Genomic DNA, 279,652 nt, shown 5'->3' on the forward strand with positions numbered 1-279,652 from the left:
CAGGGGGAAGCCCTTCCTCGCTCGGCCCTGGTACACGCTCCCATTGTCCCCGCTAACAATGGGGTGGGTGAGCGAGCGCTGGAGCTGATGACACAAGCCCAAGTGCGGGGAGCAGCTGGCTGGCTGCTCAAGGGAAGCACTGTCTGTGCTGGGGCGACAGCCCCTGCCCTTCCAGCGCCGCCAGGGTGAAAGCCAGCCTGAGCCTCCCTCCCTCCCCAGTCCTGACAGTCTCCAGCCTCCATGCAGAACCGAGCTCTGTTCTGTGCCCGAAAGGGGCCGACCTGCTTGCCTTTATTTAACCTGCTCCTCTCCAGAGCGAGGAGCTCCCCGGCTGGCTTGGTGCACAGGGTGACCCTGCAGCCAGTTGCTTCCAGCGACTCCTCTCCTCTGGAACGATCCGCAGGAACCTGCGTGGTGAGAGTTAACCATCCCGGCCTGATGGTTTCTTCATAAATAAGGAATGCTAATAAACAGTTTCCCTTCCTTAAGGCCTAGCAGGTAGGAGGAGAAAATTCAGGGAAGCTATTTCCATTTTCTGTAGCTTGCATTATTCATCTCTCCTGGGACAGAGAGCAAAAAGCTAGGCTGGGGATCGGGAGCAGAAGCAGGGCTGTGCTCTCCTCCCCTTTCTCTGTCCAGCATCTTCCTCAGAGGCCCCTAGGAGCTTCTCCTTTCCCACACAGGTAAATTTCCCCAAAACAAAGGGGTTTAAAGTTGCTCTAGGAATCAGCTGCCTGGCTGGAGCTCCTAACGCTGCACAACCTGGCATCAGCCCCCCTCGATTGCCATCTTAAGGGAGGGCGGGGGGTGGTGGTGTGTCACAGGGTCAGGTGTTCAGCAGGTGGAGAAGGGGAGTTTCATCATCTGAAGTGGCATCTTTTCCCAGTTCTAACTCTCTGTCCGTGTTAACTCTCATACAAAGAGCCCATGGGACATGGCACCCTTGCAAAGAGGTTGAATACAGGCCCTCCGGCCGCTCACCCTGCAGGTAAGAGACATAGATCTGCAGACTCTGAGCCAGGAGCTGAGTTACCTGCCAAACCTGCCTGGTTCAGTTGGCAGAGGTGTTTCTCTTTCCCCCAGGGACAAGTCTTCCTCTAAGCTCAGCAGAGATCAGGTTTGCAGGGCATGGTGCAGAAAGCAGCCCTTCCATCCCAGCAGCTGTGTGGGAAAAATACTAGCCCCTGCCAGGCACCAGCAGGATGCATCACTGGCTGCAACGGGAGGCAGCGAGGAGGAGGCTGGAGCAGGCAGCCAAGCACCGCTCCCACGCAGTCTGGGGAGCAGATGGAGCAAGCTGAGAGCTCTGTGCCTCAGTCAGCCCCCTCTTCTAGCCTGAGTTGTTTCCTAGTGTCCTGGCTGGCTCCCACAAGGATTTCCAAGCCTCTTTCGAGAAGATTTTAGTGGCCCTGGGCAGGAAGGGCTAGAAGCAGACGGAGATGGTCACCCACTGCTCCAGATGGACACCGGACTGCAAGGAGAATTGCTCTGCTCTGGTTGGGCAGGAGAGCTGCACTGCTGGGATCTTGCCTGGTGGCTCCCAGATCCCAGTAGGGTGGAAAGGCAGCAGTGCCGGATGAAGCAGGGATTTGCTGTCGGGGATCCTACACTGCAGTGCATACTCACCGCTGGCAGCCTCCCAGAGAAGCCTCCCTTCAGTGAAAGCCACCACGAGAAGCAGGAGGGCACAACATCCCCACTCTGGGGTGCTGCTGCATGACTGGGTGTGAGCGCAGCGCCAGGACTTTCTGCTAGCCAGAGCGTGCAGGCAAACAGGGAGGAACGGAGGGAAGGGAGCCAGCAGCTGTGTCCGTGCAGGGACTGGAGCTGATTCCTCACAGGCACTTCTGGGCCCTGGATCACTCTGTTAGACTGAGGTCTTCAGTCTCCAGGGCTTCTCTGTACCTAGGACACAGCCATAAAACAGGTAGAGGCTACCAAGGAGGAGCCCTGCAGACTGTGGGCAAACCACCCTGGCAGAGCTGGGGCTTTGCGCCAGCCAGCCATCTCCTTTGCTGGGCTAACGTGGCTGCTCAGAGCACAGCAGACCCCAGGCCAGCGCTGCAGCAGGAGCCCTGCCTGCCCCTGTTTTCCGTGGCTGTGTTCTGCATGCAGGAAGGGGGGGAGCAGAGTCTCCTCCACCCCTGCTCTGTGCAGTGGTGCCACAAAGCCCAGGGGCTTCGTATCTGGGCCATGCTACATATAGCATCCGTGGGGCCTCGCTGGGCTCCCAGGGGCCATTCTGTCTCTCCAATCAAGGGCAAAGCTCTTCTGCAGCCTTCCTTTCGTGTCCCTCAAAGATGGGGTGGGAAGGGCCTGGGTTTGTCTTAGTGCAGTGCATGAATCCTTTGCAGCCCTCCTGCCAGCTGGAGCTCTGGGGCCTGGTCAGCCTGCCAGGCAGAGTGGGGATGTGCAGGAGCAGGCGCTGCGCTGCGAGGCAGGTGAGCATTCTCATCAGTCAAGCCTAGAGCTGCGATCTCTGCCAGATCTGCCAGATCAATAGCACTGATTCTCGGATGCCCTCCCTCGCTCCTCCATCCCGTAACTCCCCAGCTCTAATGGCCTTGGAGAGGATGCCAGGGGTCTCTCCCCAGGAGTGCTGCTTTCAGGTCCCGGTGGGTGGGACCTCATGTCTCCCCTCCCCAGCAATTAGCAGCGGGGAGCAAATGTTTGCTGATAGGGACCGGCTGCTGCACAGGCATCCTGCTGTCACGGTTTGAGCAGGACCCAGAGCGTACTGCTATGCAGTGATTCGTGAGCAGGAGGGTGAGGGAGAGGCACTCTCTCCTGTCCCCATGTTTGGGGGTAGGCTGAGGGCAGGGGAGAGATGTTCCTCTTGGGAAGGATGTGCACCCACCAGAAAGGAAGAAGAAGAAGATGCCTAGAAGAAGGGCGTCCCCTGCAGCAGGATGTCCTTGGGGCAAGGCCAGGTTTTAATTGCTGCAGCAGCACCAGACACCCGAGTCATGGTCCCCCTCAGCGCCTCTGCTCCCAGCCTGCCTCCTGCAGCTACTGGGTGCTTGAGCTACCAGGAGCAGTGATGCCCCTGGCACGCTCCAGCGGAGCAGAAGGACTCCCCACATGCCCTGGCTTTCTCTCCAGATGGGAGCTAGGGGCAGTTTGGCTGATCTGAGCTCCTAGGAGGGCTGTCTGAGCCCTGCCTCTGCTTGCTTGCGCGTCTGTCCTGCCACATTGACCCACACCTGCCGGTATCTGCACTGCTGTGCTGCACTGTGTCTCTTTGGCTACCTCCTTGCCCTTGGTTACGCTTGGCTGTCTGTCTCTCTGTCTGACACCTGCCACTGCAAACGCTGCCTGCCCCCCCTCTCCATTTGTCTGTCTATCTGTCATTATTCGATTTTCTCCTCCCCACCCTGTTCTTTTCCTTTGGCCACTATCTGGAGGCCCCTCTGCATTAGGTGTGACTTGGGGACTGATTTTCTCTGGTTTATGGATGGCAGCCAGCCTGCAATCTGCAGTGAAGGGACCATCCAGCTGGAGAAGCTCTGCAAGGAGCCTCCTGCAAATACCTAGGCAGGATACTCGCTGCCAGCACTGCCCAGAAACTGCACAATCACGCCTGCCTCCACAGCACCACCAGCCAGAGATTTAAAGGGAGCTGAAAGCTCTTGCAATAGAACCTGGGCAACTGCATGCCTCCAAAAGCCGGTCCTTCGAGCTTGAATTCCCTGGTTGCCTGTGCTCACATAGCTGGGGGTGAGGGTGGGGATGTGGAGGAGACACAGCTTGTGGGGACGTGGGACTAGATGTAAAAGGGACCCGTGTGTGTGCGCATAATAACACGCGCTGCCCCACATCACGGCTGTGTTTGGATGCAGACCTGCTGCTTGCATTTTTTGCACCCTGACAATGTGGCAACACGCCTCTTGGGTTTGTCTGTTTGCGTTGCATTGATCTGCTCCCAGTCATGTTAGCGGTGGCTTTCTGTGTCCGTTTGCCATGCCTTTAATCTCGTCCTTAGGCAGCACTGTCAGTCTGTACCATCCTGGGTCACCAGCGTAGTTGTGTTGCTGTGCACACGCAGCTTGCGTACAACCCCACGGCCTGGGTCCCTTCGATACCCAGCTGCCACAACCGACAGGGCCAGGCCTTTGCCCTCCTCGTGGCAGCACACTGGGAACCCTGCTGCACGATCCCTGGGCATCACGGGCCCCTCGGCCAGCCTGGGTGTCTGGCCCCATTTGGGGCACCATGCCTGCAGCCCACGTAGCGAGCAAGCAGCCAGAGCCAAGATTTGGTAGAATTAGCAAAACCCCGCTGCCCAGCCAGCTTGCAAAACCTCAGCACTCGAATGTCACCTGGTGTCAGGTTCTGCTGGAGCAGAATATGCCTTTTCATATCAACTTTCACAGTGCCAGCCCTTTTTGCAGAGCCCAGCCAGGGGGTGCGGGAGGAGGTGAGGACAGGGCAGGCCATCCTGCATGCCTCTGCTCCTTCCTGGGGTGCCTCGGGACACAAACCCCCAGGGACAGCAGCTCCCTCCTGCTGCCTTCCTCTCCTGTCACCTCCGCCTTGCCCAAGAGCAGGGAAGAGGTCTTTTGCCAGGCTGCTTTCTGGGTCCAAAGACATTTTGCCTGTGCAGAAGGAGCTCTGCTTAGCCCCTTCCCAACCATGCGGTGACGGGAGCCTGTGGGGAGCAAGCCCTTGTTTGTGTCCTCACTGCCACCAGCCCTGGGCCTAAAACATAAAGCTTGTGGCCAGTGGCATCACAGAGAGAGCTTCAGCTGTGTCCCCCGCCGCTCCCGCCACCGTTTCCCGTGCGGAGGAGACCTGCAGTGCATGGGTCTCGGTGACTCGGTGCAGGCTGGCCTTGTCGGGCACCTGAGCTCTACTCATTTGGGGAGGGGGAATGCCTCCCCCCTGCTCAGCAAAGCCCAAGCCAAGCTCTTCTTCCCACTTCCGAAGCACCCTCCTTTCCCAGCAAAACAACTCCCACGGTGCCGGGGAGGATGAGGGTTGGCAGCTCTTTCTGCAAAATGCGATGTTCCCATGGCAATGGGGATCTGTCGCCCTTTCCAGTCTGCAGAAAGGGGGAACGGGGGAGGGGGGGGGGGGCGAACGGGACCCCCCCGCACCACCGCCCGCCCCGGCCGGGCCGGGCTCGGGGGCCACCCCGGCGCTCCTCCCCTTGCCCCCCGCCCAAGGGCCTGCCTGCCTCCCCCGCCCGGCGCCCCGGCTTTGCGCCGAGCCCCCCGGGGCCGGGGCGGCGGCGGCCGGGGGCGGGGGCGGGGGCAGGCCCGCAGCAGCCCCCCCCCTCGCCGCAGGGCCGGGGGCCGAGCCTGCGTGACGCCGCCCCGCACTGATTTGCTGGGGCCGCCCGCCCGGCCCTTCCCAAACTGCGGGAGCGCCGCGCCGCCCACAGCCCCGCCGGGCAGCAGCGCCGGGCAGCAGCGGGGCGGCAGCGCGGCCAGCACCGGACAGCGCCGGGCGGCAGCGGGGCGGCGGCGCGGCCAGCACCGGACAGCGCCGGGCAGGTAGGCACGGGCCCGGGCCGCCCCGCTCCCCGCGGCCCCGGGCGGGGGAAAGCGGCGGCGGCGGGACCCCGCGGGCTGCCGCCCCCCGCCCCGCCGGGAGGGCATCGGCGGCCCGGAGCGGGGCTGCTCGCCGCGGCCGAGCGCCCGGGGGGCGCGGGGAGGGTCGGCAGCCCCCGGGGAGCCTCCTGCCCCCGGCCGGCTGGCGCCCGGCGGCGCGGTGCTCTGCCCGCCCCGGGCCGCGGGCGAGGCCGGGTCGAGAGGGCGGCGGCCGCCGAGGGAGAGGCTCTCGGGTTTTTCGCGCTGGTGCCGGTGCCCCCCCGGGATCGGGACTGCGGCATTCCTCCCCCGGCACGCCCCTGCGCAGGCAGCCGCCCGCCCGCCTCGCCCCGCGCCTCCGGCTGCCCCCCGCTGCCTGCGAGGCGGGCAGCTCGCGCCCCGACCCTCCTGCCCCTCGCAGGGCCCCGGGCAGAGGTGACCCCCGCCTCGCTCCTCCTTGCACCCGCCTTGTGCTGGCAGCCGCCCCCCGGCACGGCCAGGGCGCTGGGGCTCTTGGCTTCTCGCAGCCCGTCAGCCTGGCTCTCTCCTTCCCCGCCGCCCCCTCCACCGTACCCACAGCCCGTTTGTCGCACCTAGCTCCTCACGGCGGTGGGCGCAGAGGTGGCGTGGGCCCGGGCGGGTGGTAGAGACCGCGCCGGAAAGCTTTGCTCTGCAAGGGCTGGAGTGGCTCTGATGCTGCCGTCCTCGTCAGTCCTGTCCCTGCACAAAGCCCCTGGGATCACGCAGGAGCGAGCGCTACCTGGCTAGCTCTGCTGCCGGCCCCGCTGTCGGGAGGAGGGGAGGGGTACAAGGGATCCAAGGGCTCCCGAACCCAGAGCCTAGAAGATCTGAGTGCTTTTCCATGTAGGTGGGAGGAAGCCCCTCTCTCTGGGAGCTTATTTGCACTGATGTTCTGGAGGAAAGCCTGGCTGTGACCCAGATAGTGTCCCAGGACACTCAGAGGAGCAGGTTGGAGCTGGGAAATGACAAAGCAAGGGACAAGGGCCAGTTTCTAGGAACCCAGAGGAGACTCGGGTAGTGTCCTCCATCATGCCTTTGCCCCCATTTGCAACCTCTTGGTTGTCAAGACCAAAGAGAAGGGAATTTTTCTTCCTGGACAGGGTTCAGGGTTGCGGATAGAGAGATCTCTCACAGCTTCAGAGTGAGCAAACGGTTTTGGTATTTCCTCCTAGAATATTATATGAAAGACCTAAAAAATGCTAAAAAGAAACATCCAGCTGGCTGTGGCGCAGGCAGTTCCTAGCTCTTCCCTGGATGCTTAGCCAGGCTCAGAGGGAGCAAACTGGGGGTCTGCTGTCCCCTCGGCCAGCCTGGAGCCCCAAAGGGGCAGTAATTCACCTCCCCCTCTTGGTCCTGGCCCCACATCCCCAGCCTGGAGGATCGACTGCAGGGTGCTCAGTGTGTCCTTCAGCCCTGGCATCTGCTTTGCTGCTCCCCCACCCTCTCCCTCCATTCCGCATGTCTGCGGCTAGATTCCCTATGCGGCTGCTTGGCTGGGCTGCAAACCTTTAATTGATTCCTTTTAGCTGGATTAAACTGTCAGCAACCCTGGGGTTTTGCCGGCACATCCACAGGCCTCTAACCCACGCAGGCCGGGAGGCAGCCCGAAGAGAGACGGGCGCCGGGCCAGGGACCCACAGGCTGGACTCTGCCACCCCAAAACCCTTCCACCCTGTGGCCAGGCAGGCTCGGCTCAGCCCCTGGAGACTTGATGCCATCCTTTGGCAGTCTTGGCTCCCTGTCCAGCTGCCGTGTCCCTCCTTCTCGCTGCTCTTGGCCCCTTTCCCTCACTGCATCGCAATGAGTCATCTTTGCTGAGCTCACCCGCTGGAGCCGCAGGGGGGCTGGCAGGCCTGGCGCCCGCCAGTGCCGAGGGAGGGTCCCTCACCTGGCAGCACGCTCGCCCTGAGCAGCAGCCCTGCATGATGTGCAGGCACTGGGGCGCATCCTGATTTCTCCTGCCCGTCCCTTGACCGGGCACCCAGCCTGGACGCGGGGCAGAAGGAGGGGAGGATGGAGCATGCAGGCCTCACTGCAGGCAGCTGCAGGTCTGTGCCACGCTCATTGAATGGCGTGGGGGATCCAGACAAGGAAAAGAGAGCATGGCGAGCATTGCCTGGGGATATGGGAAGGTGATGCTGGCCAGACACACAGTGCCCGAGTCCCTAGCTCACTGCAGGGCTGGCCGGTCCCTGTGCAGTAGATCTGACATCACGATGGGGAGCAGGCTATAGAGCGTCATTTGCGTGAGAAGAGGCAGCCTGCCCACCTCTGCCACGTGTGCCCGTGTCTGCACCCCACCATCTGTGTGCCGGGGCAATGGCCTGGCTAACCGCCTCTCTCTCTCCCTGCACAGGCTCCCCTCTCAGTGACAGCCACCGCCGGGCACCTCAGCGGAGAGATGAACCCCACCGTCGGCATCGCTGTCATCCTGACAGGTACAGCCGGCAGATGCGCATCCTCCCCTGCTCTACAGCGAGCCTGGCCCGGAGCAGCCGGGCAAGGGCCGGGAGGCTGCAAGGGCACCCCCAGGGCTCGCCATTCCCTGTCCAACCCCTGCTTGCCTCTCCCAGTCCTCCAGGCCGCCCACTGCCAGATGATCAAGGACCTGAGTGCCTGCCTGCTGGGCCAGAGCCTCCGGGTGGACTGCCGTTATGAGAACAAAACCAGCAACCCCCTGACCTACGAGTTCAGCATCACCAAGGACAACAGGAAGCACGTCATCCACAGCACCATCAGCGTCTCCGAGAACGTCTACCGGAGCCGAGCCAACGTCACCATGCAGAAGAACCTGGTGTGCCTCTACCTGCAGAGCTTCACTGTCAGCGATGAGGGTGTCTACATGTGCGAGCTGAAGGCCACCAATGACTACACTGGCAACCAGATAAAGAACATCACTGTCATCAAAGGTGAGATGGGCAGTGGTGCCTGGCCTCAGCCCCTCCTTCCCACCTGTTCCTTGGCTTGGCAGGGCCAGCAGAGAAAACCACAACCCCCTGTGGTGTCCCCAAACCCTCCCTGAGCCCCATAAATGTTTCCCAACCCTTACATGCCCTTCCTACTGCAGGCAGAGCAGTCAGCCCCCCAGGCAGCCTCACTCTGCCCCATCTCAGACTGCTTACCCTTGCCTCTCTTGGGCCCCCCCTCGGGCGCATTGCCCAGGTGCCCTCCCATAGGTGACGCTTCATAGTCAGTCCCAGCAGAGGGGACAAGTCTGCTGGTGAAGGACTGAGGAGGTATGTGGTCCGGAGCGGGAGCTCAGTGGGGATTTTCCACACTTACATCCCACAGTTGCAGTCCTCCAGTTGCAGAGCCCTTCGTCTTACCTGGTGCCCATCCCCTTGTCACCTCAGTCAGGCACAGGCAGGGTTGTGCTTCCCAGGGTCTCTGTGCCCCAAAAAGCTTTGCTGCTACATGGGCACAAGGTGGGAGGGGAAACGGGAAAGGGGCCAGGATGGGACTTGCTGCATTTCTGTGGCACAGAAAAGGCAAGAAGCTGAGTCCCAGTACCCCTTGTAACACCCAGCCCTGATCCCTGTTCCTGGGGGAATTCATTGCGGCTTTTCTCTCCCTCCCCATTCCCTGTCCTCACAGACAAACTGGAGAAATGCGCCGGCTTCAGCCTCTTGATCCAGAACACTTCGTGGCTCCTGCTGCTTCTCCTTTCCCTGCCTCTCCTGCAAGCCGTGGACTTCGTGTCCCTGTGAAAGGAAAAGCTCACATGCACATGCACACACGCACGCACGCACACACCGAGTACCCCAGCAAACCCACCTTCCCCCGCCAGAACGCAGCCCTTGGAAAGAGAAGCTGAACCATTTGGAACAAGTGAAACCTCTCTCTGTGTTATCTCTATATAGCCGTATAGCTAACGCTAACCACCGTCCTCTGCCGAGTCCCGCCATCACACGCACACATGCCCTGCTCCGAAGCATGGTGGCTCCGCTAGGCAGCGTTGCTTCTCCCATCGCACCTCCCCGCTCAGTAGGCTGGCTGGTTTGCTCATGCTGGGAGCACTGGAGCCTCGGCCCCGCACAGCCTGCTTCTCCCGTCCCTTTAGCTTTTGGGGTTTGCCTGTTCTCAACTGGGGAAAGACAGCTGGACTGGCAGGTAAGAGAGAGAGATGATGCGAGAGTGTGCGGAGGGGTCCCTGTGCTGGGTGCTGTGCCCACAGCCCCCGGAGGAGACGGGGCTGCTGGCATCCCCAACCCGCCCTGCCCGCTAGCCAGGTGACGTAGAGATTTCTCAGCCTGCTCCTCTCGCCCTGAGTCACCCCGAGCTGCCGTGGTTGGAAGGGGGCACGAGGCGAGTCCTGTCGCAGCGCAAGCAAGGAAGAGACAGAGGGAGAAGGGGAGGCAGGGGATGATGCTGTGCCCGGCCAGGCTGGGAGGAGAGAGGGGAGCCGGTCTGGGAGACACCCGTCAAACGCCCCTGCCTCCTTAGGGCTCTTCTGGGGCCCTGGGAGGGGGCTCACTGCAAACGTGCTTTGGCAACAAGTCTTTCCTAATCTGTTTTTTACAGCTGAGCTGGAAGTGAAGCCTCCTCCAGACATCGTCTGGTACCTTTGGGCTGCCCGAGCCCGAGACACCACTTGCTCTCCCCGGGGACCAGCCCTTAGCTGTGACGAGAGAATTGCTGCCAGCACCCGCTCGCAGTGGAGGCAAGCAGAGTCTCTCTGAGCTAGCCACAGCCCTGCCTTCACCCCTGCTCCCCTCCCCGAGGCTCCCAGAGCCGGATCCAGGCAGGCTGGTGGGGAGGGGGCTCCCCTACGGGAGTGTGACCCCAAGGTCTCCCCAGGGACTCCTCTGCACTTCCCTGGGGTAACATCTGGAGGCCCCGATCCTTCCTCACAGCACACGTCCCGGTGCCTGGCCCTGGGTAGGCTCAGCAGCCTTCCTCCAGCGCAGTCTTCCTCCAGTCCCACCATGCCGCTGGGAGGAACCCATGTGCCCCCTCCCTTCTCCCTCCCTTTCAGCATTTCCCTGTCTCCATTTAAGAGCAGAAAAGGGCCTAAGGGCAGCCCAGCTCTTGGCCACCCAGGACGTTCCCAGGGTCGGCGAGAGCGGGGAGAGGGATGCCGAGCACAGCCCACATCCGCCAGCCCAGGCCTGCCCCGATGCCCCACGGGACCCCGAGGAGCCGGTGGGCTGCTGCCCCAGCCTCCCCGAACACCTGGCGGCTCCTCGGCGAGGAGAAGGCCAGCCGGCCATGGGGAGAGAGACTGGAGGGCTGGCCCTGCTGCACCCTCGCCCAGGGAAGGGCATGCGGGCAGCAGAAGATGCAGGCAGGAGCATCCGGGTCCATGGGGTGAACCCCAGCTGTGCGGAGCTGCCCCTGCAGCCTGGGCTGTGCCACCACAGCTGAGAGCAATTCACAGCAGCTGCTCCCCACTCCTCGCTCTTCTCCAGACACTGCGAGCTGCTTCCTACCCCCATGCCCATCCCTGCCTGCTTGCTTGCTGTCTAGTGCTGCTGAGGCCGCGTATAGCTGAGGTCTGGCTGCGCCCAGCTCCCTGGGCTTGCTGGTGAGCGCCGGGGCAGGCGCAGAGCCCAGCCGGCAGAGCGCGGATGTGTCTCGAGTCTCATTTTTTGTGAGCATTTGTAGTTGTTTCCACAGCTTGTCGTAAAAGAAATTCTGTTAAGGGGGGGAAAAAAAAAGAACCCTACGAAAAGCAACAACAAAAAAACCTGTCCTCCAGGAGTGTTCCTCTGTCTGCACAATAAAGCCCTAGGTTGTGTATTGGAGCCACGGCCACGTGTGTGTGCAGCAGCGGGGCGAGGGGCTGTGGCAGGGCTGGGCTCCAGCCTGCGGCGAGGGCAGGGGCAGCCTGTGCCCTCAGCCTCCCAGCTGGGGGGGACACCTTTCCCAGGCAGCCCCCACCGTGCCTCCCCCCAGGCCTCCAGCAGCCCGAGCCCTGCGGAGAGAAGCAGGCAGGGGCAAGACCTGCCTTCCCCGGGGAGGGAGACCCCCTCCTGCCCACCTGGAGCATGGACCCCTGTGCCCAGACCCTTTGCCCCCATCCCATCCCTGTCCTTATCCCCCTCGCTCCATCCTGGAGCCCCCCCGCCTTGCCCCATGGTGAGCTCAGGGCCAGGGCTGCCCACCATGCGGGCCAGGAGGCAAAGTACAAACGGGCACCCCGGGGCTGATCCTGGCCCAGCCATCCTCTGGGGAGCGAATTGCCGGGGCTGGGAGCGCATGTGGGAGCGGGGCTGAGTGTGCATGCATGTCTGAAACTCCTGGCCCCAGGGCGGTGTGCCTGTCGTGCCAGGGTCCTTCCTGCGTGCCCATGCCTGCACGCTGCCTGTGGGGCTGCCAAGGGCCCCCGCATCCTCTAGAGCAGCCGGAGCAGCCGTGCACAGCTACCTGCCCAGGGCCAAGATGCCACCCTGGGAGCTGGGGACCGTGGGGCACACTCACCCTCAGGTTTGGGAGCAGAGCCCTACCACCACCCCCTAACACCGCTGATGACCCCGTAGCAGCCTCCCAGAGTGACACACAGATGTGTCCCTTGCGTGGCTCTCCCTGTTTAAGGGCTGGAGCCAGGCAGGAGGGAGGAAAATGCCACCATAATTGCATCCCTCCTCATTATCCTCGGCAGGTGCTCGGTGAGTCACAGCCACCCAGGTGCCGGTGTACCGCGAGGCCGCACCGCCCTGGGCGGGTCAGGCGTCGGGGAGCGGTGATGGGTGGGTGCCCTGGTGTCCCTGTGGAGCCACGAGGGGTGGGTGCTCCTGTGCCTGCAACACCACACTGGCTGCCCCATGCCCACCTTTGCTGCAGGCTTAGGGGGCTCTTCTCCCTACGGCTTGCCCCAAGGGGGGCAAAACCCAGACCACCCCCTCCCCTCACGTTGATGCTCTGCTCCAGACCTTACTGGCAGCCACGGGCATCCCCTCCTTCTGCCTCCCTGACCCCCACACCAAATTTTGTCCCACCCTGCTCCCTCTCTTAACCCTCCATCCATCCTTTCCCCCCTGGACCTCCATCTCCCTCCCCAAATCTCTCCCCTCCCCACACTTACCTTCAGTCATCCTTATTCATTCCCACAGCCCCCCCACCTCTGCAGCCTCCCCTCCCAGCACCCCCTTGCCGTGGGCCACCAGCCCACGTCCCCTTTAAGCCTCCCTGAAGCTGGAATGCGAGAGGAGCATTTCAGTGCCCTGTGAGGTCAGATAAAGACACTATATTTATCTAGCTGGTAACCTGAGCCGTGAATTTCTGCGGTGGCGTTTTTACGCGGCCCCACAGCCCTCCGGCTCGGCCCCCTCCGGCCATTGCGTCCGCTCCCAGCAGGGTGGAGGAGCTGAGCCGTGGGGTGGCCTGTCCCCTGCAAAGAGCTGGGGTGCTGCCGGCCCCTCCGCATCGCTCGTTCTCCTCTGGCCCCAGGGGAAGCGCCCCGAGGAAGCAGGATCAGCTCCCCACGCTCAGTCCCGCGGCCATCCCCCCATGACCAGCCGCTCACCCCCCGCCATGCCGGCTTCGTGCCCCTGACCAGCCACCGGCCACCCGCCCCACCAGCCGGCACGCAGGTGAGTGGAGGGGGTGCTGCGGGGATGCCGGCCCCGGGGAGGGGGCTGCGGTGTCAGAGGCTCAGAGGCGCCGTCAAAACTGCCCCCCTCTTCCTTCGGCTGGGTAAAGCCACGGGGGAGACGTTTGCAGTCTCTACATCTCCAGAGAGTGGGTTCAGAGATCACGCATGAAAACTTGGCAGCTCTCTGCCAGCAAGCCGCACTCCCCGGCACCCTCCTCATCCCCCAGCATGGGCAGAACCGCGTGCCCGGGCACTTCCTGGCGTCCCTTCTTTTTTTCCACCTGCAGATGCCAAAGCAAGAACATGCCCTGGGTCTTACATCAGGTTCCCCATAGGTTTGGGGTTTTACTGCCTGGGGGGTGGCCCGGGAGCGGCAAGTAGCAGGTTTTGCAGCCGGGTGGGTATGTGTCACCAGCACAGAGCGAGTCCAGGGCGATGACTCCCAGCCAGCACGTGTGGTATGAGTTTGGAGGGTTCTCAGGCCCAGCGGCTGGTAGGGGAAGGGCCCTGGCCAGGCTGGCCCCAGCTGCACGCGTGACCTTGGGCAGGTCCCGTTGCTCTGGGGTGTGCAAGCAGTGGGGGGGCTGCGCTGGAGCCAGGGTGGCTTCTCCCCGAGGGCTGGAGCAGGGCTGCGAGAAGGGCTGCCGGCAGCGCCCCGGGGCACCGGGGTTTCTATCTGCTGACCGAGGACACCGCTTGGTGACTCCAGCCCCTTGCAGGGAGCAAACACTTTGCAGTATATTCCCCCCAGGGCTGCTCAGGGCCACCCTTCCTAGAGGGAAATGCAGATACCCAGAAGGATCCCTTGCCTTGTCCCCCTCGGGGAATGGGCAGGAGGCTGTCCCAGCCCTCCAGCACTGGCAGGTGGACACGGAGCCCCTCCGCCCTTAATCACTTGCAGGCTGGAGCAGGCATGGTGCTTCACACTCCTCTGCCCAAGCTGTTAACGGCGGGCTGGGAGCTCCCACGTAACCTCCAGGCTGGGACATTGTGTCTCAGGGGACAGGGGACACAGCTCCAAGCCTGCGTAAGCGAGAAGCAGCTGTGCCTTAACACCTTGGATGGAGCCAGTGCTGTGTAAGCTGAGCCTGCTCTGGGGCTCCACGGCTGCCAAGGGGGACAGCTGCCACCGGGCCACGGGCAGGAGGGCTCCGGCAGAGGACAGCGGCTGGACAAGGAGCAGGGTCTCTGCTCTTCTGCCTCCCAGCTTTGGGCTGAGCTTCCTATCAGGAAGGCTGCTGGAGCTGGAGGCCAGGGCAGGACTGCCCAGCAGCCCGAGCAGCCCCGCGATGCCCCCGGCTCCTGGGTCCCTGGTGCTGGCTGCTGCCTGGCCATGTGATGGCGGACCGGACATTCCTGTGCCTCAGCTTCCCCTGACACCCTGGGAGGATGATGAGGGTTCAGGAGGCCTGACTCAGCCATGCCAGCCCCAGGGCTTTGCCAGGCAGCAGGAAAGCTCAGCACTATTACGGCGGGGAGGGGCCAGGCAGGCCAGGAAGCGATGGGAGGAACCAGGGTTTTCTCACACCTCCTCAGCTCCTCTGGCTCCTGGCACGCTCTGCTCTCCCTCCGCCCTGGGGTCCGCTCTGGTGTGACATGGGGACTCGGCAGCGCAGGTGGTCCTAGCAGATGCAGCAGTCCTCCGTGGTAAGACCTTTCTTCCTCAATGCCAATGGGTTAGCTGCTGTGTCTGGGGCAGGTTCCCCCTCCTGGGCCCCACATCCCTCCATCGGCTCCCCCGCATCCCCAGGGCACATGCTGCCCCGCGGAGACGCGTCCTGCTGCCAGAAAGCACCTTCTGCCCTCCCGCTCCCAAGCCAGCGGCTCTCCCAGGTGCAGAGGTGCCCTGCGCACATGCACGGGAATCTGCTGCCGGTGCCGGCGGTGGCACGGCACGGCGGGAGGGCAGAGGCACCGCTGGCAGTGGGTGATGGCACAGGGTGCCATCGGAGAGCACCAGCACCACTGGCAGTGGGTGACGGCATGGGGCTGTCCTGGCACTGAGGCGCCTGTCCCGAGCCCAGATCATCTCTGCTGGCTAGCAGGACAGGGAGCAGGGGAAGCCCAGAGAGGGTCCCTGTGCCAGGCTGCTCCGTGTCCCGGCAAGGCAGGCAGCCAGGCGTGTGCTCCCTGGGAGCCAAGGGTCTCCGTCAGTCTCACTCTGGTGTCCATAGGGGGTGCCAGTCCCTTGGCCGGGGTCCCACATCCCTCTGAGCAAAATTCCCCAATATGCATGTTAAATCCCAGCTGGCAGAACCACTCCTGGGCCCTCCCAGCGCTGGCGAGGGCAGCCACAGCCTGGCCGGGAAGAGACGGGTGTTTTGTGGAGTCCTTGCCTGGGAGCAGATTATTCACCCTCAGCCCCTGTTCCCAAACAGGTCTGTGCGCTCCACCTTGCCCTTGCTTGTAAATAGTTTCCTCTCCACTGTGGGATGGCTGTTCCCTGGGCAATAACAACACCAACGGGGATGCAGCCGGCTGGCCGGAAAGCCGGGCTGCCGGCCAGGAGGCCATGGTGGCTGGATGGTGCTTCTCACCACTGTCTCCTAAAAGCAGTCCCGGGGCATTGCCATGCCAGGGTTAGATGGGCAGGGGCAGCTGGGGGAGCTGACGCCACAGCCACCTCACCCCCCCGCCCCAGGGTCTGTGGAGCCAAGGGGGCTCGTCCTTGTGATGCACGGCTACCGTCAACCGCTCTGGTTTCATGGGGATCGCTTTCGGCTGCCTGCCATGGAAAATGCAGGGCATGCACGCTGTGGCCGCAGCAGGGAGGCTCGGGGTGGCTCCTGTCCCAGGGGTGACACTTGCAGAGGGATGCTGCTGGCTCCACCGGGCAGGGGGTCCCACTGCGGGCAGGCATGGCCGGGGACTCCTGCGCTCTGAGCAGGAGCCTGGGTCCCCCGCAGGGTCAGGCAGGGAGTGACGCTGCGGTGGCTCCTCTTACCGGGGATCCAATGCCCGTCCCCAAGCCTGGATGCGCCCTGCGTGCTGCCGGGGCTGTGCGAGGGCCGGGCCAGGCACCGTCTCGGTCACCTCCTGGCTTGGAGCCGGGCCAGAGCCCGCCCCGGCTGGGCTGGGAAAAGCCTTTGAATCAGGGTCATCTCCCGGGTGACTGGAGACTCTCGGAGCCACATGAGCCGCTGTCCTGCCAGGGAAGGGACGCCAGGCACCCCGGGAGCCGAGCGCCACAGCAACGCCAGGACAGAGGAGCTCGGCTGGGGTCCTGCCTGCGCCAGTGCCAGCCACAGCCCCAGGACAGGTAGGGAACCAGCCATCAGCTCGCCAGCATGGGTGCCGAGAGCAAACCTTCCTCCGGCTCTGGACAGTCTGCGTTTGCAGGCGCTGGAGGCTGCTGGCTGCCACGCTGCTCTGTCCCGGCTCCGGGCTGGCTCCATGTGTGCGCCGGGCACCTCTGTTCCTGTCCCCAATATGCTCCTCTCCTGCTCCATGTGGTGCCATGGGGCAGAAGCCACCAGCTCCCTGTGGGGATCGAGTGCTGGGCTGTCGCCCACTCCCCCAGGCTGGCTCTGCCTGGCTGGCAGGGTACAGCAGCCGCCTCACCAGGAGGACTCAGGTCGGCTTGAATTACTGATGGGAGGCTAGCAGGGCGCAGCCACGGCAGGGAGACAAGCAGGCTGCTTGGGTGGCCAGGAGCCTCCAATGAGGGGATCCCTGGCTGTCCCCAGAGTCCCCCAGGACCCCTGGGTGATTGTGGCTGCACCAAGGTCTTCACCCACTGCCTGGTGCCGGGCACCAAGCGGGGAGAAGGGATGGATGACAAGGATTCCTGTGCTGACTTCCCGACCTTGCCTCAGTTTCCCTCTCAGCCAAATGGGGTGTGTGTTAGCAGCGAGCTGGAAATGCCAGCGCCCTGCCAAGCCCCAGCGCTCACTCTGAATAACCAGGGGAAGGTGCTGGGCTGGCTGGATCAGTCCATCCCGCCTGCCTATCTCAGCCCAAGTTGGATCTAAGCATCATGACTGTGACCAGGCAACTGTCTCCCATCTGGAGGAGGCACTGGGGACACCTCTCCAGCCCCAAGAATGCAACAGCCATGGGATGGTGTGGCAGGGATGCCAGGGATGGGGCAGAGGTGACCGCTGCAGTCCCTTGGCTTCAGTGACTGTGGGTGCCAGGATGCTGGGTGCCTCTGGCTGTGCCCCAGGGCTCCCTTCTGTGGTACAAGGTGCCCAAAGGCACATGGGTGGCAGTGCCAGCTGGGCCCTGCTGTCCCAGGCTCTCCAGGAAGGCTGGCAGGTGGCAGGAGCCACGGCCACACTGCACCCCACAGCCCCCCCTGCACCCTTCATGCCCTGGGTTCCCGCTGTTGCCTGCCCATCCCTCCCAGGGTCTCCAGGCGAGGCAGGAGCCAGTGAGCTACCAGGTGGGTGCTGGCAGTGGGCACCCCGTTGTGCTGACCATGGGCCGTGGAAGCTGACCCCTGGGCTCTTCTCTTGCAGTTGATGCCTCCAGGAGACCCCACTGAGCACCAGCCTCCAGCATGTCCCAGCTCTCCTCCACCCTGAAGCGGTACGTCGACTCATCCCGCTATGCTGAGACCACCTATAGCAAGGTGCCCAGCGGCTACAGCTCCTATACCTCCTATGGATCCACCTTGGCCACATCCTATGCAGACAGAGACAAAATTGGCTTCAAATCCAGCTACCTGGCCTCCCCCCGGTACCACCACACAGGGCTGTCCCCAACCAGTGGCTATGACAGCAGCCGGCTGCCCCTGTACCCCGACTCCAGCATCTGCCTGAGCCCCACGTACATCCGCACCCAGCCCCGGCCGCCCGGCGGTGGGCTGAGCGGGGGTGCGTGCTACACCTTCGCGGGGGCCCCCAGCAGCCCCCCAGGCTACCTGCCCACCACAGCGCCTCTCAGCCGTCGCAAATCCATCAGCCACTCGGACCTGGCACGGGAGTTTTCGGGGCTGCACGCCTCAGACAGCGCCTATGCGTCTGCCCCCAGCCCCCTCAGCACCCGGGGCCGCCAGGAGCTCGGTGCCCTGCAGGGTCTCTACCAGTCTGCTGCGCACTCCGACTATGTCCGCGGCTACCTGGAGAGCTACGGGAGGAAAAGCAGCCATGGCAGCCTTCCCACAGGACCCCTCAGCCCCTCACAGGCCACCCTCAGCTCTTCTCTGCAGCCCTCGGGCACCCGCTGTGCCAGCCAGCCCTGCGAGAGAAACGATGGCTACTGCGACACGCCTGCCCGGGACCCCACGGTACGTGGTGCCTGCTGGGGGTGGGGGACAAAGCTGTGCTGTGGTGGGGTATGTGGTCCATGCCTGCTTGTGCTGAGCCTTGCGTGCTCTCCCTGGGAATCTTGGTACGTTGCTGCATGCCTCAGTTTCTGCATCTGTGCCATGCAGGGCTGCTGCTGACCCTTCGAGCCGCCCTTGCTAGCACAGCAGTCCTGGGCCAGAGCTGCTGAGACAGCCGTGTGCGGGCAGGCAGGTGTCCTCTGAGGGGCTGTGCTCCTCACTGCCCGTGCTTCTGGGAGCACAGCTCACAGGGCTCCCCACGGGTGCCTTGCGGCTGAGGGTGTCCGTGTGCTGGCAGGAGTGTGCATGCTGCACCTTTCTGCCTGTGTGCATGACAGCGGGTGATGGCACACACAGGCAAACTCACACTCCTGTGTGTGCAAACCTGCACAGGCGCACACCGTGCACCGCGTCCCCACGCAGCCGACTGTGCCCACGCCCCCTGCCCTCTGCTCCCTCCTGGCCCCGGCCCAGCGTGGGGCCGAAGAGGGTTCCCTGCTGCCTCATCCCAGCTAGAGAAGGTGACATGACCGGGCTGGGCACTTGCCGTGCTGGAGACACCCAGCTGGGAAGGCTGGTTTGGCTGGTGCTGACTCGGTGCCCAGCTGCCCATCAGGTTTTTCACTGGTGCCCTGTGATGCCTGATCCCTGGCACGGTCTGTTGCTGCCATCCTGGGGCCCTGTGCCCCAGCCCCCAGCATGGGCCATGGCAGCCAGGGAAGCAGCAGTCTCTCCGTGGCAGCAGCTGCTCTGTACAGCATCACAGGTGGTGGCAGGCACTCGGTGCCCCAGGTATCAATCGGTGCTGCACCATCCCCAGAGCCTCAGCCCAGACCGGGAGCAGGCATCACACACGCAGCCCGGCTCGAGCGCGCAGGGGAGCAGCCTGGTAATTTTCCACTCAGGTTTCCTTCCAAGATCTGGTCAGGCTCTGCCCGCGTTGTCTCCCACTCTCTTTCCAGTCAGCCTTCATTCACCCATAGTGGAGGATGGTCTGCCCCGGCACAGGGTCTGACCTGCCCTTTGCTTCCCTGCAGCTCTGTCGCACTGTCGGCTGCCACACTGGGAGGATAAGGGCTGGGGGATTGTTTTCTGCTGCCCTGCGAGCAGGAGAGGAAGCTCTTTCCCTTTCCAGCCAGTGCCCCCACATCCCTCCCTGTGCCCAAGGGCGTGGGAAAAGGGCTGTGGGAGCAGACTGGAGGTCTGGCCGGTGCCCTTGGGCTGGGGAGGCACAGCCGGAGGCATGGGGTAGGGAGGAGAGGCAGACGCTCCTGCCCACCATGTGCCCGCTGCTGAGGCTCAGCAGGAAAGTTGTCCCCCCTGTCCCTCTGGAGCCACCTGTCCCATTCCTGGCAGGGCTGGCTCCCCTCTTCCTTCTCCCTGGCACTCACCCAGGTTTTAAACACCCACCTGAGCCCCCAGGCGTGGGAGCAGGGGCAACAGCGGGGGTGCAGCATCACAGCCCGCTGCCAGCAACTCTCCTGCCCCTTCCCCAGCGTGCTCCACCCCAGAACCAGCTGCACCACATGCAGCGCCGGCAGTACCCTGCCCTGGTGTGGGACCCCTGTGCCTGGTCCCTGGCGCCCAGCCCTGGGGCGAGGGAGAAGGTTGGGGGGCCAGGGTGAGTGGAGGAGGTGTGCTTTGGAAGGGAATTCCTGCCTCCCCCTCCCATGCCAGGCCCTGGTGGGGGGGACCGAGGGGGGACCCAGCAGCTGCCGCCAGCCACGGGCCCTCACCCCAGGTGCCCACACGCCACTCCGATGTGGGTGCCAGCCTGCTGCCACAGGATGGTCATGGGGCAGCGCTACTCCCAAACCACAGCCTTGTGGTCTGTGTGCGAACACAGCGGGGGCTTTCCAGCCAGGGCTGACGGGCGGCAGAGGTGAGCAGGTCTTGGCAGCTGGCACGGGGTGCTGGGGTGGGCACCCATGCCGGGGCAGGCAGGGAGGCTGGATCGGTGATGCTGGCTTAGGTTTCCTTGGTGCTTTGATGGGCACACATGCTATTTTCCACTCCTGTGGTTTTTTCCTTCCTTTCCCAAGCTGGGAAGCAAATGTACCGATCGTAAAACAGACTTGGGCGCTTGCGGTCATGCCAGGTGCCGGAAACAAGCGCATGTTGCAGCACTGGCGCTGCCATCGGTTCTGCCCCATTACCCAGCCCCGAGGGCAGTGCCAGCAGCACCCGCTCCCGCCAGAGCCAGGGCATGGCGGGGCTGGCTCAGTGTCTCTTCCCACCCCTTCTTCTCCAGCCTCCTCCTGCCTCTGCACCACACAAACCACCATCCAGAGGAGTTTGCAGCCAGGAGGCGAGGATGCCCACATTTTTTCCTACCCACACCATCACTTTGCACCTCAGTTTACCGTCCCGCAGGGCAAAGGGAGGTGCGTGCAGCCGCAGTGAGCGGCTGTGCCTGCCGAGCCACCGGCTCCGCACAGGGCCATGCTGGCTCCCGGGAAGGGCAGGCTGGCAGGGGGCAGGACCGGAGCTGTGCCGCCCCATTAACCACCCTGGGTGAACATAGGGTCAGAAGGCCAGAGCCACCCACAAAATCGCCGGCAGCTCTCCGCAGTCCCATCCTGAGCAGCTGACGTCTCTGGCCTGCAGCCAGTCCTGGCCCTGCCTGCCTTTGTGGTGCCAACCGGGCCCGTGGCAACCTCTGCCCATGGCAGAAGGTCACCGCTGCAGAGGGGACAGCTGAGGGCAGGGAGCGGGCTCTGAGTGATGCCATCCCGTGAGGGCTCCCCTTCTTTCTCCTGCTCCAACCTTGCCCTGAGAGCCTGCGTGCCGCTCTGGCTGGAGGGGAATTTGGTCCTTGGCCCAGGGCGCCCAATGTCACCTGAGCACGAGCTTCGGCACGGGATGTGGCTGAACGCCACCCCTCTTGCCGTGGAACCGGCTCTGCCGGCACGATGCATCCACAGGGAGAGTGCTGTACCAGCATCCTGCATGGTGCTTGGGGCAGGCTGTGCACCAGGGCAAATCCTGCCCCCAGGCCACCCACTGGGCTGCAGGGCAGGGTGGCAGGAGCCCTGGCTGGCGTGCACAGCACCAGTACAGCGGTACACACGCTGGGGAGCTGTGCCATGGCCCCGGGGCCCAGGATGCGACCTGCAGGGCCTGCAGGAGCGCGTTGCAGGGCACCCACGCCGTCTGTGCGAGGCCAGTGGGGTGCGCACCCCCGTGCGCACGCTGCGTCCCTGCGTGTGTATGGTGTACACACCACGGGGTGTGTATATATATACACATGCGCGCACACGCAAGCAGGGATTACGACAAGCATCCTGTTGTGATGCAAAAAGCCCTGGCCCTGCAGATGAATAACGCTGCAAGATGCCTCCTCAGATATTTTTGCTGGTGCCAAAAATAGTCTCCCTCCCTTCCCCCCCAGTCAGCCCCTCCACTGGCTGTGCCGAGCTCGCGCCGCTGACAGGGGAGGCTGCATCTGCAGCAATTAGGATTCAGACAGCAGCCACTGGCTCTGGCTAGGGGTGTATTGGTGGGGGCTGGCATGGGGGGAAAGCAGCTTCTGCTTGGTGCCTCCAGCCCCCTCGGTGAGGCCGGAGGCTCTGGCTGTCCTCGGAGCAGCCTGACTGCACTCCCTGCCTTGGCCGCCCATGGAAATTTCCCTGAGCGGGCGGGTAAGACACCTGGGCACGCACAGCAGTCGCAAGCCTCCGTCGTTCACCCTGCTGCGGTCAGAGGGGTGAAGCAGAGGGAGACGCAGGACTGGGATGCAGGACACCTGGGCTCCCTGCCAGCCTCTGCATCTGCCCTTGCTGCAGGAGAAGAGCCAGAGCCCTGCCTGCTCCGTGCCTCAGTTTACCCAGTGCTCAGATGGGAGATACCAGATGGGGTCTTTGCTCCACACAGGATTTGGGGGGAGTTTTTCCCCAGTGAAGGAAGCAAGGCACTGAAATACCCTCTGAGGTCAGTGCCAATGCATCCCCCAAAGAGGAGGGTATGCACTGTCTGCTGTTGCTCTGTTCCCCCAAAACGGCACTGCCCGGGAGCCCAGCACTGGCCCTGCAGGGAAGGCACATGCACGGGAGCCCCACAGCCCTCTCAGACAGCCCTCAGCCCCTCTCTGGGTACAGGCACCCCATGCAGCCACATGCTATGGGAGTGTCCCAGTTTTACTGAGCCAGTTTTGGTGAGCAACCCCCTGGCTGGGGCAGACCCGCTCTCTGCCAAGCGCCCGCCCAGCTCTCGGACCAGCGCCGTGCTGGCAGCACAGCGCGCCCGGGGCCGGGGAGACAGTCCCATCAGCCCTGGTCCCCAGGAGCCAGGAGCGTGGGGGAGCCCCGGGGGAGCAGGTGCTCCTCCGGCTGCCGCCTTGCACTAAGTGCCCTAGTGCTCCCGTGATGCTAGCGTGGTGCCGGTGTTGGTGGACGGGCACCCCAGAGTGCAGGGAGCACCACTGCCGACAGCTGCCAGACTGCGGCACGCTGGTGGGGTGGAGGGGGTAGAGGGCTGCACCGAGACACTGCCCACATCCCCCCAGAGGCCCCACGGTGCCGGGGCCCTGCCGCCGCCACGGGCTCGGCGTGCCGGGAGCGTGGCCCACGGGCACAGCCGCCCCTCGCGGGCCCCCTTGGCTCACAGCTCGGCTGTACCACGCGGTGCGGCGGGGGCTGGCCGTCACGGAGCCCGGCTGCCGCTTCTCCACCCATTTGATGTCAGAGCTGCTCAGGTGCCGTCAGCCTCAGAGCCGGCACCGGCTCCGGCACTGCACGCCTGAGCACGGCGGGGCTCCAGTGAGGCCAGGCGCCTGACCCCGTGCCCCAGGCCTCAGCTGGTCTGAGGCGAGGGGTGCCCACCCGGCACCCCCTGGCATCCCCCTATCCGCGGCTGGCCTTCGCCGTCTTGCCGTGCCCGCAGGGGCCATCATGAGGGACTCCTACACAGTGACGCTGCCCGAGGAGCCCCCCGCGCTCCCCGACCTTCACAAGGACCTGCGTCCCCGCACCTCCATGCCAGGGTCCCTGCTGGTCTCCACCTTCGTCGGGCTCGTCCTCAACAAGACCAAGGTATGAGCCCCGTGGCTGCCCGCAGCCCCTGCCCTCCAGCTTGGGGGCAGAGAAGGGGGCATGGGGAGGGGGCAGCCCCTGCCCTCATCAGGGAGCATGGGGTACCCCATGGCATCCCCCTTGCCGGAGGATGGTGTGCCTGGGGGTGGGTGCCCATCCTGGCTGGCCGTGGGGCCCGGGTGCCCCGGTGTCCTGCAGGAGGGGCAGGGAGCAGGTGAAAGCACGTGTAAGGACACCTGGGTCCCTCTCCCAGCCCTGCCCCTGCAGTGACCTTGGTCAAGTTCCCGTGCCCCAGACTACCCACTGCAAGGAAGGGGCTTCTGGCCACGCTAGCCCCTTGACAGTGTCACCGGACTGAGCTTGGCTGTCCTCAGAGCCACAGTGCTGGGCAGGTCTCCCCCTGCGGGGACGGCAGAGGCAGGGGGCAGGGAGGGCAGGGTCTGGGCACTTACGTAAGTCTGGCTGCTCCGGCTCTCCTGCTGCCAGGCACTTGGCATGCAGACCTGGATGGGGCAGGACAGTCCGGATCTTGTCCCCTGTCCCCATCCCCTGTCCCCTGTCCCCCTCCTGCAGTGCAGCCTCGGGGACTCCCCAGCCGCCGCCTCGTGAGCCAGCTCTCCTTCGCCACCTCTGAGCAGCGCCGTGTCCTAGATAAAGCCCCGGGCGGGCGAGGGGGATTAGCTGGAGTTGAGTCACCCAGGGGAGGGAAAACCAGGGGGGGAAATAAGACCTCGGTGCACACAGGCTTGTGCCACGGTATGGGGGCATCTGGTGGGCCCCCAGCCCTCCCGTGGGGTTGCTCCACCCTCTGGGAGGGCAGCCGAGGTCCTGGCCTGGCCAGGCAGTGGGCAAATGCCAGGTCCGTGGGGAGGTTTGCACCCACATTGGCGGGACACTCCGGTCCCTCGTGGCACACAATGGGAGCTGCCCAACCAGGGCAACTGGACAAACAGCATCCTGGTGGGGATGGCTGGGGCATACTGGGGCAGCTCCCAGGAGTTGCCCCCCCCCGGCACCGTGACCTTCCCTGCAATAGGTGTGGGGACACAAGCAGCAAGCCCTCGGGGGGTAGGCCCCTTCAAGGGACATAGGCTGTTGGGACACAGACCCATCTCTTCTGCTGCCTGCTGGGCACCCGTTGCCCAGCTGAGCCTGCACCCTGGCCTGCAGGGCCCCACCTGGGGATAAGTGGTGGGGTTGCCTGGTACTTTTGCACAGCCACCCCCCGGCACTGAGCGCCACGGCCGGCCATGGCTGGGCACACCCCTGTGCGCTGGGCGCTGAGGGGGCACTTGCATGGCACACAGGGCACCCGGTCGGTCTGGCAGAGCCGCGTGTGCCCACACAGGGCGGCCGAGTCCCTGCTGGTGCTGGTCCCCCCTGCGGTGGGTGATGCCTGCACTGTCGCTAAGGAGCACGTGTAACTGGATCTGGGTTATTTTGGGCTGCTGTCAGGGCTGGGTGCTCAGCACCTCCCACACACACACCAGCTGCTGCTATTTTGGAGCTGCTGGGCCCCCTCCCCTCCTCTCCTCCTCCCCCTCCTCACGCCTGGGGTGGGCAGCTGGGGCGTTTGCCTGAGAATCCTTAAAACCTGGTCAGGCTGCAGGGGGCATGATCAGCAGTCTGACCCTGCAAGCCCTGTCGGCCCCTAGCCCTGCTCCAGGCATGGCTGCAGGGAGGTTCACCCCACTACTACCCTCTGCACCAGGCTCGCATGCAGGGCTGGGAGCAGGACCCCTGGCCTCCCACCAGCACCTGGTCACCCATGCTGGGAGAGGACTGGGCAACCCTGTGGCCCCCCAGGCCCCTCCACACTCTCGGTCTCTCCAGCAAAGAGCGGTGATGCCTCCTGGCCGCAGCACCCAGCTGCCCATGCCTGTCTCTGCTTGGCGTGAGCCTGCCCGGCTCAGGGAGTACCTGGGCCCTGGAAGAGCCCCGTGGCACGGGCACGGCACAGCCAGGCCAGGGAGGGCACCGCTGGGTGCGCAGCCCCGTCCCCTGGGCTGACTGCTGCAGGGCTGGGCTTGTGCTTTCCCGGGTGGACTTTATCCTGCAAAACAGCTGGGCCGAAGTCTGGGCTGCACTTGTGCAGGGTGTCCTGGAGGGGACACCCAGTGTGGATAAGGTGGGCAGCAGCGGGGCACCATGCACTTCCCGCAGGCATGGGGCACTGCCATCCCCCAGCTTCCCGGGGCACAGGGCTGGCAAGGGGAGGCAGCAGGGGTGGCTGGCCTGGCCTGCAGCCCAGGGCATGGGGTAGCAGTCTCACCAGGCAGAGAGAACTTTGAGCCCTGCGTGTTGTCCTGGGCCAGGGAGCTGAGCAGCAGCAGCCAGGCAAGCAGGATGGGGCAGGCCAGCTGTGGCTTCCCGACGGGTCTTCGGCCACGGTGCTGCATGCAACCGGTGCAGAGAGCAGCTGCGGTGCTGGCTCTGCCCATGATGCCCACAGGGGGATGGGGCCTCTGCTTGCACTTGAGGGTCTGCTCCATGTGGGTGCCTGTGGCACCGTGGCCACCCCACCGCTGCTGGGCACTGTCTCAGCCCTGTTCCCTCTCTCTGCAGAGCTCCAAGGTGGTGCAGGGGCTGACCGGCCTGCGAAACCTCGGCAATACGGTGAGTGCTTACCCAGGCACCTGGCTGCGCGGCCCCAGCTCACACCGTGCTCTTCTGCAGGCACATCTGTGGGGCAGTGGGGAGTCCTGCCCCTTCACCTTGCCCCCAGCACCCACAGTCTCACCCTGGTGGCTCCCTGCACCCCGCTCCCAGCGGTGCTGGCTGAGGAAGGGGTTCCCGTGCTCTGCACTGCTTCGTCCCTATCCTCTGCCCACCCGCCCCAGGTGTCCCCCTGCCACCGCCTGCCTCCCTCTGCCTCCCGTTGCCATGGTTTTCTCTTCTGCCTCCCCCAGTGCTTCATGAACTCCATCCTGCAGTGCCTGAGCAACACCAAGGAGCTGCGGGATTACTGCCTGCAGAACCAGTACCTGCGGGACCTCAACAACAACAGCCGTATGCGCACTGCGCTCATGTCAGGTAACTGTCAGTCACCGGCCCCTGGCTCCACACCCTGCGGGGCTTCCTTGCAGCACGTCCCTGCAGCACATCCTTGCTCCCGTGGGCTACCCCTGGTGCTTCTCCCCAGCCTTTCTGGGGCAGGCGCTGTGCTGTGGGTGCCCAGCCAGTGGGAGGATCTGGTCCTCTCTCCAGAGGGGACGGGACCAGCCATGGGGACTCCGGAGCAGGGTGCTGAGCTCCCCTGGAGGGCACAGCAATGCCATGCCACCAGGGCTGGCCAGGCCCAGCTGTGCTGCTGACCTGCCTCTCTGCCCACAGAGTTTGCAAAGCTGATTCAGCTGCTCTGGACTTCATCTCCCAACGACAGCGTGAGCCCCTCCGAGTTCAAGACGCAGATCCAGAGATATGCCCCCCGCTTTGTCGGCTACAAGTAAGGGGTGTCGGTGCAGGGGTGGCAGGAGGGAGCTGAGCCCCTGCCGCCGCTCACCAGCCATGCCCCATGTCTTGCAGCCAGCAGGATGCACAGGAGTTCCTGCGGTTCCTCCTCGACGGGCTGCACAGTGAGGTGAACCGTGTGCTGGTGCGGCCACGGGCTAGCACGGACACCCTGGACCACCTCCCGTAAGTGCTGGCTGGGGCGGAGGCAGTGGACAAGCCCCATGGATGAGCTCGCTGCCTGCAAGCCTGGCCCAGGGACAGTGAACACGCGGGTCCCTCTGGGCTGGGTCACGGGGCCGGCATCCCCCAGGCCACACTCAGTACCGCTCTGTCTCCCCATCTCTTGCAGTGATGATGAGAAGAGCCGCCAGATGTGGAGGAGGTACCAGGAGAGGGAGGACAGCCGCATTAGCGGTGAGCAGGGCTGTGGGGAGAGGAAGGCAGGGCTGGGCTGGGAGCAGGGCCGGGAACTGGGGGTCTCACCCTGCTTTGTCCCATCCCCACCAGACCTCTTCGTTGGGCAGCTGAAGAGTTCACTGACCTGCAGCGAGTGCGGCTACTGCTCCACAGCCTTTGACCCCTTCTGGGACCTGTCCCTGCCCATCCCCAAGGTAAGGGGTCCCCACCGACCCCCAGCCCCCTGCCCCACACACCCTGTCCCTGACCCACACTGTGCTCCCACAGAAAGGCTACGGGGAGGTGACCCTCATGGACTGCCTACGGCTCTTCACCAAAGAGGACGTGCTGGATGGGGATGAGAAACCGGTACGGGGCATGGGGCACGGTGACGGGTGGGCTTGCCTTGGCGCAGGCTGGGCCCCTTTCCCTCCATGCCTGTGTTGCCAGGACTGTGGGCTTTGTGCCCGGTGGGGCTGGCCTCTGCCCTCACCCTCCTGCTCATGCTGTTTGTCTCCCACAGACATGTTGTCGCTGCAAAGCCAGGACGAGGTGCACAAAGAAATTCAGCATCCAGAAGTTCCCCAAGATCCTGGTGCTCCGTATCCTTCAAGCAGAGGGACAGGGCCAGGGGGGCTGGTGGGGGGACAGGCAGTTCTTCACAGGCCCCCCTTTGTCCCTCGGCTCCTTGACATGCCCCCCCAGACCTGAAGCGCTTCTCAGAGGCCAGGATACGAACGAGCAAGCTCACCACCTTCGTCAACTTCCAGCTGAAGGACCTGGACCTCCGGGAGTTTGCCTCGCAGAGCTGCAGTGAGTGCCGGGCCCTGTGTGGCTCCAGCCCAGCCCTGGGCTGCCAGCGGCTCCCAGCTGGGTCCCTCATGCCCCCCAGGGCGCTGCAGCCTGCGGCGGGTGGCAGAGGCACAGGGGGTGGGAGCCGCAGACATCCAGGGTGCCGGTCCCTCCTGGCCCCAGCTTCATGCTGGCATGTTGGGGGCAGCGGGGCAGCTGCTGGCACGGCTGAGCACCGCCCTTGCTCCCCACAGACCATGCCGTTTACAACCTCTACGCCGTCTCCAACCACTCGGGCACCACCATGGGAGGACACTACACGGCCTACTGCAAGAGCCCCGTCTCCAGCGAGTGGCACAGTTTCAACGACTCCCGGTGAGGCTGCGCATGGGACAGGGCGGCTGCAGGGTCGGGGCGAGCAGGGATGCCCTGCCCAGGGCATCCCAGTGCCTCGTCCCCATTGCTCACAGCACATCTCCCCATCTCCGCAGTGTTACCCCGATGTCATCCAGCCACGTCCGCAGCAGCGATGCCTACCTGCTCTTCTACGAGCTGGCCAGCCCGTCCTCCCGCATGTAGCCAGCCCTGCCTCCCTGGGGACCCCTGCGCCACCCCTCAGAGCCAGCCCGTCCAGGTTTTGGCCATTTGCCCCCCAGGTGCAAGAGGGAGGTGAAGAGGAGAGACCCCGACGTGGCTGCAGGGGGAGGCTGGAGGCAGCCAGGAGCAGACCCCAGGCAAGGACACCCCAGCTCTGAACTGAGGAGGGCAGCCCGCGTCAGGGCAGGGCCCAGGCAGCTCAGGCACCTCCTGGTCACTGGCATTTGGTTTTTACCTTGGGGTACGTTTTAGTTTCTTTCTTTTTTTTTTTTTTTTTTGGTTGGTGTGTAATAAAAATACTGAGCAAGGGACTCTGCGGGCATGGGGCTGCCTGCCCCATTGACTCAGCAAGGACCTCTGCTCCCCTGGGGGAGCACCCAGAGCTGGGGACCCAGGAGAGCCTCGTGCATCCCTCCTGGCCTCTTGGCAGTCCCATTCTGCTTGGCTGTCTCAGAGGATTTGTGAACTGCTCCTGGCCTCCTCCCGGCACTTCTGAACCTCCTGGCAAAGGACCCCGGCCCTTCAGTTGCCTCCATCCCGTCTCAGGCAGCACGTCCCCACCAGCTGCCCCATGCACACTCATCAAAGAAGCCTGAGTTCAGGCCCAGACTCACGGACAGGAGGGAGGAAAATATTTTGTGGAATTTATATGTATTTATAGTGGACTTCACTCAACCTGGAGCATCCCACTGCTTCCTGGCTCTCCAGGGACTTGTGCTGGGGGATGCTTCGGGTAGATTTTTACCTGCCTCCTCATACGACGGTGCCTTAAACCATTTAGGGGAGCGGGAGGCCATTGGGGTCGCACAGGAACGTCCGTCCTGCGGAGGAGAGGGAGGGGAGGACAGTGGCTTTCCGGGACCATCTGCAATTGGGGCTTTCTCCTCCCTGTGATCAGGAGCCCCCCTGGGTGCCCAAGGATGCGTGTCCCCCCCACCCTGCTGCTCTGTCCTCCAGCTAGCAAATGCCAGTGGCCTTTTTAGCCTTTTCTCTAATTTATTCTCCTCCCCATCCTGCCTTGCCTGAGGTGCAGCAGGAGGAGAGATGGGCCTGACCCAGCACAATCCCAGCCCCAGCCCACAAGGCAGCTATGTCCAGCCCAGCAACCTGTCCTGCTTTGCCCTCGCTGGCTCTGTGGGCACAGACTGAGCACTCTCACGCCATGAGCATCCCACCCAGCCCGGGGCATCCCAGCGGGGCTCAGGGGAGGGCAGGCCAGGATGGAGGGGCTGCCCACGGCAGGTACCGGACTGGGCCAGTGTTGCTGCTTGGCAGGTGGCTTGTTTACTGTGTAAGCAAGATGGGTGGGAAGTGTCTCGTACAAGGGAGACTCGTGCAGGAATAAATTTTAGCTTGAACAGAGCGCTGTGTACATGTGCGTGTCTCTGGGCGGGCAGATGAAGGACTGTGGCTCCAGCAGCAGGAGGGAAACCACCATTGGTGCCAGAGCAGCCTGCCCGTGCGTGGCTCCACAGGTCCAGGAGCACCCGTGCCCCAGGGCTTGCCTGGAGCAAGGGAGATGTGGGTGCGGGCAGCAGTCCCTCTCCTCCAGCCACCCGTGGTACCCGGAGGCCGAGGGAGCCTTTCCTTCTCCTGAACAATGGCCCCTTTCTCCCCTGCTTAGGGATGGAGACAGGCACCGAGGCATTAAGGGGCAGCAGGAATGCAGGTGGTGGGCCTCAGACGCCCAGTGCCGGGGAGGTACAAGGGAAGGAGGGGCACATTCAGCCTGGGCTCCCCAACACAGCCCCTTCAGTGCTGCCGTGCACTGGTGGGGAGCCCGGAGGCAGCAGGCAACCCAATGGCCCCTCCGTGCACCCAAAAGCAGGGTCCCCGGCTGGACAGGCTTGCAGCGGGGTGGGTGCAATCACACCTTCCCCTTTAAGACGCTGGTTCTCCATGCCAGAGCCTGATCTCGGCATCCTCAGCTGAGCTGGATTAACTGGGCGAGGGGGAAGGGGCCTGCAGAGGGGACTGGGGCTGCTGGCCTCCTGGGGCTCCCCGCACTTGCAGCGTGGCAGGCATGGCTCTGCGGGGTCCGGCGCTGGGGCGGCACATCTAGGCACAGCTGGTGCTGCCACGACCTCTGCCCTGGTGTGTGGAGCAGGGGTCCCCACGCCGCCCCAGGGCCGATGGGGGCAGCTGGGGAGGAGCGGGTGGTGGGGCAGGCAGCTGTGCCAGGGAGCAGAGCACGCTGGGGAGGCTTTTAGCCAGGCTGCACTGGGAATCGCCCACCGCAATGAAAGACTTCACCGAAATCACGCTTTGCCCCGAGGCTCTGGACCACAGTAAGGTAGGGCTGGGGGTGGGGGTGCCGCCTCGGGGTCCCCACTTAGCCACCCGCGGGTCCCCACAGCGTGCTTCCCATGGTGCCACCCACACTTGCTCTCCTGCAGACCGAGTTCTGCAACCCCGTTTTCGAGGGCGAGGAGCCTTGGGCAGCGCCAAGTGCCGAGCACCCGCCAGACAAGGATGGGACCAGCCCCACATCGCCCCGGGACGGCCTCGGTACCAGCCTGGGGGTTTGTACATGTGCCCCTGTCCACGGGCCACCAGGAGCAGTCGTGGGTCTGGGAGCGGGGTGGTGGGGCCAGCTCCCCGCAGGGCTCTGGGGCTGCTTAGGGGACCCACTGGCACCCCGAGGACAAGAGGTCGGGACGTGCCCAGCCGGGGCTCAGCCAGCTGTGCAGGGAGGTGGCAGGGTGGTGGGGGTATGGCTAGCAGCACCCTGGCTCTGCCCGCTTTCCTCGCCCTCCTGCAGGCCAGCAGCTCTGGGGCCAGAAAGGCTGGCAGTACCGTGCCGACTGCAAGTTCACCTGGCTCTGTGTGGCTCTGATGAGTGCCATCCTCCTCTTCCTCATCGCCCTCCTGCTGGGCATCGTGATCCACCGTGAGTGCCCAAGCAGGGAGGGCTGGGGGACAGGCTGTGACCATGAGGTGGGGGACACAGGACTGGCTCAGAGGGGGAGAGGGGCACAGCAAGGGCATCCATCCTACACAGGACCTCCCACCTTGGGAAGAGAGTGGCCCCACGCACAGGAGCAAGGGGGATCTCCACCTCCCTGGGATGTGGCAAGGTCACTGGGCCCTATAAGAGCTGTGTGGGATCCCCTGGGACCTGCACACGTGTGGATGGGAGCACAGGACATGGGGCTGGGTGGGCTTCCTAAGCCTCTTCCCCGCACTGCAGCCATTTCTCCCTGCTGGGGCTGAGCTGTCCCTGCTCTTCCCTTGGCACAGAGCTGACGTTCCCGCAGCCACCCGGCGCCCCAGCTGCAGCCCTGCCCGCCCATGGCACCACCACCACCACCGCAGCGGCCACCCGAAGGGACCCCCCGGCCCCCAAAACAGCTGCCACCCCAACCCAGAGCTGGCTGTCCACAGCCGGCACGCCAGCACCGGGTAAGTCCCACATGGGGCAATGTGCCAGGTCAGCGGTGCCCTGCAGCACTAGCTCACGCCCACGCTGTTGCCCCGTGCAGCCTGTGGCGGGACCCTGCGGGGCCCCGAGGGCTCCTTCAGCTCTCCCAACTACCCTGGCCCCTACCCGCCCGACGCATTCTGCATCTGGCACATCGAGGTGGGACCTGGCCTTGCCATCCAGCTGAAGATGGAGACGTTCAGCGTGGAGGGCACTGCCTCCTGTCTCTTTGACCGTGTGGAGCTCTACGAGGAGCAGGGGCCCAGTGGCACAGATCCTGCTCCGGTTCGGGGGGGCCCGGCCAGGTAGGGCCCCTCGCACCCGGGGAGTGTGGCGGTGCAGTGGGGAGGGGGCAGCATCGCCTCTTGTTGTGCCCCCAGGTTTTGCGGCAACGTGGCCCCCCCGACCTTCAACACCAACTCCAACCACCTGCGCGTCACCTTTGTCTCTGACAGCAGCGTGGGCGCCCCAGGCTTCAGCGCCCGCTACCGCGCCGTGGCCCCCAGTGAGAGTGAGTACCCCCGCCCCCGGGCACTGCCAGGACTCCTTGCTGCAGGCAGGCACTGGGTAGTGTCGGGGGGGTCTCCCGTAATGCCCGGGGCACTGGGGCGGGGGGGGTGCCCAGCAGGACACCACCGCCAGCCTGGCCGTCTCTGCCTGCGCTGCAGAGAGCTGTGCCTGGGATGAGCACTTGTGCGACCAGGGGCTCTGCCTCCACCTGGGCTTCGTCTGTGACGGCTTCCACGACTGCATGGACAAGAGCGATGAGGCCAACTGCAGCCTGAAACACAAAGGTGGGCCAGCCCCCTGCCTGCAGCCCACAGCCCCGTGGCACCCAGCCAGAGGGCACGGAGACGGGCAGTGGGAGGCAGGGGCAGGGGATTGGGGAGACGGGGTGAAGGGACAGGGGCAGGGGGTAAAGCTGCATGTCTGCGTGTCCCTCCAGAGTGCGGGGGGCCGCTGACCACCTTGGAAGGGCACTTCTCCACCCCAAGCCACCCCCAGCCATACCCGCACCAGCAGGTGAGAGAAGGGATGCCAGCGGGATGGAGGCGAGAGGAGGGTGAGGGCAGGCAGGGAGGAAGGCAATCTCCCACCAGGGAGAGCTGCGGGTGCCCCTGCCCGGCGTCACGGGTGTCGCTGGCTGCCCCCTGCCCTGCAGCTGTGCCTCTGGCAGATCTCAGTGCCCGTGGGCCACGTCATCGACCTGCACTTCCACAACTTCAGCCTGGAGTCGCATGAGGACTGCAGCTTCGACTTCGTGGAGGTCCACGACAGCGCAGGCACAGGGGCTGCCAGCCTCATGGGCAGGTACAGGCACATCCCTGATATCTCCAGCCCTGCTGCACCAGCCTGGGTACACTGGGCTCCTGTGGCTCAGCTGGGGAAACTGAGGCACAGGGCAGGCTGGTGAGGAGGAGCCACCGGAGGACGGTTTGGGGAGGTGCTGGTTGGCCCCGCTGCCCACCCTGACCCCATCGGTCACCCCACAACCCCGGCAGGTTCTGCGGCCACCAGCTGCCACCCACCCTGACCTCCTCACGCCATGTCATGACCATCCTCTTTGTGGCGGACGAGGGAGTAGCAGACGACGGGTTCTTCGCCACCTACCAAGCCCGCAATGCCACAGAGAGTAGGTAGCCAAGCAGGGGTGCAGGCTGCCCAGAGGAGCTGTGCTGTCACCATCCTCGGGGGTTTTCAAGGCCAGACTGGATAAAGCCCTGGAAAAAACTGCTCTCACCCCATAGCTGACCCTGCTTGGAGCAGGAGGTTGGGCTACAGGCCCCTGGGGTCCCTTCTCACCTGAATTACCCTGTAATCCTATTGATCCTAGCCATGGGGATGTGGCCTGGAAGGGCTCACCTGCACACAGGCACGATCCACCGCCTGAGGGCTGCCCCCAAAAAACCCAGGGAATGTGGGATCTCCCTAGGCTGGGCCAGTGATGGTCACCTATCAGCCGTGGCTGCCAGGTGGCAGTGCTCCACAACCACTCACCTGAATGTCCCCTGGCCAGTGACCAAGAAGAGTGGAGACAGGGGTGGTCAGCACGGGAACAGGCTGACTGCCAGCAGGGAGGCCAGCCGCCATCGGCACGACCCGGGCCACAGCCAGCCTGCTCTCTGCCAGTGCCCATGCCCGAGCCCATGCCCTGCTGTGCTGGCCCCTCTCATCTTACAGAGACCTGCAGCCCCGCAGAGTTCTCCTGCGGAAACGGTGAGTGCCGGGCGCTGGAGTCCGTGTGTGATGGCTGGCACGACTGTCCCGATGGCACCGATGAGCTGAACTGCACTGAAGTCTCCTACCCAGCCTTCGGTGAGTGCCACCCCGGGGTGCTCCGCTCAGCACTCAGCCCCTCCTGAGCCCACCTGACCCAGGAGACACGCTGGCAGCTGCCCCATGGCTAACATCTGCCCGAGGCATACCTGGTGGGCGTCACTGCTGCTATAAGAAGTGAAGCACCTCACTCTGTGGCAGGGTCTGTCTGTGAGCCCGTGGAAGTGGAGATGTGCCTGGGGCTGGGCTACAATGCAACCTCCTTCCCCAACATCTGGCTGGCCATCCCGGACCAGGAGGGAGCCGCTGAGGTGCTGCAGGACTACCAGGTGAGTTGCCCAGGGACTGCACATGGGTCTGCCTGCACCACACCACACCGTGCCATGCTCGCTGCCACTCTCCCACAGATGCTGATGGAGCTCGCCTGCTACCAGCACCTCCGCCTCCTCATCTGCAGCCTCTTCGTGCCCAAGTGCACCCCAGATGGGGGTGTCCTGCAGCCCTGCCGAGCCGTGTGCCTGGCTGCCGAGCTGCGGTGCCAGCAGTCCCTCGGCCTCCTCGGCATCCTCTGGCCCATCAATTGCAACATCCTGCCTGACTCCAATGACCCCATAGAGTGCTTCCAGCCCTGACCCGGCAAAAGAAGAGGAGCAGGGGCTGAAGCAGCCTGGCCAGAGCCACTCCCCCACCCCAAATGTCCCTCCCATCCTCCTCCTGTTGCAAATACCCAGCTGCTGGGGTGGCCCCCATCAGCAGCACCCCATTGCCTAGCTCCTCGCCTGCCCTGGGGTCAGCCCCTCCGCTCAGCGCTCAGCTCAGTGCCTGGATGCCATGGGCTTGCCCACAGGACCAAGTCCTTAGAGAGCAGGTGTCCCTTCCCAGCCTTGCTGCAGGGAAAGGCTTGTGCTGGAGGGGCTGTGCCCACAGGCTGAGCTCTGCTGGGGACACCACGCAAAGTCCCCATGCCAAGCAGCAGGATGCTGGCAAGAGGGCTGGGCACTGCCTCCCCATCCTCAGCCAACCCCAGGCGCGTTGGCCAGAGCTGTGCATCGTTCCCAGCTCACTTCTTTCAGCCTCTCCAGGCTGTGCGCCGCCTTTTTCCCACAGCCCTCAGGCAGATACTAGCCTAGCAGAGGAAGGGTTAATGCTCCCCAAATGGAGCAAGGCTGGGCTGAGGTGAGCCAGGCTGCAGGCAGAAGAGCCCAGGGCTGCCCATGTCCCGCAGCCCCAAAGCCAGCAGAATAAACAGCGTGAGCAGCTGACAAGCCCGATGGAGCAGGTGCCTCATTTGGGGAGGGTCTGTGTGTGGGTCCTGCCAGATCCCAGGGGAAACTGAGGCATGGGCCAAGGGAGGGAAGCCAGGGCTGAGGTGGGGGGTCTGAGCAGGAATGGAGGGGCACAGGGGAGACTGTCCAGCTGCAGGGGGAATGGGCTGCTGGCTGTGCCCTCGATGGGCGGGGGGGCTTGCAGGGCCCCAGGGAGATGGATGGATCTCAGAGGGGGTCAGGCTGGCGGCCCCATGGTGCAGGGAGGGGATCCTGCCCCAGCAAAGGCTGTGGCCCTGCTGGCTTAGCTGGCCGTGCTGGCTTCAGGCCACCCTGATGGCCACAGGCCTGGCAACACCCCGCAGCCACAAACCAGCTCCCAGCTGGCCAAAAACAACAGCCCCTTCACACCTTGGGAGAGAGGAGCCAGGTGGCTCCCTGCCAGGACCCAGCCTGGCCCCAGGCATCCGGGGCAGGAAGGCTCAGCCAGCAATGTCACCCACACTGCTGCGGGCACCGGCACAGGGAGGAGAAAGCCAGCAGTGCCGGCATGCTTCCCGCTGCCCTCTCCTGCCCTGAGCCCGTGGGAAAGTCCCCTGCCTGGCTGGGGTTACTGGGAGCAGGACCCACTTGGGTCAGCACCCCTCTGCCCTTGCAGCTAGCACGGCACCGCCATTCCTGCACAGCCGCTCCGGCTCCGGGGGCTTGAGGCCACCTGGGTCCTTCACTCCCTGCATGTCCCAGCTGCTGCAAGCTGGCTGCAGGGCATGAGGACTCCCCCCCAGCCACAGGACCGCCCCAGCTCGGCTTCTGACGGTGTCCCTTGGATGCACTCGGTGCTGGAACAAGTTAAAGGCAAGCTGGGAGTGCCTTCGAAAGCCCGGCACGGTCCCAGCTTTGCCGCGTGCCCCGCGGTCCCCTAGGGCTAACCCTGCTTCCTGGCATGGCCGCAGTGCTGCTCCGCCTGCGCTTCCACCTGCCTGCTGCTGCCTGGCCTGTCCCTGCCCGCTCAGCCCCACGCGCTGCCTCCGGGCCCTACGCCGGCACCCCCCGGCTGGCTCCTGCAGCTCCCCGCGGGTGCTCCCAGGGCTGGCACTGCCAGCCTGTGTGCGTCCTGCCGTCCCCCTTGCCTCAACCCTGCTGCCGGGGACAGCCCCGAGGCTGCCAGGCGGGAGACCTGCACACCCTGAGGGCTCCCTCTTCCTTCTCCCGCTCCAACCCTGCCTGCCTTTGCTGGGTTTGCCTCTCTTGGCCTTTCTCTTGTTCCGCCTTCACTCTGCTGCCTGTTTTCTCTCGTTTCCCTTCCCTCTGTCTTGCTGCCTGGGCGCCCAGACGTGTGCAGCCGAGGTGATTTGCAGCCCATGCCTCCTCTCCCTTTGCCAGGCAGTTTGTCTCACTCTCCCTTCCCCCTGCTTACAGCACTTCTAACACCATGGGATTATTTTTCTTTTTCCCCTTGTCTTGTAGCTTTTGGCTCCCAAGGCCCTTGATTTCCTTTGGAGTTTGGGAGGAGAGACGTGAGGAGGAGGGGGGGGGGTGGAGAGGCTGCCTTTCCTAGGGCCTTCGTCAGAGCGAAGTGGTCAGGAAGAGCCGCAGCCCTTCCACGCCGGAGAGCAGCGAGGCGCTGGGGCAGGAGCCACGGGATCGCAGTGAGTGGGGCTACCCAGCTCCGTCCACCCAGTGCCGGGGGGAGCTGGGACTCGCTGGGGTCCTGGATGCGGCGCCTGGGCGGAGGAGAGACACTTTTCTCCTCCTTTTCCTCTTTGTTGCCGCTGTCGCGTCCAGGAGGGGGAAGAGAGCGGCTTTCCCTGGGCAAGGCCATGGGGAAGGGGCCAGCGCCAGCTGCGGGGCTCCACTCTCGCTGGGCTGGTGTGGGAAGGGCTGGGGGCAGCCTGGGCAGCAGGGTGGTCCCCGGCACCGGGGTGGTCCGGCACAGCCGGAGATGCTGCAGCCCCAGGCAGCCGTGCCTCAGGGAGCCGGCCGGGCGTGGAGCAGAGCTGCCGGCAGCAGGGATGCTGCCAAGGGCTGGGCCGCGACGCAGCCCCACGCTCCCCGAGCTGCTGCCCCGCCACGCACCGCCCGGATGCAACAACCCCACCCGCTGCCCTCCGGCTGACACCGCAACAGTCCCCCACCGGCACCCCCACGCACACCCGTAGCCGGGCACACCGCCGGTGCGGCAGCTCCCATCCCCAACAGCCCCCAACTGCACGCACAGAGCTACTGCCTCCCGCACGTGCCCCAGCTCCCTGGCCCCGGCACCCCCATACGCCGTCCCATGGCGGGGACTCTGGTGGGCTGAAGGATGATGTGGTGGCACAGCCGGTGATGCTGCGGCAGGTGCGGCCAGCGGTCAGGAAGCAGCCGAAAAGGCAAGGGGGAAAGAAAACAGTCCCCCGCCACCCCCCCGTGCCCACTCCCTGCCGGGTACTGCAAGCCTGCTTCCCAGCCCTCTTCACTGAGGTCCCCAGAGCCGTTACCCCTCTCTGCCCCCTTCCAGCCCCTCCACGCCAGACGAGATGAAGCAGCTCTTCCTCCTCTTCCTCCTTGGGCTCATCGCCAGCTCCCTGCAGATTGAAGACAACAAGATCCCTGGGCTGTGCTCAGGGCAGCCAGGCATCCCGGGTACCCCAGGCCTGCATGGGGGCCAGGGTCTGCCAGGCAGAGACGGACGAGACGGCCGGGACGGGGCGATGGGGATGCCGGGGGAGAAGGGCGAGATGGGCCCTCCTGGTAAGAAAGGAGACATCCTGGCTGGGGAGCGGGACCTGCTCTGCCCTGCCTGTGGGGAATGCCCTCATGCCAGGGGGTGAGTCCTGGATGCTGGCACAGCCCCCCATCGCCAAACTGAGAGCGACTACTGCAAAAGTGCCCTTTTCGTGCCACCGCTGCCCCTCCGGTCCTGCCTGTGGCGATGCTGTGCTTCTGCAACAGGCAGCAGCTCCCTGTCACTGGCAAAGCTGCATTTCTCCCCATCGTCACTGCCATCCCTATCTTCCACCCCCCACTTTAGGAGGGCCCTCCGAGCTGTCCCCAGAATACAGCTGCATCATCCCCACCCTGGCTCCTGGGCTGGGGTTTCTCCCAGCCTGTGGGAGTTTCTCCAACTCTCTGTTGCCACTGTGCCTGCTTATCACGTGCACCTAGCCCTCCCCGCTTGTGCTGCTTCCCCAGGCAGAGCACTGGCCATGGGGATATTCACCACCTCCACCCTGTGGGAGGTTTGTAATCCCAGTGGGATTGGGCTGGGCCAGGGGCCTGGGGGAGCTGCGATGGCAGGGGGCCGTGCTGGTGGTGGTGGCTTAGAGGTAACCCTGTACCCCTCCTGCCTGTCCCAGGAGCGCCTGGTCCCCGCGGGGAGGTGGGCAGCCCCGGCATGGACGGCATGCATGGAGAGAAGGGGGCGCAGGGCGAGTGCGCGGTGGCCCCCCGCTCGGCCTTCAGCGCCAAGCGCTCCGAGTCGCGCAGCCCGCCGCTGGCCGACCAGCCCATCCGCTTCGACGTGGTGCTCATCAACGAGCAGGGCCACTACGACCCCACCACAGGCAAGTTCACCTGCGAGGTGCCCGGCCTCTACTACTTCGCCGTCCACGCCACTGTCTACCGCGCCAGCCTCCAGTTCGACATCATGAAGAACGGCCAGTCCATCGCCTCCTTCTTCCAGTACTACGGGAACTGGCCCAAGCCCACCTCGCTCTCAGGGGGGGCCCTGGTCCGCCTGGAGCCTGAGGACGAGGTGTGGGTGCAGGTGGGCGTGGGGGACTACATCGGCTTCTACGCCAGTGTCAAGACGGACAGCACCTTCACCGGCTTCCTCGTCTACTCCTACTGGCAAAACTCCGCCGTCTTCGCCTGAGCCTGCCCTCGGCTGTGGCCGGGGCCAGGGCGCGTGCCCCTTCCCAGCCACCGGCGCCCCGGGGAGGGCAGTGCCGGGGTCCGGCTGCGTGGGAGCCGGGACACTGGGATCCCCACCCCACTCCACTGCTGCTGCCCAGCGCAGGGCAGGAATACGGCCCCTCTGCCACCCCGGGGGTGGCGGGGAGCATCCTTTAAGCAGCGCTGTATAAGAGCTAAGTATTATCTCAGACACCCAGCTCTCGGGCAAGATGCCCGTGCTGGGGAGCCGCAATAACCTGGTTGTCATATGTTACTCGCCATAGCCACCTCAGCACGCAGCGTAGCCCCGCTGGCACGGGCACGGTGCCCCGGCCCGTGCTGCCAGCTTCTCCCCGCACGCAGAGCGAGCCCAGGCTGCCTGGCCGCTGGCAAGGCGAAGGGGCCCGGTCTCACCGAGGTCCTGGCGTGCCCCAGGGCTAGCAGTCCCCCCCCGCTCCCTGCCCTCCGGCCGCCCCGACGCCTTCCCTTCCTCCTTCACCCTCAATAAAGGGCTCCACAGCCACGCGTGTGCCTGCTGCCTGTGCCCCGGTGCCTGCGTGCGGGGTCCTGCCGGCTGCTCGGGCGCCGGCGGGGCCGTGCGGGGCTCGCTGGGGTGCTGGCACGCCCCTGGGGAGGCTGCTCCCGGCGGGCAGGGCTGCGCGGGTGCTGGGGACCCGCGGGTGCAGCAAGGGGGGCCGGCGGTGCCAGGGGCCGGCGTGCCCGGGGCGGGGGAACCGGGCTGGGGGACCGGGAGGGGGCGGTCCTGGGCCACCGCCGGCGGCAGCAGGGCCAGCGGGAGCCGCTAGATGGAAGCATCGGCGTCCCTTAGCGAGGGCGCACACCGCTGCGACATTCCCCCGTCCGCCCTCCCCAAAGCCTCGGGAGGGGAGCGGGGACAGGGGACCCCCCCACCCCGGTGCCCTGGCTCCCTGCGCCGCGACGGCGAGGACCGGCGCCTTGCTGGCCGTGAGGGTCCCGCTCCCGCGAGGGCCACCGCGGTGGGAGCGGGCTCGCCCGGGGCGAGGCGGGGGCCCTGGCCCGGCCGGGGGGGGCGCTGGCCCCACGCCCCCGGGACGGGGCTGGCGGGGCCCGTTCCTGCCTGCCCCCCGCCAGCCCCGCGCCCCAGTGTGAACGCGGCGACCCGCCGCTGAGAAAGGTCCCTATTTTTAGCGGGGGAATGAAGAGCTTCCTCATTCCTGCCCAAAATAGGTCCAGCGGGGACCAGCGAGGGAGGGGGCTTTTGGCCAGGGGCCCAGCTCCTTAATGGGCCCTGCTGCCGGAGCAGGCTGGGGCCGGCTGCTCTGCCCGGCCGTGGGGTGGCAGCTGGGCTGGGCTCTTCTGGCCATGCCAGCAGGACCTTGCAGGCGCTCAGCAGCCGGGGACCCCCCTTACACAGCCCGACAGCCACCTCTCCCCTGGCCCGGCTCCCCTGCTGCCCCCTCGAGCTGTGCTGCATGGAGTCCCCAGGACGATGGCCATGTCCATCTGGGATGAACAAACCCTGCCGGAGCTGGGGCAGGCTGGCAGCAGCCGTGGGGCCAGCCCGTGTGCCCCTGTGGAGGGCCAGTGCCACCCCCAAAGGGGGCTGCCCACAGCTCCCCACCTTGGGTCTGGGGACCATGCAGGGACCTGGGGCCAAGGGCACGTCACTGCAACCTGCCTGGCTGTGTGGGACTGGGGGCGACGGGTGCACAGTCCAGCAGTGCCAAGGGCCACCCCCAACCCATAGGGGCCTGTGGAGGTGCTGGGACCAGGGGTGAAGCCTCGCCTTCCCCTGGGGTGCAGAGGGGCTCTGCTAGCCATCTTGCAGGCTCCTCTTCCCAGCCCCAGCCGCGGGATTGGGTTACAGCGGAAGCGTCTGTTTGGGTTGAGGACGGCCTTTTCTGTAAGCAGAGCTGCCCAGGGGCAAACAATGCTGCAGAGCAGATCGATGGCCGGCGCTGTCTATTCTGGGAGGAGGAAAATGACTTTTCTTGAGACAAGGCCAGGGGAGGTGTGTGGGGGCTGGGAGCATCCTCTGGTTCCTATCACGATGTGGGGGAGCGCAGCTAACAGAGGCAGCCACAGACATAGCACTTGGCACAGCAGTTTCTGGGCTCTGCTTTCTTTGAGATGCTCTTGGTCTTCTGGACACTTTGGGGTCACTGGGGGACTGCTGGGAACTCTCTGAGGAACACGAGGGTGCCTGCTGCTGCCTGGGGAGGATGGGGATAAGGAAAAGATAAGGGAAGGAGAGCCCCAGGAGACCTTGACTTCTGGCCAGTTTCTAGTAAGCTCCAGCTGCTTCTGATGAGCTCTACCAGCTGCCCCTGAGGAAGGAGGGCTTAAAGCCCCTGTTCCAGCTGCGCCCAGGTTAGGGAGGGGCCAACACCCCTTAGCCAGTGCAAGGGAGAAGCCTATATAAGAGCCAGGCTCAGCACACAGGTACTGTAGTGCAGCTGACAGAGGAAGCAGTTTGTGCAGAAAGGTGGGTTGTTTTGGGTTTTGTTGGGTTTTTTTTTTTGTTTGTTTGTTTGTTTGTTTTGTGGGTTTGGGGTTTTTTAGAAAGTGCCAGCACCTCTTCTCAGAGCAGCACACGTCCTTGGCACACCAAGGTCACAGCCCTCAGCAGCCATTGGAGCAACTCTTCCTGCAACGCTGGAGGACGCAGCCTGGGCAGCCCTGAGCTGCAGAGGGTGCTTGGGGCCTCTTGCTGGGGCTGGTGCACCTGGCTGGCAGCCTGCAAGAGGTGTGTGGTTTTGTGCGTCCTGGAACGGTGCTGCCAAGTGGAGGAGCTGCTGGAGGAGGTCAGCAGGCTGCATGGCATCAGAGAGGGCATGAAAGAGATCAACTGGATCATCTCTGAGACCCTATAGCTACAAGAGCCCAAACCTTCAACTATGGTGGCAGAGTGTGCGTTTGCCAGGTTTGAAAGTGGAAATGCCCTCGATGGTGAAGGTCATCCTGGTGATTCCTGGCAGCAGAAGGATGGCTCCTGCTCCACCCAAAAGCTTGCGGTTATGGCATAGGTTCAGCACCCTCATCCCTGCCGAGGTGCAGGGAGCACTCTCCTGTCATCTTCAGGTGACCTCTGCCAGCAGGCCAGCTGACCTGGTAAGGAGAGCTTTGAACTGGGAATGGCAGGGGAGGGGACAATCCTCACTTGGGTGGGGATGTGGTGGATGGGGCGGGCAAGCAAAGGGCTCAGGGAGGGGGGGGGAGGTGGCAGTGAACAGCAAGGACTCTGTTACCAACAAAACAGGATTGAAGCGGGGTTGCTTCAGCATAGGGGTACAGTTAGGGCAGTGCCTGTAGGACAGCATTGTGGGCAAGCTCTCATGGTCTTACTGGGAAGTGGGCATGTGCAGGGGCCACTAATGTGGGGAGGATTGGGGGCAGACAGGAGGAATTAGCGGGCTGTGAGCATTTACAGGGCTGCAGCCTCTTTGGGATGACGGCTGATGCGGCAGCTGAGGGCTGATGGGTCAGGATTAGCAGCCTGCCTTATTCAGGCATCTGGAAAAAGCCCCATGTCAGAAGGCCCTGGTCCTTACAGGGAGCTGGAATGCCCCTGGTATTTGCTGGAGGGGCAGCCCAGCAGGGCACAAGCAGCCCGCGAGGCTTCTGGAGCACGTTGACAACACCTTTGCTGACACGGGTGATTGAGGAGCGGTGCTCTGCTGGGCCTCACAGGCAAGGAAGGACTGGCCAGGGGAAGGTCAGGATCCTGAGAGAAGAAAAGACAAAAGCAGGACCACAGCCCTGGATTTCAGGAGAGCAGATGCTGGCCTCTTCAGGGATCTGCTTGGGAGAATCCCATGTCCTGGAGAGAAGAGGTGTCCAAGAGGACCAAGGATCAGTTCCTCCAAGCTCAAGCGGTCCATCCCAACGAGGAGGAATCAGAGGTGGCGGGTTACCTGCATTGACCTAGGAGGAATAAGGAGACTGTCTGAGCATGCAGGGATGGGGCTAGGGCCAGTTCAGCAGAAGGAAATGCCAAGTCCTGCACCTGGGGAGGAATAACCCTACACATCAGCACACGCTGGTGGCTAACTGGCTGGAAAGCAACTTCCCAGAGAAAGCCCTGGGGATCCTGGTTGGTAACAAGTTTACTACAAGCCAGCAGTGTGCCCTCATGGCAAGGAAGGCCACCAGCCTTCTGGGCTGCGTTAGGAGGAGTGTTGCCAGCAGCTGGAGGGAGGTGATCCTTCCCCTCGGCACAGCTGCAGTGCTAGGTCCAGTGCTGGGCTCCCCAGTGCAAGACATGGACATACTGGAGGGAGTCCAGCAAAGGGCTGTCTGTCTTCTACTGTGAGGGTGGTCAAACCCTGGCAGAGGCTGCTCAGAGAGGTAGTGGAGTCTCCATCCATGGAGATACTCGGAACCCAACTGGCCACAGTCCTGTGCAACCTGCTCTAACTGCCCCTGCCTGAGCAGGGGGCTGGGCTGGATGATTTCCAGGTCCCTGCCAGCCTCAGCCACTCTGTGTCCCCGAGGCCTCGGCACCACGGCTCCGAGGTGCTGGGATTGCCGCTGTGTTCGGGGAGCCGCTAATGAGGGAGCAAAGCTGGTGCCCAGGAGCAGCCCAAAGGCCCCCCATGGTTTGGCTGCTGATCATCACCTGCTCCCTCCCTGTGGGCCTGGTATCATTAGCTGCTCATGCTGCTGCGCATCTGCAGCAAGTGTCTGTTGTGCCAGCTCCCTGCTGTCAGGCAGATGATGGCTGTTGTCCCTGGGCTGGGACTAGCGGCTCATTGGGGCTGGGGTGTTGCAGCTGGGCTGACAAAGGGATCCCAGGGATTTTCCCAGGGCCTGGTGCGGGGCTGGTTTCAGCAAGCTGTCAGCTCCCACCACCCCAGTGCTCCTAAACTGGAGTAACCTAGCAGCATCATGCTCCTCCCTCCTTGGGGAAGGGAGAAGGGTCTTGGCATTATAATGGGCTGAGCCCAGCCTGCTCAGCTCACCCGTGAGGCTCCCAGGCAAGCTCTGGAGCAGGGAGTACCATCGGGGACTCCAGATCTCATGCCCTGGATTGGTCTGTGAGCATTGCTGCTGCTGGTCACCTTCCCCAGGCAGCGCAGCCCCGCACCAAAAGCCACAGTGACAGAGCAGGCAGGTCTGGCATGGCTGACCGTCGGTCTTGGGGACCCTATGCACTGCCCATCAGCTGGGAGGTAGTTGCATTTTCCTCCCATAATTGCTTGCTGCTTGGCCAGCGAGTGAGCCAAGTGCGTGCAGGATGGCTCCCGGGGGAAGGCTGTGTCCTTTACTTACATCCTGTCCTCACTTGGCAGGCTTGGCCGCAGTGGCCTGAGGTGGCTGAACATCCTCTCTGTCCCCTGCTGGGGCTGGCTGAGGGGGTGGTGGGCTGGGAGCACCCTGACTGTGCAGGGGGTGGCAGACGTTCCCCTGCACGCCCAGTCCTCCTGCCCTGGAGCAGCTCTGCAGCCTCCCTGGGTGCCCAGCCTGCCTTAGCTCACACACCCTGGGGGCAAGCAAGGAAGGCTGAGCAGTGCCTCAGTTTCCCCAGTCATCACCCATCTGCAGCCAGACCCCTGCAGGGCTTGGGCAGGCTGCCGGCATGGCCCTCCTTACTGTGCCTGGCAGAGCTGTGCTCCTGCAGTAGATGTCTGTTTCGTTCTGGCCCTCTCTCCCCGCTGTGGTTTTCAGCCAGGGCGTGAGAGGATCCTGGTTAAAATTAGCTCATTTGCTGGCGTGGCCCTGCCAAGGCAGGTGAGTGCAGGGCAGGGTGAGCCAGAACTCATGGGGTCTCTGGCCATCAGGGTCCTGAAACATTTTTCCAAACAATTTACAAGGATACTGGAGAAGCAGAGGGTGCTTAAAAGCACACAGCAACCTGCCAAGAGCTCAGATCGTGGCCAGGGAGTATCTCGTTGTGCAGTGAATGCATCTGCTCACCAGTAGCCCAGCGCGGCTGAGCCTGCCACAGCCTTTCTGCAAGGCAAGACCAAGCCCTGTGCTGCCTGCTGCTCCACAGCTCCTAGTGCTTCGGAGTGTCCTCCATCCCTGGGACAGTCAGGCTTGCCAACACCCTCCGTCGCAAGCAGCAGGACATTGAGGTGGCAAGGACATGCAGTAGCAGGGATTACATGTCCCTGTGCATGTTCCTGCCAGCCTGGGAAATCCCAGCCCCTCTGCTTTGGACTGCTCAGGCCCTGGGGAGCTCCAGCTCTGGATAATCTGAGCACAAATCCCTTCATTCCAGTACAGAGAGGAACTGCTCCCGAGAAGAGATGAAGCTGTGTGTACAAGCCCCTCCGCAGAGCAGCCATTGCTTCTCTCCTCGCTGAACAGCTCAAAGTGATCTGAATTAGGAGTGAAGATGCCCGCTGGTCCTGGGCCCTTGCCAGCAAGAGCTACCCCAGCTGCTCTGCCTGCTCCTGGGCCCAGAAGAGGCTGCAGCACCAAACACATCTCCAGGCAAGATGCAGACATTAGCACGGGTGTCCTGCAAGCTGCGCTCTCGGCCCCCTTGCACAGGCACATCCACAACCACCTCCTCTCGCTGTGGGTTAGCAGAGCAGGGGCTGGGGGATGCCAGCCCTGGAAAGCCCACCCACCATGTCATCAGGTGTAGATTCATCTCCTGGGTGCCAGGCTTTTTCTGTGCAGCAGCCTGGCTCTGGGGTATCCCACAGCACTGCCTTTCTGGGTGTAAGCACCCCCAGATAATTAATTACCCCTGAGCTTGCTGGTGGTGTTGGCCCTCCAGCTCTGACCCTAGGTGGGCAGTGATGGGCTTCCTCTGGGGCCCAGGGGCAAGCAGAGAGGCAACCTCATCCCTCCAGAGAAAACCCTTCCCAAGAATGAGGCAGCAGGCAGCTTTTGGTAAAGGAGACTTTAATCTGCTCAGTATCTAGCCCATAGTGCAAAGAGTTAAACTTAAGGCAAAGCTTTCTCTTGTTTTATAAACAGGCAGCAAACAAACAGGCCCTAAAACAATAAGCGTGACTGCTATAATAGAAAAAGGGGTTGAGGGGAGAAACTGCAGTCCTGGGGAGGTGTCCTTTCCCCCCCTGTAATTCATATAGGAAACATTGCGCCCCAAGATCCATGAGCTGGTCCTGACCAAGCACCACTGCCTGCAGCCAGGAGCATGGCCACGCTCCTGGGTGTCTCCAGAGGCGCACCCAGGGAAGGGTGCAGCTCCCCGTCTCCCCTTGCAGGAGAACCTCTGCAGGTGCCTGGGACAAGCTGGAGCCTGGGGAACAGCCTGCGGGGCCGCACTCGCTGCTCTGGCAAGGGCTTGGCTACTCAACTGCAAGTGTTGCTGGCTGCAGCCACAGGGGAGGTGGCTGGGGAGAGCAAACATTAGCGTGGGTGGTGTGTGTCTGGAGGCACAGGAACAAGAGGCTGAGCACCAGGGCGTGCCCAGGGAGCTTTGCATCTCTTCGAAGTGAGATGGAAGCAACTGACAGCCCTGGGGCCAGGCCCTTCTAACACCCGTTAGTGCTCAGGAGCCCAGCTTGGCCCAGGGAGTCCCTCCAGCCCCCAGCAAACGTGGGGGCAACCAGCCCCTGCAGTGCCTCCCAGAGCAGAGCCCCTCTCCAACAAGATAGTATCTTGCCACAGCTCAGGTTTACAGCGCAGAGGTGTCTCCCAGCATGGTCTTGCCTCTCTGCTGCCGCTGTTTTGGCTTAAATCACTAGTCAAGAAGAACAGAAAAGGAAGACCATGCCAGCCACCCTCAGGCTCTTGGCTTGCAGTCCAGGAGTCAAGACTCTTTCCAGTCTGGCTCCAGCCAAAATTGGCTGTGGCACATGGCTGACCTCAGGCAAGCAGCTGGAAAAGGAAAAGCTGCTTAGTGCAAGGCTCTCTTGCAGCCCAGCAATTTCTTGGAACGGTGCTGGTTGACCAAGCTGGGATGAGCCGTCTCAGGCCTCCCCAGCCAGGATCGGACACCCTTGTCAGACTTCAGGGGACGCTTTTAAATAAAACTAGCTACATTTCTGACAGACAGTAAGACACAACAGCAGTGTAACCCTGCCCTAATCAAAGATAGCCGTGGTCCTGGTACTGCTCCATGCACGCAACTGCAGATCTGCAGAACTCGCGCCTGGAGCTGGAATGTCTCAGTGGGCTCCCAGGAGCTTTGGGGTGTCCTCTCTCCTCCCAAAGAGTTACTCCCTCTGGCTACCCCAGCCTGGGAAGCAGCAAGCAAGCACTGGTGTGAACCACCCAGTTCCGTGGCACTCTAAGCCTGAAGAAAACATGTATTATCTAGAGAGGATTCACCAGCATTGGCTCAGACGTGTGCTGCTGCTGCCAGGGCTGTGAGCACTAGCTGGCCAGCCACCCCTCGGGTTCCCCAAGCAGCACCGCCACCCCTGCAGAACGAATAACTCCCTCCAGCCTCCCCGTGTGAGTAACCTGATGTGTGCTTGCTAGTCTTGCATAGGTGATGCGTGGAAGCAGCAGCAACACTGAGCTCTGCAGTCAGCCGGCCTGCAGGGAGCCTGCGTTCATCGTTGTCCTGGCACAGGGGACAGGAAGCTCAAAAACCAAAGCCACGGTGGCTGGGATACTGAAGTACCCCAGAAACCCTGCTCTTCTCCAGCTGAGCGCCAGACTCAGACCCTTGGTAGCAAAGCTTAAAAAGCTCGAGTGTGCTCGTTGCTCTCCTAGGGCCTTGCAAAAGGGGCACGCTTCTCCCTTCCCACAGAGCTGCCCCACTTAGATGCTGGGAGGAGGAAACAGAGGCGTGAATGCAGTCTGCCAGGTAGTTTTCTGGTCAGGCCTTGGGAAAAACCCTCCCTTGCCTTATGCCAGCCCCTGTGATTCCCAGGAGGGCACAGCCTTTAACCTTTCCATCAGCTTTGGCTAGGAGGGACCGGAGCATCTTTCTGTGCTCTGCTTTGGATCTCAGACTGCTGCAGGCTTGAGGCCACAGGCCCTGAAACAGTAAAAGTTGTCAACAAAACCAAGGTAATTCTTTCGGCCTGCTGCAGAGATCAGCTATTGTGCTTGCTAGTAAGAGCTACAATCTAGTTACGTAGCAAATATGGCTAGCAGCCACCCCCGACAGCCTTTTGCCCTTTCAGCACCATCCTTAGTTCTTTGGAAGCTGCTTGAGGCAGCCCTGGGAAGTTCTGCTTCCCGGCAAGAGGCAGAGAGAAGGGTGCCCTTGACCTCCCAGGAAAATGACCCAAGCCACCTGCCCCTTGGGTTCACAAGTACACGTTGAGCGTCTGGAGGATCATCTGGCGGCACAGCGGGCAGTTGCGCTGGTAGATGGCCTGCTGCAGGAGGACTTCCGTGCACTCCTGACACAGGCACAGGTGCCTGCAGGGCAGAAGCAGGACTGTCTTGGTTTGGTCTTGACAGATGACGCATTTCTTACGTTCCTCTTGTTCTTTCAGGAGCACCCAGGGGTCATTATCCGGAGCACCCTCACCATCCCCAGCTGCTGCGTTCAGCTGCTGCCTCCTCAGAGCTTTCCCCCAGGAGGTGCTCGGTTCCTCCCTGGGCGGCTGGAGACGCTGTCCTGCCATGGCACTTCGACTCAAAGCAGGACGCGCTTGTGGTACCTGCTCTGCATCCAGCCAGTCCTCGTGCTCAGCTGGCAGCTGGCCGACCCCTGCCAGCATCAGCCTGCCAGGGGCTGCTGGTCTCAGGGCAGGCGCGGCTGCCCCTCGCTGGTTGCTTTCCCGGTTCACCGTTCTGCCTCCTCGGCTCCAGTTGGTCACCTGCAGACTCCAGTCCACCACCCTGCGCCAGGCCTGGGAGGTCATGGCCATACCCAGCGTCAGGACGGCCACCTGATAGAGCCGCCACACATCCCGCTGCAGCCGGTGGTAGGAAGGCAGCGTGTTGAAGTAGCCCAGCACGTAGCCTGTGAGCGTCCACAGCAGCCCGGGGTTGAAGACGAAGGCGCTGACAACAATAATGAGGAGGAGCAAGCCCAGGCCGTAAATATTCACGAAGAAGATGCTGATGAAGAGCTCGGCGACGGAGGCCAGGAGCTCGAAGGCCAGCTGGCAGGGTGACCACAGCAGGATAGACACAGCGATGGCACCGCTGGAGACGTGCGCCAGGAAAGCGGCCAGCAGGTCCGTCGCTCTGAGGAAGGGGCCGGCGACGGAGTCCCACAGGGCGGCGAGCAGGGTGAAGAGGTTCTGCGCGCCGATCAGGCACACGTTAACGAGGCTGTTGACGAGGTAGGCCAGCAGGCTGGTGCCGATGGCCAGGCCCTCGCAGAGCTGCCTGGCCAGGGCCTGGCCGCAGCCCAGCAGGCCGCAGAGCCCGCGCTGCAGCAGCTCCCTGCCCCGCAGCGCCAGGTGCGAGAGGAGGTGCCCCGCCACCTTGAGCCCCTCCAGGCCGCAGCAGCAGCCGCGCAGCAGGCCGGCCAGGCCCTGCAGGGCGCCCAGCGCCAGGCAGCAGGCCGCCCGGGCCAGCGAGGCCAGCGAGAGGAGCAGCCCGTCCCAGCAGGCCAGCGCCCCGGCGGCGGCGGCCGCGGGGAGGCTGCAGGCCGCGGCGAGCAGCCAGAGCAGCGCCGACACCAGCGAGGACACCAGGAAGAAGTTGACGTCCAGCACCAGGACCAGCAGGTCCAGGGCCATCCGCAGGCCGCGGAGCAGCAGGAACAGCAGGTCCATGGCGGGCCCGGGCGCCCCGCCGGGGCCCGTTCGGCGCCGTCAGCCGCGGCCCGCTCGGGGCCCCCCGGCGCTGGGCGCCGCCATCTTCGCTGGGGCTGCCGCGCGACGCCGGGCCAATCGGCGGCGAGGGCCGCGCCTCTCCCCGCCGCCCATTGGGCGGTTCGGAGGACGCGGCGGGGGCGCGGCTGCTGGGGGCGTGGCCGGGGCGGGGCGGGCCCCGCCCACTGGCGCGCATTTAAAGGGCCAGCGGCGCTCGTTTAACCCTGGCGGCGCCGCGGAGCCCAGGGCAGCCCGGGCCGGCTCCCGGCCGGGACACGGCACGGACGGAGCGTGGGACGGCCAGGGCATGAGAGCGGCCCCCTCGCCTGGGTTCCAAGCAGCGCGGGGGGCACCAATCACCCACAGGGTCCCTGGAGCCACACATGTGATGAGTTTGTGACAGCCTCAGCCCTGGCACCCAGAAGGTTTGTACTCGCTAGTGGGGTCCCTGGGGCGGGAGTGTTTGGGACAGGGTCAGCCCAGGGCAGCGCTGCTCTCACCCTAGCAAGCAGTTTCCTGCAGGAGGTCCTAGAATAAACCCATGGCCGTGGCCTGGCCCAAGGTTATGGCCCCAGAGCAGCTCCTGCCCTCCCTGCCGGCCTCTGGGCAGGGCGTGGGGCTGCCGGCGGCTCTGGCCTTCACTCCGCTGTGCCCCAGGAGATGGTCCAGCCCCACCGCCCTGACGGTGATGACAAGTTCAGGAAAATCCAGCCCTGGAGCCCAAGGCTTTTTAAGGAAGGGGAGAGCGAGCGGAGCAGATGACCCATGGAAAAGACATCTGCAGCCCCGGGAGGCACCGGCCAGCACGGGGCCGGGGAGGGAAGCGCTGCACCCCCGGGCAGCAAGGGAGGAGCCCCGAGGGAGCAGGACGCTGGGGTCCCCTTCCTGCAGCCGCCTGCCCCTTCCCCTACACGTTGACACCCTGAGCCGGGGCAGGGGCCGGGGCAGGGGCCACGTCCTGGCACACTCTGCATGGGCTGGTGCTGCTTGGTGCCATCCAGCTCTCCTTGAGCCGCAGCACTGGCTGGGCTGCCAGGATGGCAGATCCGTGTCTGTCTGTCTGTCCCCACCTGGGGTCTGTCCTGCAGGCTGGCTCCCCGCCAGCCGCGTCCCCTCCCTGCCTGGCCGGTTTTGGCTGTGGGCTCCCTCGCAGCGGGTACATGGATCCCCCCAGCAGCATGTGCGCCCGTGCCCACGTGACGGAGCCAGGATGCTTTCAGCATTTATGGTAATGTTTGGATTTCTTATTGCTTTACCAAACAGGAGAAGGAAAGAAAGAGCCGAGCCAAGGGCTGGGCGTGCTCCGCTCATTCCCTGCCTCCGGCCGTGCACCTGCCTCCCCCTCCCCGGTCCTGGCGCTTGCCCAAGCTCCTGCCATGCCCGGGGCGCTGTGCTCCAGGGGGGTCCCCGCTGCAGGGTCGGAGAGGTGCAGGGGCTGCAGGGTTTAGAGGCCGCGGCTCCGTAGCAGGGCTTCTCCGTCATTGCTCCGTGTTCCAGGGGACGGAGGGGAGCCTGTGCTTGCTCTCTCCTGCTCTAGGGTGTCCGGCTCTGCAGCGTTCAGACCTGCTGGAGAGAGGCACAGGGCTCAGGCACCTCGGCATGGGGCAAGGAGGGGTGCAGGGGGCCGGGAGCACCCAGGGGATCGGTTCAGGTTGCAACACCGATTTGGCTGGAGCAGAGCAGAGCAGGGCTCCCGGTGGAGGGGTGGCGAGGCTGGGGTGCAGGGATCGAAAATACCTTCTCGGGGCCCTGCGGGGGTGACAGAGGTCCCTGCCAGGATGCCTGGCAGCTGGGCCGTGGCCAGGACCCCTCCTTGCGAGGAGGGTCCCCCCAGCTGTCCCTGCACTTGCTGGAGGTCCGGGCACGATGCCACCGCGCTCCCAGCTGTGCCTGTGGCAGCTGCCAGCAGCAGCAGAGGATGAGCCCCACTTGTGAGCCCCTTCCCCTCGTCAGCCTCTCGGTGCTCATTTGGCATAGGGCAGACAGGGCTCTGCTGTAAACCAGGCTGTGCTGGTGCTAACCAGGGCCACCACAGCTCCCCCTGAGGGCACAGGAGCCTGGGGTGTGTGTGCACCCCTGCCTGCCTGCCCTGCAGGCAGCCCTGCCTGGAGACCTACTGCCGGCCAGGGGCTGTGCAGTGCACCGGCTGCGCTGGCACCGAGCCCGGCCGCGGGGCTGCTGCTGCATCATGCCTTTGAGCTGCCTTCCCGGTGCTGAGCTCACCGCAGCCGGGCAGTTGCCCCGCATTTCGGGAAAACAGAGCAGCCAGAAGAGATGAGCTATAGGGCTGCCTCAGCCCTCATAGCTGCTGTGTCCTTGCAGCTTTTAGCTGGAAGCAGAGGGAAGGAGGGAGCAACCCCAGCGCCAGGTGTCAGGGTGCTTGAGGAGCTCTCTGGAGCCCAACGTGCTTGGGGTATCAGGACCCTGTGCTCTGGCGTCCAGGCTGTGTGGAGCCTGGGGCCAGGCTAGCAGTGCTGGGGCTGCCTTGCATCGCACCCTGGGCAGGTCACAGCAGACCAGCTGGGAACAGACTGCGGGTGGCAGAGGAACGGGAAAAATGAGGCAGACAAAGGGCTGGCAGCACAGTGTGCAGCCGTGCAGTTGGGAGATGGTGCTGGAGACCACCACGGCTCCCTCCAGGCCTGCCTCCGCAGGGGGACATGCAGCTTCCCCAGCCCCAGCATCTTCCCCTGCCTCCCCTAAGCCCTTGCTGCATGGGCACAGCATGCCCTGCTGCTGCCCTGAGGCAGGAAGGGTGTTTCTGGGGTGTGGGTCCTGCTGGCATCACACCAGTGCTCCCAGCACACTCGCGGCTGGCCGGGCAGCTGGGACCATTCCCAGGCTGCCCTCGCCTGTGGACCCCTGGCCGTGCGGCAGCCCCAGCGCCTGGGAGAAGCCAGCCAGCACGGTCCTCCTGGGCACTGCCAGCAGCCTTACCTCGGTCCCTTCAAGATGCCCTCGCCAAGGGCCGGGCAGAAGCCTCAGTGTGGCGGCGGGTGCCTGCAGCCCCGTGCTCGCAGGCCAAGCTGGAACAATAGCTCATTCTGGTGCATCCGCTCCAGGGAAGTCCCCCGTCCCCACTCGGGCTCAGCTCCAGGACGGCGTGGCTCACTCTTCCTCTGGCCTTCGCCTAGCCTTGGAGGCGCAGGTGATGGTATCTCCCACCACACGCATCCCTGATGGCAGGGAATGACAGCCGGCATCCGCCCTTGTGTGCTGCACGGCTGAGGCTTCTGGAGAGAGCCCGCGGGAAGGCTTGGGAGCTGGAGGGTGTCCGTCTCCCCCTGTGTCCCCGGCAGCGAGCACCTTCCCTGCCTTTGTTTGCCCTCCAGACTGGTGGAAGAGTGGGAGCACGAAGGCTGCCCGCCGTGTTTCTGGACGGCTGTGTGGCTCCCCACAAAGGGAGCTGGGATATCTCTCTCCTCCTGGAGCCTGGCCAGACAGCCCTGGGAAAAGCAAGTCCTCTTCCATGGGAAAGTCCCGCAAGGAGAAATCCCTGCTTGGCCTGGCCAGCCCCACAGTTCCCCTGGGCCCTGATGCTCCGGTGTGTCCCCGATGCTGTGGGGCCAAGCAGGGTGCAGGGCCAGCGGCATGGGGAGGTGGCATGGGGACTGCGCCCTGTTCGCTGCCTTCTCCCAGGCAGCCTTCGTCTGCCCTCACGCCTACTCCATGTGTCTTTGCAGCAGCAGGGAGCTTTCCCCAGAGCCCTCCAAAGGGAGCCTCCACAGCCCATGGGTGCGAGAGGGGCTCCCCCAAAGTTGGGGCTGGCCTCGCCACCTGCCTGGGGCTAATCTCTCATTATGATTTCTTGCAGTCTCTCCTAATGAGCTGTCCTGGGGGAGCCCCAAGCCCTGCAGACAAAGCCGGGACAAAGACTTCACTGCCTGGGGCTGCAGGCAAGCACAGGGGGTGATGCTGGCCCCCACACTGGCTTCTCCTTCCTTCCTTGGCAGCGGGGAGCACGCCGCTCAATGACACCGCAGTGAGCTGGGAAAGCTGGGTGACATGGAGCGCAGGGCAGGGGCGTTCCTCCTCCCGGTTCCTCCCTGGAGCCGTGGCGCAAGAGCTGTGGCATTAGCAGGGGTGACGAATGAGCGCGGCCGGGACCCCTGCCTGTCTCGCTCTCGGCCTGGCAGCCCATGCCGCGGGGTTGCCGCATGGGCGCTGGCGGCAGCTGCTCCTCCCGGGCATCCCGCTGCCGGACCCCCGCCGGCCGGGCGCATAATCTGCCCCATTGTGCAGGCCAGTGCCCGGCCCTGGCCCATCTGGCGCCGAGACAATGGAGCCTTTTTCCGGCCGGTGCTGAGGGGGAGATGAACTCGGAAGTCTTCCGAAGGAAAAGGCCGGTTTATAAATAGCCGTCCCTGGGCTCCCAGCTTCCCCCTGCTGCCCCGTCAGCCCCTGTCTCACCTAGCCCCAGCCCCAAAGCCTGCCCCTCGCACCCGGGCGGCAGCGCACCAGGGCTGGGAGAGGAGCCTGCGGCTCGTACGTGACCGTCCTGGCCCAGCGGCACACGTGCGAGTGAGGGGGCAGTACGTGGCTGTTCGCACGCTGTCCCGGGGCTGCACCTGCTCTGGGCTGTGGGGAGCCTGTACCCCCGGGATGCCGAGTGACCGGCCAGCCCTGGGCGGAGGGCTCCTTCCCCCTGCGCCTTGGCGGTGGCCATCGGCTGGCTAAGGTTTCCCCAGGAGCGCTCAGTCCCCCAGCTGTCCTTGTCCATCTGCCCCGCACCGGGGCAGGGCGCGAGGGGAGGGCTGCACGGCTCCATGGCCCTCCCCGCCACCCCTGTGCTGCTCCCTGCGGAGCGTGGCCGAGCCCACGTCGCTTGCACACCACAAGCCAGCCCTCGCAGGGGAGCTGGAGCCCTGGGGCTCCTGGGTCCATCCTCTGACAGTGGCACCATCACCGGGGTGGATACTGAGGGCTGCATTTTGGATGGCATGGGGCTGGGTGACCCTTGCCAGCTTGGCTCCTCTTTGGAGCTTTGCAGTCGCTCTGCATCCGCCGAACCCCCGGCCGTCTCCGTGCAGCTGCCCCGGGGAAATTGCACTCCTCCGGCACAGAAATCCAGATGTCACCTTCCTTCCCCCCTTCCGCTCACGTCCTTCCTTCCTCCGCCCAGCCCCTCGCCCTCCTGCTCCCAGCCCCTCCTAAACAAAGGCCGCGTAGCCATGGTTAATAATCCCCACATAAAGGCCCTGCAGAAGAGGAGAGGAAGGAGAGGGGAGATACAAAGAAGCCACTGGGAGCCCAGCCTAGGAAGGGGGGGAAGAAGGCGTTTTCCTGAGCTGTAGGGCAGGGGCATCGAAGACGGCTCCCAGAGGTGGGCAGAGATGGGGCGGAGGTGCCCCAGGGCAGCTCTACCCTCATGGCACATCTGATACCCCGTCCCTTGTGGTCTTCCACCCAGGGAATGGGGAGCCAGAGGTCAGACAGCCCAGGCAGATCCCTGTACTTACCCCAGACCGCAATGCATTGCGTGAGCCCTAAAGCACCCCAAAAGGTGGCACGGGGGGCTGGTGGGAAGGTGCCCCAGGGGTTTTTTGCCTGGAGGTAGCGAGCCTTAGCACTGCCATGCAGCAGCGGGCTGTTCCCAGGCGGTGTGGGAAAGCACGGCGCTGGCCCGCATCCCATCCCTTCCCTGGGGAGCGGGGCCCCTCGCGGCCCTGACGGTGTTGTGTGAAGAGGTGCAGGCCCGGGCGGACGCGGCAGCCGGCTTCCGCCCCGCACGTCTGCCTTTCATCCACCCTGGAGCCACGCAGGAAGCCAGCGCCAGCCGACAGCTCATCCCTCATCGGCACTGGCGGGGGGCTCGCTGGGAGGCAGCCGGCACACAGAGCACCCCAGGCACCCTGCAGACCCCTCCTGAGCCACCTGGGCTGTTCTGGGCCCCATTGGCATGGTCAGGGGCTGCAGGGGCTGGGGAGGGCATGGGGCCCCCCATCCCCACCTTGGGCGTGCGGAGCAGCGTGTCAGGGCATGCACAGCGGGACAGCAGAGTGCTGCCTGCCAGCACGGCCCACACTAGGGCCAGCTCCCTCCAGCAGCCTCAGCAGGACCCAGCCGAGCCCCAGGGGCCTCACTGGGAGGGCAGGGAAAGGTGGAAGGAGCTGAGGTGCATGCTGCGATGCAGCCTGTGCTCAGCCCCAGGCCCCATGCCTGGCTGTGCACGCTGGCCATCGCTCCCCTCCGGCTGCAGAGAGCCAGGCTCAGCGGGAGCCAGAGAAGAAAGGCAGATGCGATTACACACTTCCAGATCGTGCCTGCAACCCGCAATGCTCAGATGATGCATGGGTAATCAGCCCTGCCCTGGGCAGGCTGCGCCTACGAGCTGCCCCGCCGTCCCCATGTTTCCAGCAGAGAGGAGCGGCTGTCTGGCAGCTCTGCCAGGGGCCAGCAAGCCCCACTCCTGCAGGGGCAAAGACGCCTGCCCGGGCGCAGCCTCTCACCCGAGAGGTGGCAGGAGGGTTGGAGAAGACGAGCACTGGGAGCTGTGGGGGCCCAGACCCCCAGGTTCCCTCGGCTGCCAGAGGGCGAGAGCTGCTCCGTGTCCTCAGCTGGGGCTGGACCCGTGCGCCCTGCCCTTCCCACCCTGCCTGTGTGCGTGGGACAGCCACACAGGAGCCTAAGCCACACTGTTTGTTTGCATAGCAGTGAACGGGGGCCGAAGCCAAATCCATTAAGCAAGCAAATAAATAAGAAAGCGTGAGATAAGGTGGCAGAGAGGGAAGATGAAGGTGGCCAGCCTGCTGTGCTCCCCACGCAGAGACCCCGAGCCCACCGGGTGCCGCACACAGCGTGGCAGGGCAATTTCACGCCAGCTGTGAGGGCAGCGGGGCCTTGCTTTCAAATCCTGCCCATCTTCCCCAGAACCATTAGTTTGGTAGGGGAAAAAAAACAAGTTTTCTTCAAAGTTAAATGGTTGCAGTAATGGTGGAAGGCTGTTTCAGGGTGGCACGCTCCCTGCCGCAGCGGTTGGCCAGCCTCTTTTCTCCAGGGAGTGGCTTTGCCCTTTCCAACTGCTGGGAATTTTCTGCAGAGGTTTTATTAGCAACATTTTGCTTTATTTTTAACATGGAATAAAAGTTAGCACCAGAACAAAATGCACCAGCAGTGTGTCATCTGGGTTCTCCCACTTGTTTGTTAGACTTGGTGGATGCTTTCCCATGGCAAAGCGGGACCCTTCACGCCCTTTTCCCTCACAGGGTGGCATTTGCGGGGCTTAAATCGTGGTATTTTGTGCAGAATGGAACATCCCTTTCCCTCCTCCAAGCGGAGTGGACCCTGAGGCTCCTCTGGTGCTCCATCCTGCCCTTTCGAGGGAGAGAAGAGTGAGAGGAAAGTGTCAGGGCGTCCCCAAGACCTGGGCACCTGCTCAGGGGGTGGCTGTTCCCACCGCGGAGAAGGAGCTCCTGCCACCGTTGGCTGTGAGAGCATCCCCACGCTGCAGCCGTGGGGCCGGAGAGCAGCTCGCGAGCAGCCTGCACATGATGGCACAGCTCCCTTGCACTTGCTCTTCCCAGCGAATGCACCAGATGGGAGGAGGCCTCCCCTCTGCACCGGCAACGTGAGGGCTATGAGCCTTATCACTGCCCAGCATTGCCATTTTAAGCAACTAATCTCGTGGGGAAAAAATGTAATCGTTTCCGATGAATCATCAAGTCTATTTGGCTGGGGAAGTGTTGGGGGGGGGGGGCTGGCCAGGCACGCAGATGAGGCAGGAGGAGGGCATGGGAAGGGCCGCTGCATGGCACCGGTGGGGGAGCGGGGCTGGGGGCCAGCACAGGGTTGCTGAGGCTGGAGGGGCTGGCGGTATGAGAGGTGCTCGGGGATGCCAGGGAGGAATGCTGTGGCCCGGGGGAACCTGCAGCCCGGCCCCAGAGTGGCTCAGGGTGGTGGGAGAGACGCAGCCCGTGCTGCCTGGGACCTGGAGTGCAGCTCATGCTGCAGGAAAAGCAAGCGGAGGAGAGAAGAGGATATGCAAAGGTTCCGAGCCCCTGGGCTGAGAGCTGGAGGACAGCACTCTCACTGCTCCCGGGGGGTGCTGGGGCAGCCCTGGGCCTGTCCTCAGGTGGGCTGAATGTGAGTCAGCAGGCTTCGGGAGTCCTGTGTGAATGGGGAGCGAGAGTGTGCGGGGCAGAAGAAGGGCTCTGAAGGAGAAGAAAACCCCAGTATTTTGTCCTCCAACACAGCCCCTTTGGCTCTAATTGACTGGGGGGAAACCGAGGCGCAGAGCGAGGCTGCGACGGGGCAGGGGCGCTGGACCCGGGTGTCCTGCGTGGCTGGCTGCGGGCAACTTGCAGCACCTGGGGAGGTTTGTTGTGCTCCCCCAGGCGTGTGCGGGGGCCGTCTCCGGGCTGCAGGAGGGGCCGGGCTGGGTTTGGGCTGGGTGATTACCCCTGGATAATAGCAGCCTTGTGCAGCCCTGAGCCCCTCCGCCCCCGGGCAGGCCCCTGGCCAGCCGTGCTGCTCCGGCCACCGCAGCGAACGGCTTTTCCACAGCCCCCCTGTTCAACAGCTGCGTGGGGGCTCGGGCCGTGGCTCGCTGCGCACCACAGAGCGGGGCTGTGCCCTGGGGCCCTGCCTCGGGGACAGGGATGGGGCTTTGCAGAGAGCGTCCCTGCGGGGCTTGGGGCACTGAGACCCAAGTGGAGCAGAGCCTGGGGCGCAAACCCCACAGACCTTGGTGACCTGCCTGGGACGGCACCTTCCACGTCCCTGCTGCTCCCCGCTGTCCCCAGGTGTCTCTCAGAGCCCAGGCAATGATGAACAGTGGCTTGGCCCCCCTATTTTTCAGTCTGCCTGCGTGGGTTCAAAGGCAACCCAGAAGCGGTGGCTGGGCTTTGCGGCAGAGCGGTGCTGAGCAGGGGAGCGGGTCAGTTCTGCCCCGAAGCACTGCCGGACAGATCCACGGACACCCGGGACTCTTAGGGACTGTCCCCCTTTCTGGCATTCCCCAAGCCCCTGTGGAAACCGGCCCAACCCCACACCTCTGCCCTCCCCACTGGGTCTGCTAGCGATTTCCATCTCCAGCGCCCGGCAGTCTGCTCCGATCAGCCTCTGCAAGCCCGGACAGGCAGGACCCGGCAGACTGCAGGTCTGGAAGCAAAGCTGGAACCAGCCCCTCCAGCAGAAATGCCTGAAAACGGCCCGTGCCGAGACGGGGGGGGAAGCATTTGCCAGGGGCTCAGAGTCGGGGGGGCGCCTGGGAGAGCCGGGGCGCCGGCCGCCCTCCCGCCCGCACCCTCCCGAGCGATGCCCGCTGCCCGCGGCCGGGCGCGGAGGCCGAGCGGGGCCGGGGCTCCGCAACCCCCCCGCCCCGTCCCGCAACCCCGGGCCGCCAGCGGTGCTGGGCGCTGCGGGGCTCGGCGTTGGCGGCGCCGGGGCGGCTGCTGCTGGGGGGTGATAAGCGGCCGCGGGCGGTGGGCAGGCGCTGCGCCTTCCTCCTCCTCCTCCTCCTCCTCCTCCTCCTCCTCCTCCTCCTCCTCCTCCTCCTCCTCCTCCTCCGCCTGACGTCAGCCCGCGGCCGCGCTCAGTCGCGGGCGGCCGGCGGCGGCGGCGGGCATGGCTGGGGGGCGGCGGGCGGCCGGGCTCGCCCTGGGCTGGGGCTGCTGCCTCCTGCTCTGCTGCGGTGAGTGGCGCCGGGCTCGGCGCTGCCGGGGCCGAACGGGGCCGAACGGGGCCGAACGGGGCCGGGGGGCGGTCGGGGGTCGCGCTGCGGAGCCGCGGGTGCAGCCGCCTGCGGGGCGGGACGCGGGGCGCCGCCGGCCCCGGGCAGCGGTACCCCTTCGCCCCGTCCTGCCGCCGGCCCCGCAGCCCCCCGGGGGGCGCCGGGACACCGCTCCGGCGGCGGGGACGGGCGGTGCTGGGGCTTTGCTAACGCCGGGCTGCGCGCTGCCAGGGGGGCGCGGGGCGGCAGCCGGGGGGTCTGTCCCGCAGAGCGGCTCGGGGCCAGCCCAGGCAGCCGGCAGAGCTGCCGCCCTCCGGGCGCTGCCTGGCTTGCGGCCAGGAATGCTAAAATTGTGGTGCCGGGGTGGGACCAGCCCCCTCCAGCGTGTGTCCCCCCTGCACGGCCCCGGGCTCCGCGGCGGCGGTGTCAGGGCGTGGGCGGCCGGGAGTGTTCCCTTCTGCTCTCGGGGCCCCTGTGCAGCCCCCCTAAGGCAGGGCAGGGTGAGGGGCGCCCTCTGCGTCCCCGGGGAGGCTGGCCCGGTGGCCAGGGAAGGTGGCCGGCGCAAGGCAGGCTCCTGGGGCCGTGCTCCGTGGGGCAGAGGCAAGGGTGCGAGGGGCAGGGGGCCGGGGCGTCCCCACGTGTGTTCAGTGTGCAGCAGGGTGAACTGGTCGAGTTATTAGGAAGCATCCACCCCTTTCCTTCTAAGGAGTTTTTCCCCGAGCACTTTGTTACTCTTGGCTTTTTTCACGCTTTCTTTTTTTATCCTCTTTCCCGTCCATTTTCACCCTCGGGGGGGGCTGCGCTTCCTGCCCTGCCCTGCTCCCCGCAGCATGCCCTCCCCTCGCCAGGGGCCAGGGAAGGGTCCCGGTGCGCTGGCTGCTCCCTGCCGCCTTCGCGCCTTGTCCCTGCCCCGCCGTGCTGCGGAGGTGGCCCCAGGCGCCGGGGAAGCCTGCTCTGGCCGAGGCGTTGGCGCTGCAGGAGAGCCGAACGCCCGAGCCAAAGGCAGGCTGCTTCCACCCCGGCCCGTGCTGGGATCCCCTTCCTCACAGCACATGTGCTGAGCGAGGCTTTTATTGGTTGGCGGCATCGGTGTGTTTGCAAGCCCAGCCACGGTGAAAGGCTTGATGCTTCCCAGAAGCATGAGGGGCCACAGCCAAGCCATTCCCAGGCGGGCCGGGAGGCTCACCGTGCTGCCGGGGCAGGACGCTGAGCCCACGCTGGAGCTGCCGGTGCCACCCTGGCCCCTTCTGCCCTGCAGTCTCCGGCTGTTAGAGAGGTCTCTGTGGATGTTGTCACCTGGCTGCGGGGCTGGGGTTGGGAGCCTTTCTTCTCCTGGTGCACATGGCTGGGTCCTGATGGGGTAGTGGGGTTTGTTTGGGGGTGCAAGGTGCCGGTCCCTCCTGCAGCAGAGCCTTGGCTCCCTCCCCATTCCCAGCACAGCGAGGGCTGGGCTGGGGCGGAAGCTGCTGGGCGCTGGCGGTGGTGCTGCTTGCCGCAGGGCTGTGGCTCTACGTGCTGTTTCTCCGCTCTGTGATGAAAAAGGGGTGCAGGTGATCCTGCTCTGTGGGGATCTGTGCAGGAAGGGCAGCCTTGCCAAGGCAGAGGAGGGCAGCATGTGTGCAAGTGCCGGGAGCAGGAGGGATCTGGCCGCAGCTGGTTTCACAGAAACCTCAGGCATCCCACGTGCGGCTCCAGACCCCTGTGGTGCCCCTTCTCTTGCTGCTCCGTGCCCAGGGCTCTGCACTAGGGGCTCTGCGCCACAAACGCAGCCGCGCTCCTCGCCTGCTCCCCACACACCTCGGCTCCGCAGGAGGCTGGTGGAGGGGCTGTGCTACTCCCCACCCCCTTCCCCGGCTCTAAAAGCAAATCTTTGTTCTTGTGGAGCTCTGGCTGCCGGCCGGCTGTCCGCCAGCCAGATGGAAAGGCACGGGGGCTCTCCTCCCTTCCCTGCTTGCTTGCTGCAGACGTCCTCTCCAGATCTCGAGGTTTCCCGCTGGAGCTGTGCCAGGTGCTTGGGGTGCACGGTGCAGGCTGGAGCTCAGCTCTGCAGCTGGGCTGCTCCACGCGTGGCCGATGGGTCTCCAGCCCTGCCCAGGTTCCATCAATGCACCCGTGTCTGCAGGCGTGCTGGGCACAAGGGAGGATTGCCGTGTCCCCAGAGCCTGCTATGCCAGGATGCCTGTGCCCAGTGCCTCTCTAGCCTGCCCACGCAGCTGGCAGGCTGTGGGGTCTTGGAGCCGCAGCAGAAAGCCTTGCGTACCCAGGGTTGTGGGGGGCCTTGTGTCCCCCAGCTAGCCACGCTTGGGGTGTCGCTGGGTGCTCCTTCCAGCCCAGGTGAGGGCTAGTATCCAGCCTGCCCCAGAGGAGGTGGGGGGCAGTGAGCCCTTGTTCCAGGCAGCGTGGGGGCTGCAGTGTCCATGTCCACCTCCTCAAGGGCAGTGGACGGGTGGGAGGGACGTGTGCCTCATGCCAGCCCCAGATGCCAGCCATTCTCCAGCTCTGAGCTCATGGTTTCGGCTGCTTCGCTGCCTGGATAAGGGCTCTCATGCCGAGCGGGTCAGCGGGGTGGGCCAGCAGCTCTCCCTCTCCCAGGGGCTGCCTCTGCCCGGGGCCCATGCTGAAGGTCTAAAAATGATGGAGGGGCAAACCCTGGCCTGGCTGCCTGCAGCCCAGAAGTGTCAGGGCTCAGGGGAGGGTGCAGGGGGGCAGCCGGGTGCATCCTACCCCCAGGCTTGCCCAAGTCCGCGGGTGCCCGGCTGCAGTTGTGGCCATACAGGTGGGCAGGTGCCTCCGGTGCAAAGTTATCTTTTCCTATGTACACTCAGTCCAGTTTCCTGACCCCAGCGCATGCTTATCTCTGGGGATTTCACCTGTTTTTCTACCACCTCCTTTCCTGTGCAGTGCTTTGCTCGTCCCTCTTTGCTTAGTGCTAACTGCACTGTGCCGATGGGACGGGTGAGGGCCAAATGCTGGCTGTTGGGGTGTCCTGAGGTGGCTAGTCCTGTGAGCCAGGGCCTTTGCTGTGGCAGAAGGACTCCTGGCTGCATTTTGGGGCTGTGCCACCACATAACCCACTGTAGACAAAGAGTATTTTGTGGGCACGGCATTGCCCTTTGAAGTTGCCTCACGTGTGAGGCTCGGTGGCTGTTACCGAGCGGCATTATCAAGGGAGCTGTTGACACAGCTGGCTTCCTCCAGCCTCTTGTCCCCAGCTCCCATACCTGGGCTGGGCCGTGGGTCCCGAGCCGGCTGGCCATGTTGCTGGGGGACAGACTGCCGTCCCCTCCTGCAGGGCTGCGTGCCAGCCCGGGGTGTACAGGCGGCGATGGCACTCCCAGCCTTGCTGTGACGCAGCTCTTGTCTGTGCTGTGCCCCGCTGGGGCTGCTCTGCCCCCAGCCCCTCGGGAAGCTGTTCTGTTCCCTTGTCCTGGATCGATAGTCATTACCTTCCCCCGCTGCTCTGGAGCATGGCCAGGAGCTCCATTACTGCTGTGGGCGAGCGGGCGGCTGGGCTGGCAAGGAAGGTGGGGTGCTGGGGTGGGCAGGCTCTGCTCACCGCGAGTGCGGGTCCAAGGTGCTGGGTTCAGGCTCTGCTCACCCCGGGCACTGGGTTTGCTTTATGGGCAGGGAGCAGAGGAGCAGCGAGGGGCTTGCCTTGGGTACGCTGCAGGGGTGGATGCTCTGACTGCTGGGTTCTGGGTTCTTGCCCGGGTGGCAGGGTTGGAGCTTGGGGAGGGGACCTGGGAGTCCCGGCTGCACCGCAGCCATGCTGGTCAGGGGCATGCTGCCTCCCCCATGGGCCCTGTTGCCTTGGAGGGGGAAACAGCAGCAGGCAGCCGCAGCTGGCTAGGGCACCCCTCCTGAGCTGGTGCCCTGTGCGCCTTGTCCCGCTGTGGAGGAACACAGCACCTCATTCATGCCCCAGCTCCCAGGGCCACTGCGGGGGCCGCGCAGGCTGACGTCAGGGCTCTGGTCCCGGGCTGTGCGAAGGTGCAGCCTTTGTGCTGCCAGCTTCAATCTCCAGCACCCAGCCCTTTCCCCTGCCTCTGCTAACCTCCCGACACCTCCTTGCCTGGCCCTTGGGGCCAGTAAGGCACGGTGGGTGCAGTTCTGGGATGCTGGCTCGGACTGAGGGCGGGTAGATGTGTGCTCCAGGGTGTGAGGGGGATCAGTGCTGCCCCAGGCTCAGATTAAGGCAGCTGGCAAGGCGATCTGCTCGCTCGCAGGCTGTGGAGACGCAGCCCCTTCCCATACCCATCCCTGGGCAGGGTGCAGCCGCTCCCTGCCTCAGTGGTGTGCGAGGGGATTGGGGGGCTCGGAGGTCTTGCTGCCCATTTCAGCAAGGCTGGGATGCTGTGGGGAGGGCAGGTCTGGTGGGGACTGCAGCAGCAGTGGGATGGGTGGTTGTCTCCAGGTGTCCTGAGACCGGTGGTGCGAGCACAGCATGTGTCGTCCCCTCTCTGGGAACAGGGGTGCTGGCCTGAGCCCGCAGGCTCTCTGTGGATGCAGAAGGCAGCGTGGCAGCAGGAACGGGGCCGTGCTCCTGGCTGGGACTCCCGCTGGGCTGGGACACGGTGCCTGGGGGATGCTGGCGCAGGACAGGGCTCTGCCTGACGTCCTTCGGGGGATGGAGATGGGACAGGGCCTGGGCTCAGCTCCCTCGCTAGCTCAGACACGGGGGCTTCCCCATGCTTCCCACCCCTGATGGGCTCTGTCCTGCAGCTGCAGCCAGCAAGCTGGAGGTCTCCATGCCAGCGGTGGTCGAAGTGGAGAGCGGGGGCACAGCCAGGATCGAGTGCAACTTCTACATCCCTGGAAATGGTTCCTACACCTACATCGACTGGTCCTACGTGAGTGCTGACCTGGGAGAGGAGCGGTGGGCTGTGGGCTGGGGTGGCAGATAGCCTGGGGCTTTCTCCTGGGCCCTCTGTCAGCCTGGTCTCGGCCCCCACCTTGCAGATTGATCACAACAACCGGGTGAGGCTGTGCCGCATCACGGACGGCAAGGTCCTGGAGGAGAACACGGACTACAAGGGGCGGCTGTCGGTGGGGGAGGACAAGGCCCTCTCCATCAGCAGGGTGACGGTGCAGGATGCCAGGACCTTCGTGTGCCAGGTCGGGGCGGGCAGCCACGGCATGGGCGAGAACCGCACTGAGCTCCACATCTACAGTGAGTGACGGGGCAGGAGGCTCTGCAGGGCTGGTGGGGGATCCTGTCCTGTCCCTCCTAATATGCATGGGGTGGCTTCTCTCTCCAGAGGTCCCCGAGGCCCCTGAGATCATGGCTAACACAGGAGGCATCTCCGTGCAGAGCAGTGACATCCCGCAGGTGAGGAGAGGCCCCCCACAGGGCAGGCGGAGGCTCCCAGCCGTGCCAGGCTCCCCACTCGCCTCTCCCATGGGGGCACCCCATGCTCAAGGCTCTCTCTGCTGCTGCAGATTGCCCAGTGCGTGAGCAGGAACAGCTTCCCGCCCCCCAACATCACCTGGCACAAGAATGGGGAGCAGCTGCAGCCGGAGGAGAAGAGTGAGTTGGATGGGGATGGGGAACCGCACCTACCTGCTTGAGAGAGGGGCTGGGGCACTTGTACTATCCAGGGCCTCACTGGCTGGGGACTGGCAGCCCCTGGCCACCCAAAGGAGCCCTGTGCTCCCAAGGGAGCCCTCCTAGCCTCCCATGGCCTCCCCACGGGCTGGGAACAGCGGCTATGTCCCCTGCAGTGGTGAAGATCCCGGCCACGCTGACCCGCGAGTCGAGCGGGCTGTACACGGTGAGCAGCACCCTCTTCGCCCACGTCACCCGGGAGGACCGCAACTCCCTCTACCACTGCACCGTGCACTACTGGCTGCGGGGACAGAGGCACACTGTGGAGTCGCGGCGAGTCAACGTCACCGTCTTCTGTGAGTCAGGGGCTGGGGGCCGTGCCCACTGCCCGGTGCTGCGTGGCGGGGCCCTGCGCTGACCCTTCCCACTCCCTCCTCCCCCAGACCCCGCGCAGCACGTGAAGCTGCAGGTCATGCCGTCCTCGGCACTGGTGAAGGAAGGGGACGATGTGAAGCTGGTCTGTGAGGCCGACGGGAACCCAGCACCCGTTTTTAGCTTCTATAAGAGAGAGGTGAGGCCAGAGGGGACCTGGGCACCTCTCCCTTGGCAGACATCTCGTGTCTTCGGTGCTCCTTGTCCCCTGCCTGGAGGGCCCTGGGAAGTGGGATGCAGTGGCTGGGATGGAGGGTGCCTGTGTGGGGCTAAGGGCTCTGCTTTCTCCCCGCTGCCTGCAGCTGACAGACAACTGGCAGGACCTGACATCGCTAGCAGACACCAGCAGCGGGGTGCTGAACCTGCATGGCGTGAATAAGAGCAGCAGTGGCCTGTACAAATGCCAGACCCTGGACTTGGATGATATGACACAGCTGGAGAAGGATGTGGAGCTTGTTGTGAACTGTAAGGCGGGGGACGGGACCGGACCCTGTGCACCTTGTGGTGGGTGCCCTGGCCCTCCTGCTCACCCTGCCCTGGTCTCCATCCCTCCCCTAGATATTGAAGGGGTCCGTGTGAAGATGGAGCCATCCTCACCCCTTCAGGAAGGGGATAGCGTGAAGCTGAGCTGCGATGCCCACAGTCCCGTGGCCCTGAACTACCAGTGGAGGGATGAGGAGGTGAGCAGGCATTTGGGCATTGTCACACTCAGGCTCGGCAAGCCTGGGCTTTGCAGCAAACTGGGCAGAGCCAGGAGCTTCCTCCGTCTCTCCTTAGAGAGGCCAGGGGTGGGATTCCCCCTTGCATGGACCTGCATTGTCCATCTCTGCCTCTTCACCTCCTGGCCAGTACTGCAGAGGTCCTGTGCTTGCAGGCTCCCTCGCTGCGCATAGGAGGGAGGGCTGAGCCCCTTTGGGACAGCCGCAGAGCCTGGGGAGCTGGGTGCAGAAGGGCCTGGTGCTCAGGGCTCATTGCTGGGGGGCATCTCTTCCCAACAGGGCAGGAAGGTCGCAGAAGGGAACCAGCTCTTTCTGAACAACCTCACCTTCGAAACCTCCAGCAACTTCAGCTGCAAGGTGATCGCACCAAGCGTGCCGGGGCTGGAGCAGAGCAAGCAGGTGGCCGTGGCTGTTCAGGGTAAGAACCAGCATGTGTGCGGGCATGCCGTCGTGCCAGAGTGAGCCCCATCCCACCCAGCATCAGTCCTGTTCCCCCCAAGAGCCACGGGTGCTTGATGTGCCCTCCCCGCAGGGAAGCCGCGGATCGTCGCCATCAGCTCCCCGCTGTACGTGCGGCAGGACGAGGTGGTGAACCTGACCTGCAAGGCCATCGCTTTCCCCAGGCCCTCTGTCCACTGGAATGTCAATGGGACGGTGAGAGCTGGGGAGGGTGCTGGGTCCAGGCTGTGGTCTCTCAGAGGGGCTGCGCATTGCCTTGGGCACTGAATCCTTCGCTGCCTTCCCCCTCGCAGGCTCATGAGTACATTGAAAATCAGCACATCGCCAGCAGCCTGACGGTGCGCGTGAACCACGACCTGCTGCGGGCGGGAGCCATGTGCCGGGTTTCCAACGCGCTAGGTGTCAGCGAGAAGCACATCCAGCTGCTCGGTGAGTCTCAGGCACTGCCCTCCGCCCCGGGAACCCAGAGAAGTATTAGTCCCCCTCGCACAGGCGCCATGTGTGCCGTGCTGCTGTGGCGTGGCTGAGCTCTGTCTCTTTCCCTCCCTTCCTGCTCTACCAGTGGAGTCCATCAGAAAAGGTCAGTCTCCGCACCGCGCTGGGTGCGTGCATCCGTCAGCTCAGGCGCTGGTGGGAGCATGCCAGCGGCGGGAGTCTTGCTCACCTCTGGCCTGGGGAGGGAGCCTTGGTTGCTGGCTCTTGCACCACGTCTGTCCCTGCTCCTCTCTCCCTGCCAAGCCGGGAGGGAAACGGAGGCTCTGTCTCCGCCTGTTTCTGCAGCCGTGTGAAAGCTGCTTGCTTGTCCCCAGCGAGGCCATCGAGTGCGGCTTCCTGCAGCCCAGGCCTGCTGGGCAAGGAAGCAAAGGGATGGCCTGATGTCTTGCAGGAAACCCTGAAAGCCATCCTCCTATGGCACGCCAGGGCATAGCAGCCGGGAGCAGAATGCAAAGCGTATTCATGCAGAAACTGCCCTAACAGAGCATTTCTGTACTGATGTCTGCATCCTGCAGGGAGCTGGAGAAGCACCAGGAACTGGTCCCCATGGTGCTTTCTTGGGGGAAGGGGTCCTTTTCTTGCTCCCCAAGAGGGTGCAGTAATGATGCTGGAGAGCATCAGGGTGGGACAGGCATTAACTTCTTCCTCTCCCGTTGTCTTTAGATCAAAAGACACCGGAGAGCAAAGGGGTGATCATTGTGGCGATCATCGTTTCCATCCTCGTGGTGGCTGTGCTGGGGTCTGTCATCTACTTCCTGCACAAGAAAGGCAAGCTGCCGTGCGGCCACTCTGGGAAACAGGACATGTAAGCACTGCCGCCTGCCCTCCCAGGGAGCCCCTGGGGTCAGAGGTGCTTGCCATCACTCATGCTTCCCATCCCATTGCACCCGCCGCTCCCTGCCCAACGCAGAGGGAGGCAATAGTGCCGCCTCGGGTGGCACCACGCTGGGGTCTCAGCAGCGCTTCCAGCTTCCCACAGCCTGGGGTCCACACTGCTTGCCCCGTTTGCGCAGGGAGGCGATGAGGAGGACAGCAGAGTGGTAGAGCAGCCAAGGGACTCCTGCCCAGGGAGGGGCTGGGCAGCCCAAAGCTTTCTCTGAGCCGGAGACTCTTTCACCCCTGGCCTTCCTCTGCCCCAGCCCCGCTCCAGAGCATCCCCTGAGATGGAGCCCCAGGGCTTGGCCTCGCTCAACCGGCCATGTGCCCTCTTTGGTATCGCAAACATGTCTCAAAATTGTCACCTCCCTCCCCTAGCACAAAGCCAGAGGCACGTAAAGACAAGATTGTAGTTGAAGTTAAGTCAGATAAACTTTCCGAAGAGGCGGGGCTTCTGCAGGGTGCCAGCGACGAGAAGAGACCTGCCGCTGACCAGGTAGGACAGAGCGTCGTGCACTGCCCTTCCCCAGGGCCAGGGCTGCTCCCGGGGCTCGGAGCTGAGGTGAGGAGTGTATGGGGGGTGCATCGAGGTAATGCTTTTCTCCTCTCCGCAAGCTCCCCTCCCAGCACTCCCCACCCTGCATGGGCCTCCATCATCCATCAGCAGCGCTCCAGACGGGCCGTGGGAGGGAGGGGAGGTGACAAAGCCGCAGCTCTGCTCCAAGGACGTAGGAGCAGCCCTCCCCTGCGCATGTGCAGCTCCGCTCCGTGCCAGCCCCTGGCACCTCCTGGGAGCACGCTGCCAAGCCTGCTTGGCACTGCCTCCTTCCATGCTCCCTGGAGCAGGAGCCGGGCTCCGGGGCGGCTCTGGGAGAAGGAACTACATAAACATCTCTGGCCAGGAGTCAGAGCGGAGGCTGCAGGAATGGGCCCTGATCTGGCAACTCTGAGCCAAAGCTCTCGGTGCAGGATGAGATGAGTCTCCTGGGCCGTGTGCTTACCTCTCACCTGGGGCCAAGAGCCACTGGGGGCTCGAGCAACTATTCAGTGTCGGTGCCAGACCGTCACCGTGCTAAGGCAGGGCTTGCGCGTCCTGCAGAGCCATAGGGTGCGGCACCTGAGCCCACTGTGGTTTTATTTGCCTTAGGCCAAGAGGGAAGCCCACCCCGGTCCTGCTGCCCACCCTGGGGTGGATGCTCAGCCACCATGGGGTGGACCGGGCCGGCGGCTCTCCCCTGTCACATTGCTGTTTGTCATGCAGACACCTGCCGTGGAGGATCTGGTTTTATGTTCACCCCTAACTGCTTTTTTTTTTCCCCCCCTCTTTCTGTTTTGGTGGACTGAAGAGCGAGAAATACATCGATCTGAGAAAGTAGAGAGGGAATCTACTAAGTGCTTTCTTCCTTCAAACCTTTCCTGCTCTTGGATTGCCTTGTCCTACCCCTGCTCCAGTACCTGGGGAACACGGCCAGAGACGATTACTGTGTCGCAGTGCTGAGCCCCAACGCGCAGGGGACACCCCCTGACTCACCCGTCCGTTACCTCAACCGTGGGCTTGCAGGTTGTCGACTTAGCAGCAGCAAAGCTGGACTTGCTTACTACTACAGAGAAGCCAACAGCAATATTAGAAAGAAAATATCCCATTAAGCTACCTGGTGGAAGGATTTGAGGCTTTTTCAGGAAATCTGTCCTGTACGTGTGTGGGAAGGTTTTGATGTGTTTAACCCCAAACTTGCTCAGCAAAGCTGGTGAAATTTTACTTTTACTTTTGGGATGTCCCAGGCACCTTAGATGTAGTGGTGTGCAGGTTAGACGAGCGAAGAATGGAAGTGGTGTGTTAGAGCAGCGTTTGCCAGCTGCTGGGGAGGTGTTAGTGCTTTGCTTTTCCTTTTGAACTGTTCTTGTCTTGTTGGTTTAGCCCAGTGTGTCCTGACGGTGCTGTGCAGGTAGGGAGCTCCGCGACGGGTAGCTGTGACCCTACGAGAGGCGAGTACCTAGCAGAGCAAGGACGGGGCGCCCATCTCTCGGGCACATGCCAGACCAAGGGCTTAGCTTCTCTGGTTCGTAGCGTAGCCTCGCTGACGTGAGGGGAGGGCTTCTCTCCCCCCACTCCCCAGGGAATTGGATTGCTTTTAGGGGGGCTGCACAGCTGCTGGCAACAGCAGGTCTTGGAACGCCCCCCAAATGTAAAACTAAGGATTATTAGGCCAGGGCCAGTTGGCGATGTCTCAGGGTTTTTTTGTGCTGAACGATGACCAGCCCCAGCTAAAACTGGTTTATTTCTGTGCTTTGGTGGCACCCCTGGCCCCACAGCCAGGCTGGTGCTACAGCAGCTGAGTGGTGGAGAGGGCAGACGGGCGAGCAGCCTGCCTTTAGCTTCCGCTGCCGTGGCCTGTCCCAGCCCTGCGCCTGAAACACGGCTCTCCCTCCTGCCTCCTCCTAGAGAGATCAGCCCCCTGCAGCCCCCTAAGTCATGTACTCTCAGTGCTATGCTGTCCGCAAGCCTGTCACCCCCCCAGCCCTTCGGCAAGGGGCTGAGGCTGACCCTGGGTGACGGGAGAGCGGTCCCCTCGCGCACCCCCAGCATCCTCTGCCGGTGGCAGGGAGCCGTGCAGCAGCCCGGCGGCCAGCACCCTAACAAGCAGTGAGCTATACTCGAGCTACAAGTGTTGTCGAAGCAAAAGCTTTGGTTTACTTATATTTTTGTTGGATTGCGTGTAAATTTCCAGGAGTTTTGTCTGATACTTGCGAGGTTTTTTTTATATATGTGAAAATAAAGTACAACGTTCAAAGCCGAGTTCTGAGTTTGTTCCCGCCAGCAGCAGCCCCGCCGGGGCGGTAAGGGCAGCACGTCTGCCCCGTCCCCACCCGATTTCAAGGCTCCCTTCCCCAGGAGCAGGTTATCAAGGCTGGGTGGCACCGTGCGCGCTCCCACCTTTAGGTTTGTTCCCACAACAGCGGGACTTTCACCTAGGAGGTGGGCTTAAATCAGCAGCCGAGTGTCAGCTCGAACCCCTCCTCGCCCAGGCCCCCAGCACTTGGGTCACTGCCCGGGGTCTCGGCCTGGCTGCTCTCAGCAAGGCATCTGCAGCGGCACACGCTGCCGCGGCGTGGCTTTTGCCAGAAACAGCCCTTTGCTTCCCGGGTGAAGCCAGCAGAACAGCGTTGGCTTAACCTGCCTTTGCACCGCGGCCGAGGTGAGGAAATGCGTTCTGTACGCTGGTAAGAGATGATGCTGTTAACGGGTGGTGGACAAGCCCGATGCCAAATACTGAGAGGTCGCAGCAGGTAACGGCTAACGAGATACAGATAGCTATTAGTCGATAATCCTGTTGAGGCTCTAACAGATGACACGTTTATACCTCCTGTGGCTGGTAACAGATAATTCTATAGATTCTAATAGGTAACTGCGTTAACAGCTAATACAGACACTAATAACTACCAATACTAATAAATCTACTAATGTATTCTAACAGATAATCGTGGTATTAGATTGTAATATATAATTATATTACTAGTGATGGCAGATAGTAAAAGGTAATACTGTCAATAGAATTTAATAGATCCCAATGGTAGAATCTATTAGATAGTTGTATTAATAGCTAATATAGATACTAATAACTACTCTGTCACTAAATAAGTCTGTCACTAGATTCTAATAGATAACAAGACATTATAGTAGATAATTGCATTGATAGCTACTATAGATATTAACGGATTTTTCCCTTAAAGAATTCTAATCGATTATAACTGTTATTCATATGCTAGCTACTCTAGATCCTAACAGATAAGTCTTATTGATACTGTTGTCCCAAAGGCGGGGTCGTTTGCCCGGTGTGCGGACGCCGATTAGGACACAGAGCAGAGGTATTTTGTTTCATGTCTGTGCAGAGATGGGTGCGAGGTGGTAAATCCACACAGCTAGCAGACTTGAAACAAAATACCTCTGCTCTGTGTCCTAATCGGCGTCCGCACACCGGGCAAACGACCCCGCCTTTGGGACAACAGTATGTGCTAGTATATTTTATTTGGGAATTGTATTAATAGCTACTGTAGATACTAAATACAAATAGGTGGTTAATTTATTAGATGCTAATAGTAATAGCTTTTCGTAGATAATTGCAATAATACTAATACAGATATGAATAGATAATTCCATTAAGAGATTCTCATAGATGATGAGACAAAACTGTATGGCTAGCTACTACGTATACTAATAAGAAATTCCATTCATTAATTCTAATAATTCTAATGGATAATTGCATTAATAACTACTATTGATAATTCTATAAGTAGATTCTGTTATAGATTCTAACAGACTATTCTATTTCTAGCTAATATAGAAACTAATAGCTACTTCATGAATAACGGTAATATTAGATACTGGTAGATTATACAAGAAAATATTATTACCAGCTATTGTAGATACTAACAAATCTACAAATATATTCCAATAAATTCTGAGAGATTTTTAGGACCAGCTACTGTAACTACTACTCATAGATAACTAACTCTTGTTAGATTCTAATAGCTACTGCATAGGCTGAAATAGCTATTTGTATGACTCCCTGCTATAGGCACTAATACATAGTTCTATTATTAGGATCTATAAGAAAGCTTTGCTACTCACTGCTGTAGATGCTAATAGTTACTAATAGACCATTGTTTTAATAGAATCAGTTCTAAAAATTTAATTAGTGTTAGTAACTGTTAGTGTCTACAGTAGCTGTTATCTATCTGATAGCTGTAATATTCTAGTCTAATATGATCAAGAAACAGAATTATCTGTTAAAGATAGCTACCATAAACACTAATAATGCTAAAACTGATTCTGTTAGTGGATTCCAGTGGATACCAATAACCTTAACAAATAATTCTATGAGTACCTTCTGTAGATACCAAGTTACTCATCGATAATTGCAGTAGTAAAATTTATCTAGTGCTAACAGAGACTTGTTTTACTAGCTATGATAGATACTAACAAATAAATCCAATTCTGTTGTTGCACTGTTGCCTGATTCTATAACATAGCTGTGCTAACAGCTAGGGCAGATGCTAATAAATACTAACAGCCAGCTCTGCCTTGGTGGCACCAGCTCGCTGTACCGGCACTTTCCATAGGTGGTAACAACCGCGGGGCTGAGAGAAAGGCGTTCAAAGTGCGGACGGCACCACAGGGCCCGGTGTGACCCAGCCGGTGCCTTTGACTCCATCTGAGGAGACTGAGTGTGCTTCGTACCATTAAATCCAACGGGCCCCCTCATTGAGCCTAGGTTGTATTATTTAACCCCTCTGATCCTCCTTTGATCGCCCGTGTCCTCAGTTGACCCCAATTAACCGCATTTGACACCAGAGTGACTACTTGGAGGGGTTCACTTGACCTCAGTTGACCCCGTGTCCTCACTTGACCCCACGGTCACCACTTTCAGGGGTTCACTTGACCTCGGTTGACCTCCCCGTGTCCTCAGTTGACCCCAATTAACCTAGGTTGACCCCGTGTCCTCAGTTGACCCCGCGGTCACCACTTTCAGGGGTTCACTTGACCTCGGTTGACCCCCGTGTCCTCACTTGACCCCACGGTCACCACTTTCAGGGGTTCACTTGACCTCGGTTGACCTCCCCGTGTCCTCAGTTGACCCCAATTAACCTAGGTTGACCCCGTGTCCTCAGTTGACCCCGCGGTCACCACTTTCAGGGGTTCACTTGACCTCGGTTGACCCCCGTGTCCTCAGTTGACCCCAATTAACCTAGGTTGACCCCGTGTCCTCAGTTGACCCCACGGTCACCACTTTCAGGGGTTCACTTGACCTCGGTTGACCCCCGTGTCCTCAGTTGACCCCAATTAACCTCGTTTGACCCCGTGTCCTCAGTTGACCCCGCGGTCACCTCTTTCAGGGGTTCACTTGACCTCGGTTGACCCCCGTGTCCTCAGTTGACCCCAATTAACCTCGTTTGACCCCGTGTCCTCAGTTGACCCCACGGTCACCACTTTCAGGGGTTCACTTGACCTCGCTTGACCCCCGTGTCCTCCGTTGACCCCAATTAACCTAGGTTGACCCCCGTGTCCTCACTTGACCCCACGGTCACCACTTTCAGGGGTTCACTTGACCTCGGTTGACCCCCGTGTCCTTGGTTGACCCCAATTAACCTCACTTGACCCCCGTGTCCTCACTTGACCCCATGGTCACCACTTTCGGGGTTCACTTGACCTCGGTTGACCCCCGTGTCCTCGGTTGACCCCAATTAACCTCACTTGACCCCCGTGTCCTCACTTGACCCCATGGTCACCAGTTTCAGGGGTTCACTTGACCTCGGTTGACCCCCGTGTCCTCGGTTGACCCCAATTAACCTCAGATGACGCCGTGTCCTCACTTGACCCCATGGTCACCACTTTAATGCCTTCCTGCGACCTCGGTTGACCCCCCAGTGTCCTTGGTTGACCCTAATTAACCTAGGTTGACCCCGTGTCCTCACTTGACCCCATGGTCACCACTTTAATGCCTTCCTGCGACCTCGGTTGACCCCCCAGTGTCCTTGGTTGACCCTAATTAACCTAGGTTGACCCCGTGTCCTCACTTGACCCCGCGGTCACCACTTTCAGGGGTTCACTTGACCTCAGTTGACACCAATTAACCTCAGTTGACCCCGTGTCCTCACTTGACCCCCACGGTCACCTCTTTCAGGGGTTCCGGCAACCTCGGTTGACCTCCCTGTGTCCTCGGTTGACCCCAATTAACCTCAGGTGACCCCGTGTCCTCACTTGACCCCCACGGTCACCACTTTCAGGGGTTCACTTGACCTCGGTTGACTCCCGTGTCCTCGGTTGACCCCAATTAACCTCAGATGACCCCGTGTCCTCAGTTGACCCCGCGGTCACCACTTTCAGGGGTTCACTTGACCTCAGTTGACCCCCGTGTCCTCAGTTGACCCCAATTAACCTCGTTTGACCCCGTGTCCTCAGTTGACCCCATGGTCACCACTTTCAGGGGTTCACTTGACCTCAGTTGACCCCAATTAACCTCGGTTGACCCCGTGTCCTCACTTGACCCCCACGGTCACCACTTTGATGCCTTCCTGTGACCTCGGTTGACCTCCCCGTGTCCTCAGTTGACCCCAATTAACCTAGGTTGACCCCGTGTCCTCACTTGACCCCACGGTCACCACTTTCAGGGTGCACTTGACCTCGGTTGACCTCCCCGTGTCCTCCGTTGACCCCCAATTAACCTCAGGTGACCCCGTGTCCTCACTTGACCCCACGGTCACCACTTTCAGGGCTTCCGGTGACCTCGGTTGACCCCCGTGTCCTCGGTTGACCCCAATTAACCTCAGTTGACCCCGTGTCCTCACTTGACCCCATGGTCACCACTTTGATGCCTTCCTGCGACCTCGGTTGACCCCCCCAGTGTCCTTGGTTGACCCCAATTAACCTAGGTTGACCCCGTGTCCTCACTTGACCCCACGGTCACCACTTTCAGGGCTTCCGGTGACCTCGGTTGACCCCCATGTCCTTGGTTGACCCCACAGTGAGTTGTTTTAGGGTTTCACTTGACTGCATTAGCCCCTGCGTCTTCATTTGACCGTGATGTGACTTGTTTGAGGGGTTCACTTGACCCCATGTGACCTGTGTGTCCTTATTTGACCCCAATTAACATCAGGTAACCCCCCAAATGCCCTGGGGGACGGTCACCCGGGCCAGCTTGTCCTCATTTGAGGCTATTGCATTTACCATGCCCTCCAGGCTCTGGGGTTGTGGTGTGCGACGGAGCCCAGGGCCTGTCCGACTCTGCTGGCTGCTGCAGGCTCTCTGGCCCCCACCACCGTCTGATGCCCGCCTCAAGGCTGGCGGGGTCCGGCGGAGTCGCACGGGGCGTCTCCTCTGCCGTGCACTCGCATGGGCCCCCCAGAGTCTCACAGTCTCCAGCAGGATACGATGTTGGACCTCAACAGCATCCGACAGAGTGTAGAGCATTCGTTAGACCACACGATATTAGAAGTGTGTAATGTGATCTGTTTATATAATTTTGGATTTATTATATATCCTTCATATATCATATATATTGTATTCTATAATTACGTAATGTATGCAATTATATAAATGCTATGCAATAATCACAGACGTCTTTTAGAGTCTATAGCAATGTACTAAGAGAGTCTGTGAGAGGCGACTGGAGCCCACCAGCCTCCAGCAGAGGGGGGCTGATGCTTCAGGATCCACCAGACCCCAGAGACGCTGCAGAACCCGTTAGACTCCACCAGCTTCCTAGGGCCTCCCTTGTTCCTGGGCATAACAAACCTGTTCAGGTCATTCCCGGACTCTAACAGGTCCTGATGGATTATAGACTCGATTAGTCGATTCTATTAGAATACGTTAACTCTGTCAATAGACTTCTTATTAGTATAAACTTTGTATGAACTTTTCCTGCCCCCAGTTTGTTAGTGTCCACGATATGAATTAGAACGTAACAGATAATTGTGGTAATAGTTCACATAGGTAGAAAGTCAGCTGCAGTCTGCAAGAGATGCAGGAGACTGACTGAGCACCTTGGACTTGGGCGCCCTGAGCGAGGTGACTGGAGCAGGATGTTCTTTTTCCGGGTCTCACAGAACCAGCACAACACAGACGATGTGCTACAACAAAGGAAATTTTATTTAAAAATAAAACTTTGTTTTGTTTTCTTTTTACTGACACAGGTGAATGAAATCCCAAACAAGAAGCTCTTAGTGGGCAGCATACAAGAATGGAAACAATTAATAAATAACATTAGTATAACCTCTAAACATTAACAATGCATTTGCAAACAAAATGAGGACTTTAAACCATGTGAACCTTAAAGCTCAGCTACTCTCTGTAAGAATATTTACCTTCTGTTTTTCCTTATTCTTTACAGATCTGAAAGGATTAAATACTGCTATTATATTTTTATATTAATGACACTATTATACTTTTTTAAAATATTTTGTGAAAATCTCAACATTTTTAACACTGATATTATACAAATTGGTATTTTTCATTCAAGAGGAAGAACAACTTTTCCTCCCCCACCAGAAATTTCAAAACAGATTTCTATTAGGAACTTTAAAAATAAGTGTCCTTATTCCCCACTAATTTTTAAAGTGGCACCTTTAAGAAAGTGCCCTGGGAGTTGCATTTTTTCTTGCTCAACTGAAAAAACCATTTACAGTAATGACCCCGCCTCAGGATTAGCTACAGTAATGTAATCGGTCTAGTGCAGGATGCAACATGCTGTACTCCGAGCCTCTCTTGCTCCCCCAAGATAAGGGCTCAGTGAAGGGCATGCAGAAAAGCTGTTTATGGTGAAAGCAAGTCCGCTGGTTGCCAGCAGAGACACTCCACACCTCAAGCGGCAGCGCATGCAGAGACAGACACACAAGGGCAGTGCGGCAGACGAGATCTACCCCAGCCCCAGCAGGATACGTCTCACCGCAGATTCCCGTTCAGCTGCGGCGGCACTGAACGCACCAAGTCAGCCACAACGCCCGTTCAGAGCAGCCGATGCTCCCCCGCTTTCCACAGCTCCCTGCTGCTCGCTGTGCAGGGACTCGCGCTGGTCCCATACACTTTGTGCCTCAGGTCTCACTGTACAAAGCGTCTTCTGCTTGCTCTGTGCCAGGTTGACAGGCAGGGGGAAACCCAGCATTTTTTATGAGCAGAACTCTTATTTTGTTACAAGCAAAACCAATCCTGTCCTACGATTCTACTGTCTTCACACCAAGCTTAGTACAGCACCAGTCCAGACAAGTCACTGGTAGTAACAGAAAAGTAGGAAACCTCCACAGTTGAAATGCTACAAAACACAGTGTCATAGTTGAAGTGACAATTGCCCATCTTTCTTGCCCCTTCTTTTCACCCCTTTCAAAGCAGTCTCGCGCTCAAAGGCGTCTTTACAGCTTGTCTAGTTCGGGCTCTTCATTTTCACAGAGGGGTGGACACTCAGATCCAGCCTAGCGATGCAGCATTCCCTTAAGAAAGGCACTAGACATTTGGGTTTTTTTTTTCTTTTTAAAGTAGCATCAGAAAGTTAACTTCTTAAGAATAAAGATCAAGGAGGTAAAGGGAAAAAAAGATGAATCAATCTTAGGCTTACCTTTCTGAAAGAACAAGAAAAATACACTGTACAGTGCCTGGATTGACTTCGCAGAGCACAGCCATAAGACATGGTCAGGACTCTGCTGCACTTCAGTGGTACTAGCAAATGTTTACATGTCTAAGGAAGAAAAGCCAAGACTTAAGTTTCTTAAATCAGTTTGAGACACAAATAGTGCACAGAAAGGACACATGCAGAAAAATTAGTGATACATGCCACAAAGATCGCTCTCCCTAATCTCTAATACCTGGAACAATACCCATAGGAACGGCTCTTGGGACATAAACCCCAAAGACAGGCTTGCAATAGCTCTGCTAGGCATGATTTAATTTAGCATTCCAACAAGCCTGTAAGAAAGGGCTTGTATGGGACAGGGCATCACTACTCTGATCACACACACTGTGCAAGACAAGAGTTCAGGCTTCTAGCTGGCTGGACTTGGCTCTTACGCACCCTGGGCAGCGGCAAGTCACGCCACACTTGAACACACTTGCACTGGGTTTACACAGCAAGTCAGAAATGAAGTGCCTCCAAACCCAGCGCGGAGCTAGTGGCAGCACTGGCGAGAATATGAAAAAGAGGGACATAAAACCGTAGTGCTCCTCACAAAAGGGTTTTTACTTGGTTCTCCGGGACAAAGCCAGGATATAACTCTCATACGCCAGGACTGGCTGCTCAGGCTCACAAGTGTAGCATGCGGCTCTACCGAGAGCCACCAGAGCTGCCCCGTGTTCCTGTCTCAGCAGCACAAGTGCTGGGCTTGCTTCTCCAGCAGCTCCCGCAGACACAGCGGCCAAGGCTGCCCCGCGTAGCTGGCAGAGCACTTCGCGCAGGAAGAGCGGGACTGGGTCACGATGCCGCTGACTGTTGCGCGAGCGGGCAGAGGGAAAAGAACAGCTCTCCTTCCCCGAGCGCAACACGCGCTGGCACCACCTTCTCTGTAACCCGGCACCTTCGCCAAGGGCAGGCCCTGCTCCTGGCTGCGCCTGGCCCCGCTCTGCCCCACTGCAGAGCCCCATGCCCACCGACGTGAATCTCATCACTGTGATGCATTGGCAAGTTTCAGCCCTGGCCCCAAAACAGCAACGGTGGTGACGGCCCGCAAGCGTTGCGGGAGATCTCCTTACGGCTTCAGAGAACGTTCTCTTTACTGCAGAAAGGAGGGGAGTAAAGAGAGACCGTCCATGCCTTTAAACCGCCTGGAACCCCCCGCATCAATTTATAAAGCTGTAGATGTAGAGAGAAACCAAAACTCTACATAAAACAAACATTTTATGCTTAGTTCCCTTTGCTAATACTTGTTAAGTCCTTGCCGCCAATTGCAAGCCATTTCTCTGCGATCTGGGCCCAGCTACTAGACTCTTTAAAAGGCTAAACTCCATCCAACTGCCATAATCACTCCAACAATATTTCAAGTTGCAACCCTTTGCCTAGTGACTACTGCTGCCCTTAGAGAGATGCAAGTAATGCCAGACATGCTTCAAAAGGCTAACAGCCTCCCAGTGTACACAGAGCACTTGTTCAGGCTGTGTGATCTGTGTATCCCTGCTTCATTTAAATCCTCTCAAAAGGAACCATACGCTTCTCGCACATCAAGCATATATGAACAGAGTTAAGTAGCTGAGTATGCAAGTCAGGTTTTTTCAAAGTAACTGCTGAGTACTGACTTTTAAAGCCGTGTGATCGTTTCACAAATACAGAAGTTTCCCAGACCTGTTTTAACAAAAGCTCTGGCAATACCTTAGAGTAATGGAAATGGAAAGAAGAGCCCCCATGTTGTTTTGATAGCCATGCAGAGAACTGCTGCATTTCTTTTACCGCAAAGCAGGTAAGATACCAATGAATACATCAGCTGCATCTACCAATTCCACAAAACAACCTGGCACAAAGACAGCTGGCTCCCGCAAAAGCTCTCTGAAGAGGATGGAATGTGTGTGAAGGCCACTAGTCTGCGACAGCCACCATGCAATTAAGATAAATAAAACATCATATTTACCAGGTGCAACATTCCTAGAGAAAGAGCGCATGGGAGTGTCCAGTGACGGCTGCTTAAGCCCAGCAGGGCCACAGTCAAGTTTGAGCACCGAAGCACAAAATGCTCAAGGCTAAAAAAAGAGAAGCAGCAGCCAGTTCTTTGCTCTCACTCAAATTCTTCCCGCCCTCTCCCACCCCTCAAAAACACGCAAAACTGTTCAGCACGTCTAGCTGCCTGGAATCTGGTGCTGCCAGTGCTGCCCGCAATGGAACACATACGAGAGAAATCCAACTCTCAGCACTGTCAAGATCAAAATGCCTGACAGAAGCTAGTCATGCTATCTCCAGGCAGAAAGGGAGGACTTGAATCGTAAGCAATAAATGCTATTATTACAGGCAAGAGGGAAACGCCATGGCAAACAGGAAGCAATCGCAAGATTCTTCCAAGGTCTCCTATTTATTCCCAGCAGAAAGTGACCTCCCAGCTGCTCTAAAAAGCCTGAGCCAGACACACAGCAGTGAACAGATCCAAACCTAGTACCATGAACCACAGGACACACCACACCGACCTCGAGACTTTGTTTCTCAGAGCATTCACTTAGAATTCACAGCACAAAACACTCCCCCCAGCCTCCAGGGCATCAGCTCGGGGATCCCTTGTTGCGATACTTTTCTCTACCAACACCCTGGAAATAAATCTGTTCTCTCAAACAAGAGGTAGGGGTAAAGGACTCCAAGACATACACTGTATAAAACACCACTCTGCTCCATTTCATTCCACTGCTTTGAAATCTGGAACCACAAAAACCTGATAACTGATCTCTTAAGAGGCAGGACTGACCTCAGCACGAAGTCTCTAAAGGAACCCCCTTCCCCTTTGGTGCGTGGCTGGGCTACGGCTGCCCAGGCAGTTGGTCCACAGAAGTTGTGGGCGTGGAGGTAATGTGCTATGTGGCCACGTGCGCAGGGGAGGAAATGGAAACAAACTCCCGGAGAATATTCTTGGCCATTTCAATATTGTTATGTGCAATGACCAGTGCTTTCTGAATGTCCTGATATGAGTAGCCTTGGCTCATTAGATTCTCGATCTCGCTGGAGAGTTGCAGCGACGCACTGGTCCCACTGCTGGCTCCGCCTGTTTGGCAGCTCCCTGCTTTCCGCTCAGAATTTATTCTCCGTGGTAGCGGCTTTGGCGGCCTTTCTGGAACTTGAGAGCCATCTGAAAAACCTGGAAGGAGAAACAAATGCATCACTTCAAAAAAGGACACGTGATTCTTGCTTGGAACAAAGCGGGAATGGCATTAGACTGATAAATGGCACTTCAAAAACATGCCACTGAAAGCTACGCCACTTTCTCCAACCAGCCTAGCCTCTCACACAACAGTATGGATCAGCTCAGCTTCCCCTCTCGGGCAAAACCACCTCTGGACATTTTTTTAACTAGGAGGCCACATCAGGCTCATTTATTAAGATAAGACCACATAAATAGAAAAAGTTGACAAGGGATATATGAGCGCGTGCGAGCAGAGCTCAGATATCAGCCTTAGAATAAGAATCAGAGACCTGCTAGGAAAAAATGACACAGGGTATATCCAATTTTACCAAACCTCCCATTTCCTTTTAGAATCAGACAGCAACCCCCAGTTTAACTGTCCAGATGCCGATCTCTCCTCACAGAACTGTTGTCCACATTGCAGTGTGCTGAGGGAGTATACGCACAAAACAACATCTATCGGTTACAACTCATCCACCACAATTGCGCCAGCAACTGAATTACGTTCTCCGAAGGCTTTGCTCCTCTTCCTCTGCCAGCCCAGCAGCAGGCCAGGGCCACCTACAAGAGCTCCTGCTGAAGCTCACCCCACCTCATGTCTGGCTGCTACAGCAGACCAGTAAGCTAGCTGGTTCTGCCTTTCCTCTTAGTCAGTCAGATGTGTTACTTGCCAGTAGCCACATCATGCGCTACTCCTGGGGAGAAAAAAGTCTCGCCAACAAACCAAACAAGACAGCAAACACTGCAACACATTGCTTAACGTGTTAATCCAACATCTGATAATTTTTGAGTTCTAACCTCCTGTATCATTGCAGAAAGTATTTTTTCCTACTTTGCAAATCACAAGAAACTTTTCTGCATGAATATTTGACATCACCTTAAAGAAAGTTTTATTTGTCTTCTGGAGAAACTCCTCAAGGCACTCCAGCTAGAGTTTTCTAGCAGTAGAACTGGTGTACAACAGACAAATCCGTAAGACTAAGAATGTCCAAACAATCCCTTTTTAAGGGTGGGCACTGCAGCACTGGTCAGAAAAGAAGCAGTCATCGCGGAGCGTTCTGAAAAACTTGTACCAAAAGCACTAAGATAGAGAAGGCTCTTCAGGAAACAAATTCATTGAAGCTTCCTCACCAACCACAATGCAATTCAACTCCCTAATCTTCAAAGTACAAGCTTCTTACACATAAAAAGCTTTTTGTACATTTGAGAAAAAGGACTACCCACTTCTCTCCCCCAAATTGTCTTTTGAAATAGCTGTTTCAGCTTGAACTGGATCAAATTTCAGAGACCGTGGGTCAATTTGAAAGGGCAACTACTAGCACAGCTTTTTTTGGTAAATGATTAAGAAACTAAACTGTAGGGCACAATGCATGAGAACATAAATCTGCCAGAATGTATCCCATACTAGTCAGGCTTGCTTAACACCAGGCTTCAGCCGTAGCAAATACCCAGTGTTTCAGAAAACTGCATATGCTTCCCAGAGCAGTAACACTCAGCATTTCCACAGCGTTTTTCATGAGCAGATCCCCTAACACTACAAAGCAGGGCAACGGCACTGTTACTCCAGGGCTGTAGAAACAAAGAAGGGTCAATGATTAAGCTCAGTGCTTCATCGGGGAGCAGGACGTGAGCTCTCTCTGCCCCTTCTTACCCCTGTCAGCCACACTCTACAGACACAGTGACAGACTGAAAAAGTGAGGCAGGGAGCAGGGAGGAGTGACAAAAGCTAATAAATTTCTCTGCACCAGTAAGCTCTTCCCTGTGCTGAAGAAGGGCAAGCCCAGGGAAGGGGAAGAGGTGAAGCACGTGAACAGAAGACTCGCTGGGGCAAGCGGTCGTGCGTACAGGAGGCTCTGCCTCCCATCTGCCTCCGGAAGGAGCAAGAAACTCACTCCTCCTCCTTGGCAAATCCCCCGGGCGTTCAGGCATGCTGAAAGCCCCCCAACAGGAAGAGTTTCAGAGCTTCCTTCAGAGCTGCTGGGCATTTGTAGGGAATAAGTCAAGCATTATTCAGAAAGGCTCTTGGAGAGACGAGGCTTTGGTTTTCCCCTCAGAGAATGTGCCTTGCAGCCAGAAGGACAAGATGTCCTCTACTCCCCAGGGCAAAAAGCTGACTTTGCTGAGCCACCGGGTCCGGGCTCAAAGGAGCCGACAGCATCCAACAGTACACTTGTGCCATCTGCTGGCAACAAACGCAGCCAAGACTGAGCTGGACAGAAGCTGTGCAAGGCCGGCCGTGTCATCTTTTACTTGAAACAGTGATGAGCAGTCATGTTCTGAAGTTCTGTTTCATGCCCTGGTACGCCCTGGTACAAAAGGTATGCCATGCCCTGTAGGAAACGGTGGCTTCAGGAACATCCTTTAAGCTGAGAAAAGGTTTTCCTCACTGTGATTTAAACGTGATTTGCTAGCTCAGTGATTAAATGACCAAGGCAGTGCATTCCAAGTTGTAAACCAAACCGAACACCTAAGAACCAGTGTAATTCTGCCTTGTAAACCTGATTTTACAGCTTACATACAAAACCTCGAGTCGGTGACAGAAGTTTCAAACATGCATAGCAAGCCATCAGTACCCACTACAACATGAAGAGCATGGGTGTACTCTAACCTGTTACAGGGTCGTTTTCCAAAGACATTCGGCTGAAGGCAGGCGTGGCATTGGAGATATCAGACAGTGTGCGACGAGCAATAGCAACCGGCAGTGGTGGTTTAGGGATGTCATAACCATCTTCTTCATTTTCTGACTCTTCAGGCCCGTTGCTGGCAGTGGCTGCTGCCAGATCCCCTTCATCTAGAATAAGAGGCACATTCTGAGCTCTGGGACTGAACAGAGCCTCTGTCTCTCAAAGCAGACTCTGTTCCCCTGTAGTCCACAAACATTGACAGGACACAGAACTAAGGTTCTGCTGCCAAAACCCCATGTTCAATGGAAGCTCTTTCCAGAAGGTAGTATTAGATTAAAAATACTTATGATAGATGTGGGCTGAGAACTGATGCCCAGAGAAAAAAAAAATCATCTTCAAAACAGCAATTTTTTTAACAACTGTTGAGTATTTTCACAGTGCATTCCAACTAGGCTTCTCAACAAGATCCCCACATGCAGCCTGCAGTACACAGACTCAGATGTTTCCACATACATCCTAGCTATTTTAACAGCGAAAGCAAGTAACGTTTAATTTAACCTAAAATGCTGTTCCGACTGGGACTGGGACCAATGCATTGTACCTCAGTTTCTCAGTTGTTTTTTTTTAGCACACCCACTCACCAGAAGCGCTGACAGTCTCGAAAGCTGAGGGTGCTGCTTGGGAGTGAATGTTGTACATTGCTTCATACATACAGCCATCTGTCTGCTGGTTGCAGTCTAAAACTCTGAGGGAGAGAACACGTATTTCCCTTCAGACAAGTGACAGTGGTCAACCACCACCACCATCTCGTCTCTGTGAGTGTGATTTTGCACAGATCCCTGCTTCAAAGTGAAATCACCACTGTTCTGTGAAAGAATATTTGTTCCAGAAAATGTTCTAGTAATGTCTATTGCAATACAGCGTATCAGCTTAAAAGACTTTAATTGATACCACCAGAACACAACCTTTTAATACAATTTTGAATTTCAGCTGCTACTGCTCTCAAAAGGTTACCGGCAGAAAGGCGTGGGAGTGGTTATCTGACTCCTTTAATACTGTATAAGGATTCTGCAAAAGAGCAGTAGTCACATTTCATTTACAGTTAGCTATGTTAGTCTAGATCTGGTGAGTATCACCGGGGAAAGTCAGCAAAACAAGCAAGCAAAATCTCCACCCTAGTAAACAAATATGCTTTCCCAGAGCTTTGAGGAGGAAGCACAGTGCACACAAACAGAATCTCACCGTAAGCTCTGAGTCATTTCCAAAGGCGTTTTGATCTCTGGTTTTTGTACAGCAGGACCTGGAGGCACCACAGGCAGAGAGGAAGGCGACATGTATTCAGTGTCTTCGTCGCTTTCAGACTGTTCCCCGGGAGGCAGTTTTGGTACAGGCAGTGGTCTGGAGGCAAAAGAAACAAGATATAAACATCAGAAACACATTTACCCCAAATCTAATTAATATCAAAGTGGCCTTTAAAATCCACAGCGGACGTAAGCAGCAGTCATCTTATAGTGATTCTGTCTAAAGAAATAACCTGGCTTTCAGGATTCTCAGCAGCCCAGCTGCCAGGTCATGCTGGCACAAGGTCATCATGCAAAAGGAAGCTGACAATATCGTACACATTATACATCACCTACTTCACGTAAAGACCAACTCAGAAGTGAATTCATAAAAGAGCTAATGGCAACGGTAGCCCGTTTCCTATTGCCACAGCCAAGGGTAAATACCACCGCTATCCACAGATCTTTGGGATGCCGATTTCATCTGCTTTCTCTAAATTGTGTATTTTGAATCTGTCAGAGATTGAAACTAAGGCTGACAGAGCTGTGTCAAATTCTGTCCCTGGCACCAGCATGGAGAGAGCCCTATGATTACCATTCTCTAAGTTAGAGAAGAGCACTTTTGCTAGAAAACAACAGACCTGGCAGCTAAGGAGTAGATCGCATTGGCAGATGAGGAGGGTTTAATTTTGGGGTGTTCACACTCTGGGGTTGTTGACGGACCGCTGTTCAAGCTCTGAAAGAAAAAATTTCAAAGCAGGAATCAGAAACATCACATATACCAGTGCAGTTGCAAAGCAGTCAGCCGGTCATTCAACACATCCTCTGGGGGAATGAAGCATCTTCATTATTCCAAAGCATTTACTGACACCTTAGAAATCCAGTAGGTCTGTGACAGTTTTCCCTCAGTGAGGGCACAAGCAGGGTTTTTCTCCTGTAGCCAACTGTCTGTTTACACAAAAACTTCAGGAACTTCGTATCTTTTGAGACTCCAATGGCTTTGGCAAATTCAGCTGAAACAGGCCAAAAGGCCAAAATGTTATGGAGACAGAATGACAACCGTGCAAGTGTCATTTTCTTAGCCAATCTGGCTAAAAATGTACTTGCTTTCAATTTGAGAAAGCTGGAGGTTTTAAAAGGAAAAATTAGGGGAATGGAGTCAAAGAAAGAAAAACTGCCCGGGATTTCTTTTAGAAAACAATATGTTGGACTACTAAATTACACATCATGACATCGGTAATAGTAACAGATCCAAATTTAACTCAGATTTTACTGTGTTAAACTAATCACAGCCACTGTGTGCAGGTTTTACAGGACCGAAAACTGAGAAGAGTAAGTTCCATTTTTTCAGTATACCAGCTCCCTATACAAAACCTCCTCAGTTTTACAAAATTGAAAGGTGAAGGGTGATCGTGAAATTGTGTCTCGTGGCTGCTCACACCGGGATTTCAGCCGTGCTGCCAAGAGGCACGAAAGCACTTCCCTAACAAGTCCTCCCGTTATTCCCCCTTGCCTGGCATTCCCTAGTTCCTTTCCCTCTCTCCCTTGGCATAAGATCGCCCTATTCAGACGTAAACTAGAAGAGGGCACCTTGGAAGACTTAATTTCTCACGAATTACCTTTACCTCCAATAAGGCCTACTCACCGCTGGGTTGTCCAGGCTGAGCGTGCTCCCAAGCCGATGGCTGTCAGCCCTGGACTCCATCTGCGAGGGCAAGGAAAAGGGAAGCGAGTGTCTGTTGGACAGTTCTCTCCCAGCCCAAGGGTCACCAGGGCCGAGAGCTACGGACGGGGCTTTTGGAATGGGCCTGGATGGCCACAGATCCGCCTGACGGCTGGAGGGCACAGGGGGGGGTTTGTCTCTCGAAGGACAGTCTCCTGGCGTGCAGGGCAGGGGACGTCTCTGAGGTCGACCTTCAGTCCCAATGGAATGTGGCCTGTCCGGAGGCGGTGGTGGCGGGAGATCTCGGAGCGTGGGTGGGATCGGCAAAGGTTTATCCTTGTGAAGAGTACCAGGTGCAGCCTGGAAGGCAGAGGAATGTAAAACATTGCTTAAAAAAAGGAGTCTAGCCACAAAACATAAAAAGGAGGGAGGCGGGTGACAGAAGGGTGAGTTTTGGTTTTTGCTTTATCTATTTTTACAAGAAATTATCTCAGAGGATGTGGAGATAACTCTCCACATCTCCACAAGTTAACCCTCCAGAGACACCTTCTCTACAGGCTTGAAAAGATAACACAGTAACTACGTGCAGCTACAGCTAGGCCCTAAACACCCCAGATTATTTTTCTTGAAGTAAAAAAAAAAAGCTTACGGCAGTATTAGACTGGATTCCAAACAAAGGATACCCATGATTTAAAAAAAAAGATTTAATTGTGGGTTATTTATACCCGTTAACATTCATCAGTCAGCTATGAATATTCATAGAACTGGATATTTTCTTCTGCTTGAACTTTCAAGCATAATTTCATGACTTCATCCAAACCAGCTGAAGAAATGCTGCCATATCTCAACAGCCACTGACCCAACGCCAGCAAGATCACACTACTGCCTTCTGCCCATCAATCAGAAAACCAGTTACTCTCTCCCAGTCATGCACATCTCATTCCTTCCTTAGTTTTCTATCGGAAAAAATGCTCGATGGAAAAATTTGTGAAGAAAAGGAAAGTTTGGACAGGAATATGACACCTTCTCACATCTAGCCTGCTAGCTAGAACAAAACAAAAGCCCATAAATGCGTTTCCAAAGGGCATAGGCAGCAATGGCTGAGGCTGAAAACCAGTAAAGATATTGGTAATAACAATAACATGGTAGTTCAACAGGAGGACACCAGTCATCCTACGTGAGCAGGTACTTCAGCTTAGGACCAGCTTCTTTCTAGCAATTGCATGGACAAATGTGAAGAAAAGACAGGCCCTTTCAACAGCAAAAAGGGACTCTCCTACCATGGATTCCAGAAGGAAGCATTTGCTTTCAGGACATACTAAGCTTTTGTGGGGAACAGAAGGAAAGTGGCCTAACGGGACTACAGAAAAGGAAGAAGAAAGTCGTGTGTGAAAGTACTCAGGGATGTCACAGAGAACATGGAGGGTTCACCAGAACACTCTTCTTCCTGCCCACCCCACCAAAATCACAGCTGAAAGGGCAAACAGCGCATTTGACCTTTGAAGTGGTCCCAGGACTGGAAGCCCCAGGTGGATTGGACACTCGCTGCTGCAAAAGATCCAGTCGCGGTGGCACGGGAGGAAGGGTGGCCTGTGGAGCTACTGAGAACGGAGAAGGAGGACGCTCGACCTGAAAAAGAAAAGAACGGGAAAATCAACAAATGACAAAATCCAGCAGAACTCTTTTTCTCTAGAGAGGCTTTCGAGCTCTGTGACTTGTACTGGCTTCAATATCGCTAACGGTAACAAATTACTACATTAATAACCATCATACACCAGTAAATGCAGGCAATTTCACAGCACAACAGCATTTGACTTGCAGCAAGCCTTGAAGATCACTAGTGGGCTTAGCTGTGGCACACAACTAGAAATGCACGTTAGCAATGGCACAAGACAAGCTGTTTGGCTGGGGTACCAAACCTGCCTTGCTGGGCCCGCAGCAGAAGCAAGCTGCTTTGCTTTTCGACACAAGAGGGCATGATCTGCTGCGCATCCTACTTAGCACTGCAGGCACCGCTGTGCAAACTGCCTTGACTACAGTGTCATGGCTGTTGCAGCAATCACTAGCGTGCACCAAAACCTCCATTTTTGTCCCCGGAAAGCCGTCTTTCAACCTAACAAATTGTAACAGCACCTGTTGTTCTCTTTTGCATAAATGTTATTTTACAAGCAAGGCTAGCGCTTTCTAACTTTGAAAAGCTTTACACAGGTTTGAACTCACTAATGCCAACAAATACAGAGTACTAGCCCACTGCAAACCACAACGGGATGTCACACGGAGGAAATTGCTTTGCTTCCCCAAGCTGTGCATACAAAAACTACCTCCAGGAACACAGTTTACTGTTTAGTACACTATTTCACAGGGTGGCAGCCAGAGAGAAATATGATCGTAGGTAAACCAGCGTAGAGGATTCTTTCTGACCAGGAAAGGCAGCTTATTTTAGTGAATTCAACTATTAAAAACTCAAACCCACTTCCCTATGCAGTAAAACAATACCAGAGTGCAGATGTCCAAGAGCGACAATGCGCTTTTAGGAAAAAAAGTGCAGGGATCCATAAAGAATGCCTGTCTTATGCACATCTCCTGGAAGGAAGTAGCACTAATGGCAGAGAGTTACCACACCTTTATTATACAAATTTATCAGACACCATATAAAAAGATGACAGTCAAATTGACTTCCTCAGCAAAATAGCCTGCCCTCTACCCAGTTAGTCATCAGGACCTTGGGAAAACTCCGTCTGGTTGGCTGTATTCACCACTGGGGAAAATGGACGAATTTTTGCTGATATGGGTGAACTATGGCTAATAAATCAAAAGCAACATTGCTAAGCATGCAGAGAAGTGTTATAAACCTAGATCTTACATTCCAATAGGTCAAGCCAGCCTTTTCACCCATCTAAGGATTCTTTCAAGGCAACACACACAAGATCAAAGATTTCAAAGCGTGATCACCATTGCTTAAAAGAACTGACAGCGTGAACTGAACTGACAAAACTGAACCTAACCCCCCATCTTCCATACAGAGTAAAATCTTTCCTGTTATAAGGTTTGGCAACCCTCACACACACAAATCACTAAGACCACAGAAAACTGATGGAAAACACACAGTCTTTGCACGTACTGCCACATCTACCAGCACACGCTCTGGTGATCTTACTTTGGTACCAGCGAGTTCTTTCATCATGAAGAGGGAATCATCAGCTCTGTCGTCATCATCGTCATCATAATTGGGTGAGGGAGTTCCTTCTGCCCCTTGCCGTGATAATCCTCCTCCTCCTCTCGGGTCGAATGGGTCTACTACAATTGGCTCTGTGCCTTTGATTTCACAGCGGCAAAAAGGACAACCCTGGCCTTCCGATTCCTTCAGGGAAGAGAAGAGATCTGTTACACCAGCCACTATGATGCAGAAATGAAACGCATAGTTAATATACAGAGAGGTTTAAACCTGCTTTTTGGCAGGTGCCTTTCCACTGTGAGGAAGACAGAAAGGCAAACTGTGCTACAAATATGGAGTATTTTCTCTCTGAAGTAGAAAACCAGCTTTTTAGCAAGTCCTCACACTTCTTGCCTGTTCCTAGATTAAGAGATCAGGCATCTAACCAGCCTCTCCCTGTGCTGGTGAAGCTGGCACTGATGCACTGATATTATCGAACTATGAGCTTATGTCCTCTGTTATGCTATCTTATCTCCATACCTGAAGGAAACTGAACAGTTTTGAGAAGAGAATATACCGCTTCTGTAAAAGAGCAACTAGCTTCACTCAGAGAGATTAGCAAGAGGCAATGCCTCACCTGCCACGCAGTGAGACAGGACGTGCACATCAGATGGCCACATGGTTCAATCTTCACATCCTTGTCATTTTCAGCACATATTTTACACAGCTGAAACGTGGAGCCCATCTCGCAATACAATTCATATTGTTCCTTGGGGAAAGATAGACATGATTGATACAACAGTCATAGCTACAAGAAATGCAACACAAGATTTGCAGGAATAAATAAATTCCAAACACAAGAACACAGTGCAAAGGAGAACAGAACTCTGCAAAGATTTCACTATAATTTTATGTACTAGATAAATCTGTCAAGCTCTGAAAAAAGTGGACTTCAAGTTATCCCAAGTTTTCATTGAGGTGTCCCAAGAACAGCCTAGGAAAGCAGGGCTCAAGACATGCTGGATGGCACAAAAGAATGAATATTTGGCAGAACATTCTACAAAAAAAATCTTAAAATCTGCCAGCCCTGCATAAAGCTTTACCTAACCTGTGCAATCACCTCTGCCCGTTCCCTTGGGGATACCGAGTACGACAGCATTGTATGAACAGCTAAGAAGGCTAGAAATTAGGAAGAAAGCAAGCGAGTTTGATGGGATAGAATACTTTGCTCACCTGTGTAACTTTAATGTGGTCCTGAGGTGTGGGCTCACACAAGCCAGTCAAGTCAGGATTCTGATTCCGGCCATCGGGAAATAAATAACTAAGCAGTTGGGGGGAAAAAAAGATATCTCTCTCTATACGTGCCTGTACACACACGCATACGTACACAGGCACACACACATATGAACATACATATAAGGTTTCTTTTGGGGATGAAGGAGGAAAGAAAGAATGAGGGTGAGAAGCGAGGGGTGGATATTCAAGGTATTCTGAATTCAAAAGAAGTTTTGGAAGAATTTTACTATTGGAGAAAAATCAAGGATGTCATTCTTAAAAATAAAAAGCAGGTTGTTTTTCTTCCTGGCAGCAATTATTATTTTAAACAGGATGTTATGGTCCCAGACTACTCTTCTTAAATCACCCTATAGTGAATCTGTAATAGCCAGAGTAAGAAAACTAACACCATAATATCAGTTGCAGTGGCTCAAATTAAGGACTCGACTGGAAGAGAATCTATGACAAGGGAAACACTGAGGCACACTTATTGTCTGCTATTGCAAAGGACAGTACCGCTCTCCAGTGCAAAAGATAGCTGTCTGAGTATTCTCAAGTGGCAAAACAGTTACGTGTTACAAAATTATTCCATTGACATCAATGGGACTGTTCACATGATTGAACTGTTTTGCTGAATCAAGGTCTAAATAAAAAGGAAGAGCTGACAGATGTCCAAAAGGGGCTCAGTGATGTCAATAGTGATTGCTTGACCTCTGCAACATGCTGCCTCTCCTGTGAAGTAGATAATGCGTGATGAACCCAGAGGGTACATTTTACCATTCGACTGACTTAAAGACCTCACCGCAGGATTAAGATTTATAAAACAAACTCACAGTGAAAAAGGTCAAAAGGGCAAAAAACTTAATTTTGATAAATTACTTACAAGCCTTCCCTGAAGCCATCAATCAGTGCTTGAAAAAGAGGTTTGTTGTGGGGGATTGTCTGAAGAATGTTCCCATCTGCAGTGACATAGCCAATGGCCCACTGACCGAGTCGTGTACAACTCAATCGGAAAATATAACTAAAAAAGCAGAAAGGAAAAGAAACTTCAGTTTGGACTGGAACAGACAGGAAAGATTAAATGTCAAGTAGGCAGCCTTTGTCTGGCTATCTCAAGACAGCAAAGAAAAACGAGTAGGAACAACTTGATGATTTATACCAGCTTTCCTCAATTTACCCCCAGGTAGATCAAAGGAGAACCTTGCCATCTGATACGAAGTGAGAAAAGCATCCAAACACGGGCCACCAGGTGAAATTAAACCCAGAATCCAGAGCAAGAAAAGTCAGCATCCTTAAAATCGTTTGTTTCAAATTAACTTCTAAAAAAATCCAAACAACAACAAAACCAACAAACACAAGGTTTCCATTTTTAAAACCAGCACAGAACTAACAGTATAGTAACAACCTCCAGAAATAAACACTTAGCCCTCCCTGCATAAAAAGCAATCTGTTAGCCCTGTTGCACTGGGCCCAGGTAGGGCAGCCCAAAACTGCTCAGGTCCGCAGCCCCCCCAGAAGCACATGTTGCACCCCACAGCCTGCGAAGCCCGCCCAGCCTGCAGCATTACCTTGCTGCCTCCTCTGCCTACCCTGCTGCTTGCTGCCAGCGCAAACACTGGTCAGCTGCCTTGTCTGTCTGAAGCTGGCTTCATACGTACACACTGCTCCTCGGGGCTACAATCCGCTCAGCTCTCCTGGTTTTATGCATATACACCAGAAACTTATGGGACCTACAGATACATTCCCTTACTCGTGGTCCTAAACAGCCCACCATTTAGGCTCGCTCTGGCAGCGTCTGCCTCCGCGTTCTGCTCGTGCCAGAGGGAGCTGTTGTGACTATTGCGAGGGTGAGCAGGAGGTAAGTCACCACACGGAGGATCATCGCCAAATACAGGGCAAGCTAGGGTTTTTCACAGTTTAAATTTCTGAGGAAGGAGGACAAAGACAAAATAAAACCAATCTCCTCAGTCAGCGCAGTAATCGGCAATGTTAGGAAGACCGACCAAAAAAGCCACTGCTGCCAAGCACTAACCTGCCAGGTTTGTGAATGAATTTCTGAAGCCGGGCTTTCACCTCGTCATAGGTTAGGAATGCCATATAACCAGGATGAGTCACCGCTAGGCTATTCCAGTTCCTGAGCAAAGAGGACCATGGCTATAGAAACAACAAAGAATTATATTAACCATGAGCTTTTAAAAGGTGTCAGCACATATAATATTCCTTAATCAAAGGGATCAGTTCTTCAGTTTAAGAAGTAGGTTTCTTATCCCACCAGAAATCCAGTAGAGGAACTAACACCTACATTCTCATGCAGCAGCCTTAGCATTTGAGTTTCTCTCTCACTGGTGATAAAAACATCACCTAAGACAGACCTTAATCAAAACTCCTTTAATAAATGCCAAGGGAGAAGTCGCTGAGGTCACAAAAAGACAGCTCAAGAATAGCTACCAATTTGTGCTGCTTCTGCAGAGAAAATGACTCATTCTTGAGACAGGGATAAAGACAGGAGTTTAATAAGATTATGCACAGGACCAGAAACCATGACTAGTCTGATCTCCAACACTGACTTCCTATACGGCCGCAGGGAAGTGACCTCCCCTCCCTGTCGCAGTTTCACTGTGTGTAAGATGCTTGTGACTATTCCTTAACCACCTAACCTCACTTGGGTGTGGCAAGGATTACTGGCTAGTCTAAGATTTGAATAAATAAACCAGCACATACATGTTAAATATTCCTTAAAATGATGCACAAAAAGTCATAAAAGCAGTTTGAAAGCTCTCAATCCTGCAAAGGACTTGGGTGTCTAAATCTCATCCAATTTTTCCAAATTTCTCAACTTGTCTAAAAGAAGATATTAGCTCTCCCCAAGAACTCTGCATCTCTTGGAAACTGCAGCAACAATTAACTTGCTCTTTATGTACTATAGTTGGAAAAAGTACTGAATGAGATCAGCTACATTGCAACACCGAACATGGGAATTTTTCATCTAGACATATCTTAATTACAACCCACCCTATCACATGGGAAAAGGCAAGTCAGAGCCAAAGAAGTAAGTGTTTGTTCTTGTAAATACTCAATTGCACCATCAGAAGCTGTGTTTTTGAGTTTAGCACTATTAAAGACTGTGGTTTAGAATTTTACCTACTATTCATATCACTTCAGTAATACAGATATTTCTCCTGCACAGAACACAGACATGCCCACACCATTCTGGCTGTGTCAGTTCAAAAGCTAGGAAGTCCAGATTTCCATGCTTGTACTCCATCCTGAACACCCCCCCCCATGGAAAATAAATCTGACAAGAAAGAAAAGGACAAGGAAACACAGACTGATAAACTAAGCTTCACATTTCCTGGCTTACAGAAGTTGTGTCAGAACTTCAGTCTAAAAGTGACCTTTGAAAGGGAAAAACTGATTCATGGGAGGATACTGAATGTGCCTGACAGTTGCAGTATATATTTAGACAGTTTTTTCTCCTACAACCAGAAGTATCCACACTTTTCCTGCAATACAGGGTCCTAAGTATTACTAGAGCTGTTTAGCGGATGAAGGGCAAAATGACCAAATCCCTTACAGCATGAATAATGTCATTTTAGTGTGTAAAATATAGTTTGTGCTGGGAAGAGAGTCTAACCTGAAGCACCGAGACACGTTTCAAGCGATTCACATTCCTCAATTCTTACCTGAAAAAGTCGTGTGAAGATATCAAATTCAAATACTGAAATGTAGTCATTGCACGTCAAGTCAATCGTTGACTTCAGGGCCATGGCTTCCAGCCCTGAGCTGATTGGATGCACCTCATGCAAGGCTTGACGGAAGCTTTTCCAAGGAACAATAGTCCTGGGGAAAACCAAGCCATCTGTAAACGTGGTACGTCTGAAGACCTTGTACATACCTTATACATTTTTTTTGTGAGTATGCACCTCATGATAATGGAAGAGAGGAAAATATTAGTCACAAGAGATTTATTCATGTTATGCAAGCACAGGATTCATTCATACTGCAGGAAATCAGCAGCCAAATGAACTTTAGACAATTTTCTCTGCATACGCAAAATTTTGGAATCTGAAGTCCAGCTCTTTCTCCTTTCCCTTTTTCTGCAGTCTTCACATGCCAACACTAGTACGTACCCTGGGCTGTATATAACACCGTCACTTGATAGGAATATCATAATGTTGCAGCTGGCAGAGAAGAATTTAACAGTAAGTCTTTTAGTAGAGGTCTAGACAGTTTAAAAAAAATAAAAAAGCTGCAAACAATTTTCTAAAGAGGCATTAGCCGGAGAAGTAAGAAAATCAGAAGCCAAAACAGAGGCTCCTGTTTAAAGGAATATTTTTCTTCTTTTAGAATATCAAGTGGAATAGAAACATAGAAAGAACATGCCCAGCTTCAGGCAACTGTGTTATTCATGAGTAAATATACCGCTGCTTTTTGTTCTGACAGCTACTAATTAAACTCTTTATATGAAGTACCTTAGTTACCTTAGTTAGGAAGCAGTACCCAATTCTATTAACTTTAATCCTCAAACGTTGCTGTGGACACCTCTACAGTTCATTTAGTCAGCGTTTTATTAGATAGGAAAATTAAAACTGACATTTCAACAGTTTACATGCAAATATACATTGCACTTCACTTTCTCCTTCATTCTATCTTAGCAAAGCCATTATGCAAACTGACAAAAGTTCAGAGAAGCCAGAAGAAAGGTGACTAGGTGATTGGAAAGATTAATTGGAGGGAAGATGAAAAGAATTTAATATAATGGCTTAGCTAAAGGACAACTAATATTGGGGGTATGGTAACCTTTGGAAGAAGAAAGCAGATTATTTTGCATAATTCGTGGACCTTACTTACAAGTTAAGGAAATAAATTAAGGAGAGGTAAAGTCAAGCTGAATAATCGAGGGAAACTCTGTGACAATACAAGAGTCTCCTAGGGAAAGTGACCCATCACTTGACATATTTAAAACAAGACAGGACAAAGAACTACGAAATATAATGTAGGAGCAATCCTGTATCTCACCCCAGAGAGTGGACCAAATGACTAGTAGGTCTCTCCCGTCATTGATTTTAACCTGTCAAAGATCCTTCTGAATTGCAAAACAGAATTTTTAAAAATATACAGCGCTGTGTGCAATTCGTTCCCACATCTCTATTTTTAAGCACAGTTAGAAACTTACTTTTCACCAAAAGCCTTTCTCCAAAATTCTGCAGCATCTGCCTTGGTGATCCGGAATGTGTCTCCCTGGAAAAGGCCACTTGGGAAAATACCTTTGAGTTCTGCCAGCATATGGCTGAATATCAGGGATAACTTCGTCAGGTTACGCCTACAAAGGACCACAAAACCAAACATTTCTTTTAGAAAAGACAGATGTGGCTTAGCACTCTGAACAAAACAGAAATAGTACCTATTGCAATCCAAGACGTATCCCAGCCTCGAAAACTTGTCTCGTTTGGGACCGCCTTTCGTGTATTTACCCAGCATTCAGACCACATCCATCACAGGGTACTTATCAGCAAGGTCTGTGTTTGCCAAGACCTTTTCCACAATGACTAACTTCGTGTAACCTCTTTGAGGTGGGCAGGTTATTTCCAAGGCAAACCCCCCAAAGGAAATACACTCACAGAAAATGCCCCAAACCAGTATTCAAATCTTACCTATTAAGTAACAGCATAATTGGAGCCAAAACCCTCATCAGGCTCCTTTGCTCTTGGGTTTGAAAATTCCTTACAAGAGCACATAAAACTACTACTGCCTTGCATCATGTAAGCTGAGTGTCTTTCCAAGTCTCCGGAGGGTCCCAACACAGGAGGTTTGCTCAGAGAACGTCTAACTGATAATAAGAGGCCCAGCTCCCAAGGGAAGGTCAAAACATCTGCAGGTTTTTTCTAAAATGGTAATAACTTACATACAAAAGCTTGACGGTTAGGGCACTCAACTATATTGTGCTGAGTAATTATCCAATTTGAACTACAAATTGGTACCCCAAGTCCCTTCTCTGCCTGATCATTCATAGAGCAGAGTGCTCTAGTCCATCAGGGTATGACTGGAGAGGGAAAGCTGGAGAGGAGGAGAAGAGATATTGTCTGCTTTGGATTTAGTCAACATGCAAGAGATTTCCAGAAATAGAAGACAGGAGGACCACTGCCTAGCAGAGAGGACGCAGCAGCACTGGGAGCATTTTGGGTTACACGCTTCACAAGAAACTAGCATTGGACTGGCATCAAATCCCAGCAGTACAGACTGCAGCCCAGGACTGCTTCTTCCCTGCTTGTAGTCTTAGCGACTACGTTAAGGAGGTAAGCTCTATGTTGTAACCGTGCTATGCAGAAACAGAGCTAGCTTGGGTACCTCAAAGCATCAGTGCCTGTAGCAGCACAGAAATACCAAAATAACAGTCTTCCTACTTAGGAGTCAAACAATAGCACTATTACACACCAGAGAGGTCGTCTTCTACTTGTAGATGGAAAAAGAAAATCTATTCACTAGTGGCACCTCTTTCACCCATTCCTTTATCCAAATAAAGGATGACTCTCTTCTCCACTCCATTATGTTCTCCAGATGCCAGGAAAATAGAGTTCCTGAAGAGAGACGGGGATATTTCTAGGCCAGAGGCTTTTTTTCACCCCCACATCACATGCTTGAAGGTTAAAGAAGGAACCAGTATCATGTGGGAAAGGACAACTTCTAAGTCATGTCCAACAGACCGGAGCTGGTCAGAAGACTGCATCAACCATCAAGCCATTGCGCAGTCTCAGTTATGATACTGAGCAACAAGTTATTTTACAGACTGCAAAATACTGAGCCATTTAGAGAGGGGCTAGAAGCATTCCCAGTCACATAGTAGTTTCTTAATGCCTTGTTTTCCAAGCTCTCTCACTCAGTATGCTACTATTGTAGTGTGCCATCTCCCTGAAGACAGCTGTGTTTGGCAGAAAACTAAGCTCTCCCCAAGTTTCAGCCTTTCACCAATTTCTAGTGTTCTGGTTGGATTGGTTCCAATTTACTTAATCTTGGACATTTTTCAGATACCACTTGCTCCAGACACACTATTCCTAGTTGAAGTACTTATCCTGTTAATCTGCCTGATTGCAGAGCTGACCTCCAGCTAAAAGAGACAGTTAACTGCCTCCAGCCTTTCTGCAAAAACATCCCTGGACATTTGGGCTTAGGTCTTCTAGCTCCATGTCATACTTTCATTGCGTCTAAACTCAATTAGAAGTGACCTACTTTGCTTGACATATATTCTACCATGTACTTCAGCTCCACATGAGCCCTTTCTCCACACTACGATACTGTGTGGGTAGACTAGAAGGTATACAGGACTCAAAACTATAAAGTTTCTCTCACAGTAGTTGTCCTCCCTTACCCTTATTTATTCAACCACATTTTAATGTGTGTCTCAGCAATGAAAGCTGCTCAAAGTGTTTACAGAAGGTGCCAGCTATGCAGCATGGGAGTCTGGTTTTTGTCATTTCATACATGTCCGATAACAACGGGTGCGGAAGATTAACATAAGTAAAACCACCCAGACACTCTTCTGTAGGCTACTCCACTCAGCAGCTCTCTACTGGATGCGGTACATATTCAAGCTGCGTATAGTTTAAAGCAGCTATACGATTTGGCTGTTTTATTCTATAAACACCGACTGAAAAGCTTCGTTGTTCGCCACTCTGTCAGTTAACCGGCCTCTAGAGAGAGGGGCTGTCAGAAAGTCCCCTTGCCTTACTCGTGCATCACAATTCCCAGTCATCTTGCTTTTGCAAGTTTTGTTATACCTTTGGAGTGCTACTGTAATTCCTTCTGCTTTTAGGAAGGTTATTTCAGCATGTCTTAAAAAAAACTATACAGGATCCTCTGTGTAGGAAAAACTAAGCTGTATTAGAACAGCAACGTAATGGGTTCCTACACGATCACAATCACATTCATGAAGATCAGTCACTCAGGACCTAGATATATGGATACACAAAAAGCTGCAGCAGTACAAAACCAGGCTGTTACCTTATCAGTAGTATCTGTTTGTGCATCTCCCCACCCTGGTGTAATGTTAAGTAATTCAAAGTTGTGTAGTCCTCTTTCCAGTAGCAGATAAGCAACTTTGCATTTAGCAGGCAAAAGCTCAGCTTCTGAGGCACAGCCACCGGCTGATCCTACAGAGAAGATGATTTAACTGTAAACTCACAACCCAGCTCCCTTCCTCCCTCCAGAGGGTGGGTTCCCACCATGTCCCTGCAGTGCCTTTGGCTGACAAAAACTAGGAAAATTGCATATCAGAGGTTCTAGTGGCAGAGCTTGCTCCCCAAGCCATTTTCTGAAAGTCCTCACTTCCATAAAATGACAGAAAAGATGACAGTTTATGGCAGTGCAAGGGAAAAAAGCAAACACCGTGCTATTATTAATCATTTAATCCACCTACAACTCACGCAAAAAAGAGATGTTATTTGTTTTTACTAAGTTTATAAAAATGGAGGCTTGAGCAAAACCTAATTATTTTGTTACAATACCATGGAAGTAAGTAACTGGCAAGAATTAAATTCTGAGTCATTTCCTTGAAGGGTTAGCGTGCAATATTTGCGTGCAATCTTAGCAGGTGAAGTGGCATCTCACAGCAATGCATTAATGCCAAGTGACTTCCACAAAATTAGCAATCCTAAAGCTGTTCAGGTATATGGCACAAGCTAGCACTGACTTGCTAGCACTCTTCACACTTGAAAAATCATGTCCTATTTGTGAAAAAATCCTAAGCATGTTTGAAACTCACATATGCAATATTTGGTAGACGTAAGGAAAGTCACTTCGGGCATATACTCTCCTACTGCTGCCCAGCACAGTGTGAAAATTTGGGTATGACCAGGCAAGCACGCTAATGCACTTCTGACCCTCGAACAAGAAGCTAAGTGAACAAATGCATGGTTTAAGCAAAGCAGCAGCTAATGCTGCAAGACGACAAGGTATATTCTGTGTCCAGTTGCTCATCGATTCTGCTCAAGAGCCTTCTTCCTTAGCCGAGTTTCAGGAAACGCTTGCACTCAGCTGAGCACATCATCTCAGCGAGAGAAGTAAGAACTTCCGCAGGCTTAAGGACGGATAAACAAATGATTTTACACACACACAAACACATATTGAGGGACTCTCGTTCCCAAAAAAGTTTCTAATACCTGAACATTTTCAATTCTTAAGGTTATAATTTTTTACAAATATTCAGCTGTGTCTTAGGTAAATAACAGGAAAAAACACAGGAAGTGAACATAAAGAGCAGCAAATCACCGAATATTTTATATTAGTAACTAGCTTTTACATACAGCAACTAGTTACCAAACCTGTGCTAAATGGACGTCTTTCAAGAGTGCATTCCTTTATTTTAACAAGCCAATTTACACATTTGCAAATTAATACAGACCAAATAAATGCTTGCAATTACAGCGAACATTTTTTTATTGGCATAGCGAAGTTTAGTGATTATGACTGTATTTTATTTTTAGTAACATCAGCAACTGCCCTCATCTCTATTGCTTCAACTAAACAGAAGCAAGAGTTCTCCCAGAAAAAGGGTAATATTTTCAAAGAACACTTAAGTGACCTAGACCAGAGACTCCCAAACTTTTTTGGCCACAGACCTCCAGCAATCTTCCATGTTTCTTATAGGCTGTGATGGCCCTCTTTCAAACTTTTAGCTAAACACCGTAATGAACACAAATAGCGTTACCAAGAGTCGCACCAGAGGTATGCCAACCGCAGTTTGGGAATCGCTGCCTTCGGCACCCAAATCCCATCGGCAGTCAGTGCAATTTAAACACCTGTCATGTAAGCACTTTTGAAAACGTTACCCAGGGACCGCAGGCCACATCAGTTGGCCCTCCTCACTGTTTGCAACTGAGCTGAAGGCAACACCTGTACCAGCTTCAAACGAAAAACGACAGCATGTTTCTGTTCAGTGGTTAGGTCCAGAGACAGAGCAACAGCTACAGTTTAGGTAGGATTTCATGTTCCTGCCAGTGCTTTCACACATACGTGCACAGTATTCAGCTCATGATTGTTAGATAGTGAATCAACCACATATGTAAAAAGTGAAAGTTTAGCAAGCCAAATATTTTTCCACTCTATACAGTAACCAAATATTTTACTAAGAAACACCTGCAGTTTTAGCGTGGAGGCATTAGTCCTTCCGTACACACAGTGTTAGCAGAGAACCTCTTCTTTAACGACCCAGAAACATCCCCAGAGCCTGTTCAGCTGCAATTGCACTAGCCGGTAAAATTGCGCTACCTTGACGCTGACAGGGCTCTGAAGACGCAGGTCTCGCGCAACCATTTTGGGGAACAAAAAACCAGCATGAAGCAAGACTGTTTCTTCAGTTACCCAGTGCTTATTAATCAGCTGGCTCCCCGAGGCCGGGCCGGGCCTGCCGGCGGCTCTGCAGGCTGGACAGGCCTGTTCCTTCATCCTCCCTCCTCCGTGCCCCCTCGGCTGTGGTTGTGCTGCTTCCTTCCTGCTTCACGGCTGGGTTTGCTCCACGCATCTTAGCGGAAGCCAAGAGGTCGAGCAGGCCCCTCCATTTGCACCACCGTCCTTCGCTGCAGCCCCTCCGCCGGCCGGGCCCCAGCTGGGTTTTCTGGTGCCATTGCTGCCCCCAGACCCAGGGCAGATTTTTCTTTTCCAGTTTCCCATTTGCTGGACAAAAAGCACATTTTTCCACCGTATAGGCTCAGTCTTGCAAAACCATTAATGGCAGAGGATGGTTTTAATCAGAGCGTTGCCTCTTTCAGCTACGTTGACATGATTAGTTAAATTAATTCAAGTTACAAAGTCATACAGCACCTAATGCGCTTCATGACTAAAATGCCTTTCTTACCTCAAGGCAACGTTAATATAGTCCTACCATTTCTGCCGCTGCCAGCTAGACTTTTTTCATTTTCTTGCAATATTTTTCAACTACTTCACAGCTAACCAACTGACACAGTATAATTTTATTCCTCACACATAGCAAGGAGACTGCTCCACTGGATGATTTAGTCACAATATTGTGCTCACATGCCATAATTTGACATGAACATAATGTCACGTCTGTAAAGCTCGTTCTGCTGAATGCATGCTACAAACACTGCTGTACAGAGGAATTAAGAGCTCTAACACAAGACAACCAACTACAAAATGCTTCACTTCTCTGAAGTTATTGTGCATATTTCTGATTTATGACTGAACTTCCAAAGGGATTTTTGTATTTGCACTCCCACTGACTTCACTTACACTTGTGATCACTGGGTTTTCACTTTCAGCCTCTCTAAGAATAGGCTGCATTTAACAAAGATTCTCCATGGAAAGCTAAGACAAACACAGCTACACCTCGGCCCCAAAACAAATTAAGACTCAACTGACTTAATCACAACATACCTTTGAGAAAATGCTCTATTTCGTAAAATCAGCACCAGACTGGCTAAAATTACACGTCAACAACGAAGATTCAAGAGGGAAGAAAGAATTCAAATTGGAGGACCTAAGTTACTGTAAACCCATCCTACTCAACACTCAAGAGAAGGCTCTCTCTACGTGTCAACTTCACTGATTAAAGGGGCATGACCCAAAAATGCAGCTCACAACAAGAACTGCCATCTCAGTACACTGGAGGAATGACCACAGAGCATTTTTTAAAAAGCATACCTATTTACTCTAATGGAAAATTAAGAGAAAAAGCATTACAGAGGATGTGGAAGTGTCTGACACCTTAGCACTAAACTCATTGACTGAAAGTCAGAGGCTCCTTGGCCAGATGATGCAGTTTCTAATTGCTTCTGTCCTCACGCAACTGCAGAACTAACACGTTCGCCCAGGACATCTCAGATGCACCACTTCCTTTCTTCAGAAAGCCTACGTTTATTTTGTGAAAGAATTACAAATTGGCGGCTTAGAAATGAGACGGTTGCTCAGTTAAACTGAGGGAAAACACACTCTAATTGCTGTACTATTATTCACTGCTACTGCTGAAAACTTTTATTTTTTTTTAAACGACTCACAGTCCAAAATAGCTTCTGTGGTATCACAGTCATGTCTCCAGTGGCTCTCCACATAAGTTTATGACGTGCAGAGCTGCAAGCACACCATAATTATTTCACTAATTGAGCAATTAATGCTTGCTTTTCTGTAAATCACTCCTCAACAACTCTATTGATGGATAAGACTTCCTTCAGGACTCTGACATTCTTCTGAATATGAGATCATATTAAAGTTTCTGAGAGGAAAAAAAAAAAGGGTTTTTACCTCGTTTTACAGGTGAGGCAGCTGAAGGACAAGAAGAGAAAGTGCTGGAAGCTGGAATTACAGCTAAGGAATTTCTAATTCCTTATCACGTGCTCGTTATTGCAGAATACTATCCACTTTCTAAATACTACTGCAAGAAATTATAACTAAGGAAATACAACTTTCCTACCCTCTCACTTCTGGGGTTACTTTGGAATTACACACCACCAGATGATGGCTAGGTGACAGGGTTAGCATCCACTACAGGTAAATGCAAGCTCCAGGACTTAAGAAAAAAACCCAAAAAAACAACAACCCAAACCCACAATTCTTGGGTCCTGCAGACAGCCAAACATTATTTTTTTCCAGTAACTACTTTACATCTTACAATTTGATATTTTGAAGATTTAAGAGCTAAAAAAAAAAAAAAGTCAGCTCTTTTAAAGTCAGCTCTAGTCTCCAACAAGTAAAATGCACCTTTCAGAAACCACAAAGGTGTGAGGTTATCATCTAACACATGCTTTTCAGATGTAACTATCCACCAGCCATGAGCAGTTAGACCTAATTTCAGCAGATAAGTGCTGCACCTGGTTCCAGAACGAACTGTATCTTATATCCTACTACCACATCAGCAAGAAGCTTTCTGTGTGCTCTTCATGTTAGCATAAAACTCCAGCCTATGCATATAAGCAGTAAGTGGAAATGCTTGAGGTGATCCCAAGATGTCTTTTATAACTCTGAGACAGCTTCAGAGTCCTCTACACAGAGTAATCAGTTTTAAAAATAGAAACAGCGGAACTACTTTCAACAAAACTCGCAACACAGGAAGTGAAGGAAATTCCATTTAACTATTACTGGCTCAACAGAAGTCACCTCACAAAGTTATGCTGGGCCACTGCTCTAGAACACTGAACTTCCACAGGACAACGCATACAGCAGACTAACAGCAAACCAGACATTTTTAGAATCACCAACTCAATTGCTTGTATATAGAATTTTACAGCATCAGCTAACGCTACATTGATTTTGTAGACTAGCTCATCCCAGCACCCTTTGGGAAAAACGAAACAAACACATAACCAGTTTATCATGTCTTGTTAATACGAGGTTCGGCTCCAAATATACTTTTCCATTTAAAGAACTACAGGCTTCACTGTTTCATTCTTTGGAGAGCTATAAAACCAGCTGGTTAATTCTGCAACTTCAAGACTTCACTTACCAAAACAGCAAAATGGGAACATGTAAACCACAGGACTAGATATTTCTGTCCATTTTTGGTCTAATCCCAGTTCCATTAAACACTCTCAACAGCAGGCTTGAATAACCTGAACGCAGGGTAGCACTGTTGCCTCCTCTGCAGAGGAGCTGGTCCGCATCGGTGGAGGCGGCGGGTGCCAGCGTGCCTGGCTAAGGATGCCAGCTCCCGCGCAGACCACACGTCGAACCGCATCTGGGAGCCAAACTGCTGCGTTCATAAGACGTTGCACCCATGCTGGCCCCCACAAAGCCAAATCAGAAGTGACCACAACCACTACATTAGACTCTTACCCAGTTGAATATCTGCAACAAATCTGTGTACAACATCTGCGACTGCTGTGAAGTTTCCCCTCTACTCCCCCCCTGCCTTTTTTACCAATTATGTCCATGGCCAAAAATGCAATAGTTAACTAGTGAAAGCATGCAGTATTTATTTCCATTCTAAATTTTTTTAAATGGTACCAATTGTAGCTTTAAAGAAGCAAGAAATTTGACATGCTAATTCCTTTATCAATGCTTTAGATATTACAGGACAGAAACCCTACACAAAACATACATGTTTCCTTACAGTCCTCTGAATCCTGGCACTTTTCAACTAACATATATATATATACACACACATACACACACACATATATATTTATTTAAATACCTTGAGTTCTGTGAGTAGAGCACGCCAATCAGTTTCAAATGTCACACAAAATATACTACAGGCCACAAATGACCAGAAAACTTTGGCATACTCCAATCATTATGCAAATGGATGTGACTGATCTGAGGCAGAAAGCACAACACAGTCCAGTGTGTTGACCAGAAGCACCAACCTACTGACCTTTGAAGGACCTGGACTTATTATTCTAGGCACAAGTGCTAGTGTTATATTTTTAACACGCTACATTTCTTTCAATGTTAAGAGGGTGAAAATCCACTTATTTTTCTGGATTTAATTATTATAGAAAGCACTTTAAAGAGAATAATTAATTTGATATGATTAATGGTCTTTCAAGAGCTCAACATATACTCAGAGGATTGACAAGATAAAGGATAACCTCTCACCTAGGTAACAGATTCAATCTTTTACCAGATTCAAGGGCCTACACAGCAAAACTTACTGCTCAGAACAACACTACTCATTATACTTATAATTGGGCTCTCTGCACAGGAGTCAGAATTTATATTTCAGGGGCTACTTGCTACAGTTAAAGGGAAAAACAAAGCACAAAAGCTCTGCTTATAAATCAAGGAAGACTCCTTATTTCACACTTGATCTTCAGCCGCCTCAAAACTGTCTTGGGTATCATGATGCCACTGGGGGATTCCTTGGCAGAAGGATCTGTAAGGTCTATTACTTCGTTTCCAACGCGCATCCTGTCAAAATACTAAACGCAAGACATTTTGCAACATACATGCTCCAGTACAACATAAAACTCCGGCATATATTTGCTTTTCAAGCTTCAGACTCTAGGATTGCAGCTAATGGCAGTACTTGCCCAGACGGTAGCTGTCCTGCTGAGTAATTTGGAAACAAATCTCCGTTTTTCCCCCTCACACCATACTCACTTACCATGACCAACTTATCCTCTACAGTAGTTGTACAGTCCTTGCTACAGGCGGGTAGCAGTGAGCAAGTCACATTGCCTGAGCCAGCTGTGGGTGGCACATAACTGAGTGCCATCCGAGCCACCTTCCAGAGGTGGAAACAGGGCAAAGCCAGCAAGTTCACAAACGAACGCCACAGAAGGTATTGCTTCAAACTGTTGGGAAGCAGCTGGCCTAATTTTGTTCAGTACCTTCTAGCAAGCTGAGTTTATTTTTTTCTTCCCAACAGTATCTTATAGTTCAGAAAAGCTTTCACGCACCAAAACAAAATCTGTTCTTCTGGCTGAAAGGGCCATGACTGCAGCCTTCTTCAAATCAACAGAAATCCAAAACATGGCATCTTGGCCCTTAATACACAAGCCAAGCACCCAAGAAACACGATACTGTTGCCAAGTAGCAGTAAGACATTTTTGCCAGTATCAAGAAATCTATCCACATTTCAAATGATAATTACTACAAACTAAATAACACGCACATCCATCCACAACATCAAGTCCACAGAGTTAGTCTTCCATAAAACTCTACGATTTTATAGGCTCTGAGAGCAAAGAAGAATAAAAATCTTACTTCCTTATTATGAAATAATCTGAAAGCTCACATTTGCCCATAAATTGATTTAAGACAGCGTTTCCAATTTTTGATGGAAAGAAAACTAAGATAAGTGCAAGCTTATGCCAATTATGCTAAGTATTACTTAAGTTCCACAACTATCACCTAAACTAGCAATTTAAAGCCAAATTAAAAAGAAATAATTCACATTCCTCTCTCCAACAACATTTAAATGATAATGAATTTCTTCTTGGGTAATAAGCAGTTAGTTAGTGTTCATATGCTGGAGCCTGGCAAGGAAACCTTTCTTGTGGGCAGCTCTGGAGCCTGTTCTTTTCTTTAAGATGTTCTAATTTAAATGCAGATGTAGACTTCACACTAGTGGGTTTTGTTAAAAAACACAAACTCTTAGCTGTATTAGAAGGAAGTGACAGAAGGAGAACTCGCACACACCATGCACCATTTGAGTTCCACATTTTTTACTGTCTTTTTTTCACTGGACAGGAGTGTGTGCAAGCACTCTAAAATATGAGATTAGAGCACTAACTCCGCCCTCCCCCCAGAGGGCTTTTCTGGTTCATGGCTTAGCACAAGCGTTTTCCAACTTTTTCCTCTTTAAAATCCACTTTTTTTTCCCAAGTCATTCTTCATGCATTTCCTTCCCCTTTAGTGACATGCATGGTCATTTCCAGTAGACATTAAATATTGGTAGCTTTTTCCTGTGTAAATTAGTACATTGGAGCTAGAGAATAATACGAAATCCTGCTGAGCCAGCATCCCATAACACTATTGTCAGAAAGACAACAGTTAAATATGGACTAGCTTCCCAAACCTTTTTTGCAGCTCCATGTTATATGGAGAGGGTTTATGTTATTCCCTGCCTAACCCCATTTTCTCCTCTACGGATATGTTAGTTTTGTTAACTGGGTTTGTTAACGGTTTGTCTTCCAAAGTATGCAAGCTGAACTAGTGAAATAACTTGTGCTATTTCCTAAACATCCAGTCCGCATCCTGAGTAATTACTTCTCAGCCTTTCACCTAACCCCCGCTCTCCAGCTTACATAACTGCATTCTCGTGTGGAAACGTTTGCAGTGGTCTGATTTTATTTAGAAAATAAATTTTCTGAATTTTCCCTCATAATAGACCGTTTTAACATAAGCAGTAAATTTGATTCATTGGTGAAAAGCAGACTCTTCAGCCTAATTCATCCTTTCCCAAGTATCAGACAATTCCTATCCCTGTTTACTGATCAGCAAGCTATTCTTCTGTCCTGCCGTGTGAAGTATAATCTATTTACACAACTGTAAAAAAGCTGCTGCAATGAGTAATTTATGTAGTGGGAAAAGCTGATGAATTACAGCTCCTCCGTGCAAGTAAAAGGTCTGGAGAACTAAAGGCTTTCTTCAATAGAAACAAAAAATATTCCAACATAACCACTGAGCCTCTAAATTAAACTGTAATCAAGAGCTTAGGCAAGTTCAGCATGTTCAGAGCAGTTGTGGCATTAGCATTAATGGCGCTATCAATCAATGGAACCATCACATTGCAGGAAAAAAATATGTATGTTTAACCAGTTTTTGTTACCACTAGTTAAAAAGTAAACTCAAGAAATTCACAATATTTACAGGGCAGAGAAGTCACATATTTACCACTGTAGGCAGCACACCAAGCTACTCGGTGCTAAACAGGTGTACCTTTCTCCTTTGCATACAGGCCTGCTAAGTAGCCTCTACAGAATTTCTTCTATTGCATTGTTTCAGCTATATAGGCTGCAGACTTCACCTCTGAGTCGTTTTTTGGTTTGTTTTTACAACTTCAAGTGACAAGTCTTAAAATGCCTTGTGCATTAGAAAGCACTGTGGACCTATAAAGAATAGGAACCAACAGCTTTGGAAATGCGTATAGCCTCAAGAATACCTGCTAATTACTGCATCATAGCCAAACAATTTTTGAATGACTTCCCTTTAGCTTACTGCAAGCATATGACAAAACATCCAGAATGATTAACTCTTGAAATACTATTTGATTCCAATATCAAAACCTGCAGATGTTATCATTTTATTTTACCAGATCGCCAAATATATAAGAGACCAACCTACCTACTAGCAAGGACAACCCAAATTAGATCCTAAGCTGTCAAAACTCAGAGCAGCAATATAGTATGTCCACTAAAAAACCCCACACCTACTCAGAAGTCACCAAGTTGAACATGAGCTACTTGCTAAAACTCAGTCTTTAAACAGTAACTAGAAGTTACTGCATGTACTTATTAGTCAGGAAGTGCATACATAGCTTTAAAGGTACCCTCAACAGCATTAATTTTTAAACAGATATGGAACTGAGCTAAAGCAGAATTTAAATACCATCTTTAAAGATCTCCTAATAAGATAAGCGAGTTCTCTTCACAAAAATTCGCAGTATGAGTTTATGCAAGAGTAACAATTTCATCTGAACGACTGTACATCAGAACCACAGTGTTACAGTCCTAAGAAAGGAAGGCATTGAGCGTTCATAGCATTGGAGGTCAGGTTAGCTGTGGTGTCAGCCACAACAGGAGGATGCTTTCAGCACGCTGAGGGTTAAGGTATGACATAGGAGAGCCGCATTCACTTTTAACAGCTCTATGACTGCAGCGAGTTTAAAACTGAAGGAACAAACACTCACCCACATCCGTAAGCACAGCGAGTGTTAGCACAAGCCTTTTATAACCCTGTTCTCAGCACCTCTGCTCCTCTGCTGTAGTTCGAAGGGCAGGGAACACATCAAGGCGTGTGTTCTCTTTACACCTTTAAATGCTCAATATGCAACTGCAATCTTATTTTGTACTACTGGATTTTAAACTGCCTGCCTTACAGCAAACACCAAATAGCATCCATATTATACTCCCACACAGCCTACTCTAAACACACACACGACACAGCGTACCAAACCACTCAACGCTCGATGACACGCATCTTGCGGCTATTACGAGCTCCCAAAGCAGCACAAGCAGCTACAAGACGTGGTGCTCTCCGCAGCTGGGCTCCGATTCTGCCTTAGTCCACCCTTGGAGGAGCACACTGGACAATGTCTAAAAAGTCTGAGAGTAAATACACAAAGAGCAATTTAGAAAGAATAAAGATAGAAGGCTGATGCTCAAGTGATCAAGACAACTCTGACCCTACAATCTAAGGGAGACTTCAGTCATTTCTAATTACTGGTCTGTTTGCTAGTAGCAAACACCTGCACAGCTTTCATGCTAGTTATGCAAATGTCAAAATAGTGCATTTGCTCTACATCAAGAGACATTTGAGGGAGGACAATAAGAGCATACACAACAGGAAACAAAATGAATGCTAAATCTGGAGGACAGGAAGAAAGAAGCTTCAAGGACAACGGGAAAAAAAAGTCAGAAAAAGTCGAGACAAAACAATTATTCAGTATACCAGATTAGATTTCTAAAGGCATGTTTTCAAAATACTACAGAGTAACATTAGCTGCAAACTTGCATGAGATCAAGAGCAAAACACATTTGTATATATACATACATACATATATATACACACACACTGCCATGAGTACATTTCCAGTGAATACCAGATTCAGGTTATATTTGTTTGCTTTACAGGCTGCTGGCAACCTTCCAGAAAGCTTCCCCCACACTTTGAATATTTCAATTCATTAATTCTTACAAAAGAAAAAAATATTTCTTCAACTCCTAACAAGGTGAGAAAATCTAAGTTTATTCACCTTAAATTATTATATACATTTTATATCTCAAGGTGCATTTATAGCAAAAATTCATTTAACTCAATTTCAGATGAAACAAATAGCACTTAAAGCAACCAGGTTCCAAAAGCTCACACAACCACAAAGTCTGACGCTGGACATGCAGCATTTAACAGAATCCCTAGGTGAACCAAAAGTGCCATTCTTTGTGCAGATCTTTCTTGAACCAGTATACGAATCGTATGCACTGACTACTCTAACCTCTTCCTTTTCTATGACAAATTAGGGAATTGAGAAAGTTACCGTGCCCATTATCAGCACCAGCAAAAGGGTGTCTGATATTTCCCCTTTATGACAAAACAGTAACTGCTGCTTCCTGGGCCGAGCGAAAAGCAAAAGACGACGTAACGAGACCAGACGGGATGTGATTCTGCTTTTACGCTTATGTTTACAAGTCTCACTACAGTTGCTTCCCTGGTAAGCCACTTATTCATAAATGATACAATTAGCCATTCCCCAAAGACTTGCAACCACCTCTGTGAGAAAGCAAGCCTCTACTGGAATCCTGGTTCTGAAGTTCCCGTCTATTGATTGGGATTTCCACCCCCTGCCCTTTCGTCAATTAGTTTGACTACAAACTAACTAGGATGATTAACTCTCTGCAATTATTTCCCTTTGCTTCTCTCTGAAAAAACAAGGGACTGGAGTTGAGATGTTGGACTTACGATTCTCATAGCTATCTATCATTTACTCATCAGATGTTCCATATTTATGATGGACAGATCGCAATACACACACAGGTAACCAGAACAGGTATTACAGATAAATTCTAAAGGGTTTCATATACCCTTTTAGCCTACTTCTGGAGGCAATAGTGCTCTAGAAAATAGTGTCAACTCTGTTATGTGGGAGCAACACACAAAACCATTTTTAAGATAAATGCTACTTAAGATATTTTAAGAGCAACCCACTGCACTGTAGAAATCACTCATCTTGAATGACAATCCATGTTGCTAATATCTCAAAGAATGATACAAGAAAATGACCAGTTCTAGCAGAAGACCCAGAGACTAATTTTAATCAGTTTAATCAATTTATTCACAGTAAAAAGTGCTTTACATACTGTGGCTCATTTTGATCTGAGTGAAGGCTAAAAAAAAAAATGCAGAGGAGCAAGCACATAAAATTGCATCTAACTTTTGGGTTTGCACATTACATTGAACCCAGTTCCTGAAGGCCTCACACAGATCACTAAACTTTTAAAAGAAGCAAGTGTACCACATGAAGGTGCCATATTTACACTCGCCAAACCCTGTCTCAAACTCTAAGCTTATCATCTCACAAAGAAACAATGCTAAACAACAATCCAGAAAGAAACTTCCATTTCTTAATTCATTCTTCAACACTGTCAGTGAAAAATAAAACAGCATTAACAATGCCTTCTGGAGCCACTATCGTAGCCTTTTGTTGGAGTTCAATGTTTTAGAAGATGCTACAAAGAGTTCAATATTATACCAGAAACGTGTGCCAGCACTTCTCCACCCCGTCGTCCCCCCCCCCCCCCCAAGTAATTCAAGCAAGTATTTACCAGGGCGTTAACCACATATTCTCCCCAGAGCAATTATGTTCAGCCACTGGGTGGTTTTCACTTTTTTTCCACTTTTTTTTTTTGTTTGTTTGTTTTTCTAATTCAGCACCTACTCCAAAATCCTGAAATGAGTTTAAAGTTACACATGTATGCTTTGTATATCTCTGTCTGTTAGACCTGCTGCCAACAGTCAGACAAATATGAAAGATTAACCTTTTCCAGTCCTTTATGCTACTCTTAAATTGCCTTGGCTCTCCTTTCCTTAAAGCTGGATGAAGAAAAGAAGCACCTTTTCAGGTGCAGTACAGTGTTCATCAAATTCGTGCTATTTTGTTTGAGAGAGCCTTATATTCAGATACAACTGCAGTTTCTACCTCCACCTATTCTTTTAAGAAGTGCTGTTCACCTTGAAGATGTCCCTTGATCTCAGCTATGCCTTCCCAATGTATGAAAGTTATGGGGTTTTAATAAGATGTTTTACTCCTACAAAACAAGGTTACTTCCCCCTCACATCCGGAAATACTGGACAGTTTCTGTTTCCAGAAAAAGTTCTGCAAAGCCTAAAGATCAATTACAACAAGTTTTAGTCTGGATGACTGTTTTGCTCTGTAACATAAAATATTCTACTGTTTCCTAAAACTGCCAGAAACATCATTCTGAACCTTAGCATCCTCTCTTACACAGCATTCTCTATGTGAGAATGCAATGGACTGCAAAACCTTTTCACAGCAGACTGTATTGTTTATATTAACCTAGCATACCTGAACTACAGAACAACTAAGGCTATACAGGCTCTGAACACTTACTCTGCTCTCGGATTTCAATATACCCAAGTATAGTTTACTTAAAACTCTACACTTAGACTTACATCTCTGCAAAGTCTGTTTTCATGTACAGACAACATATCAACCCGCAGACATTTGTGCAATCTCTTGTGCACTAAAGCAAATTTATATCATAAATATTTGAAAACATTTCTCCCCATTACCTAGGCTGAGAGTTCTCCTCATACATCCGCTCTTTCCCTTCCTTGAAAAGGCTGATGGTCTGCTTGGTTTTCTTCATCAAGTTCTCCATGAACACGCGAAAATACTCATTTTCTCCTAGGGTCTCCATCTTCCCCTCATAGCGTGATAGGATGGTTCGTAGATGCTGGTAGGTATCAGGTAGCAGATCTAGGATATAGGGTGGGCTGTTCTTCAATGCCAGTTTTGGGTTCTGACACAGACGCACCACCTACGGTTAATGAAGAAAATATCATTTTGAAAACTTAAAATTAACAAGTAGTGATCAGTTAAGTAACACTTAAACACAATTCAGTGTTACTTACAAACACAATACACTGAAACATTCACTCTCAACAAACCACATTTGTTGCTCAGGTCCAGATACAGAGCCCAGCCACCATACAAGAATCAAGTTTATGGACTGAAGTGCACGTGGACTGATGAAACTCCCAACGTACATATGGTTATATTTCATAAGGCTGCATTTCATCCCAAGTGCATTTTCAAAAACGAAGTTCAAGAAAATTCAATATGGGGTTTGTGAATGGCAAGGATGTAACTTACCACATATGTGTCTAGTATTTCCTGCTACGCTTCAGACTCTCAGCATGCCCACAGGCAGAACTTTACCTGTCTAGCCGCCCTGATTTTGGCAGCAAAAGTGATTTTTCACACCGACCCATATATTTGGGACAAATATGCCTACAGAGGAAGTTCCACTGCTACAGGTTATCAGTGATGCCAACGAGTGTTTCCAGGCTGGAAGTGTTTTGAAGGCAACAGTGCTAGAAGAATCTCCTTTTCTTCCTCCTTGAATACATACAAGGACTAAGAGGAATAATAGCTTTAATGGATAATGATGACTGTCAATAAGGAATGAATGCAAAGGCATTTTTCTGTGCAAGAATGAGAAATAAGCTGTAGCGTAATAGATACGGTAAGAGAAGTCTGGGTAAAAGTTTGGCTTGCGAGAACTTGTGTCCCCAGTTTTGCATCAACTTTGCTTCTAACTTCTGTTAAATGAATCTCATAGCAAAACTAGATTCTTCACAATTATTTCTGTGGGTTTGTTGTTTTGGGGTTTTTTTGTTTTGTTTTGGTTTGGTTTTTTTTTTTTTTTTAATAACAACACAACCACAGTGATACGAGTAATTAGATTAAATGGTTATTAGATGACCTCAGCCTGTCTTCCGCTTGGCATACAACTAAACATCTAATTTTTCTTCCTTCCAAGCCACATGTTCTCTATTTTTTTAGCAGCGAGATCACATATTCTCAAAATTAAGAACTTGAATCTATCAACCCAAATTTTTGCCATCTACAGTGAATTTATTGGATCATCGATAAAATAATTTTAGGCACTTACTTTTGCATTATGTAGTTAAGGCACAAGTAACAAGTAGAATATTCCTGTTCAGAACTCACAAGCAATACAGCTGTTACACCTGTACATAAACAAATCAGGATGCAAGCTGAACTCGATATAGGCCTTTAACATAGAGGAACGTAGAGCTTACGTGCCAAAAGCTCAAGATAATAAGTTCGTGTGATAGGGGAGGATAAAGGAAGCCACTTCACCATCTACCACAGCCAAAACCTTCCATTACCCAGACTGAGAGAATGATAGGGAGAGATAATAGCAAAGTAGCAATTTGAAAAATTAGCGGTGCACTTTCAGTTATAAAAAGGGCTGAAACTCTAGATTTGCAAGGCCAGTATCAGATGAAGTTTACAAGCTAAGAACCAGCAGCTGGTATAATCTTACTGCTGTCTTACTAGCTAACAGCTTCTAGCTTCTGTGATTTACATCAAACTCGAGAGGAAGGCTAGTACAAAACGTAGATACAGTTTCCTGAAGTTCTTCACTAAAATGAATGTTATCTGACTGCTGAATACCAAGCACACGAATGAGGTCTAAATTAGTGACACTGCCAGCTGTAAGGTATCTTGCAGAATGCAAAGCTTAAGGAAAAGGTAAAAGAACAATCTAACGCCCTCACAAAATCTTGTGAAACCTTCAAGAGGAATTGACTAGTTCCCTACAATGCATCCTTAAATACCTACTTCCCTTAAACACTTAAATGGTGACGGTAAACAAAGTAATTTGTTCTGAAACAGTGCTTTAGCATTTAACCTTGCCATTCAGGGTATATGTAAAAAGCAACCTTGTCGAGTTAAGTGACATCTCCAATTCTATCTGACTTACAGTAGTGCCTCTAATAGGAGCTGACTGAGAAAGACTCAACTTCAGTGAAGAGAAAGGCACCCAGTGTATCAAAACTCAAACAGAAGAATCTGACTGCCATTAAAAGAATTACATGCCTACAAAGGCCTCTGCAAGAATACATGAAAAAAAACTACCAAAGTTTTCCCTCCGTTTTGAAAAAGCTCCAAGGATTAGGAGGTCTAGATAAGGAGATGGATGGTCAGACAGCTGACTTATCCAATTGATTCTGATGCCTCAACTGCTGCTTCCTCGGAGCCTGTGAACATCGTACAATGAACCATATCAACGCATTGAGTCAACACATTTGTCCCCTGAATAAAACTAGTTTCACTATGCAGCATGAGTAGGTTCTAAATATGCTCCTCAGACACAGCTGAATTGTGCTATGGATAGCAAAATCTTTTCTTCAACACAAATTGTTTATTACACAGTGGGTTTAAAACCTTAATAAAAACACGGTCAGCTCTTACGAGGAAGCCACATTAAGCAAGCATACAAGTCGGAGTATGTGCTTTTCTCAGCCATCTGTAATAAAAAACAGTTTGGCTGTTACCCCTTGAAAATACCCAGCTATAGAAGAAGCAGACGCACTGTGTTTCAATAACGCAACAAACTTCAAGATCAATTAGAAAAATTTCCCCACAGCAGAAGCAAGTTCTGCAAACCACTCATTCTCATAGCCTCTATAAAACGTTTCCCAAGAAGCGACTTGCAAAGATACCTCAAATAGTTAACAGAAAGGCCAAAACTGCTGTGATTTTATTACCAAATGAGCTTCTTTATTTACCAAGTAGACCAAAATTAGCTAAGATAAGCATTTAAATAAAGCTACGTAACTAGGAGCCGCGGCCTCTTGAGCAAACTTGGTCATTTTATAACACAGCAGCAACAAAACCAGTTGCATTTTGCTTGTTTCTCTATGTGTGCACTTGCAGCATCGTGACAACGTCAGAAGGAATGTTCCCAGCCCTGGGAACAGCCGCCCCTCAGCGAGCTACCCTGCCTTCCACAGGGACCAGCAATGTGGAAGGAAATTGAGCAAAAAGCAGCAAATATTTTCAATTAGGTGTGACAGCAACAAACGCAAGCAATCCGTGTTTTTAAACTACCATCCAAAGTCATCCAAGTTTGCCTGGCTTATGCTTTGTTCTCTCAGGAACAAGACTTTTACAGAGACATTTTTGGGTTTTTAGAAATACCAATAAAGCATTTCAAGCTTAGCTCGAAGATTCTAAGAGGTTGGCCTGTGAAGAACCCTAAAATTGACTTCACCAGTTTTCATTTTCCAAACTCAAGAGGAGCAAATAATCAGAAACCAGTTTCCCCTCTCAGTTTTGAAGAAAGAATCTGTTATCTACTCATTTGAGGAAAAGAAATCTCATATAGATTTCCTGCGCCTGGAATGGAGTCTTTCCCCTCAAGATTCTGCAGCTTGCTTTGACTGATCTCTGGATTTAAAATACTTCTCTTCAGAATTGCTTCGTTAGACTTGCACAAATAAAGGAACTGGGTAACTAGCATGGGAAAGCAGTGGCACTATATACGGAGTGCTGTCACAGGCACAATGCATAGATAACCTGAGAAACACAGCAAGAACCGTGAGCTTTTTTAAATACTGCAGTCAGGTTATGTAGCTCGATTAGGTACCTGTCAGTAGAAGCAAGGAAGAAGCATTCAGGAAAAATGAGATACCTAAGCAAATGCACTTATTTAACAACCCACAGTATTTTTTAGGAAGGGCAGAGAGTGCTGCTTAACAGAAGACACAAACCCATACAAACTGTGGCCCCTCAGGGCAGACTCACCAGCTGCTAGCAGGCTGCTCCCTCCAACACACCCTGAATTCCCCTCTCTCAGCTTCCCGTCTACCCGTCCCATCCTCTTGGTTCATTACTCCCCATTTTGCTCATCCCCAGCCCTACCCATGAAAAAGCTAGCGCCAGCCCGTTTGCTGCAGCCAGCGATACGGCACCCCGTTTCTTGTTCTGGCAGAAAGCCCCCGGCACAAGCACCACCTGCTCGCCTCAGACTGGGGACAGTGTCACAGAGTCCCAGGCCTGACAAGCCCCCAGGTGCTACGGTGCCAGGTAACAGTCATTCCCTTCCAGCTTAGACCCCTTCAGCACAGGCCTGAAAAGCCATAGTTCCTTCCTTCCTTTAAGAGCTAAATAGCTAACTCCTTTACTGAAATCACATCTCATTTCATCTTAAGCCAACAGCAAAAGAAAACCTACTCAAACTTCTCTTATCTCCTGCTGAATTTTTATTTGGCTTCTCTTCTATTTACAATGAAGGTGACCTACAGTGGCATTTCTCTGTATCGGTCTCACAAACTGAATGGCATCAGTAGGCTGTTTAGAGAAGCTTTATCTCAAAGCTTGTCTTCCTCCTCCATGTCTTACTACATGTACTCTACCATTCTTCTTATCCCCTATCCCTCATCCCGTGCGGTTCATGACTACACCACCTATTCTTCAAATAGCATCCACAGCAATGAACTCAAGTGGTCTGCAGTATCTGCTGCCCAGATCACGTTTGCAAGAGCTGATTTGTAATCTCATCCTTTTGTGTAAAAGATACAAATTGTTTTCACCAGTCAATACATCATATGTTTTCTTATACTAAGCACTGCTCTATTTGCTAAAGACAGTGATAAGATGAGCAAGAATGATTGATAAAAACAAATAACAGCAGTTCCTCCCACTTGAACCAATCTATACATTTTACTAGGTTCAAGACACTGAAAGGAAATTACTACGTTGCTTACTGTGCTATTCGTCACTGCAAGCTTGCAGGCTCACAAGACATCTGACAACACGTTCAGCTTCCAAAGACACATTTAACCTCTATTCCGTAGATAAAAGCATAAATGTCACCTAATTCAGCTGAAGGTGAACATCCTGCTGCACAGTGATGAAAAGGGCTATTTTATGTCCATACTATATGTGACCACATGCAACTGTAGGAGGAATGGTTAGTACCGACACAAATTAGAACTTCAAGTGAAAGAATCTGAAAGACAGGAATACGTCAGGCAGCTTACAGAGAACATTATGGGGAAAATATTTGGACAAGAATCAACTTGCATAGGAAATTCATCAGTCACATCCGAAAACAGAGATGCACGAATGCTTTGACAACACCACCTAATTACGCAGACTAACGAATGAGGTCGTGAACATACTGTATGCACACAGACACAGCACATGTTTCTGAAAGGCAAACACATAATCTATTAAACACGCACACGGTATTTTTTTTTTTTATTTGCACCTGTAATTTCATTTACTTGGCCCAGAAAACTAACCCATTTTCAACACCTTCCGTTCATTTAGCCCTTCTCACCACTAGTTTGTCAAGCACTGTGTTTGCCTGGCTATTTGCTACACTACTAAAAACATTTTTAATTCAGATGTGTTCTCATAAGCGTGCATAAGTACAACTAAAGTCTAACTGAAATCTGAAAGGCTTTTCACAACCAAATCTTTCCTCCATACAAATCAGACTGAACAACTAAGTCTTTAAGACTTTAAAAATTAAGCCTACACCTAAGAGCTTCCGGATGCTGCCTACGAGCAAAACTGTGAAGCCAGTGCATGTTTAAAAGAGGTTACTTCAACTTGTGACAAATACAGCAGCAGCCTTGGCTTTTCTGTCAGTGATATCATGGTGGAAAGGGTATACAGGCCAAAGACTGGCTATGCATATCTGAAGCTGTGAAAGTATTCCCCCCCAAAAAAAAACATCCCACTGCAATTCAAAATGCCAAGGTAATCGAAGTTTTTTTTACAGGCCAACCTTCTCCTTTGAACGGACTAGGTTATGAGGTCAAACACAGGTTGACATTCACATCTATATCACATGCACAAGAATGAAGATGTGCATTCTTACAAGTTCTATCTGCGAGTTCAACTTATTTCTAAGAGGATAATGTTTCTGTGCTCAAACTACCTTTCCCACGTTAGCACTTACGCTTGCCCTCAATGTTTGTGAGAGAGCCACTGGCACTTCTCAGAAGACTTTTTTCTTTATCCCAATCTCTCTCTGTAGAAGGTGATCAAAGCTCATCACAAGCACAGCAAGGCACAACTATAAACCATGTCTTTTGTTGAGGCAGCCAACACAAAGTGATTTCTTGGCACAGACATAATTTAATATGTCTTTAAAAAAAGTCATCTACTCTGCCTGCTTTAGCATTTACTGCAGGAGATTCAGACACTGCATGCATAAACAATGCGGGGAAAAGAAAAGTTGAAATGCATAAGCCTGTAGGGCAATTGGATGAGGTATGCCCATCAGCCCTGCTTGCTCTGCTCCCAGAGGGGAAGAAGGTGGAGGTGACACTCCCCAAGGACTGCGGGCAACTTTAGCGATGCTCTTACTCTGCACTACTTTTACAGCTCTGAACCCAGCATTATAAAATGCACTGCACATTTTAGACTCCAACATGTCAAGCCTAGCCTCAATTCTCAGAGCTGAGCAGTAATAACATCGGAAGATCAATCAAAATCCCAGGAAAAATGTTAGAAGGTTTTTATTTTATGCCCACTTCTGGATGCCTATGCTCACTTACTGGGTCATTCTATAAGTAACGCTAGCATCCACCAACAACTCACCAAGATTTCTTAGGATTTCTTAAAACAATGGATTTACCAATGCACCTAGCCAGGCCAGTAAATCAATTGCCATACCCCATCACACCATCAGGCCAAAAGGTCTGGTGTCCTGCCCCCGGCAATGGCCATTTCCTGGCATTTTACAAGGTGGAGGAGGGGAGCGCAGCAACCCGCATAGAGGCATGGACTGGAAGATGGCCTTTCCAATCCCCGCACCACAGGTTTTTGTTGTTTAACATTAGATTTCATGCTCCTTATCTTTGTGCAGCTATGTGCATTTATTACAGAGGGCTTTATTCAGACTTTTACGGTCTTTACCAGGGTCCCAGTTTTAAGGAAAAGGCTTTGGCCTGAGCTCGGCACCATGTCCCTCTTCATTCAGAAAGAATCATCTGAACTGCCACAAAGCAGACGCTCAGCCTCACCATACAGTACCCACACACCAGGCTCTACCACAGGCCGAGGCTCACCTTCAGACAAGCAAATCCCGGATTCCTGCCTCCTGCAGCTACACACAGGTGGGACCTACTGCTGACACCACCAGGATGCACCTGCAGCCCCCACCAGACCCTACCCATACCCGGCCTCTCCCCCCACCAGCACCACCAGTGCCCACCCCACCGTCTACAAGAACAGGACAGCCCAAATCCCAGATCCTCTTGAGCCGGTCTGCATCCTCCACCCCAAATCTTCCCCTCTTTCTCCAGCCTCTTCCCCCCACAGCCCCGTAGGCAGCTCATCCCTTGCAGAGCTGCTGTCCTCCCTCCACACCTTCCAGCCTTCGCATCCCACTCCCCTCCTGCCTCCGGCCTCTCCCCCACCGGCTCCCACGTCCTCCCCCACGGAGCGCTGCACCCTCTCCTGCACCCATACAGCTCTCGCCCCCCACCCCAACGCCTCACCCAGCCCCACGGCTCCCTCCCGCCGGCCAACCCTGCAAACCCCTGCAGCTCCGGGCCCCGCAGAGCCCCCCCCCCGCCCCCAGAGCCACCCCCCGCCCCAAACCCTTCAGCCCAGCCCCATCCCGACCCCCCACAGCCCCATCCCTCGCTGCTCCACTCCAGCCTCCCCCCCCTCGGCGCCCACAGCCCCTCCACCCAGCCCCAGCGCGGAGCCCCTTTGCCCCAGCCCCACCTCAACCCCCAGGCCCCAGCCCGACCCCCGCCGCCCTCCCCGCCAGCCCCAGGCCGGCCCGGCGCCCCCGGCGGGCCCACCTTATCCATCAGCTTCCAGCACTTCTCCACCATCTTCTTGTCCACGGCGCCGGGCTGGTGCGGGCCGAGGTGGTGGTGGTGCGGCTGGAAGGCGTCCTTCATCAGCCCGATCAGCCCCCCGGGGCCCTTCTTCAGCGGCGCCGACATGAGGGCGGCGCGGGGGCGGGGGGCGGCCGCAAGCGCGCCCACACCCGCGCCCGGCCCGTCGCCCCCGTCCGGCAGCGGGGCCGCGGCCCTGCAGAGCAACCGGGCGTGGGGGCGCTCCCGCGGGGCGGGCAGGGCCGGGCCGGGCCGGGCCGGGCAGGCGGCGGCAGCGGGAGCCGCGGGCGGTGGCGGCGGGGGCGCCCGGCTCTAGCGCCGCTCCGCCCTCCGCCCCGGCCACGCCGCGCTCCGATTGGTGGGTCGCCCCCCCCGCGCGCCCGGCACCGCCCCCTCCGCCGGGGAGGAGCCGGCGCCGATTGGTCGGCGCCCGCGCCCGGGGGGAGAGGGGCGAGCGGCGGCCCGGCCGCGAGGCCCCGCCCCGCCGCCACCGAGCAGGCGCACGGCGGCGGCGAGGGCGGCGCGGCGGCCATCTTTGGTGCGGGCGGGCGGGGCGCGGTCGCCATGGGAACGGCGGGGGCCGCGCCGCCCCCGGGCCGGTTCCCGCGCCGGCCCCTTCCCCGGGCCCGGCCGCGCCGGCTCCGGCCGTTGCAAAACAGGGTCGGTTCCCCTTTCCAGCAGCCGGGTTCCCTTTTCTCCGAACGGCCCCAAAACGGGGAAGCGGGCGCTAGCGGGCCCCGCCGCACCGGGTTGGCAAAACGTCCCGGTCCCCAAGGGCTTCACTCGGGCCCCGGCGCCGCGCCGTCGGCGGGCAGCGGGCGGGAAGGGGGCTGAGCCCGGCCCGCGGCGGGGACAGCACCCCCCGAAACCGAGCCCTCGGCCCCGGGGCTGGCAGCCACCGCTGGGGAGAAACCGAGCCCGAGCCACCCCGGCGCGACCCGCACCGCGCCCCCGAGGGGGATGGAGGGTGCGGGGTGGAGGATGGAGGGTGCGGGGTGGAGGGTGCGGGATGGACGATGGAGGATGAAGGGTGAAGGATGGAGGATGGAGGGTGCAGGGTGGAGGGTGCAGGGTGGAGGGTGCGGGATGGACGATGGAGGATGAAGGGTGAAGGATGGAGGGCGCGGGGTGGAGGGTGCGGGATGGAGGGCGCAGGATGCAGCAGCGCCCTGGGCACTGGTCCCGCTGCGGGAGCATGGCCCTCTCCCACGGCACAGCTCCCCTGTGCTGCTGGGGCTGCGCTCAGCGGCAGACACCGAGCGGGAGCAAAGCCAGCCGCGGGGAGCTGAACCAACATCTCCTTCGCAGGGATGGACGTGGGAACAGCCAGTAGCGCTGCGGTGCGGTTGGAAGGCACCTGGCTGCTGTCGGTGTCTTTGAGGCGTCTCCCTCTGCAAAGGCAGGGGAAGGAAAAGCCCTCTGGTTACCTGCAGCAGGGCTCCAACAGGTCCCTGGGGGCGGGAGCACACATGGCCCCGGGGCAGGGGTGAGAGCAGACAGAAGAACAGGGAGAGAAGGTCAATCTTTTGACAGAGCTGACAACATCAAACCTTCAGAAATTGCAACATGGGCTCAAAAGTAAATTCAGTTCTGTTTCTTCACTGCCTTCAGATCCTCTTTTCAGTCTCCTTTCCCAGGCAGAAGAACAGTTCCTTTACAAAAAACCAGCTGAGGCTGGTACAGCACAATGTCAGTCTCGCGGCACAGGCTTCACGGAGAAAAGAAGACAAAAACATAGCAGCAAATGCTGTGGCTTGGTCAGTGTCACTTTGGGAAGCGTGAGCACCCAGAGACTGGGCTCAGGCCTGGAGGCTGGACAGCACAGCCTCAGCCTCGGGGAAGCTGGCGTCCGCACTGGAGATAGATGAACCCCACAGCAGAGCTCACTCCTTTTCTTCCCCTGTGGCACCCATGCACCCACTCTGGCACCAGAGCTGGGACCCTGGGGAGCCAGGCGTGCAAAGCCACAGCAGCACGGAAAAGCCACTGCCCTGGTGCACCATCTGCACAGGAGGGATGTGCCCAGCTCTGCTGCTGCTGTTCTGCCCCTGGCAGCCCGGGGCATGGCCACAGGGCGCTGTGCTCAAGCTGCGGTGCTGCCAACAGGGAGGCTGTGCATGCCATCCCTCTCCTCCCATCCCTGCCCTGGCTGCGCACACACATCATACATCAGCCTGCTTGTGTCACAGCACAGCACTGCGCTGCCCCACACCACCCCGGCTCCAGCGTGGCTTTCTTCCACAAGTCTCTGGACTGTTGGCTGATGGCTCGTGATGAGTTCCTGCGCCGCACATGGCTTGCTGAGCTGTGGCATCAGATGAGTAGGACAGCGGGAAGCGGCGTGCAGCACTAGATATAGCAAGGGAGCCCTGCATAGATTGGTTGTAAAATGCTCTGTCTTGATTTTACTACCTTTGGTAAAGCTTGGTAAATATTTCTGGGACAGGCAGCTCCTTGTCTGGCTTTAATTACCTGGGCAAATTTTCCTAAGGATTATATTGACCTCAAATATGTCAACATTTATTGAGGCCGTGTTCCTGAGGCTTTTCCCATTAGATGCTAATGGATTCTGGCTAATAGTCAAGCCGGATTGACCACCAGAGGGTGCCCTGGCCAGCTCCAGGATACCACAAGTACCTGGGGAGAGGGCTGGGGAGGGTTACACCAGCTTTGTGGAGCCAAATATAAAAATCACCATGGCCCCAATCCAAAGAGATCAGGGAACATGCTTGAGCAATTGCATTCATAACTATCTGCTTCTCTGGGCGTGATTCACTCCAAGTCACGGCTGTATTTACGCGTGAGACTTCAAGCAAAGGTTGCTTTCTCTTGGGACTGTTCCCTCCCTGGAGGAAAGAGGAGTCCAGCACCCTTCTGCAGGGGTCCCATTTGCTTCTGTCCCTCAGGCCCCTGCCAGGGCCAGGGCCGTGCTCAACACAGTGGTCACTTGCCAACGCTGCGCCGGAAAGCCACGTCATGCTGGGTGTTTTGAAATCGCTTCCCTCCAGCCTGGCAGCTGGCAGCCGAGAGTGCATCCGGATGCCTGGGTGCCTCTGGCTGCCCACGTGCATCTCGTGTGGTTGTGGGTCAGAGCAGTGTCTAGGTCCCTTGCTGGTCCTGCCAGCCAAAGCTGGGAGTAAGCATGTGGTCCCCGTCCCTTCTGTGCCCCACGCTGCCTGCCAGCCCACTGCCAGGCCCACGCACACCCCTCTGATTGCTCAGCTCTGCGTGGCTGGGCAGTGGTTTCAGATGCGTGTGCATGGGTGTGTACAAGGTGCACGCCAGCTTCTGTCTGCACAGGGGAATGGCCCTCACCGTCCTCCCTGGCCCAGGCCCAGCTCTCCTGGCTCTCCACACCCAGCCTGCCGCCCTGCCAGCTCCTCAACAGGACTACGTGTCCCTGCCGGGTGTCCCCGGGTTGCCCTGGCAGCAGATGGCCCTGCAGCCTCCCCACGCACCAGCTCCCTGCTCCTGCTGCCTGCCTGGCTCCTGCTGCCCTGCCCACGCAACGAAGTCCGCGCCCTACTGAAAAACTGCAGTGCACCCAGGAATCCCCTGCTCGCTCCCAGGTATTTGGGGTTAATCGCATCCTGAGCAGAAACAGCAGTTTAAAATCCTCTCCCTTCCTTCCTCTCCTGTTTTATAAAGAAGATCCAAATCCAGCCGCAGTCCCCAGGGCAAAACTCACAGTGCTGAGCAGGAGGGTGTGCCGGTGGGGAGAGCCAGGGCAGGAAGGGAGGAAGACGTTGGGCTTGTTTCTGGGACTGCCGCTCTGGGATGTGAGCAGGACGAGGTCCAGCCTACCTGATCAGAGCGGTGTTCTGCAATCCTGACCAGTTCAAACATGCCCAGTTCAGTGCTGGGGAGTGAGGCCAGCTTTGGACCACCCCAGTGCTGCACTGGGCGCAGGGAGCGTTCGATCCACACCTCTGTCGCAGGAATGAGATGTTCAGCTGCTGCAAGGTGGAGGCGGGTTTTGGGCCAGATAGCAACCTGCCTTCATCGCAGATAGTTGCTACAACAGTGAGGATTAGCTTGGAGGCAGCTGCTGCATCTTGAGGGACTGAGGTCCGTGCTAACAGCCAGGACAGCTGCTGGCAGGACAGCCATCCTGGTTGAGGCACAGCAGCTCCACGTGTCTGGAGTCCACTGCCTCCCCTTTCTCCCCCAAAAGTCCAGTACGTGATCACCAGTTGCTGAGAGGGAGCACTGGTATCACTTTGCAGGAGTATGCCTCCGAAGAGCAAAGGGAAAGGGACAAAAGGAGTGAAGCAGCAGCAGAAGAGAAACATAGCGGGTGAGTCTGGGGTCTTGTCTCCCTCCAGCCAGCAGGAATGTGCCTCTCCTGTCCCTCCCCTGCTGCTTCCCAGCCCCAGTGAGGGCAGGCATCGTGGGAGCTGCTGGAAGAGGGAGCTGGGAGCAATGGGGTGAAGGATTGCACCGGGGCCCCGTGGGACAGCCTGGCTGCAGCTCTCGCATCTCCCCCGGCCCTGCTCACCTTGTGCCAGGGCAGCAGCACAGTTATGCTTGATGAGATACAGGAGACAGGGCGGTCCAGGGCCCTGCCCAAAGCACCCTGCATCCCACTGCACCCTCCAGCCCAGCAGGATCCAGGGGGGAGGTCAAAGAGGGTGGCTCTGCCAGGCCCCAGCCTCTCCTATGCACGTCTGAAAGCGGAAGCATGCACCAGGCTAGAAGAATGTCTCAGGTGGGGTTTTGGAAGGGGTCCCCGAGCGTCTATGCACTGTGGCTACTGCCCCATCGTCACTGCAAAATCCCAGCCCTCAGTCCCAAATGAGAGTGCATCTCTCCAGGGCAGCCGCTTCAGGTAAAACCGGCTACACCTTGACTCCGTCTGACAGGTGTTTGCACAAATGCAGCCCTGGTGCCCTGCTGGTGTTTGAGCTGGAGGTGTGTCCCAGCCAAGATTTCCTGGGGCGAACATCCCAAGGCAGGCTTCCCCTGGGCCATTTGACAGCCCTTGGTATCCCTGGGCCAAGCCCCTTTAAAGAGCTGCTCTTCACTCTATCCCTTCCTTCTTCCCTCTGGTTGCAGAAAGCCAAGCTGAAGAGAAGTACAGGAAAGCAGCACTGGAGGCTGACATGCCAAAAGAGAACCTGGATAAGGCTGGGAGGAGCCAGGCGTTGGGGCAAGCAAGGGATGCCCACTGACCTGCATGTACTTCTTAGATACTAGCCCTTTCCAGTGGCAAGTCACGCCAGAGGATGGCACACAGCCTGCCTTGCATGCGGGCTCCAGCCCCAGGGGCTGCCTGCGCTGTCCCAAGAGTCCCTGGTGTGCAGCACAGCAGCTGCTTGCAGAGGCCAGCCACGCTGCAGAGATGGCAGAGAAAAAGAGGAGCAATGCAGAAAGCAGATGGGAGGGGGTAGGGATGCTGCAGTGGGGCACCCCCCTGGAAGTGCTTTCCCAGCACGGTGCTGGGCTGAAACAAAGGGGAGGTTTCTCTCTATGAATCATAGAATCGTCTAGGTTGGAAAAGACCTTTAAGATCAAGTCCAACCATTAACCCAGCACTGCCAAGTCCACCACTAAACCATGTCCCTAAGCACCACATCTACACGTCTTCTAAATACCTCCAGGGACGGGGACTCAACCCCTGCCCTGGGCAGCCTGTGCCAGTGCCTGACTGCCCTTTCAGTAAAGAAATTTTTCCTAATATCCAACCTAAACCTGCCCTGGCGCAACTCGAGGCCGTTCCCTCTCGTCCCATCGCTTGTTCCTGGGGAGCAGAGACCGACCCCCCCGGCTCCAGCCTCCTTTCAGGCCGTTGCAGAGAGCGATGAGGGCTCCCCTCAGCCTCCTCTTCTCCAGGCTGAGCCCCCCCAGCTCCCCCAGCCGCTCCTCCCCAGCCTTGTGCTCCAGCCCCTGCCCCAGCCTCGCTGCCCTGCTCTGGCCACGCTCCAGCCCCTCCATGGCCGCCCTGGGGTGCGGGGCCCAGCGCTGAGCACAGCATTCGAGGGGCGGCCTCACCAGTGCCCAGCACAGGGGGACAATTGCTTCCCTAGTCCTGCTGGCCACACTATTGCTGATACAACGAGATTCACTCTGGTTCAGGCAGGGCTTGGGGGCAGGCATGGGCTGGGAAGGTGTCCACATCCCCCTGGCTTTTGGCTGCCCGTGCTCAGGTCAGGGTCACGGTGTGGGTCACCTGTCAGGAAGCACGTTGTCCCCATGGCAGTCCCGTGCGTCTCTGGCTCACGGTTCACTGGAGGGACACGACCTGGCAGGGAAAGCTGACAACGAAGGGCTCAAGCGGAGGCTGTGGGACCTGGAGAAGCTGCTGGAGCAGGCACGGGAAGACAAGCGAGACGTTCATGAAGGTGAGGGCAGAGGCGGGAGGGGGCAGTGGGACAGATGCAGAGACCCCATGCCTTGGTGCTGCTGGGGGGAAGCCAGCCAAGCTTACCCCACCTCTCCCTTTGGCCTTGCTACTCAGCCCCAAGCCACCCTGCCGTTGGCTAGCCCCGCTCCTTCCCATGCTGTCAGCATGCAAAGGCTCTGGATACGGACTCGTTGCACCCCAGGTGCCCGCACAGGCAGAGGAGACCCCAGAGGCAGAGACTTCCCTGTCTGCAAAAGTCATTGCTTTGCCATTTCCGTTAGCATTCAAGAAGGAGATGATTTTAACAGAGGTAAAACCTCAGCCAGAGGTTTGCGGTCTTTGCCACATGCAAAACTCCGTGCTCGTTTTCACTCTCCCACGCTCAACAGAGAGGCAAAACTTCCCCTCCAGGGCTCCCTCCTGCCTGCCCCCTCCCCGCCCCCGGCGTTGTCACAGCCCTGCCAGGAGGGAGAGGCTGCACCCATGGCTGCTCCTGATGCGTCACCCTGCAAGGGGAGCCCTCAGGTCAGGCCTTGCTGGAGCCCCTGCCTGGATCAGGTGCTGGGATCCGAGCACAAGGACTGCCTGCTTGTCCCTCCCGTAGTCACTGTGTTTGTTCCCTTCTCCCCTCCCTGGCTCCCAGAAATGACCCGGCAATACCAGGAGCTGCAGAAGCAGACAGCAGCCCACAGCCAGTGCTTGGAGGCAAAGGTGAAGAGCCTACAGGAGCAGCTTGGTATGGCCCCCCGGCATGCCTGCCCCTCGCCGGTGGTGGGGATGGGATTTTCTCCAGGACGGTGAAGTGCACTTGGGGGGAACAAGGGGAGATGGGAGTCATTCACCCTGTGCTGTCAGCACAGCAGCAGCTGAAGGCAAAGCCTGACCCAGTGCATCCCCGACCTTGGGAGATGGTGACTGCAAAGGGGACGCTGTGATCCCACCCCGGTCCCAGAGCTCTCTGCCACTCTGGGGATGAGGGGGATTGGGCAGGGGCTGTGCCGCACACTGCCCATACTCTCCCATGCACTGGTCACGCAGTGCCAGGCTCTTGTGCCCACGTGCCCAGTGTCCCCTGCCTCTGTCCCCACACCCCACAGCCAGTAGGCTCCGGGAGAGCCAGCAGACCCAGGAGACTGCCACCCAGGCGCTAGCAGAGAGGGACAGGACCATCGCCCAGCTGCAGGGCAGGCTCGATGCCATGGAGAGGGAGTATGAGAAGATCCTCCACATGAGTGGGGACGTGGCTGCGGGTGACTCCTCCTGGCAGTGCAGTCCCCCTCCTCACCGTCCTCTTTCCCACCAGGGTAGCCTGGACCTTGTGCTGGCCAAGACGGCAGAGGCCAGCCAGCACTGGGAAGAGGAAGGAACGACCATCGCCGTGGAGCACAAGGAGCACCTACAGGAGTTCAGCCTCAGTCCCCTGGATGTAGAGCCCCCTGGGGACCCCCAGGACAGGACAGGCTCTCAGCCCCCCTACCTCCCCATCAGCACACTTGGAGAGCTTCCCACATCCACTGCCCAACACCCCAGCTGCCCTGGGCGAGGGAAGAGAAGATGGATCCTGTCTGGCCCTAGGATGCACTGCCGAGTCACAGTCCTGTCCATAACATTACCCACACGAACAGCAGTGTGGGTTTGTCCTTTAATCACACCCCAAATGGGTGACACAGGAACAGTGCTGTGATGGGGGGGCAGACACTCATTGCCCACAGGTTCACAGGGAGGATGAGAGAAGGAGCACAAGAGAGATGTCCGTGCAGGTGCAGACCTGAGCCAACAGGCTGAGAGGTGGGGGTTCCTCCAGCGCCCCATTGGCCTCTGCTGCTCCCTTTCCCCTTCACACAGTGGCCCGAAGGCCAGCCCTGGGCTGAGCCAAGCCTCAGGCTCCCCAGTCCCCCGGGTCATGGCATGGAGGGCAGTGCCTTGGCTCTCCTGGGAGCTCCCAGAGCCTGGAGCTGGGCAAGGGCTTCAGTGCAATGTCCCCAGATATCCCTGGAGGCAGCAGGGCAGGCAAAGACACAGGTCTGTCTTCAGGTTACAAGAAGCCACCGCCATGGAAGTCTGGAGCCAGCCTCGATCAGTGAAGATGAGTCTCTGGGAGGTGTGATGCTGTGAGCCCCATTGCGGGCATGGAGACACAGCAGCTGTGCGTGCAACGGCCATGCTGAGCAGCGCTGTGTTCTCCAGGGAGCCGGGCAGCAGGCACCGATGGGCTGGACACAGCCTGGCTCGAGGCGCTGTGGCGGGGGAGCCTGGCCGAGGGCAGGGTGCGCCTGGGCCGCTAGAACTCCTCACACAGCCGCCTCTGCTCCTCCTGGCGTGGGCTCTGCAGGGACACAGCGGGGGCATTGTGAGCAGCACACATCCACGCACCTCACCGTGCTCCACCCTTGCCCCGTGGGCAGGTTGGAGAGGTCTTTCTGCCTGGCCCCTGTGGCCAGAGGACCACGCAGCCCCCTCCTGCCAGTGTCACAGGTGCCAGGGAAATATTAGGACAAGCAGGGCAGGAGAGTGCCAGGACTCAAAGCAGTGCTGGGCTGTGAGCAGCACTGCTGCAAGGGCCTGGCAAGAGAGGTTACCTGTGTGAACCCTATACTGTTGGCAGCAGCCACCAGCCAGGAGCCAGGTCCCTTTGGTCCCACCTCAACATGACAGAGTCCAGGGGAGCCACTGGGAGAGGGCAGGGAGGGTGTGCAGGAGCCTGAGACAGGGCCACTGTCATCAAAGAACAGCAGGGGGGACAGCCCGAGCTGGAAGAGCAGAAGAGGGATGCCATACAGCTCCTGGCACTCCACAGCAAGCCAGGTCCCCTAGAGAGGACCTCATTGTGCAGGCCTGGGAGCAAGACACCTATCCCATCATCCAGCCCCACAGCACCCCAGAGCTCCCCAGCCAGGGCAGAACCACGCTGGGTCCCCAAAACCTACCGACTGGTAGAACTCATCACCAGCGGGGTCGATGACCAGCAGTGTCACCTGGTCATCATGGGCACGGATCCGGAGCACCGTCTGCTGGTGGTCCAGCCCCTCGATGCTCTCACCATTCACAGCCAGGAGACGGTCCCCTTCCTTCATCCCTGCCTGCTCGGCTGGCAGCCCCGCATCCACATCCCACAGGAACTGGCCTGCCACAGCAGGACAGAGGGAGGGTGGGGAGATGCTTACAGAGGCATTCAGCCAGAGGGGAGCTGGCACCACTGACCCCCCATGTGCAGGTGGGAACAGGGTCCTGCTGTGGGCACAGGGCTTGCAGCTATTCCTGACCCTCAGACATGCCTTGCTCAGGTACGGACTGCCCCCCTCAGCCCCCTCACCTGTGGCACCTGAGCTGCAGTCATCCTCTTTGAGCAGAAACCCGTAGCCAGCCAGACCCTTCACCATGTGCAGCTCCCGGACCTTGAAGGGGAGCCAGGAGGTGTCCGCCAAGGCGGCCGTGACCCTCAGGCCCCGCAGGCGGTAAAACTCCTCCACGGCACTGGATGCCACCAGCAGCGTCACCTTGCTGCCACTCTGCTTAAGCTGGATGGCAAACACAGGGCACTTAGCCACGTTGCTGGCCCCGGTCCCCCACCCACCCACTCCCGGAGCACACACCTTTCGGGCGAGCTGCGTGTGTGAGTAGCTCCTCACGCTGGCCCCGTTCAGCTCCAGGAGCCAGGAGCCTGGCGGCACCCCTGCTCTCTCTGCTGGCCCGTCCTGCTGCACCGACAGCTGGAAGGTGCCCTTCACGCCTGCAGGGAGAAGAAGAGGCAGTCTGGGGCGAGTGGGGCACTGTGTTGGGGAGGCTTGCGGCACTGGCATCCCACTGCCGGCTTTACCTTCTGGACTCGACACACTGAAGCCAAAACCGCTTTTGTCCCGCGTGATGTGGCAGAGGCGTGGGCGGATGTCAGCCGGCAGCATCTGGGACAGGTCCCTGCCCAGGGCTTTGGCTGCTTCGTAGGAGTTGCCGTCCAGCACTGCCAGTAGGACCTGGTTCCCGCCGGCCTTGATCTTCTGCACCACCTGGAAGGACTCAGGCTGTGAACCCCAGGCAGGGTGCCCCTCCAACCACAGCCTCTGGGATCAGGGCTCCAGGGGGGACTGGGGTCCTGCACCCTCTGTGCCCCTGGCTGGGGAGGACCTGGGCATTCCCACAGCCCCAGGGTGCTCCCAGCTTACCCTGCGGTGGTCCATGTCATCCACGAAGTGGCCATTAACCTGGAGGAGCCGGTCCCCATCCTGCAGCCCCCTGCGCTGGGCCAGCCCCCCCAGCTCGACCTGCCGGATGATGTGGCCCCGGTAGCCCAGCTCCTTGTGGAGGCAGAAGCCAAAGGTCTCCGTGCTGCCCTTGCTCAGGAGGTAGAAGCGGGGCTCCCCCACGCCCTCGACATCTGCGTGGGGGCACAGCCTGTGAGCACAGCCCTGCACGGCCCTGCAGGGATCCTAACACAGGTCCTCTACCCCATCCCAGGCTGGGATCTCCCCATCCCCACTGCCTTACATGTTCACCTCCCCACAGCTCCCCAGTGCGAGAGAGCCCAGGACCCCAGCGATGTCCAGCTGCCAGAACCCGTGCTGACACAGGGATGCCCTGGGGAGATGAGGGTATTTACCCATGTCCTCAGCCAGCGACAAAGCCGGGTTGTCAATCCCATCTTTGGGGTTAAATTCAAATTTTCTGAAATGATAAAGGGCAGGAGAGGCCACGTTAGTGCAGCAGCATGGCCTTCCCCCTGCCCTCCCCAGACCTTCCGTGGGGAGCCCCAGAAAGCTCTGGCCAGAGCTCCAGTGCCTTCTCTTCCTTGGAGAAAGCCAGGAGACGATGTCCCTCTTGGACTGTCTCCCACATCTCTCCTGAGCTAACAACTCAGGGAAGACCTTCCTGGGGCAGGCAGCTGGGATTGGCAGCCGTGACCCACACCACCTCAGCTAAGGATGTTCCCCAGCACAGCCTGGTTATGGGGCCATGAGCCCCAGGAAGCCCGAGCCAGGGGGACCTCAGCACTTACATGATGGACTTCTGGTCACCCTCGAGCCCTGCAGAGGAGAGGAGAGGTCAGTGCAGGAGGCGGCAGGCTGGGAGCAGACCCCATGCTTTCGAGCACTCAGGGCTTGTCCATTTGCAGGCTGAGCATGCCACGCCAGGGGACGTGGGTTTCGAGTCCACGCAGCCCCTCTGGTCCCTCTAACCCCCGGCTACAGCTTGTGCCCAGGCACAGCTCAGCCCTTGGCCCCGCCACCAGTGTCCTCTTGCATTTCAAAGCAGCAGGATACCTGCTGCTTGGGTCCAATGGGCATCCGCTGCCCAGCCCAGCGGGGTCCTGCAGCACCGGGGACAAAGTAGGGCCAGGCGGTGGTATGCAGACGGAGGTTAGTCCTGGGGGTTTACAGGGCTTTTGAGCGAGGGATAAGAAAGGTCACCAGGGCCCCAGAGAGCTGGCTGGAGCCAAGAGATAGAGACAGGGACCTTCCCCAGCACACCTCCCCACAAAATCCCTCCCCGTCTCTTCCAGCACAAGGACCCCCAAACCCAAAGAGAGGGGATTCCTGCCAAGCACCCCCACAACGCCCGTCTGCATTTTCCTAGATGCCTCTAGCTCCTTTGCATGGCCTGCCTGGGCTCTGACATTGCCTTGCTCCATGAGGAAGCAAGACCTGGAGGTGTGTGTGTGGGGAAGGGTCTCCGCAGGATGAAGCCCCACTGCCCCGGCACATACCTTTTGTTTGCTTCATGGCTGCAGGGAATGCGAGAGGGAGCAAGGTACAGGGTGAAGTGGCAGGGAAGCCAGTGTCCCCGCCTCTTCCAAGACGCCCCAGGTTTAATGGTTAAACAGCCCCGACGTCTCCCCTGCCCTCCCAGGCCCGGGGCACTGCCAGCCCTTGCCCAGCAGAGCTGGGAGCAGGGACCAGCACCTTGGGCCACCCAGCCTGGGAACAGATCCTGGTCTCCCAGCTTCCAGCTGCCCCCAAGGGCAGCCCACGGTGGGGAAGACCAACTGGTTCGGCATGGGCTGGAGCAGAAGTGGGCTGCCCCATCCTAGCCCCGTGAGATGGGGAAGGGCCAGAGCCCTCCACTCCAGCTGCTGGAGGGACAGCTGCACCAGCGCCTCCGCATTCCTGCCCAGGAAGGGTCCAGAGAGGAGATCGAGTCTTGGCACCAGTGTGCTTCAGTGGAAATAAAGCGGTGCACTTTAATGCTACCAAAGGTTTCACAAGCAAGCCTGAGTCCTGCCCCTCTGCCACTGTTGTGGCTCGTGGCTGGGCCAGCAGTGGCCAGGGTGCAGGGGTTGTGTCTCTACAAGCCCAGAAGAACAAGTTCCATTTGCTCCTGGCCTGGTCTCCGTACAGTTCTCCCACACTTCAGCCTTGCCTGCAGATAAGGGCTGAGCCCCACGTACCCAGCACCTTTGACAGCCTTGGTAGCACCCGACCACTAGGCATCTCCACATGGATAAGGGCGCAGGGGATGTGCTGCCGGGGCACGCTCCAGTGTTTCCTCCCCAGCAGCACTGCTCCCTCCTTGGCCAGGTGGATGGACAGCAGGTTAGAGGTTCCCGTGCTGCAGTTTCCCCAGCATCTTCTTGACCTCACTCTCAACTCGTAGGAATTTGGCTTTCCTCCAGGGGTTGGCAGTCTGTCTCCGGCTGCTCTCCAGGTCTTGCAGGATGAGGGCAAGGTGCTGCCGAACCCGCTCACGGTCCCAGAAAGGCAGGTTCTTCTGCACCACGTTCAGGATGTTAGACCAGTAGTCGGAAACGTCGGTCCCTGCTGTAAGGAAGACCAGCGCTCTGACGCCATCCCGGTCCATGCGCAGGCTGTGAAGTGCCCGCTTGCCATCCTCGCTGATGTCGTTGAAGTACAGACTGTAGGTTGAGAGAAAAGGAATGGGAGACACTGTGAGGACCGGGACAGGACGCAGAGGCAGAGAGGGACTCCCTGCTCACTGCCACGGGGAGGGACACTGAGTCGGAGGCATCGTCTGCAAGAGGGAAGAGATGGGACAGAGTGAACTCACTGCACTTTGTCCAGCGTCGCGTGCTTTTTGGCCACCTCTACCACGTGCAGGGCGGCTGTGTCTGTCAGGGAGTTGTAGCCCAGGTTGAGCTCCTGGAGGTGCTGGTTCTTGGCCAGGTGCTGAGCAATGATTTCGGCGCCCTGGTCCCCCAGTGCAGTGTGCAGCAGGGACAAATGGGTCAGCGAGCGGTTGCCTGCCAGTGCCTCGGCCAGGTATTGTGCTCCCTGCTCGCCCACGGGGTTATTTGCCAGCCTGTGGACACAGGAGCTCAGGGCAATGCCAAGGCTGGGCAGGGGGCCCAGGGCACATGGTGGGCAGCAGAGACAGTTTCATGCAAGGACAGAAGCAGTACTCACCGCAGGTTGCTCACCACACACTTGTCATGCAGGAGCAGGTCGCGTATTTCCTTGCAGGCATCAGAGCCCAGGCTGTTGAGCTGCAGACTGATGCGGAGCGAGACATGGGGGCGGCAGGACCGAAATGGTTGTTACCTGTGGGGCTGGCAACCCTGCTCTCTCCATCTTCCCTGGCCCTCCCCATCACCATCCTACCTGGGCTCCCCAGACAAGGCCACGCAAGGCTTCCTCTCCAAAAGGGAGCACACTGAAACCGCACCACAGCTTGGGTAGCATCAGCCAGCAGAGCCAGTGCCAGCAGAAGCAAGGGAGGGGAAGGCGGTGCAGGGTCCGCAGGGGGTGGGTGAAGGTCTGAGGAGGGATCAGGACCCCACCAAGCCCTCCTGAGCATCTGGAGGAAGGAAGTGCTGCACAGCCCCGCTGCACAGCCGAGTCCCTCTCTGCTGAGCACTGCTCGCCACCCCCTGGGCGATGGGAAGACTACAGTTCCACAAACGGACTGGAACAGAACCCATCCCTTTGTGCAGCTCAGACTCCCACCCTTGGGCTGTGTATCTCCTGCGCAGAGTTAGAAGTAGCAGAGCTAGCTACACGGAGATGCTGGGTGGCTCTGGAAGGCCAAGCAGTGGGAGGCAGCTGGGTCTGCCAGGGGAGCTGGCAGCCCAGCCTGTGCTACCAGATGCCCAAAGAGTCCTATGGGAGGGTGTGTTGGGACTGCAAGTCCCAGCATGCAGTGCCCTAGCAGGGCTGCTCAAGAAGTGTTGCATGTTGGAAGCTGTAGTCCCCTAGGTCTGCACTGAGGATAAACAAGGGCATGCATGCCCTTCCCTGCCTTTGCCATGCTCGGGCCCCTAGTGTATCCCTGTGATGGGCAGAGGTGAGGGAAAGCCCAATTTCTGAGCAGTGCCCAAGGGCAAAAGAAGGTGGTACTCACTGGAGAGCTTTGCATCGCAGCAGGACAGGGAAGAGGATCCTCAAGCTGCTCGTGTCAAGGTTGCAGGAGGTCAGGTTCAGTTCCTCCACCTCGTGGCATGTGGTGCCCATGACAGATGCCAGGACAGAGCACTTGAGAGGGGTCATCTTGACAGATGAGAGGTTGACAGTCCGGAGGGAGCGGATGGCCTCAGCTGTGAAGCGCTCATTCTGGAACTCATGCAGGAAGAAGAGGTAGTCCATCAGCTCGGAGGGGGGCAGCCCTTTGCGGCTGTTCCTGATGACCGTCTTCTTCATGGCCTTGGCGATCTCAAAAGCTGCCAGGTTCTTGATAGAGCAGCCCAGCTGCTCCAGGATGGCGCGATTACGGCGGGACAGTATCCCACCCATGAAGATGGGGAAAAGCTCAAAGACCTCATCATCAGGAGCCTCATCAGGGTGGCGCATTGGGCCCTCCACACCCAGGATGCTGAAATTAATCTGGTCCAAGACATCGTCATTGTAGTAGTCCTCCTCTTTGAACAGCTCCTCTGCCATGGTGTGGGCAATAGCATCCCGGTCCTTACCGCTCAGCCGGGAGAAGTAGCGAGGGAAGATTTTGAGCAGGTTGAAGAGCACTGGCAGGAAGCGCAAGGGAAGCACCTTGGAGATGATGCTCAGAACGACAGCGACATCTTCACTCACCTTCCCAATGACCTCTGACAGCTCCTTCCCCAATCTGTGTGCCAGGGTCTTCTTCTCACCCAGCACCACATACAGGGCTGCCAAGTACTCCTGCATGGCAGGGATGGTGAAGACAAAGGTGTGCTCTTTGCCTGGCTGCACACATGGAGTGAGGAAGAAGCGGAAGACGTCGCTGCGGAAGACTTCCAGGAGGTTGAGCTCACTTTCAGTCTTCATCTCCACCTCAAAGCACTGCTGCAGGTCATCCTCTGAGAAGCAGGTCTTGCGGGACATCACCCCTTTGTAGGCCAGCTTGCCCACCGTCTTGGCCACGTACTTCATCATGGAGATGTTGGTGGGGTCGGTGCTGTCCAGCACCTCCCCGCTGAAGTTGAGCCGCAGGAAGCTGGTGTAGATGCCAGTCAGGGTCTGGCTGGGAGGCACCGTCCTGGTGAAGTAGAGGAAGTGCAGCGTGGTGCACACCAGCCAGCAGTAAGAGGGCAAGAAGCAGGCAGCGGCTATTTGGTTGTGGCGCTCCAAGTTCCTCGACAACATCTCCACCAAGTTTTCCTGCTCACCTGAGCTGCTACCTGCACTGTCCTCCCCACTGCAGCCAGGCTGGGTGAGACGCATTTGGAAGTACAGCTTCTGCAGGTTGGTGTCGGAGAAGCCACAGATCTCGGCGTAGCGGCCCACATACTTGCCGGGGATCCGGCGCACTGCCGATGGGCGCGTGGTGACAATGATGCTGGCCTGGAAGCAGAGGGCTGGGTGAGTTTGGAGGTGGTCCCTCTGCGGCTTTGATCTAAGTTCAGCAGGGTCCCAAGTGCATAACCCACGCATAGGTGCACAAGCATCACACCACCCAGGGGCTGGAGTTCAGAAGCTGCTGCCCAACGGGTGTTGGTTCAAATCTGGCCCAGGCAGAGGGGACAGAAGAGCTTTCCCCATCCCCTACTAGACATACATCAAGTCTGGAAGACCACAGCCCAGCAGACTGCTGCCTTTGCCTTACCAGGCTTCCCCAAAATCCCACAGAGACAAACCAGTAACAGTGACATGAAGCCACCTTGGTGAGTCCCTCCAGGAATGGAGGCTGCCTGTTCACTCACAGCCAAGCTGGACTACAACCAATTAGCACAATGGCCAATGCCTGCAATGCCCCAGGGCTCACCCTCAGCCTTTCTCCAGCATGAAGGAGCTGGAGGGAGACACTGACCTCTGGCAGGAGATATTTTCGCAGCAGGTTGACCACGATGGCAGAAGGAGGCACAGGCTCATTGGGGTCACAGCACAGCTCCGTGCCAGCCAGACGGAAGTCCAAGTTGAGGCGCTCCAGGCCATTGAGGATGAAAAGCACCTTGAGGTTGGAAGTGCCCAGCATCGGCACCACGTCCCGGAGGTGCTGGTACTTCTTGGTTATGAGGCGCCGCAGGGAGACGGGGGCATGGCTGTGGGACAGATCCTCACAGGAGAAGGGAATGACCAGCTCAAAGCGGGGTAGGCGACCATGGCACCAGTCCACCACCATCTTCTTGATGAGGGTGCTCTTCCCTGTGCCTACGGTGCCATACAGCACCACGTTCTTCACCTGTCGCCCGCAGGCATCCACATCAAAAAGGTTCTGCAGGCTGATAACCTGGCTGCAGGGCTGCTGGAGCTGGTTTTGGATGGTCAGGTCAGGCGAGGGCTTCAGGATCTCCTCCAGGGAGCTCTCCCGGATCACTGGGTCTACATGGACTGCGTCCAGTGAGAAGGAAGGGCCAAACTGCCTCTCTTCATTGGGCTGGTGGCTGAACCATGCAGACAGGCTCTTCTGGTGTTTCTTGATGGCATCTGGGAAGAGGAAGGTGTTTGACAAGACAAGGGCTTCTCACTGGCAGGGGACTAGGGAAGCTGCCTGCCCCAAGCCACTGCAGTGAGCTGGCTGCAGAGAGGAGGACAGAACCCAGTTCTTGCTAACCCTCGCCCTGCCCAGGACAGCAGCTGCCTCCAATCTGCTTTGTAGGACCCTCCATCCTCTTCAGCGCAGGGCTGTAAGCTTACCAGAAGAGGCTACATTCCACAGCTGGGACAGGCCGTGGCGAGAGGAGCTGGGCTGGACAGAGCGCTCCTGGGACCCTCCCTGGTAGCGAACACAGCCCCTGGAAGAAGAGGGAGAGTGTCACGAGGAGGGCAAGGGCCAGCAGCACCAAGCCCTGCCTGGGGCAGGGTGGGCAGATCACAAGTAAGTGCCATGGGAAGTGCTGAGTAGAGCCAGTTCACCCCTTCCTTCCCCACATCAAGGGAGAGCGCAGGGCTGGGGCAAGGGCATGGTTGGGAACTGAAGGCAGGTCAGCAAGCCATGCACTGTGCATCCCCAGCAAACCCGTGGCAAGGCAGAGAAGTTGGGCTGAACTCAGAGCAGGCAGGGAGCTGGGTCTGGGTTGTTTTCTAGTTGAAGGCAAAGCAGCGTCTCTGCCCGCAGAGCCCTGATGGTCCCAAGGCAGCCAGCTCAGCCACCCAGGTCCCGTGGCAAACAGCCACAGGGCAGAATGGGCCAGGCCCCAGCTGCGTAGCACTGTACCTGGGGTGGGAGATGCCGCTTGTGCGAAGGATATTCCTGAGGAAGTAGCTGCCTGCAGCACCTGAGGGGAAGAAGATCGCACATGGTCAGGGATGGCCTTCTCTAGCCCAGCAGAGCTAACGCCACAGAGCCACCGGCTTCACGTCTTGCTGGGGTGACCCACAGCCTGCACAGGATCCACTATGCAGCTGGGGAGGGATGTCCACCAGGGACAGGGCTTCCCTGGGGGCAGGACAGATTCAGGCTCACAGTCCCACAGGCACAGAGCCCAGCTCACCTGGCACCGAAGCAGCACACAGATACACACTCCGGGTCCCCCTGCTCCCTGGCAGGGATCGACTCAGCTGTGTCCAGCTGCTCCAGGGCAGGCAGCTCTGGCATTGCATGGCCCGCGACATCCTCCACCTGAAAGAGAGGGGACAGCCCATGAGGCAGGCTGGGTGCCTGGACCTGCCAGTTCCCTGCCCCGGTCCAGCTTTGCAACCTGAGGCTGTACCCCCAGCCCAGGGATGCCTGGATGAGGAGCGACTTGCTCCCACATCTGACCCCACAAACCCACTGGCCATGGGGAGCAGCAGCGGGCCGGCCAGCAGGGTGGCTGGAGCAGAACAGAAGCACATCCCGCCTCAGATTTCCCATCCAGCACCCTTCACAGACTTACCTGGGCATCACCAGGGGGTTGCAGCCAAGAGGGCAGCAAAGCAGGTCCCCGAGGAGGTACTCACTCTGCCATGCAAGCCTGCCTGCCCCCCAAACCCACCCCCCACGGCCTCTGTTGGGATCAGCCACCTAATTCACTGGGGGCACAAGGGGCAGGGGACGATCTTCTCCCTGTTAGCAGCCAAAAGTCACTAGCCTAGACTCAGCTGTAACAGTACAGCTATAACAACTATCATAACAGAGAGAACAAAAGTGCTGGGGAGAGAGGGCAGGCTTCCTCCTCCCAGGCTTGAGGGCTTGACATTTTAGCACGTTAGATTAGAACAAACCAACCGCCCTCTCCAAACTGCCATGAAATCCTGTAAAATCAGGAGCTGGGAGAGAGGAGACGCAGGGAGGGGCTTAGGAAAGGCAGAAAATGAGAGTGATCCCATATCCACATACATGCTGGCTTCCCCCAGTCCGGCACTGGCATGCCCCGCGGCTGCCCGGTGGTTCCTGGCCCCCGGCAGGCAGCCCTTGCAGCCCTTGCCGTGTCCTTGGCAGCCACCGAGCCCTGTTGCCAGGCCTGCCAGGCTGAGGCAGCTGCAGCACGCAGGGATGCTGAGCACAGCCTCCTCCCATTTAAAGCAGCCGGGGAGGCTGCAGCCAGCAGTAGCCGTGGCACAGGCTGGCAGGGGGCTGCGGGGGCTCAGCTGGTTCCTCTGGGATGCACTGGGTCCAGCCCAGCACAGGGTGATTTTTCCCAGGTGAAGCGCCCGTCTCCAGAAGTGGACGAGGGGCTCAGCAGCTCTGAGGTGCTCGGGCAGCTGTCCCACATGGGCCCGGCTCTGTGGGGCTGAGCAGAATGGGGTCAGCATCTCTGCTCCCCAGGGACGTGGCACAGCAGCACCCTGCCCAGCCTTACCCGCCCCGATACGGTCCAGCCCGGCAGAACTGGCTGTGCCGGCGCTGACTCAGGCTCCCGCCCCAGCTCAGCAGGGCGATCCTTCGGGAACACAGGTTGTGCTCACAGCCCCCAACATCCTGAGAAACTGAGGCATGGGGCAGGGGAGGGTGTAAGCAAACCCCAGCAGATAGGAAGGGACAGCATGCAAATCTCTGCATTTGGCGTCCCCCAGGAGAGGATGAGCAGGGCAACGGCTCGCTCACACCTCCCACAGCCTAGGCTTTTTGCAGTCCCTCATCATGTTATCCAGATGGAAAAACTGAGGCACGGGCGTGGGGGAAATGAAGCTGACCTTGAACCTGGGTGTCCTGGCCTGAAGACCTTTGCAGCAAGCAAACCCCGATGCGTCCCATGCCTGGCTCCCAGCCCCTTCCTGGCACCCTCTGCCGCCCAGGGCATGCCGCCGAGCGAAGGGCCCCGTGCCACCCGTCTGCTGCAGTCCCCCTTCAGGGACCCCTGGTGCACGCCTGGCCCATGTGCCCTCGCTCTCTGGTTACCGTGGTCTCCCACCTCCCTGCTTCCGTGTCCGCCAGGGCGGGGACCTGGAGCCCAGGGCAATGGCGAGGCTGGCACTGAGCAAGGCGAGAGTGACGGCCGTGCCGAAAGCAGCGGGGTTACCTCCAGCAGGACTCCTTGCCAGGGAGGCTGAGCCCACGGCTCCCTGTGCTCGTGCTGCCGGGCCCTGAGCCTGTGGGACCTGTGGAGGAGAGCCTGGTGCTGCTCAGCCACCTCCTTCCATCCTTGTCCCGGGAAGAAGCTCCTCTCCGGAGGCGGCTGTTTTGCAGCTGTAACTTCCTGCAACGCCGTCCTGTCCCATCCTGCCCCGCGCACAGCGGCTGCCAGCTCCGCAAAGCAGGGTGAGGAGAGCGGCCACAGCTCCGCTTTTTAGGGACGCAGCAGAGGGGCTGGCAGGCACATCGGCAAGGAAAAACACCTGTACCCCCAAACAGAGGGATGCACACTGTAAGGGAGGGGGGGTCCTGGGGTCTTACCAGCAGTGCTGCAAGGGGAAGTTTCCTCTGAACACATCTGGTGGCTCTGCATCCCCAGCTGTGCAACAGGAGCCTGCAAGGACAAGTCCTGCTCCGGAGTGAAATATCCCCATGCTCAGCTGCCACCACCTCACACAGAGCACAGTGCAGGGAGCAGGACAACAGCAGCCCCACAGGGAAAAGAGGAAAAAAGCTCTGGTTTTGCCTGGCTGTGTAACACACGTGCATGGACACGCACATGCACACACACACCCCCACACCCACCCCCCCATCCTCTCGCTGCTTGCACATCTGCTCTGGCAACCCAGTAAGGCGGTGCTGAGACCAGAGCCAGTGGTGTGTGCAGGGCTGCGTGCATTCTGCTCGGTCCATGGGTGCTGTCCCAGGAAGCGCCGGCCACAGGCAGTGCTGAGCCAGGGGTGCTGGGGCCGAGGGTTCACACCCAGGTAACCCCTGAGGCCACGCTCACACCCCAAAGGCCTGCACAGAGCCCACACGGACACATGCATCCCTGCACGCCTTTGCACACACTCAGCATCCATTCCCAGCAATGTGTGCAGCCACCTGCCCGCGTGCTGCCCCCCCAGCACCCACCTCCGCACCCCGATGTGTACCCAGGCGCGCACATCTCCCCTTGCATGCATGCCCTCTGGCCGCTCAGGGAGGGGAGGCATCCAGGCAGTACACTATAAATATAAGTTTTATTGATGTGTGAAATCCAACAAGTACAGCTGGCATCTCAGTAAGACTGAAATAAACCGCAACGTCTCCACCTGCTCAACAGCTCCTGGGGCCCTCTGGACACTGGTGAGCACCAGCAGCAAGCTGGGATCTGAGCACCCTGCCCCTGCGGGGCACTTACCTGCGTGTGCGGCACAGCCTGGAGAGCCAGCAGGGCCCTGCCAGCAGCCCCGTGCTCCCCCCAGAGCCCAGGGCTCACCTCCACCCTGCCTGGTTCCTGCCAGGCTGCAGCTGTGGGCAGCGGTGCCCTGGCCCCGCGTCGCAGCCTCCCCCCAGCAAGGCAGAAGGACCCGGGCAAACGCCACCCACACGCAACTACCACAGCAGAGTTACAGCTATGCGAGCAGACTCCCTTGGCCTTTGAGCTGTTATCTGCATCCTATTTTGGCAAACGGTCCCAGGAAAAAAGTAGCTCACCTCCAGTCATGTGGGAGCATGGGTTTCAACAGCTGCACCTCTCTGCACAGTCCACCCCTGCCCACTGTACAACCTCCTCTGCACATGTGGACAAGGCAAAGACTGGAAAACCACAGGGTCCAGTGTGGCACGGATACATGAAGATATCCCAGGCAGCCACAGGCTGCCTGTGGGACCAGGAGCTCCCGTGGCAGAGGGACAGGACAAACGGTGTCCACACACAGTGAGAATGAAACACTGTTTTATTGCCTGATTTGAGAGAGGGGGGAAACCCTGGGAGAAGACCCATCCCCTCCCTGCACTAGCCCAGTCTCCCCTCCAGCCCTAGCACCAGGCGGGTGATGATGCATTTGCTCTTCTTGTGCATGTGACAAAGGTGGCCTGGACATGCGTGGAGGTGAGAGGCCATACCCCTGCTTGCCTGCCTGCATTCACAGCACGCATAGGGGAGAGGCAGTACCTCATACAACCGTGCCTGTGGGCTGAAGGAGCCAGGCTAAGGGGCTGAAGCAGTTTTAGATGGGTTGAGGTTCAACCGGTGCTCCCAGGGAGCTGGAGCCATGGCCTGAACCACATCCTCATCCATTCAAAGTGCACTGCAAGGGAAGGCAGGGGGCAGGAGGGGAGAGGAGGTGTGGGGGAAGAAGCCTGCTCTCCTCCATCACACTCCTCATGATTATCCAGACACGTTCCCTAGTGGGATTCCTGTAGCCAGAAGCACCCACGGCCCCGCTCCCCTGCTCTGCTGAAGTGCATCCTCGCTGCTGCATGCCAGCCCAGCACATGGGTGCTCCCCACCCGCTCAGGACAAGGCAAGGACCCAGTCTGGGCACCCATGGCCCCACACCACAAAACAACCAGTGTTATTGCCAAGGGGTCCTGCCACAGCCTGGCTTGGTGCCTGCCTTGCCCTGAAGAAACTGTCCTGGAGAGATGCCCGCTAGCCAGTGGGCTGGAGCGGCCCAGCCTTGCTCCACTAAGGGATCCCCAGAGCGGGGTGGCTGCACCCCCTCCCTCTGCCATGCCAGGGCAGAGACAACCCTTTTTGCCCTGCTCCTGCGGGGCAGGGGGCCACCTGGGCCGCGGAGGGGCAATAAACCCCGAGTGCTCAGCCCAGCCACACCTGGGGGGGGCGTGCAGGGCTCAGTGCAAATGTGCTCAGTCCCTTTGCATTTCTCTGTGCCTTCCACTGTCTCTGCGATTGTCCTCGCTGAGAGGGAAGGGGGAACAGATGGCCCCATTCTGGCACCTTCGCTCAGTTCACTCCTTGGGCACCGTTTGCCCTTGGGTACCACTGAGGGTGCCTTTGCCTGGGGCAGGGTCTGCCAGACCCAGGCCCTCTGTGCCACGGGGTGCCCAGATGCCTCACTCATCGCGGCCTCTTTGTATCAACACATTCACTTGCCAGCTCTGCTGGGAGTGTTGGTGCCCTTCTCCGGGACACCTCAGGCCTCCTGCTGCCCTGGGGATGAGGGGCACCTGCCCCATAACTCCCACTCCCCAGCGCCCTTGCCCAGCTTGGGGACACAGCCATCCTCCATCTCCAGAGTTCGCCCCAGCCCTCTGCCTTGCAGTGGCCGCATACCTTGTCAGCCAGAACTCTACAACCGGCACACTCACCGGCACAGGAGGCCCGGGCTGTGCTGAACTGTCCTGGATATTCTGGGGGTGCTGCCAACCACCCCATCCTGGACAGGCTGCTCCGAGCAACCACCTGTGGAGCTACCTGCCCCAGCAGTCTCCCTCCAGCCATGCCAAGCTCGGGCAGCCTGTCCCATGGGATTTCTCTGCAAGCAGCAGAAGCTGGCCAGCGAAGGCTTCTGTTGCAGCATCCCTGTGTGTGGGGCACATGGGCAGTGGCAGTCGTTGGTGCCTGCTGGTAGCTCCTTCTGCTCCACATGTGGGCCATCGCTAGTCCGTCTCTCCTTGGTCCTTCTGGGAGTGGCGGTGGCGCTGGCTGCGATGGCACAGGGGTGTCCCAGGAGGTACCGTGTGCTGGGTTCAGACACCAGCAGGACACAGCGCTGCAGACAGCAGTGCCTCCACCGTGTAGGAAGCAGGACCAACCACGAAAGCCCTTGCTGCCAGGGAGCGGGCAGGAGGCAGGAGCTGTGCAAAGCTGCACCATCAGCACCTCCTGCCGACTTGGTATCCATCCAGGGGAAAACCCTCAGCCCAGCAGTGCACACCCTGCATTAGGCAAGGCTTAACTAGCCACAGCCCAGGAGCAGGATAGAAGTGGGGCACTGGTCCCATCAGCCCCATGGACAGTGAGATGGAGATGGGTGATAGCCTGCAGCTTCACCATCCCCCTGGCTCCCTGCCCGTCCACCCACCTGGTGACAGAGCAGACATGGGGACCGCTCCCCATTCGACCACAGCCCTGCAGCTGCAGTTGGCAGCAGCGTGCCCAGGAGACTGCAGCCCCCCAAGCTGGCACAGCTCCATTGCAGAGCATGGCACAGGGCTGCCAGTGAAGGAGGATCCAGGAGCAGAGGGGAATTTTGTGAGGGACAGTGGTAAGTCAGACAAGAGCCCCTGGGGAAAACCCCAGTGCACAGCATGGAAAGGGCATCAGGGCATGTCCTGCTTCCAGACCCTCTGTGCAGGAGAGCCCCATGGCTACAGGCTCCTCGCAGCGATGCTGTCCAGGCAGGGGGAAACATGACCTCGCTGAGTGCCCAGCATCAGTGCTGCCACATGTCTGCCGTCCACCTGTAGGCCAGCCAGACCCTGCTGTGTAGAGCAGTCCCAACATGAGCCAGTAAAAGCAAAGAACAGTCTCAAGGATTTTGCTCAAATCTGGCATTTGCCCTGCAATCCCCTGCTGCTCAGAGTGTGCTGGCAGCAGCATCTCACAGACTGCACTTGAACCAGGGCCCAGCATGCCAGGATGGGACAGATCTGCCTTCCCCATGTCCGCGCTCACTAAAAAGCAGTGGGTTCCCATGTGCGTAGGTGACCAGTACAGCCCTGCAACACCAGTGCCAGCACACCCACAGAGACAGGCCTGTGCTACGTGGCTAAGCAGCATGCTGTGCTCCCAGCACAGCAGCGTCTGCAGATGCCCCACCAGCTCTGGTCTCAGGTCTGTTCCTTTGGAGAGCCAGTGAGGTGCTGAAATGCCTTCCCTCTGCAAGCGGTGTGGAGAGGCAGGTGATTTTGGAGGAGCCACCAGAGACACTTGCCAAAAGGGACCTTTTCCTGATACCAGTCACAAAGCACAAAGCCCTTCCCAGTGTCAGGGTCGCCCAATGCAAACAAACCGCTCCAAGATCTCACCTGCTTTCCAGTTCTGGCACTGCTGGGACCCCTTTCTGCACAGTGTTACCCTGCGAGGTTTGCACTGTGATGAGGCCGGGCGCCCCTGGGGCTTGCATCCCCTCCTTGCACAGACGGTGCTGAGCGAGGCTTGTCCTCGTGTTCTGCTGAGACAGCCACAGTTGTGCCGGGGTGAGAGGAGTGAGAAGCGTGATGGTGCAAGGGAAGGACTCAGGGCCAGCTCTTCTGCTGCAGTAGAGGCTCCAGCAATGGCACGGGTGAACCCAGCCCTGCTTTTCACCCGCCTGGCACTGGCAGGGTGTGGGAACCTAAATCCTCCCCACTCCATGCAGCACTTCAAGGGACCAGTCACTTCTCTCCATGTTGGTTGATTTTATCCTCTTGGCTCAGACCCCAAAGACACCAGGGACTGAACGTGAGACTCCCTAGGTCTGAGAACACTGTCTCATTCCCACAGACCCTGCCACATCCCCAGGTCTGAAGATCCCATCTCTGAGGATGGCATCTGAGAAGAAGTCTGAGACAGAGCCCCAAGTCCTTCTCTGCCTGCTGGCTCCCTTTCCCCTCCATGCAGACTGGGAAGCAGCGGGGTTTATAAAAAAAATAAAGAAAAAAAGAAAAAATATTAAAAAGAGGGGGGATTTATGCAGAAAGAAAAAAAAGGATGCAGCAATTTCTGTGGCTACGGCGACAGGAAACACTAAAGCCTTGTGCAACTTGGCCTATTGCATCTTTGGGCTCTTCTTAGCACTGACACACATGCTGGCCAGGGCGAGCAACAGGGCTATGTGCTGCGCTACAGATCCATGCTCTGCAGGCATCTTTTCCCAGCTTCAGCCCCCGAATCAGGCAGCCCCAGGGTGCTGCTCCCCTCCTGCCCGGAGCAGTCAGCTCCTCTTGGTCTTGCTCAGCAGACGGCCGCCTCCATGGGACTGTCCCTGGTGTCCCAATGTGTTTGGTGGAGAAGGGCAGTGCCAGGCAGGGGCGACAAGAGGGGATCCAAGCTCCATGGGGTTCAGCAGTCCTGGGGGAGAAGGTGGCACATGCCAGGGCTGTACAAAACTTTTGCAATGAAGAGTGAGTGGAAAGGTTAAAACAGTTCCGAGATGTCTCAAAACCCTTCTCGACTGAGCCAGGCCTGGCTGGCACCTACCAACGCCTCCGCTGCAGTCCGTGACCTGCTAGGAGCACTGTGTCCATCTGCAGAACCGTCTGTCACAGCAGGCCAGGCCCAGGAACGGCACCGGGGCCCCATGGCCCCTTTATCTCTCTGACTTGACTTTGTACCTGAGGACCAGGTAAGCCAGGAGCCGCAGAATGATGAAGAAGATGCCCAGGATGAGGAAGTCCAGGTAGAGCTTGGCCTCCTCCACGTCCAGCTCCTGCAGGATCTTGATGGGTTTTTGGAAAGGGCAGAAGTCCTCGAGGCACTCCAGGTCCTCGCGCTCCATGGCATAGATGGTGAGAATGACACCCTCAAAGCCATACCTAGGGCAGAGCACACCAGGAGAGTCACCACGTGCCCCAGGCAGCCCCATTCTCTCCCCAGCCCATGGGAGCCCAGGGCAAGGAGCTTCTGGCCAGAGCGCGGGGTCCCACCTGACATAGGAGACGTAGGAACTCCACTGCAGGTAGGTGGGGATCGTCTTGAAGCTGACGAAGAAGCCCGAGAAGAGCAAGACGGGGATGGCAGTGACGGGTCCCACAAAGGTGGCCACCTGGGGAGCAGAGGCCACTGGGTGTCATGTCCCTGTCCCCGGACACATTGCCTGTGGCACTCACATGCCTGCCTATGGGCAACACTTCTCTCCACCCCTCCTTGTCGTGGGACAACTCTTCCCCCCTTCTCCGCATAACAGGCAAAGCTGGGGCCCCATCTGACCTGTAGGGAGGTGGAAGCAGCTCCAATGAGAAGCCCGAGGGACTGGGCCACCAGGGCCGTGGCAGTGGCCAGGGCAGAGAAGAGGAGGAAGCGCGTGGCTTCAGGCGGCTGGCCCGTCATCCAGTACACGATGCTGCAGTACGCGATGGGGCAGATCACCTGGAGAGGGGCAAGCAAAGAGACCGCTCTGCTGGACCCACAGCCATTCTCACCCCACCGACCCTCCCTGGGGGATGGAAGACCGCAGGGACCCATCAAAGGCCAGCCCGGGGTATTGGGGTAGCCAGGCAATTGGCTGTGCCAAGGAAGGCACATCAGCATCGGGGCCATGCTTTAGTCCATCCGAAAGCTCACCTGGAAGGGCACATCTGCCATGGTCTTTGCCAGATAATAGGCTTTCAGGCTGTACCAGTAGTTCAAGTGCTCTCGCAGGAATACAGACATCTCCTGGGGGACTGCATGGAAACAAGGAGTTAGCAGCCATCAGTGCCCTGGCCTGGGCTGCTCCAGCCCCTACTCCCACCTGCCCCAGTGCAGGCAGATGTGCTGCTGCGCCGGCACAGAGCACCAGGCAGCCTCCTGCCTGTGCCACGAGCGGGTGCTCAAATCTTCACCAGGGAAAAAAGTCAGTGACCGATGTGGGAACTTTCTGCATGGAAAAGTCAGCTTGGCTGGGGGTTTTTAGGCAAACTTTTTGAGGAAGTGAGAGAGGTGAAACAGCTGAAAATGCAGCTTTACAGACATTTTCTCAGGAAAAAAAAAAAATTTCCAGCATTCTGCTTTTAGCCAGCAAGTACGTTATAGCCAAATATTAAATAAAGGGCAAAACTGCAATATAGCCAAACAGAAGTTTTCCCTCTCTTCTTTGTTTGAATTTTTTCCTCTCCTATTTCCCCACTTTTGTCCAATTCATCTGGCTCCACCATATACCGCCCAGCAGACACACTCCCACACAGCTGGAGCACCCCCCTTTGCCCCAAGGGTTGGGAGCAGCGAGTGGGTGTTGGGGGAAGGAGCTCCTTACAGGTGAGGATGGTGGGCATCAGCGCGGCAAACATGAGGAAAAGCATGGAGAAGAAGAGAAAGCCAGTGTTGTTGAAGACTTTGCCCGCGTCGTTACCAATGTGCAGGTAGAGCAGCCCGATCAGCACCCCAATGCAGATGTGGGACATGAACCGCAGGTGGGTCAGTACCTGCAGGCAGAGAGGGTACAGGGGCTCAGCAAGGCAGGGCTGCATCCCAGGGGAGCAGAGGACAGCCTGCCTGCTCCTCAAGGGTGAGCCCCACTCCAGCCCCCGTTCAACTCCTGTCTCTGCCTGTCCCCAGTGACCAACAGGCCCCATCCCGTCAGCCCTGGCCCAGCCTCCCCTGCCCTCACCGTGTCCCTTAGGATGCAGATAAAGGTTCTCTTGAAGAGGATGCAGAACTGGGTTGAAGTGCTGGTGGCAAATGTGTGGCTCTCGATGTGGTCCACATCCTGCAAGACCATGGACAAGTCAGGGACATGGGCCAAGTTCACAACACGGGCTCCCTACTAGGACGGCACACAAATGCTCCCAGGGTGCCTTATGAGCACCCCTGGTGAGAACAGGCACTGCCAGCTGCAAGCACAGAGCTGTCGCTCAAGACAAGCGGAGGCTGGCTGAACGCCTCCATGCTCCCCACCATGTCCAAGGGGCTCTAGGCATCACAGGATATCCATGCACTGTGGGGCAGGAGGGACTGAGGTGTCCCTGGGTAGGCACCCCTTTACCTGCCACTCCCCGTCACTGCAGGAGGCTCCTCTCATCCCCACTCACCGTCACGCAGTGTGCTGGGCATGACGGATCTGCCTTGTCAGGGCTGCTCTTCTTCTCGGCCATGGTGCACATGCCATTCTGGACGGCGCGGAACAGGACAGGGTTGAGGTCCCCGTACTCTCCTGAGGCCACCTCGATAACTGTGGAGGAGGACAAGACCCCTGAGAGGTGCTGAACCAGCCCTTGCCATCACTTTGCTCAGCCTGCCCAGACCATGACCCTGTGGGGCAGGGGGGTGGGAGCCCAACACAACCCCCACCCCGCGATGCTGCACCACATGGCAGCGCTGCCGAGCCAGCACCTAACGAGAAGGGCATGGGCAGCCCTGCTCCCTGGGCAACCTGGGGGAACGCTGGGCAGCCCTTAGGGCTTGGGCACTGGGTTTGGACATTGCCACCCTCTGCTCCCCACCGTGGCCCCAGCTGGGGCAGGGGCACTCACTGAAGTCGGCAGGGTTGTGGTACGTGGGGCAGTGGAGGCCAAGACCCTTCAGGTAGGGGATGAGGTTGGTCACGACGCCTTTGAAGATGCACTGGCCCTGGCTCAGGATGTACAGCTGCAAGAAAAAGCCAGGATATGGCAGAAGCAGAGCAGCCAGGGCACTGTCACCGGCTCCTACCCACCTCCCTGTCCTAGGGTGACACAGGGCACCCTTGCCAGACCCCAGCCATCAGGGCTGTGTGCCACACAAGTCCCAGGTCAAATGCCTGCAGCCCATCCCTCCCATGGCCCCTCTCCTGGGTCTTGGGGCCAGAGGGACCCTGCACCCCTGAAGAATCCTGTGTCCTAGCCCAGCCCAAACCTTGTCGAACATCTCAAAGAGCTTGGCACTGGGCTGGTGGATGGTGCAGATGATGGTGCGCCCACCCTGAGCCAGGGACCGCATCAGGGAAACCACCTGGAAGCAGGAGGCACTGTCCAGACCACTGTGGCCACGCAGGATGGGGTGGAGGAGAAAGAGACAGCAGAGAGAGAAGGAGAGAGTTAAGAGGGGGAGAAGTACATCCTAAAGATGCCCCCACTTGCCTCCCCTTGTGGGCACCCTCCTCCCAGGTCAATGGAGGAGAGCATCCCTTTGCAGCCCCAGCCCTCTTAAAGGCCTGGTGGGCACAGTCACATCCCACCCTCAGGTCTCACAGCCCTGCCGTGCTCCAGAGGGTGCCGGCCACCCCGGTGTCCCCCGGCCAGGGAAGCTCTGCTGGGCAGGCAGTGCTGGGGAGCCCCAGCCCCTGCAGCCTCACCTCGTGGGCTCATCGAAGAACATGACCGGAGGGTTGTTCACCAGCTCCAGGGCGATGGCCAGGCGCTTGCGCTGGCCCCCCGACAGCGAGATGGTGCGGGTGTAGGAGCACTCCAGCAGCCCCAGGGCCGTCAGGATCTCGTTCACCTGTGAGACATCATAATTCACCATAGGCTCCCATGGACCCTCACCCCATCCCTGACACCTCCTTTCAGACCTCCATAGCTGGGAGCCCCTCAGCTTTCCCTGGTCCCCTCAGGGCCCTCCCTTCCCTACTGTCCCCATCTTGGAGAGAGATAAGGGGGCCTGGGTCCACCTTCCTCTGCACTTACCAGCTCCTTCTTCACCTCCTGCTTCTCACTCAGCTTCAGGTTAGCAGAGACCTGCAGGGAGAGGATGGGCAGGGAGACACAACTGTCAGATGTAAGGAATAGAATCGGCTGCACCCTGCCCGGCCGAGGGCTGGGAGCGGTGGCTCAGGATGAAGGGAGCAAGCACAGCAGGATTTTGTTCCTGTGTCCCAGAGCCCTTGGAAATGCCTGATGTCAGTGTGGGCTCAGTGCCCGAGGACACAGTCCACAGGACATCCCACAGAGCCCAGCAGGCTGCCCGGCTCCCGCATGGCTCACCATCATAGCCTCCAGCACGGTGAGGTGTGGCAGGAGCATGTCATCCTGCATGATGTAGCAGGACATCTTGCGGAAGGTACGCAGGTCCCGCGGTCGGCCATTCACCAGGATCTGGCCCTTCATGCCGGTCTCCCTGCAGGAAAGGGGCGTGGGGGGATGTACACAGGACCCCCAGCCCTGCACCCCCAGAGCCGCTGGCTTCCCCCCAGCCTCACCTGTAGCCAGCCAGGATGTTCATGAGCGTGGACTTCCCGGCACCCGAGGGTCCCATGATCCCAATGAGCTCCCGCTGGCAGAACTTCCCTGACAGGCATTTGAGGAGAGTCTTGTACCCTGGAGGGAGAGCAGCATGGGTTCGGCTTTCAAGAGCAGCAGCACTACAGGGACCGCAATGCCATCCCAGCACCTGGGGGACCTCAGGACCTCCATGGATCGTGCCAGGGGCTGCATGTGCCCGGAGACTATCTCCATCAGCATCACCAGAGCTATAGCCACGGCAGCTGTCATTTCCAGCACAATCCCTGACCCTGGTCCTTGGCTGGCCCCACCAATTTCCAGTGCTGAAGAGGCACATGCCCCAGACCACAGCAAAGATCATGGAAATCCCTGGGTCAGGGCACGTAGCTGCTGAGGAAGATCACCAGGCTGTGACATTGGTCCTGGGCATGTTGTCAGATCCCAGTCCCTAGGGCCAGTGGAGAGGGGCAGCGAGAAGCAGGGTAGCATGGGGCAGGCAGAGTCCCCAAGCCTGCTGGATGCCTGGCTCTTGCCTTCATTGGCATTCATGCTGTGATACCCAGCAGCAGCCACTGCTAATCAGACCTGGAATTATCTCTGCTTTAAACGCAGCTGATTAGCATTTTCTGGCAGAAGGAACATGATGTGTTGGGCGTAGGGAACAGGCACAGCCTCAGGCTCTCAGGAGCTGACCCCAAAACACAGCCCTGGCAGGAGAGCAACGGTATACAGGCTGCTAGGACCACGCTGAACCAAGGACCAGGTCTGAGCATCTCCCTGCTGGAAATATGCCTCCCAAGTGCCCTGTGGGGGCAGCTGGTGTTGGGCGAGGGCAACAAGTCCATCCCCTGCCCACTGTCCGGGGCAAGCCTCAGGGCCAGACCAGCTCACAGTCCTAGTACCACACTGGGGGGCAGCCCCTCTGGATTGTCCATCCCCAGGACAGGGGGTCCGGCACCGCAAGCTCCTGGTTCCTCCTGTTCACCCCTCAGAGTCAGGCACCCTGCATCCAGGAGTGGGCTCCGTTGGCATAGGGGCAGCCAGTGCTGGGAGGGGAGGGCAGGGGACTGTGCATGACGACAGCAGAGCGAGCATGCCCGGCAGCCCCCCCGGCGCATCCCGGCACCACGCACAGAGCTCCGGCACCGCGCATGCTGCTCACGTCGGCGCCACTGCAGCTTGCGCAGCGGTTACTTGCGTTCATTGACTGCCAGTAACCTCCTGCTTCAGCAGAGTGGGGCGGCCTGGCCGGATCCTGGGGGCTGCGGCCAAAGGCTCCGGGAGATCCTCGCCAGCTCCTCCACCTGCACCTGGCCTGGGGGAGCGGAGAGGCCCTCCCACTGCCACCCCGGGATCCCAGCAACCCTCGGCATGCTCCTTTCCAGTCCAGCTGCCCGAGCCTTTCCCCCTCCCTCCCTGCAGGGCACTGGCCCACTGGCAAGCAGCCGTTCCCCAGGACTTCTGGGTGCTACAGCACACTCTGCCCTGGGGAACCCATGGTCATATCACAGCTCCTCCTAGGATGCTTCCTCAGCATCCCAGGCAAACAGACAGACTTCATCCTGGGGGATGTAGGGGCTGGTCCCACTATCTTTCAATGCCTCAGTTTCCCTAGCTGCAGAGCCTGGTTGGGGACAGGGTCAGAGGCCTCATCCAGCGCTCCTGGCTGGCAGGGCACCCCGCTGAGCAGCCCTGCGCCCTCAGTCTCCTCACCCCAGGACCCTGCACATCCCTGCCTGCCCTCAGCTTCTACAGATCAGCTTCCCCTCCATCTCATGGGGCTGCCTGATTAGCATCCCATTAACTGAGAGAGCTAATTAAAGCAGACTACCACCCACCAGCCGCCATCTGCCTCCCCTCTCCCCTCCCTGAGCTCTCGACCGGAGTCGCACACAGGAAAGGGGACCACGGCCTCAGCTGCACAGGGAGCCGCTAGAGAGGAAATCCCCTGCAAATCACACATATTCGCCTTGCCAGGCTCTGAGCTGGGGCACCCCTTGGGGTCTCCGGCTGTCGGCACATCACACGCAGCCATCATACCCCAAACAACAGTGCTGGGGAAACTAATGCATCCTGGCTGCCCCTGGGCCAGGAAATCTGCCCCATCTCCCCCATGCAGCCCTGGCCAGAGGCTTCCCTGGGATGCAATCTGCTTTCCTCTGGCATTGCACAGCACAGGCACGCAGCAACTGCTGTGGGACACGAGCCTGCCCTCCACCCATGGGTGCCCAGCAAGGACGGCCAGTCACAGCATGGCTGCAGACAGCACCTGGCACTCAGACAGACCATGGGGCCAGCCAGCCCGACCACCCAGCCAGCCCCCACTGCTGCAGGGGACAGCAGGGCGAGCACAGGGTGAGCGGCTCTCGCATCTCCCGCTGTGGCTCCCTGTGTGCAGCCCCGCTGCCACACACTGGGGCAAGCTCCCGCCAGCAGGCAGAGAGCTGAGGCACTCTGTGCTTGCAGAGGCTGGGGCTGCCTGGAGCAGGAATCGGCAGAGAAGCGATGAATCCAGCACAGCGGGAGATGCTGGGGACCTGGGTGAGATCAAGGCATAGAGAAGGGGAGAGAGGTGCAATAGCCCTGCAGGTGCCCTCCCCTGTCCTTCCCCAGCCAGCAGCTCCTACCTCTCTTCCTCCACCAGGAGCCTTCACGCACAGAGTAGGACAGGTCAATGAACTCAATGTTGACGGCCGAGCGTTTTGGGAGGTGGGAAAACCTCTGGGCCTCTGTGATGTGGTTCTCCACCTTCTTCAAGTGGGTGGTGAGAAGCGGGGCATCTGGGGGGCTGGCGTGGCACACCGTGTCCTCCAGGGCAATGGAGACACACGCGGGATCCATACCCTTCTCTGCCATCCTGCTGCTCTGTAGAAAAGGCACAGGGATCAACTCACAGTGGGCCCCTCTCTCAGGGCCAGGGACTGCAGGGGCCAGGGACCAGCCCTGTCCTCTCACACCCTTTCCTGCTGGCTCCAGGCCTCACTGTCCCCCCTGCCCTGTGATACACTGCCCAGATGTGGCCCTGGCACCCACAGCTGGATGGAAGGATGGACCTGGCCAGGGCAGCCAAGCCAGCACCAAGGGGCTCACAGCAAGGAGCAGCTGATCAGCTCCACAGTCAATAATTCATGCACCTCCTGTGGCTGGGTCCAGCTCTGGCAGCAGAGCTGGCAGGCTGTTCAGCTCCCCCAGCCCCACTGCTGCTGGGCTCCCTGCCCCGCTCCTGTCCACCATGGTGGGCGCAGGATGGGAGACAGGAGAGCTGATGTTCTGCCCTCAATGTGGGCACCCAGCTGTGCCTGATGTCCCTAAGGGCTCACCAGGAATTACGCCTGCCTGGCCTGGCCAGGGCCTGGGGGATACAGGTATGGGGTGCCAAGCAAGCAGACTGTTCCAGCCAGTTCCTCAGACGAAGCGTGCCGTGCCTCACCCAGGCTCCTGGGGCAGAGCAATCCTGGCTAGATTAGACCCTCAGCTGGTGCCTGGGGTCCCCATGGGCTTGCTGGGACAGACTTAATAGAACAGGGAGGGGGCCCCACTAGTGCCAGTTCTTCTCTGTCTCCCTTGGCTCATTTCACCTTCCTGGCTCTTACCAGCACAGCCTCAGAGACCAGGCCAGTACTTAACTGGGGCCATTGCGTGATGCTAATACGCGCACCTGCCCAAACGCTCTCCTGCTGGGCAGTGTCTTCTGCCTGCAGTCCTCCCCACAGCCCGCTGCAGCACGGCCAAGCTCCCCGCGTCCCCGCTTGGCTTGAGGACTCTCTGCGGTGCTGGGGGGGATGTTGAGCCAAGCAGGGTGGGGAGCACACTAACCCCAGGTCCCACTGCGGCACCACAGGCTGGGAGGGGGTTGGGGATCCCCGCGACACCGGCAAAAGGAGCCTGAGCTGTGCCCGAGCAGGCTGGGCCCAGCACCCATCTTGCCTCCAAGGCTAGGGTCCTAATGCTTCGCTAACCTACATTTTGCTGAGGCGCAGGCTGCAGGCAGCTCCTCGCTACAGCTGCAATGCACACACACATTCCCCTGGAAGGGGAAGCCCGCTTCCCGAGGAGCTGCGCCGAGATCTTCCCGGCCCTCTCCCCGTTGCAGACAGATCCCTTTCAGGGCTGGAAGCCAGCCAGCCCCAGCCCTGGGGAAGACGGGGTGGGAAGGAGGGCCGGGGGGTCCCAGCACTCGGGTCCCCCCCCGGGCAGCCGGGAGGTCCGGGACAGGCTCGGCACGGCGGCCCCGCCGCGGCAGGCAGCCCCGGGGTGCGGGCCAGCGGGAGCGGGGGGCTCGGGGGGGGCTGCAGGCACAAAGCGCCCTCGGGCTCACCTTGCCTCCTTCGCCGGGGCGTCGCAACGAGCGCTAAATCCCGCAAGCCGCTCTCGGCGGCTTAGCCCATCCCCGAGGCGAGGGGTGGGGAAGGCGGCTTTGCCGAGGATGTTCTGCCTTCCTCCCGGCTCCCCGCCGGCCCCCTCCATCCCCCGCCGCCCCCAGCCCCGGCAGGGGGGAAGGGGCTCCCGCGGGCTCACCTGGCAGGCTCCGGGCGCGGCAGCTCCTCTCCCCGCCGGCAGCGGCCGTGCCCCGCCGCCGCCCAGCGCCCAGCGCCCGGCCGTGCCTCCGCCGCAGCGCCCTCCGCCTCTCCCTCCTCCGCAGACAAAGGGGCGATGCCCGCGGCGGGGGCTGGGGGACGGCGCCGGCCGGGCAGGGAGCGGCTCGGCGGCAGCCGGCCGGGGCCTCAGCGCCGGGACCCGGGCTGGGCGCTGCCCCCGCGGGTCCCCAGCCGGGGTCGCCTCCCCATCCCTCCGCAGGGCTGGGCTGGGCTGGGCTGGGCTGGGCTGGGCGGCAGGCGGGCGGGCAGGGCGGAGGGGGGCTCTCCGCCCCCAGCCCAGCAGCGGCTAGCAGCCCCCCGGGCCCCGCTGCCCGGCGGTGCCCCTCTCTGCCAGCTTTGTCCCCGCTGCTGCTGCTGCTGCCTGTCGGGGCGGCGGGATGGGCTGCCCAGGCAGGCAGCACTGCCAGGCAGCGAAAAAATCCTCTTAAAGGGACCGGCCCTATTTCCTCTCCCCGCAAGCCAGAAGGCCCTGAGCATCCCCAGCCCACAATCTTGGTGTTTGCCAGCCCTGTCTCCGCAGCCCCGCAGCACTCCTCCCTGCTGCTGGGCACGTATGGGGCAGAGCCAACCGCAGCTCCCTCCGGTGCCACCTCAGCCCAAAAACCTGCTGGCCCAACAGCCCCTAAGTCTGCTCCCGCCCGGGACGTGCCTGGCCCCTGCTCAGCCCTGCACTGGCCTGGGATAGGGGCCACACCACCCCAGTGGGGGCACAAGCTGGATGAAACTCGGGCTGCAATGCAGAGAGCTGCCTAGGAAGCCCACACCAGGCATCAAGAAAGAGCCAGGGCTGGCGGGGTTACAGCTGGCCACACAGGGCCTTGATAGGAGGATGTCCCCCCTGCCAGGGCTTTGCCCCCAGCACACACTCCCCTCTGCAGCTCATCACGGGGGACCTGCCATCCCCCTGGCACCTCCACCCTCCGCAGCGCCACGCCTGGCTCCATCCTCGCTGTTACTCACACCTCTCACCCACCACAGCACTTAAACATGAAAGACATATGGAAATGAGTGGCACTAACCAGAGTATTAATTAAAAAACCATCTGTTGAGCCAAGGAAAGCTTTCCCCTCCCAGAGCCATCCTTGGGCTGGGACAGAGCTTAGGGCAGTAATTTGGCTCCTTGGCAGAGCAGGATACAGCCAGAGGAGAGACTGTGGGGCAGGGCAGCCCACAGGCTGGGCAGGGGGAGGGCACAAGGAGGTAGTCGTGGAGCCAGACTCCATATGGAGGCCTTAAGTCATCTCCTCATGGAGCAAAAGGCACGCAGGACCCATCCGGTTTGCTCTGCATTCAGCACGCTGACTCCCATCCCCAGGGCACTCACCGTTAGCAGGTCTCAGCCCAGGCCCTCTCTGCACAGCACAACCCAGCTCTGCTTCCCTGCAGGTGGGCACAAGTAGGGTCTGGGAGCGAACCCCCTTGACGCTAAAGCCCTTTCCTTCTCAGCTGCTCAAGGCTGGATCAGGAACCCCTGAGCCCAAGCTGGAGGCCATACAGCAACCAGCAGCTGCTGCAGCATCCTGCTGTGGAGTCATTTCAAGGTGGAAGGCCAGCAGGGATGGGAGTCCAGTGCCCAGAAAGGGTTGGTGGCCAGTGCCACGGGCACATTCAGCATCCACCTGGTCCCCAGCTAGGACCTTCCTGCAGTGGCCCTGACCACAGCTGTGTCCCTGTGGTGGCTCACATGTCCAGGACAGTATCAGCGGCAGAGGGAGCCTGTCCTGGCTCTGTCATGCATGTCCAGGGCTCCGGGGACAGAGCAGGCAGCAGAATCTCTTTGCATAACTGGAAAACGTGTGTGATTTCCTGTAAACATATTTTTAATTACCCTTGTGGTGCTGCTGGTCCTCCAGCTCCTCTGGCAATCCCATCACATATGCTCCAGACCACCTTCTCCTTCCCTGGGGGAATAAAAATTCTGGCTTTTCCGTTGCTGCTTCAGAGGAACCCAGGGAGCACAAGGCTGTTCCCGGCTGGAGCCGAGTACCAGCCTCAGCATGAAGGCAACCCACTGAGCATTGCCCCAGTGAGAAGTGAAGGGCCAGTGGGGAGAACAAAGAGTTTAGGGAAGGGAGCCTGGTCAGAAACCCACTCCTGAGAAGAGAGGTGGCATAGCACAGGGCTGCAGCAGTGCCCATGATGGCTGCTCCTGCCAAGGGCCACATTAATAGCGGCCGTGCAGGCTCCGTGGTAGGCAGCGAGAGCCCACAGTCCCAGCTCCCTTCCCAAGAGCCTGGAAGGAGTCATCGTGGGCCCACACCCCAGGTCTTTTTCTCCAGCTACAGGACCAAAGAGGGCCCTGCTGTGCTCAGGACACCCCTCTTATATCTTCTTACCCATCTTGCCTGCAGGGCATCAGGTACCATGTCTCTTAGTGGCCCCAAGCTGCTGGGAGAGAAGTCCCTGGGGAAAGGGGCTCTCAGGGCAAGACCGTAGACCCCTGGAAGGAGCATGCCCTGCAGCCAGTGTGTGGACCAGGCCGTGGGAAAGACTTTGCACCTGGGAGCCGAGACCTTCCCACACACAGTTAGCTGTCCTGCTCCCAGGGAGGCAGTAGGGCAGTTTGTCCCACTGTAACGCTTGATTGCTCGGCAACGGGTGGCACAGCCCTGGCCAGGCTGCTCTGCCCTGCGAGCTCTGGCCGTGGCACGGGGATAGCCGGCAGGTCCCACGCTCCAGCTCTGCCTGACGGCTGCAGCAAGCCCAGAGGGCAGATCTACCTCTCCGGCCAGGGCCTGGCCCATGTGCAGGAAACACCTGGCAGGGAGAAATCACAACCTGCAGCACAGATGGGATAGATACTTCTGCAACAGCCACAGGCACACGTGCTACCTCCCCCCTAAAAGGGGATATGAGCCTCCTCTAGGAAGCAGCCGGGCAAACGGAGACCAAGACACCAACGTCCCCAAGCCCAGCTGCAGGACACACATGCAGCTCCCCAGTGCCTGCTGCTCACAGAGCATCCCCTGCCACTGGAGAGTCACGGCACGGGGCCAGGCAGGAAGGAAGCCCTGCGAGAGAGCCCAGAACGTCTCCTCTCCTCTCAGACGACAGCCTTGGGATGGATGGAGCTTATGGAAAGAGTGCAGCAACGAAGACACGTGGCAAAGGGAAGCAGACATCCAGGGTGCAAGCCTCCTTCGGCATGGGGCCAGTGGCCACAGCCCCGGATGGCCCAGCTCTACCCGGAGGAAGCTGTAAGGAGAGAGAGAGCAGCAGGTTTTGAGCTGTTTGGCAGCTCTCAGTGCCAACCCTTCCCACGAAACAGGGAGGCAGGCCCTTACCAAAGGTGGGCAGTCGCTACCGGGACTCACCGCATGGGACGTGGCAGTCGCACTCGCAGACATCGCAGCGCAGGAACCAGCGGGCCCAGCCCGAGCGCTTGGTGACACAGGCTGAGATCTTGATGCAGCCATGGTTGAGGAAGGCTCCCAGGTGGGCCTGGGTGCTGCAAGATGAGGAGCACCTCCCAGTAATATCCCGCTCACTGATCTCGATCCGACCTCGCAGGCAGATCCCTGCAAGAGCAGGGCCAGAGCATGTCACAGGGGGCCCACCACCTCCTGCGGCAGGCTGGGGTAAAGAGGGATCAGACACATGCCTGCAGCCCTCCCGCCTGCTCCCCATGCAGGCAGGGTGCCCCCTCGGGCTCAGCGTGACACCCAGTGGTACTCACGGAGGCAGGTGGGCTTGGGAGTCCAGCGGCCGTCAGACTGGCAGGCGCTGGCTGGGTCCCCCAGCAGCAGGAATCCAGGCCGGCAGCTGTACCGCACCACTGAGCCAACCCACCAGTCGTTGCCGTACACCACTGAGTTGAAGTCCGCTTCGGGTCGCCCGCAGTTCACTGGGGACAGGGAGGTTCCCGTGGGCAGCATGGGGGCAGCACCCTGTGCAGCCCGCTCGGCAGAATGGCAGCCCAAGGGGATGTACCCAGACAAGGTTGTGAGTCCTGGGCAAGGACCAGGGTGCTGGGCAGGCTCTGTGGGTGCCCCAGGCTGCATCCCCTCGTGGCCCGAGGACCAGGCTGCTGGAGAGACTCCATGTACGTGTGCATGGCACAAAACCTGCCCTCCCCAGGCTGGCTGCGCCAAGCCCTGCAGCCATCCCCAGGCCCCCCAGTCTCCCCCCTCCATACCTCGGCAGAAGGACTTGTAGCCCAGCCAGCAGCAGCTGCCGTTCCCGCACTGGCTCCTCTTCAGCTCCTTGTGCTTTCCCTTGCAGCCCCCCAAGCAGATGGGCGCCGTGCCAGACCAGTAAGTATCCAGGTCTCCTGGTGGCGCAGGGAGCAAGGCATAGCAGGGCTGGGCTGGGGCAGGGGGCTGAGGACCACCCTTCCCGCCAGCTCCCCAGCCCTCAGAGGCCCGCAGGGAGGTGGTACAAGCCCAGCGAAGGCTCGTCTCAGCCCACTCCCCGACCCCTGCTGTGGTGAGGAGTGCACCCACTTGCAGCCCCCAGCTCTTCTGCAAGCCAGCTCCCACTTCCTCTGTGCCAAGCCTCGGCACAGGGAGACGTGACAAAGGTCTTGCTCCCTGCTGGGGAAGACCAGTCCAGCCAGGCGCCAGCAGCTCTGGGGCACCCTGTAAGCCCCTCTTCCCCCAGACACCCTGTTACCTTCTGGGTCCTCGCAGGAGACCAGCGTGGCCAGCACAGCGAGGAAGAGGAGGCCCAGTCCCATAGCGCACACTCTGCCCTCCTCCCCTTGCCCCTCAAATCAAAGGCCCCCTCTCTGCTTGCCCAGGAAAAAGTGAACTTGGTTTCCATACACACAGGACAGGGGATGCTGTAGGACATGGGGGAAGGGAGGAGACATTCCCTTTAATGCCAATCCTCTCCCCAGCAGATAATCTCTGGCAGATTACACTCCTCAGACCCAGTGTTTAAAGGGACAACCCCCAGCCACCACAGTCTCGCCTCTACTCCCAACACCTAGCACTCATGGAGTGCGGGAGCGCCGTAGTCCAAGATAATGCAGGCGCAGCCGTGGCTTTGGCAGCAGACCCCCGAGGCCTGCGTGTTGGAAAGAGGGCCAAGCTGGAAGTGCTGCGAATGCAAACCTGGCAGGAGGCCCTTCTCTCGAAGGTATCCTCGGCCCAGCTCTGCCAAGTACCAGGGAGCAAGGGCCAGAGAGGGGCAGGGAAGGCTGGGCAAGGCCCAGCCACATCGCGTGCCAGCAGCCCAGGGATGCTCTCCCCAGAGCTAGCAGCATCCTCCTGCAGTGCACGCAGGGCTGCTGGGACAGCCAGCTGCCTCCTACCCTGCCTCACCCCGAGCACAGGGTGCCCAGCGCATGGCCCCAGCTGCATTTCACTGGCCCACGGGAGGCACTCTGTGTGCTCGCCCCTGGAGAGAGCAGCGTTGGGGTGCAGGGGTGTGCATTGACCTTCACACATGGATCCAGCCCCAGGAAACCTTCCCACGCAGCCTGCGATGGGCAGCTCTGCCCACTTCATCCCTGCTCCTCACCCAGCCCCTGTGCGTGGCAACTGCAGAGCATCCTGCCCCTCACCCAGGGCGCAGGCCTAAGGGGCTGCTCTCATCACCCCATCCCAAGGGCACAGCCACAAATCACACCCACAGCGTTCGTAATTAGAAAGCGAGCAGATGGCCAAGGATTTAGCATAAAGTGATTTCCTCCATTAACCTGGAATTCCAATAGCTTTTGCTGAACTGCTTGAGAAAGGAAGTGAGGGGAAAAAAATCAGCATCCAGCCCAGGAGATCAGCAGGCTGCCTCCCTGCCCCCATCTGGGCACATCACCTCCACACGCAGGGCAGTGAGGGCCCGTCTGCCACTCCAGGGACACCAGCTTCACACTGTCCTCATCCAAATCACTCGACAAAGGGCAAGCTGGCTCTGCTCACAAGCCCAGGCTACTCTCTATATTCGAAAAGTGACATTGCAGGCAGCTGACATTCACGCCCTGAAGGAGGCAGCAAAAATCAAACCGCATCAGGACAGCAGGGAACAGAGTGCCAGAGCTAAACGTGGCCTTCCAGTGCCACCTCTGGGGACGTGGAACACTACCACACCCTGCAGGGCAGTCACCAGCTGCACCAAGCGGCAGCATGTAGGACATGTCAAGAGATCCTGGCAGCTTTTCGGTGCCCACCTCCCACGCTGCAGGCTCTAGGCAATTTGGTCTCGTCCTCTCACCACCACAAGCCACGGCTGGCAGGGATGGGGCTGAAACAGACACCAGACACTGGCTGGCCTGGCAGTCTGACTTTTATTTGTCTTGCCAAAGTACACTTTGCCCAAGCAGGAGCCCAAACCCCAATGTGGGGAGGAAACCCAGGGAAGGACAAAAGCAGTAAGAAGCTCCCACTCCCCCAGTGCTGCAGGGCGGCAGTAGCCTGCAAGGGACAGCACCTCCAGCCCTCTCCTCCCAGAGATCAGTGCAGTGTAACGGGATCAGTGGTGCAAACGCCACCAACAGCACCAGCTGAACAATCTAGGAAAGATGATGTGCAGGGAAGGGCTGATGAAGGCAGAAGTAGAGCATGCCATCCCTCGGAGAACAAAGTACGGATGGGGGAGAACTGCCAGGCCTGCCAAGGGCCACGCGTCTCCCCAGGGAAGAGGCTTCAGCCGCAGTGTCTGCTCAGCACACCGTACTGCCTGGGGAGACCCTAGCTGAGGACCAGGCCCAGCAAGGGCTGACAGCTTAGCTGCACAGCAGCAGGGACCACACCACCAGTGAGCGACCAAGAGGGGAAAGCCTCTGCCAGGCTAAGGCCAAACCTCCTGGAAGGATGGGAAAGGCTTGCTAGTCCCTAATCCCCAAAAGGAGGAGACAGACAGCTCTTTCTAGCTCAGATCACTTGACCCACAACGGAGAGAGACCTGTCCTTCCCCTCTCCCCATGCTGACCAGAACCGGCAGCCAGTGAGGCTCGGGCAGCAGAGGGGGAAGTCAGCCAGTGGCAGGTAGGTGAAGATAAGCTCAGCCCTCTCCCCCAAGCACTTCTCAACCTCCCCCACCAGCACGTCCCATGGAGGCCCAAGTCCTCCTCATGCAGAGGCAGGTGAGCACCTCACACGATCTGGATGCCCAGCTCCTCAGCTGTCTTCTGCAGACGGTCCATGACATTCTCCTCCAGCTCCATAGCCAGCCCGCCAGGTGCTGCCACCTGCTCCTCTGAGGATGTGTTGGCCATGACATAATACACAGTCTCATTCTCCCCATGTTCGTTGGTGCGGTTCACCACACGGATGATGGGGTTGGCCGGGGTACTGGGTTCTTGCTCCGACGACAGCGCTGCTCCTGGGAAGGCACTCGGCTGTGCTGGCTCAGGGTTGTCAGCAGAGCAAGGGGCTGGATGCAGCGGGGCCGCTTGCAGCTCAGCGATACTGTTTTCCACCAGGGGAGCCTCTGCCGGGGCCTCCAGAATGATGCCCTGCAGGTTCCCCTCACCCTCAGACAGCACCACACACTCAGTTGAGCCATCCAGTGCCTCCCCCCGCTTCTCTCTGTCCTTCAGCAGCTGCTCTGTCAGCTCCACGCTCTCGTAACGCACCAGCTGCAGCCTCATGTAGCCGTCTTCATGTTCCTTGTACCTGAGCAGAGAGGGGTGGGGATGACGGAGCCAGTCACACTGCAGCCCCTTCCCAAGAGACAGGTAGCAGCCTGAAGCAGCAGCCAAGGAAGGGGCACTATACTCTAGGTTCCAATGCCCAGTGCTACACAGATGATATGGGGCAAGCAGGATAAAAACCCTTCAGCCCCTACCCCTAAAAGCCCATCCATGTGGCAGCTTCTGAGCTTTCTGCCAGGCCACTGTCATCTCCCAAGCCCATCTCCTTCCACCACTGTTTCACTGGGAGCATTTGAAGTCCATCCTCTTCCCCTCCCAGCTTTTACGCTCCAGAAACCCTTTGGAGTTTCCTGCAGAGGATGCATCATAGGCATCTGTCAAGACATTGATCTGCAGCAGCTCTCTCTAGAGTGGGACACCTGGCCCTGGCCCCTGCCAAGCTCAGAAGCGTCCCACCAGATGCAGCTGTGCTGGCACCACTGCTGCCCTTGCCCCTAATCTCTGACCCACTGCTGGAGCTGCCACCCAGCACTGCTCTCTCCCTGTGCCAGATCCCACCAAATGCTTGCTGTCCAGTGCCTCCCAGCCACTGGGAAATGGGTCTTGAGCACATCACAGGCAAACGCCAGAGCCCAAGCACTGCCAGGTCTCTGCTCCAGCAAGATGCAGGATGCAGCTCCAGCTGTCTCTTGCAGTAGAGAGGAGGTAGTGAGGAGCTAAGGATGGGCAGTACCTGAAGCGAGGATGCCCCGAGGGCCATTTGAACTGGTGTTTCTTCCTGAGGTGGACAGTGAGGTTGTTTCCACGTGTGAAGCACTTGTCACAGACATGGCACTTGTACCGGGGCTCTGAGTCACCCTGAAGGGCAGAGAGAGGGATGTGAATACCCCATGAGCCTGATCAGAGGGCCAGGTACCCACACATGTGCATGGAAGGAGGAATCAGGTTCTCCAAGAAGACTGATATGAGGTATCATTGCAGCAGTAAGAGAGGAAGGTAACCTGACCTCACATTCCTACAGCCCTGGTCAGCCTGGGGCACTTTACATGACTTTAGCTTTTTGCCTCGTGCTTCTGTACAGCATGTGGCACTTAGGGGTTCTCAGCCTCATCGGGAGAGAGTACGCAGAACAGCCCTCCGCTCCCTTCCCACCTCATGGACTTTCCGATAGTGCAGTTTGATGGAGCAGAGGGAACGTGCAGTGAAGCTGCAAGCCTCAAACTCGCAGCGATAGGCTGGCTCTTTGCTGTGCGTGTCCAGATGTTTCCTCAAGTCAATGAGATTCTTGCAGCTAAAAGGAAATGATAAGGGAAGAAAGCTGAACGCTGTGTAGTGCACACACATACAGGCCTCTGGGTGCTTCTCCGTCACCAGTCTGGGAAGATGGAAAGCCCTGGTCCTCACCTGTAGTCACAGTAGTCACACTTGAATGGCCGCTCCTCACTGTGCCGAAAACGAATGTGATTGCGCAGGGAGGAGGGGAGCGGGCAGGTCATGTCACACAGAGGGCACTTGTAATGGTTCACTGCGAGAAAGAATGGGTGGAAAACATTACCACAAAGCAGGGGAGAGCACACACTCTTCAGAGCCTCAGCTGGGAGAAGGGGCCTTTACTCACCGTGGTTCCTCATATGGTCACGGAGCAGCCTCTCTGTGGCAAACCTCTTGGAGCAGTGAGAACACTGAAACCTCTGCTCTGCAGCATCAGGGCCAGGGAGAAAGGGGAGGGGATGGTGAGAAAAGAGATCAAAGCAGAGAGAACAGCACAAAGAGCAGCAAGTGAGAAAAAGAGGTAGTTACAGTGGAGCTGGGAACCCTTCTCTCCGGGCAGAGACAGCAGACACTGACTACAAAGCGAAACAAAAAAAAAAAAAAAAACCAAAAAAACCAAACCACACTTGAAAAGACCAATCTGCCTCCCCTTCGCGCAGCCTCCTTGTGCTGCCAGCGCAGGAACTGGGGAGCAACCGTCACACGACACACATCGCCAGCACAGCGCATGGGAACTCAACAAGCAAATCCCAGTGCCGCTGCAAGTGCCCAGCTGCTGCCTTTGACTTCTGTCCTGGGTCCCTACAGGAGGAGCAGCTCTGGCTGCAGCGGTGCGAGCCCTGTGCAGCCTTGTCAGCCTCCAACCCTCCTGCCTCTGCAAGAAAACGCTTCTCATAGATTGATCAGCGTCTGAGTTCCCAGTCATCAGAGAAGCCAGGCTGTTTCCAAGCACACCTCTGGCCTTTGCTCGCAGAGAACAGGCAGCTCTAGCAAACCAAATGGCCCAGCCAGAGAACTGCTCACAACCCGCTCCTCCCCCGCCCGCAGGAGCTTACGGTCCAACGCAGTCTGACGGCGGATATGGTCAAAGAACTTGGTGTTGTTGGCGAACATCCCCCCGCAGGTAGGGCAGGCCACCACCTTCTCCTGCGTGTGGCTGCGCAAGTGCTCCCGCAGTTTGCAGCGCCCCTTGAAGGTGCAATCGCAGTCTAAACAGAAACAACAGAACGCCATTAAGATCCTTCATACATGGGCCGCGATCCAAAGCCTGAATGAATGGCAGGCTTCTGTTTTGACTAGCGAGGATCCACTCCCTGATCCAAAAAGCCCACAGAGCAGGGCCACAGCAGGATGAGATCACTAGTGCACAAATGGTGTGGCCCCCTCACTGCAAGCAGTAAGGCAATTGTAAACGCAGAAAAGAAAAATTATTGAAAAAATTAAACTGGAGCCTTTTCTTCTAGGTATTAATTAAATATAAATGAAAAGTTCAATATTAAGCACTCAACTGGATCCCCTGAAGGAAATTCTACAGGAATATTTCACTGTTAGGACCACACACACATATTTTTTGAAGTACAAGAGGCTCTCTGAAACCCTGCCAAGGAGTGCAGAGTTCTCCTGCAGAACGTCTGCAATCCAGCCCTGTGCAAAGCTCTCTAGAGAGACCTTTGCATGCACCCACTAACCTTTCCAGCCACAGAGGACCACATGGTTCTCCTTCCCTGCTGCCTTGTACTCCGAACAGAAGCTGTGATCCTCCACGTGCCGATAGAACCACTCGGGATTATCAAATGATCTCTGTTGGGGAGCAGGGACAGACAGAACAGTGTGAAAATATCAGCACGAGCTGGCCTCGGCCAGAGCACAACAGACACTTTCACATAGGTACAAACACAGCCAACAGGCAGGCATGCGGGTGAGCTGCAGGACAAAAGCAGCTCTCCTTCCCTTGGCCGCCCCATCACAGGTAACACAGAGGAAAACAAAACTGGGTCCCCTGTTCTCACCTCACAGTACTCCCACAGACACAGAAAGTTCTCCTGGATCTCAGGGATGATATTGCGGCTCTGGAAGTCCAGCTGGCAATGGCTCACATCTGACTGGCTCTGCAGGGCCCGCAGCCCCCACTGCTTCAGCTTGGTGTGGTAGCAGTGGAAATAGACATGGCGAATGAGGTCAGCTGAGCTCTCTGGGGAACAGAAACCGCATTCCTGCCACAAACACGTGTATTCCTCTGCAACACAAACAGGAGATATACAGGCCATAATGGTCTGATGGAAACTCTCCAAGTAAAGCTCAGGATCTCGCAGACAGAGAAACACCAGGGCGTTTTTCATGACATTCCAGTCCTGCAAGAGGCAGCGCTGCTCTCCTCAGGGAGAGGAAGGTTCTCCCACAACGACACATCTCAGAGAAGAGAGAGGGCTCACAAGCCGCAGCGGTCGAGGCTGCCATCTCCTTACCGAGAGGGTCCATCTCTTCCCGGTGTTCCCCGGGAACGTGCTGCTGCAGGTGCTGGGACACATGCTCGCAAAACTCCTCCATCTTCGAGGCCACGTAGGTGCACACCTCCCACTCGCACTGCAGCACCAACGCCTCCTTGCCGCCGGCCTTGGCGGGCGGCATGGCCGGGGCGGTCACCCACCGCCCGAAACCGGGCCGGGCGCTGTCCGGCAGGCCTCGGCGAGGGCAGCGGCGGCCGGAGCCGGGGCTGAGCCACCGCGGCGAGCAGCCGGGCCCAGCGGCACCGAACCGGTGGGCGGGGCAGGGGGGAGCCCCGGGGCGCCGGGCAGAGCAGGGCGCGGGAAACCGCCCCGCTCACCCTCCGCCCCTGCCCCGCCGGGGGGCGCCGGAACCCAACGGACCGCGCCCGCCCGCCCAATAGCAGCCGCCCCCGCCGGGCCGCCGACCAATCACCGCGCAGGAGCCGGCTGCCCGCGTGCAGCGGCCGAGCGGGCCCGCCGGGAAGCGGCGCCGGCTCGCAAACGTTCCCAGGCCGTTTGGGGCTGACCCGCGAGCAAAGCCCTTCCTTCGCGTTTGGGTTTGGGAAGCCCGGGAGCCGGGAACACTTTTGTTGTTGTAAGATTTGGCACGGGGCCTGGCTTTGCAGTGGTGGAGCGCAAAGACCGGCACGGGCTTTGCTAGTGCCACATACGTTAATTTCTGGTGCCTACAGAATCGTTCCTCGCGTAAACAAGCGAGTCCTCGCAGCACGAAGACCGCAGTCAAAATCCACACAACTGGGCATCGCAGCCAAGCACACAGTACAAAGCCCATCAGCACTGTGGTTCCTGCTGTGAGATAATGCAACATATTCTCTTTACTCAGTAATGAGAAGACCAATTGAAGCAACAGTTTGAATTAAACAAATACACATTGACTACCACATCTGCTGTTCCAGGCTTTTGTAAAACAAAATGGAGACACAATTCTTGGAAAGTTTGCTTTGGCACAGGTAAATGCCATGCTAAAACCAAATGGGATTGTATAAAATGTGCCACAAAGCGTGCCTTGCCAATACACAATTGCTTCTGTAACTCCTGTCATGCACACCAGCTCTTCCCTCCGACGACAATGGAAAGCACACGCCCAAATTCGTAAAATTATATAGAAAATCTGTGTCTGATGCTTTTTCAAATGAAATGTAAGTTAAGAGATGGATCTCATCTAAAAGAAGGCTGGCTGAGTTTTTATTTTCTCTCTGTTTAATTGTTTTCTGCAGGATCTGTTGTTTCCAATGTAATTATTTTGTAATCAGTACAGAAAACACCTGGACTGGCTAGACAGTGCAAAGCTATTAGCTTGAATAGGGCTGCAATTTAAACTTGTATATCCTAACCAAAGTATATAAATATCTGGCACAGGAGACAAAACTATCTGGGAAGTCTGCCAGGAGGCAGGTGGCAAACTAAGCCTATTGCTGACAAAGCAAAGACAGCCCTCTTCTGTTGCGACTTTACATCTGCCCACGCTTCCCCGACCCGCCTGGTGCTTCCTTTCTATTCTTGGCCATTCTATTACCTGTCAGCCAAATCTGAGACACCTGTGGGTACCAGCAGGGGGTGGCCAGGAATGGATGGGCCAAAATAAGACTTGTCTTTTATATAAGAGGGTGTATATACGTGGTGAAAGACTCTGTATACAGGAGCTCAAGTCTTCTATGAGCTTGATTGTGTGATGTCCACTTGGTCCTGAGCTCCGTATTTGTGCAGGCACAATACCCGAGTTGTTCTGCAAGTTAAGAATATTGGAAATTATTCAGGATGTTATTTCAGCTCTGCCTTTCCCACTTGCCTCGATGGCCTGAGCAGATGCAGCCTTTGCCAGCTGCTGCTCTTTGTATTTTATTTTTCTTCTGAAGGAAAAAGAATAATTACACTTAAAAAAAAAATCAATAGCCTTCCCCAGGAAGGCAGTTCACATGACAGAACAAATTCACCTCTGGGCCAATGCTGGGGAAAGCACATGGAATTACAAAGAGGGACAGATCTTACCTAATAGACCCGCAAGCTGGCAGCAGACTCCACAAAAGGAGAAATATTTAATTATGAGGAACATATTGGCGCCAGCCTTGTCCTGCTCGTGTAAGACGAGCACAGCAATACTGCGCACTAGCCCACTCTGCTTGTACACAAAACGCTCCAGAGATCATCTGCCTCACCACAGCCTGTCCTCACTGTATTGATAGGTTTTGCTAGCCATGTCGCAGGGAAAATGGCTCTCAGAGCAAATGCGGATATGTTTCAGAACTAGGATATAAGCTACAGTGCTTAAAGAAGAATTTAAAGGCTTAACTCTGCTTCTTGATTCAGATACTGCAGAAACAGACTTGCTACCATTTGGAGGCTGGGAACAGAGGAATGGCTATAGCAGGCCTGGCCAAAGGTCCCTTTAATCTGGGTCCAGCAGCAGTGTAAGTAGAGGTCCTTTCCTGGCTGCTGTTCCCCCTCCTGGCACTTCACTGGAGGTTAGCCTCAGACCTTCAGAAAGGGGACCCCTTGCTTGATAACAGACAGCCAAACCCGGGCCAACCCCCAAAAGCATATGGGTTTGATAAAGGATGCTCCTGCCGGTCCCATGAGCATGCTATCCCTGGCTGAGTGTCACCCCTCTCCCCGCAGGTGCCAGTGGATGCCACGCAAAGCCTCTGGGTCCACAGTGTCCAAAGATCCAGTTTTAATTTTGTAATGCACAAGCTAGCCTGTGGGGTCCCAGAGAGACAGTACTACTCCCTGAGTAAGGACTGCTGTGTGCATCTTCAACAGCACACGAGTATCTCACACACGAGAAGATGCTCTCATCCCAAGCCTTGTTTTTCCAGCCACATTCCTCACCTGCAAGGAGATGGCTCATCACTGCAAGACTTACCAGCCTTTCACTTTAACCCAAGATTTTTCTGTCGGTAAACTTCAGCTCAGTTTTCATCCATGAAATGTCAGCTCAGACAGGAAAGAGGCTCTTCGGGAATGATCCACACTGACCATGCAAATTGGAGTGAAACACACATCAAAAGATTTGCATTTAAGCAAATCCCAAACAAGGTATTGTGGAGACATCACTGAATTGTAGAAAACGTATTTCCGTCAGGCTCAGCTGGAACTTTACCAGTGGAGTATGAGCACTGACTTCACTCTGCTCTGGGAAGCTCATGACGGACAGCCCTTCTCCAAAGTCCTGCAGAATCTGAGTGCTGGGACTTGTCAGCAGTGACGACAATGGAAACAGGTGAGTTTCAGCACCTTGACTTTTCACAAGGGTAAAGATGCATCCTCATGGAAGTATCAGGGAAAGAACATACTGTGCCATCCTTGGGCTCATATTAAAAAAAAATCAGAAAGAAGAATTGTCTAAAATCAACATGTGGCATCTTTAATGTCCCAAGAATTTAACAGTATCTATTAGCATATTCCGTCTTCTCTAGACTGAATTTATATTTCTTCACAATGCAATATTTTTCCAAAAGGCAGTTAGATCAAAGTGCTGTAAAATATGATTTAATTTACTTGAAAATTACATAAACTTGGGCCTAAATTAGCATTCTCTTCCCCGATGCTGCCAATTGCAGAGTTGTCTGGAGTTTTAATAGGTCAGCTATTCAGATCCTGCTGAATAACTCACTGAAAGCAAGAGGTTCAGTTATGTGAGGCTGGACTGAAACTAAAAACAGGGTTAGAGGACAGAGCCATTACATTGCTTACTTATAAGAACTTCAGCAGAGGAATAACTGTGAGTATATGAGCGAAGCAACTTCAATAGCACAGCACCCATGTGTAAAAGTAAGGAGGTGTGGATGTGTTTTTCTAATATCTTTAGATCATAGTAAAGATGTTAGGAAAACAGGACTGCAGAAATGCAGAGCATCAGACACTTGCTAGAAATGGTCACAGAGAAGCAAAGTCAGTTAATACAAAGAGGTTGTAGGATTTGGCAATATCTGACTGCAGAATAAAAGCTGCTCACAGCTTTTCCAGTGATACTATTTTAGAAATATCCCCATTCTGAAAATTAAATATAAGACTGTCTTCTTGGCTTCAGTCCTCCTCCAGAAGTTCTGTGCTGAATCAAGGCCTGAATCATCAACTGGATGCAGCTAGCAAAGGCTGCATGAGTTGTCGCAGGTATCAAACCATGATGGGGCTCAATGAACTATGCTATACAGTTCAGACTTTTCCATCAAATCGCAACACTTATCTCTAAAGGAACTCTCATGCAAAAATGTGAAGTTTCTGATGCAGAAAGTATAGCTGTTTCTGCCAGTTATACCTGCTCTGCCACAGCTTTTGAGCTCCAGCTACATGTGCGCACCAGGTACCCATGCTTCCAACTGCTCTCAGTAAAAAGAGCCCTGAAAAGGGACTACAGGAGGGAGATTTCTTCCTTGGGCCGTGGAAAAGAGCTGGCCTCGGTATACAGATTCCTCTCAGCTGCAAGAGTTGATATCCATTTCTGGCTGTGTCCTGGCTTGTCCACAGCTACTCGCTGGTCGGTATGCAGACTCAGCATTCACTTCTATTTTGACTGTTTTGATCATAAGCTTTTTGGGGCACTGTCTCTTGCAACATGTTTGCCTTGTGCCCAGTCTTGGCTGAAGTCTCTCTGGTTAGTACTCAAACACCAAAACCAAGTTGCAGTTGCCCAAAATTGCAATTGCTATGGCCCAACAGAAAACACTTAGGGTAACCCCAAGGCAGCACTGAGATTCTGCGTTGTTTAAACCCTCTACTCTTCCCTTTCTAAGCTCTCCATGTGTATGTGCACCTGGGGACACAATGCCACGTGAAAGAAAGTGATAAATGGAGCCAATGGAGTTTTTCACATCCTGAAAAGCAGAAGGGCAAAACGATATATCACAATTTTAGAGATCAAACACACCAGCTGTGGAATGGCTGTGTTCCCTTGGGAGAACACAGCTGCATGTTTTCCAAGGGATTAGCTTCAAAGTTAAGTTCTTCTCTGGAAGATTTCAATAAAAGCCCATATGGACATTCCTCCCTGGCTCCACAGGTGCTGCTCTCTGTTCAGGCACAGCCTGCTGCCAGGATAAAAGAGCTGTCCCTGGTATTGTACCTCATACCTCTCTGCCCTCACTTGTGCCAAAACACCTGTACACAAGGCAGATCTGGCAAAGCTTTATCCAGGCAGAGGAAGAGAACAGATGCCTCACACCAAAAGTCATGCAGACCCTATGGACGGGTTGTGCTGTGTTCCAGGCAGGTCAAGAAAACAGAGCCAGGCCTGCCATCAGCCTCCAGACACTGTACCCCTCTTTGTGCCTTCCTCAATAACCTTGATAAAACAGCAGAGTCCCCAAGTACCTGTCTGTATTTGCTGTGGATACAAAGCAGACTGAGAGGCCAGCTCCTTTTCCTTCCCCAAGATCTGCACTGTGATTCACATCACTGTTCAGAGGAGCCACTCAAACCATCCAGGGTATTTCCACCTTTGCACTGACATCAAAGCTCGTAGAGCGATGTGCTCAAAGGAGCAAGGAGGAGCTAAACCTAACTTGGTGTACAGAGGTGATGAATTTGCTTCTTCCATAACAACCTCTCCCAGCTGCTCTGTGCTTTCACTGAACTCCTCTAATACTCATTTCATTCCCTCAATCCCTACAGATTTTGGCAAACGAGTGTACCAAGGAGTGCGAGTGAAACACACAGTCAAAGACCTTCTTGCTGAAAAACGATCCGGGCAGAGCAGCGGCTCCCGCTTCAGTGTAAGTCACTTCCCACCACCAGCCTCCTCCCCGCCCTTTTTTAAAAAGAAAAAACAACCAACAGAAAAGTCATGTCGTGTAATCCTCTGGCTTAAAGAGCATTTACCTTGAGTTCAAGGCATTGCCAATATTGACAGGGAATAGCAAAAACATTTGCAACACTAGTGTTTGCCCCAAACGTTCACAGATGGCTCCTTGATTTTCTACATCAGTGAACCTCTGAGGGATTAAAGTCCTTTTTTTTTTTTTTTTTTTTTTAGCAAATCAGTAACACTAAATTTCTCATTCCTTTCACATCCTGCAACGACACCTTCCCAAGTCAACTTCCTTTTTCACTAGCTACACTTGAACAACTCAGTGCCACAAAAATAGATGTTCTTCCCTGAATGTTGTGTTCCTTCCAGCTCCTCTCTGGCATACTAGAGTACCAGGGGAGATGCGGTGATGTTATGGTCTGGAAAGAGGCCAAGCATCAGTTTGTAAGAGATGATTTCTTTTTAAAGTGGTTCTATGGCAACAGGAAACCTAAGTCAAATTATAGTACGCTACATTGTTTTTTTCTCAATTACTAGCCAGAAAAGCAATGCTGTCCCCAGAAGGGGACACAATATTGCAGGTGCCAGCACGTGGCATCCAGTGCCACAGTAAGCCATTCCCTGTGTGCTCTCAAGACTCACCTTTACCAAGCAGCAGCACTTCATTTCCAGATTGATTGGGAACAATGGGGCCACTGACAGATGAGGAGATGCAGTCAAGCCACAGAAACTGTGTCCTGGAAGGAAAGGGCGGGAGCAGAGACCCGAATTACTGGCAGCAGAAGACACAGGAGTTTTGATGCTCTTTTCCTCCCAAGCCATTTGCCTCAGGCTTTTTGCCTTTAGCAAAACAAAGAGACCTCAAAGGGACTTGCAAGTATTTTCTTCACTGTTACTTTCATGCATGTTAACTCTGTGTAACCAAACAGGCAGAAAATCAGCATGGGCATTAGCAAACAAAGCAAGACCTAGCCCTAGATCTCTTCAGAGCCTTCAGCTAACGCAGAAAGGCAGAAGACCCCCTGAGCCATGGACAGTCACTGGGAAACACATGCTCCCACCAGGCAGGCATTTGGGAAGACTGCTTTGGGGAGCAGCAGGAAACAACTGCTGTGTTTGCACTCACTGAGAAAACGGATCGTGGTTGATGACTATCATGCTTTACCTGCTCCCGTTCTGGAGGCGGCAGCTTCAACAGCTGCAATCAAGAGTCCTAGGAACTGTAAAACACTTGCTGCTTGCTTTATTGCCCTTTGCTTTGTACTCCAAAGCTTAGCAGTTGTGTGTCTATCTAATGCAAAATCAGCCCTGTTGCTAATTCCCTACGAGAGACGAAAAATTATTGTGCAGGGCAAACATCCGTATTTGCTCGAACGTATCATGAAAAGAACAGCTGTAAGTGCAGCTCTGTTTATCTGACATAATATAAACCAGAATCAAAGCAAACGGCAGATAACTGAACACCCCTTTGTATATTTATGATGCAGTGTAATTTAGCTGCATCTTTTGTTTGAACATGATCTTTGCTCCAAAATCAGTAAGCCTTTGTTGTGCAAGGGGAGGTCTATGGAGGAGATCTGTGCTGCTATGGAAAGGTCATTGCTCATCAGAGGTGAGCTGCTGGGCTGTTTACTGAGGCAGCAGAACAGCAACAATTTCATGACAGCCAGGCCCCGCGCACATTAAATGATGGGAAACCAGTGTGTACCATGATGAAAACCACACAATTTGGGCTTCTGAGTTCCCACCAACTGCAGGGCAGAAGGGCTTGGTCCTAGGCTTTAGGGAGGGTCTGATGTTTTTTCCTTTGGCTCATCCACCACGTAGGCACAAACCAGCAGTCACCATCTGCTTGATAAAAGGATTACTCTCTTCTCTCAGGTGGGGAAACTGGTAGGTACGCAGATGAAGCACTATGCCCAGCAGTACTCAGAGGCCAGGGACAGATCATTCAGCAAACTTGCTGTCAGCAAACCAGTGAGGTGCCCTGCCCAGACTAAGCTTTGCTTTCATTATTAATTTTTATTACTTCAGCTGCTGTACTACAGATCGGGCCCAGAGAGGAGATACGCTGAAGCCAAAGTTTGGTCAAAGGGCACCATAGGTCCCCATTGCAGGACCAGGTCATTATTTTGACCTGGATCCCTACATTTACCCCCCCATCAAGGCAGCCTTGTAGCTGAACAATGCACCTGGGTTACCAAGGCAGTGAAGCAACACAGCTCTCTGGAGTACCCCCAGCCAGTATCTCTGCCTAGTCGTGTGCAAGGCAGGCTGAGACCAAGCTTATCAACAGCTGAGTATGCTGTGGCCTCAAGTGATGCTAAACAGACACACTGATGTGTTGCAGAAGATCCAGCTACCTCAGTCCCACAGCACTGAAAGGAAGTAATGCAGGGAGGAAATGAACTAATGGACTTAAATTAAGCCAAGCAATTCGTCACCTGATAAGGAGCCAGGAAGAAAATAAAATGTATGTCTCTGCAAGTATGCAAGTGCCTGCTATGATGAAGGCCAAAGATGGGCTGCTGCAGAGGCTCTTGCAATTGAATTAAGGCAGGCAAAGCCCTTGCAGCTAATGTCAGCTCTGTGGCTATCCATCATAGGTGTGTGCAAGAGGACCTGCTGCCTGTGACACACAGTCAGATAATTTCAGTGGCTGTTGAACAGGCAGAATCAAAGATGAACTGAAACGCACTGGTGATTTGAAATGCTCCACATTAGAGGCTGGCAGCTATGCCCAGGGACCTTCCTGTCCTTCCAACAAAGCATCCCAGCTCTCATCACTGCAGCCCTTTGATCTGTAGGCAGCACCTGTGCTACCTGCACCTCCTAACTCAACTTTTTCCTCAAACATGGTATTAGGGGTGCCAGATGACAGTACTAGACTACTTCCCAGTGGGGTGTTAAGGCTGGGGTTTAAACACTAGTGCGGAGGCCTGCACTATTACTTTCAAAGAGATTCCTCTTCAGTGAATGCAGACACGAGTGGCTGCAGGATACAATGGCCCTGGGCAGGCAGAGGAGGTGGTGGTGAAAAACACTGAAGCAGGAGAAGGTATTAGTAAAGTGACATAGATGCTGCGAGAGGGGTGTCTGCTGAGACCAGATTTGCATTGGAGGCTTTAGCTTTGCAGGGCAGCGTGCATTACCAGCTATAATACTCACCGAGATCTGGAGCCAAAAATGGCCCAGCTAGAGACAGGTGCAAGCCCCAGCCCTGACCCTGCGATGCGAACACTCTCATCTGCCCGCAAGCCAAAGGGCTCCTTCCTGACACCTCCTATCGCTCCTGCAGCCTATGTGACTTGTGTGGGCTCGGAGCTCATTTTCATGATGTAGCAGGGAGCAGCTGCAAACCTCCCTCAGCAGTAAAAGGAAGTCCTAGCACTGGCAAATTTAATTCAAATCTAAACCTCTAAATTTGGTTGCTGGCTATGGCAGGAACCTCCTGTTTGCACTATGCAAACTGGAAATAGCATGCCACCATCACTGGCCAGGGCGACAGCATAGCTGAGGAAAATGTAGCCATGGGTGCTGCATTTGTGCTGTATGGGTTTGGAGGTCTGGAGACAGAACCCAATGAAACTCCATGTACGAGCTCTGCTCCAGAGGAGCAGATGCTTTTGCCACAGTGCTTTGTAAGGAATTAGCCACTGTGAGCACCAGGGTCACTCAGGGCTAATTCTCCCTTACCTAGGGACCAAGAGGACATTATTATTATCAGCATTGCTGTAGCACCCAAGTAGGAGCTAGAAAAAACTGCCTTCTACACACAGCCTGCTTGTTCTGCTAGGAGGGGCCAGCTAAAGCAGCTCTGTGGCAGGTAGACACAGCACAGGAGAGCTAGGCTAGAACATGGGCAGTGCAGAATCTGTCCATTTTGACCAGCCAAGGACAGTGCAGAATCTGTCCATTTTGACCAGCCAAGGACTTAGATACCAGCTTATTGAGCCCTGTTTTGTGCCAACACCAAAATGTCTGCTCAGCATTATACCTGCATTAAGGGACCCTGCAGCACATAAGAAAGAAGCCAGTTATCTTGATATTTCTAACGTTATCAGCTCTACATAAGACCTTCAAAATCTCTTCTTAGCCTACATCTGCTAATACCTCAGAGGCCCTAGGCTTGAAATCTTGCAGTTAAGCTCTTCATACTCATAGCACAAAGGCTCAAACAGTGCATCTGAATTATGCCAACAGCTTCTCAAACTACATGCTTAGACAGCTGCCTTGCATTGTTAAGACATTTTTTAACATGTCTTTATCTTTTGCAGGGCAGCACCAGCACACCGCAGTCACCATTTGTCCAAATGCCAGGTGAGGTTTTCCTCCACTGATAAATACCTTCAATGCAGGTTGGACAGTCAACACTGCCGCTGTCTCTTCTCATCCAAAGGACATGAAGTGAGCAAATGAGCACTGGTGCAGGGCCACCCCGCAGAAAGAGCCCAGAAGGAAAGCAATTGAAAGAGTCAAAAGCGGGACAGCAATAATAAAAGAAAGGCCCCTGTAGTCTTATATGAAATTCCCAAAGAGGGGAAAGAGAGGTCATTAAAGCAGTTCCCACCTCTTTTGACAGAAGTGCCACACAGAACCCCTTCTTTTCCTTCTGTGTCTTCCAGTTTTCCCTGGAGCTAAAGAGAAAAAGTACAAAACTAGGAGCTGATCTGTTTTGTCCCTTGAGCTCTTGGGCAGGGAAAGGGGAATGAGGCTGGAACAGAGGCAGGTGGTTTTGCAGCTGTAACCCCATCCTCCTCCCCAAGAGCTGTAGCAGAGCAAGGAAGAGGTAAAGGCTGGCAAAGTTAATCTCCATCCCCCGGCCTCGTACTTGAAGCTTCCCAAAACACATTTGGTTTGCTGCAGATGGAGGTCGTCAGCTGGATCAGGGCAGTTCGAGGTGCTAAAAGCACTTGGGCTGACACACCTGTTTCAAGACAGGATTGACTCCTGCCCTGGGCAATGCTAGAGAGAAAAGGGCTCTAATTTGCACCTGCAGAGGTGCCCATAGCTCTGTGGCTCCCCAGGTGCTGCTGTTACAGTTTCCCTTTAGCCAACCCTTTTTTCTGACCACCACAGGCTCACCTACCAAGGCTGGTTACTACGGCATCAGGAGGTCCTTCACAACTGAGTTGGATTTCCACAACACAAAGCAGTTTGTCAATGATGTCTACTCATCCTCTCTAGGGTCCAAGCCCTTCTCATGCGATTCCTCTGCCACTCAGGGCTACCCGACACTTCTGGACCCATATCTCACCGACCAATATGGGGATTACCGTGCTACTCCCCTCACAGCTGGTACCAGCTCCTTCTTCAGCCCTTCTTCTGTGCCCCCTCTCCTGCCATCCTTCCCTAATGACACAGCGCACTTGCTACTAGTGAGTGAGTCTACGGTTCTCAGTCACCCAATGAAAGATTACCCAATTTAAAGCTGGGGTTAAGTCAGGGGGACTCATGCAGGAAGGTTGTGGCTGGTACAGGAGGCAGCCACAACAGAGCACGCAGCAGATGGGGCAGGGCTGAGGGGGAACTGTTTTTCTCTTTGTTCCTGTCCTCCATCTAATTGTCCCCTCGTCCTGTTGGAGACCAGCTCCTAAATTAACAACCTTCCCTGCTCCCCGAAACAACTACTCCATTAAGCTCCTTAAGTTTCTATAAACATCCTTTGTTGGCTCCTGGCAGTTGCCTATCCCTATCCCTGCCACTTCCCAGGAGCCAGCTCCATTCACACTCCCAGGACAGAGCTCCTGGGCCCTGCAGGGTCACGGCTGGTCAGTCCCACCAGGAGCCTATTCCAGGCCTTGCCCACTATTGACAGCATGGATACTTCCTTTCAACAGTTTTAACACCAAATACTGCTCCAGAGCAATAGAAACCATCGTGAGTGCTCCCAGCTAGGCTGTTGGGATAGATATGCCATTGCCTCCAGGACAAGCTTTTATTCTTAAGAATCTTTCTTGCCTTCTCTCCCTGCTTCCATGCAGAGAGAGCCCTGGGAGCAGACCTCACCGGACAGTCTCAGCCAGTCGGACGGTGCGTGCTCAGACCCTCTGCAAGCACTGCCTGCTAGTGGCAGCTGCCTCTCGTCACACGAGTCCGGAGGTGTTTCCCCATACCGAAGCTCAGGTTGGACCCCAGCCATCCCCGGAGGCCAGCCCTACCCGCTGCATCCACTTGAAGACGTCCACTACTCCCCCAGCTATGCTGCCACCTCACCCTACTCCTTCTCACCGTTCATGACTGTGGCAAACGAGCTTACCTCCAGGATGAGCCACCTCTCACCAGAGCAGTCCTTGGAGACGCTGCCCCTTCATGATAACTCTGCCTGGGCAAAAGAGGATGGAAGTCCCATCTGGGGGACTTATGAAGGCCGGAGAACTTACTGATGAGAGATAAGAGCTGGGGGAAAGGAAAAATGGACTGCTATTGAAGAAAATTAATTACTTGTATGCTTTTTCCTAAAGCTGGTCCTTCAAACAGAGGATGCTAACAACATGCAATGCTTTATGCTCTGTTTAGAAATACAATCACTTGGATATACCACATTTAGCTTATGGTGGTGCCTTCTAGCGCCTTATGAAAGTCATTGCTCACAATCCCACTGTGCTACAAGTAAAATACACAGCCCGAAAAATATCTGCACTCTATGGGCCTTTCCTACAAACAAGGATCTCAGGTACTGCTTTTCAGATCCTGAGAAAACAGGTTGCTCTGAACCTTAACCTACATCTACAGAGCAACGTTACCAGAAGAGATTTGGGAAGGCTGTGGAGCAAGGCAGGGGCTGGGGGAAGCCCTCCTTAATAGCACAGAGTCTGTATAATGGTATCTGGTTAGCTAGCAGCATAAACGTCCAGCCCTAATGCTACCATGCTGTGAACATGGCATTGTCTTGGGCAACAATTATGGCCAGAGTAGCAAAGGCATGGCACGTTTGAGTCTACAGCACAGAGGGCTACAACCAAATAAAGTTTGCCACACTACACCAGGGCCTGGCGGACAGCTTAAGGCATTGGCAGGGACTGTCGGGGCACCGTCCTGCCTGCTGATCTGCGCGCGAGGAAGCCTCACCGTCCCTCCCACCTGCAAGGCACAAAACACATCCTCCCCAATTTCCCTCTTGCTCTGAGGAAAACACAGAGCTGTTCCCCCTCTTGCCTACGCCAGATCAATACAAGTGACGTGACTCGAAGCCTTGTGTCAGTGGGCACAAAGCAGACTGCTCCCGGCCCCTTGCCAAGAGGCACCCACCTGGGGCTCTCATCGGGAGCAAGGCTGACTGGAAGTCCCAGTGCCAGGCCGGGCCCCGTGGCCACTAGAGGTAGCTCTGCACACACAAACAGACGCACACAGAGTCCTGTACAACCCTGACAGGTGCAGCCAATCCCCCCTGCTGCGTCCCTACCCGGCAGAGGCTACCCCCTTTCCCCATCTTGTCCCGCAGCCTGGCACCCACAGAAACAGCAACAAAAGCCTCGCTGAGGAAGAACAGGCGCTTTCCAGGGCCTGAGAGTGTTTAGTGATGAGATGCTTTAAGGCCCTCCTTGCCTTTTCTTCTCAAATCCTGGGGCTGATGGGGCATTTGGAGCCTTCTCAGCACCCTCCAGGGATCATAAATGTCATAGGGGTCACAGGATCGGGCCCAGAGCATCACTTCATGCCATGCTGCCTGCAGGCACTTCTCTGTGGGGGAACGTGGACTGGGGACACAGCACTGCACCTAGAAACAGGCAGCAATATCAGGCCCCTGTAAGCCATGCTGCAGAGAGCTGCCAAGCAGGCCAAGCCAGTCCTCTACACAAAGCCCTTTCTTTTACAGGCATACCACCTACCACCATCCGGGGCACCCCTCATCCTGTAGCCCAGGAATGTCCCTGCACCTCCGTGTGCACGCACCAACGGTACAAGCCCCTTGCTCAGCCCACACCTGGTGGACACCACCTCCCTGGCTGTTCAGGCACCCGCAAACCATCCAGGGGATGTTCTGGCATCCAGGGATGGAACGAGTGCTCCCAGGGATCTCAGCAGCTACCCCAAAAGGGAAGGCTCTGCACAGGCTGCCCCAGGTCAGACCCCTCACCCTGACCCCGGACCGGCCCCGGCCGCTGTGCGAAGCTCGTCCCCACAGCCCTGCACAGCCCCTGGGCTGCGCCCAGGCTTCCCCGGGGCAGAGCCCCTGGAGCCCCAGCTCGGGCAGAGGACTGCAGCCAGCCGAGAGCGCCCGGCTCTGGTCCTGGTGGGCTGGGATCCCCCCCAATGCTTCCTGATTCCCCAGCCTTGTTCAGACCTGCTCAGAAAAGCAAACTCCAGTGGCTCTCTGTGCCTTAAATCTCACCTCTGCCTACCCCACGGGCTGTGCCCTTCTTTGTGCTAGTCGAGCCCTGGAGAGACAGGGAAAGCTCAGCCCAGGGAAATAGCCAGCAGCCAGGGCTCCTCTGTACACATGCCAAGCTTGGGGCGAGGTGAGCCCAGCTGCCTCCCCATTCTGTCCGTAGGCACCACAGGCTCCCGCCAGCAGCAGGTGTGGAGCATCCCGGGGTGGTACCCGCTCAGCCAGAGCTGCTCCCCTGAACACGGGCCAGGGCAAGGCAAGGAGCCCCAGAGCATCTCAGGGTGTGTGCAGGTCTCCTTGCCCCGCACCCAGCCCCTGTGCCCCCAAACCTGAGGCCTGCACAAGCCCGCAGCCTTGCTCCACACGACAACTGACAACACCGCCAGGCTGAATCGCCGCCCATAGCTGCTGTTTGGCAAAGCAGTCACCATCAGCTACCTCAGCTGTACCTTCTTCAAGAGCCTTGCATGGGTAGGGACACCAGGGTCAGTCTGGCTGTATCCTCATCAGGCTTTGAGGGAGAAGCAAGGACAGAAAGCTTTTGAGCTGTCTTGGAAGTGTTTGACTGACGCTGGCATTTGGCTCTTAACCAAGGCAGGGTCCCTGTGAGCCCGGAAATGCTCCGAAACCCAGGACATGTAGGAACACCCCAAACACGGGTGCTTCATGTTTCCTTAAGGCATACAGCTCAGTCATGACTGGAGCCGAGCAGCCTGCACGCTCTGCTCTGTGGTCTCTGGTTACAGAGGTAAACATTACCCCGGCTCCCAGGAGTGCCAGCTCCCGCACACAGCGCCCACAGCCTCACCGGGCTCTGCCCACCCACCACCGATGCTTCAGCTGGAAGCAGCCCCAGCAACGCAAGGGCTTCAGGTCCCAAACCACTTAGCACGGGCAGGCCCATGTACTCCCCTGCGACCCCCCCTCTGCAGCTCCCCCAGCACAGCACGCTCCTTTTTGCTGCTTCGCAGGTGCGGGGAGAGAGCTCCTCTCCAGAGGCGCCTGTGGGAATTGTCCCTGCAGAGCCGCCCCGAGCAAGGCTTGGCCTACCAGGAGCTGCAGAGGCACATGTCAGCACAAGGAATGGCATCGCCGATGCGACCACTCCCCACAGAAATCAAGTGTATTTGTTCAACTTATGAAAAGAAAAGACTCAGCTGCAACAATAGCCAAACTGAACTGCTAGTAGATGATTAACAGCCTGGCCTGCTTTCTGCCTTAGCCAGCTATTCCCGGGACATGGCAGAGACTGCGGTGCGCAGGGAAAAGTTGAAACACAACCTAAAAAACCCAACTACGTCAGCACCAAATAGTGATGAAGGGTTATCCAAAAACCGTGTCATCCTACCACACGCCGAAACCCCACCACTTACAGCACACAGGGCAGGCCAGCACTGAAGCATGTAAGAAGAGGAGGGCCAACCCGTGCAGCAAGAGCAAATAGTCTGAATTAGGGGAAAACGCAAATAAACTCCAATATAAGCCCAGCATCTGGGCAGAGGGAAGGGAGTGCTGTGGAAAGAAGTGGGGTTCGGGTAGCTTCAGCTGCCTGGGTGCCCAGGGCAGCCTCTCTGTTACGCCACGCCCGCCCACTGCCATTTTGGCCCAAAAACCTTAGTATTTAGCCTTAAAATGTGAAAAAATGTGCAAAAAGCAGCTCAGTCCCTTGCAGAGTCCTCTCTGCAGGTAGCAAATGAAATATGAGAGGGCTGGAGCCCAGCCTGTGCATCAGAGGGGAAAATACTGAGCCAGTTTCGAGGCATCTGCTTCGTTTGGGGAAAGATGGATAAAACCCTGCAAATGTCCCAAAAGCAAAGGGTGGGGAGGGTGGCCCCACCAAATCTTATTCCCCCAGACCCTCTGCTAGATGGGGATGTGCTCAGTTTCACAAAAAGATAGCCCATTTTGTGGAGCCTTTGAATATTCAAATTGAAAGTATCGCGCAATCATTGATTGTCAAATCATTGGTTTCTAGAGGTTTTAAATACTTGGCATTAGGAGAGAAAAACTCAAACTTATACCCGTAGGGATAAAACAATAATATTGTCGGGATCCACCTGGCATTGCCACCGGGCAAGCAGGTCTCTTCTCCCCCAAATTTTAAGCCTGTCTCCTCTTGCCCCCTTCACCTGCTCTGGGGCCAGGGCCGGGGCCACCGCTGCCGCTGCACCGGGCGCCCGGCGAGGTGCTGCCCGCTCCCGCTCAGGATGTCCGGTAAGCCCCGCCGCGCCCCCCCCTCCCCCCCTATTTTGGGGCCGTTTCGGGGTTCTCCGGGGTCATTCCGCGAGTCAGGCAGTCGCGCCTCCCCAGCGAGGAGGAACCGGGGAGGGCGGGGAGGAGCAGGCAGGGAAGGGCTCCTGTCCGCCGACTGCCAGCCCCGGCCGCCCGCGGGGCCGCCGCCGCGGGGCCGCCAGCGGGGCCGGGGCGCAGCGGAGCGCGGCGGGCGGGCCCGGCCCGGCGGCAGCGGCCGGCGGGGGGAGCCGGGGCGCCGCAGAGCCGGCCCGGCCCCGGCCCCGGCCCCGGCCCGGCGCCGCTCGCCCTCCGGCGCCCATCCCCGTGGCTCCCGGCGGGGCAGCGCTGCCGCCCCGAGGAGCCCCTGCGGCGGGGTGGGAGACGCGGCCCCCGCACCCTCGCCCCCCGCCGCTTTGCGCCCTCCCCGCGCAGGCTGCCCTGGCCTCGCCGCTCTTCACCCGCAGCCTGCCCTGGCCGCCCGGCTCCCCGACCGACCCCCAGCTCGCCCTGCTCACCCTGCTCCTGATTCCCACCCCGTCGCCGGGCCCCCAGCCCACCCTCACCGCCCTGCTGCTCGACCCCCAGCCCCAGCTTCATCACCCTGCCCCTTCCATCCACAGCCCGGCCGGCTGAGGAGAGCTGGCCGTGGTAGCCCTGCTCTCCGTGCTTCAGCCGGACGCAGAGCACGGTGGGGCCTCGGGGTGCTAGAAAAGCAGGATCCTCGGGGCACAGTGCTCTGCCACGGGAGCCGGGGGTGGGGGCTGCCTGACAGCCAGCCCCCGGGTTATAGATGTGTCCTTACCTCACCTGCTAGTTTGTCTTTAAGTTGCTCATAGTGTAGCCCCTAGCCCTGTCCGGCTGCCTGCGCAGACCAGAGCTAAACGGCTGTACGCAGCATGAACCCAAACTTGCAGAAGGGGCTGCTAGCTCAGGGCTAGCTCCCTGGCTATAGGGAGGCCTGGTAGCAGAGTGTTCTCATTAAAGCCAACCCTTCCCTCCCCTCATTTTCCCCATCTTCAATTTGTTGAATAGAAACAAAATTAAAAACATGAGGTGAATAATCCCCAGCTGCCCAGGGCACGGCTCAGCAAACTCCCCTCGAGGCGGACCCAGCTCAGCCTGCCACCCTTCTGGAGGGACCAGTATGCCTGTTACAGCACGTCCTCAACCAGAGCACCAAGGGGGCAGCAGGAGGGCTGGGGGTGGGCAGACGGGGCAGTGAAGATGCCGTACAGCCATCAGCAATGGGGAGAGGTTATAGCAGAAAAGGACAGTGCCTACAGTGTGGGATTTCTTGGATATACAGGTGGGACCCGCAAATCCAGCACTGTCTTCTTGCTGCGTGCAGCAGCAATAGGACAAGGAAGCTGCAACCAGCTGCCTCCACTGGGGAACAGCTGACTGCAGGATGAGACGACACTAGCGTTTGTAGGATCTGCTACTGGATGAAAATAACAGCAGAAAGTTAGGACAGAAACAGAACTGCCAGAGGCTTTAAGTATTTTACCATGAGTACAGCAAGTGAAAGTGATTTTTCAGAATAGGTACATTATTTACCATTTCCTGTACTAAAAATCCCTCATCAGCAGTGACTGATGATTGCTGATTGGTTTTGCCTAGATTATAGACAACCTAAATGCTTGTTTGAAATAAACGGGAGTTGTACAGAATGAGCAAAATAAAGAGATAATCTAGGCTTTGCAAGAAGTGATTCATGAAAGCAGTCTTTTATTTGTGTTTGTTTTGTTTAGCTCTCTGAATAACTGCCCACATATTTTCATGGTTTTATTCCTGGTCTTCATCTGCCAGATGAAGTGCTTCCCACATTTATTTTCAGGTCCTAGGAGTGGCAAATATGATAGGAATTTAAATAAATTCAACAGCAGCACCAGATGGAGCTTGGTATTAGGACACCTGGAGGTTGGAGGGAAGAAGAAGATAGAAAACAATAAAACACTTACGATTAGTAAAAATAATCAACACCAACTTTTTCATAAATGTCTGCTTGTCACAAGCTTGAATAGCAGGTGTTAAAGAGGGCTATAAACCGTGATTACAAGTGACTTAACAGTGACCAGTTAATCAGCAGTTAACTCTAAGTAGCCTCTGCTTAGAGCATGCCTGAAAACATGCTGGATTTGCTGTATGCTCTGAGTGTCTCCCATCTCGTAAAGTGATTTTTCACAAATTCTTTCAGGAAAGCCCAAGGTGTATCAAGGTGTTAGAGTAAAGATTACGGTTAAGGAGTTACTGCAGCAGAGAAGAGCACGACAAGCAGCAACCGGTGCAGCAGTAAGTAAAAATCTTTTGGTGTCTGTTTTGTCTCTTCTCTCTTAATCTTTTTTGCCAAGACTGTAATCTCTGGCCCAAGGAGACTGCCAAAGTCTGAGCATAGCAGGCTGCTGAGGATGGGGGAGAAGAACGTTCAGCCAGGGTAACTGCAGCAGTGATCTAAAGAGGTGACGGAGCCGTTAGTGCAGGGAGAAAGCAGAGCTGGTGCTCCAGAACCGTAACTCACTCTGGGGTGGAAGGAGCACATGGACAAATTTCAGTCCAACTTACAGTAATCACAGCAGCTCCAGTATCATTAGGCTGGATGAGCAAGGCAGGCCACGGTCACTGCCCTCTATTTAAAATGCGGGCTGGCTGGGCTGAAGCATGCACCAAACTGTTTTGAAGCATCAGGTGAAGCATATGCCCAGGCCATGCCTTCGACCCGACCTGTGCAGCTTTGCGGAGCAACCGGTGCAAAGCTCCCCTAACCTCCCCCTTTTCCACAGCTCTCAGCCCCCTGGGAAGCTGCTTTCAACCACCCCCTGTCCCTGGAGGCTTTCTCTTGTCCAGTTGGATCAGGCAGGGAATGAAGGCACCAGAGGTACAGTGCCTCCAGCAGCTCCCAAGCAGTGGAGAGGGTTTGGGAATTTGGGACTTGGCAACAGCCCCAAGTTTTGGCTAGCAGAAAGGAAAAAAAACAAGGCATGGGCAAAGACCCCTTAAGCAGGGCTCCATCCTGCTCCATTAGGGCTCCTTAGCATAATATTCAAGCGTGCTTGACTGAACTCAGGTCTCACATTTTTCAGTACCACCTGGGCAGCTCCTAGCCCTGTCCCTTCTAGTGGAGGGGATGGGGATCTGTGTGTGTATACACACGCACACGTGTGCACTCTCTCTCTCACTCACTCTTCCAGTCTTTGTAGGAGTCCTCTAGCTCCAGCCACTCTAGGGATTTGCATAAAGAGGTTGGTAAATCATTACTTCTTCCTGGTTCATGACATTACAGCTTTGGATGGTTTTCAGATTTCATCTCCCACCTCCTGTACCTCGTTGCAGCTGGTTGCACAAAAAGCTGATCAGCCTGCAAGCCACAGGCAGAGAGGCCTGGGTGAAGAGTGCACAAACCTGCTGGGCTTTGGAAATGCTGGGTCACCCCTCCCCTCCCCTCCAACCCTCACAGAAGCAGCCTCTTGATCGCAGCCAGGCATCACAGGGCTGCATGGAACTGGTTTTTGCTTCCCACAGTGAGTTTACGCAGCTCTTGTTTTCCCCACACGGGAAAAAGCGAAAAGTGGCAGTGCAGGTTACCTTTGTGATCTGCAAAAGGTACGCGCTGTCCTGGAGAGGCCCCAGAGGTTAGGGCCGGCAGGATAAGCTGCCTCCGTGCACTGAAAAAAGCCGAACCTGAAAACTTCTGCTGCTGGTGGTATGGCTCTCTCTGCCTTGTTACACATCTGCAGCCAAAGAGAAGAGGGGTAGTCCTACAGGCACTTTCAGCCCAGAATAGCCACTATTTAGTGAATTAAATGCACAGGGATATGCTGGGAAGCTGTTGCTAGGGAAATAAGCCACTAACTTGAGATCATTTTGAACAAAGAAAATGAAGTGGAAGTCTGTATGAATTAAAACTGAGGAAAAAAAACAAACCAGTATTTGTATTTGCAGAGTAAAATCCTGGTCCCAAACAATAAGTATCAAAACTCTTGTTGCTTTTGGGGTGGATTTCTCCCCTCCGGCAGGTCAGGTTCCTAGAACAGGTTGATCTGTCTGCTTCAGCTTCCAGCACCCCTCAGAAAATGAGACCGTCCATTTTCACAGAGGCACATAGCTGTGTTAGAGTGGGGAGCGATGTCAGAGCTGGTTCTCAAACGATATCGCCACCAAGCACGGCGACCCAGTCTGATACCCAGCCATGGGGATACCTGCAATTGTCTTTAGTCACGTTTCAAGAGTTACCGCTACAATTTGTTAATTACTCCTTCTCAATCATATTTATCCCTACAAATTCTTTGGGACCCCTCCACTGTGGAATTCATGGTCCCAGAAATTAACGCATGTTAGTTTCAAAGGCAGGCAGATCTCTGCTGAATTAACAGTAGTAATGCAGTAGGAAGAGCGCACTAGCAAAGTGCTGTAGCAAGGGCTTTACACCAGGCTGGTGTTGTGTTCCTCCAGTGCTGTTACAGGCTCAGGGAAAAATCACATTATGCACATTAGTCTTGTTCTGTCAATGCTAGGGAAGTTTTCCATGTCACAGCCATAAGGTAAATAAGGTTTACGTAAAATAGGTTGAAGTGAAATCCTGACTTACCTCAGCAGGCAGGAAAATGCTCCCCTGTGTTACAGCGTATAAAGTTCCTTTTCTTCCCTTCTCTTTGGTCAGGTTTCTTGGGGCAGCAGCAGCATCCAGTTTTCAGAGTCTGTGTCTCCTCCTCACCCAGGTTGGTACAAAGCCCATTCACATGGGCCTTCCTACCCCCCTTCCCAATTTTTCCCACGGCCCAGAGTCTTTCCAGTCCTTGGTTGAGGCAGGCACTACCAGATAACCGGCAATGCAGCCAATCAGCACCTGAAAGGAGCCCATGAAATGCAGATGAGGATGCCGTGAGGCCAGCAGGGTACATATTACCCTCTTCAGGAGCACGCTCACATGCTGTCATTTGTGCAGTTTATTTTTCCCACAGCAAGGAGCAAGATCCCCTTCAGGAAGGGATGCTCATCCCCTGGGGAATTACGCTGCTGGCATCACCTTCTGCAGGCTGCAGTCTGTGGGTCGGATCGGAGCTAGAGGGTCAGATTGCCCTGAAGCACTCTGCTGAGCTCCAGCACAGTTGGCTGTTCTCACTCTCCTGGCAGCATCAGCAGGAGTGAGAGGAGTGTCAGGTTTTCAGCACCACAAAGTGTTTCTTCCTCCTGTATGTGAATATCCAAGGAAAGGGGAAAGGGGTGGGGGGAATAGCACTTTGGGCTCACAGATCCTTCAGTTATTCTGCAACCAAAGCAGAAACACCTAAAAGGTTGGGCAGGTGTGAATATATACATTGTATAGACAAGGAAATGATTAAGTCATCAATATTGGGAAATCAATTTGCTTATATTAATACAGAAACGTGAGACGTACCAAAACTTTTTCAGGCTGGAAAATCTCCGTCTGTTTATGTATTTTGGGTGCTTCTCATTTCCTCTACACATCCAGCTAAACACTTGAACCTGCAATCATGACTCTTAGCGACTCTCTACCCCTGTGCAGTTCCATTGCCCCCAGACCTCTACCCCTCTGTGTGGACAGGGCTGTGCTTTTAACCATATTTGAGCACAGCATGAAAAGATAATAATTCTGAAAAGTCAGATCTGCTGTGAGCTTTCGTACCCTGAGCAAGCATGTTGCAATACAGTGAGAGTCTGTCCCGACAGCTTTCTAGGAACTCGCGCTTTCGCCAGTAAGACTACGTGGACACGGTGCTGCGTTATCACTGACTTGCTCCATTTTGCCTGCTCAGAAGTTTGTCTCCTGTCTGGCTGTTTGGAGGATAAAAGAGCAAATTATTCTTCTGTTATCCCCTCCTTCCTGCAGATGTAGCTACCCTGCATCTGGAGACTGGGTGAGGCAAAGGCGCAAGCCATCTGCCAAGCTGTGAAGGAAAAATCACTGCATGGCAAACTTCTAGGTCTGTAAACAGTTGACATTTGAAGGGACGCCAGAGGGTCAAGAGTCTGAGGGAGTTTCCAGCTGGATCTCTGACCAAAATGGCTGGAGCCAGAAGAGTTTCCAGCAGTATTTAAAGAGCTTTGGAGCTTTCCAAGGGGACTAAAGTTCCCAACTTATTTGCATGCTTTTGAGCATCTTCCTCCTGGTGTCTGCTTCCTTAGGTAATTCACCCTGAACTTGAAGGACCTTTTTTCTTGTCTAAATCCATAGGGCTACTGAACATGTGAGAGCACTGAAACCTGACCTGGGGCAACACCTGCCCTTTGTGAAGACAGATACTGAATAATCTGCTATTGTCTGGTTTACCTTCTCTCCTAGCACCTTTTGATGCAGAACCCATCTCTTCTGTTCCCAACTATTGTCCGTCATGGCAGTTTTCGAATTGCATCTCCTGCGAAGAAAGCCCTAGCTCTTTGGAGCAGCTGGTAGATTCCTGTCTTCAGACAGATGCGCCCTTAGACCCAGCCTTCAGTGCTTTCCAGACATCTTCGCACTGCACCTCAGACGCCTTCCAGCCAGTCCCACTCTGCTTTAACCAGGGTCTGGTAAGCTTTGTGTCCCAGGGGAGCAGCCACAGGTGCACTCAGAGGGAAGATGGGGAAGGGAGTCACGTCCTGGGGCAGAACAGCAGCAAACTGATTTGGAAATGTGGCTGCTTTTAGGGGCATGGGGTACAGCCACAGCAATGAAGGCTAATTGCGTGGATTTCTGGGTGGTTTCCCATTGGGAGCAGAGGACAGGGAGGCCCAGCCAAACCTAGACAGAGGCTGCAGAATAGGGAATGTCCCTTCTACAGATCCTATACGTTTCCTGCAAAGAGTAGCCTAGTTCCTGCTAGCAGTTGTCTAACTCGCAGGAAAGCTCCCTATTAACAGTAATGTCACAGGAACTGCCTCTTGCATTTAGGCCTCCAAGGGCTGAACCATCTCCCTGGGTAGCCAGACCCTCCTGAGAAAGGCAATGGCGTGGAAATTCTGGCTGCTGTCCACATTTCCTCAAATGACACCCTGAAACGTCCTGGTTTGTTTTGTTTTTTCTCTCAAACTCTAGGCTGCCGGATCCCCCACTTCAGCTGATCTGTCCAGCCCGTTAAACTATAGCTGCTCTCCTCCTCAGCTGTCTCCTTTCACCCCGCTGACTCACTGCCCACCGTCTGCTCTGGACACCAAGACCTATGGCTACCCTGCGGAGGAGTGGTCCTGCCATACCCCCTCCCCATACACCACCTCTGCCTGCTGCTGCACTGCCTGTGGCTCCCAGCATGCGGACAACAGGGTCCCGCAGTACTTCCCCTGCCCCAACACGGACTGCATGGACTACCTACCGCCCATGGCCATGGCCGACGACTTCTTCAGAAGGGATAGGAACTGTGACATCTGCTATAGCTAATGGGGACTGTGGTTTTACACATCCACTGTATCCAAATCATATTAATTGCCCATGAACTATGCAAAGTTGTGCTGCCTAACATAGTCCAGTTTATTCTTCACTACTCATACATTTTCTACATGACATTGTCACTACATTAGTCCTCCTGTCTTGTACGGTCACGGGTGTTTTGTTATTGTTGTTGTTGTGGTGATTTGTGTTTTTTTTTTTCCTGTTTGTTTTTGTTGTTGTTTTTTAAAGAAATCCTAAGATGCCTTACCAAACACATGTCATTAAGCCAGCTCTTTTTGATACAAATAAATAATTTCGTACGCATGCTGAAGCCTGTTTATTCTTCATGTGCTAAATGTCAGTGCTTTTTTCTTCTGCTAATGATCCAGGATCCTGGCCCTGTTCTCACAAAGGTGAGGAAAAGAGACTCTCAGCAACCTATGCAAGGAGCAGTTACTCAGCAGTATGAAAGGTCTTGCTTACCCTTTCCAGCAGATAAAAACTTTCTATGTATCCCAGCACCCAGCACAGTATCCAGAGAGAAAGCTGGGCAGCACCCTGCTCTGAGATGGATCTGCAGCTTCTTAGCCGCTGCTTCTGCTCAGGCTGCTGTGATGGTATTTTCTAGCAGTTCTTACAGAAAAGGAAAAGCGCTGTTTTCCATGCAAGCTCAGGGCTTAGCCCATGGGTCATGTGCCAGAAAGGCCCCCCAGGCCTGCACAGAGGTTGAATCCAGTGCCAAACTTCTTTGGCTGCTGCTCACCACCAGCTTTCTCCACGAAGACAGAGTTTCAGTGAGAGGCTGATGTAGTTCAGCAGCTCTTTCTATACTTTGGTCTGTTGATATCAAGTTTTCTCCACCTTTCAGCATAATCAACTGAACAGGAGCTAAATGTTTTGGGTTTTGTTTGGTTTTTTTGGTTTTTTTTTGTTTTTTTTTTTAAGTAGATAATGGGAAAGTGATCACACCAGAGGATTCCCTGTTTCTTGCATAAACCCAGACCTTTCTAAGACTCTGTCTCACCTCCTTTTAATAGCACTTGGTGAGGCAGACTGCCAAGCCACCAGTTTCTCAGCTGAGCACCCAGACTGGAAAGAAAGAAACATCTCTCCATATTAAATCCAACACAAATGAAAAAACTAACTACACTTGTGAAGATAAATACATAATATAACTAGCTGTATGCTCACTTTCTCCTCCAGACACTTCTACAGTTAACTGATAAGCTTTCCTCTCCCCAGAGCTGAAATTACCCATGTGGCCGAGGATGCAACAGACATGTATCTGTCCGGCAAATAGGGAGGTTTCCTTCTTTCTACCAAAAAAAACAACCAATATTTCCTCACCTTGTGAAATCTATGAAGAACTAAGTGTTACCTTTTTTTAATGAGACTTTAAAAAATGTTTATATAATGCCAGTTATTTCAACCTTCTAACCCCACCTTCATCAGCAAACAGAGCTGTTGCCTCCCATGCAGCCTCCAGGGTTCTCTTCACTTTAGGTTCTATATCAGCTGAAAATGGCATTTTTTCCACGTCCGGTCCAGGTCCCTGGATAGGACGTTTCATTTTTGCCATGCTGGACAAGGAGATTACACAGAGAACTGTACCTTTCCAGCATCCAGTTCCTTTACCTTATGTAAGGTAGCAGCTTTTTTTCCAAAACTTGCTTTAAAATACTTCGACAACTTTAAATAATATCTCCCATCTCCCCTGTTGTTACCCGATTAATCTCAGAGTTGGCCCAAGTGATAAATACATTTGGTCATAGAAAGCTTAAAAATAGGAGTTAACGGCTGTATCTTTGCTGCAGTTAAAGGTGTGATTACCCCTGTGCAGAGACGCTCTGCTAGGTGTCATTTTAGTAGTGCTGGCAGGTGCTTCAGCCCGAGCGTTACCTCAGGACACTGGAGGGTTACACTTCTGCTGCCCCAGCCTGCTCCACAGCTTGCTCAGTGCCAGCTACTCCTGCCTACTGCTTGAGGAGCGGGCACACCTTTAGCCACATGTCAAGGCCCCTTATCACCAACATGAAAGAGCCACAAGAAGATAAGGTTGAGGCAAGATATTTGAGGCTTCTAGTGGAAATGGGGTGACCACATCCTTCCCATGGGTTGGCAACATTGGCCAGAGCTTAACAGAGCCGAGAAGAGGTGTTCTCATAAGTCAAAGGAAAGAGCATGTGAAAATGGTGAGTAAGCATTCAACAAGGAGAGTGCTCATATTAACGCATTTTACAGCAAGGTTAATAGTATCCCAGTCTATGCAACAGTGCCAGCAAAGAAGTCAAGTAAAGAGTTACAGTCTAACAACATATCTCTCACCTCCATATCAGGCGGATATCTAAATTTAATACGTTATCAGCAGATTGCACATTTATCAGTATATTGTGGCATAGATCTGTACAGCTATCCGTGGTTAGACTGCATTTCCAAAGAGAACAGCTCTGTGCAGACTGTGGTGCGCAGTGGAGAGGTTGTGCCCATCATTGAACCTATAGATGCGGTTGAGGCATAACCACTTAGGAATGGCAGTGTGAGCATGAGCGCTACAAACCACCCTACATCCCATTCCTGTCCCTGCCCCTTGGATGTTGCTTGACCTAGACAAAAAGACACCCATCCAGTGGGGGAAGCTGTCTCTTGAAGGGCTGGGCTGGTCTCACCACTAAGCTTCCACACTTCCCGGTCTCGCAGGTGGCTGAGGTCCTGAGTTGGGAGCATGCTGTGTGTTCTTGAAGACAGCAGATATTTAACACCTATTGGCCTCATGCTGCACGGGACCAGCTGCTCTGAAATTACCAACTGCCTGTTGGGACAAGGATCTTTCCAGCAAAATGTTTCTATGCGCTGGGGTCTCTGGACTCTGATAGCTTCCATTAAGTAAGTAGCCCTGTCCTCCATCCCTTGTAGCCTCTTCCTATTTCTCTGCTGCTCTTTCTCCAGTTGTTTTGCAATCCCCCATGCCAGGGACTGCAAACATGTTTTAGAGGCCATTTCCCAACTCCATGTCAATAGCTCCAGGTGACATATTCAGTGCAAGTAAGAGCTTGCTGACTCTTGACACATGAAAGGAAAAAAAACAACAGAGGAGGACTATTCAGAGGTTGGTTGTGCATTTTCTGGCCATGAGGAACATATTCTTTCCCTCCTTTATTCTCCCCCACCCCTTGAAAAAAAGGATTAAAGGAAAGTAGCTTGGGTCATATCTCCAACGGAGCTGGCACAGCACTACTGAAACGCTGGCATTTCATCAGTCCCTGCCAGGTGAAGTTCTGCCAGCCTATATAAACACGTGTTTACACAAAAGTGAGGATCACCCTATTCTTACAAAAGCCATGAATAACTCCAGAAGTTACCAGCAGTTATAGAGAAAATAAAAGGTTCTTACTTTCAGGTTCTTTACCAGTTGCACAGAGTATTTGATCAAAAAGTTTTCCTTGCCAACCAACTGGCAGCTTTTCTATGGTGCCACTTCAGAACATTTGTTTGGTGATAACAAGCCTTTGTTATTAGTAACTTATCCAAAGCCACAAGTAGGAAGAGATAAACTGTGCAAATAAAGGGGTATTACACACTGCCAGTACTGCTAAGGTTATAAAAGGTACATTTCCCCTGAAACAGTCATAAAAAAATTGAGGGGTTAACTGTGAACGAAGATGCTGCTCGAATCAATGAAATTCACCCTGGCACAGAAGACTTAACACTCAGGCCACCTTTGAGCCTTAAAAGGGATTTTCTTGATACACAGGCCAGGAACTGGCTGGCTTGACATGGAAAGGGAAAGGTACTTTACATGCATGGGGAAGCAGCAGCCTCCAACTGTCTCGTGGATCCAGTCCAAAGACAATATGAACAGCTTGTTGATTGCAGCTGGCTTCAGAGCAGGCCTCTAATGTCTGAGCTTTGGAAAGCTGAACACAGATGTGCCTGTAGAGAGAACGAATCCTTCCTGGGTCCGTCATGGGATCTTCCCTCTGCAAATCTCATCTGTCAACTCTGAGTAATGCAGGCTGCCAAGGTGATGCTTTGAATGAAGCCACATCCATCCCTCCCCAGACCGATATTTTCCCTGCTATTCTGGAGATCGTGATGTTTACAGATTACAAGTCACCGATGGCGTTGCTCTGTATTAAACATCCAACAGCAGGCAGATGAAACAATAAAGAGATAAGCCACTCTAGAAAACAGCTCATGTATTTTTTTTCACTTGCTGCAAAAGGACTTCTGTCATCCCATAGACATTTCTAGGTGGCAAAAAGCTTTTTACATTTTCCCTAGTGCATCACATGCTACATGATGGTCACAGTTTTACAGTTTTGTTGCTAGCAAGTTCAAGAAACGGTATTTTATTGACCGTTTTGTCTTGACACACAGTACTAACTCACCAATGCGGTTATCACTCAATTCAGGGCTTGTTATAACATCCTTTCAAAGTAAGAAAGCACATGCTTTTGCTGGCCTATGCCCAAATACACGCAAATTTATGCAAATACATGCAAATACAGGTCTGCCTTTTTGTCAGCGGATGTTGGCAGGTTTTTAGATATGATGTAGTGGGAAGCAATAACAAAACAGCAGAGAGGAGGGCTGAGAAAGTCGAGAAGATCTCTGCATTTCTTAAGAGCTTTTGTTCAAGTCTGCTAAACAGTTGTTTAAACAGTCCAGGTCTGCGAGACTGACAAGTGCTTTAGCAAACCCCGTCCCATTGAGTTAGTCAGTGGGTGATCAAGGAAGTTACTGCAGTGATTTAAGACATCTGCCCTTCATCTTATTGTTCAGTCCTGTTAGAAAAAATAACTTGTGCAACATTGAGAAATCAGTGAACTATAATTCAGAATGTGTACTGAAGATGAGACACCCTCTGTGAAAGGGTTGTCAAAACATGGCTTTCACTCCCTTCAGGCATCTACCTTCAATCCTATTGACCCGGCAGAGACACCATTGCCAGTTGATTGCACAGCAATTCACAAATCATTTCATAGAAAGAATAAGAAGAATCTATTAAAACACCCCCTTAGGTAAGAATGGGAATAGGAGAGCACTTACCACATTGCACTCTGGCCCCGCTGTGTACAGGCCCACACAGCTCAAAGGTTTTCTACCCTGTCCGTGCCTAAAAGCTGCTGAAGACCCAAAGGAAGCCTCTGTCTCCTACACAGGCATTAGCTCAGGTGAGGGTACAGCTCCCCACTCTGAGGTGCTTCCAGAGCTATTCTTTGCCATCAGAGCTGGAGACTCGGATTGGATCAGATGTCTCAAGGAGGAATCCCTTCACTGGGAAGCACTCAGGAGCCACGCGAACCTGCGCTGCTGAGAACCTGCCCTATGTACTTGCTTTTACAAGCATCTGTTTTCTTTTCTTGAAGTGGGGTGAGAAACTGTGGCAATGGACAGCTGCTTCAGCTTTCTTCCACAAAGTGCTAAGAAATGGAGTAGTAGCAGCATGCAGGAACCCTCACTTGGAGCTCTTGAGCTCGGATGTCCGTCCTCTCAGGTGAAATACAGCCATGGATGACTCCTCAGACTGACTTGACCTCTTCCATCCGGTCTTTTCCCTCCCCTCAGGTTCCTGCATTCCCAGGCTAGCAGGAACAATGGAGGTAATTGCACATCACAAAGGCTTCAGCATTTCAACCAGTACCTCTGTACAGAACCTAATAAGAGGCACAGTTTGAGTATGTCTTAGAGCAGTATTTCTCAACCTTTTACAGCCAAACTATCACCTTGTGTTCCATCACCACCATGGGTTTCAGTTGCCACCAAATCAAAGGTTGGCTGTACTTCAAACATTTGCTTATTTATGTAACAGCCATTTGCTCTGCTTGCCTCCTTGCTTGCAAGCAATGCTTGAGGTTTATTAGTATTCTTTGTTAACAAAGTTTTCAACCATTTGAAAGCTCATCTTCTGGTATCTTACATGCTACTCGTGGTCCACAGGTTGAGAAATACTGTTATCCCACCCTGGTTTAAAGACGCTAGGAGCAGGGACGTGTTGGTTAACCATCCTCACAGTTTTTCTAAGAGGCCTTGTGCAATCAACAAGCTGAAGTTGAAGCCATTCCAGAAATTGCAGGCAACCTAGGATCTGGCATTTCGGCGACAGGAAATGAATGCAGATGCAACTTTCCCTTTCTTCAGCAAATGCCTAACCTGCCAAAAAAGGTAGAAGTTGATAACATACCGTCTGAAACTGTGCGTGCAGACACCCCAATACATATATACACACACTTATATGCATGTATATGTGTATCTAAATACACACATAAACATATCAGAGACTACAATGAGCTCCAGGAGCCTTTTCATACCTGTAGGCATGAAACCCGATCATCTCTTGAGATTTGCTGCCTTTATGAAAGCACTACACATTGATACCTCCCCAGATGTATTTGGAGTACCAGTTAATGCCTGCTTTGTGCTCCTCAGTTACAGATTTACTGACGTGGGGAACCCCCAAGCCTACACCACTGCAACATCAGACCCGTGTCATACGACTTGTCCTCACTGTTCCCCTGGTAAGGACAGACAGCTGTGGTGTGCACAGATGTGTTAGGAAGCAGCAGCAATGCAGATCATGTACCTGATCCCCAGCTTTTCCAGAAGGAGCCATGTGGATTGGCTGATCGTTGTCTAAGTTTCGGATGCTCGGGTCTGCCCCGTGGTCAAGGAGCAGCTGGATGATTTCTCTCTGGTTCTTGTCACGAGGCAATGCAGCTGCCATATGCAAAGCTGTGTTGCCATGTGCCTAATGCAGTGGAAGGAGAAGAAAAAGAAGGGGGGATGGGGGGGATGGGGGGAAGAGAAACATCCTGATAAGCTGTGTCACCTACTCAGAATAGTCCTAGAAATGGAGACTTGTGAAACAAGAGCTGAAGAAGCCTCACACGATTACTTACCAGGAGGTAAGGGAGTATCCCTGCTCTGCTTGTCCCATGTATGGCTACTCACGCAGGAGAGTTGTGGATTTAGATTTTTCTCTCTGATAGAGCACTACAAATTGGGCGGCTTTGATGCTTTGAGTACAGCTAACAAATAGTCCTGTATCAGCAACATTCCTAATCACTCTGCAACCCCCTGCTAAATCGTACTCTCATGTAAGCAGAGACCTAATAAATTATTTGAAAAAGAGAAAGATAGAGGCCATGTGACATGTATATTTATCCAGGAGAAACAATAGGAACTATTTAACTGGGAAACACTTAAGTCAGTCTAAGGGACACAAAACACATTATGCTGTGTTACTCACCACACATGGGCTATGCAAGGATTGACAGTAGCAGACCCATTTGTGCTCCACACATCTCCACTACTGCCTCTTACAATCACTCACAAGTGCCAGAAAGTTGCAAAGAGACCTTGACACCAGTGAAAGCCAGACCCAGTAGTGTGTAGGTTATACACGAGGCTCAGACAGACCTCTTGGATGCCAGGCATCTCTGACTGTGTGAGTCCTCCCAGGTCACCAAACTCATGGCACGAAAAAGAGGTGCTTTGAAAGGTACCAAGCTGTCCCAGTGGTCCAGCTGAGCCAGAAGTCCAGCAGCCCGTTTCCCTCAGTGACTTTGTGTACCCTGGACCAAACAGGGCTGCCGGTCGCTTGGCTCTTCAGCAGACAAAATAAATCATGCCAGGCTCCAAACCTTCTCCTGGTTCCTTCCCAGAGTGCTCAAGGTAGCGCTTGGCTTTGTTTTCATGGTGCTGTCATTAAGCAGAGTCCTGAGGTCAAGGGCCTACTTAAGCATATACCGACTCCAGCTTTCTCAGTGACAGGATTTTCACAGAAACGATAGACAAAATTTTTTGTGAAGCCACGGGGGGGCGCAGGACAGAGCATGCTGCAATTTGTTGCAGAAAAGCTCTGGTATCACCAGACCGTGTAGAAATCGGTGCCCCTGCCTAGTCAGGTATGACTGGTAACGGTTTTAAATGAGAAAAACCTAATAAGCAAATGCATAAGGCAAGGTATTTTTAGGCTGCAAGAAGTCTCATTTAGACAGCTGTATATTTTTTTCTCTCGGAAATTATCATACATTTGTCATGAACTTGGAATGGTTGGACACAAATTGCAACGTGTGTTACTATTCCAGTTGTTAAAAGGAATACAGATGATTTTCAGGTCCTACTTAGCACTGAGACATAAAGGACATTGAAGCAGAAAACAAAATAGCAAAATTTTAACAGCTATTCTCAGACAAGGCATTTTTTACAAGCCCTGAACAAGCAGATCCTTGTCAATTTTATCATCCCATGGAGTCAAGAGATAGTTACAAGCTCTTTATAGGACTTCTTGTTAACATGGAAACATCTGCATTTGTTTGCTGCATCTTTGTGGCAGGAGCACTTGAGCTTCCAAATCCAGGCACAGGGCTAAGAAAACAAGGCAATCTGACACTGCCTGATCTTGAAGCCTCCCATTGACTTTAAGAGGGCTTATGCGAGACAATGGTCCAGAGCACCAATATGTGGGCTCTAGGAATCCTTCAGGTGAAAAATACCTCAAAGGCCTCAACGCTTTTCGCATTGTGAAATCCACAGGGGAATGGATTTGGAATGAGACAACCACAGCAAGCAACGGGTGAGCCAGGGAAGCCAAAACGTGGACTCCGGCATCCCTGTTTTCTTGTCTTCTTCATACTTGGAAGAGCTAAAAAGCCAGGATGGGTATCAGACAACCCTGCCATCATATTTCTCACTGTCCCAGACAGCTCACCAACAAGGCTGAAGACGCCAAGTGATCCTATCACAGTAGGAAGCTCTCACAGGATTGTGATCAAGAGACAACAGCAGACTCCCACAGACAAGCTAGCACCTGCCTAATGGGTCTTAAAAGATATAGAAAGAATGCAGTGAAAAGGCAGCATAAGGCCCTTCACTGTACAGAAAGACAGAAACTCAGTGTTATTACCCACATACACAAAGCAAAACATGTTTCCTCCAGTCCAATGGAAATCTGTGGGGGAAAAAAACCATGAAGCTGCGCAGTATCTGCTTCCCAAGTGAGCAATTGATTTGATAGAAAACAATTTCTTTCTGGTGGACACAAGCATATGGATGCTCTAGGGAGTACAAGCAAGGCTAAGAGACAAACTGTTGAAATGAAAACCTAATGCACTGACCCTCTCACAACAGGGAGCCCTAGCCGTGTCCTCCCCTCCCTCTGTCCTTTCCTGCTCAAGGGTACCCTTCTGCAGAAGCACCCGGAATCACCCACCCTCCTGCTGAGAGGGGGCAGCTAGTTAAGAGCCAAAGCTCTGGCTGATGGTGCAGAGCGATGCCTCAGCTGAGGCACAGGAATGTCAGGATTTTTGCTTAGGAGGATGGGTGAAGCTGATACATCTGCAAGATAGTGTCACTGCTTGGTATCTGCTCAGAGGTGAAGTATGGGGCAGCAAGGGGATGGGTGACACAACAGCAGCTTTGGGAAGGTTTCTAGCTTGCTTTATACAACCTAAGAATGGCTGTGCCTCCAGAAACCCTGCATGGAGGAACTAATGTTAGCAAAACTTCAGCTCAGTAAGCAGGGTTATGTAGAGTGCCTAAGCAGGGTCTCGAGCCCCCAGAGTCAAGAGGTGGTCTACTTGCCACAGTGCCTAGGCTTCCGCATGCTCAGCAAGGATGCTGCCTTGCTTCAAAGAGCTGGTTTCCCCACGCCTGGCAATGTCAGCTGCTGGTTCACTACCTGTAGCGTGTCTCTGTCTTCTGTTATTGCTCCTGGCAGCTGTTAGGACTTGGTGGGCCCTGTGAATATTTTGATTCTCCAGGCTCAAAACTTGCAGGCAGCCATGACAATAACCAGTTTGTGCCCAGGCACAAACGGAGCCAGAAGACTCACAAATAACATTTAAGGCAGAAAGAGTCACCATCTCCCTTAACTGAAATAGGAGCTTCGTCCTTCCTAGGGATGGTATGTTTGAAAGGAGAGATTACTTGATACATGGCTGCCCTAAACTGCTGTCTTTAAGTATTATGTTGCTGCCAACAGCAAACGATTGCATCATTGCAGATCTGTTTTCTCAATCTTCAGCCTAATGTAATAAAGTTCACGTTCCTCCTCAAGTAACCGCTTCCCATGTCCTTCCTCTTCCCTGGTTCTCTCATTCTGTCAGCTTCTGCCTGCTGGGAGAGGGGCCTGCATTTCATGACACAGCTCAGAGTTCAAGCCAGGCATTGCTTCCCTGGTGAAGTGTCTATTTACTGGAAAATGCAGTTTCAGGTTAAAAAAAAAAAAAAAAGTTCAGATTCACAAACTGTTGCTTTTTCCCTCCAGAAAAAGCATGTCTGAGAAGAGAATAACTCGTTTCTGCAGGACCCCACAGATCTCCTAATGCCTCTGTCTGCATGCAGCCTGCCACCGCAGCACAGCTCTCACACTGCTCTCAGCATCTCCTCTGCCTGTGGATGTGCACACAAATCCTGTCCACGTGTGGCCTGACTCACCTTGCTGTTGACAAAGTCCTTGGACTTGAAAGCATTCAGCTCCAAGAAGTATCTGAGCAGGGAGATGTTCCCATCCTGGACTGTATAATGAAGAACTGTCTTGTTGCTTTTCACATCCTATTTAAAAACAGAAAACCCAAACAAAATAAGAAATGTTCTTCAGAACAACCTGAAGATATTATATAAACCCATTGGAGAAAAGTCCAGGCCAGCTCTGCAGCTAATGTGGAGCACCTCCTTCCCTTCAGTGGCCCTCTTACTGTCCAGTGTTTGCTTCAGGCTGCAAGAAAGTAACTCCAAAAGGCAGCAGCTAACTCTGCAACCAGTCACTTGAAAGGAGAAGAGGCTTGGTCCTTCTGTCAGCAGTTCATTCCTTCTCCAGTTCTATAGTTTGAGCATAGCACAAGCATCAGGCAGGGCAGGGAAGAGTTGCCATACAAACAGCATACGGATAACTGAGCTGATCCCTTACCCGGCTGTAGATGGAGGCTCCTGTCTGCACCAGGAGGTGGATACAGGACTCCAGCTCTTCACTCTGGTGCTGAAGATCTTTCTGCTGCTCCTCTGTCAATGTCTGGTAACCCTGCTCCCGGAGCAGGGCGTTGTGGGCCAGAACAGCACAGTGGAGTGGGGTATGGCCTGGAAAACCAAGTACAGGAGGAAGATAACAACAGTCCCAATGGTGTTAGGTTTACGGTTGGACTTGATGATCTTAAAGGTCTTTTCCAACGTAAATGATTCTATGATTCTAAGACACTGATGTACAGAGAGGAAGCAAGGGCTTGCAGGGAGAGCGTATGCATCTCTGCACGTGTGTTGTTAAAGCACAAGCCCTTCTCTGGTTTCAAAGGTATCATGTTGGCTGTATAGACACTTTACGGGGCACCCCAGCATGTGCTCCATTCCAGTTGTGCACCGAATCACCACTGAATCATCAGCACCATTGAATTCTGTGGCATTTGAGTGCACACCAATGACTCTCCCCCAGGCAGTTTCTGCAGCCGCTCTGGCCTCCTAGCACTCCACCAAATACCAATGAGCGTCAGTCAATGAAATAGCCAACACAGTTTTTCATTTTTTTTAATACCACTGTAAAATATTTGTACCAAGGGTTTTACCTTCAAAATCCTTCATTTCTAAATCAAGAGAGAAACCTAGTGATAGTATAACCTAGAAGCAACAGAGAAATGGAAAATTTTAGTTCAGCAGAATACTGTCCAAGCCAAAATCAGTCAAAACTAACAAAATTTAAAAACAAACAAAGAAACAATCAGATATTTATCATTTAACTACAAACTAAGCCCTTATTTGACACTAAATTTCGGTGCTGTGAATCTATTTCCTAACAGGGACATTCAGGGTTACACAAGACGATCATGTTCCCTAGTTTCCTAAACCCCACTTAAGTATAGTATTGTATTAGGTTCTCAGTTCAGAACAGTAAAATTAAGTCACTGCCCCCAGCTCAAGAGTGCTAGCCTCCTCGCTTTCACCCTGGATTAAGCAAAGGCACCAATAACACCATTTCGTATTTATTCTTAGCAAGGATAAAGGAAAATCTCTCCTTGACATGTACAGCCAAACTTTATTACCTGAAAATGTGCTGACACTGGAAATTCTCAGACTAGATTTATTTGCTTTTTCTTTTTAATGTGCAGCAGATGTGCTGCAGTGTGACATGTTAAAACCACAGCTTTTTGCAGTGGCTGCAGTAATAAGGATGCAGAGCCTATAAATGGCATGAAATAGTGGCCTGGAGATGAGCATTTCTTGGATTTAGTAGAGAGTAAAAGTTTTAAAACTCATTAACTTAAGAAAATGATAGATTCAATGTGATGCAGCCAAGTAGCCCCTTGTCTATATTATTACAGATAATGCATTTTTTGCTCTTGATTGAATAAAGCAAGTTGTTCACATTACAGCATCTTAGCTGAGAATTTTTGCGGTGCAGTGACTCATCCAGAACCTTGTCAAGTTAGACAAGGTGCAGGACAGAATCCTTCTGCTGAAAGATTATCCAGAACGGTTAGGGCTTATGCTCCTTTTTCATAACAATAATATAATGTATACAGCTCAAATATTGACAAGTAGCTCTGAGCTGCCTGATGATTAGAGATTAGATGTTTAATCCATTACAAAAAACAATTCAAATAAATAAAAAACAAACAAACCATAAAAGATTTCATGGCTTTGACCACACCAAGAAGTAAGCCTGTGTGCTTTTTCCCTTTGTATGTTGGGGGGGGGGGGGGTGGAAATTCAAAACACAAACCACCACAAGGCACTCTGGGAGGCTTTACTGGAATTATGTGGATGTAAAACACTTTTCCCCACTGAATGAAACACCTGTTTTCCAAAGAACTCGCCATGTTACACATTAACTGCCTGCTCGTGACTTAACCCAGGGCGTGTGCAGGGCAAAGCTAAGGAATACCGGAGATGAACTACCAGCATGTCAGGTACTCCTGGCGTTTCCACTGGCACATCCCTCATCTTCAGAGGACCTTGTGCCCTGCCCTCAGGTAAACTGATCAGCAGCCACCCTGCTGCAACGAAACTCTGCACTGAAGCTGCCTATGAAGTCCTGACATGAACCAAGGAAGGCACGTTTTATTAATTCCATTTTATGGCCAATAGCTAAGCATTCAAGAGACGCGCTCCAGTATGCTCATCTCTGCCATGTAATCCCTTCCAAAAATTCCCACAGTGCCTTTTCTAATGTGCTCACTTGCTCTTCAGGGCTGTTAGAGTGTGGCTGGCACATAACTTAGATGTAGACCCTGTCTACAGAAAGATCTGTGAAGCAATAGGGAAGCAAAGATCTGGTCATATAAGTCATGAAAGCTCTAGTAGATTCTGGCCATACAGGAGTGTCTAGTTTCTCTCACACCCTGGAAAAATCTTCTCAATGGATCTTGGTTTTGCATAAAATCTGAAAAATGTGTCTCATTTTGAAGGCTGTGCCCGGGCTGGCTCTATCTGCAGGGTCACATCTGCGCTCTCTTCAGCTGGCTTGAATCTGGACACAATTCGTTGCTCCCATCTGGATGACACTGACATCAGGGAGGAGGTTTCACACTGGTATTATTGCTCCCTCTCCTCACACCCCAAAGCTGCCCGCAGCCTCTGGAGAACCCCCTCCAACACAGGCAATCAGTACAACACCGGGGCTCAAGCCAGAGCAAGCCCACTCTGCCTGGCCTGCCATCAACAGATTTAGAGCTATGATCTGCAGAAAGAATTTATTCTCCCCCACAGATACACTAAAGCCATTTCCTCTGTAACAGGAGGCTGATGTTAGCTGCAAGTACAGTCCTAAACCAGGAATAACCTGGGAAGTCCATTCCTAACACAATGGAAAAGAAGACTTTGGTCAGTCTTCATTGCTTACTAACATCTTGCCTTCTGAGACAGTTATCTAAAGACGCCAATATTGAGACTTTGTTGTAAGTTTATATTGCTAGCAGTTAAAACCATAAAAGCTTTTCCTACCTGAAGAACTTGGGCATACCCATATGTTGCAGCAAGATGTAAAGCTGACTGCCCTTTGTTGTCTACAGCATTGACATCTGCTCCTGTCTGGATCAAATCATAGACAATAGCTGGCTGCCTGGCAGTGACAGCCACCAGCAGAGGAGTCTGAAAATAGCAGCACAGCAGATAAAATGTCAGAGTCTAGAAGCAGATGCTATCATAAAACAAGGAATGGGGAAAGGCAGTCTGGTATCTAGAATCCCAAGGTTTGCGGTGCATAAACCAAAGACAGCTCACTGGCAGATTTTGAATCCCACATATTAGAACCCATGGCATCATGAGATGGGGGGCATTTCCCAGCTCCTGCTGAACTCCCTCTAGTATTCTTTGGCCCTAATTTGGATGACAACCCAAGTCCAGCATTTTTGAAACACTGTTTATTGTCAGGTGCTACACTCCTAGCATAAATCTGTTGTTCATAAAACCTTCGGCCTCAGAGACTACTGCCAACATACATGTATTTTCCTGGACCAATGTTGTCTTAGATCAATCTATGAACCATGAGCTGGAAAGAGAATAAACTCATTCTCATCCCACCTAATTTTAGGATCCTGCCAGAGCCACCTAAGCAAGGCATATCAATGCCCAAGTCTTCCTTTGCAGTACCAGAGAGACATAGCTGGATTTTTCAGGGCATCAGTTGCTCTCAACCACGCAAAGCCCATGCCCATCCCAAACACCGCTGTTTGCAGGAGAAAGTGGTCCGTATTACCTTTCCTCTGTGTTCCTTGGCATCAAGTCTTCGCAGCAATTTCATGCGCTCTGCAGCTGCCAATGTATACGCCCTCATACCTTTAGCTGCATAAATATGTAGAATTCTAAGACAGTAAATAAAGACACCGATCACTGCTTGGCCATGAACCACGCTGGGAGCAAACAGTTTTACAGGGCAGCATAGCCACTTTGGGGGTTTTATACCCAGAGTTCCACAAAACCATGCCAGAACCCCCAAAGGGCTTGACCTTGAAAGCACCCACTCCCATGGAAAGGGCTTCCTACCTCAAAATAACTGCAGCTTTCAAGAGCCCTCAGCACTCCTGAGCTTTGACATGCTGTCTCCTTTCCGCTTCAGCACTTTCTTTCAGGTGAGATTCGCCCTTTTGCTGGGAGGTACCTAAGTCCTCCACAAAGCCTAGTGTCGGGGCCCAGCGTACCATATCATATGTATGTGTCACTTGTTGGGGTGATACGGCCTTGTATGCATTGCTGACATCCCACCACCCGAGGTGACAAACAGCCTCTTCTAAATGGTGTATTTGTAAACAGCCTGTTAAGCTCTACTTCTTTATCAAAACCACTGGTGAGAGGGACCAAGTCCTTATCTTGTGCATAAGACAAATAGTTGTCACAACCCATAGCAGTTTTGGGCTCGCTGGTGACATGACCCTTAGCGACGGGGAAAACACTTCACTGCTTCACTTTGGTTGACTGGCGTTATGGCTGGAGAGAACTACACAGAGCTACTCGCCACTTCCATTCCCCCGGTCCTATTTGCAAGGGCGCTGGGCATGCACAGGTAGCTTTGCAATTCCCCTTTGCACAGGAGGAGACCATCCTACAGGCAGTCGTATCAGCCCCTGGGTTTGTTTCCCTGCAGACAGCAACATCTGATACTTTTTAGTCAGAAGGTGGTAGGCACTCATTTCTTTCCTCAGGTAATTTTGTACCCCAGAGCCATACCTTGCAATTTCAGGAAGTAGAAATGCAATTTTATGGCTAGTCTGATTTTCAGTCAAGCTCAGCATTAGCTGTGGCTGCACACCCACACATCCCCAGGGATGCCAATAGAGGATAATAGCGATTGAACTAACATCTGAACTGCAGGAGTGCTTCTGTGAGTAAGGACTGCTTGAGTAAATAGTGCCTCCAGGCCATGTTTAGATCATGGAGTTCCTCCTTAATTGTGCAAAATTAGCTGATCTGTGGTTCTAGCCTGTACATATGTTATTGAACTAATTGATTGCTACACCAATGCTGGATTACCCTTTTGGATAGAAAATAAAACACTCTAGGCATATGAAAGTTACTGTAGATCTTTATTGAAAAAGATTTTGTCTTTTTCTAACCAGAACAACCCAGAAAGAAATTCTGAAACACTTCATAATTGTTTTATATTCACACACAGAATTTACATACATTGGCGTGAAAGAAATTTAAAAGCAGTCTTAGCAACCACAGGCTTGATTCACAACTGCAATATCCCAGTTTTATCTGCTGAATGTCTTTGTACTTATAAAACTGGAGTAAGCAGTGGTGAATTAAGCTCCTTCTAATTAATTTCTTTGCTGGGTTTTTCTGCAAATGTAAGCCACTAATTTCAATGCACCTGAACTACTGCTATTTTCAAACAACTTTATGATCACTTACATGATCTATTGCTTATGTCTTCCAGATTTGTCAATATTAAATAATAAAATATGCTTTGAAAGTCCTCAAGACCTTCAACCTGAGCTTGCAAACCTCACTCAGGCATAAACTGTAAGGTCACTTGAAATATTGCCTGGGTAGCAACTGGAGTGCTAGACACCAGGTAATAAACAGTGCAATAAATTATTTCGCAGTTAGTCTTGCAAATAATAAAATCACCTAAGAATCCTGGGCTTTAGAAAGCAGAAAAACCCAGAGAAATTTTGTTCACCAGCCAAGAGTCCCTTGTTTATTAAGAAAACAACAAACACAGTTAGAAGGGGATGTATCTCCTACAAATATATTTGCCTGTGGCATGGCACTCCTGAACATCAACAATAATATTTACCATTGCATCAGAGGAAAAAGTAAAGCTACTCATTCTCCAGGAAAGAAAATCAGAAAGCTGTAAAGAAAATGTGTGCACCTGTGGGCCTGGGCGACTACAGCACAGAGAAACTTTCCATAGCAGTAAGGCACAAGAGAGGTCACTAATGTTCCCTGGCTCAGCACGACATTCATGCTCAAATGCTACAGAACAAATGAAAGTATTGCCGGCTAATAGTAATGCCATGAATTCCTTGTTAGACTGAAGTCCAGATTTTGGAAGACCCTGTCTTCTCAATGATCTCCTGATATAGGGCCATGTCTTGCAATCCTGACTCAGGCAAAACTCCCGGTGACTTCAGTGGGACCAGGATCTGTCCATTGGTAGAACACGCAGCATTACCAGCCAGCCACAAAATCAGCCCCCCATCTCGAAGGTGGATATTTTAGAGTCCAGAAACATTCTGCAGCTGAAAGACCATGACTCCAAAGCACTGTCCCACACCTAGGTGGCTGCCTAACAATGGCAGACAAGGTGAGACCTTCAAGTTACACCTTTGCGTGCGCTCAAACGTTTCGTCTAGGCTACTTTATGTTGCTCTGTAAATAGGGATGTCTGACTGCACTGGTGTTTAGCTCAGCTGTATCGACTTTTTGTCTTCAGACTAATGCACCTACCTGCACCAGCAGAACAAAACTACACTTTACATTTTCCTATTTTCCAAAGGAGCAGTTCAATTTAGGAAAGAAAAATGTCAGTTTAGGCCCCAAAAATATTTTCTAGTGGCCTAGATCAGGTAGAGGTTCCTCTGTGGACAGGGCAAAGACACACACACAAGGCATTTACACTGAGCTCTGGAAAGCAGTCCTATTGAACTAGGTCTTGCCAATATTTAGAGGCAAGAGTACCCTCACCAAATGCTACAGTCGGCCACGGCTACACTATAGTATGTCAATTTGAGACCGTGCCCTGTGTCTGAGGATGAAAGTCACCTTGTGCTGATGCTGAGCACAAGAACTATGCAGTATCAAAAGCCTGCCTGGGAGAGGTAGCAGGAACTGCAACAGCAGAGAAATCTTGTGCTGGGCCCCAGGACAAAGCAAGTTTCACACAAGACACAAGTCATGGTATGCTAGAGGTGGACACCAAAATCACAAGTAAAGTTCCCACCCCACCCCTCAGCCTGCTTTTCCTCTGTACTCAAAACTCACTGTGGTGCCAGGTGGAGTATTGAGTAGGTGAGGATCAGGCCCCAGATGTGCAACTTAAAGCCCTTCAACAGAGAGAGCATGGTTTAAAACATACGTATCATTGTCTTCATCTTCTAGGAGCAGCTTCTCAATGGGCAGTGTGCCGATGACTCGTCTGGCATCCTCCAGCTCCTGGGGGGCTGGTTCAGGAATGGAGATTGGCAGGGGCACAAACTGTGGCCCAGAAAGCGTGGAAGAAGCTGGCTGGTACTGCAAAGTGGAGGCTGGCAGTGCAGAGAGGGGCTGTGCCCATGGGAAGTACGTAAGAGGTGGCTGCTGATCCGTCACCTCGAGCTGAGGCACTACAGCGGGGGTGGTGCTTCGGGGCTGTTAAAATAGAAGAGAAATAAAACAAAATAAAACAATTGGCTAGGTGGGGCAGGGGGAGGACACAAAGCAACAGACTAAGGATGCTCAGTCTCACTTTTAACATCCCTTTTCCTGTCTCTCTGGGTAAAGCGTTATACTGAGTGTGACAGTTTTCCCACGCTGGCTCCCATGAGAGCGGTGGCTGTGGGTGTCCCAGGTGCTTGCTGCCAGTAGCTCACACTCATGTCAAGTTCCCTCTAGCTTTCTGTTCCCACTCCCACCCTCACTCTAAGCCCATGAGACAGTTACACCCTGTGCTGAAAGCTGCCGCCTTTGACAGTCTCTTTTTCAAGTTGAATGCACGGGCGCGGCTTCGCTGCCACAAGGCTGAAGGCAGCTTGTTCTGGCCTCTGCGACAGTCCGTCCTGACCCCCTGTCAGCCAAGGCAGAGCCGCATTTAAACGACAGCCCTTCCTCACCAGCGGCGGGCACAGGGCGCAGGCGCGGGCCTGTGCTGATTTGGTGTGTCGGTTTCAGCAGCTGAACTGAAACATGAAAAGGAAAATAAGCTGCTGGAGTTCAATCGAAACAGAATTCTCTGCCCTTCTCCTCTAAGGAAGAACAAATCTTCTTGGGCCAGCCAAACAGGTTTTGTCCAGCCTGAGACCAAATATTCTGCTATGTTTTCGTGCCATTTTGGCCTTGCTCTTCCACCTTTTAATAGCAATTTTTTAAGAAATTTATTGCCAAGGCATTCTTCCTGTTTCACCAGGTGGATGTGTTTCCTGGAATCCCATTTACATTTTTTTTTTTTCAGTTTGCAATTAAATAGTGAAGAATCCCCTGAATACTGCTCAGATCTCTGGTGGGACTGTGTCCTAAGTACTTGTCCAGACAACAGCGTTTATTGACTATAATGTGCATCCACTCAGTGAACTACTTTAATTCTGCTTCCTCAGGTATTCCAAATCCAAGCTGAAGAACAGCTTCTCAAGTTGGAATTGATGACAACAGTAACTGTAACATTCCCCATTATTATCTTTGAGCTGCAAACAGTATTCTCCTACTGTAAATAACTGTTCATAGACTTGAACAAACTCGGGGCAATGGCAGCCCTGCTGCTGACTTGATGAGAGATGACTCATTTCCCAGGACAACAGCAAAGAACAGTGTATGTGTTAATAACGTGGAAAGTCTGGAGGAGTGCAAGTGCTGGGGAAGTGGCAGTGAAGTGTGTCTGATTTCAGTGCAACCACAACTTTTTGTCCTGCTCAAACCATACTAATGTCCAGCACAGTGCAGACAGGGCCAGTGCTAGAACAGCTATGTGGCATGGATGCAAAGACACACAACATTATAGTAATTAAATAAATTATGCTAATTACATCCAGCACTCCCCATGGCTCTTGCTGGAAGGTGGGGAATTTGCTGTCATTTATACCTAGGTATTTTTGACTTACTGCAAAATTGGTGATCAGCGGTTGAGAAGTGTAAGTCAGAACGGATGAAGGTCCAACCAGCGTGTAACTGGGACACATAGGCTGAACATACATATCTGCTGTGTATGGACAGCTGACTGCTTCGTGGGACACATAATCAGGGTAAGTGGTCCACTGAGTTAAAGGCTGTAAGGATGTGGGAGAGGGCTGGGAGATCCAGCCAGAACAGAGTGCTCCTTCATCTGTGACAGGCAATGCAGAGGCAGCAACATCCATATCAATGCAAGGCTGGCCTAAAAAACAGGAGAGGATTAAAGCCCAGTTCAGCATAGCCTTCCCTGCAGCAGGGCTGACAAACACTTAGAAAGTCAGGGAAACATTACCCATTGGTGAATAGGAAGGAAGCGGCTGATGGGGCAAAACAACCTAGAAGAGAGAAGAAAAACATCCAGAAATTAAGACCATAAGCATTAAATTCAGTCCCCTCTGAGAGGCACTGAGGGACAGAGCATATTAGCTATTATCAGCTGATAATCAGCTACTGCTTCAATGTCAGTGCCTGAATGTTCCCACCTGCCTCTACAGAAGGGCCAGGAGAACTGAGCCTGGCAGCCAGCACACGTAACCCCAGCCCTGTTCATGGGCCTAGCCAAAGTCCACGTGGCCCTTCAGCTCAAGGGGGCCTTAAACAGTATTTAAACCTTGTGCTGCAGAGGGAATTCCTCTTCAGAGAGGAGCCAGTCAATCTGCTTCCTCCTGGGAAGACAGATAGAGGTAGGCTGAAACTAAGAAGCAGATAGCTAAGGATGGCTCTGGCTGATCTCTTTTTGTGGTCTTTAACAAGCTGCTTAACTTGCAAGCCGCTTTCTGTTCCTAGGAGTTAGATCCTGCCAAGCGCAAAGCACTTTCACCCTTCCATTAGGTCAACAGTGATTGAAGGTGCTCAGCACCCTAAAGGCGCTCCACCTAAAGTAAAGATATATTTAATGGTATTTCCAGGTAACATGAGGCTGCATTGCTTTCAAAATGCTTTAGAGATGCAAAGATTTCTTTCATTGCCAAAGTATTGCCAGCTGGTGCCAGGGCTGGTCAATCATTTAGCTACCGAGGAAGAATTTTCCGCCTGTGTTTGTTTTTTCTCTTACCGTTGTAGCTGCCGTTGCACTGGCATTATGAACGTTTCCCCGTTTCCTTTTCAATAGCTCCTTCACTGGCTCTTTGACACGGACACCTTGATAGGGGCGAGGCTGCGGCTGCTGTTCTGGAGCAGAAGCTGAAAAAAAAAAAATGCAGGTGACGTTTATTTTCTTTTCCTGCCATTTGCACAGATCCAAAATCCCCATAGCAGCCTGCTTGTCTGCAGGCTGTACTAGTCAACGTGGCTGGAGTCCAGACTCACAAACGTTTTCTTCCTTAGCTAATGATGTCTTTTGGCCCATACGTGACGTCAGATGGCATAGGCCTTCTCTCTACCTTTGCTGCTTGGATGCTGTGATCACACAGATAGACCACGTGGACAACCTAATCTGAAATAAGTATGCTTGTAATTCCCTCCAGCTGTTAAATAGCTGGAGCAACACCGAGAAACTCAGCCCCTTCTTTTTTTGCGAAACAGCATTCGTACATAATTCACAGCACGAGAGCTTGTGCAGGCCTTGCTGCCAGAATGGTCTGGAAGGCAGAGCTGGCGGTTTCCCTGCCGCGCTGGCAGGTGTTTTTATGGTCTGCAGAAGCCGTGTCCCATCAGGCGCAGGGTGTAATGAACATGTTTTGTTGAATAAACAGGCACATTGCTCTAGATATTTATGAAAGCCAGGGAGAATGTAGTACAAGGAAAAGGGGCTGCTGCTGTTACGCAGAGGATAATACCCCATTCCTAAAAGCAACGGCTATCGACAGACCTCCACCTTCCTACGGGGATGTATTTCGTACACGTGTGAAATGAGAGTAGTAGTGGTGAGCCACACACTCTGAAGGGAGGTGAAAAAGGGCATCCCTCTTAAAAACTTATCAACTAGATAGAAAAAAACCAAACAAACCAAACACAAAAATAGAGGGAGGCAACAAACAAATGTTGTTTTTACCTCAAACTGTCTCTAGACTAAACCTTTCATTCTGCTGCCTTCAAGGAGGTTTCAGTGTATTAATTGTGATGTTCTACTACTATATTTTTCTCCTTATTCTCTGAGCCTGAAATTCTGTTTTCTTTAGGCTTCTGACAAAAATAGCGTGTTTATTTTATTCCTCCTGACTTCACTTGTATGTATCTGATTTATGCTGCTTCAGTGCCACTTATCTGCAGTGCAGCGATTTACACCCACCTGAAGGAAAAATCAGACTAAGTATATCCAACAGGCGTATAATACAGATTGGTTAGTAGATATCTAGCCTATGACATAACACAATTGCTGGCCAGGTAGATGCATCAAAAAGTAGAGGTTAGATATTCAAAAGAAATACATTATATTCTGTATTTAGACACAAGATGTAAACGCAACCCAAATTAGAAAAGCATCCTCATTCGGAAAGCCATTTAACTCATCACTAGTTTGACATGCGTCCCTCATAGCTTTTGACAACAGGCAGGTATACTTAAGTGCCATCCAGGACTAGAGACACGTTTCTGTTCCAAACAGAGCTTTGCTCATAGCCCAGCCAGGAGGTTTACCTCTTGGTCAGCTGGGACGTGGCACAGCTTTGCGGACAGTTATATTGACAACACATCTCAGAGCTTATACGCATAAACTCTGATCCATTTTGAAAAGTAAAGCTTATGGCCAGCTAAAAAGACCTATCACAAGGCTTTGCAACAAGTGAAAGTAGAGGAAGCACGGTTCTTCATAAGCCGATATTTTCAGCCCATATTTTACATGAAGTATTTGGAGGTAATTGATAGCAGAAGGAAACCATAGGATATCAAAGCTCAGGGAGGCCCGATATTTGTAAAGCCACTGATAGCAGTAGTGGCTACCTCCCCTTTTTTACTGCACTTTGATTTGTAAATATGCTAATCGATAAGTTTCCATTTCTAAAGATCACAACCGACCTTTAGTTTTATGAAGTACAGTCTGATATCCAGCTCAAATCATAAACTTAGAGTATTATTCCACCCAGGAAGCATTTGTTCAGATTTACATTCTGTGCTTCACGTCACAGAACAAGATGAATTATTTTACTTCTGATCATCTCTCCCAGTTACATGCAATTATACGCACACTGAGATGTTTCTGTTACACCTTTCTGGGGGGAGAAAAACTGAGTCTAAATACAGACATTGTAAGTCAACCTCAAAAAATATTTAACAGAATAAACATTTCTGCCTTAATTTCTTTTTAAAAAATGAAATACTTCTTTCCCTTCAACTTTGCTCTACCATTAACTCTTTCTGACTCACTATATACCATTTAATCATGAAATCAGCCATTATAAATACTTTTGGCACTACATTTATGCATTGAACTTTGTTACCTTTATGCGTATTGGGAAAATACTTTGCTTTAAAATAGTAGCTGAACAACAGATGATTTTTCAGCCTTTGCCTGATCTGCCTTTGCTTTCTCTGGACATTCTTTGTGGGACGTAAATTGGGTTACTTGCATTCTTATGAATGCTGTGGCTTTGGAAATGCAGTTAACAAAGAGAATTAAGGTCACTTTAATTCTGCATACAAGCATCCACAAGGGCTTTTAATACAGTTCACATTTTGCTTTTTAAATTTAATTGGTATTAATTTATCTGAGTACAAACGATAGACAGTGCTAAAAAGTGCTGTGGTATGAGCTGTACTGAGAACTCTGAAAAGGACCTGAATACTAGACAGAAGGTCTGAAATAAGGACCATCACAAAGGTGCTTTCTTGGTCTTGTGAGAGATTTATTTACATTTGGAAATTATTTATTTGTACTTTACTGAAAAGCTCTTCAGTCAGACATTGCTGCTGTTCTTTACACTGCGTGAAAACATCAACTTCACCAAAGCAAATATGAGCTCTGCTGTAGATTGCATGAGAGGCAGAACTGTACCTCTTGGGTAGTATCTTATCCCTGAGTCATCACACTGATTTCAAAGGGCCTCCTTGCAGAATTAGGGTGGGGAAGGATGGCAGTTTCTGGCTCCAGGTTTGGGGGATGGGAAAAAAGAAATTTACTGTAAAAGCTGACAAATATACCTATTCAGAGTTTCCGGTGTAAGCAGAGTAACCAAAAAAAAAAAAAAAGAAAAAAAAAGAAAAAAAAAGAAAAAAACCCCAAAGTCTGCAGAACATATTTCGGTTCCCCCAAGCTGACCTCCAGAAATAAAAATAATGCTAGCACAGCTGCTTTTCCACTGTTCAAGTGTGTACCAGGTCTGAGCATTACAGATGAACCACAGCAAAATGACTTTTGGCTTCAGTGTACAACTCCTCATAAAGCAAAAGAAATATGATCATTCAAAAATAAAATCATTCTGAGAAATAATGACAATTAAAATATCCTTGTAAGGGGAGTATCTGGATTTAGTAGTCTCCAACTCCTTATACCAGGGTTGTCTTAATAAACTATGAAGCCTGCCTTGGCCCAAGTTTCAATTATATTTTTATTTATGTCATGAGCTGCAAATGCACCATGGTCCCCATGCCCAAGTTCCATTCAAACAAATAAAAGGAACAGCAGGACGTGCTCCAGTGCTCAAGTGCTCACCGTGTTCTAGCTCGTCTCATACAATTCAAGGACCACAGAACAGCCATGTACTGTTCCTTAATAGGCACTGGATCTTGATTTGCAACTGCTCTCTGAAGTTGGAGCAGTATGAAACATCAGAAGTCGAGAAAGAAGGAATCTAATCCAACCAGTAGGAAGCTTTGCAATAGTTTCTACGTGTAAATGTATTTTAGCTCATTGCAATGCTATTGTCAGGCTGCCTTACAAGTCCACGGTGCGTGTATACAGCCAGGCTCCTTTCATCAATGTTATCACTTACTGTATTTGTTGAATGTCGACAAAAGCCTAGCACAAACCTTGAAGACTTTTGAGTAATCTTTCAAAGTGGCTGGATAACACAACAGCTAATGAAAAGGTACCAAATGCAGCAGTCCCACTAGCTCTAAGCATCAAGTGACAACAGAAGAAAGCCCATAATGATGTTTGATTTCAGACCGCTCTGCAACTCAGCCTGAAAGTGTCCAGACTGCACAGACAAGGCTGAAGGTTCCCAGTTTCGGTGGACTCTGGATGAAGATTTGACAACTCCATTAGTGGTGTTGCTAAGGTCAACACACTAATCTCTTGGCATTGGTTAGCTCTCTGCCAATTGGTTTGCACCTACGAAAAAAAAATATATTTTTTCCTGCTGAGTGAGTCCAAGTTGTGCTGAATATAGCACGCATAGCCATTGGGGATCTTGCTGTTTGCTTTTGGGGAGCCGCTCCAACCCGAGCTCATGGGCTGAGAAGAGTGTCAGGAACATGCTTCACAAGGCCCCTTGCCCAAGGTGAGCAAAACACTGAGCAAACTAATGTGTTGGGTGGTAATCCTATAAACCCTGGCCTTCAGTTGTTTGTATTTTGGAGAACCTAACAGAGAGATGTCGGCAGCATCTAGTGCAGCAGTCAGCAGTATCCCATTTTTGCATGATATTTGTCATCCCCAGATTTTTGTCAGTACAGTATCTATACGCAGATAGAGTCTTTTTCAAGATATCTGCTTCTTAATAACATCCATGAAATGCTGGTCTGAGTGAAAGATCAGACAGGGAAAGCATACCAAGACGTTGCCAAACAATTAAAGCAAGCAACTTCAAAATTTACCTTCCTCTACATTTTTATTTAACCATTGCTGAAATTGGAGGGAAGATAATGGCAAAACAGCTGTTGGAAGTCTGCAAGTATTGAAGCGTGACAAGTTTCAGATCACTAAACTTCATATTACCACCACTGGCCTTCACACACACATGAACTGCAGATCAGTTTAAACCTTCATCCTTTCAAACAAGTCAGAACGATTTCCCATCAGGCCAATTTTCAGTTTGAAATACACTGCTAATCTTTAAGAGTTTGCATGACTACCTGCCTGTAACAGCAAATGACACACTTGCCACCGTTTCAGAAGATTTACTGTTTCTTTGCTCACACACTGACATGTGATAAGCTTATCAATTGATCAGTGTTAACAGTGTAAATATTTTTCTCTTTTCTTCTTTCACCTCCAGTATAATAAAAAATTGAAAAGAAATGCAATAGAAAACTTTTTCTTATTTGCAGTAACTTCAAAAAACAAACAGTAACTCTTGAATAACAAGAAAAATTTAGATTTCAATTAACAAACTAGTGAGTTTCTGGCTTGGATATTGAAGACCAAATTACATTAGGCAGCTGCTGACATTTTTACAAGACGACATCAATGCCCATTTAGCAAGGGACTAAATATTTCATCATGGTTGTTGGCATTTTACATTGACTTCAAATACAGAACCCTTCAAAAATATTTTTAAAAGTATTAAAGCTAGTAATATTATTTTGGGTCTGTTGCTGCTTTGGAAATGAATCGTGATAAGAGCTGACATCAGAACTGAAACAGCTGCTTTTGTGATATTGATAATGTTCCATAGTACATCATAGATCACTGTGAAAAGTACTTTGATAAAATGTAGCTCTTAACAGCTAGGCAGGCAATCCTTCGTACGAGAATTATTTAATCAGCTCCCCTTGTATTTATGTCCAGCCTGCCTAACCATTTATAGCAGTGGATCAGCAAGGAAAGACAAGGAAACCTAAGTCCAATTCTTAGCTCTGCCAGGGTCCCTGCACAAAGTTGAGGGAAGGGTCACCCAACTGGTAGATCTCCGACGTTATTCGGCTGCCCAAGGATAAGTGCTTTAATAGAACTGTCAAAAGCACTTTTCAGTGGTTTTAGAAATCCCTGCAAAGAAGAATCTGCAGTCCTTCGGCAGTTAGATTCCCTTTGAAAACTCAGAACTTTACAAATCTATACAACAGGATAAAAACGATCCTTATACTTTTTGGCTTTCTTGTGTCTGTACCGCTCTTACGACAACAACCTGCCAGTCCCACAGGGGTATTTAGGTGGTGCTGGAAAGGTAATCGAACTGCAGCCATTCTCATGGCAACAGCCAGAGCTTGGATGCTTTGACTGTAATAACACCACCAGTACCCGCTTATGCAAGGCCGTAAATAGTGTAATATTTGTTCAGGTCTCTGCGCTCCCTCAGGCATAGCTATCCAGCTGGGAGGCTTAAAGTGCATTGCAGAATGAGTATTCCCTAGTTATGGCCAGAGGTGATGGGCCCTGTCCTTATTTCCTGGCTAATTACACAGTTACCCTCAATATGTTACTGAGAGAAAAAACAGAGTGATCTTTCTTTGTCTCTGCTTTGTGGTAAGTCCAGGGCAGGGAAACAAAGCACTGAAATTCATTTAACTATCCAAGATCCCAGATAGTAACATGACAGGGAGTCACCCAGGAGAAAGGTTCTTCATTTCAACTTCATCCCTAGCCCTTCACATCCTCTGGGGTGTGTCCCTTTTTTAACTGATCTGACCGATCAGTCAAAAGTGAAACACTCTGAAGTGACCCATCTGCAACTTATGCCCTTGGAAACAAATTGCCAAGATCTGTCTTCGCCAGTTGTGTTGGTGGTAACAGGCTTGGGTGGCTAGTAAGTACCAGGTCGCTGGTACCTAGCCTAAACTGACTAATACAGACCTGACTAATACATTCTCTGGCTGGCCCTGAGAATGAATAACCTGCCATACTGTGCTCAGACACAAAATCATGTCTACAGCGTTGCCAAATAAATCATGAAACAACTCAGAAAGTGTTTATCTGTATTCCATTTGGCTATTGCTTGCTTCATTATGTTGTCGATAGCCTTTCCATCTGAAATTATATGTCTCAAGGCCCCAGGTTTGCATGTCAAGCCCATTTGAAGGACTGAACGTGCAGCTCTTTTTGTCCATCTGACACATCCCAAATCTCCTTTGAAGCGTTACCATTATTTTTTGTAGACAATCCTGACAAGGAAAACTGGACTGGAGTGGATTATTGTCTATACTGTTTGTCGCACTACGGGTGGGTATTTCAATCAAGATTTAGTTAAATGCAAAGCGCTAAGCAAACATCTGGGCAGAGAATCTGCTCTACAATAAACAGAAGAACTTAGAGCATGAGCAAAAGAGCCGAGTGACGGTTCATTGCTCAGCATAAGGAAATGAACTCAGGAGGGTTCTGAGCATAATTAAATCAATAGACTAAATATTTCACTTGCTTACCAACAACTTTGTACAGCGTTTAACTAGGTCTCTTTCTGCTCCCTTACATAGCACTATAACTACCAGTGAAACATATGAGTTTGACAGTACTATCTTTCAGAATTATGCCCAATCTCTTTATTTTCAGGTGTTTATCTGCAGTTGGAAGATTTCCAAGAATCAAATTAACATTGGATTCTAGCAGATCCGTGTGCCCTTGTACCCTGCCTGTGCTGTTCTTGGGGGCACGGTATGCTTTTGACTTTTAAAAAAGGTCTCCTTCACACCTCCGGATGATCTAAATGAGTGGAAGTCAGGAGAACACTGTGCAGAACCTACATTCTGTTCCAACACAAGGAAGGATTTGCAGATTGGCAAATAAAATGTTAACTTTGTATTTTTCCACCTGGATAGAAACAAAATCAAGGGGAGGTCTGAAGACACTTGGGAAACAACATGAAAGGCTGGCTAGTAATCCCTGCTGCTTTGATTAGTCTAACAAAACAAAACAAAAAAAAGCTTCCAAGTGCCAAATAAGAGTTGGATGCATTGAACATATAGCAGTGAGGACTACTAAAAATTATCTGTTTCAGAACAAGAGAACCCCTATTACAAAGGGGAAGCTGAGATAGACAGAAAGCGTCTTAACCATAAGTCTCACCCGCACGTCCTAATTTCTCCCAGCCCATAATACTCTTTCCATTTTAGTAATGCAAGCTTTCCATTTAATTGCTTATGTGGTCATTCGTAGAGCCTGACACCTGCTTTGTAAAGCATGGATGGGCTCAACTTTCATGCTATCCATCTTTCCCAGTGGGGTTTTACCAAAATTAAAACTCACAAGGTGCAGCATATTGCAGTTTCACCTCTCAGTCTCATTATCTGATACTTTCAGAAAGGCTGTATACAGCCCCACATCTGTTGTGGGCAGAAAAGCCTTTACGCACTTAAAAAGCATTTGGGAAGAGGTTTTCAAAGGTGCAAATTCACATATCTCAGTTGCATGGGAATCCAAGCAGTCAGTGGAACAGCTAAATAGCTGAATGTCTGCCTTACGTGCAGAAGTCCCATTGGACTGCAACAGGAGTTGAGTGTCCAAAGCATTTTGACCTAGCCAAAAGCATCACCTAAATGTGAAACTCTTGCAGAATTTCAACCTGCTTGCATACCCTTTCATAACAGAAACCATTTGCATGAAAGGTACGCTCACTTTGTTTTCAAAATACAACATGAGGTAACTACCTGCATAAAGACACGTAAGAGGAAAGTAGCTGGTGCTGCCCATTAGAAATTTCCCATCCCTGAAGGGCTGCCGGGCTGCAGAGCGGGCCTGCTTCCATTCAGCAGAATCCTGCCAAAAGCTGGGAAGCCCCGACCAGTCACTTCACTTCTGCCGTGGGAGGGGATGCTTTCAGGCTGAGACACTCTCTGGGGTTTTGCTGAGCGGAAGCTCTGGGCCCCACTCCTGCAAAGAAGTGCACTGTGCCGTGACCCTGAGGGAACGATTTCCAGTGCGCAGGGCCAGCCATGCGAGACTCCCTGGAGGACAAGAGCCGCTGACCGTAGCAGCTGAGGGCAAAGTCTGTTAGTTTTCCTTCTGTTCCTGCAGGGCTTTCTACGGAAGGGCCCCCTGAAGAAGCGGGAAACTGCCCTTCAGAAGGTGCCCATGAGAAAAGCCCTCTGGTGAGGTCGCACCTCTTTAAATGAGTTCTAGTGTCACTCTTGGGCTTTCAGTTTGGGAGAGTTTTTTTATTCTTTGGTGGTTTTTTGCTGTTGTGTTTTATTTTTATAGCTGGGGAAAACGTATGGAAATGATACCATTCCTTTTGAAACCTCCTATTTTGCTAAAAAACAATTTTAATCCAAGTTGAGGCATCCTGGTGGAACAGGTTGCCAGGACTTCTATGTAGTCTCCTTTCACACAGGTACAGATAGGACAAAAATTTCTGCATCTGCCTTTGCTTTCAAGCTGGCACTGCTCTTGACCAGAATTGCAAATGCGGCTCTGGCCAGGGAACCAACTCTGTACCAGTTAGGCAGGAATGCCTTGGCATCCAGCGTTCTCTTTGCTTCCTCCAGCAACATAACGATAACAATATCCCCCATATTCCCTAGTCAACATAACGGTATCCCCCATATTCCCTAGTCATCCTGCTGTTTAAGCATGTAAAGTTGGACTTAATTGTCTTGGTTTTTAATCCAGTCTCCTCCAGAAACCGGGTCCATACCATGAAATTTGCAAAGAAGCCTTAGGAAATTAAATGCCTGACTCCAGTTGACTTTCACTGGCACTTCAGTTTGTGCCTCCTTTTTTCTTCCTTCTGGCTCAGTTATTGCAGCATCCCTGCTGTCTCTGACAGCTCCCAAGGGGGAAAAAGGTCGCTTTTACATGTGCCCCAGTACATGGATGTATGCCTCTCTAGTCTGGTTACTCCATAATACAGCAGCTTAGACCACAGGGAAGTAATTTACCTGCAGGGCGAGAAATGTCAAAGCCTGACATCCGTTCCTGGGAGTGCATGGTTAGGTGTCAGCCTAGGTCTCATTTACCTGGCTGTCTGGCAGCACAGTACCACAGGTGTGCAAAACAAAACAGTTGCCAGGATTAGAGCCACCTGTTTCTACACTGAATATGGGATGCTTTGTCCCATGCTTGGGGAAAAGATTCACCCACCCCCTCAAAAGCTCCCCACGGACTTATTGCCCATCTATCCAGGATGCCCTTTTGCCAGAATACCTGAGTAACTCATTTTGGTGTTAATTGTACTGAAACTCTCTGCATGGGAGAGGAAAGCTCTTTCCTGGTAGGGAGCAGAGCAGGGCTTTTACGCTCTCACATTAGCCTAGGGCTCATGCAAGCACACACCAAGTTCTCTGGTCACCCATACTGCCTCTGCATCAATTTATACTTTAGAGCAAACCAATGGCTCACATGTGGGCACTGGGACATCCATGTGGTCACAGGTGGTTTGAACCAGACGGTGCAGGAAACTTGAGGCCACAGCTGGTCACACTAACAGGAAATATAGGTGCACCAGAGACACTAAATGGAGACTCATGGAGATACTGAGAAGTCTAACTTCCACTGAAGCCTTTGGGACCTGGCACTCGAATACCTGTACTGACCTGAGCAATCTACCTACAGTTGCACAGGGGGTCTCCAGGAGAGCAGTCAATTGCAGCCAAGCTGCTGCCTGCATCCCAGTCATCACAATACTCTTCCTGTCTCCCTTCAAAGCCAAAACACATAATTCGTTACTGTAATAGTATAGAAAAGAAGCAGGGTTAATAAGATAACAGCTCCATGTTGGAAAAAGGAACCCTAATCATGCAATGACGCAGCAAGCACAGACTCAGCCAGGCAGCCACCTACAGAAATTTCCCCTCAGCCCCTTCTGTGTCTTAGTAAACATAACGCCAGGCTGCTCTAGCAACCAGCCCAGGAGTCAGAGAGAAGTGTGGCCACTCCGCTGGCTGCTTCATCTGCCTGGTATGAAAAGGACTTCCTCGGCAACAGAAGTCAAATCAAGGCAGTTACTGTCTCATGCAGGCTTTCAAAACAGCCAGGAAGCATTGCTATAACAGGAGATTCAAGTCTTGAGAAGCTCAGGGGGCATGGAGAGACAGGCAGAAGTCATCTTGTCTAGAAACTATCCACAGGGAATGGCTGACATCAAGATATAGGTTTTGGTCTCTTCTCATGTAGGCTTGTAATTCCTACTTACCTTTGAAAGCACTGCATGTGTCAAAGAAAAAATGCAAAGGAAAAATACCCATTCAGTTACCAATTTTGTTCTACCTGAAACATCAGGTTGTTAGTTTTACTTTGTCATTGCAGGGGAAAAAAAAACCAACAAACCCAACAAAAAACCAACAAAAAAACCAAACAAACCATTAATGGACTTCTGAGATGGAAGATTAGACTCAAGATTTGAATATAATGATCTTGCAGTATGCTCCACATCGCATACCTACTGATTCTGAAAACAGCACAAGATAAAGGGGGAAACAAGGTGTGTTGCCATAGTGCTCCCGCTTGCTGCTTTATACTTGTCAGACAAATTGAAACACGATTGAATAAGCAGTCAGAGCTTCTTGCTACAGGACGTTACAATCTACAGTATAATTTCACAAATATACATTTAAGCTTCCAAAGTGTTCAACTGAAAAAAAAGCAGGAGAAACGTGTAACAGAGAAAACAGACTTAACTGCTAGTAAGCTTGGAAAGGCATCTGCATAATAAACCAACCTCTGAGCAACCTACAAGCTATTATATAAAGAAGATTAATGTTAGTTCCACATCAGATATGTCACTGGCAAATGTTTGAGAAATAAGCTTCTTCCATTCAGGTATATTGTATTATTACAGGTTAACAGAAGAGCATGGTGAAATGCAAAGGATGGCAGCACAGTTGCAAAAATGAACATCACCTACAGATCCATACAGTGAGAATGAAAAACGTGCAAGAAGCAAACACCTACCTGTATTATGATCAGTAAACTATTCGAGCAAAGGTGGGCCAAGAGGAATGAAATTATCTTGAAAACAAGAAAACTGATTTCCTGTAAAGTCATAACTGAATTGCCCTCAACTGCTTTGTTCCTTATCTTTTTTATTAGTTGAAAAAAGTACATATCAAAAAAGGCACAGAAATAAGATTTCTCACAGGTTTCACTTTTAAAAAGGAAAATTTTCTGGTATGTAACCACTGTAACCTTTGATATAATACCTGCATCCTGTTATTGTTTTTATGAATCATAGTCTTCCACTTGATTCATAGTGATGAATGCCAACAAAGCAGCAATGCTGCCCTGTGTTAATATCCCTGCTGGAAAATTAGCATCATGCCTCATCATTTGTCTCTCTTGAGCCATGCATCTCTTCACGAGTACTGTCTCTCATGCTATGCTAATGCTTACTTTTTCATTACAATCTTCAGCTTTTATCACAGTTATGAAAAACAAATCAGAGCTCACTTACATTTTTGCCAGTGCATATTCTGTGTCAGGACGGAGTCTTTTTCCTCTTTGATGAAGATAGCTTGGCTTTTTAATAGCTAACGTGTGTTTGACTCCTTTACGGGGATGTGATAACTGACTGTCAGGATGTTTCTTTCAGCTTTTTAAAAGCCCCATGTTCCCGCTGAACCCTGTGATGTCATCACATCCTCCAACCACAACCACTTCTATATTTTCCCTTGCTCTATGTTGTTCTTCATGATGCTAAACAGTTCCTCCAAGAGCAGTGAACTCTGGAAGATATTATGCACAAAAAGGTACTCGATATCACCAAAATGTATTTGGACAAACAATCAAACCTGGAACCTGCCACTCATGGGGCTTTTACCATAGACTGGCAAAATTAGGTCAAAAGGTTGTACAGCAGAAAAAACACGAGGGTCTTTTAGTAAGATTTTGACCTTCTGTGGCACTAAGGATGGTCTTGTTTCACATAAGACAGCATTCTGCTGCTTCAGATGGCATAACTATCGGTTCTGTACACTTCAGCTAGACTGAACCAGCCCATACGCCATGTCTGCCTGGCCCTTTAAATGCGCAACACTTAAAATACAAAACTTGAGTGTTTGCTCCTGCCTTATGAGAATCTCAACTCCCTGGGGCCACTAAATTTGAACTTATGAGGAAACACCTGTAAACACTTCAAGCCTCATTAAACGAGGACGTCCTTCATTTAAAAAAGAAACCCTTTTTTCTGTTTTGTTTTTATCAAAATACAACACTTCCTACTAAAGAAGAGATGGCCCGTCCAAAATAGCTTGCAAAGCCAAAGGAAGGCTGAGAGAGACTTGCCATAGGAGTTCAAATAAGTTCTTAGCCTTAATAACAGCACCGTTATATCTTACCTATTCACACCATTGCATGAGCATAACCTCTTAAACCTCTTAACATTCTTTCCTCTAAAAATCAGACCATCGTGATGAAGTTTCACAAGTAACACTGACTGAGGAGATTCATTCCCAGAGAAATATTTCTTGGAGGCTGCACAATGAGTTTAGGATTCTGGCATTCCTATCTTCCTCTTCAGTTTTTAATCACTGAATTGCCGTGGCCCCAAAGTTTGCTCCCACAAATTTCTCTTCCCATAAAAAGAACAAGGCAGGATCCAGTCAGTTCTTTGGCCAGGAGTCTATTAGAAGAATTTCACCCCTTCAGGGATGCCAGACACCTCTCGGGAGTAGGTCGACTTTGCGAACCATTTTGCAACATACCATTAGTGTTGCATTTAATGGAAAAACACAGATTAATCAAATGAAGATGAATGCTTAATTGTATTCCCTCTAGTTCAAAGATTTGTTCAAAAAACACAAAGCAGCAAAGCCCAAAGCAAGCAGAGTGGAAAGAAATAAGGAATGTGTACCTCCACATTGCTGCCCTCCAAAATAGCACCCACCTCCTTAGTTCTCAGGCACGAGGGCATTGTTTAGCCCCGTTTTGCATATCTGCATTAATGCTTACTACCAGCCACGCAGTGTAATATCCTCTCTGCTGCTGAAGTGCTTAGTGATAGCAGGCAATCCGTTAGCTAATACTTCATAGATGGACAGGTAAGCTAGAGTCTAACTCATGGCCCAATATAGCCAGATGAAGTGAGGAAGAATATCAAAACTGGCTTCAGTGACATTTCAGTTACACCAAAGCAGGAGGAATTTGTGGACTCTCATATCTCCAATACAAAAGCAGTATCATATTTCTCCCTAAACTAATGGAACTTCATTTTGGAAACCTCTGAAATTTGTAGAATTAAGATAAATGCTTGTAATGCAACGGGAAATCTCTTCCTGACAAATTATGTTCTTTGAAAGCCAGGGCCCGATCATATATTTAGATTTACTTAAAGCTTAGAGCAGAAGGCAAGCTCAGGAAATACTGGGAGAAGTTCCTGGAGTTCGGCTCGAGTCACTGCATAAGATAATGTCAGAGAGCGTTTAGAACTGTACTCCGTTGCAGTTTTCTGCTGGAAATACCTGAATTCTGACATCACAGAGCTACTAGAAAACAGCATGGTAAATCAAGTTTTTAGGCAGGTTTCTGCCAGGAATAAGACCTTATTTTTAAGTATGAGAACACAGTCTGTGTACATTTGTGCTCTGCAGGGTCTGAGATTTGTACACACCAGATCTTATGTATATGTTAAAGCGGACTGCATAATAGAAGAAAGTAAATATACAGACTCATATTAAAAGAATCTATGCATATCATCTCACTTTTAACTACACTTTAATTGTGCTTAGAAAAGCTGTGGATAACATTAAGTCACTCAGGATTAAGCTATTTTTAAGGTCTTTATATCAATACTTAAAAATATGAAACCAGGCAGATAAAGTCTTGTTATAATAAACATCTAAAATGAGGAAGTTGCGAAAAAGGGCATGTTTTCCACAGATAAAACAGCCAGCACTATTTTGGTGGCTGATAATCATCCATTTCCATATTTTACACACAGTTACCAGATAAACTTTTGACATATTAACAAAGAATCACTCTCCAAAAAGTAACTTCACAGTTACCTGTTTAGGTATAAAGGGGCACGTGTGCGTAGCTTGGTGACCCCACATCATACCAAGCAAAATAAAAGCTCTGTCAAATATGAGCCTCTTCTCATTTCATGCATTTTACAGAAAAATGCAATTTGGTTAAGGACCATTTTACTAATGAGGCCCAAAGGAAGATACAAAAGCAGAGAGAAAGATGAAAAACATCACTTAGCAAGTATCGTATTTGCCTCTTCCTCTGACAACTGTTTGCAAATCATGACCCAAGTTTATAGCCTATATATATGGCTAGAGCCCAGGCTATTGTTAGATGATCAAACAGCACAGACAGCAGGAAGGCTGCTTGTGGACAACTCAGAAAATTAACTGCAGCCTTTGCCACTGGATGACTAGGTGCAAATCCAGCTGCCTCTGGTCATGCCTTGACCCGTTCACCATAAGACCAAAGCAACAAGCTCTGTGTCAGGCTACGTGTTAGAGTCAATCAAACCTTGGTTTGGCAAGGAACCTCTCTGCCCTGAGTCAGGGTACAATTTCTCATGTTCCTGGTGGATACACTTTGAGCCATATCCAGAGACCAAAGGATTCACAGGCAGCGTTACAATTTGATCTGACCGCCGCACACAGCTGTTCAAAGGATAACCTGAAATTAGCCGCAAAGCCCATTAGAGCACCAATGCACTGTATACAGTGCAGAAACCCTTCTCTTTAGACCTACAGTGAGATACATTTCTCCTAAGCAGGGTTGGTGGCTCTGTACATGCAAGAACCAATCAAGGGATGCAGCAGATCCCAGTGGATCCCTGCAGCTGATCTCAGCAAGGATGGTAAGAGTGGAGTGCAAGGATGACTCAAGCTGCATGTGCCTTATCTCCTCTTCCAGCCAAAATGATCCAAGTGTGGAAGAGAGATGCCCAGCATCAGTCTTTCCTTCATTAAGGTATGTGGGATGTATACCTCACCAGACAATGCTGGCTGGAAAACCAATACATCAGCTACAGCCACAGTAAACCACCTGCCAGCGGGCAAGACTTTCATCTGAACACTCAAAGAAGTTGCAGATAAATCCATCCTTTCCTCTTTTACACGACCAAGACCGTCTCCATCTCCCATCTTGCCTGTGAGCAGCAGCAGATTCACCAAAATCCACTGCAAATGGCAAAGAGCCATACAGCCTCTAACGAAACCTCTTGCCACTGGTTCCCCTCACTACAGAAATGCAGATGAGCAGGATAAAGTGATCAAGAGAAGGCAGTTGTTCAGTGATCTTACAGCTAAGCTCACTGCAAGCACCAATGGATATATATTACAAGCCTGATGCTCCTGTTAAGGGGCAACTAAAACCAAGAACAGTGCCTACTCAGTGCTGGTAGCAACATGGCCCTGCAAGAATTTTGAATATACAAATTATATAAAATCATAGGGATATATTATGTTTGACAATCTGAACCTGAGCTTTATCTCACTCCCTCATCTCCTTGATGTTGTTTTATTCCCAGGACAGAAGTTGAGCTCATAAGTAATTTTCTTCCAAAAGTGGATTAATGCTGTTGGCAGATGTCCTGGGTGTTGGCGTTTGTTGTTGTTGTGGGCTTTTTTTGTTTTGGTTTGGTATTTTTTTAACATGTCAATATTAGCACTTTAATCCTGCCACATAACATAAGAAGTATGAATATGTAAGTAGTAGTTTGATATTTCAGAAAGCTTTGTGGTCTGCAAACACAAACATTTACCTTTCAGAATACAATAACAATAAATGGATCTCTACCTCGCAGGTTTGAATGAGTGTTTAGAAGACAACCATACTGAGAAAAGGTTCTCATACTTCTTTCCTAATCAATCAAGAGAGAGAATAGAGGAAATGAAAAGTTGAGCCTCATTTGAGGCAGCAAGATCTGACATCTGACTGAAAAAGATTTGTTATTTCAGATTACAAATTCTATAAGCTGTGTCTTTATTTTGTAGCATGCCATTATATGTGAAAACATAGCAAGAAACAATTCAGAACCAAAGCCTACAGAGTACAAGGCCAGGATTTGTTCCAGCAAGCTTATGTAAATCACATCACCTAACTGAGGAGCGTCACACTACACCCCGTTGAACTCCCGTGGCAGAACCAAAAGAACAACAGGCATCTCCAGAGGTATGAGTCACCCAAGTCCAAATCTCCTTCTGGAGGTGCTTATCTCTTTTAGTAGACCACAGGGCAGGACTAGTACAATGAGGCTCCTAAGTTCTGGTAGTTTGATTAGGCATCAAAAGAGCGGGATGAATGAAGGTCTAAAAAACTTCAAAGCCAAAGCTCTTCCCCAAAGTCAAAGTCTCTGTTGGATGTGGAGATGCGCCATGGCTTGCCACAAACAGTGAGAGGGTAGCTCATTCCCTTGAGAAGCATGAGGGACGTGACAACTACTGTGAACAAGGACAGAGGACAATGGCTGTGAGCTGCATAGTGTGTCACGATGTGGAGTGAATTTTCATGCTCTATCTACAGACCATTCACCAGAGAACAAGTCCTCAAACACTTCTAAAGCATGTTTGAAGCAAAAGTGTTACTTCAGTCAACAAGGTGGCAGGGGGAAGAAAAACTCTAAAAAAAAAAAAAAAAAAAAAAAAGAGAGAGAAAATTTCCCATTTTCAGCAGAAGCTGGGGCTGGTGTGAAGGTTACCAGGACTCCATGAGTCACAGTAGGAGGGAGATCATAACAACCTGATCAGATAAATTTACCAGGCAGGGCAAGAGAGACTTTTATGAGAGCCGTAATAAATCTCAAAGACTCTCTGAGTAATGCCAGAATTTACTATGTGCCCCACTGAACATGGCCTAAAAAAAAATGAAGGACACATTTCTGATTTCACATGGGCTTAGGGAAGGGTCTGACATAGGTAGAGAAGATGGCATCTCCTGCTGGGACAGCCTGTTCCATCAGGTTTTTGTGTTACAGACTCAGAGAAGCACAGAGACATACTAATGTTGCAGCAAGCTCATCAATAAATAGTCCTGTGGGTTTTTTGTGGGTTTGGGGGTTCTTTGGTTTTTGTTCTTGGGAATACTGCTCCTCTAAAGGGATGTACAGTGTACACCCTGCAAGGCAGGGCCAGGAACAGAGCTGAGGTAAGAGGTATACACATCTCATCACGCGACGCAGACTGAGGCAGCTGATCGGAGCTCCAGTGCTTTGCTCAAGGTCATATATGAAATCTGTAATAGGGCTGGGAACAGAGGCCAAACGTTTGGGGATAGCCTTGTGTACAAAACTGCTCACTAATCATGTGCCTCCTGAGGAGTGTATCACCTTTTTTTTTTTTTTTTTTTTTAATACTGTAGGTAACATTGAAGCAAGCATGGTACAATAAATTCAGTGATTTTTTTTTTCTTCTTTCTTTTTTTTTAATTTTTATGTGAGTCTCACACCTCCCACTTTGCCTTCTGAAACAAGTTCTGATTCATACCTCAGCTTTGATAAGGAACAAATGATGCAGCCTTCATATATACTCAGCACTAGAGATTAAGTCCTTGGGCAGTGTAAATCAACATAGCCCTCATGACCTCTCAGACAGTGAGGATCTGAACCTGGGACATTCCACATCCACTCTAGGGTTACTGCACATATTTTTTCACACAAAGAAATGTCCCATACTGATCAGGCCTAACATCAGGCACAAAGGAGAGCATGAAATCCTTCAGAACTTCTGCACACAGATGCCTAAGCAAAGCTACTTCCCAGCGTCCTCAAGAAAGTTCTGAGTTCTAGAGTAAAAAGAAAGTAAAAAAATCAAGCCAACTGTATTTCTCACACTGAGACCATGTCTTCACTTAGAGAGTTTCCCATGAACAAGCACTTGTGTTTTCTTACACACATTATGTTCTAGAACAGACCTTTCCAGGATTTCTTTGTACTTCATACTATTTTGGAGATCATCTGGTCTGTTTCTGAGCTCCAACATGTGATTGGTTTACCCCCCTCAAAAAAAAAAAAAAACCAAACACCACCACCAAAACCCACCATACTACTGCTTAAAGCTAAATATGCAAGCTGTTTGTAGTGGTCACACATGCATATTCTCAGATCTACCCTGTCCTTGCTTCTCCCTTCCTGCTGCTCACGCACATGCCATGTTCAGCACCATCTGCTTGCAGCCTGCCCATTCTTCTCAAACACTCAGGTGTTTGTCTGTGAATGAGTAGCAGTCACGTTTAGTTCAAGTTTCCGGTACTGAGTCAGGCAACAGGAACAATAGCACATAACACAGTCTGTGTCCATACTGCAGCTGGAAGCGAGACGTGAACTAACCTTGACTGAGCCAACAAGAGGACCAAGAACAATGATGATCCCACAAGCCTAGGCTTCTGGGCTTGCTCGCAAAGCCAGCCTGCGACCACAGGCACGCTACCACATAGCTAATGCACACTGAAGTCCTTGTCACCGCAGCTTCTCTCTGCCATTAGGTGTTCAAACCAGTTGGTATATGCCTGTGCATCTTGCAAGCTTGGCTCTGAGCGCAATGCTGACAGATGATCTTGGGTAAGCTAGCGCTGGGAGCAGTTGCACAGCCTCTCCCCTTTCACATGTCACAGAGTGGCTGCTAAAGCAGATGGTGCTAAGGGGTGAAAGGAGCCGGGCATCTTTGTAACTTCCCCGCCTACAGTACCACCAGTCTGGTGACTTGCTGGCTTCCAGAGTCTGTGCGCACCAACACGGTGAAAACCACCCGTCCAAGCTATCTGTTGAGAAATTACACACAGAACCACCCCGAAAATAAACCTGAAATTGGCAGAAATCAAAAGCAGATCTCAAATGATTCATGAATAGGAAACAGGATTAAGAATATCATTGAATGTTACGCACATAAATCGCATGACTAGCTCTGGAAGTTGGCAATGTGAGACAGCAAGAAAGCTTGGGGTTTCATCAGTTATGAAAGCAATGCAGCATAAAGGTTTGTTCCATGTTCCCACTGGAGTCTCAAACAGGCTTCCTTTTGCAGTGGTGCTGCATAGAAGCCGGTAACATGCTACACTAAAGGCTCCGTTCCCTGTTTGTTGAGTCTGCTGAAGCAAAGCATTTCTTTAAGGAGTTCTTACCATCACATTTTCAATAGCCTCTCTTTCTCCTCACAGAAGCAAAGCTAAAGAACAAGGAAGACTGCGTAACATGAATTCAGTGATACTTCTCACGACCTATATTCACCATTTGTAGAAGTGGGTTTCATTCAAAATTCATGTTACTGTTGACATGAATTTCAGATGAAACCCACTTTCTGAGAATATCTCTTTTGACTGGATGCACACTAAGGCAAGTCCTAGAAAGGCATTTTAGGTAGAGCTCACACTCAATTCATACAGTGGAAGCAACTCATCTCAAATAGAAAGACACATTCAGCCAAGCCATGTGTCCAAATCAGCAGAGTAAACCAGGGACTTCAATGCCTCCTTTCACATTCAGATATTGGCCCAAGCTTGCCAAAACCTAAGCAACCAGCATTTCTTCAAGCTAAGGGCTTTAAGCAGGTGCTAGATATTCTACTATAAGATCAGATCTTCTGCCAGAAACCACACTGTCAGGCTGCTTCTAGCTAGTTTGTTCAGAACATGAACCTTGCCACTGTTACCAAGGCAAAAGCTTGAGACCTGATCGTGTCACAAGGAAAGTCAAGTCACCATTGCCTGGTCCCTTCTGGAAAAGATTCATGTTGAGAGAGCTCTCTGAGCACATTTGCCCACAGAGTTTCATAGAGAAACAGGACTCAGCAGCTTTGGCAGCATCCTCATGCCTGCCTTACCCTGAAACCCGTGATGTTCAGCTGCAGAGGAGTGGGCAGAGAGCTACAGAGAACAACAGCGCTGTACTAAGCTGTGAATCTACACAAAGTTCCCATTGCTTCAATCAGTGTTTACTTTTCCGTGGTCTCCTTCAAACATCTGGGAAACCCCCTTGAGGGTGCAGTTGATTCTGAAAACTCGGGACCTTGTCTTTTCCCAGGACACAAGCAGCGTGGGAGGTTAAACAGTTCTCTCTACTGCCTGCAGGACCACCTGCAGATCTCAGCTCATCTCTTCATTTAGAAGAGTAATTCTCTGCTTAGTCTAGGGGAAAGGAGTCCATTAGGAAGCTGGGGGAGAGGGGGGATAAGAAAAGTCTGGGGGAACTTCTTCTCAAGGGCCTCCCTTTTCATCATCAACAGCGAGGATACAGGTTTGTGGACCCTAGGTACAGAGCTACTAATCAGACCCTAGGGTAGTGGAAATGTCAATTCCCGCTCCTAAAGGCATTGACCCCAATTTAGAAAACAAGGCCTGTTACATCTTCATTTGGCCCTCATGCTTAAGAGAGAGCACAAGATTTTTCAAACGGATTTCACATCCAGATGAAGAAAAAGGAACTAAAAACCTCCCCTCTACCTTATCAGCTCCAGTTCCTGGCCAGGCTACACTCAGAAAACCTGACTTTCAGTTTGCAAACTTGCACCGGGGGCTCACAGGGAGAACTTTTATCAAGGTCCTTGCCTATTTGACAACTGATTGGAAAGAATGGAAGAAAACTATCTAGACTAAAATGCAGAATTAAAAGTTTGGTAAAGTGGAAGCATTACTGCCCACTCTAGAAGTGTGCACAGCCGAGAACTCTGCACTGGAAGGGAAATTATGAATGCTGGCTGTGGTTAGCAGGAACAGAAGACAAATGCCAATTTCTGGTCACTGTCATGGGAGCAACAACCACCCGGGTCTGTTCTAAAGTCACATAAAACTCTAGGAATGATTGCTAGAATTCTTTCTGCATCCTCATGCTGAATTGTCTGCAGGAACTGATCTTGGGTTCTCTGTAACCAATAGCTCAAGCCTCTGCTACAGGCAGGCTGCCTCTGCAGGGTTTCTTTAGCTGCTTCTGCAACACAGTGCTTCCAGCCACTCTGAGAAAAGGATCCTGGAGGGAGTTTGTCTCAAGTCTGCTCTTGTTTCACTAGTATTTTATTTCCTCACTAGCAATGAGATTAAATTAATTAGTTTAAATTCATCCTACATAGAAGTGGAGAAATTCTGAAGATGGAAATATTCATAGGGGTGAGAAGGCACATTTATCTGGCAGCTGAAAGTTATTAATGACTCACCCCAGGAATTTGGATCTCAGTGTCCAGGATGTTATGTGTGTCACTATCCGGGCAAATCACAATGGCAGCCTCAAAGAGGAATGTGGTGATGATCATGTCCCAAAGACTCACTCATTCTCACTCACATATTCTCCTTGCAATCCTTTGTACTACACTCGCTATTCTCAATGTATATACCCTTTCATTTTTGGTGTTACAGTGACAGTACGAAACTGTATTTTGACCAAAAAAGCAAAATGTTAGCATTAAAAAAGGCCACATCAGCAAGTGTGAGTGACAAATTTCTCTGCTCTTGTGTAGTTAGCGAGACAAGGGCTTCGTGTCATGAGGCAAAACTGCATTTTTGTGTTTAAAATAGTAACTACTTTGAGAAGAATGTTGCAGCTCTCTTTCAGGATTTAGTAAGATGTGATCTGAAGTTTCTGCAAGTCAGTGGAAAGATTTCAGCAGCCCCATTCAGAAAGATACTCAAACGTATGCCAGCCTTTGGATGCAGAGGTGTGTATTAACATTTGAATGATCTGACTCGCTTGTCTAAGATAAACAGTCCCTGTACACTCAAAGCAATTCTTTTCTGAAGGCAAAACCCACTACTGATTTAGAGTCCAGTGCTGCACCAATGACTCCAGCAAGGAGCAAGTCGATCGCTTACTGGCAGTTGTCATTGTCCTGAAACTCCGTCATCAATAGCATCCAAAGGGGCAATGAAGCACAAGCAAAAGCTATAATTTAGGTAAAAACAAAAGAAATCCACTTTTGCAGTTAGTATTTACGTACAAATTTGTTTGCGTCTTAACAGGTTTGTATTAGTTGGGTGGAACTGCCACCTGCTGGTCACCTCGGTGTCAATCTAAACGGGGCTTAGGGCTCAGCAGTTGTGTTACCAGATTGACAAAGGAAAGAGGAGATTTGCAAATGCACAGGCAGCAAATCTTGCAGCTCAGCTTTGGACAATCTGCTCTCTAACACTCACTACAGTCAGGAATTACGTAATGGCCCAAAAGAAAGAGACCACATTACCTAAAAGCCTGGTCCAACTCAAGTTCCCGTGGTCTTCTGGCACTAGGTTTGTAACAGAAAGAACATTCCAGAGATAATTAAAAATGGTTGTCCAGAAACAGAGCAGAGGAACCAAAGTTAACAGCAATGACACCTGCTCCAGGACGTGTATTGCAGTTCAGGAAAGGATGATGAAAAGAACACGGCTGCTGCAAATGTTAACACTATATACCTCATGCTGGTCTTTAAAACACAAAGGTTTCGATTAACAAAACATCAAAAAAGGAAATGTGCTCAAAACAGTTCTCAAATAGACAGAAACACAATGCTTACAGCTCTATGTGCATAAAGGCATAGCCTCCCTCAGGCAAAAGCCTTCACCAGAGTGTTCTTCATTGCACAGAAACCCTTAGGACATCAAGAGGACTCCTAGCTCTGCAAGTCTCTTTTACATGCTCAGTTGCATTCATTAATATTTGTATTGCGAATGCTGAGTCCATGCAGTAGGCCAGTCCTTGGCCATGTCTCTTGGCCCATCAGACGATCATGCCTAGTTACTTATTAAAAAGAAAAGCTCCCTGGAAGACATAAGGGTGGCGCTCACAAGCGCACACACACACAGGCACTAACTCAGTACCAAGTTCTTGAGATTATGCTTCGTCTCTTAAGTGAACCTTCAACTCCATGTACAGTCACCTGTAAAACCCAGAGAACTGTCCTGCCTAAAGATACACAGGCATGATGCAACACAACTGATAAGCCTTCCCCCACTTCCAGTCATGTCACAGACATGTCTTATTTCATAAATCTACAGCTGAATAGTATCATTGAAGGAACAAACTTCTTTTTTTGGTTCCTTGTTACCAGAGCATCCAAGAGAACATCTAAATGCAGAGCTGGAAGCAAGAGCTTTCTGGTACATATGATACCTGCCATTTCACATGGGAAAGTAAGTAGTGAGAGACACCCCTGGGAATGATAGAACCAAATAGAGTTTATAAGGTGAATAAGGGATAGTTTTCTCTTCCTCAGGGCTGATGTGCTCTTAAATTTTTTCCATTTGCTCCAACCCATGGCTTCAGTGAGAAGTTGTCTTTAACCACCGACAGCCGATTGTGTCTGGAATAACAACTGTGCTTCTTGCTGTCCTGCACAGTGAAGGGTCTCAGCTCTGCACAAAAAACCAATCCAGGTGTACCACTTGGCAAGCCAGGCACCTCAGAAGTGACTGGAAGCTCACAACACACTCAGTGATCCAATAGCCAATGAAAGTATCAGGAATAGCCAACAGCTGGAAGAACAACTACTACTCTGTACAGGCTGTGGAAAGAAGTGAGCTGCTCACAAGTAAAGGAGCTGGGAATGCAGCGGCGATACAGCATGCTCAGCAAGGAAGCAAATCTTTCCTCTGGAAATGAGAATTTTGAAATCATTTCAGAACCCCTCAGGAGATTTTCTGTTAGTCTCATGGCCACTGCCAACACTTCTGTAAGGGAAACAATAAGGCCTGCTTCTGTGACATAAATGGTAAAATCAGGGAACAAGCTCAAAAAATAATTCAGAGACAACATCTTTTGTTTCCCTTGATCTTGTACTGTACATCCATTAAAAATTTGAAATTATCACTTTGAAAAGGAAGCTATGCAGCAACAGGCTTAGCCAAATGTAGATATGAGAGCAGCAGCATTCTCGGGCAAACATGTTTGATGTTCTGCTCTGATTTTTGTTAAGGACAGTCAGCTAAACCGCTGTATCTCTAGGCAGATTTATGGCACATTGCTATAAAACAGACACACTGTTTGCAGACATGAATTTTCTGGTATCCATCTCTGTAAACCTTTTCTTTAACCCTGATAAAAAAATGGAGATTTAAAATATAGCAGATGTTTAGAAGTTTCATCAGCATAAGTCAGGTAAGTAACATCAGCAGCAGTCAAAGAATGCATCTGAGAAGAATGCTCAAACCAGACAGACATTCTCATTTAAAATAGAGCACTGACTGCTGTCTACCCATCTATGCTACGTATTTTTGAGTAATCCTGCTCTCATATATTGCAGTGCAGAAAGACAAGGGTATTTTCTTTCACTCCAGATGCACAGAAAGCATTTGATTAACACGGACACTTCCCTGGAAATTTAGGGGCTTTCCTTTTGTAGGACTCTGTTGTGAAAACTCCCTGCTCTTTTCTTTCAATGACTGGAACTCTCACTGGGTGATCTTTTATTGTATTAAATGCAGGTACAGAAACGAGCTATTATTGTACTTGACGATTCTGGTGCAAGTACCAATGAAGGCACTTAATTTTCCATTTAACCCTCTCCTTTGTTTCTCTTTTGTTTACCTGTCAACAGTTTCGCACGCTCTACGGTTTAATTTCTTTTCCACACACTTTCACCTCTTAAGGTACTTTGAGCCATGAAAAGACTAATGCTGAAAGTTTACCCATGGAAGAAACTCAGGCCTCAGGAATCCTCACCTGTAATGTGAGGCTCGGCTATCAGAATCCATTCAACTCATACTCTCCTCTGTAATGCCAGTTCTATAACCAGTTACCGTGTAAGCCAGCACCTCTTCAGTAAGACGCTACAGTTACTACAATTGCATCTAGCTTTTACAGCTTGCTTCTACAGACGAACTTTCAATGCATTTTAGGAGCTCCAACTGAAGCCTGACAAAACCTGATAAACTTCAATGACTACACTCTCAGTGTGAGATATTGAAGCCTCAAGTGTTATATCACAGTTACACACTCATTTGCACTCTTCGTTGTATTTTTTTGTTGAGAATAATATTTTATAAAAATAAGGAGGCGAATGCAGCCAGAAATGTATGTTTCTGTGTGTGATCCCTGTGCAACAGTAAAATGCACAACTACTTTTGAAAATACTAGCCAAAGTCACTGTGGAAAAACCTGCTTATAACAAAGATTCTGGGAGCTGCATTTCCCCTCTGATAGCTACCGTACACTTCCTAGTCATCTGTTTGGCCCGAGTGATTCAGCGATGCATTGCTCTGTATCCCCACCTGGCAAAGGGCCATGCAAAGATTGTTTATGATTAATGAATGGAGATGCATTCAGGCTGGGCTCAGAGGAACAGCTTTTCTTCCAGCCAACATAAATTCAAAGTGGAATAAATGCATTTGCACAAGTTCTGAAGAAAGAATTTGGGGATTTCCCCTCACACAATCAGTCTGTGAAATGCTGAATAAGTAAAAAAATAAAACAAGACTGTAACAAACCTAGTTTAAATTACTTCTTTTTTTTTTCCCCCCTCTAGAAAACATCACTTATAGCAGAGAAACACCCATTGCAGGATTTCCCTACTTCTGTCTTTCCATACTCTGTAACGTGTCAGACTTTCCAGGGATATAAGCATGGCAAGAATACGAGCAGAAATGACAATGCATATGGTCAAAAGTGGAAATGCATTCTCTATGCATTAAAATTCAGGCCTTTTTTCCTTGCAACTTCATGTACCTAGGTCACTGAAAAGTTCCGACATCCAATTAAAACACTGGATATCAACTCGCATACAGATCCTCTCTCGTTAATCCTCTTTGGATTACAGTGTGATCTGTCCACTTTTGCACCAGCACTAGTTGTACCTGCAATTGTAACCATCTGGGAGACCTAAACCCAAATATTAAGGAGTCAGTTGTGGGTTTTTTTTCAGATTAGACAAGGGCAGGTGATTTCCAAAGAAAGAATTTTAAGTTGCTTTTATGTTTACAGAAGGGCAGAATTTTCATATTGGACAGAGCTCCACACGGCTTGGATTACACATTAAACAATGTTAAAATTATTTATTCCTTTACAATTGCAGGTAGTGAGGGCACAAAGCCCGGGTCTGTTGGAGTTCAAGTGCATTGCACAGAAGCGTGCCAAATGCAGGCATGTTATCGCCAGGTGAATAAATTCAGAGCTTTCAGGAAGAAGTTGCCAACTCTGATCTGAAAACTATGGGAAACACTTGGCTATAGATCACCGATTTTCTATGCCTGCCTTCCTTTCCACTCTTGGTGAAAATCACGATCTCGGCGCTGCTGCTCACCTGCAGAGCCGGGTGGACGGACTACAGCAGCCTTCCCGCTCGCATCCTGCATGCACACACGCTCCCCCAGCTGCCCTTTGCAAAGGCACAGGTAGGAAGGTGAGCACTTGGCTCTCCAGCCAACACATTTTGCACGTTTATCACAGTCAATCCTGCGCCATGAAAAAGGGAAAAATTTGCTGGAGCTTGACAGACAGAAAAAGGAACTTTGTGTATTTTTACCAAGAATTAATTTCTCTGCAGCCAGCAGCAGAAATGAACCTTTTGAAGGCACGAGGTCAGAGTGCAGGGCACAAATATCTGCATTATGCTGGTGGTGCTTAAGGCTCTCCAGAATTTGCATAAAGTTTTCTGTTCTATCTGATAACATCACAGAAAAACAAAACAAATCGGACCATACTGTTCCAATTATAAGTTGCTACAGTGAGGTACACTTGGACTTTCCCAGCTAAACATCTCAATATTGTGAAAATATTATGACTCAATTATTCTGATTTGTTTCTTCTAACTTGGTAGCATATAAATGAAACACTTGAAGCAAATGAACAAATACACAAATGAAGTGAACTGAGATGCTCAGTATTTTCGTATAAGGAAAAGCATTGTTTTCAGTTTCCCTTCCGAACTTTGTCAATACTCAGTTTAGTCAAAACTAAATGTATTTTCTTAGCAGCCATAACAATTTGGAACATTTCAGCCCTTTAACTGAGGCATAAAGACCCAAAGCACAACAGTAAATTCTGCCCTGTCATTAAATACTCAGAAACTGAATGAGCTTTTTGACTGGCTGTATCAAAAAAAAAAAAAAAAAAAAAAAGCAGCCAACCAAACTCATAAAACCCTCAAACACAACACATCCAACCAAAACCCAAATTCACAGACACAGAGTTATCAAGTTCAGGATTCAGGTAGGAAGGGCCCCCAGGAGGGCCGCGTTCTCTTCCCACCCTTAGTGAAAGACGCTTTTCGAAAATTTTTAGATACGTGCATATTTTCAAATTTCTATCTTCTAATTTAACATCTCTCAGAAAGGTCCCAGTAGTTATGGAGCAAGCATTCTGCTTTTTGTGAAAATCAGTTCCTTTTAAGGTATTAGAAAACAATACCCCTGAAATTATTTACTCATGTAATGATAATATACAATAATATATCTAACCTTTTTAAAACTAGCTTACTAGCCTAAACTGCTGTTGTGAGATACATGATGATCCCTTTCCACAGAGATCTGTCGTCACAGTAATGTTTTGTTGTGATGCTGCACTTTTTAACCCTGTTGACAACAAATTACATCTTGTAACTCTTTGTGAGCTTGAAATGTCACTACCGCAGTTTTCCTCCCTAAATGATTACAGGAACGGAAAGATTGAAAGATAAAGGTACTAAATACTTTATCGCATTACCATTAAGTCTGCGCTTCATTTCAAGTATGCAGTATGTTAACTGGAATGAAAGCTTACGCTGGTCCATAGTGTTCAGTGATGACTGTTCGTAGTTTAAAAGTCCCTTGACGGCAGTCATGCAGGGATTTTAGCCAGATGCAATCATAACCATTTCACAAACATAGCTGCAGAAAGCTCCTCCTCATTAGACAATCCCATTAGCAGATTAGAAAGTGCCTCTGATAACTTTTGAGTCCTGCTCTCCATCCTCTGTAACCGACAGAAATTTCTGGTTTATATCCTGCCCTTACTACTTTGGGAGAAGACTTAAAAGGAGAACTTTTCAGGAAAATAAGCTTTGGGAAAAGAAAGAGAGCCTAGCATGGCTGGACCCTAGAAAATCTGTCCCTTCAGGAGGAAGTTAGTTTACTAACAAAAGTTAGTTTACTTCTCCCTGAGTTGATAAAAACTTTTACCATACCATCTGCTGCTGCTTTCCTCCTGCCTGGAATTTCTCTCAAGCATCAGCTACCAAATAAGGGGAGACTTTTGCTGTTTCATGTATGCTCTGTGGGAGAATAATGAATTATATCTCCAGTAATATTAACACTGGTCCCAGGGCCACACAAAATAATCTATTTTAGAGCTTTTGCAATAACATTCATCACCTTAGCAGATGAGAATCTTGCTGGTAATTAATGCAGGCTAACAAGGCTTGCTGTGTGCTCCACGGATTCCAGGACCTGTCTCTACTCTGCCTCAAAGATCTCCACTGAGGAACTTCTGCTTCTGGAACTGCTAAAGCACAAACCACAGCAGCAAAGCACACAAAGTATTCTGGGTATCTCTAGGCATTAAAAGCCAAAGCAAACCCAGCTGCTGTGCAGACAGAGGAAGGGCCAGCTCACGATAGTGTAGTAGCACAGTTTCTCTTCACCCAGCCTTACTTGAGGTTAACATCGCACCTATGTCCCCCACCCTGGATGTCTTCAAGGCTTGGCAAAGATAAATCCAGTCACTCTCTCATGCTGCTTTCACGTTCATATCTGCTGGGCCAGTCTCGGGCAGGAGGCATGAAACGCACTGCCCAAAATTTCTTGATTGCTCCTTTTCCATCCCACCTAGAGAGACGGCAGTCAGCAGCTGGGAAGTCTGCACTAGAAGAGCAGTAAGGCAGGACACAACATGTTTTATGGGGACCACTGCATTTTTCTAACTGTGACATGTTTTATGGGGACCATTACATTTTTCTGACTGCTTGGATTTGGCTCAAGGCATAAGCGGCCTAATGAAATGCAGCTTACTGTTGTTGACTCATGCTGATAACAACCACTTGTCCTGCAGGAAAAGTAAGATTTGCTCAATCTCTCAGGAGAAAATTGGCAACTCTCCGAGAGAAGTGGGTGAAACAGTATGAGCAAGTAAAATGCCTCTTGTGGTACTTCATTGCCAGGTCTGAGGTGCCAAGATTTTTCACTTTTTTTCCCTTCCAACTGTTTGGTTTATTTTCAAATTTGCAACATTTGACATTCATCTTAAAGAACCAGCACCTGGAATCAAGTGGTTAAGAGTATATCTTCATATAATTAAGAAAGGCCAATCCCAGGGACTTAAACTGCGGAGAAGTACTTGCAAACGTGAGCCTAAGCATGCTTAAGATTCAAAAATAGACTACAAATATGAAAACACTGAAGTTTATTTAATCCTGTTAATCTCAAAACAATCTTACAGTTTTGAGGATTAGACTTGGGATTTTTGAGTATTTGGAGCTGGTGACATGCACAAGAGCTGGATACAGTCCTCCGAAGGTCGTAAAACCACCCAGAATCTTGTCATTAGCATCCACAGGCTCTAACTCTTGCTGGCTATTGCAGCTGGAATAGCAGCATTATAATAGCATTTAGCTCACAGCACAACAGCAGGAGGAGGAAAAGGATCCAACGGCAATGCAAACATAATCCCTGGGGACAAGTAAAAAGCCCGCTAGCCTCAGAGAGGAAAACACACAACTCTTTAGCTACTCCCAAGCTATGATAAGTCTGACAGCACATGGAAGAGGAGAGCAGCTAATCCTGCTGTCATTGATTTACAGAGACCTCTGGGCAAAGTGTGGATGCTCCAAGACTGTTTTTTCTGTCATCCCTGCCATTTTATATATTATTTGTTTGCTTCTGGCTTATAATTCCCCTGAAATACCTGGCAGTGAAATATTCACTGCACAAGTGTGCATGTCTTGTGGGAGCAGCAGGCTTGTAATCAGAAATTAATTCCATGCCTCATCCTGTTCTCCTCATTCCAGAAGCAGTGTCTTTCATCCCCAGAAATGCATAGCCCAGGTCTAGACATTTTGTTCCAGTGTTGGGCTTGGGGCAGAGTATATGAATGTGGATAGAGGCTCAGGGTATGGCATTAAATAACTCCAAACTCAACCTACTCCAGAAACATTCTTGATTTCCAGCCTCTCCCTTTGAGGTCAGAACCAGGTACATGCAGCGCAGACTCATCCGTGACACCTGAAAGGCAGCAGAGCTCAGTAAAAACAAACAAACAAACAAAACCCCAAACCATCCCAAACCCAAAAAACAACAAAAAAACCCCAAACCAAGACAAAACAAGATGAATATTCAGAGGAGACTTTTAAAGGGCTGGCTGCCACGCAGTTCAGGGACAGTTCCTCACGAGTGATGCTCAGTATAACTGAAGGTTAGGACCACAAATAGACCGAAGGAGGGAGTTTCCAGCAATCTGAGTGATGCTTGAAGACAAGCCCCACTGTAAGCTACAGTTCAACCCCCATTTCTCTAGGGATACCAATACCTCTTTCCCTGCATTTAGGAAGGATGTCATCTCTGCACATAATGTGCTATGTACCTACTCTATCTCGCACTCACACAGGTCAAAAATAGCTCTGGATTAAGAAGGATTTTTTTTGTCCTAAAATAATGTTATTTCACCACTAACCCTTCCTTTCTAACTGTCAACATCCACAAGGCCACCTCCTTGTCTATCAGATATAGCTGGAAATTGAAAAAGCAACAGAAACATGAGATGAGGAACAGGTTATGAGAGAGCAGAACAAAACATTGAGTAAGCGAGAGGACATGAAAGGTTACCGGGGTCTGCCTTGGGGCTTACAGAGGAACATGAGTCAAAGCTGTCACATGAGTTAGACACAAGTACACAAACAGCACCGTCCCTGGAATAGATCTATGCCAGCTCCTTCCCTTTTAGGTAGGCTGACTAAGCAAGCTCCCAAGGAAATTGCTCTTTTCAACAGTCATTTCTGTTTCATCAGTAACACCTTCATCAAGTTTCTGACCCTTCTTCACCCATGGAAACCTACCCTACACCTGGTTCCAGAGCAATTCAAAGTTGCTTCAGATTTTTATCACATTAAGACAACTCTTCTGGCGTACTTTGACTCAAATGATCGTGCACAGCATCCAGACAGCTGTGGTGAAGTTCCCATGATGAAACCGTTCTAGTGAATGCAAACTCCAAGCCGTATCTTAGGAGCTTATGCTTCTAAGTAGCAAAGAAAGGCTCAGAGCAAGTGGAAGGCATAAGCCAGCAGAAAGTGTTAACAACATGCTATTGTTTCTCTTGTAGCAGAGGCCAGATGCCTCAAACCATACTGCCCTGGGCATAGAACATAGAAAGAATATGACAATTTTCAGTTTCTCACAAACAGGAGAAAACCTTGAGATGAGAAGTATTAACACACCCATCACACTGATTGTGAAGAGTAACGCAGTTAATTGCTTACATAGCCCATCTCTAGTCCATAGAAACACAGCTTCCAAAAGGTAATTCATGCAGCCTGTCTGAGTCAAGGTGAATCCCCCAGGATGCCTGTTTCTTTCTTGACTGTAAATGGAACTTAGATGACCAGCTGAGATTTCCATGTCTAGCTTATAGATACTGACTTTAAGGCAGATTAAATTCAACCATGGGGACCAAAGACCTTTCTTTAAGTTTACATAGTGCTGATATCAGAGCCATGAATCAGACACCAGACAAACCCACTTCCCCAGATCACAGCTAGGTGGGTCTTCGCAAGTAGGCAGGACAAAACCTTCCTGGGTCTTGTGCCAGCCAGAGCTACAGTGACTCAATTGGCCTTGCACCAAGCACAAGCTCTCTTAGCAGGGGGTGGATTAGTTTCAGTCCTGCAAATACACAGCCCTTCCTGAGCACAAACAGCAAGAGCTTTCAGCAGCATACAAAACATCACATAGACATCATTCCTCCTGTAGTGGGTCTCTCCCACAGGAGAGCGTGACCAAGGGAACAGCACTCCCCATTTCACTCAAGGACAGTTGGGCCTAGCAGCATCCCCTGGAATGCAAAGATTCAAAAAACTTAGAATAGTGTCTGAAGGTTAGAGATCTGACATTTTAAGGTTTTGGAATGAAGCAGTTTGATGGTATCATATACACTCAGTTTTCTGTCTGTAAAATGTGTGCAGAAGTTATCCTATTGAGCAATATCTACAGCATCATCCATTTCTTTGTTAAACCCTTCCCTCCCTGGGAAGAACAAACACAGCAGCCAACGCAAGTTACAATCCTGCAGAATTATCCCTCCAAGTATTACGGATTATATCAGCTGCCATTCAGCTTATTGTAACAAAAACAATTTGTCCTGAGGGAAAGCAGTATGTACAGAAAGCCACAGAGTGCAATGAGGTATTCGATGAAGCTCACTGTTACTGAGAGGTGTAGTGTTACTGCAGTGCCTTGCTGACACTAACACTCTTAGCTTAAGTTTTAGCAGAAAAAAATCCACCTCTTAAAGCCTGCCATGTACACTAGCATTCATCTGCCCTCTATTTGCACCCTCAACAGAGAGGGCATGAGCCGTGCAAACTGAAATCCTCTTTACCTACAAGTAGCCATTCCCCATGCAGCTAGGACTCAGGTTATATTTTTTCAAGGGAGAGAGAAATTTTGCACCCACCAGCTCCATAAAGAACCGGTAACAAGAGTCTTGTTTCCACATAGCTCTTCAAAATTCAGTCCCGCAATGAATTAGATGGTCATCACTGACCATACCTTGGGTGGCCTCCACATCTGAATGGCTTTATCAGGGTCAGGGCAGGAGACTTCACACTGCACATATCAGAGCCAAATCCAAAGATTTGCTAATCTGCCCCTCTCAAACAGTTTGCTGCTACTAATTTGTATCTCAGTAATACCTGAACCCCACAGAAGGCACCAGTCTTGTTTTACTGGGTGCTCTATATACACACTGAGCAACTGAACTTTTGTACCAAAGAATTTACAACCTAAACCAAAAAAGGATGGAGAAAAGACATGAGTATCATTCCCATTTTACAGGCAGGGTTTTAGGCTAAGCCTTGACTGGCACTTTGCATTCTGGCCTCTGTAGCCTCCCTGCTTGCTACTCGTGCCCCATAAAACACCAGAGTGCTTACTTCCACAGCTAGACATTTGCACGCAAAAGAAAAAGGAGTGAAGCTGTTAGCTTATTTGCAACTACACCTAATAACCTCAGCTGTAACAAGCACCTCACCACTAGCTACGAAGGTGCCCAGCAAGGCAAGTCTCAGCAGTCGTCTTCTCCCGTGTTCTCACCGCTTCAGCAGTGAAACCCAGCCTGCCAAAACTGAGGTTAATTAGTAAAAACCATGTTTGACACCTGATTTCCAGTGAAACTTCACTAAAGGAGGAGTCACTAATTTGCCGGCACAATATTAAGGAACAACAAAACTGTTGTGAATTCAAAAGGATTTCTCAGCAGATTCTAATCTAATCTGCTGAGCACAAAGTTTCCCCGTTCATGTTGATGTATCAAATGTCTAGCTAATGACACTAAATGAATAGTTCTTGTATTCTGCCTGAAAAACTCCCAGTGCCATCTGATGTGCATATTGCATATTCCCTGTATGTATTATCCAGCACGTGCCTCTGGCTGTTGTGGTTTACTAGGCTACTAGTGCACCTGCAGTTTGTTTGTGTAATACTGCCTGTACTTCTGACAGATTTCTATGAAAAAAAAAAAAAAAATATTATAAACAAGTTAAGCATGCTTCAGGGGGCCAGCAAAGTGAAGGAAGAGTCCCTTTTTGGTGCTTTAAAAAGGTGATTTAAATATTTGTTTTAAGGTGAACCTAAGAGAGGGACTGAGTCTGAGACTAAAGAATTTATTTCTACTGTATGGGCTAACTTTCAAGCTTTCCAAAAATAGGAACAAAATCCAGTGTTTTCTGAACATTTAGAATGGTTATACAGGTACTACACTGAGCTACTTGGAAGCTAAGCCCCTGGGCCTTGCAGAAGTCTGAAACAGCTTGTTGAGTCCTGGTCCATGTATTGTACTGGTACCCTTAAAAGGGTACCTCCCATCCCTGCACAGTACACTATAAAGCCTATGGGAACACTGCTCTTAAATCTTAAAATCAGGGTAAGCTTGGACACTTACAAATGCAACAGCAATTCACTCACTGAGTTCTGTTGACTTAATAATTTCCCTGCTCTTTACTAAGTGGAAATGCAAATTAAAATGTGCATGCTTATAGCACTTCCTCTGTAAAGACTACTTACATGAATGCATTTAACTTGCGCAGTCATGAAAAGCTGTCACCCAGTCAGGCGACACAGTTCAGCTAACAGCACTAAGTCACCATGATCTGATTGTGACTGTTGGTGCAAACCATCATGTGGGAAGGGATACGAGGTGTAGAGCTTCTAGTATTACTACATACTACATCACAAGTAGGGGGATGTAATCACTTACAACAGAAAAAAAGCACCAAAACATCTGAGGCCATGTCTAGCCTCTTTCCATGAATACCAGGTTCTGCCCCTTTTAGTGGCTAGAGAACAGGACTTGTGAGTGACCCAGAGATTGAAGCAATAGCCACAGATCTGAGAAGTGCTGAAACTACAGGATAACTTTTTGAAAGAAAGGTTCATTCGGTGCAAAATTTAGAGCATCCACCACTCAAGTACATTCAATACTGGAAAAAAAATTGAACTTTTGTGGTTCTTAGGCATATATCCCACATAAAGCTGGACCTGTAGCTCCTGGATCAGGCCAAAGCTAACAACAAAAGCATCAGAAATGTCTGTTCACACAACACTTACACCAGTGACCACATCATCAGGGGCATGAATCTGTCTAGGTCCCTCAAAATCAATTTACCCATGTTGGCTTGGTTTATTTCAATGCAGGAATTACCCTGACAGATTAGATAGCTTGGTTCTTTTCATCAATTCCTTTACTATATACAAGTGACAAGAGGGTAAAAAATGCACCTGAGGTGGAAAAGGATGCAGAAGGCCTGAGAGACAATCACAGTGTTTCTAGGGGGTCACTGTTCTCCAGAGAACTGCAGGTGGCACGTCTTTTCTTGTTTTGCACAGGTGTAAGCCTTGTACTGGATAGTTGCTCCTCCTTCAGCTCTGACTTTTTGTTCTGGAATTATTGGAATGATAAAAAAGAACCTGCATATTTACTCTGTCAATTGGCATTCCTTTCACTAGGTAAATATTTAATTCTTTGTTCTTTTTTTTTTTTTTTTTTTAGCAAGATCTCCTTATACGAGTTGTGCTTCCATTAGCCTCTTAACCCTGGATAAAGAGGAGCAAATTCCAAGCAACACCTGTATTTTTGCATTTTCTCATTTCCCTACACAAACTTACCTTCAGTCAGTTACATATCCTAGAAAGTTGCGTCATCTTTCACCTCTGTTCCTTGATAAGCATATTTTTTTGGAACATGATGCAGTTTACTGTAGGAATACAGCACTCATGTTGTGTGCATTGGCTCGGTTAGCAAAGCCTTGCTGGAATCAGTGGAACTTCCCTAATTTAAAGCAGTGAAGACTGTGGTCTGAAGTGAGAGACATTAACCTTCTTGATGAGAATAATTTTTTTTCTTGTGGGCATTTCATCAGCTAGTTACTGTTCTCCAAGGGAGTACCAGTACAGCCCTAAAAACCCCTAGGTATCGCACTGTGGAGTTGTTTGGTATTTTCTTTTCTTCTGTGTAATCGTTAGGTGAAAGGAGGACTTGCTGACAGAGATAGGAGCTCTGAGACTAAAGAATGAAATCTTTTAAGTGCAGAAATTGTAGGGGCAGTAGCTGTAGCATAAGGAAGTGGTACTGGAATTTACCCAGCGATACAAATGACAAAGAAGGATTAGATGCAGGTTTGTACTCATGGAGAAATTAGGTCAGACTCCACAAGACATGAAATGATTTATGCCAATATTAACTCACAACACGGGGGAATATGTTGGCACTTTCATGGGAACTTACTGCTCAAGAAAAAAAATACACGTGGCAAGAAACCAACCCAAACAATCACCAGGTTAGACTGGTTTGGTCAGAGAGTCTGATACTCAAAAGCTGACATAGCAATCATTTATTTATTCACGGCTCAAGCAAATGATATGAACTATAGCAAGAACAATCCTAAGTAAATCTCTCCTATCACCAATAAATATATTTCCATAAAACATAACTACTCAAGAGTAGCAATTTTCTCATTTGTCCTCTTAGACAGATTTCCAGGAGACATCAGTTGCACAGAATGAAGATTTATTAATGGACTGTTATTGGAGAACTATGAAATACATGTTATTTTCCTCATCTGCAGTGTGTGGCATGCTTTACTTGACAAAGCTTATTGGACACAGGCGATTGTAGATGGCAAAAGCTGGTGTGAAATGGAGAATTTCTCTAGGAGTTCTGCAACAGAGTGGTTTTAATTTTCTGGGACGAAAGCCTGCAGACAGGTGTCCGGAGCAACGAGCACAGGGTTGCTGTATTTGGCTGTTCTGAATTGTCACACAAAAGTTCTGGACAACCACTCCATATTTCTGCCTGTTTAACAACTGTGGTCAGATCATAGAATGACAGAATGGGTTGGGTTGGAAGGGACCTTAGAGATCACCTGGTTCCAATCCCTCCTGCCACGGGCAGGGACGCCTTCCACCAGACCGGGTTGCTCAAAGCCCCATCCAGCCTGGCCTTGAACACTTCCAGGGATGGGGCATCCACAACTCCTCTGGGCAACCGGTTCCAGTGCCTCACCGCCCTCATAGTGAAGAATATCTTCCTTAAAGGTGTTGTCAAGCTGCTGCTATGTAGCCATTCAATAGCTGCTGTGAGGATTCAATAGTTCAAACCTATACAACTGCTTGATCAACACACTCACCTTTGAAATAGAGCTACCAAATGCTTTACAAGCCACATGCAAAGGCACTTATCATGCATTCAGGACACTGTGTTTTTCTTAGGCTATGGTTACTGCCACCATTTCTGGCTACTTTTAGGCTTTCCTTGACTCCAATGAAAAGGGAACGCAGGTCTAAAATATAAGGGGGAAGAAATAATTGAATGCTTAGCATGTTTTCTCCCCTCCACCAAGCACTGTAGCTAATTAATACACTTTAAATACACCCAGAACTGTGTTACTGCTTACATCTCAGTTCAGTAAACTGTTTAAGCACATGCTCAGCTATAACAACAGGAATAGGCCCCATAAAGATCAGCAAGAGTTCTCTTAAATTTCTGAGACTAATGTTCACTTTACTGTCCTGTGTAAATCACCAGTCTTTGGCCCCTGTGAGATCCCTTATACATCCCCATCTTATTGTGATATTTCTCCTTAAACTTTGTGCCTAACCTTAACAGAACATAAAGGCTTGGTTATTAAAGCTATGTCACAACAGAGCTGTGCATACATAAAACTCTCAGAGATTAGTTTATTCTACTACAAAGGAACTGAATGCTGCTGAATACATTTCTCAGCCTTGTTGATTAATAAGGCTTACTTCCTTATTTTTAGATAAATACCAGATGTCACAGTTATTAAGGAAAACCAAAAAGCAATTCTATACACAACATTGAACCAATAAAGCAGCTCAGTAATCTCGGAAATTTTACAGAGTTGTTTTTCAGGGTTCTGCTCTTACTCATTGCGTTATTATCCAGAGATTAGCATAGCAATGTCTGGATCAAATTTATAATTAACTGTTAACTTCAGATATTGTGAACTTGATTACCCACCATAAGAGGGGATTTGTTTGCTACATCCTCTCAGGCCAGCCAGAATCTTACTAAATTCCTGCCTTCCATTTCTACAGGAAGTGGTTTTTGTTGTTGTTTTGGGTTTTTTTGAAATCAAAATCATTTCCCCATTTGCAAAGTGACTGCTTTAGGTCGAGGATAAGGGATAACAGGGGGTTTTACTCCTGTTTCAGCAAAGGTGTGATAATACCACGAACAATGATGATAGCTCCAGCATCTCTGGTCTTCCCCACTGTTGGCTGTAAAGACCCAATATTACATGCATGCTCAGGGTAGGATTTTTTTGGTGTATCTCAGAAAAGTGTGATACATTTTCAGATGCAACCAGCATAAATGAGATGAAATCTCAGGGAGCCTAACAGGTCTAAACTAATTAGTAAAGATACCACATCACATTTGAAATAACTGCCAAAGGGCAAAGTGAGATCCTGACCCTAACCCACCTCTGCAGGGGGAAGTTAGGGGACACTTGCCTGTTCTCTCCCACACCTGACCCATCATCTACAGCGCAAATCGCCATGCTCAGTGGCTCTTGCCTTGTTACATAGTCCAGGCAGAACCATGCCCAATGATACACAGAGTAAGTAGAATTTTTAGGTCTGTATGAAATCACTTCTCTCTTTTCTTATGTAGCCGTGGTAGGACTGCATTAGCTGACCTCAGTGGGAGTCGTTTCCCTGATGCTGAAAGAATTTGGATCAAGGCCATTGGGAGTGAAATATAATCTCTGTGTATGGGAAAAAGGCTCCGAAACTTGACCCCAGATTACAGACCATTGTTGTCTGTGAGTTTCAATGTATTTGTTCAGAAGAGAAAAAAGGATTTAGGGCCTTTATTTTCTTATCCCCACTTATGTATTACTTTAATTATTAACCCTAAATAAGCAAATTTTTATGTAGCTAACTTGCAGTTAATAGGAGAGCATTTACAATTTGGTCCATCTTAATTCTTGTTTCATTCAGCTGCTCTGGCTTGCTGAATGACTAATAGGCTGCCTCTCTCTCTCCAGACTCCCTGACACGCAGATATTAAGGAACATTGTTTATGTGGAATTTTTTTTTTTTATATGAGGATTTGGTTGTGGAAGCATAAAGTTTCTGGCAAATATTTTCAGTGACTGTTAGAAGTTGCTGGAACTCCTTTCAAAGGCAGTAGAAATTCAACATCAAGGGACTAAAATATACTGGAAGAGAGTTGTGTGCTAAGAGAAGTGGTGTTTGCCTTATAGTCTGCTGTGAGAAGTTCTACTCTAATACAGGCACCTTGAAGTTTACCTCCTACAGGGAATATAAGCAGGGCTTGAAACAGCCCTTGCTCTTTATACAGAGACGCATTTGAAAACAAATCTTCTGATATCCCACAGACAATTAGAGACCCAGAAGATTTGGGGTCCAAAAAACACACCATGCAGAGCAGAGTGTAGGAAACCAGGAACCACCTGTGGGATTAAGTGTCCTCATGTCACCGTCTCACACACAAGATTCATGTAGCTACTGAAAGAGTTTTGACCAGTACAGTGCATTATATGCATGAAAATCTCATAGCTACCTGTACAATTTGCATTTTAGTGTTTTCTCCCTGCACTGATTGCTGCCCTGTAAGTGATCCAGTGGAGGATCACCAAACTTTCTTTGTGCTTGCCAGGACTGAGTCCACATCAAGCCCAGCCAGATGTACTCAGTTATTCAGGCATCACATGTCTTTGAAGAGCAAACTTGATACCTTTGTAGACAAGCCTAGCTTGATGTCAAAACTGACTGGTGCACCAAGGAACTTCATGGAATATTTAACTACCATAAACAAAAAAGTGCAATGGCCCCAATTCAAATAGCACATGTTTATGGTTAATGTCAGGCTAGCACTTAACTTTCTGACTTAAGTGCTTTACTGAATCCCTGCCAGAAAAGGCAGACCAAAGACAACTACAAGATAAAACATGGCAGAGAACAACCTTGTATCCTTAAGTGGCATCCTCCACTAGATCACCATCAAGTCTGAGATTAAGCAGAAAAAGAAAGAAAACATTATTAAGCATTTTATAGCAATCTCAGTCAAGATAGAACAAGAATGAAGAGAAAGGATTTAAAAATAAAAGAACTGTATGAAAATAATCTGAAAATTTAGGGGTTTGGGGCTCAAGTTCCCCACCTTTGTTCACATGGAATAACTCACTTCTCAAGGCAAGCAAGTAAAACTGTTTGAGTAGCAACAGTCTCCCAAGAGAAGAACAGCAGATCCCATGTGCTTGTGTCTGTCAGGAACAGGACTGAAAAGGTGAGAGAGGTAATATTGTGAAAGAGTTGGAGAAACCAAGTATTTTGACTGGCTGCCAGCCATGTCATTGTATTTCAATAACTAAGCAGATAAATGATCCTTTAAAAAAAAAAAAAAAAAAAAAAAGGTGTAAATAGAGAAGACTACTCAAGTACCCAGCCTCAAAAAGAATATGTTTGTGGCTCTGGCTCATGGACAAAAAAATATTAACCCTAACTGTGCATCCTGAAATTGATTCTCTCCTCTGCAGAGCCAGCAAAAGGCCTCTATTTTACTGAAGTGTTGTTTTGGTATGGAGGTACAGGTCTAAATTAAATTCACACCCAGTAGCAATCCCTATAAGCTGCAGGGAGACAAAAAGGGACATTTTCAAAGGCATGAATGCCAGGAAGTAGAATAGGTCAATCTTGAGATTCAGAAGTGTAGAGATGGTAGAAAAAAGGAGGAGTAGCTATGATATTTATAGCAAGACATTACAAAGACATTCAAAGTGAGAGCCAGCTGCCTTATTATGTGCATCTTCTACTTGGTGAGATGCCTTGGGGTACCCAGGACACCTGCAGGGAGCTGGCAGGTGTGACACAGCACCCACAGAAGACCTGCACTGTTCAAGGGGCTGTGGGACATTCAGCTTATCTAAAATAACAAGATGTCTAGGCACGTGAATCAAGCCATAGCTCACATGAGAGAATCTGTACCCCGTAGTCCCTTGTGTTCTACAATATTCACATTTAAATGCTACCTTCTACGAATCCTTTGAGATTAACAATTTCTCCCAAGCTTCCACCTGGACTATTCTGGCTTAGTACCTAAGACCAGCTGCATTTTTGAAAGTGCTCTGTCCCTTTCACCCTGAATTCTAGTGACAGCTCACAGTGAAACTGTCAGCCAGTTCAGAAACTAACAGAAATATTTGACAAGTTTGAGTCACCAATTTTGCAGGGAGGGAAAAAGTAATAAAAATGGTATTTCTGCCATATTCCCCACTGATGTGCATTTTAAAACAACACTGGGGAACGCAGGGAAATCCTCGTACATCAGATTTGTTTCAACGTGGTATTTCGACATCCTGTTATATATTCCCCTTAGTGCTGCTCCTTGCTGATCTGTTTTTGAATCTGATGTGTTTTGTTTGCTACTGAGTTTCCTACGGTCTAATTCACAGCACCATCTAGTGACACAACTTGGGATACCAGGAACAAAATTTTATATTGCTCTCACTCGATTTTCTTGGCTCGGTTTTGTGTTTTTAATTGTTGCAAATTAAAAGGATGAAAAAAAAAATTAAATACAAATAGATTCTCAGTGAGTGACTGAAAGTGAAACAGTATACATTGAGACCAACTTACTGTTTTGGTTCTCTAGTTGCACCACGAATGTTGAAGTCACTGAAGAGAGCTCATTGGGTCAGGGCTAAAGGCTTTAATGAATTGGGGGATTATTTTTTTTAAAATATGTTCTTAAAATTCCATTTCACTTTTATGAAAAAATACTTTAAAATGTTTCTTCAAAGTGAAACCTAAGTACTTGCATTTTTCCTGTGCTTTCTGCTCAAATCTCCTTCAATCAAAATAACCGTACAGAAATTCACAAAAGTTTAGGCAGCCTGAATCTGCATTTAACAAGGAAAAGAAAATGCTGAGCCCTACTTCAAAATCACTTCACCCTGGTGCCCTGTAGCTAGTTAGATGCTGGTACTCCACAACCTGAAGGTTGTTTGTTTGAAAGATGAACCATCTGTGGATTTCAGAGCACGATCAGTTTGCAGATACAATATCAAAATTGACTTTAGAGCTATTCAATGTACACACAAATGGATGTGTATGTGGATGGCTTCCCCCCTACCCTGTGCCAGTTCCTCTACATCAGCAAGAATATTTTTAGAAGCAAAGCCCTCAGAAGCCCATAGGCTTGGTTCACACTGTTTCTGTCTTTCTACATTCAGTTAGCCCAGCCTAGCTGAGGCACATAACCCATCATGCCTCAGTCGTCACTTAGGTCTGAACCTAAGAGCTAAATGTACATTGTTTCTAAAGGTTTCAGTGCTCATGCTGAAGGTATACAAATAATGCCAAGAACAAACATCTAAGAGCCTTGTTCTCAGTAGGTGTAACTCTGTATAGTCCTATTAAAGTGTACCAAGAACATCACCCAAGGACTGAGTAAAATGAAATATCTTAAAACACTTTGTTCCCTTCCCTAGTTTCTAAAAATGATTTTGCCTGGCCCACTAAATATTCAGATTTCCAAATGACAGTGAGGTAATAAGGCATGTATGAAAAGCCTGACCCTGTGATTTCCAACAGTAACAGCATGCAGTCGTGAAGGAAGAAGGACAATTTTAACATTGGAGACATCCCTACCTCTTCAAGCATGAGGAAATGCTCTTTCCTACCTACAGTCATGATGACTCAGCCGTTTGGAAAGAATGCAGAGAGCTCAAGAAAACAGAGGGGAAATGGAAGAGTACTATGAACTGATTCCTTGTCCCACAGTATGCCAGGACAGTCCCAACACATGAAAAATACAGTAAATCTAACCAGTCTATAAGACATGAGTCTACAAACCTGCTCGTGCCTGCAAATGCAGATCAATTTTTGCTAACTTCCATCAGCCCACTCCAACAACACATAAGCTGAATCATTCCTCTCCAGAGCTCAGCAATGGGCTTACTGTCGATCACAAGCATGTTTTACTTCATCAGCAACATGTAACAGCAGACTATGATGCATTTTACTCTCTAGCCCTCATTTTAGATCCTCTGGGAAAACAACTATATTCTGTTAACAAACCAGCATCTGCTAGTACTTTTCAGCTGAGAAAGCACAGAAAAGCTGGCTTTGAAACCAGGCTTCAGAGTACAGATCCATTCTCTATAGCTCCTAAAGGTTTGCTCTGGCAAAACAATTAAAAACCAACCAACCCCCCCTCCAAAAAAAAAAAAAAAAAACAAAAAAAACAAAAACAACCAACCAACCAACCAACAAAACCCAAAACTCAGAGGAAACATCTAGAAATTTTTTCTTGCAACATCTTTTAAGGTCTGTCTGAATAAAAAACTTTCTTACCAAAAAAAACTGGTTAAAGTCAGAAGCACCCAAAGGAGGAAGACCCGTCACAATTCTCCAAGTAGCAAGATTTTTCCCTTTTGTCTTGTATGCATATTAGGCCCCTAAATTTAAAGTTTTGCCTTCAGCTTTGCTGGATATTTGTGACAGATACAGGCTGGTGAAAATCTATGCCAAAAAACTGATGAATAAACAAGGTTACTCCCATGCCTGGCTAGTTATTTGGAAAGCTGAGAAACCTTGCATATAGTTTGGGATTAGGTAATCAATGCCATAATGGATTTGTCAAGTCAATGAAATAGAAACATGCACCACTGACAGCTCATCTGTGCCCATGGGAGGTCACTGTTGCTTCATAGAATGGATTAGATGTGCCGGTTTTAGGTTAACAGCACAGCTCAGGTCAGGAACACCAGCAAACCACTTCCTCTGTAGTAGCTCAGAGTTTCTCTCCTTGATTACCTTTTCCAGAAACATACCAAAAAGCAAGCATACAATTACATACTTTTGAATGCAGACTGATATTTCTCAGAGCTGTACGAAGAGGAAAACAAATTACATCTCCAGATGCCCTAAGGCATTGAAAACTGGCAGATCAAAATAGTTTCTTCACCCTTGCTAGCCTGTAATTCTTCAAGACCTGATCACACAGCTTAGAAGAAAACTGAATGCCTTCAACAATTAACTGCATCTGATCACTACATACAATGGCATTAGAAACTAATATCACACAGGAAAACCAGGTTTACTTGTCATGGTCTGAAGAGGTGCAAGCAGTCTGGGAAATTTCTTAGTTCATATCTGTGGGGAACTGAGTCAAGCCAGCAGTCTGACACGAGAGAAATTTCATCACGGTTGAATAAATGGTATTTTGGGTAGGTAAAAACAGTCTGAACATGCCATCTCTGTCATCACTAGGGAGTTCTGAATCCAAGGAAAACATTTAGAAGTAACCATGGAGCATCACTGAAGATGAGTCAGTAACAGACAATTCTTCGGAATTTACAATAAAAATCATGCAAGAAGCGACAATGATATTATCAATTACAGCTTCATTACAGCTGCAACCCACTCTTACTCTCCTGCCTTCACTATATATCTTTTACAGTGAAGATTGTTCTGCAGACTTCAGATGATTTCACAAGCTCTGATGCCTTCAGCCCTCGGATACGTGGCTGTGTGAAGCGGGTGGAGAAACACAGCTATCTGTACAAAGCAAGTAACATGACTTCTTCAGGACAGAGATAAGCTCTGTTACAACTGAGCAAATAGACAAGAATCCTTCCGATACCCTCCATTCTCAGGAAAGATGGTCATTACGAGGGAAAGCATAGATGAGACGACATCATATAAGCATCCTTAAGGAAAGGCAGAATGCCTTTAGAAGGCACAACATATGAAAACTGACCTTGTCCATGTCCTATGTTCTATTTCTGTCATCTAAAGGCAAAGCAGACCATGAATGGTTACTGAAAGAAAATAATCACCACTAAGTGAAAATACATCATCTTTCATCTAACAAATCTAAATATTTCAAAGCCATAGGAAAGCAGGACATCAGTTACCAGAACAGGCATTCTAAGGAGATCTGAATGACTGCGATTGATAAGAGAAATTAATTTTGTCTTGCAACACAGTTTTGTACTGCAGCAAGAGGTAAGTAGAGTTCGTATTTCACAGTCATTGAAATGACTAAGGGCTGCTCAGGTTCACTTGCTCAGCACTGACATCTGTCATTATAGTTTGTTTCTTTCTGAAGCATCATATACAGGCCACTGTCAGCAGACATCCCAGATACAATTACCCAATGGCCTGTCTCAGCATAGCTAATTCCTGTTTACTATGAAAATATGAGACAAACTCGATAGCAATGTCACAACCTCATTTCACTGCCAGCATGGATGCAAGCTGTTAGAAGTTTGCACGTCTAGAGTATAGCATAAGTTAAGCTTTCCATTGAGGGCATGCAAATGGAACCTCTGCAAAAGAGCACTGCTTCCCAGGAGAGAGACTCAGAAGAAGGAAAAATCCACACATCTTCTGTACTAGTTCTGAATTTTATACAGCTTCGGTATTCAGTGAGTGCCTTTTAAATTACTAGTCATCCGTTTAGTTCAAGACCTATTTACACAGTACGACATTCACCTTTAAAGAGAATTATATGCATACAGTTGATATTTTATTTGTATTCTAATTAGACATTGAAAGCATGTGCAGGGGAAACCCTTATGCTTGCTTTCTACATTAGTGCAAATTAAGCCCACCATCTCCTGATCCCTACATATGTGAAAGAGAATGTTGCAAAGGTTTCCTTTATTAATAAAGGACTTCATAGTCAGGCGAGTTAACAGTTGGCAAAACAACAGCATCTAAAGGGAAAGACAGACAAACACCTAACCCAGCAAATGCCGTTAAAGTGGGTGTGTGCACTGAAAAAACATGTAGCAACAAGGGATGAAGGAAGCTAGAGAGCATTCATCCTACATTCAAAGATATAAAAGGAGCTCTACACACTGGCAGCATAACTTGAAAGTTTACATGGACAGAGATTTGCAGAGCTGCTCATCACGAATCAGTTGGAAAGGAATTGCTTTAATTACAGTCATCCACTAGGAACTTCCAGATGATGACGGCCATTTTTGCTGAAAATATTAAATCAGTAATGAGCATACCTGAATCAGTATACCAGTAACTACATCAGTAAACCTAAAAAGGTTAAAAAAAAAATAAAAAATCCCCAAACACAAAGATCTGGCATGCAATTTTTCATACAGGAGAGAGCAAGCAGAAGACAGGAAGCACAAACCAGTCTTTCCTAAAGGCTCAGACAGCTCTGTTTATGACCAAACCTGTGTTTTGACTTCATTCCCTTCCCCAGATGACTGTCACTGAAGACCCTTACCCAAACGATCGTACTTGTATCCTCATTTCTCACATCTTCGATGCTTGAAATTTTCTCACTTTCTTAGAATATGGTACAGGGTAGGTTAAAAAAGCAGAAATTACTAAAACTGTGGAAGATAATGAAAATATTCTATACCCCTGGGTAGAAAATACTTTCCCAGCCCAGGATTCACTGGGTAATAAGCTAAATAGTTCTGTCCATAGCTGTAGGAATCAAGAGGTACTAACTGAAGCAGTATCTACAGATCCTAGAAAGCCATATTTGCAATCTCTCTGCTTGCTGTGCATGCTGAAACTTGCCTTGCCATGATATATACAGGAGGACACGATGTAGCATTATTAGCGGGTCCAAATTTAAAATTGTTATTGAAAAGACAGAGATGAAGCTATAAATGGACAGCGCATTTCCAGTAGTACTTGTTTATAGAATAAGGCTCATAAGAGCTATTTGAAATTAGAGTAACAAAGTATTCGCTTAAAATATGAGGTACGTATTGAAGTTGGAAGCAGGAGAACCACAAGACTCCCAGTTAAACAAATGCAAAGCCTTGGAGACCGTTTCTTGTAGTGGCCGCATTCCAAGGTTTTTGTTGCTAGTTTTGGAAATCTCCTTCTCTTCTCATGGCTACAGGGATCCATTTTGGTCCTTTCTGTATCATAAAACTAGGCTAATTCCTGCTTTCACTGTAAATGTAATAGCATATTATAAACAAGCAGTGAAAAGTATTCAATATATGGGTTGGAGTATGGAAGAGAATAGAAAGACGAGAAATCTCCAGTGTGATTTACTGCCCAATAAATGCAATGATTCACCATGGTAATTTCCTGTTTGCAGCAGGCCAAATTCTCCCACCTATACAAGCGTTGAGTAGTTCCTTAAATGATGCCTCGTCCTACTGATTTGAACAGTACCATTTACAGAATAACATACTGTTTCATGTCACTAAGGAACTGGACCCTGGCTCCAGCTTGTTCTAGACTCATACAATCAACAAGGCAAAGCAGGTGGAACAGAAGGAAAATATTTACCAAAGCAGAGCAGAATGTGTCCTTAGTTAAAAATAGACACAATTTGTGGCTGTCTCAATGTCAGAAAGGTAAATAACCTTTTAACTTCTGAAATACCCTCTAACAAATCACTTCCCTTAAGCAAACTGGTCACAATCCACTAAGGAAGAAACTGGAATATTGGCTCCCTAAATGTCCTTAATCCCTGAACATGACCTACAGAGCCCTGTGGATTTCACAGGAATAAAAGAGAGCTGCCTTGCCCTTGTTAATTGAAATCGTGGGCAGCCATGCAAAGGCGTGGATGCTTTAATCATTCCTCTCCCCTATGCATTCATGTTTTTCAGATCCAAATGCAGTAACGTTACTAGATAGAAAGTGGTTGAGCCTCCATCCCTGGAGGTATTTAAAAGACGGGCAGACGTGGTGCTCGAGGACATGGTTTAGTGGTGGACTTGGTAGTGATAGGTTAACGGTTGGACTCGATGATCTTAAGTGTCCTTTCCAACCTTAATGATTCTATGATTCTATGATCTGCAAGGCAGGGAGCCAGTAATAGCCTTCCCAGTACTAGTGCAGCGCAGATTCGTTCCTGATTCTACGCTTGTCAAATCTCCTGGCTTTGATCAATACCTAAATAATTCTTTCAGCATCCCTGAGACTGGACTTATTATGCTCAGTACAGAGAAAGTGGGAGACAGAGGATTGCACAGGTCTGTAGAGAGGAGTCATTACCCAGTTTAAACTAAAACACGTATGTAACATTGTTCTTTTAACATGCTCCAGAAGGTCTGGCTGCTTTCTGCTCAGACTGATATATAAGATGAGTCTGCTTGGGCGTAAAGCCGGAATGCTTTCCAAGACACAGCTAAGGAGCTGCCGCATTTGATAAGCACTGTAATCTTTTTTCAAACTAGGTACTTGAGAGAAATATCTGCTTACCGAGTTGAAATGGCATAGCCACAAGTAGGATTGTACAATGAAATATATTTCTCAGGGACATGAGAAGGGAGTTTAAATCTGGTACTGAAGTCTCCTTGTGACAAGGAAATAGACTTCCTATAAGAAGAGTACCCGTCCAAACAGATTCTGAATCCTATTGAGTTTTAATAGTTGCACCTGTCACAATATTTAGGAATTCTTCCTTGCTAAGAACACAAACAACCAAAAAACCCCAAACCCACACACAAATAGAAACAATATTATCCTTAATGGAGCATATAGCACTTCTCTCTCTTCACAAATTCAAAGCTATGCAGATTGTAGGGGATGTCTTTCCTTAGCTGAAATGTCTTGTTTAAGGGAAGATCATTTATTTTTGCTTCATGAAGGCTGTGAGCTCTTGCACAGCCTTAGAAAAACTCCCTTTTTTTTTTTTTTTTTTTTTGAGAAAAGAATTCACAAAACATTTACTTCAGGATCAGTTACTTGTTTGCACAACCCCGTCAAGTAGTCTAATTCAGTCAGAGGTTGCTTTTCCCTACTCATGCCATTTGCAGTAAATCAACCAGAGTTTAATTTTTCTGTTTCGCACCAAAGGAAAAATTTTTTTCAACTTGTACTCAATCTCTTCTTGGGAAAAGGAATTTCTTCATCAGCTGCTGCAGATTGTTGGGAAAGAGGGTGGGGCCTTCCCAGGCTGACGTACTTCAATCCATACCTGAGTATAAAGAGCGAGGGAGAATTGCAGCCAAGAAACTCTCAAAAGCTGTTTCCAGTGACTGCTGGGATTCCAAGGCTGGCTTTATTCTGCAACTGCTAGAACTTGCTGCTAAAAAGAGAAGAGGGAAGCTGGACCCAGCTTATAGTGCCTAATTACATTAGAAAATTAGATACAATTACCACGTTCTCAATGTGAATGTGAAACTGGATTGAATTTTTTTTTTTTTTTTTTTTAAACACAACCAAATAGGCTTTTTTCCTCCTCTCTTCTTTTTCATCTTTTTCTACACACACAGCGGTAATGTTGCAAACAGTCTGCATGAGTCCTGAACTACTGGTCAATCAAAACATCAGTGAAAATGAAATCTGTGGCTATAGCCCAGGCCAGGGATCTCCACTGCCTGGAGAAACTGCCAGTCCTAAAAGCTATTTTCAACAGAGCCCATCGTTGCCAGACTCTGGATTAACTGAATTTAATGTTGCGAGTCCCAAGATCTACCCTCCTTCTTCACATAAACCTCAAAAGATGTCTGCTCCTCCTGGTAAGATCAAATCTTTATTCACGTTTTCTATTTTATGCAACACTATTATGCTTCTTTTGCAAAGCGATAAAGTACACTGACTTGCAGCTCCTTTTGTGCTAGCAGAGAGCTCTACTAACAGTAGCACATATTAAGCTTCTGAGGCAATGATATCGAAGATGTACGACACGCTCCTACTCATGTCTTGTTTTAATTTTATTGTGGTCTGTTGTTGAAGTCAGAAATTACTCTGTTTTGTAAAGGATGCTCAATATTCCATCATTTCTGTCTATCTCTAGCATTTTGCTGCTCATTTACATTCTGAATTGCAAGTTTCGTTCTGAATCTAACAGCAAGGTAATAGACATGACTTCCTGAGTTATTAACATTACAAAGTCATATGAAAGTGTTTTTGGTGAATCTTTGCCTTTGCTGAGTTCTTCAATTTCATGGATACATCTGGCATGTAATCTGATCCATCATACAGCATCTTTACTGTAAAATAGCTTGAAAAATAATAATATATTAGCAATTTGGGGTTTTTTTAATGATGCTTTTCAGAAAGGCTTTAAAATACTCTACAAATAGTAAATAATTCATCGTCAAAACACCAGCCTAAAAAAGGAATTATTCCCATTTCTAGAGCAGTCTGAAAAATAAATTATGTTTTTTGAGGTCCCAATGTTTTAATTATTCAGTGATAGGTTAAACATTCAGAAATGCCAGAAATCTTAGCAGAAAATGACAATTCAACATATATACAGAATGTACTATTTGCTACTTGGGATTCAACACCCTCCTGCTGAAGGGGTGTCAGTCTCTCATTGCCTGGAGCAGGGAAGAGAAACAATATCACGCAACTAGAAACCACATCTTGTGTGGCTGGTTTCCATGCCAATATTGCCTACTCTGAGACATCCCAAGTTTGGGGAGGTGCACCACTCCCACCTGCTGAGCTCCTACAGTTCTCCTCCGCAGGACTTAGCCAGCCAGACTCCAGCAGCTGCTACAGGGCACACAGGCAGTTTTTAAGTCAAGGAGGAGTATTGGTACAGGCACCTCATGTTTTACTTAACACTGACTGCTCCTGTAATAGGAACTGCTTGCCCAAGCTGCATACACCTTTTTCATTTTAGGCTGCTGTGTTGTTTAATCATAAGCGTGTTTTAATCACAAGTGCTGTTTTCATTCCTCATGCCATGAGCTGCGCTAGGAAGAGAAGCGTCTCTCTGCTCCAGCAAGCATTGCTGCTGGATGACTCCTTATTCTCAATAGCCCACACTCTGACTCCCAACACTCGGGCTTCTTTAGAACAGTGGCCTTCTATATGGTGTACTTTACGTGCTAACCAGTTGGGAAGACCCTGAGCTAAGGCAATAAAGCTATTGTTTTATAATGACAATAGCCGTTACTGAGTGCATTCTATACAAAGATCATTCTCGGGGGGGGGGGGGGGGACACTGACACAGCGTTACATAAAAGGTATTTCAAAAGCAATGCATTTAAGCTCCTAATCTGGGCAAGTCTTTCAAGTTTGGGGATTCAAGTACAAGATGCAAGACGACCTAACACAAACAATTACAGAGCAGCTTGTTTTGACGAAGACAAGCTTGTTTGGACAACTATATATATTCTCAAAAAACTATTTCGTTTCACTACAGAAAATGATTGCTTCCCTTTGTATCACACCACATTGCCTGCCAAACACACCAAGAACCACTGGAGAAAGACATTGGACATAGCATCACTATCTCATTTCTGAAACAATTCTGTTCCTTACTGTTCCACTGATATCAATATAACAAACCACAGGACAGGAAACTGCAAAGACAGATTTACTGCAACAGATGAAAATTAGAACATGACTAAGAGGGGCAATCTAAACAGTGTTGACATATTCCCCAAGAGCAATCACGTGCTCTAAGTCAGTATGGCTCCCCTAAGCTGAAGGGCACCAAGAAAAACTGCCCAAGGCCAAGTCTCAAGACAGCACATTTATTTCTGCACCACCGAAAGCTCTAAACGAGAAACAGCCAACTTCTTTTCCTTCTTTTTCCCAACCATCCATCCGAATTTCCTTCCGCATTGCTACCCTGCCCCTATTGTCCTCTTTCCAGCTACAGTGGCACATTTACACTTGGGACAGTCTCTCCTCTTTCTTCACTCAAAACTGAAACCGTCCCTGCACACTAAAGTTTGACCATGGCCTTCATGTGGTAACTTGCAGGTTAACTCAGCTCTCTGCTTAGGCCCTCAGACTGAAGATCCCACAGCCAGCTTTGGGGTTTGTTTTTGTTTTGTCTCTTAAGAAAAGAATTCCCTTCGTGAGGCCCCGCAGTCTGTTGTAGCCTGAGAAGCAATGCATTAAAGGAATCGTTAAGCAGGAAGCAGGCCAGAGCTAAGGAACATGTAGGGTGATGTGGAAATTTTCCACAATTGATGATGAACATCAGACTCACAGGCTGTCTGTCAGGGTGACCTCATCCTCCCACTATTCTATAATAGGTCAGAGAATCATGTTACTTTAAGCATTGTGTTATGACTTTTCCAGACTCTGGACTTAGCTCTGATCCCCCTCAGAAGCGCTACATGGGTGTGAGAGTAAAGATGCCAGTACGGGAATTACTGAGAAAAATTCGGCTTTCCAAAGGCCTGGACCCAGCTCACAGCAAGGTGAGGACTCTTCTTGAGTTTAGAAAGGTTGCTTCCAGAGGCGTAGCATCCTGGTGCATGGACATCACACTCCCACTCTGCCAGTATTCTGGAGAGGTTACACCTACAGCTGCTGCCTCTTCCAGCCACCAAATTAATGTTTTTGATGAAGGTGGAGAATATACCAAATTCTAAACAGGCTGAGGGCCTGTGCTAGGAACATTTCCAAGACAGTGACAGCAAGAACCCATTTGTGCCCTGGACGCTACACATCATGCAATCAAGCCAAAGATGGCCTGAGAACCAATAACAATTTTGCTCTAGCCACCCAGATTTCTGAACAACCTGCAAAAACAGCCCAAGAAGCTGGTAAACTCCCAGATATCTGGTCTGTTTTAAAGATCTTTATAAGGCTGCCATGCATTACTCACTCATGAAAATTTATTCACCTGCAGTCTCTGCTGTGCAAAGTACATAGCACAGGACAAAATCTACCTTGTTCGTGTAACAATATTCGCCACTGTTTCATCTTCTCTTATGTGCAAGCATCTCAAATTGAGTTGGGTGTTTTTGTCTCCTCAGGAAGCCTCATTAATGAAGATGGTAACCAAAGGATCCTCAGGAAAAACAGGTTAGGAAACTCCTCTCTTGGTAACAGAGCCTCCTTTTCTAGTAAGATCATCACTGTTAGGTACCCAAAGAGCTGGACCACTTCTCTCCCACGGTCAGTGACCCATGCTTGTTCCTAGCTTCCCTTAAATTACAGGACCAGGGCAGCTGTGCATCACCACCATGTACATGTTATCTGTGGCAAAACTTCTGATGACAATATCTTCTGAATGTGTCTTCCCCAGCTCTCCCCCAAAAAATAGCTTATTTCTTCCTTTCTTTCCAACAGAAAAGAGAAGAGTTCACCCTTATACAGAGAAACAGCTTAGACAGGTATGCATAACACCTTTAACTCTGTGCTGCCAGCCTCCTCAGGCATATTTCATATTATATCACTGAGTGAGAACAGGACATTTCATGTCTGTTTTCCCTCCCCCATCTTCCGCCCTCCCCGTTTTTGTTGCTGTTTCAGAGCAGGCAGAGCGTTGGGCAAACGCTAAAAGGCTTAGAAGACCTTGATATCCTGGTGGAGGTGCTGCAGGAAGATTTGAACAAAAGCCAGTTGAAGAAGGAGTCTCTGCATTCTGTGCCAGATGGCTTTTGGCAGAGCTTCTCCACAGATCTGCAAGCCTCTCGGTGGGAAACTGGAGGAAGCAAACAGGCAGCTGGTGGCCTGCAGGAAAGACGCCACAGCTTAACCAAGTTGCGTTCATACTGCTGTTTCAAAGATTTCGACTCGGTATTGCAGGGAGAGGTAGAGACTTCTTTCCATGATGATCAGAAAAATATGCAAGAGTCCAACTCACCAGGAATATTCTCAAGGACAAGTGAGAAAGAGAGCAGCTGGTGGATACAGGGTGCATCCACAAGTACCCAGAAAGATTTCCCAAGGCATTCTTCACAGAACACATCTCCACAGTTTAACCCATCAGGAAGCTGTTCGGAGGCACTTCTGGAAGCTAACACAGGCTCTCCAGACATTGAGGGACACTTGAAGTCGACCCCAGTTTCTTTCACACAGCAGGATCTCTCTGCCATCTCTTTCTTTCAGTTCCAGCTACACAGGGAAGAAAGTTTACTGAGAAATATCCCAGCAGACAAACTGCTTGCACCTGATGAAAATGGCAACAGGTCTCCAATTTTTCTATTGAAATATATTGATTTCTATTTCCTGCGGAATCACTCGTCCTGAGGCTTTGCTCTAACTTCAACTGCTAGTTTTGGGCACACCTGTAGCAAAGGCTTCCTTGCTCAATGGGAAGCTCAAACTTGCCTCAGTACACACAGTTTTAGGCAGGTAGTAAAAACAGAAAGATTCCATATTTGCAGTAGTATTGCCAAACTACAGTTGACATCAGGACAAATTCAGAGCGTTAACAATATTAAAGACTGAGTTGTATATGTAGGTATTCACGAGAAAATTAGAATCAAGCAAAACAAGTAATTGCTACTGAAAAAAAAAAAAAGATATGCAAAAGAGATCTTTTCCATGCTGCAGACACTCTCAGGATAATTACTTGTATTATTAGTTGGGAATAAAAATGGGTGGGAGGATTACCAAAACATACATATGCTGCTAGTCTAGAGCATAGACTTTCAAAGAACTGGGAGTGGCTGTTTTAGAAATTAAATGAAAGCAAAGGTTTTACTGATCCCATTTTCCCTAGAATGGCATGCTTATAGAGAAAATAGCTGTTTATAAAAAAAAAATAAAATCTCTTATTAGGTTACATATAGTTCAGCTAGTTTGGGGAAGCCGGTATCATATCAGATTGACAGAAAGCATGACATAAACTGTCCTAGTCTTGGTGAGAAAGAGATGTTCATGAACTGCTGTTCATCTAGGCAATCCTGTTCCCAACTGGAAGTATTTATAACCCAACACAGGGAGAGCTAAACAGAGCACTGTCCTCTTCCATGAAGCACTGTGTTCTGTTCAGAATAATGATTCTCAGTGCAATAATAAAATTAGACTTCACTTTTCAGCAATAATGTAATTGTAACTGAGTTACAGTAAGCCACCCACTACCAGATTTCCTGCATATTTTTTAAACAATACAGAAAAATTTCTCACGCATGAACAAAATCAATGACAATTAAGAAATTACGACATTTCTACTACCATGTTTATGTAAAATTCACAAGCTAAAATTTCCAGGAGCCCACTTACCTCTACGAAGTATTTAAACATCAGATTACATGCTCAAAAGAACATACAAGGCAGGACTACACACCAAATAAGCTAGCTCTGAGTTCTACTGAATGGTGAACAATATTAGTTACTGTGTCAAAAACCCACAAAAAAAGCCAAAAACAAACTAGAAACAGCAATAAGTGTCAGAGTTATTCAGACATCTTCAAGGATATCACACTACAAGACGAGGGAGAAATAAATAAATAAATGAAATCAATGCCTGCATTAATTTTTCCTCCAGAAGGAAAGGCAGACATGCCCAAATTTACAAGAAAAAAAGTCTTTTCAGGATGAAATTCAGGAGAAACACTTGTACTATTTTGAGTAGTTCAGTGAGACTGAATACACAGAAGAAATTGAGCTCTCCTCCTCCACAGGACTGAATTACAGTTTGGAAATACTTCTTTTAAGTGCAAGAAGAGGGTTTCCCTTCTCTAGATTTTTAGGTATCTTACACTCTTTTCACTGTACTGAAGGACACTTTAAAAAAGGAGGAGGAAATAGAGATCGTTAGCAAAAAGGAATCATGGAGTAGCTCCTGGAGAGGAGAGGAATGGCATAATAGCAAGAAGGGAGGACCAAGAAATCCTGGCAGACAAAATCAGCAATTCCATTATTAATATAGAGACTAAATAAATTAAACGCTTAAACATCCCAAGATTTCGTCATTTGCGAATCTTAACATTTCATGCTTTAAAATACATTCTCACTGTTACTTTGGAGTGTTTTAATCACTGCTTTATCTTCTAATTGTTTAAAACTGTGTGCTATTCCAGGCTGCTGCACAAGGCTGTTGCCCAGGGAAGAAGAGCTCTGACTTACGCACTTGCACAGAGATTTGCATCCCTAAATAAGATCAACGAGAAGGACGCAGAGAAACGGGTAGGATGCTAACTTGCCAAGAATAGGGTCATTTTCTATCACCCATAAACATCTTTCAAACTCCAGTCAAGCACCAAGCATCCTTTTGGACAAGGTGTGGCTACTGTCCTTGCAAAGAGGGGAAAACAGAAACAGGGAAGAAGTGACCTGCATAGAGCAAGTATTAGCACAAATGGGAACAGAACCCAGAATCCCAACTCCCCACCTCATTCTCTAACAAGCATTGTTGTTTTAAAACTGTTTTTGCCTTTCACAACAAGTTTCTCCCATTCTTCTCTTCTTAGACTGCATTACATCTTGCTGCAGAAAAGAACCAACATCTGATGGTGAGTGACCTGATATCCCTAGGAGCTAATGTCAACGAACAGGACAGTTTTGGGAAAACTCCACTCCACCTGTGTGCAGAGAATGGATATTTGAGAGTTTTAGAGGTAAGTCGGTCATTTATGTTGTATAAAGACATGTGCAAAGGTAGAGCAAAGACAACAAATGCATGTTCTTTTGTTTAAAATATGAAAAGGGTTTTCTGTACCTGAAAATTAACTTTGGTCTGATGTGGTGAAAGTAAGACAGAGTTGGGGAGTAGGGTGTATTTTGGCACTGCCAAAAATCAGGACTTATCTCACTCTGCTTCATTTCAGGTTTTGAAAAATTGCAAAAATAACGGGGTGTGTGTGGAAGTGAATCTGACCGACCATTATGGTAAGAGGAAAAGCTTGACTGCATAGATGCTTAGTGTAGACTCCAAAAGTTTCAGACTACAGATTTCATCTAGGCCAAAGAATGTTCAGTTTCATGTTTAAAACTAAAAGGTCTAGGAGGAGAGCCAATCAGTCTTAACAGGGCATCTCCTTATGATTAGCCAAGTGTGGGATGGTTTACTCCAGCAAGGCGTTCAAGCACTGGATTTGTTTGACTTTCCTGTGGTCTGTTCTGTTCAGGATTAACACCGCTACACTGTGCTGCTCTCGCCCACACCGTCTTAGTTATGGAAACTCAAAAAACTGACATCGACACTGACATGGGAAGGTTTCTCAGACTACGCAAAGATCAAATTCTTGAGGGAATTAACTGCTTATTACAAATGGGAGGAAAGCCTGAGTTGCAGGTGAGGACCAGCAGCAGGCTGTTTACTGTGGCCTTAGGTTTTCTTATTCTTTTGCGATCACAGGTTTCACTGTCATTTGCAGGTACTAAATTCATGTCAAATTACCACTCCCTATTTAAAAATTGAGGAGAACACAGAACTCATGTGTTTGCTTCGGACTCATAAACCTAAGGGACAGAACATTCTTCAAGAGGTAACTATCTATAGCTACTTTTACACAGGCGCTAGCATTCATACCCAAGAAGATAAATGCAGTAATGTACCGTCTTGTAAACACAGTAGATGATGCTCCCAGCCTTGCCCTATCTTGCACAGGGCAGAAAATCCCTTTTCAGGGAAAAAGCACTGTATGAGCTCTTACCACACTTGGTCCCATCCCAGCTCTAGGGACCGCTATATTTGCTATAATTTAGAGCAGTCCAGTTGCATGCAGGTCCTGCCAACATACTGCTCACACTTGTCCCCAATTCAAACTCCTCCTAGCAGCAATGCCTTCATTTCCAACGTTTTACAGCACACCAAGCCAGACAGAGGTATCTCAGAAGCAATACCAGGGGAATTCTTCCTCTGCTGATAAAGGAATTCTACAGGCCCAAATATTGCCACTATATTCGGTTACCTTCAGCAGCTTCTTAAAAGAGGAAGAGCTCATTTTCTCTTTCCCTAAGCACACACATTCAACACCAAAACTACCTAAAACCTGTATTACTGGGCCAAAAGATAACCAGATTATCCAGTGGGTATCAGCATCTCTTGCTAAATTTTTGGTGCAGGAAACAAGACACCAACACTGAAAAGCAGAAGCTTGAGTGCTTAACAGATGACTAAGTTTCTAGGGTGAAATTCTGCTCTATTGAAATAATGCAATATCCACCACAGATTCCAGAATTTTTGACCAAGATTAAGCAAATATTCACTGCTGAAAAGCTACAGCCCTTTTACCTTTTCTAGGGTCTTTTTTGACTCTGTCAGATAAGAGTTCCCACCAGTGTACATGTACAGAAACCAATAATATTGTAAGATTTCAATACAGACTTAAAGCCACATTTCAAGTCATTTAGGAACCTATCTTCTTAACAGTTATGCTCTGTAGGAGATAAAACACAGTAGAAAAAAATAATTTCAATCCAGCTCATTGCTGACTGAACTGTTAAACGTGCCACCCTGTCCAGTGGGGAAGAATCTAGGCTTCGCATGTCAAAACCAGTACAAGTTCTTGACACAAAACCTGCATCACTGTTAATGCTGGAAATTTACTGTTCTGGTTTCTTTATCTGTATAGAGTTACAGTTTGCTGGATGCTCCGAGAAGAATGTCCAGTCCCTTGTCACCAGATAACTCTTCTGAACTTCTTTCCATGTCACCTTCGGATCTCTTTGACATCATTCTTAAAGGTATTTCGTGGTAGGAAACTGATTTTACCTAGCTGGAGTCTTTGTAACTCAACAGCTGTAATGTAGTAGCTAGGCATTAGCTCCAGTACCTTCCCTGCATTGCTGTCTAACAATTAATCATCAGTTTATGTGGAAGTGATGGAAAAGGTGTCCAGTGACTTTATAATAGACTTCAGATTAACTCCAGAGTTCTGCATGGAATCTCTTTCGCTTGCAAAACTCCTTACTCGTCCAAAACCAAGTAGAAAATAGGGCAATAAATATGTGGCATTAGAAGGAGCACTTAGCATGTAGATTGAGCTGAATATTTGTTGGTTTATTGCCTTGCAGGGAAATGCTGATAAGGCTCATTATCTGCATGTCATGGTCCGTGTGCTGCAACTGTTGCTGAAGAATAGACAGAGAACAGACAGTAGAAGTCTTCAAATGTATTACAGCTTGAACTGACTGTTGAAAATATCTCCTCAGTACCCAGAAATAAAAAGTAAACTAATAAATGGGGAAAACCCTTGGGCCAGGTTTCAACAGTATTAGGCATTCAGTGTTAGATGCTCCAGTAAACGAATAGGTCTTAATTTTCTCACAAAGCTGAGCACTTGTACTTCTCTCTTGAAGGCTGAACTGTAGGTGTTCTACATTCTGAAGCTCTGACAACTTCTTAATGCCAGTGCCTAGCTTAAGAAAAAAACCTCCTTCGATTTTAGCCATTCAGAGTCTAGTCTTGAGAGTACCAGCGTAAGATTCATCTCTACAGTCCAAACTTAATGTCCAGATTTGCTGAAAATCTCAGACAATATGTAACTTTAAACATGAGCAATGGGAACTCGGAATCTGATGGGCTATATTTAATACTTTCTGCAGTCTGGCTCTGAATTTGTCCAAGGCTGCAGCTGTTACACGTTAAGGCAGTTCTACTGGAAAAAAAATTCCTTCAAAATAAAACATACCCACACACTGTTACTGAGCATGTTTTTTCAACAAAAATCGAGCTCTTTATTTATGCAATCAGAATTTGCCACCAGTAATGGATTGTAGGTGAAGTCTGGGACAGAAAGTGTTTTGAATCAGTTCCTTTCACTCTGAGTGATCTAACAGAGGAATATACCTTTGTAAAATTTCAGTATTTAACAACACTTTACAAGGATCATTTTTTATACTAAGCAATTTTGCAAGTTAGAAGGATAACAAGGTGCTTAAATTATTCTGTGCTGCCAGATATCCAAGTACTCAGTAGAATTCGTATAAATTAGATAATCATTGACAAAAAAAAAAAAAAAAAATTTCTCTTCCCAGACTTAGTATCCTTTTATTTTAACTTCTGATTGTGTATTAGCTGGTTTCTATGAAACTTCCCTGTTTGCTACATATGGAGCAATCTACATTTACATAACCTACAAAATGACTGATCCAGCAATCAAGTCACGTATGTCCCTCCTGTTGAAGTAAATGGGAGATTTTTCATGTGTAACCATTGCAGGATCCAGTATTAAGTACTCAGTATGTTTGGGGAATATTTTTTTAATGAACCCTTTCCATGTCTTTCTTGTAAAAAAGGTTACTTTCCTCGTATTGAATGTCCTTAAGTGTTAAGCTCCGAGAGCTATGTTGCACAACGTGAATTAAGTTTTAGTGAAAAATGACAGTGTTTAAGTTAATTCCACTGGGATTTGGGTCCTATCCTATGTTTCTTATGCCATGAACAGCTTTTAATACTTAAAAAATTTTTGAAGTATTTTATTAAAAAAATTAAAAATTGTTATTCACATGATGAGTTGTATAACACTACAGAATATTCATCCACCTCCTTCCATAGGCATCCCTCGCGTTTTAATCACGTGAAGTCTTTTCTTTTCCCCTTTTTGTCCCAGGTTTTACTTGGAAATACTAATATTTTCCTCTCTGATGATTTTTCTCTGTCCCCCCATCACCACTCATTCTTCCTTCATGTTTGCATTTTAACTCACATCTGTGCTCACAGAACTTTTTATTCATTTGAAGAAAATTAATGAGGATCTTCTAGGTTACTCAGCTTCCATTCGTGTGATTTAAGGATCAGATCCAACACCCATTGAAATTAAAGACTACTCCTCTTTAGTAAAAACTGACCAAGAAATTCTGCATCACATACAGAACCAAGAATGAAGCAGTATGGTGAACAAATAGAGAAGTGCATCAATGAGCATTCTCAGTGATGAAAAATTAATTTGCTTACAGGATATCTTAAAAAGAAAGTGTAGAAAACTATCGTATAAGAAAACAATATTAAGCAAGTTCTTTTAGTCACATGGAAACCATTCAGGTGAAAGGACAGGAACCTTAAGCTATTAGTATGTATCATTTATTCAATATACTCAAAGCTGAACTAGCTTGTAAAGTATATTCTACAACAGTTATACATTAATTGCATTGACATTAGTAGGTACGCTTCACATTGTTTCATTGTTCCTTCCTGTCAATAAACATATTATTTCATGCAGTATGTAACTTCTTGATTTTTATGTACTGGTATAGCCATACTACACTCACAACAGAAGTGACTATCATGAAAAGAGCAAATTAATCAGACTTTAAAAGCTCACGAGTATGTAAGGCTTTGTTGTTGTTTCGTTTTCTTTTTTAAGAGTACAGTGGTGCCTGTGCACAAGCACCAGCATTACCACAAAAAGGGGGGGGGGGGGGGAAGTGATTTATTTAAAAAAAAAAGTGAAAAATAAAAAAGCCTCCTTCTTTTCAAGGCATATTCATTAACCAAATACCTCTAACTAGGAGCTAGACAACTATTCTTTCAATGAACTATAAAACTAATTCTCAACATTTTTTCAGCACTAAAATTTTTGCCTAAACTAACTAATCTCAAACTAGAAAAAATAATCCACGGACCTAAGAAGATTAAGTAATATAAGAGTTTGATGAAAAAGCTGTAGCTTTTCAGCCATTCACTGTGGCTAACTGCAAACAACTATTCTATACAAAAAGAGAATAAGAGAGGGCTTCAAATAGGAATTACCCTCCATAAAAGTAACTTGCATTTTTACAGTAAGATCTTTTCTCACAATTTTTATGTTTTTGTGAGCAAAGCGACCTGTTAGCATTTAGATAGAGGCTTTGCAAGTGCTGCATAGTCCCTGCTCCTAGTGTGCTACTGCAGGTGATAAAACAGCTCTTTACAGATGATCGTTCTCAACAGCTGGGCTGAAAAAAAAAATTCAAGTGACTTCTGGGGAGATGTTTTCTAGCCCAGTATAAGCTAACAATTTGGGCAGTGCAGCACTGAAATTAACTCTGACCTGTATGTACAATACTAGAGAGGCCTAGTGATCTTGATGGTTCAGATTAGAGGCTTTTGCTTCGCTTCTCTTCATGAAAATAAAACCTCCCCTGGCAAGGCAGCTCCCTAACCTAGGCTAATTCGGGACTGTCTCAAAAAAAAGGATAGCCTTTACTGAATTCATAGAATCATAGAATACCAGGTTGGAAGGGACCTCAAGGATCATCTGGTCCAACCTTTCAGCCCCACACACACACACTCCACAAGTCTGTCCACAGATCTCTTTGGACAGTCCCAGCTCAAACCTGCTCAGTTAGCAGTGGTAACAAGATCTTAGAAAAAGATTTTACAATACTCAGAATTAACTCAATATCTTCGCCCACGACAGTCTTTAAACTGAAGTTTTGAATACGTGCACATGAACACCAGCCTACTGTTCTGGAAATACTCCCATGTTCCCATGAAATCCTCTTTCACGTTAATTACAAAAATTGGCTTCTGTGTTCAGTCCTGGTGCTGACAGGACTTCAGGTCACTGAAGTCCAAGGAGCGACCTCTTGACTTCAAGACATGTCCTGTGCTTTATTCACACAGGCTGCTACCATGCCCGTAGCAGAGGGAGAGGAGTTACCATTCTGCGCTTGCAGAAGAAGCATCCCCAGGACAAAATCTGTCCAGCACAGAGCAGAGGTCAGACCTATTCTAAGCTGCATTGACATTATCAACCTTGCTCAAAACTCCCCAGCCCTGGGCCCTTTTTGAAAGCAGCAGCCACAGCAGCATAAGGTTCAAGGTGCACAGCTGGACTGTGGCATGCCTGGGACCAAGCGCTGTGCTTCTGACACCTAAGTACCAGTTACGGCAACCAGGCTAGTATTTGCGGTATGAGTCCTACAGCTAATTCATTCTAAACCAGATCACATGTGCTCCCACAAGCTATAGTCATGCCTTTGAACTGTGGCCCAGGCCATGCTTAGAGAAGCTGCTTTCCTTCTTCACCTCACTTCTCGACTCATATTAAAAAATGAGTGCTGTTCACTGACTTACATGGTTACTTAGGTTCCCTGCTCCTTTGAAGATATATGAGCATTGGCATACTTAATTATTTTTAAGAGTAGTGTAAAAGCTTTGCCACTGAATTAGTAGCTATTCAGCAAAGAAAGATAAAAATAAATAAATAGATAGATCAGATACAGCACTTCCAGGAGTTCACAGGGATGCTCCTGATCAGGAAAGAGGAAACTCATGAGATATCTGCTGCAGATTTGTAATGGCTTGAAGAAGGCCCTGGCAAGGATGGAAGCTTTACTCTCCTGGCAGGGCTTTCTGATGGACAGTGCACATACTTATGATCAGTGATAGTCACAAGGCCACAGACCCTGTACATAAAGTGAATGACAGAGCATCTGTGGTCTTCAACAGACGTACAGAATCCTACAGTATTCACGCTGGTTTTCTAGGCTTTCCTCACTAAGTCTTTCCATTCAGAGTTGGGTGAAAAGTAGTATTGAGCCAGAGCCCTAAAAGCTGAAGTTACCCAGAAACAAGTGGCAAGTTACAGCAAGGGCATGAACAAATACATCTGTTGAAACAGCCTGAGGCAAGGGAACAGGAACTCTATCCTAGATGTTACCTCACTAGGACTCTGGCTGAATATTGGCACTTTCTCCTACAAAAACATCGTCTTAAGGTTCCAGAGGAAAACAGGACATTGTCACGGATGCTGCTACTACACCGTCACAAGTGCAGCAAGTCCTGAGAACAAAAGCCTTCAATGCTAAGTCATCAAGCTCTACTGAACAGCTTTTCTGGTGCACACAGATGTATTTACACTAGCTTTCAGAAGTTATCAGTAACACAACTACTTAGTATAGTCTACTATAAAATGCTGTGAAAAACAAAGTGCAAGTGTTGCCACCTAGCAGCTCATCTGCATCTATGAAACATACACAAAATAAATTGCGGAGGTGACAAATGGCATTGCAAAAGATGAAAAGATTAGGGAAGATACTTTATGGATTGACAAGAAACTGCATGGCAGACACATGGAAGCTCTTCTAGGTGTTACAAAAATTGAAAGAGTAGAAACAACACAAGAACGAGAGCAGAGAGATTCCAGCCCAGATTTTCAGTGGCATAAAATTCTGCAGGCAGCAAGAGAGCCTGTTGCAGACCATTAACTCTGGAAGGCGTCTTAAGCAAACAGCTGCTCTGGGAGCTGCTTTCAGTAGCTAGTGATGGCAGAAACGTTCCGCTTTCTCCTTTCCCACTACTTATGCCAAATGGAGCAACAGAACCCAAATTATTTTTGGCAGAAGGGTATCCCCACCTGGAGGGATCCAACTGCTTTCTGACCCTGTCTGGTACCAAGACTGACCACGGCAGAAAATCCACTTCCTGTTTTGTTTTTATCCTCCAAAATGTGTCCTTGAAATCACACTTTGCTGCATATCCACAATTATTGCATCAAAGACGCCCTAAGGCTGCTGGATTTTGCTTAAACAAGCTATCATCTCCCAGTTCCCAAAAACTTAGCTGAGAAGCATATGAATGGTTGCCCACTAAAACACATAATGCTAAAGAGAGAACAGTGCCATGATTGTAAGTAAAACACATATAAGAAAATAAATTACATTAAAAAATTCCTTCTAACACACAAAGAAAAAGAATTTAATCTTTTAGATGAGGAACCAAGAAAAGAGTCAGGGGGAGGCTGGACACTGAAGAAAACCCTCCACAGCCCTTTTGAGAATACGGATCAACAGCTGCCATTCAAGAAGAAACATTGACATTTCCTCTACACCACTCTGCATCCCAGTTTCCCATAACTCCACATACCTCTCCACGTGATGACAACCAGACTGAATTGCAAGCAGAGCTGGAGGAGCCAAGTTTCTGAGCCAAGCAAGAGGGAGAGGCTGGGCTCTTGGCTGATTCAGATTCTTTTAGAACAGTCTCACCCATCAAGTTTTATTTTTCCTGCTTGCTTTGTGGCTAGAGAAACTTGGAAACCAAATGATTCAATTTAAAACAAGACATGTTTCTGCAGCTGTGCTGAGCAGGACAGATGAAATGAATTTAGAGAAGGGAGTCCACTAACTGAAAAATCGAGTGGCTCAAGCACTTTGAAAAGGGATCATGGTGGTGAGAGGCAAGAAAAGGAAAGATGACAGGATGCTGGCTCCCACTCAGCCTGGACAGCAGAGCGCTCAAGCTGTAGCAATCGCTATGACCCAGATTGCCCCAGCCACACACGCACACAAGCCAGGAGCTGCAGTTCAATGTTGCTGCACGCTTCATCAGTCTGTTTACCCAGAAGGTTCACTTGTCCCCAGGATAAGCATGCTATGCAGCTTAGCGTCTGGAGGTTGCAGGATCAGCCCTAAAGAAGTCCCTTCTGCCTTGAGACAGTCTAAGTGGGCTAGAGTTTCAGCCATCCCCCCTTGCCCTAGTTGCTTACATCCTTGAGGAGCTGGTCACATGGCACCTGTGCCCCAAAGTACCATCACCATCATTTTCCTGTCTTTTTTCCCCCCATCCCTCATTCCATGTGGCTTCTAGGAGGAGGAAAGGATTTAAACTGAGGTTATCAGGAAATGTTTTTTCTCAAGAAGGATGGTGAGGGGAAGGGAGTTCTTGTTGAGCTTCCTGCAATGCCCAGGAAACCATGCTTATTCCTTCTTCCCTGGGTTTCCAGGTTACAATTTTTTATTTGTCATCTGCTTTGAAGCCACTTCACCTTTACTTCAGTGGCACAGTTTTGGGGTTCACTTGGCTTAGCAGCAAGAGTTTAGGCTCCAGTGGATAAAACACCACTTCTCAGGTATAAAACCCAAGAAGATGTCAATCAGTTGATATCAGGAAGGCCCCAGGCACTGCTCTGCTCCATGCTTCACTGCTACACCCATGAGAAGCCTGTCTGGGTAGGTCCCAGCTCTTAATTATCTCTACTTCTTATCTCTATCTATCATCACTAGCCAAATAAGTTTACAGAAGTCTCATTTTTCAAACATAACAAGATCTCCAAACACAAATACTGAAATGTGTGTGGTGCGATAAGTACATGCAGAAATCGTAACACCATTACCTCAGTAACCAGCGGGTTACTGTGTCACCAGAATCAATACTCATTTCAGATCTAAAGGAAAGCATGCAGCATGAATGCTGCAAAATGTAGTGGCAGATTTTAAATATTAGGATTGGCTTGGTTTTGCTTTGTTTTAAATAAAACCCTCTGGATCCCTTTGCTACTGATGAGTAATCAGGTTTTGAATCCTTCACAATTACTTCTAGAAAGGTATTCACAGCTAATTGGTCGCTAGCGGCACAGAAACACACAAAAACCTGCCTTCAAAGGTCTACACAAAGGCCAAGAAAAGATTTCCATCCTCACAAACCCTGAGATTTAACAAAGCATTTTAGAGTTCACAGAGCACAGCCCCCTTAAAACTTCAGTTTTCATTTTCTTCACCAAACTCTTATGCATCTCTTTCTGCTCCCTCCATAATGCTTCTTTAGAGAGCAGGACTAAAAGGTATGTTTACACCTCTACTCAGGCTGTGATGAAATCACATTTCAATTAAGCAAGAAATATCTGCCTGCTAGAAAGACTCTAGGAAATACCAGTGAACAGATATTAATCTATTAGGATTTTAAGTAGTTGGACAGTTTCTGATTTCATTTTCTAATGCTCCCAGGTGTACATGTTTTGACTCCTAATTAACATGACCTTTCCATTTCACTGGAATTATTACTCACACACAAAGGCAATCCCTTTCCCGATATAAAAAAGATAAGCTTCTGCAGAACCCAGCAGTTCTTCGAGCTCACAGCCAAATAGAGCATTTGCTAAGGTGAAGCACGTAAAGTATTAAAGTCCATCTTGATGACGTTTATGTATGTAAGAGAGGTCATTTTAATACTAGGTTCTTATTTTCTATGTTCACAGCAGGCTATTTCCAACAAAATACTTGCCTATTGTAAAACAAAAACCTCAGCTACATTCTTCTACAGATTAAATAAAACTTTGGGTTTCAATTCCCTGAGGAAGCGAAAGCTGTGCACCACTATATTCCCCACATTACCTCCTGTCC

At 51.8% G+C, this 279,652-nt stretch overlaps 17 protein-coding genes across 20 annotated transcripts; 9 read left to right on the plus strand and 8 right to left on the minus strand.

The window, feature by feature from the left end:
• The first annotated feature begins 5,395 nt into the window (after window positions 1-5,395).
• THY1 (Thy-1 cell surface antigen) lies at window positions 5,396-10,474 on the plus strand. The gene is made up of 4 exons (XM_082330517.1): window positions 5,396-5,495; window positions 7,909-7,990; window positions 8,126-8,461; window positions 9,147-10,474. The coding sequence occupies exons 2-4, from the start codon at window positions 7,954-7,956 to the stop codon at window positions 9,257-9,259; spliced, it is 486 nt and encodes a 161-aa protein (XP_082186643.1). The 5' UTR covers window positions 5,396-5,495; window positions 7,909-7,953; the 3' UTR covers window positions 9,260-10,474.
• Window positions 10,475-17,587: 7,113 nt separating this feature from the next.
• USP2 (ubiquitin specific peptidase 2) lies at window positions 17,588-28,699 on the plus strand (the record flags this gene model as incomplete). 2 transcript variants are annotated; one of them, XM_082330545.1, is made up of 12 exons in its annotated part: window positions 17,588-18,316; window positions 25,951-26,001; window positions 26,295-26,418; window positions 26,719-26,830; window positions 26,911-27,021; window positions 27,188-27,252; window positions 27,346-27,449; window positions 27,523-27,603; window positions 27,758-27,836; window positions 27,940-28,047; window positions 28,281-28,401; window positions 28,518-28,699. In XM_082330545.1, 12 exons carry the CDS (start codon window positions 17,588-17,590, stop codon window positions 28,603-28,605), a joined length of 1,773 nt encoding a protein of 590 aa, XP_082186671.1. In that variant the 3' UTR covers window positions 28,606-28,699. The 2 variants fall into 2 exon arrangements, with proteins under 2 accessions (XP_082186671.1, XP_082186672.1); XM_082330546.1 differs by lacking the exon at window positions 17,588-18,316 and adding an exon at window positions 23,245-23,385.
• A 2,163-nt stretch (window positions 28,700-30,862) lies between these two features.
• MFRP (membrane frizzled-related protein) lies at window positions 30,863-34,953 on the plus strand (the record flags this gene model as incomplete). The annotated part of the gene is made up of 12 exons (XM_082330530.1): window positions 30,863-30,916; window positions 31,020-31,145; window positions 31,345-31,513; window positions 32,106-32,349; window positions 32,425-32,555; window positions 32,713-32,838; window positions 32,991-33,067; window positions 33,207-33,355; window positions 33,547-33,677; window positions 34,226-34,360; window positions 34,523-34,650; window positions 34,729-34,953. 12 exons carry the CDS (start codon window positions 30,863-30,865, stop codon window positions 34,951-34,953), a joined length of 1,695 nt encoding a protein of 564 aa, XP_082186656.1.
• Window positions 34,954-37,173: 2,220 nt separating this feature from the next.
• On the plus strand, window positions 37,174-39,918 carry C1QTNF5 (C1q and TNF related 5). Its single transcript, XM_082330521.1, has 3 exons — window positions 37,174-37,235; window positions 38,087-38,319; window positions 38,925-39,918. Exons 2-3 carry the CDS (start codon window positions 38,106-38,108, stop codon window positions 39,440-39,442), a joined length of 732 nt encoding a protein of 243 aa, XP_082186647.1. The 5' UTR covers window positions 37,174-37,235; window positions 38,087-38,105; the 3' UTR covers window positions 39,443-39,918.
• A 6,466-nt stretch (window positions 39,919-46,384) lies between these two features.
• RNF26 (ring finger protein 26) lies at window positions 46,385-50,104 on the minus strand. Its single transcript, XM_082330501.1, has one exon. It carries the CDS (start codon window positions 50,055-50,057, stop codon window positions 48,630-48,632), a length of 1,428 nt encoding a protein of 475 aa, XP_082186627.1. The 5' UTR covers window positions 50,058-50,104; the 3' UTR covers window positions 46,385-48,629.
• Window positions 50,105-59,613: 9,509 nt separating this feature from the next.
• MCAM (melanoma cell adhesion molecule) lies at window positions 59,614-71,084 on the plus strand. Of its 2 annotated transcripts, XM_082330511.1 has the most exons (15): window positions 59,614-59,727; window positions 64,489-64,616; window positions 64,726-64,936; window positions 65,025-65,095; window positions 65,206-65,293; window positions 65,488-65,667; window positions 65,755-65,882; window positions 66,046-66,208; window positions 66,302-66,423; window positions 66,742-66,880; window positions 66,995-67,116; window positions 67,215-67,350; window positions 68,080-68,221; window positions 68,671-68,788; window positions 69,639-71,084. In XM_082330511.1, exons 1-15 carry the CDS (start codon window positions 59,661-59,663, stop codon window positions 69,666-69,668), a joined length of 1,845 nt encoding a protein of 614 aa, XP_082186637.1. In that variant the 5' UTR covers window positions 59,614-59,660; the 3' UTR covers window positions 69,669-71,084. The 2 variants fall into 2 exon arrangements, with proteins under 2 accessions (XP_082186637.1, XP_082186638.1); XM_082330512.1 differs by lacking the exon at window positions 68,671-68,788.
• Window positions 71,085-76,963: 5,879 nt separating this feature from the next.
• Window positions 76,964-121,854, minus strand: CBL (Cbl proto-oncogene). The gene is made up of 16 exons (XM_082330510.1): window positions 121,639-121,854; window positions 113,563-113,810; window positions 96,818-96,964; window positions 95,325-95,481; window positions 93,674-93,795; window positions 92,525-92,662; window positions 91,600-91,687; window positions 91,004-91,135; window positions 90,370-90,573; window positions 88,710-88,841; window positions 87,195-87,572; window positions 86,191-86,285; window positions 85,512-85,667; window positions 84,911-85,014; window positions 84,254-84,436; window positions 76,964-81,600 (listed from the first exon to the last, which is right to left on the minus strand). Exons 1-16 carry the CDS (start codon window positions 121,783-121,785, stop codon window positions 81,320-81,322), a joined length of 2,712 nt encoding a protein of 903 aa, XP_082186636.1. The 5' UTR covers window positions 121,786-121,854; the 3' UTR covers window positions 76,964-81,319.
• Window positions 121,855-125,907: 4,053 nt separating this feature from the next.
• On the plus strand, window positions 125,908-129,792 carry DRC12 (dynein regulatory complex subunit 12 homolog; the record flags this gene model as incomplete). The annotated part of the gene is given in 7 exon segments (XM_082330531.1): window positions 125,908-125,974; window positions 126,733-126,826; window positions 127,877-127,923; window positions 127,926-128,018; window positions 128,664-128,756; window positions 129,118-129,446; window positions 129,733-129,792. Coding segments are annotated over 7 exon segments (783 nt in total).
• NHERF4 (NHERF family PDZ scaffold protein 4) lies at window positions 129,781-134,363 on the minus strand (the record flags this gene model as incomplete). Of its 2 annotated transcripts, XM_082330691.1 has the most annotated exons (10): window positions 133,719-134,363; window positions 133,011-133,038; window positions 132,615-132,679; window positions 132,181-132,392; window positions 131,838-132,024; window positions 131,614-131,750; window positions 131,334-131,538; window positions 130,948-131,144; window positions 130,600-130,770; window positions 129,781-130,346 (listed from the first exon to the last, which is right to left on the minus strand). In XM_082330691.1, the coding sequence occupies exons 1-10, from the start codon at window positions 133,732-133,734 to the stop codon at window positions 130,302-130,304; spliced, it is 1,263 nt and encodes a 420-aa protein (XP_082186817.1). In that variant the 5' UTR covers window positions 133,735-134,363. The 2 variants fall into 2 exon arrangements, with proteins under 2 accessions (XP_082186817.1, XP_082186816.1); XM_082330690.1 differs by lacking the exon at window positions 129,781-130,346 and having other exon boundaries at window positions 130,510-130,770.
• A 55-nt stretch (window positions 134,364-134,418) lies between these two features.
• Window positions 134,419-141,874, minus strand: NLRX1 (NLR family member X1). The gene is made up of 9 exons (XM_082330689.1): window positions 141,762-141,874; window positions 139,812-139,939; window positions 139,535-139,595; window positions 139,015-139,112; window positions 138,188-138,804; window positions 136,307-137,721; window positions 135,373-135,459; window positions 135,017-135,268; window positions 134,419-134,864 (listed from the first exon to the last, which is right to left on the minus strand). The coding sequence occupies exons 2-9, from the start codon at window positions 139,930-139,932 to the stop codon at window positions 134,546-134,548; spliced, it is 2,970 nt and encodes a 989-aa protein (XP_082186815.1). The 5' UTR covers window positions 139,933-139,939; window positions 141,762-141,874; the 3' UTR covers window positions 134,419-134,545.
• Window positions 141,875-147,837: 5,963 nt separating this feature from the next.
• ABCG4 (ATP binding cassette subfamily G member 4) lies at window positions 147,838-161,224 on the minus strand (the record flags this gene model as incomplete). Its single annotated transcript, XM_082330760.1, has 19 exons — window positions 161,096-161,224; window positions 160,637-160,804; window positions 160,245-160,478; window positions 159,297-160,155; window positions 158,789-158,861; window positions 154,990-155,227; window positions 152,341-152,458; window positions 152,126-152,258; window positions 151,829-151,879; window positions 151,498-151,643; window positions 151,059-151,182; window positions 150,698-150,812; window positions 150,257-150,396; window positions 149,836-149,934; window positions 149,482-149,650; window positions 148,812-148,912; window positions 148,458-148,616; window positions 148,175-148,293; window positions 147,838-148,063 (listed from the first exon to the last, which is right to left on the minus strand). Exons 6-19 carry the CDS (start codon window positions 155,216-155,218, stop codon window positions 147,838-147,840), a joined length of 1,929 nt encoding a protein of 642 aa, XP_082186886.1. The 5' UTR covers window positions 155,219-155,227; window positions 158,789-158,861; window positions 159,297-160,155; window positions 160,245-160,478; window positions 160,637-160,804; window positions 161,096-161,224.
• A 1,525-nt stretch (window positions 161,225-162,749) lies between these two features.
• HINFP (histone H4 transcription factor) lies at window positions 162,750-168,587 on the minus strand. The gene is made up of 9 exons (XM_082330773.1): window positions 168,232-168,587; window positions 167,776-168,002; window positions 167,455-167,566; window positions 166,822-166,974; window positions 166,113-166,190; window positions 165,899-166,019; window positions 165,647-165,785; window positions 165,228-165,352; window positions 162,750-164,516 (listed from the first exon to the last, which is right to left on the minus strand). The coding sequence occupies exons 1-9, from the start codon at window positions 168,392-168,394 to the stop codon at window positions 163,994-163,996; spliced, it is 1,641 nt and encodes a 546-aa protein (XP_082186899.1). The 5' UTR covers window positions 168,395-168,587; the 3' UTR covers window positions 162,750-163,993.
• A 5,151-nt stretch (window positions 168,588-173,738) lies between these two features.
• POU2AF2 (POU class 2 homeobox associating factor 2) lies at window positions 173,739-180,405 on the plus strand (the record flags this gene model as incomplete). The annotated part of the gene is made up of 4 exons (XM_082330532.1): window positions 173,739-173,984; window positions 178,297-178,339; window positions 179,099-179,397; window positions 180,004-180,405. 4 exons carry the CDS (start codon window positions 173,739-173,741, stop codon window positions 180,403-180,405), a joined length of 990 nt encoding a protein of 329 aa, XP_082186658.1.
• Window positions 180,406-183,666: 3,261 nt separating this feature from the next.
• On the plus strand, window positions 183,667-191,955 carry POU2AF3 (POU class 2 homeobox associating factor 3; the record flags this gene model as incomplete). The annotated part of the gene is made up of 6 exons (XM_082330533.1): window positions 183,667-183,754; window positions 184,496-184,565; window positions 186,758-186,875; window positions 189,241-189,298; window positions 190,885-191,111; window positions 191,617-191,955. 6 exons carry the CDS (start codon window positions 183,667-183,669, stop codon window positions 191,953-191,955), a joined length of 900 nt encoding a protein of 299 aa, XP_082186659.1.
• A 6,072-nt stretch (window positions 191,956-198,027) lies between these two features.
• Window positions 198,028-207,665, minus strand: NFKBID (NFKB inhibitor delta; the record flags this gene model as incomplete). The annotated part of the gene is made up of 8 exons (XM_082330534.1): window positions 198,028-198,099; window positions 198,530-198,694; window positions 202,387-202,503; window positions 202,859-203,025; window positions 203,505-203,556; window positions 205,879-206,025; window positions 206,633-206,786; window positions 207,601-207,665. 8 exons carry the CDS (start codon window positions 207,663-207,665, stop codon window positions 198,028-198,030), a joined length of 939 nt encoding a protein of 312 aa, XP_082186660.1.
• A 2,254-nt stretch (window positions 207,666-209,919) lies between these two features.
• POU2AF1 (POU class 2 homeobox associating factor 1) lies at window positions 209,920-232,326 on the minus strand (the record flags this gene model as incomplete). Its single annotated transcript, XM_082330591.1, is given in 6 exon segments — window positions 209,920-210,231; window positions 211,674-211,945; window positions 212,036-212,078; window positions 212,798-212,925; window positions 232,263-232,275; window positions 232,279-232,326. Coding segments are annotated over 6 exon segments (816 nt in total).
• A 26,001-nt stretch (window positions 232,327-258,327) lies between these two features.
• On the plus strand, window positions 258,328-271,305 carry LOC309599320 (uncharacterized protein; the record flags this gene model as incomplete). The annotated part of the gene is given in 13 exon segments (XM_082330622.1): window positions 258,328-258,400; window positions 258,403-258,435; window positions 262,228-262,473; window positions 265,004-265,125; window positions 265,687-265,735; window positions 266,003-266,046; window positions 266,186-266,844; window positions 268,684-268,789; window positions 269,074-269,220; window positions 269,431-269,491; window positions 269,731-269,897; window positions 269,980-270,090; window positions 271,180-271,305. Coding segments are annotated over 13 exon segments (1,944 nt in total).
• Between the last annotated feature and the right edge of the window lie 8,347 nt (window positions 271,306-279,652).

This window comes from Platalea leucorodia, assembly GCF_965183815.1.
Source record: "Platalea leucorodia genome assembly, chromosome: 20".
NCBI classification, from domain to species: domain Eukaryota; kingdom Metazoa; phylum Chordata; class Aves; order Pelecaniformes; family Threskiornithidae; genus Platalea; species Platalea leucorodia.

Excerpts from the sequence above, each read along its gene's own strand:
- MCAM (XM_082330511.1), top strand. The coding sequence starts at position 59,661 with ATGGCTGGGGGGCGGCGGGCGGCCGGGCTCGCCCTGGGCTGGGGCTGC. Across the intron at positions 67,351-68,079 it reads GAAGCACATCCAGCTGCTCG|ATCAAAAGACACCGGAGAGC; the intron begins GTGAGTCTCAGG and ends CGTTGTCTTTAG. Across the intron at positions 68,222-68,670 it reads CACTCTGGGAAACAGGACAT|CACAAAGCCAGAGGCACGTA; the intron begins GTAAGCACTGCC and ends TCCCTCCCCTAG.
- THY1 (XM_082330517.1), top strand. The coding sequence starts at position 7,954 with ATGAACCCCACCGTCGGCATCGCTGTCATCCTGACAG. Across the intron at positions 7,991-8,125 it reads CATCGCTGTCATCCTGACAG|TCCTCCAGGCCGCCCACTGC; the intron begins GTACAGCCGGCA and ends TGCCTCTCCCAG. Across the intron at positions 8,462-9,146 it reads GAACATCACTGTCATCAAAG|ACAAACTGGAGAAATGCGCC; the intron begins GTGAGATGGGCA and ends CTGTCCTCACAG.
- C1QTNF5 (XM_082330521.1), top strand. The coding sequence starts at position 38,106 with ATGAAGCAGCTCTTCCTCCTCTTCCTCCTTGGGCTCATCGCCAGCTCC. Across the intron at positions 38,320-38,924 it reads GGGCGAGATGGGCCCTCCTG|GAGCGCCTGGTCCCCGCGGG; the intron begins GTAAGAAAGGAG and ends TGCCTGTCCCAG.
- HINFP (XM_082330773.1), bottom strand. The coding sequence starts at position 168,394 with ATGCCGCCCGCCAAGGCCGGCGGCAAGGAGGCGTTGGTGCTGCAGTGC. Across the intron at positions 166,191-166,821 it reads CCGTCAGACTGCGTTGGACC|AGCAGAGGTTTCAGTGTTCT; the intron begins GTAAGCTCCTGC and ends CTGATGCTGCAG. Across the intron at positions 165,786-165,898 it reads TGTGACTACTGTGACTACAG|CTGCAAGAATCTCATTGACT; the intron begins GTGAGGACCAGG and ends ATTTCCTTTTAG.
- CBL (XM_082330510.1), bottom strand. The coding sequence starts at position 121,785 with ATGTCGGCGCCGCTGAAGAAGGGCCCCGGGGGGCTGATCGGGCTGATG. Across the intron at positions 113,811-121,638 it reads GCTGGAAGCTGATGGATAAG|GTGGTGCGTCTGTGTCAGAA; the intron begins GTGGGCCCGCCG and ends CATTAACCGTAG. Across the intron at positions 96,965-113,562 it reads GAGGAGAACTCTCAGCCTAG|GCGTAACCTGACGAAGTTAT; the intron begins GTAATGGGGAGA and ends GGTCCTTTGTAG.
- RNF26 (XM_082330501.1), bottom strand. The coding sequence starts at position 50,057 with ATGGACCTGCTGTTCCTGCTGCTCCGCGGCCTGCGGATGGCCCTGGAC.
- NLRX1 (XM_082330689.1), bottom strand. The coding sequence starts at position 139,932 with ATGTCGCGGGCCATGCAATGCCAGAGCTGCCTGCCCTGGAGCAGCTGG. Across the intron at positions 139,596-139,811 it reads GTGTGCTGCTTCGGTGCCAG|GTGCTGCAGGCAGCTACTTC; the intron begins GTGAGCTGGGCT and ends TCTTCCCCTCAG. Across the intron at positions 137,722-138,187 it reads GAAAATATCTCCTGCCAGAG|GCCAGCATCATTGTCACCAC; the intron begins GTCAGTGTCTCC and ends CTCTGCTTCCAG.